General features: G+C 43.4%; 3 protein-coding genes and 1 long non-coding RNA gene across 13 annotated transcripts; 1 reads left to right on the top strand and 3 right to left on the bottom strand.

Annotated features, from left to right (window-relative positions):
- Positions 1-86276: 86276 nt before the first annotated feature.
- On the bottom strand, positions 86277-112722 carry LOC115480467. Its single transcript, XR_003943829.1, has 3 exons — positions 112415-112722; positions 89912-90015; positions 86277-86422 (listed from the first exon to the last, which is right to left on the bottom strand). It is a non-coding gene; the product is annotated as an uncharacterized LOC115480467 (long non-coding RNA).
- Positions 112723-129177: 16455 nt separating this feature from the next.
- On the bottom strand, positions 129178-216210 carry HNRNPR (heterogeneous nuclear ribonucleoprotein R). Of its 9 annotated transcripts, none has more exons than XM_030218964.1 (11): positions 216081-216210; positions 188226-188394; positions 174926-175044; positions 159326-159433; positions 150198-150311; positions 146374-146550; positions 143604-143739; positions 142861-143066; positions 141572-141721; positions 131149-131270; positions 129178-130274 (listed from the first exon to the last, which is right to left on the bottom strand). In XM_030218964.1, exons 2-11 carry the CDS (start codon positions 188380-188382, stop codon positions 129671-129673), a joined length of 1893 nt encoding a protein of 630 aa, XP_030074824.1. In that variant the 5' UTR covers positions 188383-188394; positions 216081-216210; the 3' UTR covers positions 129178-129670. The 9 variants fall into 9 exon arrangements, with proteins under 9 accessions (XP_030074824.1, XP_030074825.1, XP_030074827.1 ...); XM_030218965.1 differs by having other exon boundaries at positions 188226-188391; XM_030218967.1 differs by having other exon boundaries at positions 216093-216209.
- A 19875-nt stretch (positions 216211-236085) lies between these two features.
- Positions 236086-242786, bottom strand: ATP5IF1 (ATP synthase inhibitory factor subunit 1). Its single transcript, XM_030219672.1, has 3 exons — positions 242623-242786; positions 239644-239756; positions 236086-236377 (listed from the first exon to the last, which is right to left on the bottom strand). Exons 1-3 carry the CDS (start codon positions 242737-242739, stop codon positions 236239-236241), a joined length of 369 nt encoding a protein of 122 aa, XP_030075532.1. The 5' UTR covers positions 242740-242786; the 3' UTR covers positions 236086-236238.
- Positions 242787-248389: 5603 nt separating this feature from the next.
- On the top strand, positions 248390-268156 carry DNAJC8 (DnaJ heat shock protein family (Hsp40) member C8). Of its 2 annotated transcripts, XM_030218772.1 has the most exons (10): positions 248390-248496; positions 248812-248913; positions 250458-250514; positions 251704-251770; positions 254906-255000; positions 257125-257196; positions 258712-258803; positions 263463-263538; positions 265783-265934; positions 267617-268156. In XM_030218772.1, exons 1-9 carry the CDS (start codon positions 248431-248433, stop codon positions 265903-265905), a joined length of 750 nt encoding a protein of 249 aa, XP_030074632.1. In that variant the 5' UTR covers positions 248390-248430; the 3' UTR covers positions 265906-265934; positions 267617-268156. The 2 variants fall into 2 exon arrangements, with proteins under 2 accessions (XP_030074632.1, XP_030074631.1); XM_030218771.1 differs by lacking the exon at positions 267617-268156 and having other exon boundaries at positions 265783-266846.
- Positions 268157-288358: the final 20202 nt, after the last annotated feature.

Below are 288358 nucleotides of genomic sequence, written 5' to 3'. Positions count from 1 at the left end.
AGCACATCCGAGGACATGGATTACTGAGACCAAGTCAGCATGGCTTTTGTGTGGGGAAATCTTGCCTGACCAATTTACTTCAATTCTTTGAAGGAGTGAACAAACATGTGGACAAAGGGGAGTCGGTTGATATTGTGTATCTGGATTTTCAAAAGGCGTTTGACAAGGTACCTCATGAAAGGCTACAGAGGAAATTGGAGGGTCATGGGATAGGAGGAAATGTCCTATTGTGGATTAAAAACTGGTTGAAGGATAGGAAACAGAGAGTGGGGTTAGATGGGCAGTATTCACAATGGAGAAGGGTAGTTAGTGGGGTTCCTCAGGGGTCTGTGCTAGGACCGCTGCTTTTTAATATATTTATAAATGATTTAGAGATGGGAGTAACTAGCGAGGTAATTAAATTTGCTGATGACACAAAGTTATTCAAAGTCATTAAATCGCGACAGGATTGTGAAAAATTACAAGAGGACCTTACGAGACTGGGAGACAGGGCGGCTAAATGGCAGATGATGTTTAATGTGAGCAAGTGCAAGGTGATGCATGTGGGAAAAAAGAACCTGAATTATAGCTACGTCATGCAAGGTTCCACGTTAGGAGTTACGGACCAAGAAAGGGATCTGGGTGTCGTCGTCGTTAACACACTGAAACCTTCTGCTCAGTGTGCTGCTGCGGCTAAGAAAGCGAATAGAATGTTGGGTATTATCAGGAAAGGTATGGAAAACAGGTGTGAGGATGTTATAATGCCGTTGTATCGCTCCATGGTGCGACCGCACCTTGAGTATTGTGTTCAATTCTGGTCGCCGCATCTCAAGAAAGATATAGTAGAATTGGAAAAGGTGCAGCGAAGGGCGACTAAAATGATAGCGGGGATGGGACGACTTCCCTATGAAGAAAGACTAAGGAGGCTAGGGCTATACAGCTTGGAGAAGAGACGGCTGAGGGGAGACATGATAGAGGTATATAAAATAATGAGTGGAGTGGAACAGGTGGATGTGAAGCGTCTGTTCACGCTTTCCAAAAATACTAGGACTAGGGGGCATGCGATGAAACTACAGTGTAGTAAATTTAAAACAAATCGGAGAAAAGTTTTCTTCACCCAACGTGTAATTAAACTCTGGAATTCGTTGCCGGAGAAAGTGGTGAAGGCGGTTAGCTTAGCAGAGTTTAAAAAGGGGTTGGACGGTTTCCTAAAGGACAAGTCCATAAACCGCTACTAAACGGACTTGGAAAACTCCAAAATTCCAGGAATAACATGTATAGAATGTTTGTACATTTGGGAAGCTTGCCAGGTGCCCTTGGCCTGGATTGGCCGCTGTCGTGGACAGGATGCTGGGCTCGATGGACCCTTGGTCTTTTCCCAGTATGGCATTACTTATGTACTTATGTACCCCAAAACCATTTAACAGAATCGTGTGGTAGTCTGTTTCCAGGTATTAACCACACATTAGCCGCACACTCAAATTTCTGACTAGCAGGCAAATTTGCAAGTGCAGATTATAGAATATTGTCAGATGCGCCTAACTTTAATTGTTAAATTAGGTGTCAAGGATTAGATTGTATATATGGCACAGAACAAATTGGCGTGGACGAAAACTGCATTTAGCGCTATTCTATAAACTGAACCTAACATTAGGCGCAGTTTATAGAATACAAGGAGCACCTGGACTCATGGCTAAATTTAGGTCTGACCATTTATGCCTAGTAAAACCTGGTGTAAACGCCCGTGCCTAACTTGAAAGAGTGAATTAACACTTTTTTGCAAACAGTGAAAATGTGTATTTTAAAATCATCTAATGCCACTCCAAATATCCTGGCTGAATGGATTATTGACATTCAACTGAAATTATTTTCTAAGCACGTCGTTTAAGTCTTTTTCAATCCCAGTCGATAATCTAATTTATTAGTATAATATAATTGCAAGGACCTTCAGAAAAATGGCACAAATCAAGCATATAATCTTCTCAATTGTGCAGTGAATGCCCCAAATCATCATTGGTCCAAAATCATTTTCTTCCAGTTTCTCCAGAGGGGGATTAGACTCTCAGGGATGAGCTGTTTCCAGTGACAAATGAAGCAGTGCTAAATTATTGGTGTCAGGGACTGCATAGCTCTGAATTTCCGGATACATGTGTGTTATTGCAAATATAAAAAAAAAATAGCAAGGTAGCTGGTACACCAAATCCAATATGGAAGATAAAACAACAAGGCAGACCTTGTAAGAAACAGTCTATTAATAGATTAAAAACTCCCAGAATTTCAATGTAAAATGCCTGATATGGCCATGTTTCGCCAGTACAAAATGGCTGCGTCAGGGGCAGTAACAGAAAAAGACCTGCACGGTCCATCCAGTCTGCCCAACAAGACAACTCATGTGTGCTACTTTTGTGTATACCCTACTTTGATTTATACCTGTGCTCTTCAGGGCACAGACCGTATAAGTCTGCCCAGCACTGTCCCCGCCTCCCAACCACCAGCCCCGCCTCCCAACCACCGGCTCTGGCACAGACCACATAAGTCTGCCCAGCACTATCCCCGCCTCCCACCACCGGCTCTGGCACAGACTGTATAAGTCTGCCCAGCACTATCCCTGTCTCCCACCACCGGCTCTGGCACAGACCGTATAAGTCTGCCCAGCACTATCCCCTCCTCCCACCACCGGCTCTGGCACAGACCGTATAAGTCTGCCCAGCACTATCCCCGCCTCCCACCACGGGCTCTGGCACAGACCGTATAAGTCTTCCCAGCACTATCCCCGCCTCCCACCACGGGCTCTGGCACAGACCGTATAAGTCTGCCCAGCACTGTCCCCGCCTCCCAACCACCGGCTCTGGCACAGACCGTATAAGTCTGCCCAGCACTATCCCTGCCTCCCACCACCGGCTCTGGCACAGACCGTATAAGTCTGCCCAGCGCTATCCCTGTCTCCCAACCTCCAGTCCCGCCTCCCACCACTGGCTCTGGCACAGACCGTATAAGTCTGCCCAGCACTACCCCCTCTTCACAACCACCAGCCCCGCCTCCCAACCACCGGCTCTGGCACAGACCGTATAAGTCTGCCCAGCACTATCCCCGCCTCCCACCACCGGCTCTGGCACAGACCGTATAAGTCTGCCCAGCGCTATCCCTGTCTCCCAACCTCCAGTCCCGCCTCCCACCACTGGCTCTGGCACAGACCGTATAAGTGTGCCCCGCACTATCCCCGCCTCCCAACCTCCAGCCCCGCCTCCCACTACCGGCTCTGCTATCCAATCTCGGTTAAGCTCCTGAGGATCCTTTCCTTCTGAACAGGATTCCTTTATGTTTATCCCAGGCATGTTTGAATTCCGTTACCGTTTTCCTCTCCACCAGTAGGTCACTATTGTGGTCCCAAAAGGCACAGGACAGTAAGGGAGACAGTTACTGTGTTTCTTTCTATCCTGCGAGCTGCAAGGCTGACTGTTGCTGCTTTCATTGGATTTTAGCTCTATCGTGCGTTTGTGCCTTTTGGGACTGCAAAAAAATTGACCGACTGCCCCTGATGCAGCAGTTTGTACTGGCAAAACATGGCCATGTCAGGCATTTTATGTTGAAATTCTGGGAGCTTTTATTCTATTAAATCTATTAATAAAGACTGTGGGCTCCTTTTACTAAGTGGTGCTAACAGGGGCGTAGCCAGACCTCAGCGGGAGGGGAGGGGGTCCAGAGCCCGAGGTGGGGGAGCACAGTTTAGCCCGACTCCCCCAGCCGCTGACCCCCCCCTGCCACTTTCGACCCACCCTCCCGCTGCTGACCCTCCCCCTTCGCCGCCAGGTACCTTTGCTGGCAGGGGTCCCCAGCCCCTGTCAGACGAAGTCTTCTTCAGCGCAGGTTTCCGGCACCTTCGCTGATCTGTTTGTCAGTCCTGACTCCTGATGTCCTGCACGGGACTACACACAAGAGGAGCAAGAAGAAAGAAGAGCAGGGGGCAGGCAGCGAACGAGGCTGCGCCGCAGACTGTGCTGAAGAAGGCTTCGGCTTACTGCGTGGCCAGGCAAGGGGAAGCACCTACTGCCACCCACTGAGGTAGCAGTAAGAAGGGGCGTAGCTTTGGGGGGGCACGGGGCCCAGGCAGAATTTGCAGGGGCCCAGGCCCCTGTGCCCCCCCATAGCTACGCCCCTGCTTACTGCTACCTCAATGGGTGGCGGTAGGTGCTTCCCCTTGCCTGGCCACGCAGTAAGAGCAATCTTACCACATGGCCATGGCTATTTTTAGCCTTTTTTTACCCGCTGTGGTAAAAAGGGCCGCATGTTGCAAAAACGGCCTCCATTGCTAGCGCGGGGCCCTTTTTACCGCAGATAAGTAAAAGGACCCCTACGTTATGTTCAGTGTTATAGAATACTCTTTGATTTCCGTGCGGAAATCTCAGCGCGATATATAGTATCCCGGGGTTAATGCATGATTTATTGCACGCAACTGCAAAATTACTGCAAAACACATTAACTTTAGCAAGAGGGTCCTTAGGTGTAATGACTACACTTTAAAAAAGTTACTGGTGCACAGTGTTTTTCACCTTAATGAAGGAAGCACGTTGTAAACATTCCTATTTCAGACATAAGCTACATAATGTTTTTTCAGTTTTTGCATACGCCAAAAGATCATCCCGAACCTTCCTTAACCTCCACTTCCCCAATTGCAAGGGCTTGAAATACAAGGCGCTACACGCGTCAACCTTTTCTCACATGAGCACGCAGTTTTGGAATACACTGCCGCGCAACTTAAGAACGATCCACGAGCAAGCTTCCTTCCGCAGATTATTGAAGACCCATCCTTTTGAAAAAATTTACGGAAAGAACCAAAACACATAAAGTCCACACTCACTGTTCACTAATGCATCATAAATCCACTTCTGAACTCTCATCCCCCGTAATATCACATCGCTCATACCTTTACTCACAGAAAGATATATACCATATGTCTTCATGCCTTATTATCGCCCTCTAATCTCCCATTGTCTCCTTCCAACGTTTCAATGTTTGTGTTCCATTGTTACATTCCTTAACGACACCTCGATTGTCTCGCATAACTCTGCACAATGTAATCCATAACCAATCTGTAACAAATTGTATTTCCATCATTTAACTCATATTGTAAGCCACACTGAACCTGCAAAAAGGTGGGAAAATGTGGGATACAAATGCAATAAATAAATTTTGTACCTGCTTTTAGTGGCAGCTAGTAAGCATTTAGAAAATTCTGAAAAAAATAAACATTTCTGAAAGGGTTGATGATAACGCACCTCTTTAATAGAGCCTACAAAAGTCACCCTCAATGATACAATTCATTCCCAAATCACCTGAACACACCTAAAACACTTTGCACACAATTCATTCCCCAAATCATCCGAACACACCTAAAATACTCGCACACAACCTACCCAACATCCGCCCATCTACTACCTCTTTTACATCAGCTTAGGATCAACTGTATTTAAATTATGTACTGACTTGATCATAACCTTTTACATTAGCCTATGATCAACTGTATTTAAAACATGTATTGATTTTAACATAACCTCACTCTGTAAGCCACATTGAGCCTGCAAAAAGGTGGGATAATGTGGGGTACACATGCAATAAATAATAATAAAATGTTCACTGTCTCCCAGTTACAGGGTGAGCTTGCTCCAACATATTCAAGAGCAAGCTGCAGCAGGAATCTGACACGGGACTTTATTTTTGTGGCATGCAAAGCTTTTCATCTTGTTACAACATGAGACAGGAAGCAGTAGCCACCTCCTCCAGGAAGGAGTAGTAAGTATTGCAACTGAACAAAAAGCAAAGTACTGACAACTAAAGAAAAAAACATTTTCTCTTCCTACTTGAGGCCCGAAACAGTGACTCCTAGTGGCCCTATAATAGATTGCAAGCTTTAACTAATAGCTGTTATATATTTTAAGGAAGCCATAATTTTTAATAACTTTTTTATTTAATCAAAGCAGATGGATGTAGCATAACAATTATAACCGTATTAAACATTTGTTGAGTACACCAACATGAAAAAACTGTCCATTCTTCATTAGCCTATGGGGACTCAATAGCCGGTTACATCACATAGAGGTCCTATTAATAAGCCATGGCAAAAAGTGGCCTGTGGTAATGTGGGCATGTATTTTTGGTTTGAGCCGGGCCAGTTTTTACTGCGTCTGGGGAAAAAGGGCTTTTTTTTCAATGGGCAGGGAAAAGGGCCTGCGGTAAAATTGAAACCAGTGCGCGCTATTTACGGCCTGAACACCACCCATTGATCTAGTGGTAAGAGGGCATGCGATGAAACTACAGTGTAGTAAATTTAAAACAAATCAGAGAAAATGTTTCTTCACCCAACGCATAATTAAACTCTGGAATTCATTGCCGGAGAACGTAGTGAAGGCGGTTAGCTTGGCAGAGTTTAAAAAGGGGTTGGACGGTTTCCTAAAGGACAAGTCCATAGACCGCTACTAAATGGACTTGGGAAAAAATCCACAATTCCGGGAATAACTTGTATAAAATGTTTGTACGTTTGGAAAGCTTGTCAGGTGCCCTTGACCTGGATTGGCCGCTGTCGGGGACAGGATACTGGGCTTGATGGACCTTTGGTCTTTTCCCAGTATGGCATTACTTATGTACTTATGAAGGGGCTTTGCAGAAGTCCAATATACATTTTATTGCATATTGCGTTGACATTGTATACTGCATACTTTGTATTGCTATTTGAATATTTTATTGCTGTAATTGTCTATTACCTGTGTTCGATTTATTCCTGCTGTACACCACATTGGGTGCATTTCTTCAAAAAGACAGTAAATAAATCCTAATAAATAAATAAAATTATGATGGGACATACTTCCTAGATTACAGACCGATATTTGTTTATTGTAAAGGTCTTACATTCTGCAATATCTCAATGATTCTAAGTGGATTACAAATAAAAATGACAATACAAAGTCATGATCACATCGATAAATCCATAAAATAAACAAAAGACAAGATACAAAAGTTTATGTTTGAATCCGTTTATTGAAGTTTTTCCAAATAATGAACAGGTACAGAACAAAAGGCAACAATGTGATACATAGAGGCATGTTATACCAAACAGAGCACCACGGGCCTTGACTCTTATAGCCCTCTGCACACCTATCACGCCTCTACCTTTACCTTGTACTCACTTAACACCAACATAACGCCCCCCTTACCCCTCCCTCCTCCCATATGCTCCATGATATACCCTTACGAATTCAAAATTCTACTGCGTGCCACAGGGGTTAAAGAGTCCCAAAATGGCGACCACCTCTGACAGTATGCTTCCTCCTTATTCGAAGCTAAATCTCCGACCCCTCTGCGTTCCAACGCACACAAATGTATCATCCTAGACCGCCACTGCTGAGAGGTAGGCGGCTCCACTCCTATCCAATGCTGGAGAACTACCTTTTTGCCCATGAGGACTGATCATTTCAAGAAAGGTTTTAGACCCTGGACTCTCTGCACAGAGAGATGAAATTGATCAAATAATTGTAATGGATGAGCTTTCCAAACGACTCCCCAGAGAGACGAAACATGGCCACATATCCACTTCCAAAACTGCAAAACAAAAGTTTATAACAAGTCATACCATAGTTAAAAACTCATCAGATACATGAGACACCAGAAACACATTAGGCACTCAACCATCAGTGAAGCCTTCAACAAATTTAACTTTTTTTGTGAGCAGAAGTAGACTTACTTACTTCTCCCATTGCAGGGCAACGATAGTGTATTACAGTATTGACTGGGGAAGGTTGCCAGATACACAAGGGATGGCAGAAATCTCTGTGATCTCAAAATTTCCCAACCCTCTATAATTCAATGAGCTGCAGGGCCAGTGTGGAGTTAGACAAATGACATCCATTATTTATATTTGCTAATATCAACCCTTCACGTCATTTATTATTCTAATATGCCCTGCATAATTTATATGTTCCAGTCTCAGGTTGCAGCATCATGTTGGACCACCTCCTCTTATCGACCTTTGAGATGTAGCAATCACCCACTAAAGTACATGATATTAATGCAAGACTACATGGGGAGAAGACAAGATCCATGCAGATTCCTTGCTCTCTTTATCAGCAGGGTGCTGCCAGTCCATTTACCAAGGGGTCCTTTTACTAAGGTGTGCTGGAAAAAAATGGCCTACGCTGGCGTAGATGTGTGTATTAGACGCACGCAAGTCCATTTTTCAGCGCACCTGCAAAAAAGTCCTTTTTGGGGGGGGGGGGGGCGAAAATGGAAGTGCGGCAAAATGAAAATTGGTATGCGTCCATTTTGGACCTGAGACCTTACCGCCACCCGTTGACTTATCGGTAAGGCCTCTCACGTTAACTGGGTGGTAATCATCAGTGTGCATACAATACCGATTAATGCTCGGTTAGCACCACGCACCGGAAAGTTTTCCGGCGCGCGTAAAAAATGAAATTACCACCCGGGCCACATGGTAGCCGGGCAGCTTAGCAAAAGGGCCCCCAAGGCTTTCAGATCAGAGTAGTAATCATCTATCAAATGTATTTGAACAACTAATTTAGAATTTCATGTCAAGCTGGTTAATGAATACATAATTTCTGCTCTAATTTTTGGTAATGGCCATACGCTAATGGCAACATTATCGTATGAAAATTCAATGACCCAAAAAAGGAAACTAGAAGTGAAAATACTCAAATCAAAAAGTAGCCTTATATGGTGTTTTGAATCCAAGTGTTAATAAATACCAAAACAGAACAGAACATCTAACATTAAATATGTTGTGATATGGGAGCCCTCAGAGTCCCGTCCTCCACCCTCTAAACAAAGAGGGGATAGGGTGAATGTCACAAGACCGGTCTAACCTGCCAATGAACGGCCCTATAGTGACCGTTAACATACCGCAGGTGAACCTCTGTGATCACACCCACACCATCATCAGCTCTCCCAAATGAGCAGAAATGTGCTCAAATTAATAAGGGAAAACACTGAGATCCTATCACGTTAAAAAGAAGCTCATAGGCAGGAACAAATGTCCAAAGGGTTCAAAATTCCAAAAAAGAGTCCATAAATCCAGAGCCAAATCCAAAAAGATCTTATCTACAAAAAGAACATAGTACGAATCCACACATCCCGTCTTATGTGGAGCTCTACAAAGCCTTGTTTTTGTAAATCCTTCCTCGGGGATTCCCTTTTGGCACTCTGGGGAAACAACCTTCTGTGACATATGTCCTGTACATTTGGGAGCGCCGATGATGGTGTGGTGTGATCACAGTGGTTCACCTGCGGTATGTTAACGGTCAATATAGGGCCGTTCATTGGCAGGTTAGACCGGTCTTTGTTTAGAGGGTGGAGGAAGGGACTCTGAGGGCTCCCATACAGTGGTGTTCATTGGTTGGCTGCCACCTGGGGCGGATCACTGCTGTGTACCCCCCCCCCCCCCCACACACGGGTGCAGTGTCATTCCCTCCCAGGTGTAGCGTTGTTGTCCCCCCGGTGCATTGCTCTTACTTCCTGGGGAGCAGCCGCATGGCTGTTGGCTCCATCAGTTCCCTGCTCCCTCTGTCCCAGAACAGGAAGTAACATCAGAGGGAACAGGGAAACTGCAGAGCTGACAGCTGTATGGCTGCTCCTTGCACCCCTCCCCCGCAGCGTGCACCCGGGGCGGACCGCCCCCACCTCCTCGCCCTCGGGACGCCACTGCTCCCATATCACAAAACATTTACTGTTAGACGTTCTGTTTTGGTATTTATTAACACCAGGATTGTAACACCTTATAAGGTTAAATTTTGTTTTGAACATTACCACCACATGGCCACTAATTCAGAAAATCAACCATTTTCCAGCTGCAGTTGAAATGGCCTTAGCAGGCAGGAAAGACCCTTGTAAGGGTATGCTAAGATCACTTTCTACTACACCTTGGTAAAAGGACCCCTTAGACATTTGAGAAGAGGGCTAATATTGCATAACCAATCAGAGAGAGAACACTTTATACGGTTGCTGCAGACTAGTTGCATCTGTTTGTGTTCTCAGTTGCAGCGGCGTACAGGGCCACCCCAGGCCCCCCCCACCCGAGGTCGCCGCCCACCTGAAGTCACCGGGCCCCCCCCCTCCACCCGCTACCGGGCCCGGAACTAACCTTAAGCCTCCTTCTTTCACTTCACGCAAACAGCAGCAGGGCAGACCTCTCCTTCCTTCCGTGCCCCGCCCTCGCGGACGTTACGTCAGGCGAAGGCGGGACATGAAAGGAAGGAGTGGCCTGCCCTGCTGCTGCTTGCGCGAAGTGAAAGAAGGAGACTTAAGGTTAGTTCCGGAGCGAGGCGGGCGGGCCACACTGCAGTGGTGGCGCCGCCCCCCCCCCCCCCCGGAGGCCCGGGCCAGGAGACTTTTGTCCCCCCTGTCCCCCCCCCTCTTGGCGGCCCTGGCGGCGTACCAAGGGCTGGGTGGTGTGGGCGGTCCGCCCCGGGTGCATGCTGCTGGAGGGGTGCAGAGAGCAGCCACGTGCCTGTCGACTCCGCTGGTTACCTGCTCCCTCTGCCCCGGAACAGGTTACTTCCTGTTCCAGGGCAGAGGGAGCCAGCAGAGCCAAGAGCCGCGCGGGTGCTCCGAGCAGCCAAGAATTCACTGGGGAGGGGGTGCGCATCGGCGATCTGCCCCAGGTGGCAGCCGACCTAGGATCATCACTGCTCAGTTGGTCTCCGTGATGGACAGCTTATTGCAGTAGAAGTCATTCGTGCAGAGAATGTTTCACTAAGAAAACCAAATTAGTCAATCAATCCAGCTAAACTCACACAAAGATCGGGGAGAAAAAGCCTTTGGTTTTATTTAGATAGCATCTTTATCCAAAGTGCTCTGAAGCAAAATAAAGTTATGCAAGAGAATGAATAATTGACAAAGTGGGAGTCGAAAAGCAGCAGCAAACAGATAATGAAGAGATGTGTTTTAATAAGGGTGGAAAGAGCTGAAGCCGAGACAACAGGGTTAAGAAGCGAGGACCAAAGTAGCAAGAAAAAAAGATTAAAAATAAGAGGATGAACAATATGAACTGGCTCACCTTTATCCACATGTTTGTTCACTCCTTCAAAGAAATGTAGATGGATGAGACAAGATTTCCCTTCACTGAATCCATGTTGGCTTTGTCTCATTAATCCATGCTGCTCTGTAATTTTGTTATTTACCAGTCTCTACCATTTTGCCCGGCACCAATGTCAGGCTCACCGGTCTGTAATTTCCCAGATCACCTCTGGAACCCTTTTTAAAAATCGGCATTACATTGGCCACCCTCCAATCTTCTGGTATCTTGCTTGATTTTAAAGATAAATTACATATTATTAACAATCAGTGGCGTAGGAAGGGGGGGCGGTGGGGCGGTCCGCCCCAGGTGCACGCGCTGGGGGGGAGGGGATCGGCTCGCTGGTTCCCTGCTCTTTCTGCCCCGGAACAGGTTACTTCCTGTTCCGGGGCAGAGAAAGCAGGGAAGCAGCAGAGCCAACGCAGCTCCCAGTGACGTGCACTGGGGGGCGGATCGGCCCTCCCGCCTGTCCCCCCTGAAAGGTAGGGTGTGTTTTGAGGGGGGGGGGTGCGCTGTGCCCTGCACCCGGTGGGGGGGGGGGGGGTGCGCAGCGGCGACCCGCCCTGCGTGTCAGGCACTCTCGCTAGGGCACTGTTAACAATAGTTCATTTTTCAGTTCTATCAATACTCTGGGACGTATACCATCCGGTCTAGGCAATTTGCTAAAAATGTGAAAAATTCAATTTAATACAATAATAAAGGCTCAATGTAGCTCCTTCACTGAATTCACCTTCTGATGTCAACCAGATGGTTAAGCACAACAAACAAAAATCATGGTACATAACTCCCCCCCCCCCCATGTCCCCCTTTCCTAAAGCCCCCCTAATAAGTCAAATAATAAGGGTAAATAAGGGTGGGAGGGGAGGGGATTGGAAGGGAGGGTGGGTAATGACAGCATATTGGGCTGGTTTTTCTTTATACTTTATTGGATATGTTTATGTAGTTTTGTTTTTTTTTTGTAAGCAAGGCAACAGAACAAGAGACCACAGTGCGCACAAGGCGAACAAGCAATGAAGAGCAGCGAAGGTGACAAAAATGGCTGGCGACCTTTTCTTACCAATTTTTTGACCTGATTCTAAGTCAGATTGAAAAATTGATGCTAAAAAGGTCTCCGGCCATTTTCGTTATCTTTAACACAATCCTACTCTAGGTCTTTCCTTAGACCTCAATAATAGCCCTGTTCTGTGTGTTAATTCTTAAAGTCGTAGGCAGCAAAAGCTCAGCATTGAGCAAAGGTTTTCTAAGCTGTACAATTGATTTTTCACTTGCAAGTCACTCTGAGCAGTAAAGCCAAAGTCAATTATTTTGAACTTGCTTATTTTCCCTATTATTCTCAGCACATGCCGGACAGGCTGCTCCCTTCCCATAAAACTGCCTTAATGAGGCCCAGCGGATGAGGAACTGTTCTGCATACCACAGCTTCTCCACCATCAGTACATGCTCTGATTATTAAACATGAGCAGTCCAGGCAGAAATAAGTTTATTAAACCATTTTTGCTTGTAAAACACTGATTTACATGTGCAAATGGGCACTTATAAAATTAGGTCTTGCCTAAAAGTACACGTGATGCAAGCCGGGCCATACTCTTACAGGGAGGCAGAGTTTGGGTAGATCAAAGGTGGAATTGCAATGTGCCAAAGTACACACTACCATTTACGCCTGCTCTCGAGCAGGTGTAATGTCTGCACCTTGAAAACAGGTGCTATTGCTGCTGGATTTATGCTAGTATTTCATAAAGTCAAGTGGAGGGGAATAATCGAACGGGGGCGCCCATCTCTAAGGACAGCCCCGTGAAGGGGCGTCCTCGACCGTATTATCGAAACAAGATGGGCATCCATCTTTCGTTTCGATAATACGGTCGGGGACGCCCAAATCTCAACATTTGGGTCACCCTTAGAGATGGCCGACCTTGGTTTTCACCGATAATGGAATCCAAAGACGTCCATCTCAAAAACGGCCAAATCCAAGCCATTTGGTCGTGGGAGGAGCCAGAATTTGTAGTGCACTGGTCCCCCTCACATGCCAGAACACCAACCGGGCACCCTAGGGGGCACTGCACAGGACTTCAGAAATTGCTCCCAGGTGCATAGCTCCCTTATCTTTGGTGTTGAGTCCCCCCCCCCCCCCCCAGGTCTGCCTGCCTGAAGTACACTGCACCCACTACAACTGCTCCAAGGACCTGTATACTGTTGCGATGGACCTGAGGATGGCATAAAAATATTAACAACCTGTTTTTTTCTGGTGGGAGGGGGTTAGTGACTACTGGGGGAGTAAGGGGAGGTCATCCCTGATTCCCTCCAGTGGTCATCTGGTCAGTTCGGGCATCTTTTCACGGCTTGGTCATGAAAAAAAATGGACCAAGTAAAGTCGGCCAAGTGCTCGTCAGGGACGCCCTTCTTTTTTTCCATCAGCCGCCTAGGACGCCCATCTGCTAATCACACCCCAGTCCCGCCTTCACTACCCTGCCGACAAGCCCCCGTGAACTTTGGTTGTCCCCGCGACGGAAAGCCGTTGACAGTGTCAAAAAAATCGGCTTTCGATTATGCCGATTTGGGTGGCCTTGCGAGAAGGGCGCCCATCTCACGATTTGTGTCGAAAGATGGGCGCCCTTCTCTTTCGAAAATAAGCGTGAAAGATGCCTACATGTCTTTGTAACATGGAGGGGCATAATCAAACGTCGCCGGCCAAATAGATCGCCGGCGATCTATGTTGGCGGCGGCGCTACAGCTGGCCATCTTTTTTTTTGATAATACGGTTTAGCCCGGCCAAATGCTGTGGAGTTCGCCGGGTTTGAGATGGCCGGGTTTGTTTTTCAGCGATAATGGAAAGTTATGTCGGCCATCTCAAACCCCGGCCAAATTCAAGGCATTTGGCCATGGGAGGAGCCAGCATTTTTAGTGCACTGGCCTCCCTGACATGCCAGGACACCAACCAGCCACCCTAGGGGTCACTGCGGTGGACTTCAGAAAAGCTCCCATGTGCATAGCTCCCTTACTTTGGGAGCTGAGCCCCCCAACCCCACTACCCACAAATGTACTGCACCCACTAAAATTGCTCCAGGGACCTGCATACAGCCTCTAGGACTTATTGCTGCTGTATAACTTTGGCACACCAGTTCACACCTGAAGACTAATCTCTCTGAAAAAGTCCTTTCTTGAAATAACCATGTTTACTCACAGTTAACTGCAGATCAGAGGTTGTGCCCCACTGGCAAAGAGTCCCCTGGTATTAAGATTAGCAGTAGGTCAGAGCTGGCACAATGGTGTACAATGCCCTCTTTCAGCACCATTCAAGGTAAGAACTACGTTCTGTAACGTGGGTAACACAGGAAAGGGAACTAAAACTGGCTTACAAAAATGGCCACTACCGCATGGACTACAACAGGAAACAAAACAGGGCACACTCTGACCCAGTTAGCAGGGGGGAAAAGCACCATGGGAGTAGAGCCCAGTATCCTACACCCACCACAATGCATTGCTAATGTGACTCTGCAGGGCACCTAACAGAAAAGGTGTCACACTCACCCGAGAGCCACATCGCAACCAGGGAAAGGCTGTCGGAGGATACAACACATTCTGCTGTCATGGAGGTGGGTACGGCGTTTGAGGCTGGCATACAAGCTGGCAAAAAAGGTTTTTAGTTTTATTTTTTTAGTTTGGAAGGGGGTTGGTGACCACTGGGGGAGTATGGGGAGGTCATCCCCGATTCCCTCCAGTGGTCATTTGGTCAGTTGGGGCACCTTTTTGAGGCTTGGTCGTGAAAATAAAAGGACCAAGTAAAGCCGGGTGAAATACTGCTTAACGCCGCTTTTTTTTTTCCATTATCGGCGAAAGCCGGCCATCTGGTAGCCACGCCCATGCCCTCCCATGTCCCACCTTCGCTAATCTACTGACACACCCCCTTGAACTTTCACCAGCGAAGCGGCGATGCTGTCAAAAATGCTGCTTTCCATTATACCGATTTCGCCACTTTTCCGAAATCGCCGGCCATCTCCCGATTTATGTCGGGAAATGGCCGGCGATCACTTTCAAAAATAAGCTGGATAGTGCCAAAATAGGTGTCTTCCTGCTCACCTAGGTTCCTTCTTATAAAATTAATCACAACGGGGGTGATTGTCTACAGATCGTCTAAGGTTAGGCATCAACTTGATGAGGGTTAAGCGTGGATTCTATAACAGAAATTATGCATGCAATTGCGATTATAGAATAAAAGGGACAGGAGCCTGTGTAAATACGTACAGTTTTGGAATACTCAAAGTGTGGAGTGGAGTGGATAAGATTATCACGAATAGTCCTGGGTGGACAATGTGCATAAAGAGTTCTGAAGAGTTTAACTGCTGGTTGCAGAAGTTCCAGTAAATTATTTTGCATTAAATACAACACTTGGAGTACAGAGCGATTTGAGAGTGAGGACGCTTGCTCCTGGACTGAGAAGGAAGTACCGTTAGCAAGTTGCTCCTAATACCCCGCATCTCTATTCCGGATCACTGACCCACTCCCAAGCTCACCTGCAGGCTGGATGGACCATTGGTCTGACCCAGTATGGCTATTCTTATGCCCTTATTCTTACACAAATAAGCCAAGTGATATTGAGTATTGCAGGAACACCCAGAGACTCCAGCACAAAGCATTATGAATCTCCCTCATTTTCTTGTGCATCATTCCCTAGAACTTATGTTACCGTATAACAGGCAGAAAATCAAGAAACAGCACAGGACATGAGTGGGTGGAAGTTAGCTTGTTTTCTAAGTAGAGAAGGTTATAAAAACACAGGCTGAGCTTATTGCCCAGACCAAACAAAAAGAATCAGTCTCTACTCCTTGAGGCATGACCAGAGTGAGAAAAATCAAGAGACATGTCCTCTCATATTAATGCAAGGTGCCGCTGGTTTATTTATTTTGAGATTCTTTATACTGTCATTTGTAGAACGTGGTAGTTTACAAAATTCCAGAAGTCATACAATAAATTGGGAGTAAAAAATATTTTATTTACAGCAACCAACAATTTTGTAAATAATATACAAAAGGGGAACTCAAATATATTTATTTATACAAAAGCTATCTAAAATGAAGTTCAATTAGAAATACTTAGAACAGTGGTTCCCAAACCTGGTCCTGGAGGCACCCAGCCAGTCAGGTTTCAGGATACCCACAATGAATATTCATGAGATAGATTTGCAAGCAGTGGAATAGCCATACTGGGTTAGACCGATGGTCCATCTAGACCAACATCCTGCTTCCAGCAGTGACCAATCCAGGTCACAAGTACCTGGCAGGAACTCAAAGAGTAGCAACATTCCAGAACCCTAAAGAGTAGCAACATTCCAGAATCCCAAATAGTAGTCCTGACTAGAAAGGAATCAACTCCAATATCTTCTCAGAGGTACTGTTGAGGATGAAGTACAGAATCTATGAAATTAGATAATTTGGAAGATTATAGCAAGTGGGCTGCTCTGACCATATTTATAGTAAAGCCTGATTAGTCAGATTATAGAATGATCATAAACTAGCATTTGAATATTGACACATATGCCTTGCCTAATCCTCAGAATCTCTTAGAAGCATTAGCAGGTGATAAACATTTCACAAAATTGGACATTTCACAGAATACTAACAGATGGTGTTTGATACGGGCTCAGTCTAGACAACATTTAGTCATAAGCACATACCAAGAATTCTGTGTGTATAATCATCTACCTTTTGGTTTTGCAAGTGCAACAGCAATCTTTCAGGCAGCCATGAAACAAATTTTGCAAGGGTTTGAAAGTGCTATGTGTTATCTTGATGACATTTTAGCTACTGGCAGAAACCATGAAACATTTGGAAAGACTTGTGCTTATGTCATTCACAAATTAGTGAAATAGTGCTGGGGGGAGGGGAAGGGGTCTCAACCAGTTATTACTGAATTTGGATTTGGTCCACGATTGCTGAATCACTGAGGGATGATGCTCTATGACTTAACAGGAACACAGCTCATGTTATAGATTGTTGATGAAAACCGAGTGTACGAATAAAGAGTAGTCTGGTAACAAGCAATGTTTTTCTATTTCACCCTCTTATGAATAGCATCTATGTCAGTTTGTACATGAATCACTTGCAATATTTTGTTTTGAGTGGCAGAAATGTTCATCACACAGTGTTGCCAAAATGTTCTAAGATCGCCGGTCAGGTTTGAAGGACACTAACATTACCACCACATCTCTACATTCAACAGGTATGAGGCATACTGTCTTTTAAGTTGCATTACATTTTGTAATAACGTGTTTTGCTTTCTTGGGGTGTTCAAGAGATAGCACTGAATTCAGGGTTTTCAGAATTTTTTTTTTGAGTTTTCTAAAAATGGTCTTGAGTATTTGAGGTGTGTTTTATCATTATTTTACTGTTCCTAAAAGTCAATGAAAGAGGAACTTCTTGACCTTATGGCCCAGGACTATTTATTTATCTATTAATAAATATTTTTAATCTGCCAATCCAAGACAAACCTCTCTCTTGGCGGGGTACAAACAAAATATACGGTACCATAAAAATAACGCACAATATTTGTTGCATTTATACCTCACATTTTCCCACCTCTTTGCAGGCTCATTGTGGCTTACATAGTACCGTGAGGTGTTAGCCACGTCTGGTGATGAAACAAATACAGAGTGATGTTACAGAACGTTAGAGAATCAAGAGGAGAAGAGTGATATATTGTTCATTGCAGGTTATGGCTTCATTGTGTTGCTGAGTTCAGTTACTTAAGTTGGATCAGTAGTGTATGCCTTTTCGAACAGATCGGTCTTTAGTGATTTCCGGAAATTGAGGTGATCCTGCATTGTCTTTATGTCTTTCGGTAATGCGTTCCATAGTTGCATGCTTATATAGGAGAAGCTGGATCCGTAAATTGATTTGTGCTTGAGTCCCTTGCAGCTAGGGTAGTGAAGATTTAGGTATGTTCGTGATGTTCTAATTGTGTTTCTGGTTGGTAGGTCTATGAGATTAGCCATATAACTCGGGGTATCGCCATAGATAATCTTGTGGACCAGGGTGCAGATTTTGAAAGTAATACGTTCTTTGTTTGGGAGCCAATGCAGTTTTTCTCTTAGGGGTTTGGCGCTGTCGAATCGGGATTTACCAAATATAAGCCTGGCTGCTGTGTTTTGAGCAGTCTGTAGTTTCTTTATGAGTAGTATAGAAAAACAATGAAGAACCAACCCCTAAAATCTCTATGGGGGCAATTTTACAAGCTGGCACCTAGCGGTAGGTGCTACTTATGTACATCAAAGGCACCATCAAGTTGATAGCTGGGCACCTATGTGCCCTAGATGCTATTCTATAGGGTAGCGCCAAATGCCATAGCACTTAACTGCATGGATGTCTCTCCCAGTTAAGCTCCTAGTTTATAGAATACTAGAGGAACCATGCCCGTTTCCTCAACAATGCAATGGGCCCTAGGAAGGCTGTCATGGAAGCTTTTTTTTTTTCTCTCTCCCCTGCCCTCCCCTCCATGTCCAGCAATTCTTCCCTCCCTCCCCTCCATGTCCCGCAATTCTCTCCTCTACTGTTCTCCCATCCCATCCATTCTCCTTTGTCCTGCCATCCCCTCCCCTTTCTCCCTCCCTTCACAATTCTCTCCTCCCCTCAATTTGTACCTGAACGTTTTCTGGCTGGGTGGTGCTGGCTTCCCTTCCCTCTCACTGTTCCGCCCTCTGACGTCATTACATTTTGACGTGAGGGCGGGGCAATGAGTGGTTATGGATGTTACGAACCCAGGCATCCAGAAGTAGGAGGTGCAAATTATTATATAGGATTATAAACCATGTGTCGCTTAGGGCCCCTTTTACAAAAGAGGTGGTAAGCCCAATACTTACCGCTTGCAAAAAAGGAAGTACAGTCAGGCTATTTTTATTTTTACAGTGCTGGTGCGTACACAGCGGTAATTGGGCAGTGCTGCCAGGTTAGCGTGGGAGCTCTTACCGACATCTCAATAGGTGGCAGTAAGGGCTCTCCCCCCCCCCCCAAAAGAAATGGCTGCGCAGCAAGTGCTTCACTTGCCACATGGCCATTTCCTGAAAACTAGAAAGACCTACCATTTACCTACTGCGGCAAAATGGGGCCTCGGCATGCATCAAAAACATGCACCGATGCCACTGCGGGCCCCATTTTGCTACAGGTTGGTAAAAGGGGCCCTTGGTGCACCAACTTACTTGCCATTGGCATGGCATAAAAGGATGCACCTACACATGGGCGCACCAATGCCAACCTTAGACTAGTATCAAGATACAGTAATAAAAAATTGGTACTAAGCACACGGCCTTGGGGCACCTAGACTAAGGTGCTAATTTATTGCATAGCCCTTTAGAACTGCACGCAAATCCTTGACTGCAGTTACCAAGGACTAAATTCAGTAAATGGTGCCCAACTTTGGGTGCCGAAAACAGTAAGCGTTGAGCACAATTCTATAAATGGTACTCTTGAGTTGGGTAGCATTGAATTCTACCTGCCCCACATCTCTGGCAGCAGTGACTTGTCCTTCCCTGGTGGCGAAATGCCACAATAGCGCTTAGCACCAGGATCCACACCCAGGTTTGGGCATGATGATTTACACCAACTGCTAGTGCAAATCCTTGCACCTAAATTAGGCACAGATCTCCCGTATTCTACAACACTGCGTGCACCTGTAGTGAACACCCCTGACCCACCCATGCCCCTCCCACGGCCATGCCCCCTTTTCAGTTGTGCACTATATGGACCTTTTACAGAGGCATGCTAGCATTTTTAGCACATGCTAAAAATAAGTGTACACTAAATGCTAGCAATGCCTTTACATTCCTAAGGGAATTTCTAGTGATTAGTGAGCACTAATCATTAGCATATGATAAAAACACTACCATGTCTTTGTGAAAGACCCACTGCGGCTCCTTGTGACTCTGGGCAAGTCACTTAACCCTCCATTGCCCCAGGTACAAAATAAGTATCTGTATATATGTAAACTGCTTTGAATGTAGTTGCAAAAACCTCAGAAAGGCAGTATATCAAGTCCCATTAACAAGATTCCATGCAGAATCTCAAAGAGTAGCAACATTCCATGTAGAACCCCAAAGAATAGCAAGATTCCGGAATCCCAAAGAGTAAGGAGTGGAGGAGTAACCTAGTGGTTAGTGCAACGGACTTTGATCCTGGGGAACTGGGTTCAATTCCCACTGCAGCTCCTTGTGACTCTGGGCAAGTCACTTAACCCTCCATTGCCCCTGGTACAAAATAAGTACCTGAATGTATGTAAACCGCTTTGAATGTAGTTGCAAAAACCTCAGAAAGGCAGTATATCAAGTCCCATTTCCCTTTCCCCCTGTCCCTTATGACATCACAATATCAGAAGTGAGCCAAGTATCAGGCAATCAAGCCATTGTGACATCACTGATGAGGTTGGCTCTTATTGGTGGAATGAGTGGAGGAGTAGCCTAGTGGTTAGTGCAGTGGACTTTGATCCTGGGGAACTGAGTTCAAGTCCCACTGCAGCTCCTTGTGACTCTGGGCAAGTCACTTAACCCTCCATTGCCCCTGGTACAAAATAAGTACCTGAATGTATGTAAACCGCTTTCAATGTGGTTGCAAAAACCTCAGAAAGGCAGTATATCAAGTCCCATTTCCCTTTCCCTATAACATTTAAGCATGCACCTTTAGAGAATATCACCTAGTAAGATGCGTGCATGAATTGAAATCAGTGCCAATTAGCACCAATAACTGTCAGTGTCCAATTATTGGTGCTAATTGGCTCATTACACAATTGCACATGTACACAAATTTATGCATGCAATTTTGAGTGCTATTTATAGAATTTGGGGGGGGGGGGCAAATGCCTCATGAACAACAATGCGACTGTCAATTCAGAATGTGACTACAACACATTATGCCGAGACTAAGGACTCTTATTCAGTGGCGTTCCTAGGGGCGCTGACACCCGGGGCGGATCGCCGATGCACCCCGCCCCCCGGGTGCAGTGCCCCCCAACGGAACAGCGCCCCCCCCCCGGCAAAATAACCCCCCTGGGTGCATGCCGCGCGCCTGTTGGCTCTTTGTTTCCATGCTCCCTCTGCCCCGGAACAGGAAGTACATAAGTACATAAGTAATGCCATACTGGGAAAAGACCAAGGGTCCATCGAGCCCAGCATCCTGTCCACGACAGCGGCCAATCCAGGCCAAGGGCACCTGGCAAGCTTCCCAAACGTACAAACATTCTATACATGTTATTCCTGGAATTTTGGATTTTTCCAAGTCCGTTTAGTAGCGGTTTATGGACTTGTCCTTTAGAAAACCGTTACAACCCCTTTTTAAACTCTGCTAAGCTAACCGCCTTCACCACTTTCTCCGGCAACGAATTCCAGAGTTTAATTACACGTTGGGTGAAGAAACATTTTCTCCAATTTGTTTTAAATTTACTACACTGTAGTTTCATCGCATGCCCCCTAGTCCTAGTATTTTTGGAAAGCGTGAACAGACGCTTCACATCCACCTGTTCCACTCCACTCATTATTTTATATACCTCTATCATGTCTCCCCTCAGCCGTCTCTTCTCCAAGCTGAAAAGCCCTAGCCTCCTTAGTCTTTCTTCATAGGGAAGTCGTCCCATCCCCGCTATCATTTTAGTCGCCCTTCGCTGCACCTTTTCCAATTCTACTATATCTTTCTTGAGATGCAGAGACCAGAATTGAACACAATACTCAACCTGTTCCGGGGCAGAGGGAGCATGAAAACGAAGAGCCGACAGGCGCGCGGCACCCCCCCAGCGGCGTGCACCCGGGGCGGACCGCCCCCACCCCCCACCCCCTTGGTACGCCACTGTTCTTATTCCCATGCAGCAAATGTGGTAAAGCGCATAGGAATCAAACAGGCTTTATCACATTTGCCGCACTGGGAATCACTACCGCAGCTTAGTAAAAGGATCCCCAAGTCTGCAGCCTTTTCAATGACTGGTACATTATTTTGGAATGCCTTACCAGGTCGGCTGTGAGCGTTAAGCAATTTAAGAAGTTATTGAAAACTCACTTCTTTGTGCAAAGCATTTTGTAATGTATGAATATCTGTTGGAAATAGTGGAGAAACAGTAGCAATGATAAGTTTAATGATGGATATGTTTGTGAGTGCTTTTATTATGTTTATATTTTGAATATCTTTTGTAATCTGTCTAGGTTTTAAGTGGGCTATAAATATTTAAAAATAAATAATAAATGCTTTCAAGTTTTTCCATAAAATCTCTACATGTAGGGAGCGGTAAAAGGTCAGACTTTTACTGTTTCTTAATTTCCTACAGCAGTGACAAACTTGCAATAGTTGCCTGCAATCATCCTCACAAGGAAAGAACACTGGGACACAAGGCTATTGTGATGCTTTTTAGAGGGCCTGGCCAAACTGCCATTACCTTCTAACACAAACTCCCTCCTGATGCCCCCAAACTACGTCTCCCCTCCTGTTGTGCTCCCATCACATCAACACTCCCCCCCCCCCCACACACACTCAAACCACCAAAGGCCGCTCTCACCCTCCAGTAGGTCCCCCTAACCTGCCTTGCAAAATTCCTGGTGTCTACTGGGTTCAGGGCAGGAGTGAACCCCAGTTGCTCCTGCCTCTTGCCTTTGCTGGGTTCAGAATGGCTCTGGAGTCCCCTAGTAGTAGCGTTTTGCTAATATGACAGCAGGACAACAAGAATACCACTAGGGGTTGCCAGCACCATTTTTAACCCAACCCCACTAGGGGTCCCTTTTACAAAGCAGCAGTAAGCCCAACACAGGCTTATTGCTCGCTAAAATGGAAGTACCGCCGGGCTACCCCAGCTTACGCCATTTCCAGCGCTACAAAGATATTTTTATTTCTGCAGTGCTGGTGTGTACCCGGCGGAAATCGGGCAGTGCCATGAGCTGCCTGGTTACCGCCGGGGTAGCACAAAATCCCTATCACCGCAATGTGCTCCCCCCCCTCCCCGAATTTGGCATGCGGCAAATGCTTCACTTGCTGCATGTCCATTTCTTTTTTAAAAAAACCCTGCCTTTTACCCGCTGTGGTAAAAGGGGGCTTCAGCACGTGTCAAAAGCATGCACCAATGCCAGCACAGGTCCCCTTTTGCCACAGCTTTGTAAAAGGACTCCTAGGTATTTTGCAAGGTAGGCCAGGGGGGTGCATGTGAGTTGAGGGAGTCTTTGGGGGGAGGATGATTCATGGGGGTAGCTCCTATTTTTGATCATCAGCCCCTTTAAGACTAGGCTGGAAGCATCAGCATCAGCCCAATGCTCCTGGCCAGTAAAAATAACACCAGCTTTTTGCTGGTGTTATAATAGTGAGGTGTTTTGCATGTATTTGAATGTTTTGCACCTCACTACTGTATATCCTGAGGTAACTTATTTTAATGTGCATTAAGGTAATTAGAGGGGATTATCACCAATATATACTCTGAGTGCAAAGCCTGTCCAGGGATGTAAATACTATTTTCAGTAAATAAATCAGGGCTAATCCATAAATAATTTAGAACATTAAGGCCCTTATTTTAGAAGCTCTATTCGTATTTTGGACATCTGAAAAGCAGCACTTAGACATTCATATTTTATGGATGTCCAAATCCTGATTTTATAAAGCCAGGATACAGACATCTGATGCAGACTGGGGCTGCAACCTCGGTACCTCCCTGCTAGGTGCAATCAAACTCACTCAGACTCCCTAGAACAATTATAATTATATACTTAGCTTTTTATTATGTGCAAATGATAGGTCAGGAAACACAGGAATATGGTACAGCTGTTATTCATCAGAGGACAATCAGAGATCAATTAGAAGCAAGGAACATGGACCCCCCCCCACCCCACTCAGCTCCAGGGGCATTGCTAGAGTGATGAAGGACTACAAACAGAGGCCCTGAAATCACAGTACCTAATCTAGTGCAGGTCTTGGTGCCAGTGTCTGTATGCTGAGGTCCCGTAAAAATGTCCCCAGAAAAAGATTCCCAAATTTGGCAAACAGTACGAACATTGAAATTGAAGAAAAGCAGACCAGTTCTAAATAACTGCAGACTTTATTTACTACACGTGCTCCTGGGTGTTTATATATGCATGCCCAGGTGCACATGTAGTGAATAAAGTCTGCAATTATATAGAACAGATCTACTTTTCTTCAATTTCCATGTTGGATATTGAAAACCATTTGCACAGTAAGAACATACATTAATTATATTCTCTACATTCAGGGGGTGCAGGCTGCTGTAGCCAATCAGGAAGTACAAAACATGTTTGTCACAGGTGCACAAGTTGAATATGCTTTTCCTTTGGAAGGAAGGAGAGATATGTGTTTCCTAGGAGAGTAAAAATAGATATGTTTTATCTAATACTGACAAAATGGTAATGGTAAATCAGTTTTCTATCCCGCTATTACGTCACAGTTCTAAGTGGGTTACAATTTTTAACAAAACGGTTTCATTTAACTGGGAAGAAGGGCCATAATAATAAACGCAACAATTAAAAAGATACATATTAGCTAGTGTGAAGAATAATATGTCAACCGTTAGGATGGGGTACATATTTCTGAAACAAGAGTTTTAAATTTTCATAAAAACAATATAAGACTGAAAAGACTGGAAAATTGCGATCATAGTCCATAATCTTTCTGCTTGAATGTAACCTCTTTTTTCCTTTAGTTGATGGGAAAGAATAACCTATAGTAGCAGTGTGTCTTGTTCTCAAGGCATAAGTAAATATAAAATGTGGATATAAGTAATCTGCTGCCAAGCCGTGTAGAAGTTTAAAGAGAAAACACGCCATCTTGACATATATTCTGGCAGGGGCGTAGCCAGAAAACAGATTTTGGGTGGGCCTAGGCAAGAAGTGGGTGGGCACCCAGTGTTCTTTCCCCCCCCCCCCCCCACACCCAACCACCACCAAAATAAAATCCCAGCCAGCAGGAAAACGCTTCTTTCCACCTTGGCAGTCTGCAGCACGCATGCGCTTAAAACTAATACGCAAGTGCTGGTATCGTGGAGAGTAGCGTTTTCATTTCCATCAGGTGGAAGTCTTCAGCTGGTGGAGCTTGAGATCCTCACCAGCTACCGCTAAATGTGTGCTACTGTTGGGTGGGCCTGAGCCCTAATTGGGTGGGCCCTGGCCCGTCCAGCCCCACCTGTGGCTACGCCACTGTTTTCTGGTCTCAGTAGGCAGCCAGTGTAATGTTAAATAGCTAGAAGTAATTTTATCAAATTTGGACAATCCAAAAATCAGTTGAACTGCCATGTTCAGTATTGACTGCAGTCTCCTTACCAAACTTCTTTTTTTTTATTTTATTTTTAAATTTGTTTATTGATTTTTTATTATTACAAGTTACACAAACTTGCAAAAGAAACACAGAAAGAAACAAACAAACAATCTCATGTAGCATTCCATATACACATTACTATTATTATTATTTATTGCATTTGTATCCCACATTTCCCCACCTATTTGTAGGCTCAATGTGGCTTACAGAGTGTGGTTATGACATAGTTATTCCATGACATCAGATACCTAATCTCTGAACACTAATAATTGTATTAGGCAGAATAGAGGTGGACTGTAATAAACTGTTTGGATTGGTAAGGTAGAAATACATTCTTCCTTAGACCTCAATTTCTGGAGGGAGGCGTTAACATAACATATAGTAACATAGTAAATGACGGCAGAAAAAGACCTGCACGGTCCATCCAGTCTGCCCAACAAGATAAACTCATATGTGCTACTTTTTGTGTATACCTTGATTTGTACCTGTCCTTTTCAGGGCACAGACCATATAAGTCTGCCCAGCACTATCCCCGCCTCCCAACCACCAGCCCCGCCTCCCACCACCGGTTCTGGCACAGACCATATAAGTCTGCCCAGCACTATCCCTGCCTCCCAACCACCAGTCCCGCCTCCCACCACCAGCTCTGGCACAGACCGTATAAGTTAAGAAATATAAGGAGATAATTAAACCAAAGTTTTTTTTTAATAAATCAGCTGATTTACCAAACTTCTATTACAAAAGAAGTATGCAAAATCTTGCTCCCCTTACTAATGTTTCTTGTGACCTTGAGCAAATATTTGCCTCCAGTTGTTTCAGGCATCGATTTAAATTGCAAGCTTTTTGAGGTAGAAACTCATTATGCCTTCCCTTATCTAGATCAATGTATAAAAGCTGATATAAATAAAACTGCAATGGAATGTTTCCTCCTTTCTGTAGGATTCGAGGATGATGTCATCAAAAAAACGTTGTGATCTCATCAATCACATGACAGTGCAAATGAGTGCAGAGCCATTTGGGATAGCTGCAGTATTTGTAAAACGATTTCCAAAAATGAGACAAAACTAGTGGTTCTCTGATCAGGTCTGAATGGAATGAAGTAAAAAAACAAAATCTAAAAATTATGTATTGCAGTTTAAATAAATTTAAAAGGGAATCAATTTATAATCAGAGCTTCAAGTCATGTCTAGAACTAAGACCATCTGCTGTCTTTATTATTGATCTGTCAGTCCACTGCTGTATAAGAAAAACACTTTAACTAAAAAAGACTTAATGATTTTTTTTTTTTAACTCCAATGGGTTTAGTCTATTTAAAAAAAGGACTATGTCAGCATCTAATCCATAAATCCTCTTCTGCAACAGTAAATCTGGTAAGAAAGGTTTCTATAAAAGGATTATGGGGACCCTTTTACTAAGCAGGGGTAAGGCCATCGCGGGCTTGCCGCAGGCCAATCTGGAACTACCGCAGGAGCCCGGTGGTAGTTCCCACCTCTAGCGCGTGGCATTTCCGGCGCTACAAGAATATGTCCTATTTTTGTAGTGCTGGAAGTTAACCGGCGGTAATCGAGCAGTGGGTTAACGTGGGAGGCCCCTTACTGCCATATCAATGGGTGGCGATAAGAGCTCCCCACCAAAATGGCCATGTGCAGGGCCGCCGAGAGACTGGGCTGGGCCCAGGGCAGGGCTGCCCCTGGGGCCCCTCCCATGCTGCCCCCCTCTGGGGTCGCCGCCGCAGCTTCCCCCCCCTCCACCGGGCCAGACCCCTGCATTGAAATCACAGCGCCTCTCCCCTCCATGTGAAAGCGCTGCAGGCAGCAGCAGATCGCCTCCCTTCGGGCCGCCTTACCTCCCTGTGTCCCGCCCTCGCAGAAGTTACATCAGACGAGGGCGGGACACAGTAGCTCTCAAATCTACTCTTCCAAAGTACATATAATATTAAAACCTATAAATATCTACATCCACACACTTCAGTCTCACCATTCATATCATCACTCACCAATCTTACATAGATTCCACATTTTCATTAGGAATATCATATCCTGAACACCCGACTGGCTAGTGGCTTCCCCCTGCTCCTGGGACAGGTTTGGGAACCATTGCATTAGGGATATTCTGAAATCCGAGTGGCGATAAGGGGCTCCCATGCTAACTTGGCGATGTCCGATTACCACCGGGTTACTGCTGTGCAAGCTATTTCCAGAGGTTGTCTTTTTCCCCCAGAAATGGCATGCGCTTGGGGCGGGACTACCACCGGCGGTCACATTGGGCTGACGGCAGTCCCAAAAGGGAAAGGGAATGGGACTTATACTGCCTGTGGTTTTTCCAACTACATTCAAAGCAGTTTACATATTATAGTCTAATTAAAGCCAATTAGTATCAATAATTGCTTGCAGTGGCGTAGCAAGGGTGGGGCAATGGGGGTGGTCCGCCCCGGATACACGCTGCTGGAGGGGTGCAGAGAGTAGTCGCGCGCCTGTCGGCTCCGCTGGTTCCCTGCTCCCTCTGCCCCGGAACAGGTTACTTCCTGTTCCGGGGCAGAGGAAGCAGGGAGCCAATGTAGCCGACAGGTGTGCGACTGCTCTCTGCACCCCTCCAGCAGCCGAGAATGCACTGGGGGGGCGTCATTGTGCCGGGGGGGGGGGGGGGGTGCGCAGCGGCGATCCACCCCGGGTGGCAGCCACCTAGGAACGCCACTGATTGCTTGTTACTTTGCAATTATCAGTGCGGACTGGCTTGTTAACTATAAGTTGCAAGTGCCAATCCAGAATACAAGAATTTGTGCACCCAACTTAATTCACGCTAGATAGAATCTGGGGGATTGAGTGGTATACTTTTGCAAATACAATCTACATGTGTCTTTTTATCATCCCACTGAAAATACACCGCCCAGGAATTGCCCTCAGTCAGATACTTTTAACAGAAACGAGTGGAGGAGTAGCCTAATGTTTAGTGTGGTAGGCTGAGAGCCAGGGGGACCTGGCTCAGGGGCTCTTTTACAGAACGGCGGTAAGCCGAATGCCGGCTTACCGTTCGCTCTTTTGGGAGTGCCGCTGGTCCAACGTGGATGCCGGCAGTAGTTGTGCCCCGAGTGTGCGCCATTTCCAGGGGAAATAGAAAACCTCCAGAAATGGCTCGTGCGGCAGTAACCCGGGGTAATCGGGCATCGCCGCATGCTTCCCCCAGCGGCCCTGTCCATAACCCTGACCTTATGAACAACTCAGTTCAGTTTGGATAAAGCTGGTGTACATATACAGTCTGTATGTTTAAAACTTGATGACATTTCTGATATGCAGTTTATAACCTACTTCCACATATAAAACATTGCATTATCCCTCGGATTCTATATAGCGTGCCTAGCAGCATGTTCCATAAGAATGCGCATAACAAAATTGGTTTAACAAGCTAATCAGCATTATTAACAGCACTTAATAATAAGCACTAATTGACAATAATTAAAATTTACACGCAGAGATCACTAACAGGCTTATTTTCGAAAGAGAAGGATGTAACAAAAGAGAGGGAACGAAGTACAAACTAAAGTCCAAACAAAAAAAACAGCACCACGGGCCTTTAAAAATGGAACACAGTTCTTTAATGAATGAGCCTTGACAAAAAGACCCGACACGGGCCCTGTTTCGGTGACTAGCACTTGCGTCAGGGGTCCCCACGTCTCATGTAGTAAAAGCTACAAAGCACCAAGGCACTTTCCAAATGGATACAGAAAGTGAAAGTGCCTTGGTGCTTTGTAGCTTTTACTACATGAGACGTGGGGACCCCTGACGCAAGTGTTAGTCACCGAAACACGGCCCGTGTCGGGTCTTTTTGTCAAGGCTCATTCATTAAAGAACTGTGTTCCATTTTTAAAGGCCCGTGGTGCTGTTTTTTCGAAAGAGAAGGATGCCCATCTTCCGACACAAATCGGGAGATGGGCGTCCTTCTCTCAGGGTCGCCCAAATCGCCATAAATCGAAAGCCGATTTTGGGCATCCTCAACTGCTTTCCGTCGCAGGGATGACCAAAGTTCACGGGGGCGTGTCGGCAGTGTACTGAAGGCGGGACATGGGGCGTGGTTAAGATGGGCGTTCTCAGCCGATAATGGAAAAAAGAAGGGCGTCCCTAATGAGCATTTGGTCGACTTTACTTGGTCCCTTTTTTTCACGACCAAGCCTCAAAAAGGTGCCCAAGCTGACCAGATGACCACCGGAGGGAATCGAAGATGACCTCCCCTTACTCCCCCAGTGGCCACCAACCACCTCCCACCCCCAAAAAATATAAAAAAAACCATTTTTCCTGCCTCTATGCTAGCCTCAAATGTCATACCTAGCTCCATCACAGCAGTATGCATGTCCCTGCAGCAGTTTTTAGTGGGTGCAGTGCACTTCAGGCAGGCGGTCCCAGGCCCATCCCCACCTGTTACACTTGTGGTGGTAAATGGGAGCCCTCCAAAACCCACCCGAAACCCACTGTACCCATATGTAGGTGCCCCCCCTCATCCCTAAGGGCTATGATAGTGGTGTACAGTTGTGGGGAGTGGGTTTTAGGGGATTTGGGGGGGCTCAGCACCGAAGGTAAGGCAGCTATGCACCTAGGAGCAATTTGTGGTCCACTGCAGTGCCCCCTAGGGTGCCCGGTTGGTGTCCTGGCATGTGAGGACCAGTGCACTACGAATGCTGGCTGCTCCCCATGACCAAATGCCTTGGATTTGGTCTTTTTTTAGATGGGCATCCTCGGTTTCCATTATAGCTGAAAACCGGGGTCGACCATCTCAACATTTAGGTCGACCATCCCCAAGGTCGACCTAAATGTTGAGATTTGGGCGTCCCCGACCCTATTATTGAAACTAAAGATGGACGTCCATCTTCTTTCGATAATACGGGTTTCCCCGCCCCTTCGCTGGAACGTCCTTAGAGATGGACGCCCCCGTTCGATTATGCCCCTCCACATGTATTCTGTAATGTACAATGCCTAAATTTTAATGTGCGCAGGCAAAAAGGAGCGTGGTTATAGGCGGGGAAATGGGCGTTTTGTGGGCATTCCAAAATTTACATGCATTATTATAGAACTAGTTAAAAAAGGCCCATTTCTGTCAGAAATGAAACGGGCGCTAGCAAGGTTTTCCTCAGAGTGTATGTTTGAGAGGGAGTGTGTGTGTCAGGGAGAGAGAGAGAGAGAGAGAGAGAGAGACTGTGTGTGTGTGACAGAGAGATAGAGAGTGAGTGAGTTTGTGCTGCTCCCACCCCCTTTATGGTCTGAGGACCCCCTTCCACCCCCACCTCTCAGGTCCTCCATCACCCCCTCCCTCTCCCCTGGCCCCCCTTCCAGCCCCCTCTCTTCTCTGATCTAGCTGTTAGATGTGCCCCGTTCACCACAGCTGGGAGTTCAAACGTGCCTTCTCCGGAGGCAATTCCAGAAGAGTTCAGTCCGGCAAAAGCAGATAGTTTATTTACCTCCTAGGGAGGATTTGCGAGCAGTAACTTTCTTTATGGCCTCGGGGAGTGTATCTGTTCCTTCCCGTACAGGCTGGGTTCCGCACGGTCAACCAGCACCCGATGACGAAAGGGAACAATACTCAAGGGATAGCAAAGCTGTACCGGCGTTTCACTCTCAGCCAGCACTGCGCAGGCGCACACTCCGTGCCCACACTCCACCTCTCAGCAGTGTGCGTCTGAGTGACGTCAGCCGATTGATGCATTAAGTGAAATGTGGAGTGCATGGATCAGCTGGAAAACAGCTTTGCGAATCTTTGTGAGTGACGTCAGCCTGGCTATGGAGCCTAGCTCAAGAAGGAGGCATGGACACAGGCAGTTACTCATTAGAACATTGTTGGTGAGAATTATATAGGATATGGTTCTCTGTACCTAAATCTACGCGCCAGGATTTATGCTACGTTTTCATTGGTGTAAATGGAGGCACATAGATTTAAGCGCTATGATGTCAATCAAGCGTATTCTATATAATGTGCCTAAATCTAGGGGCCGCTTATAGAATATGCTTAGGCGTAAATGTTTTCCCACATTGTTTTTTTAGGTTCCATATATAGAATCCCCCCTATGTGCAGAAATGGTTTTCCAACTTGCCCTGCTGTAATTTTTTTGTCTCATCTATCACCTCAGTTAGTAATCATCCCCTACTGAAATTGGACATCCATTTCTAACCTACTAAAAATGTCATAAACGGCTTGAAGCTAAGTAACCAAATTAAATGAGCACTGCCCTTTGCAGAGAAATTAGGTTGCCTTGAAAAAAAAAATACTGAAAGCGATTGTTAAGGGGGAAAAAAATTGTTAAGCATCTTGAAGGTCAAGGGGACTCTACAGTTATCAACATGGGTCCAAGAGCAATTGGGTTATTTCAAACTAATCTCAGAAGTTGTTTTTTTTTCCCTTTAATGAGGTGAATAAATCTCTAGCTATGACAAGCAAGGTAGCTATAATTTATTTGGCCTTTGCTGAAAACTTTGGCACTGTTCGGTATGAAATGCTGTTTCATAAGGCAAAAGGAAGCAGAAATGAGAGACTCCATTTGTCTTCATGCCAGTAACCGGCAGAGGGTAAGTTCCAAAAAGTAATGATGATGGAAACCTATTCCCCACGGTGCAGCATGAGTACCGGGAGGTCAATGCCAGGTCATCTCCAATTTAACCTATTCATTGGGGATTGATAGCATGGCCATGCTGGTTAGTGATGACACTATTCCAAATGCATAGACTCCACCTACAGAGGAACCTGGACATACTGTGGAAGGGAGCGGGGGGGGGGGGGGGGGGGGAGTGTGGGTGGTTTGGCAGTCAGATAAGGTGCAATGCAACATTTGTCGCATGTTCAACAAAATATATCATTCTAGTGCACAGTTTCTCAACCCATAAGAACACAAGCATTGCCATACGGGGACAGACCGAAGATCCATCAAGCCCACTATCCTGTTTCCAGCAGTGGCCAATCCAGGTCACAAGTACCTGGCAAGATCCCAAAAGAGTAAAACAAAGTTTATGCTGCTTATCCTAGAAATAAGTAGTAGATTTTCCTGAGCCCATCTTAATAATGGCTTATGGACTTTTGTTTTAGGAAATTAACCAAACCTTTTTTAAACCCTGCTAAGCTATTTTTACCACATTCTCTGGCAACAAATTCCAGAGTATAATTGTTTGTGGAGTGAAGAATTATTTTCTCCAGTTTGTTTTAAATTTACTACATAGCTTCATTGCGTGCCCCCTAGTCCTAGTATTTTTGGAGAAAGTAAACAAGCGATTCATGTCTTTCCGTTCCACTCCACTCAGTATTTATAGACCTCTATCATATCTCTCCTCAGCCATCTGAAGAGCCCTAGCCACTTTAGCCTTTCCTCACAGGGATGTCATCCCATTCCCTTTATCATTTTCTTCTCTGTGCGTTTTCTAATTCTGCTATAACTTTTCTGAGATGCGGTGACCAGAAGTGCACTTGTACCATGGAACAATGCAAAGGCATTATAACATTCTCATTTTTGTATTCTATTCCTTTCCTAATAATTCCTAACATTCTACTTGCTTTCTTAGCTGCCACTGCACGCTGAGCAGAGGGTTTCAACGCACCATTAACAATGACACCTAAATCCTAACGTGACTCCTAATGTGGAACCTTGCATCGTGCAGCTATAGTTTGGGTTCCTCTCTCTCACATGCAACACTTTGCACTTGCTCACATTAAATATCATCTGCCATTTTGGCTGCCCAATCTCCCAGTTTCACAAGGTCCTTTTGCAATTTTTTATAATCCTCTTGTGATTTAACAACTTTTGTATAAACACTTTGAATAACTTTTTGTGATCAGCAAATTTAATTACCTCACCAGTTATTCCCATCTCTAGACAATTTATAAATATGTTAAAAAGCAACAGTCCCAGCACAGACCCTTGAGGAACCCCACTATCTACCCTTCTCCATTGAGAGTATTAACCATTTCACCCTACTCTCTGTTTTCTATCTTTTTTTTTTTAAATATGTTTATTAATTTTTAAAGATACATCAAATACAGAAAAACCAAAAAAGAAAAAAAAAAAGAAGCATTGTACAACAGAATAAAGTACACAAAGCTGAGTTCAAGTCATAATGTTAGTCCGTAGATGAGAGAAAAAGGTCTAAAGTTTTCCATTTTTGAAGACCAATTTTATGACCAAGAATAGAATTTACTGCAGACTGCTCGTATTTTTTGTAAACTAGTTTTTAATCTATAATAGTACATTACATCCTATCCCATGACTTTCTGATTTCCTCAGGAGTCTTTCATGAGGTACTTTGTCAAATGCCCTTTGAAAATCCAGATACACATGTTTATTCACCCCTTCAAAGAAATGCAGTAGATTCGTGAGACAAGATTTCCCTTGACTAAATCCATGTTGGCTTTATCTCATTAATCCATGCTTATTATACATACATATATATATATATATATATATATATATATATATATATATATATATATATACACACACACACACTGTACCATGCTTAATGTTAAAGATAAACTACATATTACTAACATTAGCTCTGCACATTCATTTTTCAATTCTTTCAGTACTCTGGGATGTATACCATCTGGTCCAGCTGATTTGCTACTCTTAATTTATTTAGATTTTGCTCATAACTTTTCAGTAGTAGCTCAAGTTCAGTTACATTCAGGCACACAGGATATTTCTCTGTCTGTGGAGGGCTCACAATCTAAGTTTGCACCTAAGGCAATGGAGAGTTAAATGACTTGCCCAAGGAGCAGCAGTAGGATTTGAACTGGCCACCTCTGAATGTCAAGACGGATGCGCTAACCACTAAGCCAGTCCTCCACTCATGTTGCCCCATTACATCTTCCAGGTTAACAGAGATTGGTTTCACCCAACTCAGCCTTCCATCCATTTTTGGTCACAAAAGGATCCTTTTACAAAGAGGTGGTAGGGCTACCGCAAAGGTAGTGTATGGCAAAACAGCAGTACCGCTGGGCACTACCAGGCACCCTGCGGTAGTTTTGTGTTTGCCGAGTGGGTTTTGTATTAAATTTGCGTGTTCCCACCACCTATTTTTCTATTTTCTAACACGGGGTGGGGGGGCAAGAACTAGGCATGCCCAGCGATAATTGGACAGTGCTGCATGCTGTGCAATTACCGATGGGTTAATGCGTGAGCCCTTACTGCCTGCTAAATAGGTGGCAGTAAGAGCTCAGGCAGTAAAAGGCCATACACCAAAATTTTTATCAGCACTGGTCATTTATGATTTTCATTTAAAATAATGGAAATTCTGGCTGCGGTAAAAAGTGAACCCAGCACACAGTAATTCCACCCACCCACACTATCACAGGACACTTTTTACTGCAGCTTTGTAAATGGACCCCTAAATAGCCAGCCTTTGCCAGGTGGGTAAAGACAACAGGGGGAGGCAATCACAATGACACCCCCATAAGTCATTTGCAACTTGGTACTTGCATACAGGGAGTCTTCCAGGAGAAAAGGTCAGGTTGCCAAGTTTTATGGACTATTTAAAATCATAGGGCCCAATGTTCAGTGCTATTTAACCTGTCAGAAACAGTTCCTGGCCAGTTAAATAGTGCGTAGCTGGCTAAATGCGAATATTTAGGCGGTGTTTGTTTTCCTGAGCCGCCACCCTGCCTGCCATGCATGCTTGGTTTTAGTGAAATTGAGCATGCGTGAGGAAGGCTTGCCCCCCTGTGCATGCTTATTTTTCACTCATGCATTGGGGGGGGGGGGGGGTGTCAGACTTCCTCGTGGATATTCAATTTTACTAAAACCACGCATGTGCACAGGGGTGGGGGGCAGGGCGATTCTGGAAACAAGGATTGGCTGGAGGAGGGCTTCTGTTGGTTGGGCTTGGGTATTCCTGCCAGCAAACAGCCCATCATTTGGGGGGGGGGGGAGCCTGAACCCAAATCGGGGGAGCCCAGGCCCAATGCCCCTCCCCCCCCCCCCCCCATGGCTATGCCATTGCTCTGTAGCTCCATCTGCTGCAGGTCAATTCAGCCATCACTTCTTCTTCCTTCATTTGGCCTGTGCAGTTAATGCCTCCACCCCCTTCCTTCTGTGGGCTGAATAAGCCACCATGGGGCAGCACCTGGAGATTTCTCTATGTCTCCAGATACCTGACAATTTCAAGAAATTCCTTCAAGGAAATGGAGATTAGCAAACAAATAATCAAACACATAAACATAGGTGATATTTGTTTTGGATTAACAATACATTTCTTGAGAAGCTTCCAGAGCTCACAGATATGGGGATGAGAACATATTTGGAAAGTTTATATATTCTTGTTATATTTCAGTTAAGATTGTGAACAATACACTGTTTTAGTCACATCATTTTAACCCTGTGCATACTTTAAAACAAGGGTTATACATGATAACAGATCTTGGAGGGGATTTACGACCTAATCAACTTTCGTAAATTTCTGAAGACTTATCTGTTCAACAAGGCATACCACAATGACCCATAATAAGAACTATAATGCACCACCACTTATTTGATTTTCTGAATGTTTTCTATTTATAACTGACTGCTTAATACCATTTCGTCATCCATGATCTTTATATTATACCAATTGTAACTTTTATTCTGAAATGGCGAATGCCATGACGGAACATTGTAAGCCACATTGAGCCTGCAAATGGGTGGGGAAATGTGGGATACAAATGCAACAAATGAATAAATCTAGTTTTAAAGCAGAGATGTCACACATCTTTGGCAATCATAGAAGTACACATCTTTTGGGAGGTCATTAAGAAATAGTAGAATGTTATTTTAAATGACAGCATGTGAGCTAGATGCTAAGACCTAGCTGAGAGGAGAGGAGAGGAGAGGAGTTGGAAGGGCTAAAAAAAAAAAAAACAAAAAAAAAAAAAAAAACAATGAAATGTGGGGCTTTGGGGATGTGGTGAGTGTTTTGCAATATCTGCTTAATATGTCCTTTTTAATGGATTGTTATTTATCTTTAAACTTTTTAAATCACTGGTGAAATTTTTTTGTCTCTTTATGACATTGAGACCATATAACATTGTTTCTGAAATGTAACCTTTTCCCCTATTTTCTAATACAAGAAATATTTACACACACACATACACACCAGTTTTTATTCGCATTGCTTAAGGAAAGGTGGTGAGCCCCATGACTATCTTCGTCAATAAGTGGTGATCATTGGATCATTAATCAGAGAAGCATTCCATTGAACACAGTGGAAAAGAGCAAACCAAAATGATAAGGAGATGGAACTCCTGTCGAATGAAGAAAAGGCTGAAAAGGTTAGCGCTCTTCAGCTTGGAAAAGAAACAGCTGGGGGGGGGGGGGGGCGGGATATGTTTGAGGTCTACAAAATCCTGAGTGGTATAGAACGAGAAAGCGAATCAATTTTTTACCTTTCAAAAGGTAAAAGACTGGGGGACACTCAATGTCAATGATGTTACATGGAAATAGTTTTAAAACCAATAGGAGGAAATATTTTTTCACTCAACAAATAGTTAAACTCTGGAACTCGTTGCCAGAGGATGTGCTAACAGCGGTTAGCATATCTGGGTTTAAAAAAAAGGTTTGGACAAGTTCTTGAAGGAAAAGTCTGTCTTCTATCAAGAACAGACATGGGGGAAGCCACTGCTTGCCCTGGGATCTGTAATATGGAATGTTGCTACTATCTGGGATTCTGCCAGGTGCTTGTGACCTGAATTGACCACTGTTGGAAGCACAATACTGGGCTAGATGAACCATTGATCTGACCCACTATGGCTATTTTTATGTTCTTATTCCATCTTTCATCTACAAAAGAATAATTTGCAGTGGCAAAGATGGAACAGCAAGAAGCATTGGCCACCTTAGCTTAGAACAGTATAACCCTAACCAGTTAATGGGAGAGACTAGATGGGTCATTTTAGTCTTTATCTGCCATCATCTATTGTTTGCTGTGGAACAGAATTCTGTTGGTCTTTATTTCCTTACTTTGGCTTGGGAGTTGGAGAAGTATTGCTTTGATTTGAGGTCATTTGTCCTTCCTTTAATGAGGGACCCTCTTAGCACAATGATGGTTTCACCCATCACTGTTCTTCAGCACTTACAATTAATTCCTGAATGAATTCCTGTGACCTCCATAACAGGTGCTTTTTTGAAAGTGCTGTTCTCAGCTAACTTAACAAAGGTTGCCTGATAGTTAACATTCCAATTCCATTTCCTGGCTCCTTCTATTTTACCCGAAGACTTCTGATAAGAACAGATAACTTTAGACCATTTTGTGCCGGCAGAAAATTGCATCAAGGAAAACCAGCATTCATAGCACTATCAGATTCTCCTTGGCACAGCAATAATGATGCTTCCTGCAGCAGGAAATTACACACGGGGCTTTCTCAGGGTGGGGAAATTGAAATGTGGACTCAACCTGTAACCAACTCTGAGATTAGGTTGTGAATTTACATACAAAAACTGAGTCACACATTGAGACTGTCCATCTACTTGCCAAGACAAGAATGGATAGAATTACTTTATGTACTTTGCAATCTTTTAGGTCTTGAGTTTAAAAGCCTGTTTTATAAAAGGTACCCAGAACCAGCATCAACAGTGCACAAATGTTGATACAAAAATGGATGATGGTTAACTTAGAAGCTCTATTCCTGCTTTGGACATCTGAAAATAGCATTTAAACGTCGATATTGCATGGCTGTCCGAATCCCCATTTTATAAAGCCAAGATATGGATGAGTAAAACTGCAGTATGTCCATATAGCAAGGGGGGGGGGGGGGGTCTAGGCATGTTTTTGGTAGGTCTATGGAGAGGCCAAAATATGGTAGTCCAACTCCCAATTGCAGAAGGGGAAATGATGCCCATGTCCAAACAGATGTACTTAAAACGTCCAGGTTACAGAAAGGTGCTCTGATTGAGCAGATCTTCTCTGGAGGAAGTAAGGGAAGTCTGAAGTCTCAGTCAAATGGTATTTGGAGGAAAAGTTGGAGGATAAGTCCATAGTCTGTTATGCTTGAGACAGACATGGGGAAGCAACTGCTTGCCCTGGGATTGGTAGCATGGAATATTGCTACTCTTTGAGATTCTGCATGACATCTTGTTACTCTTTAGGATTCCAGAATCTTGCTATTCTTTGGGGTTCTACATGGAATGTTGCTACTCTTTGAGATTCTGCATGACATCTTGTTACTCTTTAGGATTCCAGAATTTTGCTATTCTTTGGGGTTCTACATGGAATGTTGCTACTAATTGGGTTTCTGCCAGGTACTTGTGGCCAGGCTTGGCCACTGTTTGGAAAACAGGATACTGGGTAAGACGGACCATTGGTCTTACCCAGTATGGCTACTCTTATGTTCTAGAAGGTTCACAATTTAAGAAAAGAAAATTACAAACAGCTACAGTGGGATTTGAACCTGTGATCTCTGTTCTCAGCTGGCTGCTTTAACCATTAGGCTACTCTTCCACATAAGAAGAGCACTTTTCCAAACTGCAGCTCATTTTTAGTCAGTTTTGAGTTATACAATTAATTTTCATCAAGGCAAGATTCATTTACTTTAGCTTAATCCTGTGCCAAAACTCACTAATGGTATTTTAATGATTTTGTCTTGAATATTCTATGCAAAACTCACTCAGTCCAAAAGCTGCTACCTATTTTTCCCAAACTGCTGATGATGACTTGAGTGAGTTTTGGAAAAGTGCTCTTCATATGTGTCTGTGTAGCTATTTTATGATAATAATCAAATATATACCAGCAGAATCCTCCTATGTCTATTGATTAAGAAGATTTTATCTTCAACAAACATAAAAACAGTCAAAGCTTAAAAATTACCCATTTTCCACATTCTTCAATAATAAATAGGATCATCAGAGGCAGAATATTTCAAGCATGCTGCACTTTACTGCTTGCTGCTCACCTTATATCATATTTGGTCCACAATTTCCTTTAGTGTACAGTATAACTTTTAAACTTTTATCTTTTTGTCAGTTTTTACCAATTTTATGCACCCTTCATTTGCTTTTTTTTTTTTTTTAACAACAGTTTTTAAAGTTTTCAAATAATAATTTAAGCTTGCACTTAGTTTCATCTTGTAGCTTATTAAACCAGACCCACTGCTTGGAAACAAGAAGTTCTGTCCGAGGAGGTGGGGCACTACAGAAGGAGGCTTTGAGTGGTGAGAGAAGCAGCCTGCCTTTGTGCATGAGGCCCTCAGACAGTGAGAGCAAAACTGGATCTTTGCTCTTCACACTGTTGAATCTACGGGTTTGAATACGGCAGTGGAGTGGCAAGTCTTTTATTGAATATTACACCTTTAAGAATTGGCCAGTCTGCGATTGGTTTGTTAAAAGCCAGCGGCCATTTTGGAAAATTTTTTTGAATCTTGGTTCCACCTCCTGATGCAGCAGGTTCACAAAACAAGTGGCCCTTGTCAAGGATGTAGTCAGCTGGAATAGGTTTATGCATCATAACACTGGAAGAGAAGCAGTAGTGGTTTTGATGATCCGGTATGGGGACAGGATTCCTCTTCAGTTATGCTAAGTATGTGTGTGAAACTGTATCTGGATATAATCCATGACCCGCGGTAATGCAGACAAAGCCTATTCACTTTGAATGGCCTTCATCAGCATTGCAGCGCGGGAATCGCTAGCGTGGTTTGGTAAAAGAGGCTCTTGGATTGTAAATCCTCTGGGCACGTGGAAATAACTTCAGTAGCTGAATGCAACTCACCTTGAGCTACTAATGAAAAGGGTAAGCTAAAAATAAATATAAAGATAGCCCGAGATGAGTAGAAATCCTGACAGATGAGCAGCCCATGCTGCTGAACTCCGATTATAATGGCCTTTCATGGGTGCGCCACACTTCATATCTCTTAATCAGACAAGGAAAATATTGATTTAATATCATTCATTCTAACGCTCAAGCTTAGAGAGAATCCAGCTCCCTAAAGAGAGCCAAATCTCATTAATACCTTTTTAATTCAAGCTCCGAAGCGCTCAGAACGAGAAGGACATTTCGGTTATTGGGCAGCTGTAATGGTTTTTGAAAAGAAAGCATTTCATCATAAATTTTATGTTTATTTACACATCTCAATATTGAGTTGTATCAGTGCTACGGCAAATTGGAGCCAGCTCTGTGAGTACTGAGCACGTCAATACCGAGGCAGCTCCTTCACTGTGTCCAGGGAGGGGTAATTACTGTGTTTGGCACCCCCAATCTTTTTGAACCGTTGATGACTATGATGGCAAACACAAACCACTGGCTCCAGATTTGCAGGCCAGTTTGGGGGCAGCAGTATTTAAATATGAAGGTGAAGGGGCCAGAGACTGAGGCGGTTCATGCCTCACCCCCCTATGACCTTCCACATGGGAGGTGGTGATAGCAGCAGAACTTGTGTTGGCCCAGTCTGTGGCCTGCAGCCCTTTGCAATGAACTTCTTCTGTCACAATCGGACCCTGCAGTGGTTCCTACTAAAAATGGAAAATTAGTTGGCAAAAGAAGTTGAGTGGTGGTAGGTGTTGATTGGAGAAGGAGGGGCATGAGGATTTGTTTTTTTTAAGTTGGCACTGCTAAGGAGGATACACTTTGACCCTCTCTGTATTGCTGCAGACACATTTAAAGAAGGGACCCATGGTGCACCTTAAAGTTATATAGAGCATCTATGTCATAGTGGCATAGTCACTGGTGGGCCCGGGTGGGCAAGGGCCCACCCAGTTTTGCTTAAGGCCCAGTGGCAGCACCCATCATTAGTGTAGCTGACGAGTTCCCTAGAGTTTTCTCCCCTGTCAGTCTCATCCCCAGAGCAGTCAGCAGCACCTTTTCAGCTGCCAACACCAACACTCCCCCCCCCCCCCCGTGCAGGCTCAGTTCAATTGGTACCCCCACGCATGTGTGCATGGGGCATGCTGGTTGAGCTGAGCATGTGCAGGAGCCTGGAGTGGGGCAGTGCTGGTGTCAGCAGCTGCAGATGGGCTGCTAAGAGCTGCGAGGATGAGACTGCTTGGGATTCTTCAGCTGGCGGGCCCGGGAATCCCTGCCAGCCAAGATGTTTATTTTGAATGCTGCGGGGGTGGGGTCAGTTGAGGGGGAATAACTGAGGTCTGGCTACACTACTGACTACGTTAAAAAAGGCTTCTTTGTTTGCTGTTGATCCATGAATAGTTATGCCATCTTCTCAGTGGCGTAGGAAGGGGGGGGGGGGCGGTCCGCCCCGGGTGCACGCGCTTGGGGGGGTGCCGGCCCCGCTGGTTCCCTGCTCTCTCTGCCCTGGAACAGGACCTGTTCCGGGGCAGAGAGAGCAGGGAACCAGCGGGGCCGACGCAGCTCTGAGTGACGTGCACTCGGGGCGGATCGGCCCTCCCGCAGGTAAGAATGCGCTCCGGAGGGGGGGGGGGGTTGCGCTGCAGAGGGGGGAGTCACGCCGTGCTGCACCCGGGGGGGGGGGGGGGGTGCGCAGTGGCGACCCGCCCCGGGTGCCATTAGCCCTCGCTACGGCACTGCATCTTCTTCCATATAAAGAAGCAATGAAGTCAGAAGGGAGCACATCATAAAATTCAGTAGCAGCAGGTGGTAGATTGCTGTACATTGGGGGAGGGGAAATAAAGTTTGCGCCACAATTCTTGCTGAACACCTTAACATGGTGACTCTGTTGTAGAACATATGTACCAAATCTCATCAAGGTGACACTACAATTGAAGTATATTTGGAAGGAAAAGAAAAAAAAAAATCAAAATATGGAGAAAAATGCACCCCAAAAGGTAGACCACCAAAATAATCCAGAAGTGGAAAATGCAAAATCCATTCTTCTCAGCAAAAGCTTGGAAAGGAAAGGAAGAATACTTACTGACTGCATCAGTGGCATAGCTACGTGGGGCCATGGGGGCTTGGGCCCCTGGTTTTGCTGGCGGGGGGTCCCCAACCTCCGTCAGCTAAAGCGTTGTACAGTGCCAGTCTCCGGCGCTGCTGTATTGCTTGCCCTGCTCTGTCTTCCCCTCATGTCCGGTATGTTCCTTGTAGTGAAACTGAGCATGCTTCAGCTGGCGGTTGGGGACCCCCGCCAACCAAGGTATTTGCTGCGGCAATGGGTGGGAAGTGGCAAGGTGGCAGCGGTGGGGTGGCAGACTAAAAGTGCCCTCCACCTTTGGTTTTGGCCCCCTCCCACCGCGAGGTCTGGCCACGCCCCTGGGCTGCATGTCACCCAGGATAAAAAGATGCCCAGCCTTAGCTTATGTACTAGTAGACTGATGCTCAGAACTCACGCAGTAATCCAACAGCGCAGAAACCAAGCTCGCCCATGCTCAAAGGAAATGGTATTCAAATTATATGCGCATTGTAAAAGTGAAAGCAAGGGGGAATGTGCTTGGCGCATGCGCAGAGGAGTTTCGTGGTAAGCTCATCTCCTGTGTGCATGTGCCTGGCAATCCCGAAAGTGAAACACAAAATTGATGTCTGTTTTCTGCACCTTTAAATGTAAAAGTTTCAAATTTTTTTTTTACTTGGAAGGCTTATATTTAAATGCAGGAAACAGGTCACCAATGTGTGTTTTCACTTTTGGGTTGCTCTGACTCGCACGCAGTCATCTCTCACTTAGAGGCTTACACGGGCTTCCTTCTGCTTCCAAATTATATATCAGCCAGTAGATTTCAAAGAAAGAATCATGAGAAATCCTCTCTTCAAACACCCAACACTTGCTCTGAGTTGGCGTTATTTTTTTAGCAGTAAGGCGGCTTTGTTTTGTGCGCTGTTCTCGGAGCATCGGGAGGGAATAGAAAATGACCTCATTAAGATCCGTTTAGCGCAAATAGCATGCTAATATAGTCAATCTGTGGCATGCACATTGTCTCCTGTGGCCCTTGAGCATTCTGTGCTTACTAATTTCGACGCTAGTCCGGCACTAATCACCTCTAGTGCCCGCGTTTGGTTTTGAGCATCGGCCCAGTCGGCTAGAAATGGTGGTAGCACTAATGCAGACGCTGCAAATGAAAGTAATATACTGCTACTTTTATGCTACAAACCCTATATTTAAAATCAAGAGGATAGAGAGTTCATTAAAACACTGGAGAAAAGAGGAATACTGTCACAGGAAAAGCTGCAAAAGCAGCGGATGCAAATTTAAGATCCTTAATGTCACACATCAAAGAAAAAAGTGATAATGTTTAAACACAATTGAGGGCTTCTCTAGAAAAAGAAATGGAGAAAGAGAAACATCAAAGGAAAGGTGTAGGCAGAGAAAGAAACTGGAACCTTAGAAGGGCATAAGAAAAGCTGTTATGGAAAAAGGAAAAAGAAGTTTGAAGAAAAGCACCAGAGGAAATGTTGATGCAGAGACAAGAGGGGACCCGGAAAGGAGCATCATAAGAGACACAGAGGAGGCAGCAACGAAGAGTAGGGTGGAACGGGTAGACGTGAAGCGTCTCTTTACTCTTTCCAAAAATACTAGGGGGCATGCAATGAAGCTACAAAGTAGTAAATTGGAGTGGAGGAGTGGCCTAGTAGTTAGGGTGGTGGACTTTGGTCCTGGGGAACTGAGTTTGATTCCCACTTCAGGCACAGGCAGCTCCTTGCGACTCTGGGCAAGTCATTTAACCCTCCATTGCCCCATGTAAGCCGCATTGAGCCTGCCATGAGTGGGAAAGCGCGGGGTACAAATGTAACAAAAAAACCCCTCTGGAATTCATTGGCAGAGAATGTGGTAAAGGTGGTTAGCTTAGCGGGGTTTAAAAAAAAGGTTTGGCCAGCTTCCTAAAAGTCCATAGACCATTATTGAAATGGACTTGGGGAAAAGCCACTGCTTATTTCTGGGATTAGCAGCATAAAATGTTTTGTACTTTTTTGCGATCTTGCCAGGTATTTGTGACCTGGATTGGCCACTGTTGGAAACAGGATGCTGGGCTTGATGGGCCTTTGGTCTGTACCAGTATGGCAATACTTATGTAGACAAGCAAGCTAAGATGAGTGTTTCAGCCCAGGACAGTGGGTTAGGAATGTGATAGTTTACAGCAAGCACAGAAAAAACTAGTACAACAGACACCTGTAGATTCTGTAAGACAGAGCTAGAAGTGGTCAGTCATCTCTTATTTGGCTCAGAAGTTCTAAGGGCAGAAAATTTATATACAGGAGCATCACAATTAAACTTTTCAAACTTTACAATATTGCTGTACCAGAGAAGCATTGGGATCATGACCCTAAGAGAATTACAGAAAATGAAGACATTATGATCACCTGGGAGATCCTCATTCTGAGCAATAAAAAACTGGATGCAAGGAGACAGGATATAGTAGTGAAAGAGAAAAACGACAGAATGGCATTGATCATAGAGGTGTCAGTCCCAAGCTATTACTCTGTGAATTGTGTGGAAAAAGAAAATCTTCAAGTAACAAGAAATGCAGTCTGAGACCAAGAAAATGTGACAAAGGTATAGAAAAATCCCCCATTGTCATGGGTGCTATAGGCTTAAAAAAAAAGGAATTTTCAAATACACCTTGATGGATTACCTATCCATGTTACATCTCATGAACTCTCCTTGGCATGATGCAAGTTCTATGGTAAGTGTTAGTAGTAAATTTGAGAGACTGAGATTATACTTCGCATACTCTTGGGCTTAGAAGTAAGGTTCATTGCTGTCATGGTATGTGCAAAATCAATCAATGTGGAAACATGGTCCCTGACGGAATATCAGGAAAGGCTCCATCCCAGGACTCAGTCTCAGGAGATAACAATCCCTCCCTCACCCAGACAATGACATAACCTTCATGCCTCTGCCTTGAAAGTTTATAATGAACAAAAATTAAATTACACTAATTTACCTCTAGTCTTCTGTCCCAGAAGCACTTGAAGGATGAACATACAGCTGTAGGATTTTTCGGTCTCACATGCTGGAGGATCTGACTGGTACCACCTGCAGTGTACTTGCCACTGCTATCCATGGCCGTCCTTACCACCATATACATTAAGGATAGATAATGCAGCACAATTTTGTGTCCATCATGTTGGTTACTTTCCTTTTATGTGTAGCCCGTGTCACTCCTTGTGTGTGTGACTGAGACTAACAAGTTAGTTATTTCTTCCATTAAAGGCCTGGTTGAAAAGGCAAGCTTTCACTTGCTTTTCCTCTCTTTTATCTCATGCCTTACTCTTTCATTTCTTTTCTAGCATCTCTCTTCTTCCTTCCCACTCTCCTGCCTCCCATCCGCATTCTCCATTCCTACTCCCTTCTATTAATGATGATAAGTATGAAAAGAACCTGGGGAAGAAGCTATGAGCACTCTCTCCTAACCTAGGGCTTCTTTATTTAGTCTTCAGGACTGGTTTTTAAGAGAGCACAATTAAATGTGTATGCACAGTCTCCATTGTATAGAAATTTCTCTCATACTTATTCATTGTGGCTCTCCTGAAAACCTGGATGGGTGTGCCCTGAGGACTGGGTTGAGAACCCCAGCATATTCTGTCTTCTCCATTAGCTTTGCCTCCATTCCAACTAAAATCATTCCCACCCACCCCCCATTTCAGAGTTCTTGCTCCATCTTTTCTCTGCCACCCTATCTCCTTCATCCCACCTCCTATGGTTTAAACTCCATCCTCCCTCCAATGCACTCTCTTATGATCCTCCCTCCACTGCCTCTTCTTCATTAGCATCTGCAGCTCAGTTGTGTGAGCATTAGTGGAACCAGAGGCACAGGACAGGAGATGACCTTGCAGGGGTTAGAAGATAAAATAGTGGCAGACTTATCACAGCATTACAAAATACTAACAGCCCTAACTATGCACTAAAGTCCAGATTTCCCAAGGCTGGCCTGGTGGTGACTCCACAGCCAGTAGGGTTTTTAGGATACCTAGAATTAATATGAGATAAAGTTGCATATATTGTAATTAGGTACCTCTTAGTGCAGTCAAGGATAGAACAAGCTCCTCCAGTCGCAGGCTCCCGGTCAAGAAAAAAATGTCCACCAGCAACTTCAATCTTAAGGACTTTATTCCATGCAGGTTTCTAGTAGATCTGATACACAGTTCCAACAGCAGCATTCAACTTCAATCTTAAGCACATGTAAGCCACCTAAAAGTGTGTGGCACATAGTCCCCTTTAAGCAGTAGGCTATCAGCACATACCAGGATTCAATAGAGGCTCACAGTCAGCTCCAGTCTGGGCTCTTTATCCAGTGCACAATAAGCAGTAGTTCAATTCCAAATAGAAGCAGTTCATTCAATTCCTCATCACAGTTAACTCACAAAGCAGCAGTTCCTACCTTCTACTCTCTTTACCTTCAGGAGAGTTCAATACTTTTGGGCCTTCCTCACACCCAAGGGACTTCAGCCTGCTTCAGTACTTTAGGGACCGCTCTTACCCAAAGATTTTCACCCTGCAACTGCTTCTCTCTTCCCTGGGACTTCCCACCTGCCTAATCAATCCATGGCTTGTGCTCTCACAACCAATCATTCTCCTTCCATTAGCTTCCCCCACACCCATACCAGCTGAGTTGAGCATTAGACTAATGATGAGCTCCTGCACACAGGGTTTCCTAACTCTCTTTCCCCCTAGTAGCAGCCCATCTACACATCCTGCCAGCTTACACCCATGTCTTCCCCTAGTGCAGCTAGGAGTCCAGTCCGGGTTCTTCATCTCACCCCCTGGCTCCTTGCCTGCAATGCCTTCTGGGACTTGTATTTCAGACTGAAACTGCCTTAACCCAACTATCCTGGATGTGACTATCACAATATGTAAATCTCTCATGCATAGTCATCGTGGGTATCCTTAAAAAATTGACTGGCTGTGAAGGTCACCATTATGGGTTTGAGAAGTCCTGCTACAGTCTATTTAGTAACTAGAGAGCTGCACAGGAATGGGGATTCCAGGATTCCCATATGGAAGAAGTTGCCATGGGATTCCCACAGGAGTGTAACAATCTCTGGTGACTCCAGAATGAGGCTTGGAATTTGCTGCGAGAGGCAATTGGAGCACCAGAATGAGGCTTGGAACACTCATTGGTTGAATAGTGAATACCATCTTTAAAAAACATAGGAGGCTGTTAGGGTTGGGAGGAAACAGAGGGCTGTGAACAAGTAAATAATAGCTTTGACACCGGAGGGTATAGGTGGTAATGGGTGACATTTCTGTCTCCATTTAACTATCACTGACTGTACATATTGCAACATGAAATTAGCATCAAAGAAACTAAAAGAGGGATTTCAGCAGGGAAAGTGCTTTCACTAGTGTGATTTTAAAGCTCTTTGAGTATATTTCAGGCAACTGTTAATGTCCACTTACCCATCAGGTGCATTAGTCTGAAAATGGAGTTCTCGTTTTAGAAATTTTCTCAGAACATCTCCTTCATTTCCATCCTTTCTCTTCAATGTTATGAAGATGTGAGCATTATGTTCAACCCCTGCAGAGTTCTGCTAGCCCTCTTGATCCTGGACCTGAAGCAAATGAGATTCATTGCACGTTGTGACCAAGATAGGTCTCACCAAATCATGTTGTGCATGAACTTTTTAATGACACAGGTCTCCTTCAGGTGTTCAGCAGGTGATTGAGTCATTCCTCTATATCAGACCAGCAAAAATAGCAATTCTCCAGCATAAATCCCCCAGTGTACTATAAATCCTGGGATTGCCCCAGCCACTTTACCGTGGCCAATGCCCTAGTGAGGAGCCCTCTCTGTACCTCCTCTCTGCCAAACAGGTTGGCAGCATTTTACACCAGCAGGAAATCTCAGGATAAAGGGAAGGGGGAAGATTTAGGCACGTTGTATCTGAGTGTCAGTGTATTCACTCCTGCCAACCCACCCACTTTTTAAACATTTTTAAAAAGTAGTCTCTGGAATTTTTGTTCAGGGAGGGAGGGTCTTTCCCTCAATGCAGCTAGCAGAAATATTAACATTTGTATTGTTTCCCCACCTCTCAGGTATCATTCTAAGGGGATTCTCAATCCAGTCCTCAGGCTACCCGCAATGAATATGCATGACATAAATTTGCTTACACTACCTCCCCTGTATGCAAATCTCTCTCATGTATATTCATTGTGAATATCTTGTACACCTGACTGGCTGTTTCCTGAGGGCTGGATTGAGAACCCCTGGTCTAAGGGTAAGTTCCCATGTCATTCCCAAGCTGAGTCCAGGAAGAGGTCATGATTCTACAAGTGATGTAGAAAGTATACAAAAGACACATTGGGAATCAGACAGATTTGCACATTGTCTAATGTCATCACAGGTCAGTTGGAGGGCTCTTAGTTATTTAGAATATATGTATTACCTGCACTATCCACAGGTAGGGTACAACTAAATACACAAAACTGAAGAAAAGAAAAAAAAAACAGTGCTACTAGCAAATCCGATATCACTGAAGGCTGTAGAGTTTATGTGAAGAGATCTGTTAAATTATAAATGCTCCATCACAACTAGGTTGTCATCAGTTGGTCAAGTGGTCAGGTTGAACACAGTGGCCAGCTGATCTTTGGTAAAAAAAAAAAAAAAAACCCCCCGCAAGAAACCATAAGACCTGATTGGAAAAGGGCTTCTGAATGGGACACTTGGGGGGGGGGGTCCTTTTACAAGGCTGCGGTAAAAAGTCGCCTGCGGTAGTGTGGGTGCATGCTGGGCCACTTTTACCACAGCTGGAAAAAAGACCATTTTTTTAATGGACTGGAAAACGGGCATGCACAAAAAATTAAAACTAGCGCACGCCTATTTAAGGCCTGAGCCCTTACCACCAGCCATTGACTTAGCGGTAAAGGCTCATGCAGTACCTATGCGGTGACCATGCCGTTACCACCAGGAAAGCCCCCCCCCCCCTCCCACCACGAGGTAGAAAATAGAAAATATTTTCTACTGTCGGAGTTGGCACACGCCAAACTCAGAATTACCGCCGGGTACATGTGCTACCAGCACGTCAATCCTCTCGCACCTTTGTAAAAGGGTCGCTTGGTTAATAAGGAAGATGGAGGGGAGTGAGACTAAAAAGGTGTGTTATTAGAATGAGCACTGATGCTCTCTGTACTGTAATTAGCAACCATACTTAAGAGTTTCTGTATATTTGCATATGATATTAAAGAGCTATGGCCTTACCTTTCTACTGACAACAAAACAGCGAAGATGACTCAAAAATTCGAGAGGACGACGCTTCAAATGTAAATACAGTAAAAACAAATGTATTGGTCGTTAAACAAAAAATAATTAAAACCAGAAAAGGTTAAAAATTGCAATAAGAAGGTAGGTGAGTGAGACTCGACACAGCTGTGTTTCGGCCTGTCAGGCCTGCATCAGGACTCTTTTCACCAGAGAAAAGCTCACTTCTTATATTTACTTCATGTAATGCAGCAATCTTTATTTTCGTCTCTCAAAGATGGTTCATTTAGTTGTACTGGAGCGTCTTTGCGATCAACTTCTTAATATTCTTTTGGCTAACGTTTAATCACGTGTATGTAAATATGATGTAAATATAAGAAGTGAGCTTTCCTCTGGTGTAAAGACTCCTGACAGGCCGAAACCAGGGCCATGCCAACACGGTAAGCGAGGTAAGCACGGCAGGAGGGCGCCGTCCTCTGGGGGGCGCCCCGCTGCACCATGCTTACCTCGCCCTCTCCCATGGCCCAACTGCCCGCCCTCTTCTCCCCCCCCCAACAAGATCCCTTTTAAATTTACCTCCGGCAGTGAACGAAGGCGCAGCGTCAGTGAAGGAGGCGGCACTCCCGACGTCTCTACTAGTCTTCCCTTTGCTCAGTGTTCCGCCTTCTTCTGATGTTAAGGAAATGATGTCAGAAGATGGCGGGACATTGAGCGAAGGGAAGACTAGAGACGTCAGGAGCGCCACCTCCTTCACTCTCGCTGCGCCTTCGTTTGCTGCCGGAGGTAAATTTAAAAGAGATCTTGGGGGGGGGGGGGAGAAGAGGGCGGGCAGTTGGGACATGGCCCAGGGAGCGGGAGGGCAGCGATCACCTACACAGGGGTGGGGGGGGGGGGGGGGGGGGCGAGCAACTGTTCATCTGCGGGGGCGGGGGCGCCAACTGATCATCTGCAGGGGGGCGCCACAGACCCTTGGCACGGCCCTGGCCGAAACACAGCTGTGTCAAGTCTCACTCACCTACCTTCTTATTGCAATTTTTAACCTTTTCTGTTTTTAATTATTTTTTTGTTTAATGACCAATAAATTTGTTTTTACTGTATTTACATTTGAAGCGTCATCCTTTCAAATTTTTGAGTCATCTTCGCTGTTTTGTTGTCATTTGATTTTTGCGAACACTGGTTTCTTCTGTTGTTTTTTTTTTTTGCATCCTTACCTTTCTACTGCCAGATAACTTTTCATAACATATATAAGGGAGAAATGATAGGGAGTGAGACGGGATGGTGCGAGTGCCTAGAATAGATTATGCAGCTCGAGAAGGGTAAATCTTAAATCATGTGCCGCATTCAGAATTCCCTGAACTGTAGACAACGAAATGTACTGAAGTCAATTCAACAGCTAAGCAACACCTTTAAATTTGTCTGGCCTCATTACCGACGAAGTCATTCCTCTGCTTGGTAATTGATGCCTATTGAATAACTGTGGTAGATAGTAAGTGTAAGCTGATTTAATTAATAAAAACATTTTGGCTGCCAAGGGAATGGCAGGTTGTTACTCACCTTCTCTTGTTTAAAATTGAAAACATTTGCTTTAATTTTTGCTGCAAATTTTCTTCAGCAGGGGCTGATTGCGAGCCAGTCTTTTTGACCCTGGTGGCCAGATATTGATTTGCAATTTTAGCACTTCTGCACTTTGGGCATCTTTTACAAAGCTGTGCTAGCGATTTCTGTGCAGTAAATAAGAGGAAGCCCATTCAATTCCTATGGCAGTAGAGGCACCCCAGCTAGTCAGGTTTTCATGATATCCACAATTAGGGTTACCATACTTTATCCTCTCAAAAAGAGGACACATGTCCTGCCCCCTGCCCCGCCAATTTCGCATCCTCACCCCACCCCCTGTCACATATTCTCCTCCCCCCAGGTCACATATTCCCCTCCCCTCATCACCTCCCCTACCCTCCCCATACTATCTACTGCCCTGGCCCCTCGTCACCTCCCCTACCCTCCCCTTACTATCTACTGCCCTGGCCCCTCGTCACCTCCCCTAACCTCCCCTTACTATCTACTGCCCTGGTGGTCTAGTGACCTCTTCGGGGCAGGAAAGAGCACCCTCTTTCCTGCCCGAAGCGCTGCCCTTGGCCTGCATCCTGTTGCTATGACGGTCTCGGGATTCAAAATGGCCGTCGAGAGTTGAAGTCTCACGAGGCCGCTTCAACTCTCGGCAGCCATTTTGAATCCCGAGACCATCACAGCAACAGGATGCAGGGCAAGGGCAACGCTCGGGCAGGAAAGAGGGGGCTCTTTCCTGCCCCGAAGAGGTCACTAGACCACCAGGGCAGTAGATAGTAAGTAAGGGAAGGGGAGGCTAGGATAGGCCCGCCGCCCGCCCGTTTGTCCAGAAATCTGGACAAACGGGCGGACTGGCAAAACACGTCCGGACGCCTGAACATGTCCTCAAAAAGAGGACATGTCCGGGTAAATCCAGACATATGGTAACCCTATCCACAATGAGTATTCATGAGAGTGATTTGCATACCAAAGAGGTAGTGCCCAGTAGTTCCAGATTGACACATGCCAACCCTTTAGTAAAAGGGCCCCAAAGTATGCTAACACAATGCATATTATTAGTAACCAGGGTTCATCGTACAGAACCAGACCTACAGAATAATAATGTGCTTCAACACTTTCAGTATGGGCTAATGCGCATTAGTAATTCTAGCCATTTGTCATTTTTGGGGGGCTGAATTCCCCAATAAAAAAGCCTGACAAACCCAAACACTCTCCTCCCTCAGAGTTAACTCTCCTCAGCTCTCTCTCTCTCTCTCTTCCCAACTCTTTGAAACCCTCCCCCTCACTTTCTCTCCCTGCTCCAAACTTATTTCTATCCCTACCCCCCACCCTACTACTACTATTTAGCATTTCTATAGCGCTACAAGGCCAGCCCTCTCTGTCATTCCCTGTTTTTTCTTCCTACTTCCTTGCAAGGCCTCTGTCCCCAAGGTCTCTCCCTTCCTCTGCCCCCCCCACCCCACCCAGGCAACTCACTGTCTGTTACATCCTCCATAAACCCTTCAGTGTGCTCTCTACATACTCCAACAAACAAACCTATCTTGATCTGTGTTTCAAACCACCAACCACCCACTCTCCTTCCAGCACATTGCCAAACTTCCTCCATTTATCACAGTGTGACAAGAGAAGCAAAGCAGATGCACATTGGGTCACATCCTTCTCCTCCACTGCAGACAAGAACCCCTTGATGCCAACAAAGATCCCTGAAGTAGAGATACCTTATCAGATCGTACCAATTAATAATTCCAAAGATTTAATGGCATTAGAAACAGGATTTGGGGATACTAATCTGTGGCTCGAATGGGCCCATTATACTACAAAGAGTTTGAATGTTTCTAACTGTTACTTTTGTGCCCATGCAAGAGCAGAACCAACAGTAGTTCCTTTTCCTTTAGATCTCTACAATGATCCAGATGGGTTTTGGTGTATGTTAGAGCTACTACAGGTGACAACTGAAACTAATCAGTCTTGTCAACATCTTGACAAACATCACCCCTATTTACCCCCTCGGATGAGGGTTCCACCTGCATTCAGGATTCCAGATCCTGCTACCAGATATCATACATGTCTGGAACGATATGGGGTTAAGAATACACGGTTTCTGGGAAATTTGACCAATTGCAATACTACCCTAGAGAAAGGGACTCTGCGAAATCTGAACCTCACAGACTTTTCGCAGGCTAGAGCAGATGTATGGTGGTATTGTGGAACCCGCACCATCCACCATACACTTCACAGGAGTTGGACAGGCAGATGTGCCTTAGTCAAATTGGTAATTCCAATCATAATAGCATCCTTGATTCCTCCTCATAGCAGCTCTCCCTCACGAGTGAAGAGACATGCACTGCCTGGATCCTTTGATGATCGAGTATATATAGATGCAATTGGAGTTCCAAGAGGGGTCCCTGATGAGTTCAAAGCCAGAAACCAGATTGCTGCAGGGTTCGAATCAGCCTTCTTTTGGTGGGCTACTATAAATAAAAATGTAGACTGGATCAACTATATATATTACAACCAGCAGAGATTTGTAAATTACACGAGAGATGCGGTTCAAGGAATTGCAGCACAGTTAGACGCCACTAGCAGAATGACGTTAGAAAACCGATTAGTGCTTGACCAGATTTTGGCAGCAGATGGCGGAGTGTGCCACAAAATAGGTACACAGTGTTGTACTTTTATCCCCAACAATACTGCTCCAGATGGATCAATTACCAGAGCTTTGAAAGGCTTAACCTCACTGTCACAAGAATTGGCAGAGAACTCTGGTGTCGACACATCATGGACTGGTTGGATGGATAAAGCTTTTGGCAAATGGAAGACATTTATCATCTCTGCAGCCACCACCATAATCATAGTGGTAGCAATTTTTGTATTAGTAGGATGTTGCATAATCCCTTGTGCTAGAGGCTTAGTAGAACGCTTGATTGAAACCGCAATAACAAAAAAGACAACAGCAGGACAATATGCCCTGTACGAAAATCTCCTTCCCAACACCGCAGGAGATAACACATTGGACTATCTCCCTATGAGATGGACCAATCGCTATGCAAATGCTAGAGACACTGTAGAAATGTCTGCAACTGTATAATCAGGTAGTAGCACACAGGGATACAACATAATAACGTAAAGCTTTATGAAACAATGTAATTAAAAATCTATATGACTATATAATCGTTGCATATGTATTCCTAAGATATAATCAGTATATAACCAAAGAATTTATGATTGTTAACAATATATACACACATAGGTAAGAGTAAGATTGAACCTGCATATTAATGGGTAGAAAAATATAATTATTGTAATTATAGTATGTTGCTTAATCGCAGAAATGGATAAGAAGAATTGAAATAATTGAAGTGGTGCCAACATAGTATTCTCAAACCAAACAAATCTGACTGTACCGGTTTACATTTAGACTCTCAAAATTCGATAGCTTTATAGAATACCTTCTGGAATGGATGGTACCATGGTACGTTAACCCTGGTGTCACCCTATGGGATAGGGTGAAGAGGGGAATGTTAATATGTGTTTTAGCTTGAGACCTATCCACTGGAATGGTGGTGGGCCAAGTTACACGGCTTTAACCAGCTGAGAAGCCCTGACTAGGCCTGATAACCAGCTAATGGCCTTATAGTTGAGAACCTGCAAAAGCAGGACTGCATGATGAGTCTTAACAAAACCTGGTACAACTTTCAAATTGAATGTAGCACCTATGATGTAGGAATAATGGACAAAAATGGATAAAGGTTGGTTTTTTTTAAAATGGAGTTTGTCTTTCTATAAGATGGCACCCAGATTACAAGATGATATGACACTGATATGTCCATATTAAGATATCTTTATAAAAGGGGGAAAAAAAAAAAAAAGAGTTGTTTACAAAAAGGGAAATTGCGCAATAACTTGCAATAGCTAAAACGGAAAGGAGAGGTGGGTACAAATGGGCACCTGACCGGTAGAAAAGTATGATTCAGAGGTTATGCAATATTAAGAAAAAAAAGTGTGTTGCCATAGACTTGTATTGAGACCAGCTCCTATAAAAGAGATGAGAATTAGACAGATAGTTGGAACTTTCCCCAACGCTTCTCCGACGGCAGAGCTCTGTGCAGTTGAACCTAAAATCTGTCTGATGAATGTACCGAATTGAAGACTTGATTTTGGTAAGAATAAAAATCTTATTTCTGTAAACTATCTCTGTCTTTATTTCTATTTATTCTATACCTGTCATTTGTTCTACAAAATACTCCATACACAAGTAAGATTCCACACTGATTTAATCAGGGGTGATTTCTAATAAGCATATATGTGGGAACACAAATGGCCAAAGATTCATTTAGACCCAAAAAGACAGAAAGCTGTGGTCATGGGAATTAGACTTGAACTGCGCCTTCTGATGCCTCCCCAACAGCGATACCCATGGGAAGGGGTCTCACAGGAATTCAGGGAGGCGGTCCACAAGATCATAGAACAGACCCTCTGTATACCTCAGTGTGGAAGGATCCCACGGGGGTACACAGAGGGGTAGATTAAGAACAACTTTTTAAACCATATGACTGTATGGTGTACTGCATGGTTCAAATTAGCAGTCAGACCTACGATGGCAGAAGATGCTGACCCATGTACAGTTGTACTCCCAAAGTTCTTTCTACCAAGCTGGAGCACAGGCAGGGGTGGACTGAGGGTGGTCTGGATCCCCGGGCACTGAGGGAGGTCTGGGCACCCCCCACCTGGCCGCTGCCCGACACCCCTCTGCTTCCGGAACTACCTGAGGGGTCCTGCTAGTCTGGTGGCTTCTGTGGGTGGGCATGTTCGTTCCTGTCCGCTGTGCTGCCACTATTCCCCCACCTGATGGTGGCCGAGACTTCCCACAGTAGTCTCACTGGTCTCAACAGTCTCGCGAGACTTCTGCAAGGAGTCTCAGCTGGCAGGGCCACCGAGAAACTAGGCCAGGCCTGGGGCAAGGCCGCCCCACCTCCGCCTCCTGCTGCCCCCCCCCCGTCGCTCCCCCCACGGTCTCACCTGCCTACCTCCACGGCTCCAGGCCCCCTTAATTCAAAGTGGCAGTCACAGATCGCCTCTCTTCTGGCCTTCCATCTCTGTGTCCACCTTCGTCTGATGTAACTTCTGGTTTCCACGAGGGTGGGACACAGGGCGGGAAGGCCAGAAGAGAGGCGATCTGTGACTGCCACTTTGAATGTAGGGGTCCCAGAGCCGGAGGCAGGCAGGTGAGACCAGGGACTGCAGCGCCGGTGGCCTGACCCCAGCGACAGGCCCCCTTGGAGGCTCAGGCCCGGGGAATTTTGCCCCCCCCCCCCTCTCGGCGGCCCTGTCAGCTGCCATTTTTAAAATAGTGGTGCTGGGTGGAGGGAATAGCAGCAGCCCAGTGGGCTAGTCATGAAAGAACATGTTCCCCCGCTAAGGCCACCACCAGCGGTGCACTGGGCATCTGGGTAGAGCCTCTGGGCCCTTGGGCACTGCCCTGATGCCCAAATGGTCAGTCTGACCCTGAGCACAGGTCTCCTGAGGATAGTGAATCCTGGCCACTGGCTTAGTTGTAGTGTTTTACCTCCTTTTCACCACAGGAGTCCTCGTCACTGGCGTCCTCGTGCAGTGCTGATTATGGAGTAGGGAGAAATTTCTTCAAGTGGAGGCAAAGTAATTTTTTGCATTACTCAACAGAGCTTTCGATAGAGCAGGTAGTAATAGGGAGAGCAATGCCTTTGAGAATTGTCTTATATATGGTGGGCTAGAACACTTTAAAATACTTGAGTGGAAGGGAATTGAATCAGTAGCAGAAAGTAGCTAAAATCAGGAGGGGGGAGGGGGAATGCCCCCTCCTCCCTCCCTACAGCCATGGTGCTACTTAAAGTTCACTGGGGAAAAGGGTGTCAAGTTTCTTCCTTCACCCATGGCCAAAAGGGCCTTGAAGGCAAAGGCGTAGCTAGATGGGGTGCCAGGAGAGTGACCGCTTCCCAAACAGACTTCTGCCAGTATGGGCACCTATTTTTCAGGTGGCCCATTGCACCTACACAGTGGGTGCACATGCCTACGTAATCCACTCTCCGCTGCCCCTGGTGGTCATAACCTGGCTATGCTTCTGCTTGAAGGAAGAATTCCCTGCTCTGGGGATGTGCTTTGCAGGTCAACAGAGGAGTGGATTGGAAAAGAGGTGTACTTGACAGTGCAGCCAAAACTGAAGATGATGAAGCAAAGCAGTTTTAAGCACATGCAAAATCTCTTTCTTTTTGGCTTTTGGGGCAATTCTATAAATTGTTGCCCAAATGTGGTGCACTTACTGCCAGTTCTCTAGGGTGTTTCTAGGGGAAGCCAATCAGTTGGTCGACGATAGCGATTTTATGGAGAGTGAAGCGACACTTTAAAAAACCTTTTACTACTATTTATCATTTCTATAGCGCTACAAGGCATATGCAGCGCTGTACACCGTACACAAAAAACCAGTCCCTGCTCAAAGAGCTTACAATCTAGATAAGACAGGTAAACAATTAAGGGAAAGAGATAAGTTCACGTTTTGATTTATTTATTTGGCATTGGAGCACTATTGAGATAGGCAATAGCACATACAGAAAATTAAGAGCAGCCCGATGAAAGAAGTGCTATACCACTTGGCAAAGAAATGCATTGCCTTAAAAAAGTGGTTTTTCCTGAGGGCTCTCTTTAATAAAAAAAAAGAAAGAAAAAAAAAAAGAAAAAGGAAAAAAGTAATTAGTAGAAATTGTTAAGTACCATCTTCATGCATATAATAGAAGTATTTGGGTCTGTATTGCTGTTAGTCATACTTACGTAGCAGCGATTAGTCTTGGTTCTAGTGTTCTAGTTTACTATTTTACTAAGATCTCTAATGGTGGCATCATGGGGCCAAGATTCCCATTATAGAATACTACTAACTTATCATTTCTATAGCGCTATAAGATGTACATGGTGCTGTACACTTGAACATGAAGAGACAGTCCCTGCTCAGAAGAGCTTACAATCTAATCAGGATAAACAGGACAAATAAGGGAATACTAGCACAAGGTTGGGATCGGTACTCCATATCAATGGCATGAGTTGGTGGACCTGCCAAGAGATGCACAGAATTTATAGCATTCTATAAACTACACACAGAAGTAGGACTTGCCCATGGCACACCCATGTGTCTCCCTCCTTGCAATTACATGCTACCTTATAGTATCAGATCTAGTGCACACAGGCGCCTGTTAAATAATGGCATCTTCTGACAGGCAGCAGCAGGGGCAGCCCAAAACAATCTGCCACCTGAGGCAGAAAATGAGCTGCTGCCCCAGCTCTGCTGCCACCGCTCTCACCCCTTCCTCCCCAACCCCCTTCCCTGAAGTTACCAGTTCTATTCTTGTTTTTCAAATGAAGGCAGGAGCAGCGGCTCTCATAGGCTCCCCTGCAGCCGGTTCGGCTCCTTCTAAGTCTCTAATGTGGGTGGCAGGGGTGTAGCTACTATGGGGCCACAGGGGCCTGGGGCCACAGGGGCCTGGGCCCCCATAGATTTGGCCCTGGACCCCCTGCCAATGAGCCTCTCAACCTCCCCTCCCGCCGCCAACCTGCCGTCTCCGTCTGCTACCTTTGCTGGCGGGGGACCCCAACCCCCGCCAGCCGAAGTCTTCTTCCTTCGTTTGGTTTCTGAGTCTGACGTCCTGCACGTATCACAGAAACAGAACGAAGGCCTGCAGATCGCACGTTGTACGTGCAGGACATCAGACTCAGAAACCAAACGAAGGAAGAAGACTTTGGCAGGCGGGGGTTGGGAGTCCCCTGCCAGCAAAGGTAGGCGACAGCGACGGTGGGCGGGGGGGGGGGGGTTTGGGTCAAAGTTGTTGGTGGTGATGCTGGCGGCAGGGATGTCAGCAATGATGGCGGGAGGGGGGCTAAAATGTGCCCCCCTCACCTCGGGCTCTGGACCCCCCTCCCGCTGAAGTCTGGCTACGCCCTGGCGGTCTGCATCTCTGATGTAATTTCCCGTTTCCTCAGAGGTGGGCCGCCCACAGTAGAGAGAAGGGGCCTGGGCCTGGCAGCAGGGCAGCCTATGGGAGGCACTGCTGCCACCTGCATTTGAAAAAAAGAAAAAGGTAATTTCATGGAAGGGGTTGGGGAGGGAAGCGTGGGCTGATGCCACCTCATAAAAGTGCCGCCTGAGGCCCCTGTGTCAGGTGGCCTAATGGTAGGGCTGCCACTGGGCACCAGTATATCAAATTGCTCTATGTGTCTCTGACAATAATAACTTATCAATTTTTAATGACTCAGTAAAGCCTACCAAGTCAAAATTCAAAAGATCTTATAAATGTAACAGTTTTTTTTGTGTCACATTCAAATGCAATTTGGGAAGGGAGGTGGGACTTGATATACTGCCTTTCTGAGGTTTTTGCACCTACATTCAAAGTGGTTTACATATATACAGGTACTTATTTTGTACCAGGGGCAATGGAGGGTTAAGTGACTTGCCCAGAGTCACAAGGAGCTGCAGTGGGAATTGAACACAGTTCCCCAGGATCAAAGTCCGCTGCACTAACCCCTAGGCTACTCCTCCACTCATTCCACCAATAAGAGCCAACCTCATCAGTGATGTCACAATGGCTTGATTGCCCGATACTTGGCTCACTTGTGATATTGTGATGTCATAAGGGAAAGGGAAATGGGACTTGATATACTGCCTTTCTGAGGTTTTTGCAACTACATTCAAAGCGGTTTACATATAGCAATTTACTAAACGCCATAGAACCTATTATCTTGTTTGATGACTTTATGCTTACAACACAGCCATAGCTCTATACCAAACTGTAGTAGGATTATTGTCTTGTCTGCTGACTCCACTCTCCCAAGACATCCTAGCATTACACTGAACTATAGTAGAACTGCATAGCTTTATTATTGTACTGCTCACTGAAACGTTCGATTTTTAACCTTTAAATGCTTTTTAAATGCCTTTATACATCTCACAGTACCATCCCGAACTACCCTAACCACTCCGTACTGCACTGAATAGTACTACAAACTGTAAGCACACTCACCGACCCACAAGATTACCTACAAACCTTACCAATCGCCACTATATTGCACGGCTGAACACTAACATATACTACAACAACATGAACATGAGTAAACTACTCCTAATAATCTATTGCCTCTCCTTAATCCACCACACACTGACAACTCCTCTCACAAACAATAATTTACCCACAATAAAAACACCTTGCACACATCCCATACACAATACACCGTCCCAAAAGATTTAAAAAATGGTATGGAAAACCCACAACCCACGGAAACAACCAACAGAAAGATAATATGGGACAAAACAAACTCAAATATCAAGAGGACAGACAACTAACAAAAATCATCACAGCCTCAACCCCAACTGAACCCCACCAACTAATACAAATGGGTTATATAAACGCCAGATCTGCAGTTAACAAAACCACTACAATAACAGACTGGATCACTACAGACAATCTCAACTTCCTATTCATAAGTGAAACAAGGATCCATAACCTCAATGATCCCATAATCTTAGAGCTATGCCCCCCAGGATACAAAATCACCCATTGGACAAGGAACAGAAAAAGAGGAGGAGCCATATCTATAATCTATAGATCCCAATTCACCGTCACAACAACAGCCGAATCAATACTTCCCCAACTGGAAATCGCTTCAGTTAAAGTCAATCACCCAACCTTACAAGACCACCTTAACCTCATCCTGTTCTACAGACCACCAGGCAATTGGCAAGACTGTCAAACACATTTCATGGACTTCATATTGAACACGTGTCTCTGCCCAAAACCTTCTTATAGTAGGAGATATCAACTTCCACCTTGAAGATACTAACCTAACAAACGTAATCGAATGCAAGGACTTCCTCCAACTTCGGGAGCTCCACTGTCCAAACATACAACCCACCCATCTCTGTGTCCCGCCCTCGTCTGATGTAACTTCCGGTTTCCGCGAGGGTGGGACACAGGGAGGGAAGGCCAGAAGAGACGCGATCTGCGACTGCCACTTTGAATGAAGGGGGCCTGGCGCCGTGGAGGCGGGCAGGTGAGACCGCGGGGAAAGCGACGGGGGGGGGGGGGGGGCGGCGTTAGAGCGGCCTTGCCCCGGGCCTGGCCTAGTCTCTCGGCGGCCTTGCCAGCCGAGACTCCCTACGGAAGTCTCGCGAGACTGTTGAGACCAGTGAGACTACCGTGGGAAGTCTCGGCTGCCATTTTGAAAACACGGTGGCACCAGCAGGTGGGGGAATAGTGGCAGCACAGCGGACAGGAACAAACATGCCCATCCACAGAAGCCACTAGACTAGCAGGATCCCTCAGGTAGTTCCAGGGTAGTGGGGGCAGCAGCTGCAGCAGCAGCAGAGGGATATCGGGCAGCAGAGTGTATCAGCTCCAACCGCCTAATTGGACAGACTAAATGGCTCATGCGGTTTATCTGCCATCAGTAATTGAGAAGCAAAGCCAGTGCTGGGCAGGGTTTGTACCCTGATTGTGGCTGGACAGATTGAGCTTCAGTAGCTAGAGAACAAGGTCAGTGCTGGGCAGACTTCTCTGTCTATGCCCTGAAAATGACAAGAACAAATCATGATCAAGTCTACATATGTAGTTCACATCATATTTTATGCAATGAGCTATCTTGTTGGGCTAACAGGTCTTTATCTGCCATCATATACTATGTTGCTATGTACCAAAACAAAATGAACAATGCTACAAATGGCACAGGAAATTAGGCATAACACAAATTTTTGGGCTGCCCATCCCTACTTATTTCCTATTTGACAAAGAAACCTGTGTTCAGGAAGTGGAGTCACTACAGGGTCTGAAAGTGAATAACTTTTCATATAGGATCTACATCCATGTTCACCTGCCACTCCTCCTCCCCCCCCCCCCCTCCCCAACCTTGCTGATGCCTCTTAACTGTTGCTGTTGAGTAGGGCTAAGATAAGAGGAAAAGAGAAGAAGATACAGCCTATATCTGAGAAGAGTGATCTTTCATTTCTTTTCCTTAGTACTCCTAGCAGCGGATGGTGGGGTTTAGACACAGAATTAGATTTTTTTTTTTTGTAGTAGCATTCTTGAATGTGTTCCAATTTGGAAAATTACAAATGTGGGAGGATTGAGCCCTGTGGGTATAGGGAATGTTCATGATTGGGGTTATCTAATCAACTTCTTCCTCTTAAAAAAAAACAAAAACATCCAAACAAAAAAAAAGTTCTTCAAAATTCAGAAAGTACAGGGCTGCTTTTATCTTGTTTCTGCTTTGCTTTCACTGTGGAAGTTTTCTAGCTAGGTTGGCTGCTTTAAATAGATGCTCTGTTGCTGGGGTTTCCTTCTCATAGAGACTGAAGAATACATTAAACATGACCTGATTTTGTAGACCTTCCATGATTAGCACCTTACAGAATCTGGGAGTTTATTCTAGTGCATGAATCTGTGTGATCCGTTTCTGAATTTGCTAAGTTTAGCGTTGTAGAGACCAACAGAATATGGCATTCTGCTTTGCACTGCATAATTTAGCTTAGAATCCAGCAATTCCTGTTTACAGCAGACATTATCACTGGGCTGGAAAAAAGTAGTTATGCAAGCATAATGGGCCAAGGAGTGCCCTAAGCACTATTATAAGAATTTATAGGCTTTACAAGCTCTCAAGCCTGCACAGAGGTCTTCGCAGACCCTGCATCAAATATTCATTTCTTCAGAAGAAATTAAAAACATAGGACATCTTTTAATAAACCACGCTAGCAATTCCCAGCATCGCAAATGAGAGGAAAACCATTCAATTCACATGGGCTTCCTCTCATTTGCCACACGGTAATCACTAGCACAGCTTTGTAAAAGAAGCCCATAGAAAAGGAATGGCCAGTAAAGACAATTCATTCTTGCCAGTCTGCCCATCCATACAAACTAATGAATTCTATAATCTTTTCCTCTCAGAGATCCTTGTCTTTTTTTTTTTTTTGGTTACATTTGTACCCCGCGCTTTCCCACTCATGGCAGGCTCAATGCGGCTTACATGGGGCAATGGAGGGTTAAGTGACTTGCCCAGTCACAAGGAGCTGCCTGTGCCTGAAGTGGGAATCGAACTCAGTTCCTCAGGACCAAAGTCCACCACCCTAACCACTCCTCTCGGTACATTTATGGCATTTAGGTATTTAAACAGCTTTATCATATTTATTTGGATTATGTTCAAGTGTACAGCACTGCGTACGTCTAGTAGCGCTTTAGAAATGATAAGTAGTAGTATTTTATTAACCACCTTTATGAAGAGATTCACTCAAGGCAGTATACAGCAGGGGGAAACTTTCTAACATCCTATACTGTAGTAGATCACCACTGGATCTAAGTTAAGGCACCTTCCATCAATAATACAGACATCCAGCGGCGTGGCAAGGTGGGGGCGGTCTGCCCCGGGTGCGTGCTGCTGGAGGGTGCAGAGAGCAGCTGCACGCCTGTCGGCTCCGCTGGTTCCCTGGTTACTTCCTGTTCCGGGGCAGAGGGAGCAGGGAGCCAATGGAGCCGACAGGCGCGCGGCTGCTCTCTGCACCCGGGGGGGGGGGGGGGGGGCAGCTGACCTAGGATCGTCACTGCAGACATCCCTTGCATATTTTATTTATTGGTGCTTATATCCTATATAATCTGAATGTTAATTATTCAGTGCTATGTGGCTTACAATAATTAAGACTAGAAATACATACAACATATTTGTACAAGTAACAAAAAAACCATGTTGCTAGCTCGTTAGGTTTTGTGCATCTGGGCCTAAGTGGAGATCTGGCTTGTTTGTGGGTTGTAGTGTGGCTCTATCCTCAGGAAATGCACTAGTTCAATGTCCATTGGATAATAGGGCTTGTCACTTGGTGCTGTGCAACCTTGCTTGAAGATTCCCAATATATTTTTTAAACTCTATTCAAAATAGTCCATCATAGCAAAAGTACTTAACACATCAGCAACGTACACATAATTGCCCAATAAACTATCCGCACACTTAAAATTCCTGTTGCTGGTACTTTCAACTTTTCTCTCCCTCTCCACCCCCAATCCCATCCTAACTCAACAAAGAGTGAAACAAAATCCAGACTCCAAGTCCACCAGTCCCCTCTAATCACAGACCCACTGTACATGGCCAAACTAATAATTTAAAATATAACTGAATGCTCTGGGGGGCATTGCTGCCCACACTGGCTGCCATATTTTACAAAAATTCTCCATGTGGCTGGTTTATTCCTTCTCAAACATAGGGACCCTTTTACAAAGCGGCAGTAAGCAGGCTATCCTGGAACCACCGCTGGCCCAACGCTGCTGCAAGAGGTAGCACTGGCTCAAGAGCGCACCAGTTCCGATGCTCTGGTGGTAATCAGGCATTGCTGCGAGCTGCCAGGTTACCACAAGAGCCTTCCTTGCCACCACCTCAATGGTTATCTTACCATGTGGCCATTTTTTGGGAGGCATTTTACCTACTGTGGTAAAAAGGACCCCGGCGTGTAGGAAATACAGCCCCCATCACTGCCACAGGGCCCTTTTTCCCCCACAGCTTAGTAAAAGGACCCCATAATTTTTACATTACCATCATCCTATATAACAAATTTAGCCATTGGTTGACATTAAGCAATTCCTGAGAACTTCAAGCCAGCAAAATACATTTGTGGGCTACCAAAAACATATAACACAAAAGCATTTGCTCATTTCTAATCTGGAAGAAAATGGATAAGAATGAATATATGAGAGAGAAGGTGCATCAATCAGAGTAATGACTGTTCCCCTCTGGCAAAGATCGTCCCTGATTGCACTCCTCTTTCACCAGCACCTCATCATTTACACTATGGATCGAGTTCATTGAGAACAGAGTGAGGGATACTTCAGTTACCATAATAAGTTAATCACAATTCCTCAAGCTTTTCGTGCCAGTGCACAAACGTAGTGGCTGTGGTAGCCGCGGGGGGGGGGGGGGGGGGGGGGGGGGGGGAGGAAACTAGTGACAGGGAGATCGTGCTGCAGAGAGCTTAGATCCTATGAAAGGTAGCTTACAACCTTGGGCTTTGTACATCAGAGACTAAAATGTCCTACACCAGTGGTTCTCAATCTTTATTCTTTTGTGACACACCTGACAGGCAATGTTCATGTGTGTGACACACACAACACTAAAATTCACAGCTAAACAAACAAAAAACCTAAGTATTTCATTGTTAAAAATGATACAAAGAAAATATAAACAACTAACCTTAAACAGAATTTACTTTATTTTATGAACTGTTGCTAAAATGAATCATCATTTTTTTTCAAAGACGTTTTTCAATCTCGACTCTGTGAGAAATCTGGGACTGATGCATTGTATACAGTTTTTCCATATAGGATTGAATAGTAGGAAAATTCACATTAAATTTACTGTCAACATCATAACACTTATCCATTTTTGAGTCTCTACAGCTTATGGTGGTTGGGAGGCGGGGCTAGTGCTGGGCAGACTTATACGGTCTGTGCCCTGGCAATGGCAGATACAAATCAAGGTAAGGTATACACAAAACCTAGCACATATGAGTTTATCTTGTTGGGCAGACTGGATGGACCGTGCAGGTCTTTTTCTGCCGTCAACTACTATGTTATCATACAAAACTACTGTATTTTCAGATTCTGGTATCACCTTACTAACTGCAACACAAAATCCTTTTACTGCTAGATATTGTGAAATAACACAAAACTCTCCAAATATGCTGCCGTAGAGTGGAGGAGTAGCCCAGTAGTTAGTACCTTGGACTTTGATCCTGGGGAATTGGGTTCAATTCCCACTGCAGCTCCTTGTGACTGTAGGCAAGTCACTTAACTCTCCATGGCCCCAGGTACAAGTACCTGTATATACACTGTAAACCATTGAATGTAGTTGCAAAAACTACAGAAAGGCAGTATAACAAGTCCCATTTCCCTATTTGAGAGTGTACATGGAATGTTGCTACTATTAGAGATTCTACATGGAATGTTGCAAGTGGAGGAGTGGTTAGTGCAGCAGACTTTGATCCTGGGGAATTGGGTTCAAGTCCCACTGCAGTTCCTTGTAACTCTGGGTAAGTCACTTAACCCCTCCATGACAAATAAGTACTTGTATATGCTATGTATACTATGTAAACTGCTTTGAATGTAGTTTTAAAAGCCATAGAAAGATGATATGTCAAATCCCATTTCCCTGTCTCTTTTTGAGATTCTACAAGGAATGTTGCTAGTGGAGGAGTAGCCTAGTGGTTAGTGCCTTGGACTTTGATCCTGGGGAACTGGGTTGGATTCCCACTGCAGCTCCTTGACTCTGGAGCACCTAACCCTCCATTCTCCCAGGTACACATAAGTACCTGTATATACTATGTAAACCACTTTGAATGTAGTTGCAGAAACCACAGAAAGGAGGTATATCAAGTCCCATTTCCCCTAATGATACTATCAGCACAGACAGTATATCAAGCCCCACACAATCAAAGAGTAGCAACATTTCATCTAGAACCCCAAAGAATAGCAAGATTTTTGGAATCCAGAATAGCCTAGTGGTTACTGCAGCAGACCTTGATCTTGGGGAACTGGGTTCAATTCCCACTGCAGCTCCTTTGTGACTCTGGGCAAGTCACTTAACCCATCATTGCCCCAGGTACAAATAAGTGCCTGCATATACTATGTAAACCGCTTTGAATGTAGTTGCAAAAACCACAGAAAGGTGGTATATCAAGTCCCCATTTCCCTTCCTTAGAAACTATGTAGCAAACAAATGGACAGCAGATCTGCAGCATTTCCAGTTATCTTTGGAGCTAGCTGAGAAAAAAAGAAACAGGGACCAGTTATGGGAACTTCACATTTATTTAATTTTATTTAGTGGGAGCAGCACGTGAGCCCTTACCATCTTCTAAATAAGTAGCAGCAACGGCTCAGGGAGTAAATACCCACACACTAATTTAAATACTAGCACACAACAATTCACTGCTCCATTTTTAAAAAGGCCTTTTTCCCCACCGTTGTCAAAAGTGACCCAGCGTGAGTCAATTTCACACACCAAAACTAGCACAGGCCACTTTTTACCACAGCTTAGTAAAAGGGCCCCTTAACGATCAAATTACACTGGCTTCAGATACAAGCAAGAATTATATACAAGGTTTCCTGCCATGTTTACAAGTCTATCACAGGGCAGGCTCCTCTCACACATTCCTTTTACCCACGGTAAAAAGAGGCCCGTGGTAGTGTGGGTGCATGTTTTTGCCATGCACTGGGCCATTTTTTACCGCAGCTGGGAAAAAAGACTTTTTTCAATGGGGGCAGTAAATGGCCGAGTATTAAAAGTAGCACACAACTATTTACAGCCTGAGTCCTTACCACCACCCATTGACCTAGTGGTAAGGGATCACATGCTACACGTGTGGTACTCATGTAGTGCGTGCCAATGTGACTTCACTGCCGATTACTGCTGGGAACGCCCCTGCTGTAGAAAATAAAAAAATATTTTCTGTGGGGAAACCGCGCACACCAACTTTGACGGAACTGCCGGGTGGGCGCACTAACCAGGCGGTAGTGTTGATTTGGTGCACTACTACTGGCTTGTAAAAGGGCCTTTAAGCTGGCCTACATTTTTAGGGGCCTATAGAACAAGAGATCAATGTTTATTAAACTTTCCTTCTGCTAGAGATTTTCCATACAAGAGAAATTTGAATAGATCTTTTCCTACACAATCAGTGATTATCTGTAATAAGCTCCCTCTTGACTTGAAAGCTGCATTTCTTTTTCAGAAATTTTGTAATCGAAAGATAACATTTTAATATTGATATCCTTTATTTGGATTTTGAACTTGTTTGATAGATGTGGTCCTTCAAGCTTGTCCGCCAATTAGGCCCTCTGGAATAGGCAGTTAACAAAAGATTTGATTAGAACGTGCAGCCCTGAAAGATGAAACTAAAGGGTTTACAATTATGGATGGCTAAATGTGCTCTGAACCACTTTCATTAAAGATACTCCCATTTGTCTCATTTTCCATTTTATTTCATCTGGAGGGAGTTGAGGTATCCTATTTTTTTTCCTCACTTTCCTTTTTTCCCCTCTGCAATCAGGTAATATAAATGAAATCAAAAAGATAAAAAAAAACAGATTAGGATTAATTAACCATCTTTATTAAGAGATTCACCTACAGTGATTCACAAATTTTTTTTTTTTTTTTCCCCCCCAGTTCATTTCAGTTTTGTTGTTCTGGCTTAGTTAAAGGGTCGCTACGTACAGCTTGGCAATAACTCCTCTGTTTCTCCGACTTCACTGGTTGCTCTTTCCGTATAAGGTCTTATTCTTAAGTTCTTCTCTTTGGGTCACAAAATGTTAGCACACTGGTTTCCCTTTTCTTTCTTCTGTGATTATCCCTTACATGCCCTCAAGATCGCTGTTTGCTCAATTCTCACCTTTTAGTCCTCCCTGCACCAAATTAGATCATCTGGAAACTACGCAACACCCCACTTTTTCTTTTACTTTCTTGGACCTAAGCTCTGGAACGATCTACCCCCTTCTATTCGTTCCAAACAATCTTCCAAGAAATTGGAACCGATATACAGTGGGGGAAATAAGTATTTGATCCCTTGCTGATTTTGTAAGTTTGCCCACTGACAAAGACATGAGCAGCCCATAATTGAAGGGTAGGTTATTGGTAACAGTGAGAGATAGCACATCACAAATTAAATCCGGAAAATCACATTGTGGAAAGTATATGAATTTATTTGCATTCTGCAGAGGGAAATAAGTATTTGATCCCCCACCAACCAGTAAGAGATCTGGCCCCTACAGACCAGGTAGATGCTCCAAATCAACTCGTTACCTGCATGACAGACAGCTGTCGGCAATGGTCACCTGTATGAAAGACACCTGTCCACAGACTCAGTGAATCAGTCAGACTCTAACCTCTACAAAATGGCCAAGAGCAAGGAGCTGTCTAAGGATGTCAGGGACAAGATCATACACCTGCACAAGGCTGGAATGGGCTACAAAACCATCAGTAAGACGCTGGGCGAGAAGGAGACAACTGTTGGTGCCATAGTAAGAAAATGGAAGAAGTACAAAATGACTGTCAATCGACAAAGATCTGGGGCTCCACGCAAAATCTCACCTCGTGGGGTATCCTTGATCATGAGGAAGGTTAGAAATCAGCCTACAACTACAAGGGGGGAACTTGTCAATGATCTCAAGGCAGCTGGGACCACTGTCACCACGAAAACCATTGGTAACACATTATGACATAACGGATTGCAATCCTGCAGTGCCCGCAAGGTCCCCCTGCTCCGGAAGGCACATGTGACGGCCCGTCTGAAGTTTGCCAGTGAACACCTGGATGATGCCGAGAGTGATTGGGAGAAGGTGCTGTGGTCAGATGAGACAAAAATTGAGCTCTTTGGCATGAACTCAACTCGCCGTGTTTGGAGGAAGAGAAATGCTGCCTATGACCCAAAGAACACCGTCCCCACTGTCAAGCATGGAGGTGGAAATGTTATGTTTTGGGGGTGTTTCTCTGCTTAGGGCACAGGACTACTTCACCGCATCAATGGGAGAATGGATGGGGCCATGTACCGTACAATTCTGAGTGACAACCTCCTTCCCTCCGCCAGGGCCTTAAAAATGGGTCGTGGCTGGGTCTTCCAGCACGACAATGACCCAAACATACAGCCAAGGCAACAAAGGAGTGGCTCAGGAAGAAGCACATTAGGGTCATGGAGTGGCCTAGCCAGTCACCAGACCTTAATCCCATTGAAAACTTATGGAGGGAGCTGAAGATGCGAGTTGCCAAGCGACAGCCCAGAACTCTTAATGATTTAGAGATGATCTGCAAAGAGGAGTGGACCAAAATTCCTCCTGACATGTGTGCAAACCTCATCATCAACTACAGAAGACGTCTGACCGCTGTGCTTGCCAACAAGGGTTTTGCCACCAAGTATTAGGTCTTGTTTGCCAGAGGGATTAAATACTTATTTCCCTCTGCAGAATGCAAATAAATTCATATACTTTCCACAATGTGATTTTCCGGATTTAATTTGTGATGTGCTATCTCTCACTGTTACCAATAACCTACCCTTCAATTATGGGCTGCTCATGTCTTTGTCAGTGGGCAAACTTACAAAATCAGCAAGGGATCAAATACTTATTTCCCCCACTGTAACACGTACATTTGACGTAATTTTTGGATTGAGTTGAGGACATTGTTCCATTATCGTTATTGAATCAGTGGGGTAGCTTTTTTTCAGCAGCGAGTTTTTCTCTCAAAGTATTGAGGTGAGTTTATTACTGCTGTTTCTGCACCTCACTTGACCAAGTCCATGATAGATGCTATCAGTGCGGGTCATGTACCTGAACACAATCTTAGGCAGTTGAAGCTCATTTATTTAAGATGTATGCGTTATTAGAACTGTGCCCTCTTTCTCTTTCTGTACAGGCAAAAAAAAAATATATATATTTTTTTGTGAGTATATTCTTAGGGTTACCAGATTGCCCCCGACATGTCCTCCTTTTCAGAGGACTGTCAGGGGTCTGAATTTTTTCCAGCCAGCCCGTTTATACAGGTTTCTGGGCTGGTGGGCTTGCCTTCTCCTCCTCCTCCCCCACCCCCCCAGCCTAAACTTCTCATTCATTTGGACTCTTTGGTTAGACTTTTCAACTTTATATAGTCTCCATTGTCAGTTGCTTTATTTTACTGTCACCAATTATTTATATAATTAAAGTTAAGGAATTACACAGCAAAATAAAGTTTATCTCAAAGCAGATCATTCACACACAGTTTAGCAGCAAGGAGGTTCACAAACTTCTTTCAGACATGCCTGACTTAAAACTGTATAGCAGTACCACCTATTGGCAGGGAAGTGTCTCATCCAATGTCCTTTATGTAATCTATGACTTTCCCACAGCCCAAATTACACTTTTTTCTGTAGAGATTTGCTTGAAAAAAGGTGCTAGAATCCAGGATCTGCAAACAAGCATCTAATAAACTGTAATGACAATGTCCCAACTGCTTATTTATAAGAATTAGAATTTTGAAATACAAAACTGAAAGCAAATGTGAACATTTTTGCAATGTAAACTGATGGACAGGGTGGGAGTGGTGAATTATTAGGGATAGGCAATCAGAACATTTTTGATTAATATCATTCCCAGTGTCACTTATGGGGATTTTCATTTTATGCTTTCATTTGGCCATTTTGTCAGTTTCCAATAGTGTGCACTACTTCCAAAGAGCATGCAGTATTATGTGGAAAGAGGGTACACTATTTTTTCTAATACATTGTGCGTGCGCTCACAAGTTTGCACATGTGCAAAAGGTTCCACTATCAAGAAATTGTGCACCCTTTTTCCACATACTGCACACTACACTTCCCAAAGAGTATTATCAAACACACAAAATGTCATGGTTTTTTTCCCTCTCATTTTTGGTTTGGTATCAACATGCAAAAGTCGTAGGATATGTTCCTATGTACCCATCCCTATGAATTATCCATAAAGTAGGGAAAATGGAGTTGTGGTCCAATAGTTGCAGTCAAGAATGCTCTAAGCTAAGTAACATTATCCATTTGCTGCTCCATTTCCCCCCAAATGTAATTGGGTAATAACATAGAAAATGACAGCAGAAAAGACCAGATTTTTCAATTAAGTCTACTACAACTACTTCTTATCATTTCTAAAGCGCTACTAGACGTACGCAGCGCTGTACACTTGAACATTAAGAGACAGTCCCTGCTCGACAGAGCTTACAATCTAATTAGGACAAACAAGAGATAAGGGCATATTAAAGTGAGGATGATAAATAAGGGTTCTGAACAAGTGAATAAGGGTTAGAAGTTAAAAGCAGCATCAAAAAGGTGGGCTTTTAGCTTAGATTGAAGTTGGTCAGAGATGAAGCTTGATGTACCGGCTCAGGAAGTCTATTCCAGGCATATGGTGAAGCAAGATAAAAGGAACGGAGTCTGGAGTTAGCAGTGGAGGAGAAGGGTGCAGATAAGAGAGATTTACCCAGTGAACGGAGTTCCTGGGGAGGAATATAGGGAGACATGAGAGTGGAGAGGTACTGAGGAGCTGCAGAGTGAATGCACTTATAGGTCAATAAGAGGAAACAGATAGGAAGTGTTTTTAATTACCCCTCTCTAGACCCCCGCAGGACCCTTGCCCACGGAGGTGGAGAGAGGGTTTCAGAAGGCTCATAATAAGTCTCTTAAATATGACCTCTGTTTTCTGGCTCCTAATTTCCAAGGACATCCTAGGGCATCTATTCTCCCACATGATGTACTAGAGTATAAGGTGTGAAATGAAACAGAGAAATTAACACAGAGACTAGAGAATAGTGAGATAGAATTTTACTTGTGTGTCTGTGAAACAGTTTAAAGAGAAAGAAGAGATTGAAACTGAGACTGGAGCAGTGTAGTAAAAGAAATAGTCTTTTATTCTCACCCAATCAGGACTTCAAGTTGGTACATACATCAGTCAGATTCTGGGTTCAACCGGCCAGAGCTTCGCCCTCTTGAGATTCGTTGGGGAAAGAGTCCAATTTTAGCTCAGATTTGCATTTCTTATATAGTATTTGGTCCCCATACAAGTCTATGGAGAGGGACTTTTTTTTATCTTAACCACCGGTCAGGTGTCCACCTGTTTCTCAATCTTTTTCCTGTCTTGTAAACTCCTAATATGGTCAACTCCTAATATGGACTATTCCTAATCTTGTGCAACCATCTCTTCTAAGATGAAGAGATCAGTTCCATATCTTGTGACTCTGGCTGCCATTTTAACTGCAACAGACTCCATGTTCTGAACCAAACTTTTTAGGATTTTAGCCATCAATTCCTTGATCTTGGCTTTTGCACTGCTTTTGAATGTCACACTAAATTCTAATAAGGCTTATCAAGCAGCCCTGCTTCTGCAGGTGCTCAGCAACAAGGCCATCATCAGATTTTTAGGCCTAGTCAGTGCCTTTTAGCAGTTTAAGCTGTTTAAGGTATGTAAATTGACCCACCACTATTCCAGTGGATGGATCCCAAGCTGGGACACATATTAACTTGCAGGAAAAGCAAGTCCTTGCTCAGCCAGTCATAGATTTTTAAACCTAGCTGGTATTTTTACAGCCTGAGTCCTAAAATCTGGCCTTCCACCCTTCCGGTGGGCATCCAGTGAGGGCCTCTTGCTGTACTATAATTATACATTTCCCACTTGTCACCCCAGCAGCTGGGGGTGACACAAAACTAGTTTGTCACTATCTATTCCAGAAGGTGCCAAACTATCAAACGAGAGGACGAGTTTTGCTCTTATGAATTGCTAGCAGATATTATGCAAGATAGGAAACTTCATTCTCAGGTGGTATATTTTTGGGCATATGGAATTCCCTTTATATTACCCAACCCTTTGGGGCCTTAATCCTGATGTCATCTCTCTTGAGACTTACTCAAACCTGTAGTTTGAGGAGAGGGCTAATATGAGCATAACGACACTGGCGGAATATTAGTCGTGCTGCAGAATTTTGAACAGATTGAAGAGGAGAGAGATGTCTAAGTGGGAGCCCTGTGAGAAGCAAGTTGCAATAGACATGAGGACCTAGATATTGAATTGTTGGTCTTCCAAGATTCAACGACAAAATCTGAAATGACCCAATCACTGGAGATGGGGGGAGGCTAGTACTTGAAAAAGATTCTGGAAGACAGTGTTTAGGGTGGAGGTGGAGTATGGAACCTGATATTCACTGCACATTACCCCAAAGCATAGATGCCACCTCCAATATTGAGCAAACTTCTTGACTGTGAGACCAAGGAGGAGTAATTTTCATTGGGTTTTGCACTGCCAATCATCTTTGGGCTCCTATGCCCCCAAAGGCTTCTTGAAAGCCCGATATAGTCCGTGCCTAGTGGTGTTAAAATATAGTAAGCATTGGAAAGCTTCTTTTTCTGTTCTTTTCAGTATGGAATGAGTTGCCTTTGGACCTTAGGTTAGATCCTTCATATTACTCCTTTAGGAGGATACTGAAGACTTCTCTCTTTGAGAAATGGCTATCAGTGTAATTTAATCTAGGTTTATTGTATTTTTTTCTCTCTCTAGTTTATATAAACACAACAAGGTAAAGAGTAATGTTTTGCAATGGCAGTTTTAAAACTTGTCAACTGCCTAGGACCTGTTTGGATGTTGCAGTATATAAATCTTCAGATTAGATTACTCTAGCCTCCAGCCCATTAAACTTCAACACTTGCAAGATACCACTCTAACCTAGTAACGCCAACTTTCTTCCTCATTGCTTCTCCATCATCCTTAATAGATGAGCACCCAAAATCTTATATTTTGTGTACCATTTGTATCTCATCCTTTCCTAACACTCAATTTTCTCCTCCACCCCATCCCTATGTGTCTTACTACTACCCTTGTAAAAGTCAAGCCAACCACTAAAACTGATAAGGCTATTACTGTTATGACCTGGTGAATGTGAGCCCTTGTGCCCCGACTGAGCACGGCGAAGATGAAGTGGCACCGCACTCGATCAGGCAGCCAGACAACCCCTAGCTTCACCTGGGGAGCGACCACCGTTCCCTGGGAGTTGAGCCCCCAGGTGCAGGCGGCCACCAGGACTTCTGGAACCGGCGGGGTTGCACAACCGCTGACCAGGCTGGCAGGCAGGCAGACACAGTCCAGGAGCAAAGAGTCAGTGAAGCAGCAAATCAGAGAGCAATCCGAAAGTCTGGGCAGGCAGCAACACAATGCGTGGTCAGTAAACAATCCAAGGTCAGGAACACAGGAAAACACTGGAACAGATAAAGACCACAACCTCTAAGCGAATAGAAGCCGAAGCATGGAAGGACTGGAAACAGGGCTTTAAATAGAGCAGGAATTAGGCTCAACCATGAGTAGCTGTTCCGAGATGGCTGCCCCCATCAGCAGAAGTGCCTACATCCAAATATGGGCTTCCTTCCTGACCTCGTTACTCCAAGATGGCTGCCCCCTCCTGAGCTAGCCAAGATGGTTGCTGTCCATGATCCAACCCGGACGACAGCTGCTAGGTTAGGAAACAGAAATCAACCCCTCCTGGAGAAGTGCAGCAGAGCGTAACAATTACTCTAAGATTAGGCGAGGTCCTCTTGGCCTTAAAGGACAGCATTCAGCATCACCAACCTACTGGCTCTGACCCAGTTTCTGAGAAATTAGGATACTCAGAATGGTACTGAGCAGGCTACATTGACTGCATTAACACTGGGGCAATGCTTCCTTTCTTTCTTTTTAATTAACTGATCCCCTGCCTGTGCTTTTGAGGGGCCAGGGATGGGCTGTTTGTAATACTGCAAGTTCCCAGCCCTAATCTCCCACTGCCATTTCATCTATCCACAACCGATCAAGAAAGAAATGTTCCAATGCTGTTCCCGAGTCTACCCACCTCTGAAGCTTTAAACACTGCCAGAGAAACTATAGGGGTGATAAGGTGGTCCTGTTTGGTTAAACTACATTGACCAGGCCAGAGCAGACGTTCAGCAGCACTTAAGTGGAAGAGTGCCACTGAATACCCACTCTAACCACCACAGTACTCTCTGGTTTGTACCAGAGTGGACCTGGAAAAAAAAGTCAGACGTTATTCAGGCACCACCAATACTCAGAACCAGTGGCCGGTTAACCGGGCAAGTAGGACTGCAGAAATAGCTGTCCTAACTTGCTCAGATAGTTACTCTGGTAACAGAACTGAATACTGGCTGGACCCAGATACCATCCAGGCCTAATTCAGCTTGCAATGGCCAACGTTTAAAAAAAAAAAAAAAGGTTGGCTGCTGAGGGCTGAATATTCTGTTCAGTGTTTTGTTAATTATCTGGCTTTGTAAGAAGGGGTGCTTGCTCCAATTTAAGGTGCCAGAAATGGCCTTTCTTTGTTGACTGCCTTTATTCTTGCTTGCAGAGTTGTGGATGGGCAGGAAACCAGCTATTTTCACATTAGCAATGTCATAAATCACAATTCACGATCATAAGTGACTTATGATTAGTTATCCACATCTGAAAGTAACAATTTCATGTTACGATCTCACATTTTGTAGATACCACACAAGCCTTTTTGATTTGGAGATTTTGTTCCAGCAGGCGGGAGACGAGTGATAGAGGCCAGGGCAGAGGTACTGTTGCACAAAACATTGCAAATTTTCATCAGAAGTAATCTTAATTTAACAATTGTTCATCTAAAAGGATTCATTACATGGTTATATTGCCTCATGGAACATTACACAGCCTGTTTTATGATCCTGACATTAAGCATTAAAGCAAATTTACATATAATATATAGAGTAGGGATGTGAACAGCACAAAAATTTTCCTTTCATTTTGGTCTTTTTTACTCCCCGATTGTCAGACTTTTTTTTTTTTTTTGCTGTTTCACAGATTCATTTTAATAAATTAAAAAAAATTAACATGCAAATTAACTTAATGTACATTCATTCATAGGTTAATGCCCCATTAAATTGATTTCTCACACACTAAATTTTGAATGCTAATGAATGCACATCAGTATAAAACCTTTTCCAAATTTGACTGTGAAGCTGTCATGACTATAACCACAGTATCACACTTTGTATCTATGTACTGTATCAGGCCCCATGGACACATAATACATTACAACCCAGCTATGCTGCTCATTAGAACACCAGAATGTAGCAGCTATGTTAAAACAGAAAGAGGTCTATCAAACTTATATTGTGATGGTTTCTTTGTTTCATAAAACCTGTATTCTTTGGGGGAAAAGAGAAGCCTGATTGAAATCTAGGCTTCAATCCCGCATCCTATACCAAATCATCTGGGCCCATCTTTGTCAAGATCCTTCCCACAGACAGAGTGAATGGATGAACTGGGAGCTGGCCATCTTAATAGCAGGGCTGGCACTGCAGATGCTTTTGTAAGAATGAGCTATCCAGATCCATCAAGAATTGATAAAAAAATCATTCAGAAGTCAAGCATTCCATAAACACAAGAACAGAATGCACCCACATACTGCGAGTATAAACAAAATTTAACGACCCACACAGTGCTGTTTCAGTACAACTTTATTTAAGAAACTCAATTTCAAGACATTATATGCACATGGAACCACTGTCACCTGCTACAATAGAAGCACACACACCCCTGGGCCACCTCTGCCTGTGACTAACATGGAGGTTTAACTGAATTACTAACCTTATAAAGGTCTTTCTCTACCAGTCTGTTAAAAAGTAAACATTAGAAAGGGCCAGATACCAGCAACTGGGTTTATTCTTTTTCTTGGCTCACAACACAGTTGAAACTGCCGTCTCAGACAGCATTAGGATCTAATGGTATGACCACAGATAACCTTTCTAGTTCAATTTCTGCTATCATACAGAATAGCATACGGGTCAGCAGATAAGTTATTTTCGATACTCTTAAAGGGATCTTTTAAAAGCCAAGACTGAAATCTCACTGCTACAGTCTACTAAGATGAGTATAAGAGGTACTAACATATCTCTATTATTCCCTTTCCACCATTCACCATTCCTTCCACTCCGTCCTACATAGCCTTCCTTCCCTTTCCCATAATCCCTCTTCAGAGGTACCTCTTACCCATTATTCTTCAGTAGCCACTGCGATGGGCTCTGCTGATCATACTTGCCTTTCAGTCTTTCTGCAGATGGCAGGACAGGTTGCTTTTGCCATTTTTCCTGCTGTGAAGGTAGGTGAAGAGACTCCCATGAGATGCACGACAGTTAGTATACATGTTGTCTCAGGTCAGAAAGTGACCTGCAAAAAGGGGGAGGAAATTCATTAGTAAGTTCAAGTTGCAGGCTTCTTTTTATAGAGAATTGAAAGAACAAAGTTTGAGACTGAATGTACATTTTAGGAAGGAGAGGAATTGGATTTGGAATTCATAAGGTTAACTTTTATTGGAATTTTCAGAAGTCTGGGTCATGGAATGGACTTGAAAAGCTGGTGACAGAAAAGAGAGGGAGAGGTAACTGGACATAGATCAAAGTCTACAGGGTCAGCAGGTAAGGATAGGTATTAGTACAGAATGTATAAAAGCTTTTCTGTTTTCCTGAGATGCATAAGTCAAGTATAATAAAGGCAGCTGGAGTGGGGAGGGTGCTTTAAACAGTGTACCAAAGTATGTTACAAAGAATTTAGGAAGTTGGTTGGCAGTTTAAAAGGATCTAACAGTGCAATTTAAATATTTGTAGAAGACAAAAGATCAATTCTTACCCTATAACCCTTCCAAACAGATGGGTTTTTAAAGGACAGGGCATGAAAAGTAAACCATTTTAACTACAACTACTTCCTCATTAGAGAGCTGCCATCATATTTAGAGAAAAACAAAACAACACACACCCCACCATTCTCCTTCCCCCTCAGTCACCTCTCATCATATGCAAGCTGCTTCAAGCCTCCCCCATGGTTTCACCCAAGGTTTGATAACAGGAGATGGCATGATGTCACAAGGCTGAAGTCAATCTCCACCCACTCCGACCAAGGTGGTTTTAATTCTCAATGCAGCCACCATCTTGGCACACCCAAAACAATGAAATTGATAGGGTGAAAAGCTCCGCCTACTGGCTTCAGCCCACATAATGGGCTAGGTAGGCTCATGCCATCTACTTTTATCAAACCTCCTTGGTATCACCATACTGTGCAGTCGGCTAGTAACAGCACCCCCTGCCCCCTACTCTGTCATGTAGAACACCAGACTGCATCAATGCAAAAAGTAAGATTTTGTTTCCTTTGCATACATCTATCTTCAATTTTAGTTCTCTTCAATACCTGAAACTCACCTGGTGCCTTGTTTGACAAAAACAGGTTAGAATTGGAATGAGGACAAAATGGTGGTCCTCAGTTTTTAAACTATTTCAACACATGAACAGCAGCTATTACAGCATCAACTATACTGAAAGAGGTGAGACTGATATTTCTGCTAAACTAAACCACATAAAAAGGCTGAAGTTTTGGAGATGAAAGCAGATGGTCAACAGGACTAATAAATGCTGCAACGTTGGCACAAGATTTTTCTGTGCTTGTGCTCTGAGTGTATCTGTGTTAGCACATTGTTCATATTTATCTAGGAAACACGAACTACTTTTCTACAAGACCAAAGGAAGTACATTACCAGTCTTGGCAGGACTAAAGCGAAGCCCCAATAATGATATGCAATGTTTTCTCTAATGGCTCTCTGAAGCCACATCAGCTTCAATGCATTAATGCACTTTATAAAAGTTACCTTATCCACATGGCTGCAGAACTTGGCTCTCAGGGGATTTTCCACCAAAACAGAAGCAAAGATTATTTTGCAGTGTTCTGAAGAGGGGACACATTTTTTAAAAAAAATCTGTCATTCTGATCACACGCATACAAAGCAGACTGACATAAAAGGCTCTTTCTAGGTATCTACATGATGCAGCATGTAGCAAGTGAAATGGTGAAAAGCATTATAACAGATTCTCAGATTAGCTGCTTTCAGTCATCAACCCAATCACTAAGCTAACCAATCAAAATAAATTATGCAAATTTTAAACTAACCCCTTCTGGCAGCCCACATCCCTGCTTGGAATACCTAGGGCCAGATGCACTAAACTTAACTAGCCATTAACGAGCAAGTAGTAAACCCTGGCATGCACTAAAGGCTTCTCCCAGCCATTTTCCGATCAAGGTAGCAGCTAACGAAAACGGAATGCAGATGAGCAAATTAGTATTATAATGTGTAGAAACTGTATTGTAATGAGATGCACTACTGTTTTCCGATTGCCTAACCATGGAAAATCTAACCAGAGGTCTGCACCTCTCGTTGGGGTGGCACAGGATTGAAAAACTTTTATAAATGCAAAAAAAAAAAAAAAATTTGGGGGAAAAAAAACGTCCAAGTGCTCGTCACGGACGTCCTTTATGGACGTCCTTCACTCAAAAGAACAAAAAACAAACAAAAAAAAAAAACACCCTTAAGCCTTAGAGCTGGTTATTATTTGTCTTAATACTGTTGCATTTAAAATTGTGTTCCTGTAGATACTAATGGGCAGCGAGAGATGGTCCAGGAGGCAGTACCGGAGCCCAAATTGTTTGATTTTTAATCCAGGCTACTTTTTTTTGTTCTCTGAAACTTCAGATGCTCCCGTTCTCTACCCCAAATGTGCCTGCACGTTTCCGCCAGATAATAAAAAGGAGCTTTCATGATTTCTAGAGACACCAAAGGCAAATAGCGTTTAGCGCTCCGCTTCAAAAAAAGACGTGTTGTGATTGGTTCAGAGACTTCCAGGTCTCTCAGCTGAGTGAAGCACGTCCAAAAAGGACGTCTTTGTGGATGGATGTCCTCAACTGCACTCTCCTGCTAGGATCGAGCCGCATCGGAGCCTTCCTGCAGCAGGCCATGGAGGGGGTGAGCGGCGCGGCGTCTTCCTTTCGGGCGGCACAGAGGTGCATTTGGCATGCGCACAGCAGCCAGCATAACGCTTGGCTGCTCTGCGCATGCTCGACCGGCCGACTGTTTACTGATGGAATAGAGAATGCAAGTGAGCTACAACGAGCAGCTCATTTGCATTCCTTTTCCTTGATGCATGCCCGTTCCTTACCGATTCGCTAAGGGAATCGGTAAGGGAAGGGCTTTAACGACTCTTTAGTGCATCTCCCCCCTAGTATTATAGATGAATCAAAAGCTAGATCTGAAGATAAGAGCATAGTTAACACCTACCTCTGCGGGGGACAGTTTATGGCTTCAGTACATTTAACTGAACAAGGAAACAGGAATCCCCCCCCCCCCCCCCACAAATCAAACTCTGTGATAGCCTCCCCCCCCCGTTACTGCTAAACCTACCTTCTCTTTGATGGTGGACAGGTGCAGTCTTTTAGCGCCTACTACTGGGCCTAAATTATCAGCCTAATGCTTTGAATAATGGGCTGACAAACAGAAAAGCCATGATTCAAATTCAGTTTCTCCTTGTGATCTCAGCCAAGTCATTTTACCCTCTACATCTTAAGAAAAACCCTATTATTCTCAAATGGGGCCTATTTTATTAACTATGCATTTAAAAATGAATGCACATTACATTGTTAAGTGCTTTTGGAAAAAGAAAAGCTAATGTACAGGTATGTAATGCATCTTGAGCTTAAATATGGAAATATACTAAAATTCAAAATCTGAAGACGAGGTAACCAGAAGTGTAGGCAGGGTTCAGCTTGCTGAGCTCTCGCACAAAGCAAACTCAAGCTCAGAGCTCTCCAGCTTATCAGGGCTACAGAGTCTGAGTAGGAAGCAATTTTGGGTAGAGTTGGTAAAAATATATGACCAGTTTCAAAATAAAAACTTGCAAAATACTGCATATTTTTATTTGACAGCATTTTTTTTGTTCAATCATCAAATATTTTATGATCAATTAGTTCTAATTTTGTACTTAAAGAAATACGTTTCTGTAATTATTCAAATTTATCCTAGATTTACTATACACAGTAGGAGTCTTAAGCTGCGGTTGGACAGTAGAAAGAATTGGAGTCAAAGGTTTGGTGTACTGACTCCACAGCCCTGCTAATGCTTTCAGATAACTGGATTTCATAAATAGTATGAGTTTGTCAACCTGGACACTGCTCCCTCCCTTCCATCAGAAGACTGATGCTTTGGGATTGGAGCTATCCATTTAATTTATACAAGGTCTGAACTAGAGCATGAGGGGACAAAGTTTGTCCCCATCCCCGCCCCCGTGGGTTCTGTCACCGACCCCACCCCGCCCCCGCAGGTTTTGCCCCCATCCCGTGGACTGTCCTCACCTGCAGAAGCCTTGATTTTATATTTAAATCTTTTTATTAAAGTATAAAAGGAATATGCAGTGCAACTGTTTTATAAATCACAAATAGAAAACAATAACAATGAGCAGCTATAATAACCCTCCTTCCCTCCATCACCCTCTACCCTTCCAATCCCAACAGCTGACCCCTACTACCCCAAGGAATCCTAATCCACCCTGTTCAAATGTCTAGGGGTACAAAATACAACCCGTTCTATATGCCCTAAAGGGGAAAAATATATGCTATGAAGCACCGTTATGGTTTTTTGATCTGTGGATAAATAAGAAGTCATCAACAATCTCAGGATTCAATCTAGCTGTCCTGTCTTCCACAGTCCTTCCTGGAATAGAAGTTGTCTTCTTAGAAGATGTGCTGGTAGCAGAATGTACAGGATCCCCCATGCAAATTTTGCTAGTTGTGGCCAGCATGTTTGCTTGTTTAAAAAAAAAAAAAAAAAAATCTAAATATCTTTGTAGGCATCATTCAAACATAAATAACAGTCCAGTTCATTAACAGGCTTCAAAGTAGAAAATGACACGGGAACAAAGTTTGTCCCCGTCCCTGTGGGCTTTGTCCCTGTCCCCACCCCATCCCTATCATCCGTGTCATTCTCTAGTCTGAACGTTACATTTTTTGTCAAAATGTATTTAGACATATAGAGCTAGATTGTATATATGGTGCCTGAAAAACCCATGCCAAAAAAAACACACCTAGGAGTATTCTACAAAGTAAAATAAGCTTAAATTTCCATGCAGATTATAGAATAAGGGTGTGTTTAGGGTTAGGAGTAGCGCACACAAAGCTTTAGTAAAAGGGTCCCAGAGTTTGTTGGTAGGTGGGCGAGGGGCCGTGTTTCACTCTTATTTCATTTCCTTTTTGTATTATGGGAATGATGGGGAGGGGGGTCTTATCTTTATACTTCAAAATTTGGAGGTTTCCTTGTACAATTATGTGACTAATTTACATACTGGATGTTATTATAAGTGTTGAATTGTTTATCATTTAGTATTGCTGGTCTCCTTGCTCATGCATTTGAAGTATCAAAGACCCCCCTTTAAATGGAAAAGAAACAAAAAAATACAGGACTGTATTTGCCACCTTTTGTTTTCTGCTCTCTGGGTCAACTAGGCCTGGAGATCAGGCAGATGAGCTTAGGGTGGGGGGGGGGGGGGGGGGGGAGAAGAGAAAGGACTAGGTTATGAAATAGCAAACACCCAGATTTAGGACTCATGATTGCAGGGTTTCAAAATAAGGGACCTAAGAACCAGCGTTTGGGCCCCAGCAGAGGAAGGGAATATTAAAAAATTAGAAATCCCCAGGTAGTTGTGAATCAAGCTTTATGGGTGTCCAATAACCATCATGCTTCAAGCTGGAAGTCCAAAACAGGCAGAAACAAAGATCCTGCAAGGTAAAAAAAAAAAAAATAAATAAATTTAAATTAAAAGTGAATAAAAGGATCTAACCCTGCCTCCAATGTTCTCCGCCATTTCAATTCTGGAGGTCAAACATCTGAAATCTTTTTTCCTTTGATGACTTCTCATCTCTATATATAAAAGGCACCACCAACGTTCTAAATGAAGCCTCCAGCCAGAAGTGTGAAGGGGGAGAGATATCCGGTTTCCCCATGAGTGTCTGCCCCGCCCTCTCTGTAACACAAACAGTGAAGGAAAACACAGCAAAGCACGAAATCAAATTGCTCTCTCTTTAACAGTGAAGGACTCAGAGGGGGGAGGGGAGAGAGGGCAGAAGCCCTCACTATCTCTGTAACACAAACACAGCACAGCAGGAAACTTAACACTGAAGGACTCGACTCCAAGGGGGGAGGGGACAGAGAGCACAGGGGAAGGGAGAGAGGGCAGGGACACACACACTCCCACATGCACACAGAAGAAAACCTTGCTAGCCCCCGTTTCATTTGCATCAGAAACGGGGCTTTTTTACTAGTTACCTATAAACCATAATTGTAATCTGCCCATCACATAATCTGTTAGAATCACCTTGATATAGCAATGAACAAATATATCATGGATCACAGAACGGGAATTTAATTTATGGTTTTTAAAAGGTAGCTTTAGATTTAAAAAAAAAAAAAAAAAAAAAAAGGCAATATGAGTGGAGCTAACAACTACCTGGGGGGGGGGGGGAAGGAAGGAAAGGGGGGATTCTGGCTACCTGAGGGGTATGGAGGGGAAGGGGAGAGGCTGGACAATTTGGAGTGGGGAGAGAAGGGGTTCTTTTTAAACAGTATCATATGTTACTCTATTTGGGATCTTATCAGGTACCTGCAACCTGGACCATCCAACTGTTAGAAACGGGATACTGGGCTTGATGGACATTTGGTTTGACCCAGTATGACAGGTCTTCTACTTCCTTCGTAAACCTACAGTCTTTCCTCCCAAAACTGCCTCAATATAATTTTTAAATCATTTGTGTTTTAAATTACTAGCTTACACAATTGCTTTCCTAATTTTCTTTGGACAATACCACCTTTTTCGATGAATTCCCACAAATAACATGCTGCAGGGTAAACTTAAATTCTGATTTTCTTATCAGTCCAGACCATCAGAGCTGAAGTAGCAGTACCTTATGCACTGGAATCCATCATTCTTTGCACTTGTCTTCTGAGGACAATCCACTGGGGACTAGGTGTCTTTGTGCTGCCTTGTGAATAAAAGCAGGAAACTTCATAGGTGTCTGGATAACTGCCATGAGCAAGGTTGCTTTTCTCTCCAAATGAAGCAGATAGTGTTCTTGCAGTACACATTATTACATGTATTAATGCAGCATAACCTCTTGGCTAATATGTAAATCTGAATTTTTTGGATATGAATCCCAAAGCAGGACAATGACCTATTGAAAAACAAGGGGAAAAAAACTGAACTTAACTGTATTGGATTTCATCTTCTTACAGAGGTTCAGCACAATAATTTTGAACACTAGTATGTGCAAAGGAATTGATTCCTTTGGTTCAAAAGATTACTTTGTTACATGAACTCACAATACAGAATTTAAATTACATATTGTAGCTGGGTGTGTATTCCTGGACCTTGTGATTTTCCACCTGCATTGAAAAATTGTAACTCAAGAGTATATAAGTACTGCCATCAAGCCCAGCATCCTGTTTCCAACAGTGGCCAATCCAGGTTACAAGTACCTGGCAAGATCCCAAAACAGTACAATACATATTCTAGAAATAAGCAGTGGATTTTTCCCAAGTCCATTTTAATAATGGTCTATGGACTTTTCCTTTAGGAAGCCATCCAAACCTTTTTTAAACCTCACTAAGCTAACCGCTTTTACTACATTCTCTGGCAATGAATTCCAGAGTTTAACTACACGTTGCATGAAGAAATATTTTCTCCAATTCGTTTAAAATTTAACCACTTTCTAGCTTCATCGCGTGCCCCCTAGTCCTAGTATTTTTGGAAAGCGTAAACATGCGATTCACGTCTACCTGCTCCACTCCACTCATTAATTTTATAGACCTCTATCATATCTCCCCTCATCCATCTTTTCTCCAAGCTGAAGAGCCCTAGCCGCTTTAGCCTTTCCTCATAGGGAAGTCGTCCCATCCCCTTTATCATTTTCGTATCTAGCTGTAGTGATATTTTCTGTCTCTTGGTCTCTCAGAGGAGTCACATACATGCTAACAAGTAGGAGCCGTGTTACTAAAGCACAGTATGCAACTGCAGCTACATTGTAGCAGTTGCCAAAATTATCAAGTGGTTACTGCAAAGCCTTTGCGCCAATTGTCGTGTGTGTTCCCAGCATCTTCTCCTCCTCCCACATTAGCTGCATCATAAAACGATGTAGTTAGCCACATCTATTTAAATAACAATAACTGTGCTATAATAAGTTAAGGTGCAGCCCCTGCCCATTCTATATTAGGTATTAACATGGAAATTAGCACTGTTAACTACAAAGGCACCATGTTAACTTAACACACACTGGTGTTAACAAGCTAACACAGCCTAATAGATAGGATTGACATTAAGGAGCCTATGTCCTGAAAGAAATTTGGGTTACTAGTTAGAGTGAATGTACAATAAGCCAAATTTTTAAAAAAAGGACCTTCATCATCATTCCACACCTCCCAATGAATCAGCGCTATAATTAGGCCTGCGCTGGCTCCACAGAAAACGGGGATGACAGCAGAGAGTTGGCTGCCAACGCTGTAGGAGGGACAGGAGCAGTAACAGCAGCAACATGGATGGAAAAAGGCCTCTTGGCCTACTGTGCTTTCTGTGGCAGCGATAATGAATGAAGTTGTGGCCACAGAAAGTTTAGTAAGCATTAATGTAGAAGGTTTCATATTAAAAAGACTAAAGATGTACTTCCATAAGCTTTAACAAATGGAACAGGTAGCTCTAATTCATTTATCTGAGTCACTGTTATTTTTGTATACTTTCTCAGTTTGTTATTTCCATGTACATTTTGTGTTGAAATGTAATCTGCCAAGGGCTGGGAGGTTTTTTTTTGCCCCCCTTGGATTGACAGGTAATAAATTTACACTAAATATTTTTGTATAATGAAACTCTTCCCACACAACAGAGTTATTTATAAACATCCTTCATTCATACTTCTAGGGCACTCAACAACTTGACACCCTTTTTATTCAGTCTCTCTTCCAACCACCGTACTCGTGTGGCTTAAAAACATAAGACTAAAAATGTTGCTCAGACCTTGGTATTGCTGCCATCATGGAGACATTCTAAATGTGTCCCATGAATATCAGACCATGACCTGTCTAGGGAAAAAGAGAAACGACAGAGAAAGGAATAAAGACATCAAAAGCAAGTCAAATGCAGGAAAAACGGGGAAGACAACAATGTGGGTTACAGTAGATCTTCACAGCAATGGATATCAGGAACAAAGGACAGTTCCCTCCCCTGGAAGAATGCCCCCACAAGCATCTACACCCCCCTCGAAGAGGCCCCCCCCCAAAGCCAGGGCTTATCTGAACACCACCCTGGTGGTCTAGGGTAGGAAGGGCAGGAGTGATCCCCCAGTAGCTCCTGCCCATGCTGTCTCCAACTTCAAAATGGTGGCCAACAAATAGTTGTAGTTTTGCAGTACTACCACTAGAGGTCACAGCCACATTTTTGAAGCTGGAGCCAATGAGGGCAGGAGCAACTGGGGATTGGCTCCTGTCTGTCCTATCCTTATCCTAGACCACCAGGGCATTTTTAAGGAAGGAACTGGGGAGGGGGGGGGGGGGGGGGCTCTTTGGGAGGGTGTTGATACTTGCAGGGGATCTCTTCCTTGAGGGAAAATGCTCAATTTTGGGGAGGGGGGGAATGGATGCTAGCAGGAAACCCTCAAGAATAATGGGTTCTCACAAAAATCATTGCCTCCCACCATATAGTCCATTGCTGCAAGGATCTACTGTATTTTGCAAAGGGAGGCAGTACTTCTATTTTACACCCTGTGGATCCATAACCTCAGAGACAGGCAGGAAAATTGGAGAGAGATTTGGACCTGGTCAAAGACATCCAAAGGTGGAAAGGAAGTTGACACTAATTGTAAGGGATAGGATTTCTGAAATGCATGGTCTCCTGGTCATCACTAGGATTTCATCTATCACAGACCAAAGGATAAATATATGCAGCAGTTCCTAAAGCCACTTCTCAGTAAGGTGTCTACTACTGCTTGATCATCTCTATGCCAATAAAAATATTTTGTGCTCTATTTCTAAAAAAAAAAAAACCAAAAAAAAATCACAACACCCCCCCCAGCAACATATATGGATAAAAATACATCCCTTTGAAGGCACCACACTTCTTTCTGCCAAATCAGTTCACCTTTTGATAAGCTATGTTAATGACTAGATTTATTCAATTTTCCTCTAAGCATTGGAACACATGAGGGGCATTTTCGATACGACGTCTAGGCCTGACTTTGGACGTTTTGCAAAAAAATGTACAAATTCCGAATAGGAAAGAAGAAAATTTTCAAAGAAGAAAAACGTCTAGCTTTTGTTTTCAAAAATACTGTACCAAACAACATTTTGTGATTTGGACGTTTTGTTTTTTTGGTCAATTTTTGAAAAAAAGAAAAAAAAAAAAAAAAACGTCCAAGTGCAAAACGCACAAAATCAAGCCACTTGGATGTAGGAGGAGCCAGCATTTTTAGTAGACTGGTCCTCGACATCCCAGGACAGCAATAAGGCACCCTAGGGGGCACTGCAGTGGATTTCATAAACTGCTCCCAGGTACACATCTCACCATTGCTCCCTTACCTTGTGTGCTGAGCCCCCCAAAACTCACTACCCCCTACTGTACACCACTACCATAGCCCTTACAGGTGAAGGGGGCATCTACAGTATATATGGGTACAGTGGGTTTCTGGTGAGTTTTGAGGGCTCACAGTTTCCACCACAAGTGTAACAGGTACAGGGAGATAGGAGCCTGGGTCCACCTGTCTGCAGTGCACTGCACCCAACACTAGACTACTCCACGGACCTGCATGCTGTTCTAATGGACCTGAGTATAATATCTGAGGTTGGCATAGAGGTCGGTAAATAATGTTTTTCATCACATTTTTGGGGGGGTGGGAGGGGGTTTTTGACCACTGGGGGAATAAGGGGAGGTCATTCCTGATTCCCTCCAGTGGTCATCTGGTCATTTAGGGCACCTTTTTGTAACTTATTTGTAATAAAAACAGGTCTAGCTCAAAACATCTACGTTTTAGTCCTGGACGGTTTTGTTTTGTTCCACTATGGCTGAAAAACATCTATGTTCCGCCCTGAACATGCCCCTGGCATTCCCCCTTGAGATTTGGACGCACTTCTGGCGGACTTCAGAGAAAAATATCTAAAAATAGGTTTCAAAAATACTGATTTGGATGTTTTTGTGAAAAAAACATCCAAATGCAGACTTATGCCAATTTTTGGACGTTTTTCTCTTTTGAAAATGAGCCCGTTGGTTTCTTTAGATCATAGCTAGTTTCACCCAGTTTATTAAGATGTGTCTTCAGTCATCTCTTTCAGAAAGATACTTCCCTTGGTTACCCTACTTTCCTCACGCAGCTTCCCAGGTTGATAAAAATACTACATTCCCTTTAATATCTATCCATTTAATTTGTACTAATGAGTGATCATGATTAGTTTTTCTTTCTTAGTCCATAGTAGTAGTTAACATCTGTGATTATATAAATCTTGCCATTGTACTTTTCATTTATAGTCCATGCCTGTCCTTGGGTGTGGTCATATCTGTGCCCTATGGAAGCATCTCTCTCAATGGCCACAGAATTCAGATTTTACAATATAAAAATTACTTATTCCTGCAAAATATAAAACATTGGACCCATCTTATTTTGTGATAAGCACTGATCTGCAAACAAACAGAAAAACAATCCTCTCCCCCCCTCCCCATATTGAAAAAAAAAATTGAGGTTTTAAAAAAAGGTTTGGATACCTTCCTAAAAGAAAAGTCCATATGCCATTATTAAGAAGAACTTGGGGAAAATCCACTGCTAATTTCTAGGATAAGCAGCATAAAATTTATTGTACTGTTTTGGGATCTTGCCAGGTACTTGTAACCTTGATTGTCCACTGTTGGAAACAGGATGCTGGGCTTGATGGTATGTCATAACGAGAAAGAGGTAGATCCTTTCTAACTGAAGCTGAACTATTACAGCCATTAGAACTTTTGAGGAATACACAGAGCTGTATCTAGTCCAAATGGTAGACTCGGATTGTGAGCCCACTAGGGACAGAGAAATACCTGTTTACAATATGTAAACTGCTTTGGTTGTACGAAAGAAAGGCAGTATGACAAATGAATGATCCTTGCCCTAAACAGAATTTAACACGTCTTTCTTAAGTGCAAAAGTCCACAAACCTCACCATTTAGTTACTGGAATATAAAGGAATGTGTCTAACATCTAAATGTTATGGTGGGAACAACAATACTGCCCTCTTATGGGCTTATGAGAACATTTTGAGATGTCTCAAAATGTAATGCTGTATCATTTTATGACTTCTAAGAATATTTACTCTCAAGTATTTCTAAACACTGGGATTAAAGCGTTTTAGCTACACAGTTAATTGCACCCTGCACTTTTGATTTCCTCGATAACCTACTCTTCTCCCGTCTATGTTGCTGCTTCTGAAAATCAATCCAAAAATGTGTGAACAGTAGCTCAGTTATACAAATGATCACTAATGCTTTTGTATAGAAACTGTGTTATCCGGTTTGTTCCCCCAAATAAACTGGTCTCAGAGAAGGTGGCTTACCGAGTGAGCTTTCATGAACGATCTATATTTCACTTCTTTAGCCAAAATGGGCATCAGGTAATCGTCCTCTGCTATAGATCTGGCTATCAGCTCATACACTGCATCTGTTTAAAAAAAAAAATGGATGACATGAACAGGAGGAATCTTTACCACCTCTAACTGTTAAAGAGTACTTTCTCTCCCAGTACATCAGGAACCTGCATTAAACTAAAAATCTTCCATCTGAAGGTCACCACCGTAATCATTTTACTTTGTGTAAAGGACTTTCTTCCCTTGAGTGTTGTGCCAATCTTAGCAGGAGCTCCAAAAGTCACCTCTCTCTAATTTATATACTTCCTCAAAGATCTGGATCCAGTCTGTTCTCCCCTGGTCACAGTTTATCAATTTGTGAATAGTCATCTCTCTGAAGCCTAACCAGTAGACCAAGAAATGTTCTAGTATGGGGGGGAAGGGACAGAGGTGTGGAGAACACTGCACAAAGAGAAAGAATCAAAAATGGTGTTAATAAGCATAATTGGAATATTTTTCTAAAGCCAACAAAACCAGAAATGGCATAGCAATAAATGAAGGGGTACAAGCAAATGGTATAATACATATGGCATCAGTGAAAAAAAAAAATGATGGAATTGGAGACATGACTGCACAGCAGTCCTTAATGTTACTTTTTGTATTATGGGTCCAGTTTCTGAATGTCCTTAAAAGCATCAAGTCTGCAGATGACTAAAGGCAACAATCTGAACCTTATTGAGCTGAATTAGGAATTCAGTGATTAACATGGAGCATTTAGAGCACGTTTGTAACCATGACCAAGAATTTCTTTGAAACTGTATTACAAACAGCAGACTGCAAGCCAAACACTAAAATGCCCACTGGAACAGAGAACATGACTTCTTGTCAAAGATAACTGAAAGTATGGAGAAAGCTGTGACATAGCTAGGACTAAATAGGCCCTGGGTGGAAAAATAAAGATATTAAGACTACCTCCCCACCCCCCCACCCCCAACAACACCATCTCTCCCAAGGTAGTTGGGATGGGGAGTGGAGAAACCCCTTCAAAGCTCCAGTAAACAAACCCTGCAAAAACCAAACACATTTCAGACTTCTATAGAAAACCTGTAATAGTAATAGAAATGCAAGATATCACATTTACTAAAGCTGACATACTACAATAAATTCAGAAAATAAACAAACATTTTCTTTACCTTTTTCTTTTTTCTGCTTGTCTGTTCCTCTCTCAACTCTCTTCCCAGTGTCTCCCGTCATTTTGATATCTCTTCTCAATGTTCATTATCCATCTTTCATCTCTATCCCTCTCCTCATGCTCATCACCTGTCTTCTCAGTGTTCCTATCCTTTCCCTGTGTCCAGAATATCTTCTCAGTGTGCCTGTCTTTCTGCTTATCCAGCCTGTTGCCTCTTTCCCTCCTTCCATATTCCCCTAGCATCTCTCCCACACTCTCCCCAGCCTGGAATCTCTCCTTTTCCCTCAGGGTCCAGTCTCTCTCTCTTTTCCCTCCACTTACCCCAAAGCTCCAGCATCTCTATTCCCTCCACTCACCCTTTTCAGTTCAACATCATTTCTCACCTTTTCTGTCTTCCCTCTGCCTCAACACCCCCCCCCCACCCCCCATCTCACACACACACACAGGTCCCAGCATATTTCCTCTTCCCTAGCAGGTCTAGTACCCCTCTTTCTCCGCACTCCCCCCCACCAAGCATCTAATCCAGGGGTGGGCAACCTCAGTCCTCAAGTGCTGCAACCCAGTTGGGTTTTCAGGATTTCCCCACTGAATATGCATGAGATACATCTGCATACCATGGAGGCAGTGCATGCAAACAGATCTCATACATTCATTGGGAAATCCTGAAAACCCAACTGGGCTGCAGCCTTCGAGAACAGAGGTTACCCACCCCTATGCTCACCCCTCCTCTTTGCTCCCTCACCCTGCATTTCTCCCAAACCCCCTGGGACATCAAAAAGCGCAGCAGGCAGAGGAAGTGAGATAAAGACTGCTTCTAGCTGGCACCACCAGGCCTTTCCACTGCCACATCCCGCCTCTGAGTGTTGGCAACAGGCAGTCCGTTTACCTCGCTTTTACTGGCTGCCCGTTTTAGACTTTGAGACCCTGATTGGAGGGGGGGGGGGGGGATCCAGACCTGCAAGGGGGCAGAGGGGGAGAAATGCTGAGACCTGTGGGTGTGCAACAGCAGGCAGCCTTGGGCGGTTTGCAAGGCTCGCTCAATGATAGCTACGCCCCTGGGAGAAATTAAATTTAGCATTTCCTCTTATGTCCTCTTAAAGATTTGTTTAATAAATCCTTGGAGATGGGGGAGGTTCCTTGGGATGGGAGAACAGCAGATGTGTCCCTCTTCACAAAAGTGGTAACAGAGAAGAAGCTGGAAACTACAGGCCGGTAAGCCTCACTTCGATTATTGGAGAAGTAATGGATGCGATGCTGAAGGAAAGTATACTGAATTTCCTGGAATCCAAATAGGTTAGAAGATCAGAGACAACATGGTTTTACCAAAGGTAAAGCGTGCCAAATTGACTGGGTGACCAGAGAATTGGATCAATGATATGAGCTAGATGTAATCTACTTAGAATTCAGCAAAGCCTTTGACATGGTTCCTCACAGCAGGCTCCTGAATAAACTTGACAGGCTGAAGTGGAGAACTGGATTAGGAACTAGTTGACCAACAGATGCCAGAGGGTGGTGGTTAATGAAATTCACTCTGAGGAAGGAAAGGTGAGTACTGGAGAGCCTCAAGGATTGGTGCTGGGGCCGATTCTGTTCAATATATTTATGAGCAACATTGCCAAAGGGTTACGGTCTGCCTTTTTGCGGATGATATCAAAATTTGTAACAGAGTGGACTCTCCGGGGGTAGTGGAAAACATGAAAAAGAATCTGCAGAATGGTCTAATGTCTGGTTCAATGCTAAGAAGTGCAAAGTGATGCACTTAAGGAGTAGAAATCCAAAGGAGACGTATATGCTAGGCAGTGAGAAGCTGAAATGCATAGACAGGGAGAGAGGGATCTTGAGGTGATAGTATACGAGGATGTGGTGACAAAACAGTGTGACAAGGCGGTGGCCATAGCCAAAAGGGTGTTAGGTTGTATAAAGAGAGGTGTAACATGCAGAAGGAAGGCGGTGTTGATGCCCCTGTACAAGTTGTTGTTCAGTACTGTGTTCAGTACTCGCTATAGATGTAAGATAACGAAGCGGTCCAGAGGAAGGCAACAAGAATGGTATAGGGCTTGCGCCAAAGGACATATGAGAAGAGACTGGAATACCTGAATATGTATACCCTAGAGGAGAGACAGGGGAGATATGATACAGACATTTAAATACTTGAAAGGTATTAATACAGAAACAAATATTTTCCACAGGAGGGTAAGTGGTAAAACTAGAGGACATGAATTCAGGTTGCAGTGTGGTAGACTTAGGAGTAATAACAGAAAATTCTTTTTCACAGAGAGGGTGGTTGATGCCTGGAATGCTCTCCCAAAGGAGGTGGTGGAAAAAAAAAAGTTGTGGCATAATTCAAAAAGGCATGAAATGAATATAGAGTATCTCTAACTAGACAATCAACGATATAAAAAGAAAAACTTAAAGGGTTGCATATGTGTTTGCATGTCAAGTGGTGCTTAGATGGTGACTCTGGTTGCATTAACTAAGCAACCTTAGTTACAATGCTGAGCTAGCTTGTACGGTCTGAGTCCCGTGTACAGCAAACAGTTTAGGATGGGCTGGAGAGAGATTTGAGGAAACTCCAGTAATATGAAATGTGAGGACACTGCCGGGCAGACTTTTAGAGTCTTTGTCCCATAAATGGCAAAAACAGATCAGGATCAAGAATACAGTGGACTTCGACAACAACTCCAGTAGTTGGGAAGTAGCACCAATGCCAGGCGGACTTCTACGGTCTATGCCCCAAAACTGGAAGGGAGAGATAGAGATTAAGTATACCAATGTTTTAATTATAAAGAAGTGGAACCTGTGCAGAGTGCCAGATTCAACTCTGGCCACCATGTTGGGCAGAAAGGATGGTTCAAAGCATACCGTAGCCAATTAGGAATGCACAACAAAGGCATCTCCTCAGATTGCAAAGGCTGCACAGGTGTATGTGGACTTCTCATCTTAATTTTGTTTTTTTTAAACTTTATTCTCCCAACAGGCCAGGAATAAGCTGAAAAGCGAACTAAGAGGAAATTATATCTATCAGCATGGGTGCCCCCCCCCCCCCCCACACACACACAAAGAAAACACTGCCAGAGAGCCTCACTGAGCTAAAGCTCATTGGGACTATGGAGGGGAGAAATGCCTCCAAGCTCAACTGGGGAAGGACTATGGCCCAAATCCCAGAGCCTAGGCCAAGGACTCAACCTCAGGCCTACACAAGGGACCTGCTGTACCAGTCAGATCTACCTATACCATCTGCTGGAGACCGAGAAATACTGCAGAATTCCAGGCCACACCAGCCCTTAAACCAATGATGTCACCGAATATTCAGTATCTCTACCTCTATCTGCTGGTAGCGGGGCTCAACCCATTACCATTGGTCTAGTAGGATAAGGAAGATGAATTTAGACATTCAGCATAAAACTGTTTAAGCAACTGCCGAGTCTTACAATACGTGCTAGCACAATTTGTAATACAGTCTCCCGCATTATTTAGGGCCTGCCTTTCCTCTTCTATTGCAAGTTTGCTCCTCACTAACTGGATTAAAAACTTGAAGAGCAGCAATTCATTCGCCTATAGAATGGCAGCATATCATATATTCACATTTTGTACAGTATAACTCAACTAGATGCACATACACACTTTACACTGGCGTTATTCCTTCCTTAGCATTTTAAGCAAAGTTGCCATTTGTGTCCTTTGTCCTAAGGGTTTAGTTAAACTATTGTATTATTTATTGACTACTGCTTCACAAGTCAGCTTTTTCATACAATCATTTCAAACCCTACGCAACCATTCAGATTGTGAGGCTGTTTGTACACTTTTCCATCTTGCAGCAACACAATGTTTAGCAGCAACCAGCTGGTGGCTTATTACCTTTGCCTTTTTCTGTGCACAGCTGATACCATAGCCCCAGTGCAAAATAGACTGGAGCCCATAGAATCTCATCTTAGAGAGTGCCTTTAATGTTATCAATTTGTCTCTATCTCAGTAAAGGCCCACTACACATGCGCCATAGTACTCTCCTCTTCACACCACCTTCAAACACTGTCCTTCACAATCAGGCAGCTGACACAAAAGTCAATAGATCACTTTATTTTTCAAGATCTCTGTTCAAGTGGATATCTTACAAGTATTCTCTGATTCGCCTTCCATTATCGCTGTAATAAAATCGGGTTGATTTTAAGGATTTTGTTTACCTGAAGTTGCAAAGGACTCAAACAGGCCCATCGCTCATTTATTTTTTTCCTCATTGGCACTTTTACTTGAAGGCACTAACTCTCAACCCAGTCCCTGGGACACAACTAGCCAGTCAGGTTTTCAGGATACCTACAATAAATATGCATTTAAAAGCACTGCAAAATTTGGAACAAAAAAAACAACTGCTTTTAACTCCTAACCCTTACTCACTTGTTCAGTACCCATGTTTTATCATCCCCACCTCATTAATTCCCTTATTTGTCTTGTTTGTCTGTCCTAATTAGACTGTAAGCTCTGTTGAACAGGGACTGTCTTTTTATGTTCAGTGTACAGCGCTGTGTACATCTAGTAGCGCTATAGAAATGATAAGTAGTAGTAGTAATAATGAATTTGTGAGTAAATTGGGAAAAAAAGAATGACAACTTACACAGGTGGGGTTTTTTTTTTAACCATTTCAGTCACACAAAATACATGATCTTGTTGCTAGATTACTATTCTCTTTCTTAGTATATGGCTTGCAATAGTATTTTCAGCTCTACATGACCATGCCCTCCTTATCATGAGATGGATAAGGAAACATTGAATAAAAGAAAATGGCATCTTTTTAAATAGTAAGCCATTACTATCTCCAATCACATAATTATGGCAACAGAAGACAGCTTTCTTTTAATGCCAGATGTTCTATGCATACAATTTACTATTAGTTGATTAAAAAAACAAAACAAAAACAATGCCTACACAGTATCCCACTGCCTGCTTGCAGATGAAGCTTGATTACATCCACGTTGTGGTGTCCAAAATATACCTATAAATTCAAATCAAACTGTTTAACTTTGGTCTTATCTGCCAACTTTCCTGTCCTTTCATCCTGCTAGACCAGTTCAGAAAAGTGGGTCATGCTGACAAGTCAGCAGATGAAGGCAGAGAGAACTGACTTTCACTGACGACAGAATATGGGGTGGTGCAGCCTTGGAACTTGCAAGTATAATCTTGCCCAAGCTTATGGTATAGAATATATAGGAGAGCAAAGTTTAAAGTTTAAAAACAAAACAAAACTGAATATTTACACAAATTTCTCTTAGATATCCATAAACTGAGCCACCAGATGCAGGTAAAACTGAAACCCTAGTCTTCTGGAAAAGGTCCTGGAGTAGTCTAGCACAAGAAAAGGAAATTACCAGGTAAGACCATATTTCGCTTTCCTTATCCTTCTAGACCAGTCCAAAGTGGGACACAGCCAAACTTCATGATCACAGGTACTAGGCAGACACGGACCTCTGAAAAACTGCTTTTCTCAGGGTGCCCAACTTGTAATGCCTAATGCCCTGCAGATACCCCACAGTACAACTACCTCTGATTCTGTCCCTTGGAAACCTCTTGGGCTCTCAAAGAGCAAAATTTAATGCTTGCTGGGTCTTCCTTGAGTTTTCAAAAGTATGCTGAGCTGCCTCTTAAGCCAGCAAGAAATATAGGAACTTTGAAGCCACCTCTCTTGTACTCAAGCTCAAGGAAAACAGAGGTGATCTGATCCCCAAAGGGGTGAATATCTTCAATATTGAAGTAAAATTTTTCAAACAACTAAGGCAATCCTGCAATCTTCATGGTCCCCTCTAGTGAAGCCCAGCAAGTAGACAGCCTGAATGACGTGAAGGGTAGTATAACCTTCACCGCATTATAAAGTGATAGCACCAACTGCAGTGAAACAGACTGTAGAAAAGGAGAGGAAAACGTCCCTACACAAGAGGACCTGCATCACACACACACCAGCTTTTGAAATTAAATCCTTCAGATTCACCCATCCCTCCCCAAGAGTCTTGAAAGATGAGACCACAAGAGCACTTAAGACTACAACAAGTAATTGTCAGACAAAGGGAAACAAATTGTTTACCCTCCTTGAAAACCACAAAATGACTGGGTGCAACATCGAGACTCCTTGCACCCATTTCTCCATGGCAGACCACCTTCTAGGCCCTGGCCTTCAGCAAAAACTCTATAAAGAGAAAATCCCAAGCTTCCATGCTAATAGGGCATGAATCAGATACCAGTCCTCCAATTAAATGCTAGGCCCACACCTAGGTGAGAGGCAGACCTCTAGACCCTCAGGAAAGTGGCAAGCACAGCTACTTAATACCCTCTTTGGCATAACCTCCTTCACCCAAGAGCTAGGCCACAAGTCAAAAGGAATGGAGAGCCTCCAAGAAGACAACGGATTCTGAAGCAACTGCAGGGGTCGGACCCTCCATCAGCCTCATCCAATCTGCCCATCATGGACTGAGTTGCCAGCCTGAAGCCACTAACACCTGTCTATAATTGGCTGCTATCCCACACAGAGCCTGGCCTATAGGCAGTCAAGGTGAAAACACATACAAGAGGCCTTCCTGGGCTGCTACAAAATCTGTATTAAAGTTATTACTAACAGGCCTTATTCAGTAAAATGGAACGGAACACCCTGTGGAGTTCCGAAGGGCTCTCCCTGCTCACCCACACTTTAATGGTTTATTTCAATCACTGGGTATTTTCTTTGGAGGAGGCTTTCATATGCACGATATTTCGATTTTGTGTCCTGTTTATTCTAAATGGTCTGAAATACTTAACTGGTATTATGAAATGTTTTGCTATAAAAGAAAATTGGATTACTGTTTGAAAGACAAAGAGGGGCATAATCGAACGGGGCGCCCAAGTTTTCCTGAGGGCATCCTCGCAGGACAGCCCTGCGAAGGGGCGGGGAACCCGTATTATCAAAACAAGATGGGTGGCCATCTTTTGTTTCGATAACACGGTCGGGGACACCCAAATCTCCACATTTAGGTTGACCTTAGAGATGGTCGTCCCCGATTTTCGATGATAATGGAAACCGAGGACGCCCATCTTAGAAACGACCAAATCCAAGCCATTTGGTCGTGGGAGCAGCCAGCATTCATAGTGCACTGGTCCCCCTGATATGCCAGGACACCAACCGGGCACCCTAGGGGGCACTGCAGTAGACTTCAGAAAAAGCTCTCAGGTGCATAGCTCCCTTCACCTGGGTGCTGGGCCCCCCAAAACCCACTCCCCACAACTGTACACCACTACCATAGCCCTTAGGGATGAAGGGGAGCACCTACATGTGGGTACAGTGGGTTTCTGGTGGGTTTTGGAGGGCTCACATTTACCACCACAAGTTTAATAGGTGTGGGGGGGGGGGGGGGGAGGATGGGCCTGGTTCCGCCAGCCTGAAGTGCACTGCAGTACCCACTAAAACTGCTCCAGGGACCTGCATACTGCTGTCATGGAGCTGGGTATGATATTTGAGGCTGGCATAGAGGCTGGAAAAATATTAAAAAAAATGTTTTTAGGGTGGGAGGGGAGGGGGTTAGTGACCATTGGGGGAGTAAGGGGAGGTCATCCCCGATTCTCTCCGGTGATCATCTGGTCATTTAGGGCACATTTTTGTGGCTTGGTCGTAAAAAAAAAAAAAAGGACCAAGTAAAGTTGCCCAAGTGTTTGTCAGGGACGCCCTTCTTTTTTCCATTATCGTCCGAGGACGCCTATGTGTTAAGCACGCCCCAGTCCTGCCTTCGCTAAGCTTCCGACACGCCCCCGTGAACTTTGGTAGTCCCGACGGAAAGCAGTCGAGGCAACCCAAAATTGGCTTTCGATTATGCCGATTTGGGCGACCCTGGGAGGACGCCCATCTCCCGATTTATGTCGAAAGATGGGCGCCCTTCTCTTTCGAAAATGAGCCCAAAACTGAACAAGGAAAAGATGACATTTCTCTGGTTGGGGTCTGTGGATTATTCTTTTAGTTGTCTACTATTTAATATTGGGACAGCCTATTTTCATTTTGATGTCAACAAGGGTACTTGGTGTAGAGTTAGATAACATGCTTAATATGCGATCACATATCAACTTAGTTATTAAGAAGTTTTTCTTCTTGTTGAAAAAAGTACGAAACATTAAGAAATATTTCACTACTTCCACCTTCAGATTAGTGGTTTTATTTGTTACATTTGTACCCCAAATTTCAATCTTTAATCCTCTCTAGAATTGATTATTGTGTTTTTTCAGTTTGCCCCAAAGCTTTGTTGCATAGTTTGCAGATGGTACAGAATACAGCGGCCAGGCTGATTTATCAATTTGATTCAGTTACACAATATTTGTTTGATATGCACTGACTGCCAGTGGAGTTGAGGGTGCAGTTTAAACTTGGGACTCTGTTTTTAGGATATTGCATAGTGAGGCCACATATGTTGTAAAACTGGTCAATATTTCCACTGGTTATTAGTCTGATCATTTAAGAGGACAATGTTGGTACTTAATGTTAGATTTAAGGGATTATTGTCTTCTATTTCTTTTAAGGCAGTATCATTTTGGAACTCCTTACCATTAGAACTTAGACAGACGGGAAATTATCTACTGATTGATTGCATTTGTATCCTACATTTTATCTATGTTTAAAAACTCACTTAAGCCTATTTCAGAAGTATTTTAATGCATAAAAACTGGTCCTTAATTGATGTTCATCTTTACTGTACTTATTACACTGAGTGATATACAACATCTGAACATGTGGTTCACTCGTTTAAAACGTAACCCGCTTCAACTATTCATTGTATTAGCGGGATGTAAGTCTAGTATATAATGTAATAATGTAATGTAAAGGTCAAACACTAGACAATCCCGCTGCCTTATTTCAAATGGAAGGCCTAGTGACTGAATTCTTCCTCACCAGAAACTTTGAAGGTGGAATCAGAAAACAATGCCAGAATATTGTGGTTATATGGGCAGAAAAAAAAATCATCAGATGGTGTTTTGCCGCAGGCAAGAAAAGACTTCTGTCACCACTGCAGATACCTACTTGTCCACTGCCTCCTCCCACTTGCAGACAGAAGCCATTGCTGTGGTGTGGTGGTGTTGGAAGAAACCCACCCTGCCTCACCAGAAATAGTGAAATGGAAGTTAATTCATACCAGCGAATCACCTGGGTTGATGACCATGAGGTCATCTGCCAGGATCAATGAGCCTGAATTAGATGACCCTGGCAATAGGTTCTTCCAGCTTTAAAGGGGAGTTCAGGTGTACACCCTTCAGTAATGTGAAGGGAATCAATTACCCCCCCACCGACCCCCCCACCTCCAAAAAGAGAAAGTGATGCATGAAGTAACGGTATGTCTGGGACAACCATTTGGTGAGAAAAGTTCAGTGTAGTGCTGTTCAGAGCTATGTCTTCAACTGAACCTGCTGCACCAGTCTGACTGCAACCATTTGCTGGCAGTAGACAATACTGACAAGTTCCAGGGCTATATTATTATTACTTATTTAGATTGGAGTTTTCACCACATATGGAACATTTAGTAAAGAGCAGAGGTGGGCAACCATCAAAAATGTGAACCGCAATCAACCGTGCGATTAAAAACTTTAATCACACATTTGGTTGCGCTTCATTAAGACATGCATTTTGGGCATGTTTTTCTTTTTCTTTGTTGGCCCAAACATTCTTTTGAACAAATGCTCAGCGTGGCTGTTTATCCTGAACATGCTATTCAATTAGGGGTGGGCAACGATTAAACCTTTTAATTAAAATTCATCTTAGCACCTCTGGGCTGGATGGCTTGATACTAGTAAATTCCCACTGCATGGAAGTTTTTTTTTAAACCTGCTGAATATAATGAAAAGTTGAACACACACTTCCTTCCCACAGCACATTGCTCCCTCTCCCACCTTTCTCCTCTCCTGTTGCATCCATTCCCTGTGTCTCCCCTTATTTAACACATTTATATCGCCTGCCATCCATCTGAGCGGATTACAATAAAATGCTCATTAAAATCAACTCTACACACAACAAATACCCTATATTACCCAACTGGTACCAGAGTCAACTCCCTTCTCTGTTTAAGAGAAAGCTTTACAAAACAAAAAAGTTAAACCCATTAACCCCTGACAGACACCCATTTCTCTCCTCTCCTGCTGCTGACCCCCCATTTGCACAACCAAATACACATGGTGGTAGAGGCCCTGGATGCCATTTTGAAAGCATCAAAGGTTGCCCATATCATGTGTTTTCCACACTCCTGCTCTTAGGCTACTATTAGATTGTAAGCTCTTTGAGCAGGGACTGTCTTTCTTCTGTGTTTGTACAGCGCTGTGTACACTTTGTAGCGCTCTAGAAATGTTAAATAGTAGTAGTAGTAGTAGCTGACGAAGGTTCTCGGCCTTCCCCAGAGGGAGAGCATCTGCAAACTGTCAAGCTGTACATTCTGCAAGTTCATGTTCATTAAGTGCTGGTAAGAAGCTATGCAGGACTAAACCATCTCCCTGACAAAATTAAAAGGAGGAGAGCTGCTCTGAAGGCAACTTTCTCTATTCACGTGGAAGAGAAGGGTCTGAAGGAGGACCAAGGATCTCTCCTCAGAAGTGACCTGAATCAAACATAAAAATATTCTCCCAAGAGAATCTGAGTTTGTGCTTGCCTCAGACCAACACCACAGTCCAGTCCAGGATGTGGACACCACGGAATTGGTTCCCGCTGGTGTCCCGAGGAAATTTTCTCCTGAGGGGCTAGAAATCAACTCAGTCTAGGTTCGTATCTGCTTTGGTGCCCCTCAGCCGATGTATTCCCACCAGGCTAATACATCGAAAATGAGCTGCAGCTCTTGCAGAGTCGATGCCAATGCCTCCAATGCCACAATATTGTGCCAGGCAAGAAGGTGCCTCATAACCCAGAGATGCTCCTCAAAAGCCATCATCGGTAAATGCTAAGGCTCAGATGGTTTGGTCATGTTCATGAAAAGTATTAGGGTTGAATCAGTGACCTGGTCTCAGCTCAATCCTAGAAGGATTAGCTCTCCTTACATTGGGGGGGGGGGGGGGGGGGGGGGGGGGGGGGGGCGCTTCTAAAGTATCGAAGACCTCAATTCCTTGGTGTTCTTGATGCCGTGCTTTGAGGGAGACCGATGCCAATGCTTCTTGGCCTCCATCCGAAGCTCAGAATCAGGATACCTCAATGCCAATGAGGACGAAGAAAAATCCTTTGGGATTGGAGGGTGCTCAATCCGCAGTGGACTCTATTGGTAATGTCACCCACCAGTAACACCGTAATTCATACTGCTTACCCTTGGAGAATATAGCTTTTCAGGAGAAATACTTCTGTGATACTTAATCCAGTGATTTGAAGGGGTGCCTCCAGGAGCTGAAAAGAAGTCCTTGATTTGATTTATTGTATCTGTGACTTTCCCATAGGTCATCTTCTAGACAAGGTATATCATCAGCCAAGCAATTCTACAGGTCTTCATACAGGCCTAATGCCAAGAGCCAAACAAGTTCTAGGTACTTTGTTGCAGGATTCATATGTGGTTTGCATAAGGTGGAGCCCACACTCCTCTGTTGTGGAAGAGAGACATTATGAGAAAGTCTATTCTACAAGAGGATAATGGTTCTGCAAAATCCTTTGTCAATGACTCTTCTCACATGATCAATTTACTGAATGAGTATGATAGTGATTTTAATATACTTTTGGTCACACTCTACAAACTCTTTACATACTAATATCCCGCATACAGAAGCCTTGATCATTTTGGAGAATGCACTAAAACAAACCACTTCATTCTTGCCCTTGTTACTATTATTTTTGTTTTCAGAACCATTTTTTCCCAACAAATTAAGGGCACTGCAATGGGCACCACTATGGTGCCAGATGTAACCAATTTATACATGACCCATTTTGAGGAGGTTTTCTTGATGGACCATCCCTTCAATGCGGAAGTAAAACTATACAGACGTTACATTGATGACATATTTGTTGGAAAGGGAACTTAGACTCGAATTTCATGTGATTAAACACCAGAGATCCCAATAAGAAATTCAAGATTGGAGGAAGGAAGTGACGTCACCGATGTAAGCGGTAGCCTGATCGAAGAGCTCCGTGGGTTAAAGCTAAAAAGAAGCGTCTACCCCATGATAAAAGCGAGATAAGCAACACAGTGAACGTGGGAAAAGGATAATAAAAGCGTATGGCGGCCAGAAAGAAGTTGGCGAAATATAAATACTCGGCGGAATCGCCACGAGTTGTAAAAAAAGGGAGCGTGGCGCTCCTGCAGAGCGGAGCTAAAATGGCGCCGAACGAGGAAGAAGAACCAGATAATGAGATGGAGGAGCTCAGCGCGGGTGAGACTGAGATAGAAAGAAACGAAATCATCCGATGGTTCCAGGAGCTTAAATCAGAGATGATAAATACCAGGAAAAGCATCCAGTCAGCTGTAGCAGAGCTCCGGGAAGAAGTAAAAGATATGGGCCACCGTTTAGTGGAGACTGAGGAACGAACGGAAGCCTTAGTGGGAGAGTTAAAAACCCTGAGAAAGAAAGTGAATACGGAACAGCAAATGAGACTGAATATAGAGCAGCAAGTAGAAGATTTGGAAAACCGCTCCAGGCGGTGCAATCTACGCTTCAAAGGCTTGCCGGAAGAGTCTCAATATAAAGATGTAGAGAAGACTGTAAAAGAGATATGTGTCTACATTTTGAATCAGGGAAAAGACTCCCAGGAAATACAGGAGGGGCCCACAATAAAGCTTGATAGGGCCCACCGAAGTCTGGGACCTCAGAGGAGTGACTTCCCCAGAGACATAATTGTTTGCTTCCATGATTTCCAAGTTAAGGAAGCAGTATGGCGGAAAGCACGTGCACTGGGGGAGATTGCATGGAGCAATGCAAAGGTGCAGATTTTTCAAGACCTGGCGAGAGCTACTCTACAAAAAAGGCGGGACTTTAAAGATATAACTAAATACTTGCAAAAAGCTGGCTTGCGATACAGATGGTTATATCCCAGTGGCATTTTGGTATCAGTGGGCAGTCAAACAAGGAAAATATTGCAAATAGAGGATGCATGGAAAATATTGGCGGGGCTAGGTTGCACGGACCTGCCAGAAGCAACAACGGCACCACAAAGCTCCCAAAAAAACAAAACTGCTAAAGGTGCGGGGGGATGGACTCGGCAAAGCAGAGGCAACGCCAGTAGAAGCCCAACACACGAAGATCAAGAGCATGAGAGAGACGCAGAGACTTGAAAAAGCTTCTTGCTCCAGGGCAATTGCCCGGATATAAATCTGGTGGTATGAATACTACACTACAGGAGAAGTTATGTTAAGAAACATAGAATGTTATCCTTTTTCTGTTACAAATGTTAAAAGGAGGGATTGTATAAGATGGTTGATGATGGGCAAGGGGGGGACACAGAGGATAAATTACAGATGGAAAACCCATCGGAACGACACTTCCTTAGGGACATAACTGGCATCTAAATTTGGAGGCCAGTCAAGGGGATTCAATGGGGGAGGGGAAGGTCGGGGGGGGGGGGCAGGGAGGAGGGGGGGATAACAGTGGGTTCATGGAATGTGAACGGGATGAATACCCCTGAGAAAAGAAGTATGATATATAGGGAAATTCATAAAATGCGTTGGGATATTATCATGTTACAAGAGACACATATTCAAAAGAAAGATGAAAGATTAATACAATATAAAAATATGGGCACTGGATACTTCCAGGCCGATCCCAGAGGGGGAAAAAAGGGAGGACTGGCAATCTATATAAAGGATACAGTCGCCTTTGTCCATGAACAAACATATGTGGAAGGACAGGGCAGGTGCATAGCGGTTAAAGGTAAACTAAATAATCAACCAATTACATTAATAAATGTCTATGCACCGAATGAGGGGCAGGGTGCTTTTTTTGAAGCCCTAAGGTTGGAATTGCTGCACTTTGTATCAGGAGACATAATGCTAGGGGGTGACTTCAATTGGGCCTTGTCAGACTTGGACCGCTCTAAAGGTGAGAGGGGGAGGGGACAGGCAAATACGACCAAACTATTGAGAATGGTCAAGGATCTGGACTTGATTGATGTTTGGAGGATGCAGCATCCGGGGCAGAGGACCTATTCTTTTTATTCTCATGCACAGCGTACTTACACCAGGATAGATACACTATGGGGGTCCCGCAACTTATGGGGGAAGGTAAGAGATTCGGGCATAGGAACCATCCATGTGTCAGACCATGCTCCCATTTGGATCACTTGGAAGGGATTAGGGAGAGTACGGGGACATACTTTTTGGAGGCTAAATGAATCCTTGCTAGACACTGTAGAGGCCTGCGAAGAAATTAAAATAGTGGTGCAAGATTATTTAAAACATAATGACAATGGGGAAATCTCTGAGGGGATCCTATGGGACGCCCTGAAGGCGGTTGTGAGAGGGCATTTGATCAGGAGAGGGAGTCAGCGGAAAAGAGAGGGGCAACTGCAAGAACTGAGGGTGCGGCAAAGACTGGCCACTTTAGAAGCCCAACATCAAAATGGTCGAAATCAGGGAATCTGGGGAGAATTGCAAGAATGTAGGACAGAATTACAACAAATTCAATTACGTCAAATGGAATATCATCGAAAACTCCTGAGACAGAAGTTTTTTGAGTTTAGTAATAAAGCGGGTAAAATGCTGGCACGAAGTCTTCGACAACAGCGGATAGGTAACACTATTACTAAGATAAAGGGGACAGGAGACCAGTTAGTTCATCAGGATAGGGAAATTAGGGACCGATTTGCTCAGTATTACGCAGCCCTTTATGCTAAAGAAACGAGAGCCAGCAAGGCAGGAATACAACAATATTTAGAGGGGCTGGGACTACAAAGGCTAACGGAGCAACAGAGGGAATATTTAGACAAGCCTATTAAGGAAGAAGAGATAGCAGGAGTAATCAAAGGATTAAAGGGGGGGAAAGCACCGGGATTAGATGGGTACACGGCCAAATTCTATAAATTGTTGGGGAAGGAATTAGGACCACTATTAGTGAGGGTGGGGAATGAATGCTTTCAGAAGGGGACGCTGCCGAAGAGTATGTATGAAGCAGGGATAACGGTCCTCCCTAAGCCAGGTAGAGATCCAACACAATGTGGCTCGTACAGGCCAATCTCTTTAATAAATATCGATATTAAGATAATAGCTAAGGTAATGGCTGAAAGAATCAATATATTCCTACCTCAGTTAATTCATAAAGACCAATCAGGCTTTATTCCCAAAAGGCAAGTGGCTGACAATATTCGGAGAACGCTTAACATCATATGGGAGGTGCAGCAAAGGGAGGAGGCTATGGTGCTGTTAACCACTGATGCAGAGAAGGCCTTTGACCGGGTCGAGTGGAACTATCTGTGGGAGGTGTTAAGGGTTATGGGGTTTGGACCAGGGATTATAACATGGCTCCAGGGATTATATGCAGCACCAGTGGCTAGGATAAAAGTTAATGGGGGATACTCAGAACAGGTACAGATACAGAGAGGGACTAGACAGGGGTGTCCACTCTCTCCCCTGCTCTTCGCTATTGCAATTGAACCACTAGCACAGAAGATTAGGGAGACAACACTGATACGGGGATTCAGAGTGGGAGCATGGGAACACAAGATAGCATTATTTGCGGACGACATCCTCTTCTATGTAAGTCATCCGGATGGGACTCTAACTAACATTTGTAATGAGATACGAATTTTCGGTGATTTGTCTGGATTTAAAGTAAATTATGATAAGTCAGAAATTTTGGGCATTAATGCATCACAACCCCTTCTGGAGGCCTTGTTGCAAAAATTCCCCTTTAGGCATGCACGAGATAATTTTAAGTATTTGGGAATTCGGATACCAGGGGACACAACACAATTATATGGATTGAATTACGCTCCGCTGTTCAGAGAGCTGCGCTCAGACATGAGCAGGTGGAAAAACGCACTGTTGTCATGGTGGGGTAGGATAGCTGTGATAAAGATGAATCTGGTTCCTCGGATGCTGTTTCTATTCCAAACATTGCCGATAGAGGTCCCCACAGCAGCCCTAAGTAAACTACAAGCTGATATATCTCTGTTTGCATGGGGGGGCAAGCGGGCCAGAATATCGAAAAGAATTATGTGGGGGAAAGTGGAGGAGGGAGGCAGGGGGCTACCCAATATATTGTGGTATTATCAAGCAGCGCAGTTAAAACAGGTGGCGGAATGGAGCAAAGGGCATAACTCGCCAGTGGCAACTTTGGAACAGGACTTAGTACCTTGGTGCAATCTTGAACGAGGAGTATGGGGATCGGTAAAGATGTATAGCCCACACCGGGAACATATGAATCCGTTCATAACTCATTTGCAACGTATTTGGGATGTATTAAAGAATAAATATAAGAAGGGGGTTAAAACCTCTACCCTAGCACACATTCGGCAAGAAGCTGAGTTTCCGGCAGGACGAGAGGGAGGGGTTTTTTGGGAGTGGAATCAAAAGGGATTGAAAAGATTCAGGGATCTTATGTCAGAAGGGGTATTGAGAGAGTTTGTAACCCTTCAAAGGAAATTTAATCTGCCAGACTCTGATCATTATGCTTATTTACAAGTTAGGCATTTTATGAGGAGACAAGGGTGGCTGCAGTCTGACCCACGGGAAAGAGAGACACTGGAAAACATCTGGGTGACCCTGGAGGGAGGGAAGAAAGGTGTGTCCAGACTATATAGGTATATTAGGGGAGATAAAATGAAGAAGTTACCTTATATGAATGCGTGGGAGCGAGACCTAAATATTGAATTGAGCGTGAAGGAATGGGAAAGGGTGTGTATGGAGGTAAAAAAAGCATCTATTTGTGTATTAATAAAAGAAAATGCATACAAAGTTTTAAGCAGATGGTATTACACACCGGACAGGTTAAAACGAATATACCCTATGACATCCGATCAATGTTGGCGGTGTGATACTGGGACAGGTAACTTTATGCATATATGGTGGGAATGTCTGGCTATACAAACATTTTGGGTTGATGTTACCACGCATTTGACACAAATTCTAGATACACAATTCCCAATAGAGCCAAAATGGTGCCTATTAGGGTGGGGAAACAAGCGGGGCCAGAAATGGCAAAGGCGGATTAAAAGGTTGGGGTTAGCAGCTGCAAAGTTGGAAATTGCGGCTCATTGGAAACAAAGAATTGGTCCCACTGTTGCATCATGGAAGATGAGAATCAAAAATATTGTGGGCTTAGAGCAGTTGACGGATAGGAGAATGGGCAAATATAAACCTGATGCTAAAGAATGGACCCATGTAGAGAAATTATGGATTAATACGAGGCCAGAATAGGGGGATCTCACCAAGCAGGGGATTATGATTAACGGAGGAGGGTGGGAGTGGGAGGGGGGAGGGTAGGGAGAAAACTATTAAAATTTACGTTATATTGCGATGTAACTCAAATGACTGTTGTATTTAAGACTTATGAAGGCTATATAGCCTTATAATGTATTATTTAAATTGTGTTTAATAAAAATTTTCAATTTAAAAAAAAAAAAGAAATTCAAGATTATAACCTTCAAGAAATTTCATTTTTAGACATTTTGAACAGGAAAACAATGTATCGTTTCAGAACAAGTATATTTTTTAAAAACCCACAGATGAAAAGTTTCTCTTCATTCCTCAAATTATAATACGAGTTTAAAATATAACCTACCCTATTGCCAATTTTTAAGATTACGCAGAATTTGTTCCGACCAAGATTATCACATACAGGCAAAGACTATGGCAAACAAATTTAGACAAAGAGGATATCTACAAAAGTGCATAAAATTAGGACTGCAAAGATCAAGAGCACAGGCCAACTAGATTCAAAAGATCAGGAAAAACTGGCACATCTTACGACATCCACGCTTGAGGGAAAAGAGACTCACCATTGCTTATGCCAATATCTAAAAGAGAAACTTGTTCCATCTTGGCTACCTGAACTCATTATGGGAGAAATTATACACACAGGTCATTCTTATTGAGGCTCTTGCTCAGTTTGCAGACATACAGTGACTTTGTGAGTCTTCTCACATCCAATCACTAAAAGATCCATCAAAATTACATCACACCAACAACTATAATTCCACTCGTTAGATTTATGATCATTTGTCTGTGCAAATTAATTTGTCAGCAAAAACAAGTGAATGATAAAAACAAAAATCAGAGCACAGAAGCTGCATTTCTAGAAATTCTACTTTTGCTCCCTTGGTTACACACTGGGATTCACTGAACCACACTATTGACGATTTAAGTTTTCTTGTTATAAAGCAAACAAATGATAGTGAGGTGGGAATACGGGTCAGACTGATACAAGAAGAATGTTTTATTTATAATCTTAAAACAGCTGAATCAAATGGCCTTAACATAGAGATGGATCTCAGACCTTTTTTATGATCCATCCTTGTTTCCATATGTTGCACTGTTGTGATCACTGAAAAGAGCACTCCTTTTGAGCAACAATCTTGTAACATGCATTTTTGTGTCTTACTATCGTTTTTTTTTTCTTTAGAGTAACATTCATTACTTTTATTAGTTTTCAATCACATACTTATTGCATATGTATCTAATCATGACATTGTGCTTTAGTATTAGTTTTAAGCATATTTGTCTTTTAAGAGATATAAATAAAACCATATGAATCAATGTAGTTATTTATTCATATACATACTGCATGACTCAGGTTTTAAGATGTGACTATCCAGGTGGTCATCTCTTCCTCTTTTTTAAAGCCATCAGTCCCTTTAAGTTTTTCATTTGTTTTTTTGCATTTTTCTTAATTTCAGCCACACTGAGGCAGAACCACCATATTTTTAGATCACTTGCAGCATTTCCCTGACCAGATGTCATTTGTGTCATTGAAATAGATCCTGGAATGATTGCATTTTCAAGTGTTTTTTTGTGGTGTTTTCAATAAAAATTAGCATTCCAAGGTACGTACACCTCGCTATATCAGTTTCTATAATTGTTTTGGTTTGTTTTTAAATTTTTCCACATTAACCCCGTTTTGATCTTAAATAACAGTTTTAAAGATTTTCTTTGGACAACACAGCTTTCACTGTAGTCTTGCTACTCATTTTAGGTTCAACCTATTTTTATAATTTTATTTGCAATTTTCTTTCTTTTTTTTTTGCCTCATAAGCAACATATAAACTAGTTTTTCACTAAATGGCAGAATCCTCTGACTACACTGTAGAGAGGAAGTGCAGCTGGTTTGATTACTGTATGCTGCAACTGTAAGTACTGCATTACATTTTTTTTAATTTACTTCATCTACCTTTTTTTTTTTGCTTAAGCTTTTACCATTTTCTTGACTTTACTTTTTTTTTTTTTTAAACTTTTTATCAATAGGTTTTCAATGCTCTTCAGTACTAGGGGAGAGTGTCATCTTATTTGCCTATATAGTACGTACCCTTCTCAGTGCTTTGGGGCACTTCTGTGCATGCTACATTATGTATACAGGTCAAGGAGAACATTTTTTTCTCTTTTCTTCTGTCTGTGATATGTTATAGTGCTGTCCACTGAAGTTGCATCAAAAGGTTTGCTTGCTCTTATGCGCATTGTCACATCACATATCTGAACATGTAAGGTGTAACTCATACACATTGTTGTAGGGGGATTTTTTGCATGTTTCTCTCTTAATACAGCTAGACATGTGTTAGTCTATGCATGTTGGTCTGTTAATTTTCTAGATATTCACATTCTTTCAATTCTCTTCAGACCCACTTGGGTCATATTGATTTCACACTGAACATACCTGGGTTCATGTGCATTAGTGCTCACACATCACTTGCTTAGCATCTGTATGCCTCACTGTTACATTTTAACTTTTTATCTTGCACACATTATAGTTGCCTCCTTGGACATGCCCTTTCCTCTGTTTGAATTATTATTCCTACATCATATCATACATGCATCATTTGCATTTTAGCTTGGTCTTCTATGTGTAGACACTTATGGAAAATTTTTACTTTTGTTCTTATATTTACATACATGTTATCAATTTATAATTTTTATTCTTTTTCTTTAGACCTATGTATTGTGGACTCCTGATGCAGGCATTATAGCTGAAACATGGCCCGTGTCGGGTTCTTTTATGGTTGTATCTCCATGTGTTTTTATGTGAATTCCTGGTAAGAGTTTCAAGAGACTTTTTGGCTATACACTGGTCTTTGGTCATCTCCGTTGTTTGGCTGCTGCTTTCTGACCTGTGGAAACTGGAACAAAATGGAAGGACTAAATCAGCAGTCATCACTAGTGCGTCACTGCTGGCCACTCCCCCCCACATGCTCGTGCACTGCCCATTCCCATGTTAAGCATCTAGTGCATTTTAACACTGCACTGGCTGTTTTAACTCACTTAACGTTAGTGTGTGCTTGAGCTAACATGCATTAAAAACCATGATAGCTGCTTTCAGTTGACCTTCATCAATTGCAGAGTTGAGAGATTAATCATACTCCAACATCAGACTACCATTCACTACTCAACAGGTGAGAATTATTGGGATTCTGTCAGGTACTTGTAACCTGGATCAGCCACTGCTGAATGCAGGATACTAGGCTAGAAGGACCATTGGTCTGAACCAGTATAGCTATTCTTATGTCTCCTCTGCTTGTTTCTTGGTCCAGTGCTGTTTAAAGACTCTAAGCACCAAGTTTTGCTCAGAGTTACAAAGTGTAGTGAGATACTAAGGAAGAATATTTCTTTACAGAAAGGAAGCAAATATGGAGATGGGGGTGCTGGCAATAGATAATATCAGAAGTAAAAAGCATGAGACAAGCATTGAGAGAGAATCCCTGAGGGAAAGGAACTGTAGGGTGGAGTGTTGGTCTGGATAGGCTGATCTTTTCCTACTCTCATTTTTTGTATTTCAAAGAGATAGAGTAAAAATATTATTTTGGTTTTGAAAAGCCAGAAAGACAAGATCCCACAGAAGGACAGGATAAGAAGTTAAATTACAAAAAAAAAAAAGTTACGCATCCACATTGACTGGACACAAGATTTATACTATACAAATCATAGCCTGCTGGGCTCAAGTGAGCTACAATGGGCATTAATCCCGTTGTAAATAACTTTTCTAACATACAGGTTTCTACTTTTCTACTACAATATGGATATCCAATCAATATGCACACTCCACTTAGCAAGAGTTGCTTACAACAGGTAAATTTGGATTGATTTTCTTGTTTTCATCATGGCAATGTAGAACGGGTGTCACATCACAAAGCTAGCCCATCAACCAAATTGACTCAAATACCTTGCAAGACCATTTTAAGATAATACAGTGCTGTAAAAAGGAAATTCTCTTACCAAGCAATCCGCTGGCTAACGTCCTCAGCGAAACCCCACCTAGCAAAGTCGGCATCATGAAATTTCAGGTCAGGGCAGCCTCAACCACGCTTCCCTGATAGTCAGGTAATAAAAGGCAGTAGTTAAAATTATGAACAGAACACTTATGCATTCTGGACAGCATCTGACATTTCTATGCTTATTGGCACACTTAAGAGCTTCTGGTAACCAGGGCAGGAAAAACTGAACAGCTTTACCAGAGAAGAACAAAACTGCAGCAAATGCCATATTCTCTCATGCTTCCTTTAAGAGGTAAAACATGAACAACAGTTAGATCTGGCTGTTGTGAGGTAAAGATCCAAAGTAGTTTTAGTTGCATCTTCTAAGATTTAATATCCAAAATCTCCAGTTCTGTTACTGTAAATAATCAAGTTCACTGCTTATGCACAAAGTAACCATAGTTAGCAGAAGCTCTGATATAAAATAAAGCAAATAATATTTTCATAAAAATGGTACATTCTTTCTACAAGGCTCTCAAAAGGTAAGGTACAATTTTAGCCCTAAATTTAGTGTTATTTCTATATGCTATTTTATAATAAGGTAGCAAGTACATATGATAAACCCAGATCTCAAATTTACCTGTTGCAGTCCCTGTTCCTCTAATCCAGTGGTTCCCAAACCTGGTCCTGGAAGCACCCCAGCCAGTCAGGTTTTCAGGATATCCACAATGAATATTCATGAGAGAGATCTGCATGCAGTGGAGTTAGTGCATGCAGATCTCTCTCATAAATATTCATTGTAGATATCCTGAAAACCTGACTGGCTGGGGTGCCTCCAGGACCAGGTTTGGGAATCACTGCTCTAACCTATGTAATACCCTGAAAGTCGTTAAAAAACTGGGTAACGATTAGTGGCAAGGACAAAATTTAACTTTAAAAAGATGTTGAGGCAAGCTCCTCCTCCCCCAGTTCAAATAGGATAGGATTTGAACCCTTCCATAAATTTTTATGTTTAAATAGTTTTTATTGGAACCCTTCCATAAATTTAAGTGCTCATATTTATTACTGTGTGGAACAGTTTTAAACGAAGCATTAAAAGCACACGGACGAAAGTCAATTAAGCTGAAAGGCGCCCTATGTATGAATGGTACTGGGGTGGGGGTGGGGGGGAAGTCACATCACTATCTGCTAGTTACGAATGTGTCCTACTCCTTAAATGTGCATTAGTAGTAACCAGGTCCTGCAGTAAAAAAACAGGACAACAGAATTGATGCATATTTCTAACTAGCTGTATACAGCTATAGGACAGGAAGTAGAGGTTTTTTTTGTTAGAAGTTATTTTCTATATAACAGAAGCAAAGAATAATTCTCTGATGGAGCTTTTTGCTCAGCCCCTTAGAACCGAGAGCGCCACCTTGTGCGAATCTCTTCATAAAGGTGGCTGATCTAAACAAAAACCAAATAAAGGGGCCAAAGCCAGCAGACCGTACCAGGAACAATCCTTTTGGGGGGGGAAAAAAAAAATATTTTCTACGTTCCATTAAAAAAAAAAAAAAAAAAAAAAAAAAAGAAGAAGAGCCACGAGCGCCATTTATTTCCAAGATTGAATAGTAACATTTTACTGCCAACACCCTGAGGAAGCATTTCAACTTTTGTGAATCTGGTAAAGTTTGTGCTGTCTCCTCATCAGCAAAAATCACCCTTTTCTACCCTGGCTGTACATACTGCCTGGCATCATTCTACAAATCCCCTTGTCCTATGCTTCTTAAAATAAAAACTTAATCTAAAACACCAGAGCAGCTCCATAAAGTAGTCTATTAATTTGGCTCCCTGCCAGGAGCAATGGAACAGAAGCATATGCTTTCTTAATTGTAACATCTTAAGCTGATCCACCAAGGAGCCACCACAGTTCGCTTTAGCTGATCTGTGTATAAAATACAAAAGATTGTCTAGGAATGTTTCAGGGTTTATCTTTCAACCTTATAAACCAGGATGAAATCAGAAAAAAAGGGGAAGAAAAATGTAGTTTAAAAATGCTGAATCCCCATCATGTCTTTCCTCTGCTCTGAAGGTTTACATCCCTACTCATTAATTGATATTGCAGAGCCAGAGTCTACTTGAAATTCCATCTTTCAGACAAGTAAGGCTGGATGAATAAACAGACTATATAAGGTGGAAGTCCCTAAATTGTGGAATTCATTGCTGTATCATTTGTGGCAAGTTCAAGTGGTACTCTCCTTCGAAAATATCTTTTTTTTCAGCAGGCCTTTTGAAAAACTTTTAAATCCTATTTTATTGCATGAAAGTTTATTTTTATTAATATGTAACCTGCCCAGCACAAATAAAGTTAGGATGACTTTTTTCCATGGCTGGCTGGTTCCTGCTTGCCTTTTTCTTGTACAGCATTATCAAATACTGGTGATGTACATGAGAAAATACACTAATAAAAAAAAGCTGACAAGTTACAAAAATAAAGTCAAGAAGGGAGTATATAACAGCCAATCTCAAATCGGGCCTATTTTATGAAGGCAACACAGGCCCCTACTTGACTTTAAAAAAAAATAATAATAAAGATTCCTACAATAGCCCTCAATAGAAGAAATGATCTCATCACAAATTTAGGTCTGTTTTGAGGCAGCTGTAAATACGTACACGCAGGCATATTGTATAAGTTATGTGAATAAATTACGCAATTCAATCTCTGCACTATTCTAACTATCCACCCTGGGAAGATCTGTGCACAGATCACGTAAATTAAGTAATAGGTTGCTGTGCACTTCTGTGCCATTTTAAGAGTCATTTTGTGAGAGTAAAACATGTTTTATGTGTGAAAAATGCTTTATGAAGTCTCTTCCAAGTGTTTATTATGAGTCAAATCAAGGTGCAATATGATAATTTTAATAGCTCCACTATGATAAAGGGGATGGAATGACTATGAGGAAAGGCTGAAATGGCTAGAGCTCTTCAGCTTGGAGAAAACATGGCTGAGGGGAGAGATGATAGAGGTCTATAAAACAATGGATTGGCCGCTGTCGTGGACAGGATGCTGGGCTCGATGGACCCTTGGTCTTTTCCTAGTGTGGCATTACTTATGTACTAATGACTGGAGTGGAACAGGTAGATGTGAATCGTTTGTTTACTCTTTCCAAAAATACTAGGACTAGTGGGCATGAGATGAAGCTACAAAGTAGTAAATTTAAAACAAAATCAGAGAAACTTTTTCTTCACACAACATGTAATTAAACTCTGGAATTTGTTGCCAGAGAATGTGGTAAAGGAAGCTAACTTGACGGGGTTTAAAAAGGTTTGGCTGGCTTCCTAAAGGAAAAGTCCATAACCATTATTAAAATGACTTGGGGAAAATCCACCGCTTATTTCTGGGATAAGCAGCATAAAATATATTGAACTTTTTTGGGATCTTGCCAGGTATTTCTGATCTGGATTGGCCACTGTTGGAAACAGGACACTGGGCTTGATGGACCTTTGTTCTGTCCCAGTGTGGCAGTTCTTATGTAAATATGAGTCCAGATAGAGTTTAAGTAGCAAATTTAAAAAGCAGCTAAAAACACGTTTCTGACTCTCTGGAGAAAAAGGTTTTCAAGACTGAGATCCAAAATGTTGAGGAATGGCCGATTTTTCAAGTTATGAGTCCATAAGCAGTATGAAAAGGTTACATGTTTGAATTCCTGTAACTTTAAAAAAAAATTTTCACATACAAAGATGGGGCTTGAGCTGGTGTATTTCAAATTGTTTACTGTAACAGAATTAATTAAAACCTCTGTTTCTGGAGACTTTAGTTACCTTTTCCCAGAGGGTCACATCTGTGCAATCATACTTGCTATGCAATCGAGTTGTGACATATATTATGGAACACTAGTAAAAAAAGGCCCGTTTCTGGAGCCAATGAAACAGGCGCTAGCAAGGCTTTCCTGTGCCCCCCCCCCCCCCCCCCACCGAACGCACCTTGGTTGTTAGTGACGGCATTGTGCTGCCGTGGCCGCCGTCGATGTGTGACTGTGGCCCCCCCCCCACCCAACGCACCTTCGTCGTCAGTGGGTGGCCCATTGCGGCGCCCTGGCCGTTGTCGATGTGAGTGAATTGGTCCGCCTCCGCCCTCAACGTCATAACGTTTGACGCGAGGGCGGGGCCCCGAGGCTGTGAGTTTCTTGGCTTCAGAGCTTCGAACTTACAAACCTTGGCTTCAGTGACATCATCCGACAATAGAACGTTAAGGGTGAGTTTTATATATATAGATTAGCACTGACTTTTTTTTAATGTTTTGCCTTATGCTGTTTTATTGTAACCTGCCTAGTTAATAGGCAGGCTATACGTGGTAAAATAAATAAAAATTGATTCAGCCTTAGTACTGAAACTACAAAACAGCTTACTGGAATTACATTTAGAGACGCCTACTAAAATTCTGTGCAAACAGAAAAAGTGTAAAGTAGTATAAACAAAGGACCCTGTTTACTAAGCTGCGCTGTAGGTGTGCAAACTTTTTAGCATGCGCTAATGCTAGACACCCATAGGAATATAATAATGGGTGTCTCTATCGTTAGCGTGCGCTAAAAAGTTAGTGCGCCTACAGCACAGCTTAGTAAACAGGGCCCTGAGTGACTAATTTTTAAAAATCTGGTAATTTATTGATGAATTTCAACCACTGAAAATACAGAACACTGTGGTGTGCCACAGGAATCCATAATACCTTCCATTTTATTTATCTACCTCACGCCTCTGGCTAAGCTGCTTTGGTCAATGGACACAAAATTCTACATCTATGCTGATGATGTGCAACTACTCATACCCAATGAACCAGATCTACCAACAGCTCTGAGTAAACTGCCTGCCTAATCGCAACTCAGAAATGGGCAAACAACAACAAACTCTGCCTGAACCCAAATAAAACAGAGATTCTTTGCGTACTAAACACAAGTGGACAAATACCCGACTTCAAAATACCTTTTGGGAAGTATGAACTCCCCCTAAAATCAAAGGTCAGGAATTTTGGGATACTGCTAGACTCATCATTCACTCTGATCCCATAAATTTAAACAACTTTCAAAAATTGTCTATCACCTACAGCAGCTACGAAATCTCTCTCCATATATTGAAAAGATGAATCTGACCACAGTGGTCCATGCCATGACATCACTAGACTACCCAGCACTGCATACACTTTGTAGCGCTATAAAAATGCTAAATAATAGTAGTAGTAATGTACTGTACACTGGCCAAACCAAAAAGTTTGTATCAGCTCCAACTAATTCTGCAACACAACTGATAGAAGGCTGCAAGTGGCGTGACCACATCACACCCTTCCTGCAAAAGCTACACTGTAACTATCAGTACCTTACAGGGTTAAATTTAAAACTATATGTTTCATTTTCAAGGTCCTCAGACAAAATGGGCCAGAGTACCTAAAGAATAAATTAACCTTTTACACACCTTTAAGACCGCCAAGGTCCTCTCAAGGATCACCACTATCTGTACCTTCATCAATACAAATTGTATGATGTGATACCTGCCAGCGGGCCTTCTCAGGGGTAGCCCCCACGCTGTGGAATTTACTCCCAGAGGGGCTAAGTACAACTCAAAAACTACCTCTACTTCAGGAAGCAGGTGAAAGCCTGGCTCTTCTCCCAAGTCTTTAGTATGTAGGGTGACTGACTATACAGACATTCTGCACCTGGACTAGCTTGCTACACATACTGTAACTTAGATCAATTCCTTATCTCTTGCTTAACTATACAAAGAACTTGCATTGATTTTAGTTAACCATCAAATTATCCCAACTGACTCTGTTCCATGCATCTTGTTATCATATATCTGTTCTTGGTCCCTCAGCTATAAGATAAGCTGTATTGTAGAAACTATTTAAGCATCATATCTATGTTAGTTGAATGCTCTAATGCATGCTTATTAGGTGTAGCATTAGTATTAAGCCAACATTGTATTATATCTCTGGTATTTGAATTTCTGCTGTTAAATGTGAATATTTTTAATACTGTTTCACAGTAGTTTTATTACTAGGTTTCAATTTACTATTTTCAAGCTTACCTCATTTATTGTATTTATGTTTATTCTTGGTTATTTTACTATTTTTATGCTGTTAACTAAGTTGCAAGTTTTATGTTAAACTGTACACTGCCTTGGGTGAATCTTTTCATAAAGGCGCTTAATAAATCCCAATACATAAAAAAAAAATTATAACAAGTTAGACTATGACAAAAAAAAATACAATGTCCCCAATTTCTTTTTCCACAAAAGTAACTCTCCTACAAATACTAGGAAGTATTGGGGAGTTAAAGAGGTATAAAAGGGAAGGCACTGACTCTCTGAATCTGAAAAAGTACTACAGCTAGTTGGCATGTTTGAAACCTTTTTATTGGGGGGGGGGGGGGGGGGGGGGAAGGGGGAAGGGATATTTAACCAAGCCTATTTTGTTATTTAAAATTAAGGCAAGCGTAACTTCACCTTTCAAGAGCACCGACAGCAAATATTCGACAAGGTTAAGATGGCCTGATAGCTAGCTAAAATATCTTTCCTCACCCACCTGAAGAGCTCTGCATTTATTTCCTACAAATTATTTACACTATCCAAATACTCTCATCTTCCTAAGCTTTCTCTCCATTTCCATACAGTACACTTATGTACGTTGCTGTGGCAAAAGCAGACATCTGGCAAATGATACAGGACTCTAAAAACAGGGGGAAAATGTATTTAATTTGAATGGCTCTTTTTTTGGCTGTGCCACAAAATCTCAGGTTCAAATATGCTATAGTTATTTCTGCCCCCAAAATTATGCGCTTTTACTCATTAACTCCTGCTTTTTGTTATGAGGAAAAAAAAGATCCATGAACCCCCAACCACACAAGTTTCCTTTAAAAGAAAATACAGTTTGGACAATCAAAAATATTCCTACTGTAAAAAAATGTGCAACACAAGAACTAAAACTGTCTTATATAGCGCCTAACTTGATACCTGTCAGTTGCTTCCCCCCCCCCACCCTTTGGCCTTCCAATTTTCTTATGCCTCTGGATTTCCAGATATTTAAAATCAACATCCACTGAGCATGATGCTAATAATTTCCTCATTTACACAGGGATTTCCCCCCCCCCCCCCTTTACCTCTTTTTTTTTTTTATTTTTTAAGTGTCATAACCATCCATCTATCATAATGACTGTTTTTGTGGGCTGCGACCAGATATTATGGTACCCTCTCAAATCTGATGTGTGCTCACCCTCGAGTCTGATTACATTAGACACTGCATTGTACAATTACAAACTTCCTTCTCTGAAGGGTTGTAAATGCCATCTCTAACCCAAACGGCATTAGCCAGATTTGGGGATCCAAACCTGGTCTTTCAAATGGCAGTGAGCTGTTCTTACTTCCCCCTTCTATTAAAAAGAACGGTTGCCTGGATTTAATCCCACCAGATTAGGAAGAAAAAAAATTTTTTGATCACCCCCATTTGTGTTTGTTTCTCTTTTCAAAGCAAAAGGGGAGACCCAATCTTAGCAGGCTTAAAGCATTCATAAGATCTTTAACATTTACTTTGATCCCAGCTGCTGCAGAACATTTCTTTCGGCAATATAGCAGAATTCGTATGGATTAAACAAGGAAACCCCTATGCAGCAGTGTTCACAAGCGATGGCAAAATGTTTATCAATATCAATATCATAGGTATAACTTGTCTGGAATGTTTTTACGTTTGGGGAGCGTGCCAGGTGCCCTTGACCTGGATTGGCCACTGTCGGTGACAGGATGCTGGGCTAGATGGACCTTTGGTCTTTCCCAGTATGGCACTACTTATGTACTTATGTACTTATGAGAAGGGCATAAAACGCTGGAGAGGGATAAGCAGCCATAAACACCAAAGTCTAATTTTACTGGAAAAGCAAAAGTTAAAGAGTAATCCCCCTCCAAAAAAAACAAAACCGAGGAAGCAATTACTTTTAACTGCTTCCCTTAATAGGCATACAAACATTCCTATAAAAGGTTAATGGAACTATGAGGACTATGTAGATCAACTCTTGTGAAAAGTCAACTGTGGCAGTGAACAAACTCCTGTAACCTGAAGCATTTTAGAGCCTATGGTAAATACCATATTGGAAAGGAGACTGCTCTGGTGGACAAAATACAGGCATTTATTTCTAAATTATGTAGCACTATGCACAGCATAGCTTAAGAGTGACTATCTCAGTTTCCACTGCTTTAAGGGACATTTCTCAGGAAAGATACAGACATTCCTAAGGGACAATCTGAACTTTGGACAGATTCTAATGACTAAGCAGTCACAGAAATATAAACAGTATGAATGCTTGCTAAATGCATCCTCTTGGAAAAGGGCAAGAGATTATATAACCCAAGGGTTTTAATTCAGTCCTTGGAACACCTGCAACTAGTCTGGTTTTCAGGCTATCCACAATGAATATTCATGAGACAGATTTGCATACAGAGCCAGCACATGCAAACTAAATTTATTGAATATATCCTCAAAACCCGATTGGCTAGGGGTACTCAGTATTAAGTTGAGAACCACTAATATAACCAAACTATTAAAACCATTTATTGAATTGCTGCAAAAAAGCAAGCAGAAGATAATTAGTTTATTCCCCCCAGATTCTCCCTAAACTTGCTCCAAATATATGATACACCGGATTTCCTTTGCAGCCTTATAGAAAGAGTGCAGTCCAAAATACAAGTTATCATGATTTATTGTGGAGTACAGTGCAGAGGGGACAGAGATGAAACAATGCAAAATACAGATAGTGAATTACATAACATTATAAGGACACCTGCTCAGATCCAAGTTAATTTTACCACTTTTCAATAGGTGTGCTCACAAAGTACACCCAATTGTTAAAATTAAAATTCCCATGTAACTAAACATAGGATTTTGTTCTGTTTAATGTCTATTTGCATAGCTTCAGTGCTTGGTTGTCCTTTGTAGTTTATAAAGATTCACAATAAAAATACTATATAATGCAGTACAGAATAGATTAATTTACTTGTGAAAAGCATTGAAGTTAAAGTTTGAACATTTCATGGAATGAACATTTTCCTGGTCAGAGAAAGCCCTCTGCCTCTATAGCAAAAACAAATTTACTGCCAAAGGAAATAGTAGCTCTGAAAATTTCAGCTAAATAGTATCCTGTTTACTTTTTAACAAACATTTTCACAGAGCCACTAAAGTCTATGATGAACAGAAAAGCAGAAACAGACCTTGGCAATATGTAGCTAATAAACTACGAGCGTCTTTTACTAAGCCACTGTAGCGTTTTTGTAGCTCACAGTAGAAATCAGCTGGTGGTAGATGCAGAGACGCCCATAGGAATACAATGGGTTCCTCAGTGTTTACCGCCAGCTGATTTCTACCACGAGTTAAAAACGCTACCACAGCTTGGTAAAAGACCCCCCACATAAATTAAAAAAAAAAAAAAAAAAAGAAACCCCAAAACACCACACTGTAAAAAAAGTTGAAGCTAGTAAATGTTTGGAAGGATTGAATCCTGGTTAACCACAATTTTTTTTTTTTTCTGGCACATTATAACAGTCATTAAACTACTGCTTTAAATGAGTGATCAAATGAAATTTCAAATTTCAAAAGATTTAAGCATTTACATTGTTCCCCTTCTGAGCAAAAGAACATCTAAAAGTACCAATTACAAGGATACCAATGTATTTTTCAATACACAAATTGTAAATGGTTGAATACAAAGTAAGGAAAGCAGGCTTAGAAGAGTCAGTTTTTCTTCTTGTAAATTTTTTTTTTAAATATAAAATTCTAGTCGAAGGGCCCAATTCCACAAACTTTCAAGGGAAGCAGGGGTGGTGCAAGTGCCAATCCAGCAAAATACATATGCCTTGATACCCTGCACAATCCAATTTTTATTTTATTTTTTTCCAGACTGGCTTTAAGAGGAAAACCATACTGTTATCCAGAACATTCCCAAGTACATTCCACTTTCTTGATTAGTGAAGTACTAAGTTGCATTTTTGGAAATCCAAGTTTAATTTTGTTATTTTCTTGTCTTCTATTCCACCACAGGGAATCTAACGGTGAACATTGCAAACTGAATGACAAAAACAATCATTTTACCCTTAATACAACAGGAGCCTGAACTAGAAAGCAACAGTACTTGTAAAACGTTCCTAAGTGTGTCCTAAATACACAAATTCCACCGTGTTACCAGACTGGTAGGAGAGATTGGGTTTTACAATTCTTTATACAGATGTGTATAATGCCTAATTTCTGTCTGATGCGCAGCAGGTGTATTATATATGATATACATATACATACATAATTTTTCCCCTAAAGTGAAACACAGAAGGTCAAAGACCTAATAGGACTGGAAAGGTGAAATTTATTCCTACCTGCTGATTCTTTTCCTTAAATCCTGCTAGACCAGTCTAAATAAGTGGGTTGTGTCCCCCTACCAGCAGATGGAGGTAGAGAACCTGAACTATTCTACGAACATTACTGGTATAAGGACTGGCACAGACTGGAAGCCTTCAGTATGTCAATGCCAAAGAAGGTTAATGAAAACGCAGAACTCTCAAACAACCTCCCTTTGGGTAAAGGCTGCAGAATATCTGAACTCCTCTTACTCATGAACTATATACAATAGAAGGCTGAAGGTGCAGTGTGAATGACACCACCAATGCCAAAGTCTTCCACGGAAGATCCTGTACTGGTCTAATAGGATTCAAGGAAATAAAATTTAAACAGATATGGATAAATTTCAGCTTCCTTTTCATCTTGCTAAACCAGTCCAAACAAGTGGGATATACAAATGCAGTATATCATAGGAAGTGGGAAGTGAAAGCCCCCTGAATTACAGCACTAACGAAGGACACACTGTCCCTGACCTGCACATCAATCTTGTAGTACGTCACAAAGGAATGCAACAACGACCACTGCTCTACAGGTATCTTCTAGAGTGACTGCCCGGGTCCATGTGGAATGGGCCTAGTGCCCTAATGGGACAACCTTCTGCCTACCTCAATAGCTGCCATAATTCAGTATGCTACAGAAGACTTTGAAGCTGCTTCTCCTCTGTGTTGTCAGTAAAAGTCTGACTTCCAGAAGGGGTAAATCACAGAGATATTGCAACAGCACCCTACGAACATACAGCTTATGAAGCTTCCAGGATGTTTCCATCAATGCCTCTGCTTTAGAGACAGGAAGCTGATACCACCTAATTCATATTAAATGGAGAGACCATCTTCAGCAGAAATGATGAAACTGTACAGAAAGAATCCAAGCCCTCTGCAAAACATATAGTGGATCCCTGCAGGACAAGGCCTGAAGCTAAGACACTTGATGGGCAGAAAGAAAAGGAACAACAAATGTCACCTCTGAAGCAAGATCACTATAAAGGTTCAAATGGCAGTACCATCAGGACACTGGGAACTAGGTTCAGATCACACTGCAGTAAGACTGGATCAGTGGTCAAAGATAGTTCACGTTCCTCAGAGTGTGCATTATGTGATTATGCACCGCAATCAACACAATCTTTACTCTGCTGCGGACGCAAGAAAGAGCTGGCAACTAGATCTTCAAGGAACTGAGCACTAACCCTTGGTCTAATCCAGACTGCAGGAGGTCCAGAACGGAAGACACTTCCACCCACCACGGTGAAAGCGTGTGGGTTCCATGCACCACTCCTGAAAACTCACCACAAATGAATTTAGACCAAGAATGTAGTCTGCCTCTGTGCCTTCAGCATTAAGGAAATGACTGAGGAACAGCTCCTACTTCTGAGGCATCTCCTTTCAAGGGACAGACTTAAGTCTAAAGAAAATCAGGGTCTTCCATGATCACCAGGCACTGTTGCAGCAGTTCCCAGCTTCTTGGAAGGGAAGCAGAGGACCTGCCAGATGAAGAATCAGGTCTGCATACCAAAGCCACCAGGGTCATACAAAGCTAGCTGAATCAAACGAGAAGAGTGCGCTGCCACCCTGGAGAACCCCGATGAGAGAACAGGGAAGAAACATTACAGAGGCTCCTGCTGGGGCCTTGGCTAAACAAGGACATCTTTCCTGTCCAAACCAAGCCTTCTCCAACTGAAGGATAGGGGAGTTACTATATTCTCCTCAATGCCATCAGGTTGCAGCATGGAAGCCTCCAACAATCCCCCTGAGCCTAAAAGGTAAATGTGCTCAGCTCCCACTAACCCAATCTCAAGAGGTTTCAGATGAGAAAATCCACTTTCTTGTTAGTTAATCCTGCTACGTGCACAGCTGAGAAAGCAACAAGGTGTCACTGTGCCCAGCCACATTAACCACCTTTCTTCAAATGCCACTTCCACACTCCGGGCGCTCCTTTGCTTGTTGTGGTATTGTCAGATATGACCCAGGTCACCCTTCTACTTTAAGGAAGGAAATGCTGAAGCAGAAAACAGCTCTCGTCTCCAGACTACTGGACCACATCAATTCTGACTTGGACAAAAGGCACTGATCAAGCCCAGCATTCTGTCTCCGACAGCGGCCAATCCAGGCCCCAAGAACCTGGCAAAACCCCCAAATTTAATAATGATCAATGGACTTTTCCTTCAGGAATCTGTCCAGACCCCCTTTAAACTCAGCAAGGCCAGCTGCCGTCACTACCTTCTCTGGCAATGAGTTCCAGAGTCTAACTACACTCTGAGTAAATAAAAACTTTCTCCGATTTGTTTTAAACCTACCACATTCTAGTTTCATCTTGTGTCCCCTGGTTCTACTATTCTTAGATAGTGTAAACAAACGCTTCACATCTGTCCGCTCTACCCCACTCGTTATTTTGTAGACCTCTTTAGGGTGACCTCTATACAGCTGCTTTTATCAAGGAGGGAACTACAGAACGATATAAAGGTATCTGAAACAGGATGTGCTTATTCCAGACGTATCCCAACTGGACCACTTCGAGAACCCACTGGTCTAAAGTGATTAGGGCCCACTCATGGTAGAAGTGGAAAAGCCAGCTGCCCACTATTACCTCCAAGGCCCTTTCCTTCCCAACAATTCTGCTGCCCAGCTGTGAAAACACAGCCACCTCTGGGCCACCACTATGGATACTACTGCCCATGACAAGAAGCGGACCAAGTTGTAGAGGACATCTGCTAGAAACACTGCTCCTGGCAAAGCCAGGAGCTGCCGAGCTCATGTCTAGAGGGCCCCAGTCCATACAGCCTTCGCACATGAAGGCCTGCACTCCAGTGGCTGAAGAACCAAGTGCCTGTTTGAGCATACCTTCCACAAGGATCATGATCTTATTTATGATGGCTGCAACCAGCACATCCACCCTTGGCAAGTGAAAAACTCATCTAGGTCCTACCAAGGTAACATAAGTGTCCTCAGAAGCTTGGTGCCCCTTAGGTTACCCCTCCAGAGCCTCCTTATCTGCTAAAATCTGGGAGAGTGCCATATGCACTGAAAAGTCCTTGGACAGCTTCTAGAGTTCTTTGAGGATGTTGATCCCTGTCCACTATCTCCATTTGAGGCACCACTATAATAGAGAGCATGGAGATCACCAAATCAGGTGACCCAGTTCCTCCCTCCAGAACAGGAACACTACTGGAAACCCCTCCATGGAAAGGTCCTCCTTAGCTAACAAAACTGGCTTGCAAAGGGAGTTCATTGTTCCCCAGCACCCTCAGGTCCTCCAAGAACACCACAGGCTGCACAGGAGATCATTCCCTCTCAGAGCCATCACTGTGCTACTTCTGCCTCTTAAGGCATTAAGCATCCCCTGGGAGCCCCAGGGGTCCTGATCCACAGCTGCACTCTCCCCCCACCACACACATACAAGAAGGCAACCCCTGCTAAATCTGATACACTTTCAAACAGCCTTCAAATTCCTGAAGGGCCCACTGGGGGCTCTACCAATGTCTTGGGCATCAGCTAAAGCGAATCTGACTCCCTTCCATTGGAGGTAATCCTAATCCTCAATGCTGCTCGCATTCTGGCAGGTTGAGATAAAAATAGCCACCGTTCCTGCCAAAGTTGGGAATGGCGTAGCAGTCAAGGCAGGAATGTGGGCCACCACATGACACCTGTGGGACAAAGGAACCAGGCAGTGCCGCTTTGCCATTGGTTCTCCAAAGGGCCCCAATATGAAGCTGAGAATTGCACTGCATACATCTGTCTAAGACGACCCTTCCTCCTCCCCAACAGATCTAAAACCTGAATGCTCCTGTTAGAGCTCGGGTCACCACTCTCACCCCTACCGAAAACCCTGAATAGTACCAATGCACTGCTGCAAAAACCTCCTAGAATCCTGTTCTTTAAAAGAAAAAAAAAAAAAAAAAGATTACAGAAGTTTGTTTCCCGAGCACTGAATCCAGGAAATAAAGGCAACCAGGATTTTCCTCTTCATTCAGTCCTGCAGAGGTGCACCTGGATAGAAGGGGTTGGGGGTAGAGGGCCAAAGAACTTACACCCCTTTTCCACTGAGACTGCTGCTAGACAGCCTCACTGAGCATTAGCCTGTGGGCTAAGCTCAGGACTTAAAAGGGAAAGCCCCTTGCTCTCAACATTAAGGACAATTGTCCAAAACCCAGGAGAAGGCAGCCAAAAGTCTCAGCCACAGAGACCACAGGTTGTGGACTGCAGCATAGAGAGTCAGACCCAGACACCAAACATGCTGTAGCAGCTGCTCAAACTACATCATCTACTGGAGGTAGAGAAAATACCGAAAGCTTTCAGTCTTCACCAGTCCTTATACTGGTAATGTCACTGGAAATAGTTCAGTTTCTCTACCTCCAAGTGCTGGCAAGAGGGCACAACCCATTTGAACTTGTTCAAATTGGCCTAGCAGGATGAAAAAAATGGCAATTTTGAAAGTAATTGTATGAAAAGAACCAACAATACAGTTTCAACTGGTATCAATGAGATCCATTTCAATAGGTCAGGCAGATTTCAAAAATTTACAGCTAAATGATCTAACATTTGTTGAAACTCCCTATGCTTACAGATGGCCCTTTGTAAAATTGGAAAGATACACGCTGTGGGCTAATGGTTTCCATTTTTTAAATTTGTCGTCTGCCTTAAATTCAACTTCACTGCAATAAATCCAGGTCTTCAAACTCTCTCCTCCCAGTCGCCCATCACCACCACAAAAAATATCTCTGTTGGCCCACAGTGTCTGCTAGATGTGAGAAGGTAGCTTTTCCATTTGCTATTTAAATGTTATAAACAGAAAAAGAGAACCAATGCAAAGGCTCAGGAGTAGTGTTCTATCTTCAAGCACAAAGCTCTGCTGCATGAACTCTGATAATTACCTGCTTACACCATGGCAAAAGACATCCTAAAACAGCACTGACAAAAATCATTCAGAATTCATATTAAATTATAAAATAAAGATGTTTTATGGAACCACTGGATGTGCCACCACACAATGAGGTTTACTGAAGTATCTAAACAGTAAACTGCAGAGGCTGATGCAACTTTTCCTTAGGGTAATTAAACATTAGGCCAATAGTAAAATTCACTTTTTTATGAATTGCTCATGTTGTTCCAGTTTTGGAGGAAGTTAGAGAGACACAGAAGCCTCTGGTTCACTCATAAAGGGTTTGCTTTTGTTATTACAACAAAATGCAATAATTCTGAATGACATCAAATCACAACAAAATGGCAAGACAAACTGTAGAAATTAAACAGGTTAACTTCCCTTTGGATTGTAAGTCTGCTATGAACTCAAGCAGACCCAATGAAACTGAAAATTTTAAATTAAAAAAAAAAAAAAAAAAAGTACGATTTCTGGTTCAATTTTTCAGACTAAAGGCTACACTTTACTGTTCATTTGGTTTCCAATGCAGCAAAATAAATGTTGCTAGTTTGGAAATGAAAATTTTAAAAAGGAGGTGGCTCTTATCACTTTCAATGCGAGATATATGATTTAGATGATCAAAAAAATAAATTATATGGGGGTGAAATTAGATTCAAACAGATTAACTCTAGGTAGACTAAAATCTAAACTGTGTGAAAAAAACCTTAGCATTTCTAAACTTCATGCTTGCTAATGTAAACTTTACACTCCCTGCAGTGCATGAGTTGCCCTAAGATAAAACATATGTATATCTATATATCTATACATAAAACAAAATACAAATCTGTTGTAAATGAAAGCAAGGGTGAAGGAATATGTCCCCTGCAAAGAACACCAGTTTTCCCTCTTCCAAATTGGGCTCATTCAACAAGTTTGAGATTCAATACTGCTGACTTACACGGATTTGAGAAGTAGAATTATACCCCACCTGTTTTGGTTTTGAAAAGTCTGCATAGAATCAGAGTATGCTGGATCATTTTGGCACAACTGAAGAGGCTTTAACAAGAAGGGAAACAGTCCTTGGTACCTGGCACAGCATCAATTTAACTTAACATTTGAAAATAGGTCCAATTCTGAGAAGATTGCCTGCAGTGATTGCTCATCATTAGAGAAATGCAACAATTCAAAAATGTGCACTTTTTTTATGCATAGATTTGATCACTCACATAGGCAGTTTGGTAATTTTTGTTTTGTTATTTTGGTTGTTTTGGCAAAGATTCTTGCAAGTGAAACGTTTTAGGACACAATTGAATTTGAAATAGGTAAAATGTTTTCAATAGATTTTTTTGTTTTATTGAAATCTTACATGAACAAGAAGTTGTAAATACAATCACATCAAGGAACAAATTGCCACGGTTTTTGAAGGCTAAAGCCAAACAAATTTTTGTAGGGTAGATTTTCAAAAAGGTGTGACGTTATAACAATTTTAAAAAACACAGTTAGCCTACTTCTAGGAATGCAAAACATACAATTGCTTGTTTGTTTGTTTTTTGTTTTTGTTTTTTTTAAGTACAAGAAACTTAAAATTTGTTTGTTGTTTTAATCTCTTAAAACTACTAAGACAAAAGCACTAGCTTTTACTTTATGTACAGCATTCTCCTATGCAGTGTATCCCAACTCCAAAACAAACTGTCCAAAACAAGTTGTTCCTGCAAAAAACCATGATTGAACATTATGCCTCCCCATCATCTGCTAAAAATTAAGCCTAAAACAATAAAAAGTACTGGATTTCCCAAGGGGAAAGGGGATTTTGACAGGTCAGTAATGTCCAAATGCACTTATGAAAAGAGGAAAATAAAAAACCCTCAGGTATATATACACAAGATAGCGATTCTTCAGCCCAGTATCAACGGAAGCCAACTGCTACCGCAGGATGTATAATTAAGCCAATTTTCCTTTTTTTTTTTTTTTTTCAAGAATAAGATATAGCCAATCAGAATTCATCAATACTGCCAGTCCCTCACTTGTCTACTTCCACTGCTGCCCATAAGTATCCTGATAAAATTCCTGGTTGTCATTACTGTAACCATAGTTACCAGAATAGTCACCACCTTGCTGGAGTGGCTGCTGAGCGATGGGTTGAGAGCCCCAGTTCTGCTGGTTGTTGGTCTGGCGGCGCTTGGAATCTGGCTGGTTATATCCATCTGATTTTCGCTTGCCTCCAACGTTGCCACCACGATTGCCTCTGGATCCACGAGCACGTCCTCTCTGCTGCTGGGAGGGACCCCCTCTCCCACCCCGGGTTCCTCTTGGTGGTCCCATGGGTGCCCCCCTTTGTGAATAGCCAGCTCTACCTCTTGGCAATGGCGCTCCCCTCCCCCTAGGTGGTGGAGGGGCACCTCTCCCACCCCTTCCTCCTCTTCCTCTGACTGGATAGCCATCATCGTAACCGTAGTAGGGATCTTCATAGCCACCCCTATAATCATGGTAATCATAGCCATAGTAATCATCATAATAATCTTCATAGCCATAGTAATCTGGTGGGTAGCCATATCCCCCTCTCCCACCACGCCCTCGACCTCGCATGGGGGGTGGCATACGAGGCGGAGGGTAGTAGTAATAGTCTTCATACCTAACAAGGAAAAGAGATGTATTAGTGTGCCCCTAGAAATGAGATGTGAAATTTACTACTCTTGGAAAAACTGCCCTGCATCTGCATATTCAAAAAAAAAAAAAAAAAAAAAGCGCTAAGCTATAGACCTGGTTAAAGGGTCAATCAATCAGAAATCTTTATGTAAATCTGCACACATGCCCGATTTTACCAAATACTTGTAAAAGGCAAAAAGCAACTTCATATGAATTACATGAATTAAAAAAAAAAAAAAAAAAAAAAAAAAGTTAACTCGGGCTAGTAATAAAAGCCCCCAAGAATGTACAGCTGATACTAAACAGTACAAAGCAGAGATAATATTCTATCAGGATACACGCAAAACTCTTAAAATGCTTTGAGACATTCTTTCATATAAAGTTTTTCAACCTTGGTAATTCAAGTTGTGAAATGCTTTAAAGCATCTGTGGCTTGTTTGTTTTTTTAAATAGAACACACATCAGATTTGGACTACTTAGAACAAGAGGAAGCCTTTCACATCTTGTTTTCTTTTTCAGATTATGTGTTTGTATTAATATGAAGTTGCAGTTTCCCTTTCAGTTTACTGTTTCTACTTCTGATAGATTAAAAAATCCAGATTAAAGAATTTTAACAGTGTACTGACATGCTTCATTAAGTCAGTAACATATTTATGAGCCTTCTGACTAGCTCTTATGAAGTGATGATAGAACATGCTTAAAGTAAACTAGAATAACTATGTCTCCTTTTGTCTTGAAGGCTCAGTTAAGAAACATTGTTCATCTCTAAACATAGCTTTCTAGGTTATCACATTTTAAGAAATTAATCTACCCTAGCATTTTAGAGTGTCTCAATATGGGAAGACACACAACTAACTTACGAAGTGCTTCTGGAAGCTTGCCTTTGAGCCTGGCGTTCTTTTCGTTTTTTATCTGGTGGCTTTGCTAGGACAATTTCAATCTCCTCCCCTTCCACCTCCTTCCCATTCATTTCATCCATGGCCTATAGTAATAAATACATAAACATAAATTAACAAAACACTCAATATTTAAAATCAATCTTCTCTGAAGACTAGCTAGATCACTCTAAAAATTCTCCCATTCAAAACTTTTAGCAATAGGCATACATAATTTTAAACAGACAAAAGTAGCGATGTTAACTGAAGAAACTATTTAAAATCCAAAGTCATAGCACATAAAGGGAATTCAGAGCTGATTTCCTGATACAATAAAAAAAAATTGTCACCATGTACAAACCACCATATATATATATAGATAGATATAGATATACACACACACAAACATATATATACCATCACAGATCAAAAGTAAATTTTCTCTAAAATCATATACCTTTAGTAAGGAGAAATTGTCTTACCTGATAATTTTCTTTTCTTTAGTCAGCATCACTGCTCTGAACTAGCAGGTGTTATCCCTTCCCACCAGCAGATGCATCCAGTATGCATCTGCCCAAGCAGTAGAAGGCCCCTTTCTGTAACGCACCCAGCCCCATCAACCACTGTGGCTGCAATGATAAAGCACGCAAAACACCAGAGATGCACTCACTACCCTGCATATACCAGGGAATAGTCATATCAAGGGAATCCAGTATGGCTGCCAATCCGAATCAGATCTTATTCTTCAACTACTTCCAATAAAAAAGGAACAGCATACCCAGAACCCTGAGCCAAGGTTTTCCAAGGGAAGGATATCAGAACAGTGATGCCGACTAAAACATTTATCAGGTAAGACAAATTTCTCTTTCCTCAGCGTCAGTTTACACCGTTCTGAACCTGCAGGATGTACTGAAGCAGACCTAATGGGTGGGAGAAGGTAAGGCCCCCCCCCCCCCCCCCCCCGAATGACCACTCTGCCAAAGTCTGAATGGACCCTGGCCAGAATATCCAACAGGTAGTGCTTAGCAAAAGAATGGAGCAAACACTATATTGCCACCCTGCAAATCTCCTCAGGTGAAGCAGCCAGGGCCTCCAACCAAGATGCTGCCTGAGCCCTGGTCGAGTGGGCCTTCAGTCCTTGAGGTACCAGACAACTCATACCAATGTAGGCGGACTCAATAGCCATCTTAATCCACCTCGTCATAAACGCCTTGGAGACCGCCCGACCCTCAGGTAATCAGAGAGATGAAACCCACCCATCCCCCCCCCCCCAAAGCACTGGAGAAGCGCCCCCCACACATCGAGCCTGTGAAGCCTCTGGTCCGTAAGAGAAGAACCCCCCGCCCCGGAGGGCAAACACTCACCGACCCACATGGAATGGGAATGGCGCCCTCGGCAAAAAGGATGGGACAGCACACAAGGACACCGAATCCTGCAAAGGACAGATATGGGTCTGGACATGACAGGGCCTGAATTTCTGAGACCCTCTGAGCAGAGGCGATTGTTAACAGAAACACCGTCTTGTGAAGTTCTTGATGGAAGCCAAGTGCAAGGCTCAAACGGTGCATCCGACAATGCCTGGAGAACCAAACTGAAGTCCCACGAAGGAAGGATGAAGCGGAGGGTGCAGACGCACCACTCCCTACAGGAAATAGGCCACCACCCCTGCAAAACCAGAAAGATGCCCTTCACCAGATGGAACATGCTGCCACTTGGACACTCAGTGAGTTCAAAGCAAGAAACTGCTCCAAGACCTGCTGCAGGAACCCCAAAATGTCAGGAACCTGAGTCCTCCAGGGGGAGGGGGACCATTCCCCACGCCAGGACTCAAAAACCTGTCAGACTGCAATGTAAGCCAAGGACGTGGCGAAAACCCACTCTTCTAAGTGTGCCTTTCAACAGAAACACCATAAGCCAAAAGAGATCCACAGATCCACCGCTAACTCCAGACTCCGTTCCTTTTATATTGCTGCACCTTATGCCTAGAATAGCCTTCCTGAGCCGCTACATCAAGCTCCATCTCTGGCCGCCTTCAAATCCGGGCTAAAGGCCCACCTGTTTGATGTTGCTTTTGACTCCTAACGTTTCACTTGTTCGTAACCTTTATCTTGTCTTCCTCTCTTCAACAGTCCCTTATCCCTACGTGTCCTGTCTGTCCTACCCTTATCCCTTATTTGTCCTGTCTGTCCTGAATTAGACTGTAAGCTCTCTTGAGCAGGGACTGTCTCTTCTTCATGTTCAATTGTGAAGCGCTGCGTACGACTGGTAGCGCTATAGAAATGATTTGTAGTAGTAGTAGTATTCTCCATGTCTACCAACCCCTGGGCAGAGGAAGAGGTCACCTACCAGCAGGCACAGGAGATCCACGAATCAAAGTCTGTGGAGCCAATCCGGTGCCACCAGCAGGACCAAATGAGGATGACACGCATTCGTGTTCAACACTTGGCCCACTAGAGGGCCAAGGAGGGAACACAGAGCATGACCGCTGCCCACCAAGGTTGAACCAGGGCATCTATCCCCTAAGAAGCCGTGTCTCTCCATTGACTGAAGAAGCGCTCTGCCTTCATATTGGCTCATGAGGCCATCAAGTTGAACTGAGGAGGCCCCCCAGCAGTCCATTATGGGCTGAAAGGCTGCTGCACCAGCTCCCATTCTCCTGGATCCAGAAGAGAGCAACTGAGAATGTCTGCTTGCACATTGTCCTTGCCTGGGACAGAAATCTAACCCATCCCCGCCATAAGTAATCACCTCCTCAGTCCCTTGTCACAGTCACCTTGACCCCCCCCCCCCCCCCCCCCCCCCAAGAAAGCCAGATTCTATAAGCAGTAAAAATAGTAGAAGTACCAAACTGTGTTCTTCCACACTATGCTAAGACAGCAAACATACAGATCAGCCCAGGACACAAAGCAGTCGAAATTCCAAAACAAGTAAAGTCAGAAACAATACAGTTTATAACTAATTGCTCAACCACACTTAGGATTCACCTTTGGGTTTAAAAAGCAAAACCATGTGCATGTAAGGACTGGCCAAATGAATTAAAACAAATGCCCTTAACATGTAATACTTGCTAGCAATAATGAAACAGTGATGGAATATTGACATAGCAAGCAGCCTGAGGCAACAGATTTCCACTGAACATAATTAACTTTGTACGAACTTGGCGGCTAATAGTGTGTTGAACTGGACAATGTTGGCACATGTAGACTGACGATGGACAAAACTTCTGTATGAAGTAAGCCCTTCCTTCATTAGTCAATACCTCTTTGTCAAAAAGTAGTAATAAAAAAGGCAAGTGCATTTTTATAATATGCCACTGCAATCCACAACACAAACGGAGCAATTTTCCACATGCCATCTTTTTCTTTTGACTTAGGCACAGAGGAAAAGAAAAAAAAGATTTTAAATGAATGTGGGAAATAAATATCATAAAGAAGTAAATAGATAGAAACTCTGAATGTTGAGTACCTGATTCTCATAACGTTGTCTGTTTTAGTGGCCCTTTACCAGGCGAAAAACAAAACAAAACTCTGCACAAACATAACAGTGCTAGGGTGTCACTATAACCAGCCCCTGCAAATGACACACTATGATTTATAACTACTACTCTATCTATGAAAAGTTATTCCATTATACTTCCTCTATGTACATCCGTATGCTGCACAAGCTAACATGTTTGAAAATATAAGTGAGATTAAATAAAAATGTCACCAACAATAAAGAACGATAATGTACATGCAGCAGCTCATAGGTTTGCTTACTTTGTTTTGCATGTACGGTGATCTCGGCTGCGCGAGGAAAGGGAAACGGAATTGCCTAATTGGCTTAAACTTTTTTACATCAACCCAACTCCATCCCATCCACCTCCCCTCCGGCTCTGGGTGCCCTCCAGGCATATACCTCAAGGCTGTCTCTGCTTTTTTAAAATGGCCGCCGAGACTTCAAGTGCTGGTCTTGCAAGACTTGAGGTATGTGCCAGGAGGGCACCCTGTGGCTTGAGGGAGGGAAGACACTTCCACGGGGATCCTGCAGGACCCCCGCAGACCTGGAGGGGGTCCCCGCAGGAATCCCGCTATCCCCACTCCTGTGCAGCTCCCTACTCTGGAGTCGCTGACATGGAACCCAAGAGCTGCAAGTAGTCCCAGACCATGGGCAGTGGAAGTTCGCACAACCAGCACTTTTGCACCCACAGCTTCTCTGCCCACTCCTTTGGAAGAAACACCATCCCCACACTTGTCGAAGTGAATTCCCAGGTACTCTAGAACCTGAGAGATGGACACAAATGGCTCTTGGGACAATTCGTGACCCACCCCAGGGACTCCACAAGGTAGATGACCTGACTGGTGGCTTAACAGGCCTCCACTACTGAATCCGCCCAAATTAGGCAGTTGGCTAAGTACGTGTGAACCAGAACCCTCATGCCGAAGATGTGCTGTCACCATCATACCCACCTTGGAAAACGTGTGGAGCTGTAGCCATGCCAAAAGGCAAGGCCTGAAACTGAAAATGCTTGCCCAACACACAGAAGAGTGAAGATACTTACCAGTAAGCAGGTATCCTCAGAGGACAGCAGGCCTTATATTCTTACAAGTGGGCTAACGCGGCACTGCGATGCCTGGTCTGGAGCTTATAACAAGTTTAATAGAGCTTTATGGAGCATGAGGCACACTCCACCACACATGTGCGGGTGCCACCCTGCCCCCTGCAAGGAGCGGTTACCGCAGTTAAATACTACAGTATAAAAATAAAAAATAGGAGACAACCCCTAGGGGAGGTGGGAGGGTTTGCGAGAATATAAGGCCTGCTGTCCTTTTGAGAATACCTGCTACAGGTAAGTATCTTTGCTTTCTCCAAGCAGGCCATTAATTCTCATAAATTGGATATCCCCAGCATCCAAGCTCACTGAAAACATTGGTCAATTGGGACTTGCAACGTCAAGGACATAACTCAGATTAACCTGAAACTACTTGCAAACTGAGTGCGCAGCCTGGAAAAGAACAAAAGAGGCCTAGGGGGGAGGAGTTGGATTCCAGACCCCGAACAGATTCTGCAATACTGTCTGCCAGAACCGACTGTCGTGTTGTGTATCCCTGCTCAAGGCAGTAATGAGATGTGAATGTGTGAACTGAAGACCAGGTTGAAGCCTTGCAAATTTCTTCAGTGAAGGCTGACTGCAAGTGGGCTACCGACACAGCTATGGCTCTGACGTTGAGAGCCTTCACAGGACCCTTCAGTGTCAGCCCATCCTGGGCATAAGTGAAACAAATGCAATCTGCCAGCCAATTAGAGATTGTGCGTTTCCCGATGGCGACCCCCATCCTGTTGGGATCAAAAGAAACAAAAAAAAAAAAGTTAGGCGGACTTGTCTGTGCGGTCTTGTCCGCTCCATGTAATAGGTCAATGCTCACTTGCAGTGCAAAATGCTCTCTCCAGGATAGACATGAGGTCATGGAAAGAATGTTGGCAAGACAATCGACTGGTTCAGATAGAATTTCGACACGACCTTAGGGAGGAACTTAGGGTGCGTATGGAAGACTACTCTGCTGTGATCTAGGGCCTTACCCTGAATCTCAAACCAGATGGTAAACCTCCATTTGAAAGACTACTATATCTTAGAGAAATCTTTCCTGGTAGCCAGCAAGACCTGGGAGACACCCTCAGACAGACCCAAGGAAGCAAATTGTAGACTCTCAACATCCAGGCTGTCCCTGTCTCCTCAGCTCGAAACCTTGGGGTCATCTTTGACTCTTCTCTCTCCTTCTCTGCTCATATCCAGCAGATTGCCAAGACCTGTCGTTTCTTTCTTTACAACATCCGTAAAATCCGCCCCTTTCTTTCCGAGCACTCTACCAAAACCCTCATCCACACCCTTGTCACCTCTCGTTTAGACTACTGCAATCTGCTTTTTGCTGGCCTCCCACTTAGTCACCTCTCCCCTCTCCAGTCGGTTCAAAACTCTGCTGCCCGTCTCATCTTCCGCCAGGGTCGCTTTACTCATACTACCCCTCTCCTCAAGACCCTTCACTGGCTCCCTATCTGTTTTCGCATCCTGTTCAAACTTCTTCTACTAACCTATAAATGTAGTCACTCTGCTGCTCCCCAGTATCTCTCCACACTCGTCCTTCCCTACACCCCTTCCCGTGCACTCCGCTCCATGGATAAATCCTTCTTATCTGTTCCCTTCTCCACTACTGCCAACTCCAGACTTCGCGCCTTCTGTCTCGCTGCACCCTACGCCTGGAATAAACTTCCTGAGCCCCTACGTCTTGCCCCATCCTTGGCCACCTTTAAATCTAGACTGAAAGCCCACCTCTTTAACATTGCTTTTGACTCGTAACCACTTGTAACCACTCGCCTCCACCTACCCTCCTCTCTTCCTTCCCGTCCACATTAATTGATTTGATTACTTTATTTATTTTTTGTCTATTAGATTGTAAGCTCTTTGAGCAGGGACTGTCTTTCTTCTATGTTTGTGCAGCGCTGCGTATGCCTTGTAGCGCTATAGAAATGCTAAATAGTAGTAGTAGTAGCTGTGAGGGTCAGAGACTGAAGGCTGGGATGCAGAAGAGATCCCTTGTACTATGTGATGAGGGTTGGAAAACACTCCAATCTCCACTGTTCTAGAAGAGGGAACCAGATCTGGCGTGGCTGTAAGGTGCGATTGGTCCCATGGGTTGAGTTTCAGCAAAGTCTTCCCCACAAGAGGTATGGGAAGATACGTATACAGAAGACCCGTCTCCCAATGCAGGAGGAAGGCATCAGACGATACCCTGTCATGAGCCTGAAGTCTGGAACAGTACTGAGGGACTTTGTGGTTCAGTTGATTGGCAAAAAGATTCACCGAGGGGTTGCCCCACACTTGCAAGATCTCGCGGGCAGCGCCCATGCTGAGAGACCACTTGTGCAGGTGCATAACTCTGCTCAGCCTGTCGGCCAGACTGTTGTTTTTGCCTGCCAGATAATTTGCCCAAAGGAACGTGTCGGCAAGCCCAGTGCCACACCCGGACGGCCTCCTGACACAGAGGGTGTGGATCCGATGCCCCCCTGCTTGATAATGAAATACATTGCAACTTGATTGTCCGTTTGAATGAGCACAATTTGGTGAGACAGCCGATCATTACTTCAGCTAAGAAACATTCTTACAGCATTCAAGATTGCCCAGAGCTCCAGCAGGTTGATTTGAAGACCCGTTTCCTGGTCGGACCAGGCTCCTTGAGTGTGGCTCCTTATGTGTGTTGTCCATCTACATGAGCTCCCTAACCCAGATGCATCTGTCATCAGAACCTTCTGAGGCTGAGGAATTTGGAATGGTATTCCCAAAGTCAAAATGGACTGAATGGCCCACCACAGCAAGAGTGAACAAGCTCTGGGGACACTCGGATGACATCTTCTAAATCGCCTGTAGTTTGGCACAACTGAGAGGCTAGAGTCCATTGGGCTGATCTCATGTGAAGGCACGTCATAGACTCACAAACTGTAGATGCCATGTGGCCTAACAGCCTCAACATATGCTGAGCTGTGACCTTCTGTCCCGACACTCGAACCTGAGAAGCCACAGCAACTAGATTTTCTGCTCTCGGTCCTGGGAGAAAGGCTCAAACCTGCTGCATATCGAGCAGGGCTCCAATGAATTCCAACGGCTGGGCAAGGTGAAGGTGGGACTCGGGGTAGTTTATAACAAACCCTAGTAGCTCTAGCACCTGAATAGTCTTCCGCATGGACTCCCGAGCATCGTCCTCCAACATGCACTTCACCAGCCAATCGTCAAGGTAAGGGAACACATGCACCTCCAGCCTGCGAAGCGATGCTGTGACTACTGCTAGGCATTTGGTAAAGACCCTGGGTGCTGACACAAGGCCAAAAGGTAACGTTCGGTATTGGATGTGGTGCGTTTCCAGCCAAAATCGAAGATACTTCCAGTGAGCAGGAAGTATAGGGATGTGTGTATGTGTGTCCTTTAAGTCCAAACAACATAGTCAATCATGCTGTTGAATCACGGGATCAACGGTGCCCAGGGAAACCATCCTGAACTTTTCCTTGACTAGGAATTTGTTCAGAGCCCTTAGGTCTAGGAGGGGACACATCCCCTGTTTTCTTTTGCACGAGAAAGTACTTGGAATAGAATCCCTGTCCTTCTTCCCCTGCTGGAACGGGTTTGACGCATGGGCCTTTAGAAGGGTGGAGAGTTCCTCTGCAAGTACTTGCTCATGCCGAGAGCTGAAGTAATGAGCTCTCGGTGGGCAATTTGGAGGTTTTCGAAGCTAACTGAGGGAGTATCTGAGGCAGACTACTTGGAGAGTCCATCGGTCGGAGGTTATAAGGAGCCACCTTTCGTAGAAAAACTTCAGTCTCCCTCCCTCCGACCGCTAAGTCATCCGATACGAACACTTTGATAGCAGCTATGCTCTGCTGGAGTCAGTCAAAAGCTCATCCCTTGCTTTGATTGGGGAGCAGCAGGGGCCTTAGGCGCACGCTGTTGACAAAAACAAGCGCACTGGGGTTGAACCTGAGTAGGGTCCCTGGGAATAGTAATTACTCCTCGACTTGCCAAAAGACCTCCTAGATGAGGAGGCTGATGCAGAAGACGCCCAGCGGGAGAGAGAAGAGATAGTATCCGTGTGTTTCTTGATCAGCGACCTCCTCAACCTTCTCTCCAAAAGGTTATCCCCCTGGCATGGAGCATCCAACCTCTGATGAACTGACTGTTCCAAGTTAGAAACACACAGCCATCAGAGTTTGTGCATTGGTATACTCAGATACTGCCAGTTGGCTCTGACAAAATGGCATCCACTCCCGTGCTCTCCTGCATCAAAACTGTGCACTGGTCCTGCCAGAGAGCCCGAAGACCCCGGTATATTCAGATACTGTGCCAAATGTGGCCTAGTGGTTAGGGTGGTGGACTTTGGTCCTGGGGAACTGAGGAACTGAGTTCGATTCCCACTTCAGGCACAGGCAGCAGCTCCTTGTGACTCTGGGCAAGTCACTTAACCCTCCATTGCCCCATGTAAGCCGCATTGAGCCTGCCATGAGTGGGAAAGCGCGGGGTACAAATGTAAAAAAAAAAAAAAAATCCAAAGATGTTCTGCTGCCAACCATTTTCTACACATCACATGGGATTTCTGGCTTGCATGAACTGCAACGCTCCCAACACCAACTGGCAGGTCCCACAGTGGGAACACCTCTTAACTGACTCAGCGGGAGTCACCATTCAGCTTGTCACAAGCACAGCAGCATGTGTCCTGAGCCGTGTGAGTCAGGATCCCTTCCCCTGCACCAAGTAGAACCTGCAGTCCTCCAAGTGGTTCTGAGTCAAACTTTAGTCAGACTTACCACTATCGGCTGCTCCGCCCAAGCTCACAGTCTCCCACAAGTCTTACCACAGATGAGAAAGGCACTGATACTCTGTCCTACACTCTCCAGACGAAGTAAATTCATGGGGCACCAGACATGGATCTGAAGACCTCCAGATATGACTCTGCAAACTCAATCCACCTGCAAAGCTCAACTGAGGACCAGCTGACCAACTGGACCAGGAGCAAAGAACTCAGAACCAGAGGCTGAACTAGTGTCCATCCACCTGCTGGAGACAGAAAATAAGAGGAACTGGACTGGATGCCAAGAGATGTCTCATCTCAATTTTCAGTTTTTATCTCCACCTGCTGACTGATGGATACAACTATCCCACATGTTCTGGAATAGTGGGAAGCTAAGGAATAGAAAGCAGCCAGTGACTCAGACATCTATATCTATATTTAAAGAGGAAAGACACAGCATGAACGTTGGATGCTTGCTCTTAGCACCATCATAACTGAAACCTGAGGTAAATAAGTGTAGGACATATGACTGAATAGACAAGTGACAGAAAAAGCATATGCCATCAATCCACCTTTTAAGAGATATTGCATTTATCCAATACTACCATTATTTTAAAGGTTTTCAACAAAACATTAGAATTCTAGACATCAAATCGTATCTATTTGATTTAATTTATTTATTGGGATTTATTAACCATATTTATGAAGACATTCACCTAAGGAAGTGTACAGCAGGAACAGTTTAACATAAAACTTACAATTTTGTTAACAGCATAACAATAGTAAAATAACCAAGGATACCAAAGTCTGAGAAGATGTATAATAGTAGAAATGTTTATTGAAGTATATAGACTCGATAAGCATGCATTAGAACATTCAACTAACATATATGATGCTAAAGGTTTTCTACAATACAGCTTACCATATAGCTGATGGACCAAGAGCAGATATCTGATCGTACACAGTCAGTTGGGATAAATCTACTATTTCAGGTGGCTTTACAAGTAACAAAAATTAATCTTTTGATGGTGACTACAAAGACCTTTGTCTTTTTGATGCAAGTCAGATACCACCACTACAGGTTTACTGAACATTACCTTTACTGCTGCATCTCTGTCCTCGAAATGCACAAATGCATAGTCCTTTAGTTTCTTTACTCGTTCTAACTTTCCAAAATGTGAAAAGGCCTTCTCCAATATTTCTTCTGTCACGGTGGTTGCCAAATTCCTCACAAATAAAACTTTAACCTAGCAAGTGAATATACAAAAAATAAATAAAGCCAGTCATGAAAGCAACCTATAGGAATATGATATAGCACTAGAATGAAGTAACTCTAGTGTTATTTGAGCCCCTCCCCCTTAGCCTTGCCAAAAAAGCAAAAAGTGAAAGAAGATACCATCTCAAATCACATCTGATGCCTTTCACAAACCATTCAGTAGAGACCATTACCACCTTAAAAGATTTCTCCAACACATCACTCTTCCACATAGCCTCCAAGAAACACCTACACTGCTTCCCTGCAGATTTCTGAACCAGCAAGCAGCTGTACTAAATAATTCTGATTATATGGAGACTTATGTCAATGAAAACCACCAGTGTTTCTTTTTTGCTACAATGAGGTATTTTTATTTTTAGAAATATTTATTGTCTGGCAAAAGGAACACCTCATAGGTGCAACATTGTTGCAATGGGGTAAGGTGGGGCAAACCTGTGGCTATAGGGTTTTGTGCCAATTGCAGAGAACTTATTCTTTGAATGTCACAGAAAAATAAGATCCCTGTATATAACATTTGCAGTGCTCTGAAGTCTTATACATAAATCTACAGTAATAACATAGTAACATACAAGGCTTCTGATTTTAGGTTTTAAACAATAAAATGCTGATGTAACAGCTCTCCAACTAATTTGGCAGGAGAATCTCATTTCCTTCAATCTGACGTTCACCTTCCCCCCCCTCTCCCTCCCCGTTACAGGTTAAAGCCAGCTTTTAAGAGGGTGTGCCTTCAGATAAGAAAGCACTATTTTATAAAGTAAAATAAGCACCTATTTTCTTCATAAAACACGAGCATACGTGGCAGGTGTGGACATTTGCACCAGCCCTAGGGCAGGTAGAAAAAGTGTGCGCGTGTAAATTAGTGTTTTTATAAATTAAGCATGTACTCATGCATTCTACCCAAATTCTACCCCTGTGTATAACTACTAGAAAACTTTATGTCATCATGTCAATGGCATATACTTTTCAACTAGTTTGTATTAAGGGGTCATCTATGCAAATATGTTGCTACATCCATGCATAATGATGAAAATATCTGAAAGTAGATGCACACTTTAGCATTTAAAAGTATGTGCCCCTCAAAGAATTAACCCATAAACTTAAAAAGAATACCTTTGCCATGACATCTGGGTCTGGTTCTTCAACAGGATCAGCCCATTCCACAGTCACAACATTGCCCCAGACTTTCACTTTCCCACTCATTAGCCTGCGCCGTGCCTGTGCAGCAGACTTATGATCTTCATACTCCAGGAAGCAGAACCCACGGTTTTTCTTCTTGTCATCAGGCTGATGATATAAAATTACATCAACCAAACCCTCTGTCATAAGGGAAAAAAAAAGTTTGAATACCAGTCTGTCCCAGAAACAAACTTTACAGTATCTCCCTAAACATCTGAATGCTCTGAAAACTACATCATAACTGATACATATTTTGTCTATTTCCATAGAGTAGTAAGTGAACAACTGAACAAACTAGAGTAAATGAGAAAATATAAGTACGATACATAGCCAATACATTGTATAGTTATGCAAAACTCAGGGAAATCAAATCGATCACAAATAAGTGCAAAGCAGGGCTCCCCGAAGGGCATAAGTCAGTCAGGTTTATAGGATTTCCAGAATGAATATGCATACAACAGAGGCATGGTATCTAAACAGATCTCAAACTCATCATTGTAGAAACCCTGAAAACTTGACTGGGGACTAGTGATGAAGACAGCAAGCACCACCCTGTATTAGAAGTAAAAGGGGATGAAGCTGAAACTAGATATGCAGATGTCCGATACTGCACAGCAAAATTCTTTGCTGCTCCCAAACACTCATCTGAATCAAAAGGAAAAACAAGGTCTCCTTGCCTGTGACTTTACTGAACTCGTCCAAGATATTTTCCTTTGTCTTATTCTTTGGAATAGATCCAACAAACAGCCTATTGTTGGCCACAGAGATGCATACTCCCAAGTGTTTTCCGGTACGTATTTCATAGTTATCACACTAAGATAAAAAATAAAAATAAAAAAAGATTAGGTTACGGTGTCTTCCCACTTCAATGAAGAACAATTATCTGCATTTCAAAAAAAAGGCTGTCCATGGGACCCTGGATTAGACTGAGAAGCGGCAGGAAGGTACTACCTGGATGACACTTGCAGTTGGCCAGGTCTTGGCATGTCTGAGTAAGCGGAACCAACGTTTCAGCTATCATGCACGATGGCTGAAATGTCAGTTACACTTACTCAAGATGCAGCAAAACCCGGACAACTACAACAATCATGACACCAGACGTGGAAGCCTAACAGAACGTAATACTTGGATATTTCATGTTGTTCTGTTTCCTCATATAAATCATCGTGACACAATAAGGGCTACCTGGATAGACCAGAAGGTACTCCTTTTCTAACACAAACTATTGCTACTAAACATATGTAGTGCTGTGCAGGCACATCAAATAGATACAGCCTCAATTTCATGGAGCCTACAATATATCCGAAACACAGACTAGACAAACATCTCCATTTCTGAGTATTTTAAATAAGCAGTATTACCAGAAAGCACAAATTATACTATCCAATTGCTTACAACTGGCTTGTTTTCGTTGTGTCCTAGGTGCCCCCTTCCACCCCCTTAATGTGTTTCCCTACAACAGTACCATTTTTTGAAATATGAGGTGTGACCCTTTTATGATTGCAACCCAGATTTATACATTTCCTGTCCTGAAATATAGCCAAGAATGAACAATGAATGCAGACCAAGTACATGTTCCACCCTCTCCTTCAGGAAGATGCTCATATGGGGTCCTGAAGAACCCATAGTGATAACTATGAAATACTGCAGCTTCCTGGTACTAAAATTCATAAGGAAGGGACAGATTATAAAAGGTACAGAACCATTAAATTATTAGGAGTTCCTCAAATGTAAAAAGCACATCAACTAAACTGACTGATTTCTCTAAAATAGGGCTGCATGTTAATCAGGATTAACAATTAATAGTGCCACAATGCATTTTCTTACCTTCTCCCTCCCGCCCTCTGCACACAGTCCAGCATCTCTCCCTTCCCTGCAGAGCTCTTGCAATTCCCTCCCCTGCGCCTCCTCTTACCTTAAAATCTCCTCCAGACTTTGTACGGGCAGCGCCAGCAGCACTCATAGATGACGGCAGATAAAGACCTGAACAGTCCCATCCAGTCTGCCCAACAAGATAAAACTCATAGTATAAGGTATGATACATATACTTGATCCTGATTTATCCTTGCCAATTTCGGGGCACAGACTGTAGAAATTTGTCCAGCACCGGCCTTGTTCTGCAGTTACAGAAGCTGAATCTGTCCAGCCACGATCAGGGCATAGACCATAGAAATCTGCTCAACACCGACTTTGTTTCCCAATTACTGATGTTGACATTTAATCACGATGCCTGCGGCCTGCACCGGGACTCTCTCTCTCAACTGTCCCGCTCTTCAGAAAAACAAGAAGTTGCATCAGAAGAGCTGAGACGGTTCAGAAAGCCCCAGTGCAGGCTGCCTCTGAGTGCCGCTTGCTGCTGGTGTTGTCCAGGGAAAGACTGGATGTGATTTTAAGATACGGGGGGAATTGCAAAAGCTTTGCAGACCAAGAAGGAAGATACCAGACTGTAAAACAAGGGGAGGGAGGGAAGCTGGGGGAAGAGAGGGAAAGACAGATTTAATCAGTGATGTAGCCTTGGGGATCTAGGCCCTCTCCTATGGGCTCTGGCCCCCTCCACAGCTGCAGTACTTGTCCAATAGCTGGTGGGGTAGCTGAAGCTCTGCCAGTCAAAGAAATCCACTGCTTCAGTCGCCCCCTTCTGCCACCTACTGCCTCAGGAGCAAGGAAGTAGGTGGTGTCTCTCCACCTGCCCAGTTCGTGCATGAATTAAGCATGTCCAGGCAGTGCCAGCATCGGCGGCTGGAGGTATGCCACTGACTTCCTGACCCCTGAAACAGAACAAGGAGGAAGGGGATTTCTTCTAATGATGGGGTCTCAGCATTCCCACCAGCAAAAGTATGATATCCAATACAAGGTAGGGCAGGAGAGGGAACGGGAATGCATGCCCCCCCCCCCCCCGCAAAAAAACAAAAAACAAAACCAATGGACTGCTGGCTATGCCCCTGCCTTTAATCGCAATTATGTTAATCGAAATGCAGCCCTAAAAAAAAATTTTTTAACCCCAAACACAAAGAACAACATTCCTAGTACTAATATCATATAAAATAAGTCAATATAAAACTTTGTATTTACAAAGGAACCTGAACATGGGCAGAGATTTTGGAGACAATACAAAAAAAGCATTTCAGGGTCATTTACTAATAGGGCTAATATATTTGAATCAGAATCTATTACATAAAATGGGTCTCAAGGCAAACAACATGCATTAATGTTATGTATGTTGTAAGTAAACCATAGTGGGATGAACAAGATTAAAACCAGTTCTGTTTTGTGCATTTTTCATTTGAATTTTGTAATTTCAAAAATCAGTAAGTGCTGTAAAAACAGAACTGTGCAACTAAATAGTTGAATAAGTGTTTCCTATCTGTTGATTTTACAATAATTTTTATCTTGTGTGACTTGCTCTTTTAGAATAGGAATGCACACAGAATTAGGAGCAATGCTCACCAGCTTGACTGCCTCCTGTGCAGCATCCTTGCCACAGAATGTGATGAAAGCATAACCTCTGTTCTGGCCAGAGAGAGGATCCATCATCAAACGAAGATCCCATATAGGACCAGCTTTTTCAAAGAGGGGTACCAACTCATCCTCGTAGAGATCTCGTGGTATCTTCCCAACAAATACCTTTGAAAAAAAAAAAAACCTACCTATTAAATCAACATATAAACCAACTTAATTCAGTGTGTCTGAAAGGACTGAGAATTAAAAAATATATATACCCAAATGCATTACTATTGATTTGAGTAAGCAGTAGCAAAAATACACTAAATGAAACACGTACATTAGAGGATTCAAGGATTTTTTTTTAGGTTAATATACCAATTTAGTAATGCTGTGACACACCTTGTATATGAACTCATTGTTTCTTTTCAAAGACAGCTGTAGCAACAAAGTCATGTCATGTAACACATCTGGACATATTCTTATTGTATCTAGCCAGACTTGAGTAATTCGATACCTAGGGCCCTTTTACTAAGCCGAGCTATATGCACGCAAACCTTTTAGCGTGCACTAATGCTAAAGACACCCATAGGAATATAATGGGTGTCTATCATTAGTGCACGCTAAAAAGTTAGCGCCTACAGCGTGGCTTAGTAAACAGGACCCCTAATTTTTTTTCATGAAAATCTCCTATTTGATAGGCAGAGTCAAGTACAGAGAGGAAAACATGCTTAAATGCAAGGAGGGAAGTAAAACTGATGTTCTACACAGCAATTCCCAGAGCATGGGTCTTAAACTTGATAGCAGCTTCCTTTCATGTCAATGTCGAAGCTGTAGAACTGTGTTGAGTGAAGGATGTAATCATCTGTTCCTTCAATTTCTGCATGACCTGCTCTTCGAAGGTTGCCATCAACAAAGGTGGGGGCATAACAACAGGAGTGGCACGTCCTCCAGTCACTTCGAGGAATTGGAACCGGGGTCTCTGGTTTGATGGCATGCAGGATGAGTGGACCATATGTCAAAGCACTTCAAACACACTGGTGACCTCTGTGCTCTCCATCTGTTGTAACAGTGATACCACAACATCTCAGCCTCCATCCAGTGTACTGCATTGCGCTCTCTCAGCACTAAAGACTAGGATGAACCCTTCCTTCTTGGGATGGAAATCAATGACCATTCCAGAGGACTCTACTGTTGCTTGATGTCAAGTTGATGTCAAGGGTAATCAAAATACACTCCAGTGTTGATGCATCTCTAGCATCCAATGCAAATAATGACTCATGGAGACTGGTATTTCTGATGCTGATGGACTCATCTTAACAGTCAAAAAGACTAATGCTGCTTTTCCCTGCCACGAATCCCTCTTTTTGTTATTTGCGAACAGAGAATGAGGGGGACCTACCACTGCCGGCTGCTCCTTCTAAGCTCAGTCTCTACAAGATGAGCAAGGCAAGATTGACACTCTGTCCCACACTCTCCAGAAAACCCCTTTCCTTTTTTTTTTTTTTTTTAAGTCGTCATGCTGGAAAAGGAGAGCTCCACAGAAAACAGAGAAAAAGTGAAGGGAGGAAAGATGTAAATTCGCAGGCACCCAAAAACAGGGATCTGAATACCTCCAGAGGTGACTGCACACTCAAGCCACCTGAAAAGCTCAACTGGGGACCAGTTGACCAACTGGACCAAGGGCAAATCACTCAGAAGAAGATGCTGAAAAGTGTGTCCATCCACCTGCTGGAAACAGAAAATACTGAGGAGATGGACTGGATGCCAAGAGATATAGAGTTCAGTTTTTAGTTCTCTCTCTCCACCTGCTTGTTGATGGACACCTATCCCACAGGTTCTTGAATAGTGGAAAGCTATATAATGGGAATAAAGATTACGGATAAATGTATTATGAAAGGGACAAAAATACCTGCACGGGAAGGCACTGCAATAGAAGAGAAAAACGCACACTGCAAGAACACAAACACAAGTCCTCCCTGCTCCATGGAAAAAACTAAGACCGAGGCACCAGCGCATGCACAATGGGACGCATTAGAAATTTCTACAAACATCTTGCTAGTCAGCATCCACACTGGGCTCCATCAGATGATGTCACCCAGATCTGAGAATATAGACAGCCTGCTTGCTTGTACTCGGGAGAAGAAAGTGTTAGTTCTCTTGGAGTTCATTTTATTTTGCTATCCTCCTCACCTAGTTTTCTTATTTAGAATCAAACTCATTTCATGATCATTTTCACCCAGGAGGTTTTATGCCTTTATATTCCTGATAAACTATGTATGGTTAGTGACAATTAAGACAAGAGCCTTCTCTTTTCTCCATCTTTCATACCAAACTGCTGTCCACAAAAATATTTGAACCACCCTATTATTGTAATTGATTTAAAATTTTAACTAGAGAACGACACAGGGTGTTCTCATCTGCACAAGCCTTGAACATTTATGATTTTATATTTAAACCTTTTTATTAAAGTATAAAAAGGAATATTATTCTGTACAACTGTTTATAAATTAGATAAAAAACAATAACGAGCGACCAAAATAACACTCCCTTCCAACCCCCAACAATAGGATTTCTACTATCCCAAGGACCCCTAATCCACTCTGTTAAAATGCCCAAAGGGACAAAATACAACCTGTTCTGTATGCCCTATGAAGGGCTATTATGATTTTTTTTAATCTGTGGATGAATAAATGTCAATTAATCATCTCAGGGTTCAGTCTAGCTCTTCAGTCTTTCACAGTCCTTCTCACAATAGAAAATGTCCCCTCAGAGGATGTGTTGGTAACAGGAATGCACAGGATCCCCTGTGCAAGTTTTGCCAGTTTTGGCCAGCATTTTTGCTTGCTAAATCATCATCTGCATCACTCAAACATAAATAACTGCCTGATTCATTAACAATAGCCTTCAAAGGAGGTATTGTTCCATAAAAGTCACTCATAAAACTGCTAAATTTCCATTTTCATACTTTTGGAGGGGAGTTCTTTCATAGATGTGACGCTTTCTGGGAATGTGGATTGTGGAGGATCCCGAGCATTCCATTTTGATCTGGTTTTGGTACAATCTTGTCAAAGATTCAGTTGCCTGTATTTTTACATCATCTGGGAAGATATTTGGATTGTCTTTTAGAAGTGGGTGTAGAAGACAGCCAACACCATGTAGTGGATGAAAAGGCAAATATAAGTGTTGGTAATGCTCTTTGATGTCAGCAACAATGGATGAATCTATTGCAGTAACAGTAAGATGCCTGAGCAACTGGACACGTGATGGAAGGACATTGCACATGAAGGAGTCTGATCAGCAGACAAGACCCACTGCCACATTAAAGGCAGAAAAGACACAAATATCATTTAATAGTACTTCATTTAAATCCAAAAACAGCTTCTGGAGGTTTTTATTACTGAATTCAGTTGCCAGTTGTCCACAATGTGTAAAGTTTTTACATATTGATATAGCATTTTATAGATACTGTTCCATTTAGTTGGAACAGCCTGTTTAAGGCTAGTCTCAAGCTTTTAGAAAATAACATGGGGACGAAATCTGTCCCATTCCCGTATCACTCACTAATGTTAACCACCTATCAAATTCTAAACAGGTTAAAACACAAAAAAATAATAAAATGTAACATCCTGCTACACTGCTTTCAAAGAATATATGTCAATCACTCCTACCTCGTTAATGCACAGCTAACTCAATATTCAGATAAGGATGAAATTAAGTCAGGCACTGATTTGGGTTTCTACAAGCAATAATTTAAATTGTTTCCTAAATGTTTTCAGTTCATAACTGCAGAGAAAGTAGTTAAGTTTTTTTTAATGAACAATTCTAACCTCTGTTCCAACTCCAGGTTGTGATCCTGAATAAACATTGTCAGGCGGGGGACCTCCATACTTCCTCTGTCCTGTTGTTACATCCAGAGTATATCCTGTTCTCTCTAGCAATGTCTGAGAGGATTAAAGAAATTACTACTCCTTATCAAGTGTTATCATATGCATACAATATAAACAAGTACTGACTAGCACATTAAAAAGTTTTAATATGTCTGATATAATGCATATCATTGGAAAGCTGAATTATCTACTCTGGAAACTGTAAGCAAAACTTACAAAACAGAGCTGCTTGTTTAGGTGCACTTCTATCTTGTGAGAGCACAGGGGGCAAAATAAAATACACTCTAAGCTCTCAATACAGTACTAAGGAGAAATTAGATCTTACCTGCTAATTTGCTTTCCTTTAGTCCCTCCGGACCGGTCCAGGAACTGACTTGTGGGTTATGTACTCCTTCCTTCCAGCAGGTGGAGACTGAGAATTCTGAATGCCCTGAGCCAATAAGAGCCCTATGCAACTAGCCTGAGATTCTTCAGTAAATAAGTAACAAAGCAGGAGAAGAAAAACGAAATATAAAACTTCCCCCTTCCTCTGTGCCACCGACAATGTAAGCAGCTAATCCATACAAAGCAAGATAGCAACACCTCCCTGCCGAACTGCCCAATGGAAAAAAAGAATTCCTCTTTAAAATAAACGAGATCTTTGTGGTTTTTTTTTTTTAAAGCAAACTACAAAATAGCTCATACTGAAAACAAACAACCAACACCTATATACACCGTACACTGATCTGGGAGGGATCTGGACCGGTCCAGAGGGACTAAAGGAAAGCAAATTAGCAGGTAAGATCTAATTTCTCCTCCCTTAGCGTCCCTCCAGACCGGTCCAGGAACTGACTTGTGGGAAGTAACAAAGCAGTACCATTTAAAGTAATCCTGCCGCGAGAACCCTCGCCCCGAAAACCGCTTCCTGACGGCACTGCACATTCAATCTGTAATGTTTCCAGAACGAATGCAAAGAAGACCAAGTTGCTGCCTTACAGATTTCCAATGGAGGAACCAAGAAACGTTCGGCCCAAGACGCTGCTTGCCCTCTAGTAGAATGAGCCTTGATCCCACACGGAGCTTGCTTACCCAAAAGAATGTAGGCAGACTATCATTTCCTTCAACCACCTAGACAAAGTTGGTTTAGAAGCTGCTAGACCTTTACAGAAGCCGCCGATAAGGATAAACAAACGATCTGAGCGCCTAAAATCCTCCGAAACATTCAGATAATGCCTAAGAACCCGTTTAACATCAAGTGACCGCAATCTGCGTTGATCTTCCGAACCCGAGGAAGAACCCAATACTGGCAAAACCACCGACTGGGAAAGATGAAAACGAGAGACCACTTTAGGAAGAAAAGAATGCACTGGCCGCAACACAACACGCTCTTTAGAAAACTCCAAAAACTGCGATCTGCAGGAAAAAGCCTGCAATTCCGACACCCGTCTGGCCGAAACAATGGCCACTAAAAACACAGCCTTGAGTCAAATCTTTAAGAGAACAACTTGGTAAAGGTTCAAAAGGAGGTTTCGTAAGAGCAGTAAGGACCAAATTAAGATCCCAAGACGGAAATACCACTCTCGAAGGAGGCCGCAAAAGACCTACCCCTTTAAAAAACGAGACACATCTGGAAGACTCGCCAAGGACTTTCCCTGCACATGTCCCCGAAAACAGGACAAGGCTGCAACCTGAACCTTAAGGGAAGCAAGAGCTAAACCCTTATCAAAACCATGTTGCAAAAAAATCCAACATCTGCGGTACGGAAACACGTAAAGGACAAATACCTCGATCCACACCCCATACTTCAAATATTCGCCAAATTCTGATATAATTAAGAGAAGTGGGACGACGACGCGACCAAACCATGGTAGAAATGACCTTGGAAGAGTAACCCCCTTTATCAAACGCGCCCTCTCAAGAGCCAGGCCGTAAGACAAAATCGAGCAGGGTCTGGATGAAGAATTGGCCCCTGAAGAAGCAGACTGGGATGATCCGGCAATCGAAGGAGGAGAAGCATCTAACAGACGCAGAAGATCCGCATACCATGGACGACGAGGCCAATCTGGAGCTACCAGAATCACCTTTCCCTCGTGTGCGTCAATTCTTTGTAGAAGCCTCCCCAACAGAGGCCACGGAGGAAACGCGTAGAGCAGACCCCGAGGCCACGGCTGAAGAACAGCATCCACCCCTACCGCCCATGGATCCCTTCTGCGACTGAAGAAACAACTTACTTTGGCGTTGAGATGGGTGGCGAGTAAATCAAATACTGGCCACCTCCACTGATCTACTATCATCTGAAACACTTGCGATCCTAGAGCCCACTCTCCGAGATCCATAATATTGCGACTGAGAAAATCTGCCTGCACGTTTTCTGTTCCAGCTGCTACATGCGACGCAGACAGAGCAGTGACATAAGCCTCCGCCCATGACATGATTCTTGATGAATCCAGGTGCAACATGCGACTCCTCGTTCCTCCCTGCCACCGCGGTCGCATTGTCTGATAGAATGTGAACCGACTTCCACTAGGGAAGAAAACGCCACCAGAGCTTGACTGATCGCCCTGGTTGTCAGGAGATTGATCGATAAGGAAATCTCCGACAGACCACTGGCCTTGAACACTGTGACCCAGGCAATGGTTATCACTGTCCATTTGGGCTGATCTAAAGGCATGCCTTTGATCAAATTGGATGTCCTCAACCACCAAAACAAGCTGCTGCGTTCTGGCATCCGCAAAGGCAACTTCATGTGTATCGAGTCTGTCTGAGGAGACCACCGGGACAGGAGAGCTACCTGAACACTGCGCATGTGTGCCCTGGCCAAGGTACTGCCTCTATCGTCGCCGCCATGGAGCCCCAACACCTGTAAATAATCTTGAGCACACGGAATCTGGCTGTCCAACAAAGCGGCAATCTGAGATTGAATTTTGAGTATCCTCGCCTGAGGAAGAAGGACGCAACCTTGAGCCGTATCGAACACAACTCCCAAATATTGTAGGGTTTGAGACAGCACCAACCGACTCTTGGCTGAGTTGACCACCCAACCCAGGGACTGCAGAACCTGAACCACTCGATTCGTGACCTGAAGGCTCTCTTGATACAATTTTGCTTGAATCAACCAGTCGTCCAAATATGGGTGAACTAAAATGCCTTCTCACCTGAGCGCCGTTGCGACTACCACCATGACTTTGGTGAAAGTACGCGGCGCTGTGGCTAATCCAAAAGGAAGCGCCCGGAACTGAAAATGCTTGCCCAGGACGGCAAAACAGAGAAACCGCTGATGCGCCTTCCGAATTGGAATATGCAGATAAGCCTTCGTCAAACCAAAGCCGTGAGGAACTCTCCCGGCCGAACCGCCACTATCACACAGCGCAAAGTTTCCATCCGAAAACTTGGAACGCGAAGAGATCGATTGACCGCCTTTGAGATCTGAAATTGGCCGGAAAGAACCGTCTTTCTTTGGAACCACAAAATAAATGGAATAACGACCCTGCTCGACTTCTGATGGAGGAACCGGGCAAACCGCCTGCAGCTGCAGAAACCTTAACAGAGTGTCCTGAATCACACCCGCTTTTAGCAGAGAACGGCAGGGAGATATAGAGCATCGGATAGAGGACGAGCAAACTCTAAAGCATAACTGTCTTGAATAACCTCTAACACCCAACGATCTGAAGTGATTTGGGCCCACCTCTGAAAGAACAGCGCCACATGAGCTCCTACCGGAACCAGAGGCAAGGCCCTCACACCTTCATTGGGCTGGATTGGTAGAGGAGGGAAAGGGAGAGGGAATCCTTACCTCCCCAGCGGGACCCGCGAAAGGACTGATTCCTCTGAAAAAAAACAAGAGCGCTGCGGAGGAACAGCTCTGATGGACCTAAAACGACGGAAATCTCGTCCTCGACCACGACTAAACCCTGAAAAGCATTGAGAAACTCTAGGACGATCATCAGGAAGACGAGGCACCTTGGTATCTCCTAAACTATTAACCAGCTTATCCAATTCAAGGCCAAACAAGAAAGAACCCCGAAACGGGAGCTTAATTTGGATTTAGACACAGCATCCGCAGACCAGTCTTTCAGCCACAAAGACCGACGAGCCGCCACAGAAAGAGCCATGGACTTCGACGACGCCCTCAACAAATCATACAAGGCATCTGCTAAAACAGCGGACCCCGTCTCAATCTTAGCCAGTTCTGAATCAACAGAAGAAAAATCATCAGAAGCCCTGTCCAAAACTTGTTCAGCCCAACGAAAACAGGCTCTAGCCACCAAAGAACCATAAATAGCTACCTGCACTGCCAGGGAAGAGACGTCAAAGGTACTCTTCAACAAGGAATCGAGCCTATGGTCTTGCACATCCCGAAGAGTGGTACCACCATCAACCGGTACAGTATTGCGTTTAGTGACCGCGGAAACCACCACATCCACAACAGGTACCTTAAGAAGAAATCTATCCCCTTCAGGAACTGGATAAAAGCCGAACCATGGACCTAGCTAACCTAAAAGGAGAATCACGGAAATCCCACTGTGCCTGGATAATATTCCTAATATGGAAAACAAACCAGCAGATCAGTATAATATCCAAAAAGACTTTATTGAGGACACAGTGTATGAAACAAATGCCCGACACAGGCCGTGTTTCGCCCAACAATAGGGATGCGTCAGGGGCAAATTATATGTCAAAACAAGAATATAAGGAATCTTCTTCATAAAAAACCAGAATGAGCAGCATAAAATAGAATATTCTGGATGACGCCAGATAGACAATGAATAGCCTGCTAACCAAGGCTGGAAAAAAAAAAGTCTAATTCCCTTGACCAAAAGATCAACCTTACGCACCCCAGGAACTGCGGAAGGATCCTCCTCAAAATGCAAAGTGTCGGCCACTAAGGAGATTAGCTCCTGAAGGTTTTCCTTATGAAAAATCCGTACCACCGACGGATCTTCACCTGTAAATACTGAATCTGACCCTGCCTCTGCGGGACCAGATTCCCCCAACTGAGTCTCAGACTCTAAATCCTCCAAAGTGGGCATATCCAGCTCTTGATCCGATACCTGATCTTCCTCTAAACACTCAGCCTCTCTAACTCTCTTGACTGGTCTACTCTGGGACGGAGGAGGATTCCCTGAAGCCACAGAAGTAAAGAAATGGGGACCAGACTGCTTCAAAAGAAAAGCCTGGTACATCTGAAGAACAAATTGTTGGGGAAAACCTTCCTCCAGAACCCCAGAGGCCCTGCCATAGACTGATTCTCATTCAAACTGACAGGCTGGAGCTCCGCCGAAGATGGAGCAGATAAAATGGCCGCCGTTACCACCAAATCGGGAGTGCGAGCCGGCTCTAAGGACCATGAAGACCGGACCGTCACCGACGCACCCAACGTCTCAACCGAAACCGCTGAAGAAAGAGAAACCGCCGGAATCGGCAAATCAGCTGATTCAACGGCACTACAGTACCTGCAAGCGCCGGAGGATCCCACCCCACCCCCGGCGCTGACAGACCTTACAACGGCGCAGCTTTTCGGCCATCCCGCGGTCCGAAAGCTGCAGAGCAGGGAGATTCTGCACTTAAAAAACAACAACGATCCGAGTGCCAATCTCCTAAAAGAGCCCACTCCCCGAGCTGCTGTGCCGTTTGCTGCTGGAAATCGGTACTCTATCGATTCGTCCCTTTTATTTTTTCCTTTAATCTAAAAAGGGCTGCCTCTCCTGAAGCTTCAGTTCTCTTCCTCCGAAGAGACTGAGCTGTCCCCCGAAGGCAATATACTGCATGGAGGTATAGAGGGGGAGGGACCCGGTTACCCCCCCCCCCCCCCCCCGGGTGTAACACCCCAAGGCTGACTGAGGTGTACACTGCACCCAGTCACAACAGAGCCGGGGCACAGAGGAAACAGAAATACAGAGTCTAACCAGACAACAAATCCACTTTAAAGACTCAACTAAAAAAAAACAAAAAAAACCCTAATCTAGAAGACAGAGAGAGAGAGAGGAGACGAAAGGTTCACCCTCCTTCCACCTGCTGGAGACTGAGTTTACTGAATCTCAGGCTAGTTGCATAGGGCTCTTATTGGCTCAGGGCATTCAGAATTCTCAGTCTCCACCTGCTGGAAGGAAGGAGTACATAACCCACAAGTCAGTTCCTGGACCGGTCTGGAGGGACGCTAAGGAAATGGACAAATTTTATAGCACGGCTACTATAGTTTTATTCAGATGTTATCCTATGTGTCAAATGTGCAACGTTCCTAGTCTATATAGAAAACGTCTGACTACTCTAAACACAGGAACCACAGAGTAGGAATAGACATGTGGCCTTCCAATAAAGAGCCAAACAAGGTCTAAGAAGTAAGCCAACAGTCACAGTGTTTAATAAGACAACTATGTAAAGACTAAAATGACTCAACACGGGGCCGTGTTTTGACATGGAACCGCCTGCTTCAGGAGCCATAATCTACACACAGATGAAAAAAAAAAAAAAAAAAAAATGTACGAACACATTCATGGATATCAACACTATAAAAAACAAACACTAATAATAAGTTCACAAAAAGAGGTGGAATAAAAAAATGTATAAACAAGAATACACAGTCAATAGCAGACATAAATCTAGTTAATATATATATAATCAGAAATCATTGTAAAAAAAATACATGTAAAATGAGCATGGTAGCTATAATGAAACCCACAGAGGAGTACAGTTAAGAAGATAAAATAATTTCTATCCAACCGTAAGCAAATTCCAAAGTAGATTATCTTGAGCAAAAGTATCAGTTCAAACAATCATGTAAATATATGATTTTATTTTATTTTTTTAATTACACATTCCTTCAAATATGATTTCTTTGTAACATATGGCCCATAGATATTCACAGCATTGGACATACTGGACATATAAATACTTCTAAAAGTGCAATCTCCAGACAACTAATGACTAAATTATCCTTAATTTATCCTCGATACACATTGAATAAACTAACCTGTTAACCCTTGGGGTAGTGCTGAGGCTTCTCATAAAGGAGCAGCAGGTCACTGCCACAACAGTAAGATATAAAAGTACTGGATGGTTACAGGAGTCTTCAAACAAAGATTCTTGATTAAGAATAGTGTGTGTTTTAGCCAAAAGCCAATTTCTTTGAGTGGACCATTAACCTTAGATATCAGTTACTAAAAATGCGCTAGGAAGACAATGATACAAACTAAAGATGCATAACGAACAGAAACAACAATGAATATAGAAGCAGGCATCTATTAAGCTACTTAACATTCTAAACTATCTCTAAGCAGAGTGTATTTAAATTACAGTGATAACCCTGTTTTTAATGTATTTAAAAAGGAGGGGTAATGTTATCATCAGTCATAAGAGTATCATATATATTCAAAATCCAACCTACCAATGGCACTCAACCACCAGATATATCTCTAAATAGATAAAGGAAAATTTGACTGTACCTTCCAAATAGGTCAAAGCTGCATCAGTGTCTAACCAAAGCAGAGTGGGAAATCAAATCACTTGCGCAATGGGTGCATTTATAAAGGAAGCAAACTTAGTTTTGAATAAAAATGATGAGTGCAAAGAACAATCAAATGCCTCAGTTTCCCCAATGACTAAGCCAGTCAGTACCAAGTCCTGGGAAACAGCCATGGTACTAGAACCAGCATCCTGCTGAGCCCCCAGCGGCAGGTCAGAAACTGTAAACATGCTCCGGGACAAACACACAGCGCTCGAAGTACCAAGGTTCGAAGAAAGCACCGTGAAGCCTGCCAAAAATTCCCCTGATGTCCCTGCAGCAGCTCCCGGACTAACCTGCGTGATGAAGTCGGGCAGCTGAGGGCCCAGAGGAGGCTCAAGGACGGACTCCAAACACTGCTGTAATTTAAATACACTTGGCTTAGAGACAGATTAAGTAGCTTAATAGATATGTGCTGCTATATTTATTGTCATTTCTGTTCCGCATGCATTTTTAGTCTGTTATCCTTGTCTCCCTACAATATTTTTAGTAAGAGGTATCTTGATGTTCCACTCAAAATTTGTTTTGACAAAACACACAAATTATTCTCAAATATCTCTCTCTGAAGGCTCCTGTAACCATTCAGTACTTTTAAATCTTACTGTTGTAGCAGTGACCTGCTGCTCCTTTATGAGTAGACTCGGCACTAACTTAAGGGTTAACAAGTTAAATAACACATATTGAATAAACTAAGAGTAATTTGTTTGGAGACTGCACCTTTAGACATATATATGTCCAATGCTGTGAACATGTATGGGCCATATACTTGGTCTCCCCTTTTTCAAGGAATGCGTAATTTTTCTAAATAAGTTATATTTAAAGGACTATGTAATTTTTTTTAGTTGGAAAAAAAACATTTACATGATTGTTAGTTTGAACTAATACTTTTGCCAACACAGTCTACTTTGGAATTTGCTTATGGGTCAATAGAAATTTTCTCTCATTATTATATGGGTTTCATTATAGCTACCCCATGCTCATTTTACATATATTTTTTGCAATGATTTCTGGTTATATATACTAACTAGGTTTATGTCTGCTGATGTATTGATTGTATTTTCTTGTTTTTACACTTTTTATTGTATTTTTTTTTTGTTTTTACACTTTTTATTGCAGTATTTCCTTTCTTATGGCTTTTTATTATTAGTGTTTAAGTTCTTTATAGTGTTTGTTGATATCCATGAAAGCGTTTGTACATTTCAAAAAAAAAAAAAAAAAATTTTCATGTGTGTTTATGTGAAGATTATACGACTCCTGAAGCAAGCGGTTCCATGCCGAAATACAGCTGTGTCGAGTCCTTTTAGAGTTGTTGTTTTAACACTGACTGATGCCTTACCTCTGGAACCTTGTTCGCCTCCCTATTCTGTGTGGTTCCTTTGGTTTTACATAGGGGAGTTTATTTTCCCTTTGTGGTTCAGTTGGTTGTTTACTCTGAACACAGTTCATTTCACAGTTCAAGGCTTTCAAACTTCAGCTTTTTATTGCCTTTAAATGACTGCATATTCTGAATTAGCCAATAAGTATATCAAGTCATCTGAAATTTTCATGGTATGAAATAATTTAAAATAAAACCACCCCAAAAACTAACCTTAATTTTTGCTTCATCTGGTCCCTTTGTTGATTCTTGAACTTTGCTGCCCTGCTTCTCTCTTTGCCTGTAGGTTTTCATAACTCCACATAAAAATGCACTTTTGTTCTGAAATCACATTTGGTAAAAATTAAGCTATAACATATTAAAGAATAAAGTCTTGAAGTTTTTAAAACCTGTACAGAGAAAAAAAAAAGAAGAATGAACTGTCAACCATTAATAAAAACAGCGGCATCATTTGTCAAAATCCCACATTTTCTAATACCTTATTAATCCAGCATCCAAATTATTTAGGGATATACAGGAGCAAAAATTGCTTAGAAAAGCAGCAATAACCAAAATAGTTATAAGCCTCTGTCTACATGATTTTCTCCGTTTAAACAAAATCTCATTCATGTGTCTAATAAAGCAAGGAGAAATTAGGTCTTACCGGATTACTTTCTTTCCATTAGTCCTTCCAACTATTCCTAAACTTGTGGAATTGTTGTGTCCATCAACCAGCAGGTGGAGATAGAGAATTAAAAACTGAGCAGACATCTCTCTTGGGATCCAGTTCAGCTCCTCAGAAATTATGTAGACAAGTAGAGATATGCAGGAAGCACCATGCAAGGAGATAGTCGTTATTTGATCATAACTTCATATGGACTAAATATCTCTGAAACTTGGGTAGGCCTGTGGAATAGGAAGGACTAACAAAAGGAAATTTATCAGGCAAGACCTAATTTTCTCCTTCTATTACGTAGCTTCCCACTATTCCAGAACTTGTGGGATGTTCAAAAGTAATCCCTAGAGTGGGTGGGATCCTGGTGCAGTCACCCTGAGGACCGAAGCCCTAAAACTGGCTTCCGAGAGTGCCACAATGTGCACCCTATAGTGCTTTGCAAAGGTATGCGTCAACCAAGTCACCACCTTGCAAATATTTTCCACAGACAGTAAGGTAGTTTCCACCCAGGATGTCACTGTATGTCCTGTAGAATGAGCCTGCAAGGCTTGAGGAGCCTCCTTCCCAACAAGCAATTAAGCTAACTCAATAGTCACCATCAGCCATCTAGCTGTTGTGGACTTTGAAGCACAAACGGTCTGTTCGATTTGTGACACTCATTCACGACTTCCAGATACCTGAGGACTATGCACATCGAGAAGCTTCAAGGACTAAATTAAGGATCCATTCTGGAAACAGAGTACAAAGGGACGTTGCAAGCCACCTGCTCCCTGCAAGAATCGAACAATATCCAGGTGATCCGCAAGAGAGATCTTCTGTAGTCCGCTTCAATTTCCTGCGCTCTGTGAGGAAGATTCTCTCTCATGCTGTATTGAATAGAACACCCAGATAATACAGCGTTTGCTATGAGTTAGTCTGCTCTTCTTGAAATTGATCGCTAACTTAATGACTGCAGAAGACAGACAACTTTCGCCCTCGCAGCCACAATGTCCGAATAGGACAACAAACGAATGAGTCAGTTGCCAATATACAGGAGAATGTCAATTCCCTAGCACCAAAGTTAGACCGCTACCATCACCTTGGTAAACATTCTTGGTAGCGTGGCAAAGCCCCGAATTGGAAGTTATGGCCCAGCACTGCAAAATGCAGAAACCTCTGATGCAGCAGCCTTATGAGTATATGCAAGTACACCTCCTTGAGAATGAGAATGTTGAGAGATTCTTCCTCTTGAACTGAGGCTATGACTGCTCTGGAACAATGGCCCAGAGCATCAGCAACATTGAGCCTGCAAATAGGTGGGATAATGTGGGATACAAATGCAATAAATAATAATAAATAATCTACAGTGGCCTGAACACTGACCATCTTGGTTCCCTTTCAACAAGGAGAATGCAAGAAGAGGAGCGACTGGGCAGGAGAATTCCAACTTGTAGCCTTCTGTAAGAGTATCCAGAAATGGTCTGAAGTGATTTTGGCCCACTCTAAAAATCCTGAAAACGTCTTCCCACTGGAGGAAGAGAAGAGTAGACCATCTCACATAATTGCAAAGCTCTGGAGGCATTGTCTGCTCTAGCTGAATGAGAGGAGGACTTCCTGTCTGCACGAAAGGAAGATTGGAGTGCCTGAAAGCAGGATTCAGACTACACTGCTGATAACTAGGACGGTACCGTATGCTGTCTTGAAACAGAGAGCCCCCCACCCCCCCGGAGATGGACGGGCAGAGGCTTTCGGCTAATCACCTGGCAAACGCTGTGGCTTAGTTCTCTCCAGTTCCTTCATCACATTACCGAGATCTTCTCCAAACAGCCACGTGCTCTGAAAGGGCAGTTTAACTAGACATGACAGACGCTGCATCCGGTGCCCAAAGCCGCAACCAGAGTTGCCAATACATGGTGACAGCAAAAGACATACTGTGGGCCGTAAGCCATAACATGTCGACTGCTGATGCCACAGTGCACAGCTCTTGCCATGAACGAGCTGTGCACTATCGCTTGAAGGCCTAAAGAGGCCACTTCAAAAACTTGTTTCAGCAAGCCTTCTAGCTTCCTACCCTGCAGGTCTTTAAGGGCAAAGCCCCCTTCCAGCAGCAAGGTTGTCTTCTTAGTCACAGCTGTAACCAGGGAGCCCACTCTGGGAAGCTGCAATTTATCTTTCTCCTCCGGAACTAATGGGTAGAGGAGAGACCCATTATGCTGTATTCAGGCTTGAATGTCTGGATGTATCTGGAAGGTTTAGAAGGGCCTCTAAGCCCCCTTATGATTGGCAAAGATGGAGCTCCTGATGCCAAAGCAGAAGGCTCCTCAATGGAAAGCACTGCCTCAGAAATAAGAGTACTGAGCTCCTCTTTATGAAACCTCAGTACTTTCGGATGATCTCCCTCCTTCAACAATGACTCCTTTGAATACACTGAGGACACATCAGATAAGGAGGGAGAAGCAGAGATAGCCTCATCTGCCCACTCCTAAAGGTCAAAATGAGATCTCTAAGGAGCCAGAGGGCAGAGAAATTAAAGCACCTTGCAGCAACTCCGACTGTCCCTGCTTCAGTAAATAGGCCTGGTGGAAGAGCAATATAAACTCCGGTGAAGAAAAAGATTCCGATGCATCCGAGTGCTCTGTTGGTCTTGAGGCTGTAAAATGGTGGCTGTGCTCTGTGCGTGATCAGCCACAGGGTGCTATTCACCAACAGTCAACCTAGACAAAAGCCATTCTCACACTCTTCTACATCAAACTGCACACTGACCATGCCAGAGAGCCTGAAAACCCTGCATATATTTGGATGAAGATGTGCTGTGGGATTCCTGGCTTGCATGCACTGCAACGCCCCGACGCTGGCCAACAGGTCCCACAGCGCTTAACTGCCTCTGTGGAATTGCTAATCATCCCAACTGTCACCAGAGAAGCACATGCTCCAAGCAGTGAGTCAGGCTACTTTCTCTGCACCTAGAAGAACCTGTAGCCCTTCAACCTATTCTGAATCAAACTTTAGTTGGGACTTACCACTGACGGCTGCTATCCCCAAGCCTTTCCACAGATGAGAAAGGCTCAGGACTGATACTTTTGTCCCACACTCTCCAGAAACAGGGGGAAAGTGAAGGGAGGGAAGAAGTAAATAGTAAATTTTCAGGACACCACAGACCCTAGAGACTTCAAGTCACCCGCAAAGCTCAACTGAGGACCAGCAGACCAACTGGACAAGGAGTAAATCACTTAGAACCAGAAACTGAAAACTGTGTCCACCCTCCTGCTGGAGACAGAAAATACCGAGAAGCTGGACTGGATATCAAGAGAGATGTTTCAGTTCAGTTTTCAGTTGATCGTTTATTGGTTTTATATACCACTTCTATTTGCCAGGCAAGTCAAAATGGTTTACAAACAAAACAAATCAAATAGAAGGAAAATAAGAACTCCATAATTTGATAGGAAAGGTGTGAGCAAAATCTAAATAAATAAATACAAACCCACATACACTCAAAGGACAGAGTCAATTCATTTATCCATTACAGTACAAGTAAAATCTCTTCACAAATAGCAGCCCAGTACAAGTAAAATCTCTTCACAAATAGCAGCCCAATAAAAATTCTCTTCCAGTCACAAGAACCAGGCCAGAGACAACTCTAAGAATCAAATGCAAGTTGGAAGAAGTAGGTCTTAAGAGAGGTCCTAAAAAGCAAATACACTCTTTTCAGCAGGAGAGGCTTGGGAAGCAAATTCCATAGTGCTGGTGATAAAAAGTAAAAAGCGCAGGAGCGAGTAGATTCCCACCTTGCTTTAGAGGGGGTGTGGAAAAACTAATCTGTAATCAAGTAAAGACTGCAAAGTGCGGGATAGTGAGTAAGGAATGATCAACTAGGTCAAATACAGAGGAGTGGTGGTATAGAGAATCTTGTGTCAAGGTGAGGATCTTAAATTTAATTCTGTATTCTACTGGTAGCCAATACAGGCACTGTAGGAGTGGTGTGACTCAATCATAGCGGGAGGCTTGGTAAAATGATACGAGTCATGAAAACATGACTGGCAAAGGATACTCCAGGACCGACTTGGGAAACACTGTTTTAGATTAGACTTGGTGATCTCTCCTTAGACAACATTACAGTAGTCATACTGTGCATTTATTTATTACATTTGTACCCCGCGCTTTCCCACACATGGCAGGCTCAATGTGGCTTACATAGCAACAATAAAAAAGAATTACAAAGTCGTAAGAAGAATATACAATTTGTAGTAAGTGTAATATTAATGGGGTTAACGGATAAGTAAATTGAACATAGGAGGAATTGGGTGCAGAAGGAAATGAGCATTAGGAGGTAGGCATAGGAAGATGGAGAGGAATAGATATGGGATAGGAATATGGATAATGGGAAACATGGTTGATGTATAACAATCATCGGTAAGAATCATATGGGCAGGCTTTAGTTAAGTTGAATTGTTAGGTTGCCTTTCTTGAAGAGATGGGTCTTCAATGCTTTGATTGTTCGTATGGGTCTTGGTAGAGCATTCCAAAGCTGGCTACCTCAACTTCTTCTCCGACTCAGGCGTCTTCTTCCCCGGTATCTCCAGGTCTCCTCCTCCTCCATCTCTTTCGTTGATCCCTCCCTGCCCGGCGTCGAAAGCACAGAACAGTAAGCAGAGCAAATCAGTATCAACCATGTTATGAATGGACACTGGCGGACTTAGGAAGAATCCATCTTAAGAAGATGAGAAATTTGAGAGGCAAACAATAGGGATTATCATTGACTCAGCACTAAGTACTTGAAAGAGGAAATAGGTATAACTTGTCTGTCAAATAGAACAAGGATCGCTGAAAGTAGAAATGGAGAGCCCATAATCCAGCTAGCCACTATCTTATCAGGATTCAGTACGAGATGTCAATTCTTGAGCCATAGGGCCACTTCATATGAGCAGCTTTGAAGAGATGAAAGGTTAATAGTAGAGGGATATGTGTACTGAACTAAGAGAAAATCATCAGCATACAGTAAGAACTAACATCAAAAGTCTGAATAGACAGAGGACTAACAAATAAGTTAAAAAGCGAGGGAGACAGAAATGAGCCCTGGAAAACCCCGCAGGTTAAGGTACATACAGAGGAACAGGAAGATGATTGTGTCATTTTAAAAGAGATTTTCAAGGAATGAAGCAAACAATTTGTGAACTGTTCTGGTTATACTCAGAGTGCAGATGCTGAAGCAGATTATGATCGATCAGTGCATTATGATCGATCAGTGGACAGATTAATGGAGTGGAGAAGTCACTTAACCCTCCACTGCCCCAGGTACAAATAAGTACCTGTATATACTATGCATGTAGTTGCAAAAACCACAGAAAGGCGGTATATCAAGTCCCATTTCCCTTTCCTCTAATAATACTATCAGCACAATCTTACCTTGTACCAAAGTGCAAGTGCAGCTCAATCAGAACAGTTTCCATGCTGAACCCAGATCTGAAGTCCGATTGTATCAGATGTAGGGCACTGACAACTTCAACATATGACTGACGCTCAACATATGATTGAAGCTGGAGATAAACTTAACTATTGAAAAAATAAATGGCAACAAGCCCAGAGATGCCACCTTCAGCTAGGGAAGAGGATCTACGGGTAAGTGGAATTCAACTGTGAGTGTGTGTTGGAGAAGGATTCAATTGAAGGAGCTCCAAAATGCTGATTGAGTTTGAAGAGAAGAAGGATGTGAGGGGATTAGCAGTATATTGGCGTGTATTGAGAAGGTTGCTTGGAGCTTCAATTTTAATAGCAAGCATGAATGAGGTGATATGATCAGACTGAGTTTTTTTTAGGAAGATAAAGAAGTTAGTCTATTGAAAGTAGAAAAAAGTTGTTTGGTTGAATTAGAAGTTTGCAATATTTGTTTAGACCTGCTCTATTTTGTTTATGGGGTCTCTTGGTTCCAAATCTATCTCTATAACGTTATACCAAGAGCAACTCAAATGTTGTTCTCACAGCGCGTGGTTGCCTTAATGTTTAAACTTCAATTAACTGGACCTCAATGCATCCACCCTTGGCATTTCACCTTCAGGTGAATGAGCCCTTTTATTACAAAAGAATGCCAAAGTTATAAATGGAGCTAATCCTATCACTGGTCCTTTATTTCTTTTTTATTTATCTACACTAAAAACTATTGGAAATCCTCTATCAGTCTCTGTGCAAATAACCACTCACTGTGAGAACAAAACACGTTAATGTTTATGAACTCTTATCTTAAACTGTTCTTCAAATACACTAACAATAAACTCTTTCCTGAGGATCCCAGCACTTCAATTGACCACCGTCCACGTACTTATCTCTTGCTCTGCTTGTATTTGCACTGCACTGTGATGCGTTTTCTTTGCAATCTGTTTAGCCTGTCCCAGCCGGCTGGTGCATTCCTAGCTGACTCCCAGTGCTGATTCCTCCTTCTGTAGATAAATACTGTGTTTATTTCTTCTCCTACACATCTGATCCTTCATATTCGTTTAGAGAAATAACTTTTTCACTGCTGGTTGATGGACAATCCCACAGGTTCTGGGATAGTAGGGAGCTACATAATGGAAGTAGTAGTTAAATACTCTATACTTAAAGATATATTAATCTACTTGTTAAATCATTTATATGCTGCCAATCCAAAGTCCCTGCAGCTTACAATATGAGCATACATGATCCACAAATATATAGTACATAAAACAAAAACATGACAAAAAAATAATACACGATTCAATATTCAAAAAGCTCTTATCCAAATATCACCACTACCTACTACCTGGATAAGGCTGCTGACTGAAATATTCAGCAGTACTATCCAAATAGTGTCAAGGCTAAGGACATTCAGAGGAACTATGCACATAGTGAAAGGGGAGAGTGTAGGCAGAGGCAGGATGGTCCCAAAACGTATTCAGATAGCAGCAAAATTCAGATAAAAGGCTGCTCAAAGTTATTTATTGCATTTGTACCCCACATTTTCCCACCTATTTGCAGGTTCAATGTGCCGTCAATAGTACCGTCAAAGGCGCTTGCCCAGTCGGGTAATAACAGATACAAGGTTGTAAAGTGATCGTATAAGTTATAATTGGAGGGTCAGAATGGATGAAGCTATCTGGATAGCACTTAAACAGCCACTATCTGGCTATCTGGATAAGTTCTGGAGCTGCTTTTTCCAGGTATTCAATGTCAGCCATTATTCAAATAGTAGCGCCGAATATGAAGGTATTTTTAAACCGCTGCAGCTTTTATTAAAAAAAAAAAAAAAAAAAAAGATAAGATGCTGACCACTGCGGCACAAACATATTAAAGTTATGTCACTATTAATCATATACCTGCCTAACGAACGCCTTAACTTGCAGGAACAACAATTTCAAAGTCCACATAACAGGTTGAAATAAGTCACATTAACATATAAATCTTAATTTTTTAATTTATGTATGACAGAAAAATCACACACTTGAAACATGTGTACCTCACTCTTAAGTGATGTTAATTGTTTGCAAAATTGTGTGTTCTTGCACAAACTAATCAACAAATTGAAAAAGGCACACTTACAATGTAATATAACGGTGCATTTCCCCTTACTGCCCCATTCACAGACACATATCTGTGTGATGGACTAGACAAAAACAGCAATGATAAAGTGTATCTCAGTAGGGTATGTGGACTGGTATGGTAGAGACAGCGAGTGTGAGATGTGAATAGTGACTGATGGTATATGTGAAGTATGAATTAATGTTAAATTGTATATATTTATTTACATGTAGCAAGTTTAGCAGTTTATTTCCAATTATGTGCACGTGTGGGGAGGGGATACGTTGGAACATCTATATATGTACGTGGAGGGAAGAGGTAGATTGGAACATTGGTGTGTGGGGTGGGAGAAATGTAGGTTTCTTTCCCATGTTACCCTGCACTCACTCAGTCCTTCCCATCCTTTAACTCGGTGATTCCCAAACCTGTCCTGGGGGAACCCCAGCTTGTTATGTTTTCAAGATATTCACAAGAAATATGCATGAGATATGCCTACCAAGAAGCAGTATATGCAAATTGATCTCATGAATATTCATTGCAGACATCCTGACAACTTGACCCCAACAAATTTGAGCCCACACTGCTCTTACTTTAACATTAGCAATTAATTTATATTCCACCGTATACCTTTTAGTTCAACGCAGATCACATGCTCTAAGATGACTGGACATTACCAGGAAATACAAAGCACTAGGAGTGGCCTAGTGGTTAGAGCACTGGTCTTGCAATCCAGAGGTGGCCGGTTCAAATCCCACTGCTGCTCCTTGTGATCTTGGGCAAGCCACTTAACCCTCCATTGCCTCAGGTACAAACTTAGACTGTGAGCCCTGCTGGGACAGAGAAATATCCAGAGTACCTGAATGTAACTCACCTTGAGCTACTACTGAAAAAGGTGTGAGCAAAATCTAAATAAATAAATAAACAAAGATTAGCTATTGCTGGACTACCATATTCTAACCAGTATAATTTAGAACACATTTTCTAAATAGATAGGTCTTTACCTGTTTACGAAACAGATTGTAATTAATCTCTAGACAATAATAAATCTTTAATAGCCTTATCCAAACAAACTGCTTGAAATGAAAAGAGTATCCAATAATCTACTTCTTAGATTCTTTAAAGGAGGAAAAGTATATGTCACCCCCTTACATTCTCCCCTATTCCCCTGTTATCACCCCTGGTTCTCGTTTCCTCCACAGTATACATGTTCAGGTCAGCAAGCCTCTCCTCGAACGCCTTGCTAGGCAAACCACATACCATTTTCATAGCTTTTCTTTGAACCACTTCCAGCCTTTTTACATCTTTAGCAAGATACGGCCTCCAAAACTGAACACAAGCAAATGAGGCCTCACCAACAACTTGTAGAGGGGCATCAACACCTCCTTTCTTCTACTGGTTATACCCTTCTCTATGCAGCCTAGCATCCTCTGGCTGCGGCCACCGCCTTGTCAAATTGTTTCGTCACTTTGAGATCCTCGGACATAATCACCCCAAGGTCTCTCTCCTGAGCTGAGCTTACCCAATCTCTCCCCTTCTATCTGGTACATCTCTTATATATTTTTGCACTCCAAGTGCATCACTATGAACTATGTACAAATCATTGATAAATGAGAAATCCAGGACAGGCCAAGAGGATCTCACACAATGCAGTCTTCCAGGGCGGGACCCGAATGGTCTAGTTCTTACTAGACAAAAAAAAAAAAAAAAAGTAGTAGTTAATTATGAATAAAATTAACCTTTTGTCTCTGCTACACCAATCCACACAAGCAGATGTGCTCAAGCAATATCTTAATGGGCGGGGGAAGACAAGGTCCCCTGAATCACTGCACTGCCAAAAGCTGCATCACCTCTGGCAATCTTGTAGTGTTTCACAAATTAATTCAGAGACAACCACATTGCTGCTCTACAGATATCCTCTGGTGCAAGCTTCTGCCCGAGTGGTTAAAAAAAAAAAAAAAAAAAGTGAGTCTGCCCACTCCCCTTTCACCGAGGGGCTTGGTGGAACCTGACAGGGAATTCATACCAGTGACAGTGAGGTTAGATACACCCACCTCCTGTAGTTGCCCCAAACTGAAAACCTCAATTCCAAGGGTCCTAGGAGGCTGCGGCCCCCTTTTCTGGAATTGTACCTTGGCCTCTGAGACCAAGGGTTGGTCAAGATCAATCTTCCAGATCCTTCACCAGCTTCTCTAAGTCCTCCCCGAACAGGAGCTAATCCTTGAAGGGTAGTTTGCTTGAACAAGCCTTGGAGGCCACATACTGGGTGGGTTGGCAGACCTCAGCCACAGACACTTCCACCACCACCACTACAGCGGTCAAAACGACACACGCACATGATCATAAAGGGCCTTGGATAGTAAAGGAGCCCCAACTCAGGAGATTCCAGGAGTTGCTGGACCCAGCACACCATTGTTCTAGCTCAGAGGTGGGCAACAACAGTCCTTGAAGGCCACAACCCAGTTGGGTTCTCAAGAGTTTCACATACAACAGAAGCAGGACATGCAAATCAATCTTGTGCATATTCATTGTGCACACAGACCTAATACCACAGGGCAAGGAAGTGAATGCTTACTTGAGGAACTACTCTACCTTCCTGATGTGGGAATGGTAAAATTAGGGTCTTACCTGATAATTTTCTTTCCTTTAGTCGCAGCAGATGAATCCAGGAACTGGTGGGTTGTATCCGTCTACCAGCAGGTGGAGATAGAGAAAGCCAAACTGAAGACATTAATACCAGACGGCCTGCCCCTCCATGTGTTATATATGTCATACCCAAAGCAGTAGAACTGAACAGTAAACCTTCCTCACAACCAAAAACTGCAAATCCACAACAAGAAACAAACGAAACTGCAACCAGAAAAAGAGACTGAATGAGTGTGTTCCAAACACAACTCTTATATGACTTTTTTTTTCTCTGTGTTCGTACATATTTACCATGTGTACCTGAAGAGCCTACGGCCCCAAAGAAAACTCCAGGCGAACCGCAAAATAAAGACAGCGCAAACGTGGCAACAAAAGCAGGGCAGGATCCCAGATTCATCTGCTGCAACTAAAGAAAATTATCAGTCAAGACCTAATTTTATCTTCCTTAACGTCAGCAGCAGATGATGACTCCAGGAACTGGTGGAATGTACCAAAGAAGATCATAAACAGGGTGGAAAGCCACCACCCTCTTGCGACACCACAGCTCCAAAACACGTGTCTGCACATGCCGCAACATCTACTCTGTAATGCTTTGAAAAAGCTGCCTGACAAATCTCTTCCAATATGCAAATGTGCCCCAAATCCCTCCGACACAGCCCGGTCATTCAAAATATACACCGAAAGAATGGCCTCTCATAAGCCATCGGGCAATGGTCACCTTAGAAGCTGCAGTACCCCCGACTGTAAATAGCAAAGTACAACGCTGCACACATCTAACAAGTGAAGCTGTGCAAACGTTGCTGGATAATCCTCCTGCCTAAAAGGCATAGAGGGACTGATTGAGATGAAAGATGGAAACGACCTTTGGTAAAAAGGGCACAACCGTACCTATTTGTAACACCCGCCTCCAAAACCTGGAGAAAGGGATCTTGACATGATGTCTGAATCTTTGATAATCGACGAGCTGATGCCATAGCCAACAAAAACACCCATTTTGAGAGTTGGATCCTTCTCTGAAGGTCAGCGCAGAGGCTCCAAATGGAGGCGCCTGAATAGCCCGAAGCACTAGACTGAGATACCAAAACAGACAAGGCCGGTAAAGATGGAAAGCCCCCCCCCCCCACCAAAGAAACAACCACGTCCGGGTGGGCTGCCAGAGAAGCACCAGACACCCCTCCCCTGAAACAAGAAAGAGCAGCCACATGAACCCGGAGGGAATTATAAGCCAAACCCTTCTGAAGTCTGTCTTGAAGAAAAGCCAGCATCTGGGACACAGTTGCAGTCAAAGGAGACCCCGCAAGCAAAGCACACCACATGGCAAAAGTATGCCTCCAAAGATGTCATCTTCAGCCAACCACCCCTGTCTCAACTGGCTTACTGCCCAGAACCCCAAACAGAAAAAAACAGGGAAACAGCCATCCACCACCTGCTGGAGACAGACATACTGACTAATGGAGGAGCTGGCCGTCTGGTATCAATGCCTTCAGTTTGGCTCCCTCTATCTTCACCTGCTGGTAGATGTATACAACCCACCAATTCCTGGACTACCGATGCTAAGGAACTTTGAAACACCAACACCCCCTTCTCCCCTGTATAATCTTCTTGGTCATTACGATGACCAGATAATCCCCCTCGAACCATAGCCTGTACAGCTCATTCCAGAGAAGGAGGATAAACCACTTCAGAAGCCTGGTACTGCAGAGAATGCCTTCTAGAGCCACCCTCCGCCAGTTCCATTTTTGAGAGGGCTCTGTGGAAGGGATAAACCTTGTTTGGATCCCCAAGACTCTGAAAAGTGGCTCCCATCTCAAGGCTCTGAGGGGTGTGGAGGCCGAATACACAGGGTCTTCAAAGAAGAGTTAATGAACTGCCCCAATCCTTCTTGCCTACACAGGCAAACCACTATGAAGTCCTCTTCTTTCACTAGAGGCAGCTCTCTGGGTGCTAGGAATGCCTCAGCTGAGAATCTGACCAATCCCATGGATCCTCCAGAGGAGATGCAGAGAGAGTATTCCAGACCCTCATCTGGGGTTCCTCCAGACACCCAGATTTGCCTCACAGGGAGAAGGACAGGCAGCAGCACCCCGCCCCCCACCCAACATCCCACCGCATGAAGGGTCCTCCTCGGCAATGGCCTGCCAAACACAGGCAATGAGGGCTAGCATCTACTCAGCCTCCTTAGCCCACGGCACTACTACTACTATTTAGCATTTCTATAGCGCTACAAGGCGTACGCAGCGCTGCACAAACATAGAAGAAAGACGGTCCCTGCTCAAAGAGCTTACAATCTAATAGACAAAAAAATAAATAAAGTAAGCAAATCAAATCAATTAATGTGAACGGGAAGGAAGAGAGGAGGGTAGGTGGAGGTGAGTGGTTACAAGTGGTTACGAGTCAAAAGCAATGTTAAAGAGGTTGGCTTTCAGTCTAGATTTAAAGGTGGCCAAGGATGGGACAAGACGTAGGGGCTCAGGAAGTTTATTCCAGGCGTAGGGTGCAGCGAGACAGAAGGCGCGAAGTCTGGAGTTGGCAGTAGTGGAGAAGGGAACAGATAAGAAGGATTTATCCATGGAGCGGAGTGCACGGGAAGGGGTGTAGGGAAGGACGAGTGTGGAGAGATACTGGGGAGCAGCAGAGTGAGTACATTTATAGGTTAGTAGAAGAAGTTTGAACAGGATGCGAAAACGGATAGGGAGCCAGTGAAGGGTCTTGAGGAGAGGGGTAGTATGAGTAAAGCGACCCTGGCAGAAGACGAGACGGGCAGCAGAGTTTTGAACCGACTGGAGAGGGGAGAGGTGACTAAGTGGGAGGCCAGCAAGAAGCAGACTGCAATAGTCTAAACGAGAGGTGACAAGGGTGTGGATGAGGGTTTTGGTAGAGTGCTCGGAAAGAAAGGGGCGGATTTTACAGATGTTGTAAAGAAAGAAACGACAGGTCTTGGCAATCTGCTGGATATGAGCAGAGAAGGAGAGAGAAGAGTCAAAGATGACCCCAAGGTTTCGAGCTGAGGAGACAGGGAGAATGAGAGAGCCATCAACAGAAATAGAAAATGGGGGGAGCGGGGAGGTGGGTTTGGGGGGGGGGGAAAATGAGAAGCTCGGTTTTAGTCATATTTAATTTCAGGTGGCGTTGAGACATCCAGACAGCAATGTCAGACAAGCACGCTGAAACTTTGGTTTGGATGCAAGGTGAGATATCAGGGGTAGAAAGGTAGATTTGGGAGTCATCAGCATAGAGATGGTAGGAAAAGCCATGGGATGAGATTAATGAACCAAGGGAAGAAGCCCCATTCCCCAGAAGATAAACTGGACTAGCAGTGGAACCATCCCCCACCACAGCCCCAGCTGCTGCCAGAATGCTGTGAACCAATCTGTGGTTCCTCTCGTAGGTATGGAGGGGTTTTTTTTTTATAAAGAGGCTCTCTTTCAACAGCAAAAGCTTACTTTTACTTTTTTTTTTAAGGCAGGAAATTGCTGTTGGAGCCAACAAACCCCCGGCAGAAAGAGGGGGTTCACAAGGGGAGGGACCTAGCACCACCCCATAAAACCCCCAGACCAGGGACGCCTCAACCCCAGCAGCTCAACTTGACCCCAGGGACAGGCTAGGGAGCCATCTCAATCCAGAGCTGCACAGATATAAAGAATACTGAAATTAAAGCTGCTGCACAGGACCAGGTATGGCAGACCTATACCGTTCTCTCTATCGCCACCTGCTGGGAGGAGAACATAACCCACAAGTCTCTGGATTGATCTGTGGGGCACTATGGAAAAAAGGTTTGTACAAGTTCCAGGAGGAAAATGCCACAGTCTGTTATTGAGATAGACATGGGGGGGAAGACACCGCTTGCTCCAGGATTGGTAGAATGGAACGTTGCTACTAACTGGGTTTCTTGGCCACTGTTGGAAGCAGGATACTGGGCTAGATGGACCATTGGTCTGAACTAGTATGGCTATTCTTATATTCGTATACCACACTGAGGGTGAGATTTGCTCAAGTATGCTGCTGTGCTCGTGCTTTATGCAGTGAGACCTATTTACTAATAAAATGGGATCTGAGGTTAAGGTGCATTAAAGTAGAACAGTTTATAAACTGAACCAGTGTTTCACTTATAAAGATTTAATTTATTAACATTTATAAATCTGTAGAAAAACATTAAAAATTTATTTTACTCTTGGTCTTTTAGTATCGTCTAAAGAACACCAGTGGTCAAATTAGTTTTTATGGCAGGGCTCAACAAACCTCAGGTGCCATGTCACCACCACGACGACAGCAGCAGTATTGAGGCTGCATAAAAGATGACAAGCATGGAGGATACACCAAATTTTACTGCTAGGTACCCACTCCTAGTTTTGTCCTCTTTCTCCCATCTGGCTGGTACCTCTAAATGGAATGTTGATGGTATTAAATGGAGGTTGACAAGGGAGCAGGTGGGAAAGGAAAGGAGACTGGATTTGATATACTGCTTTTCTGTGGTTACAACCAAAGCGGTTTGCATATTATATACAGGTACTTATTTTGTACCTGGGGCAACGGAGGGTTAAGTAACTTGCCCAGAGAGACAAGAAGCTGCAGTGGAAGAGGAGTGCTAGAACTTAGATTGTGCTGATGCTAGGGCTAAGAAGATAGGGTGGCAAATCAGCAATAACCAGAGGCTTGGGGGGGGGGGGGGGGGGGGATGATGTGGACAATGGCCAGAGGCTGAGGCATGTAAAATATTCCAATCATTTATGTCTGGCTCCTACAACCTAAGAAAATTTGTTGAGACCTATTTTTATGGGCATCACTGGATTTTTTATACAGTATTACTAAAGCTAAGGTGTCACGTGGGCACTCAATGAACTTCTGAAAACTGCTGGAAAAAATCAGTATTATTTATTGATTTTGTAAACTGCCTTGGACAAGGAAGGCAAAGCATTAATAAACAAACATTTAAAACTAAAACCAGAATCACTGAGCGATGACTATGGCCACAAAAATGAAAGAACTTTAAGCCTCTCTCTATATCTTACCTGAACATGTGACAAGTCGCTTTCTTTAAATTGCTGTAGGACAGACAGAGCTCCCTCTTCATTAAATTCTCTAAGAGCATCTACTGCTCTCTCATCAAGGTCAACATATGCTACCAAACCTTAAAAAGAAAAACAAAACAAAAAAAAAAACTAAATATTGTTAAAGAATTTCTGCCTCCAGTAAAACAAGCCATTTATTCCATTTTAAATTAAAGCCTTCTGCTGTTTAATTTAAACATCACCTGCACAGTACCATCCATACAGAGATATGAAATGAGTGAGAAAAAGCAAAAACACCAAAAAGCAATCTGAAGGTTTTCACAAAGCAGGCTTAAGGCTGATTGTTTCCTAAATTTTTGGCTATTCCAAAAGCTTCAGGAACATTGAGACAGATATATGGGGAAATTTAGTCATACCTGTTAATTTCCTTTCTTTTAGTCTGGCTGCATCAACTTGACTGACTGGTGTAACCCCTTCCTGCCAGCAGAGGGAGGTAGAGAAACTGATCTTTCCCAGTGACTGGTGTAAGATGAATAAAGAGGACTGGTTCTCAGGTGTTATTATATATGGCATGCGCGTCCTAATATGTTTTGCTATCTTATACTAAGTAACTTCATCATGTAATTCTGTAATCCGCTGGGAACTGTGGACTATGCAGAATAAAAATAACCTGCTGGTGCTCGTAGGCAAGTTCCAGTATGTCTCTGCCAAGCAGCAAATAGTCCCAGAAAGAAGAGCCATGCCTTATCAATCACTGCAGCTTTAAAGAATCACATTTTATTGTATTTATTTAATTTGGAACACTGAAGAGAGAGACCCCAAGAGTGCTGGTAAATGAAGTCTTCTGTGGCAGGGTTTCAGGATGATGCAGCTGGACTAAAGGAAAGGAAATATGACTAAATTTCACCTTCATCACTGTCATGGCTGCATCATCTTAACTGATGGGATGTACCCAAGCAGATCTCACTGGGCAGAAGACAGGGCCCCCCCCCCCCCCCCCAAATGATGGCCCTAAAAAAACCCAGAACAAGCTCTGGTTACCACATCTTGTCTGTCTCTGTAATGCTTCACAAAGGAATGTAGTGACAACCACATTTCTGTCCGAGAGACCACTCAGGCTTCCACTCAGGTGGTCACGTGCTCTAGCTGAGTGAGCCCTCAATCCAGCAGGCATTCTTATTCCTGTAAATATACGTGGCCTCAATGGTCGCCCTGATCCAATGCACAATGAAGGCGATAGACACTACCTTACCCTTCCTGGGGCCATGGAAGAGGACAAAAAGATGATTTGAGAGGTGAACAGTATGGATGGAAACAAAATCCATACAGAAAAAGGAGGTAGATGGGACCTAACATGTCAGAGCATGAAGCTCTGACATCCTCCTAACTGACAAAATCATCACCAGGAAAACTGTTTTCGGAGCAAGGTCCTTAAATCAAGGCTGACCTTGGAGACTCAAAAGGAGGATTGGAAAAAAAACATTCAGCACCACGTTCAAATCCCAGTGGAGAGACAGCCAAAGGAGCGCAAATGAGCTAATAAATCAAGCAATATTTCCATGAGCAGCAAGGAAGAGACCTATGATTTTGCTACAAAAACCAGGAAATAGGTACCAGCTGAACATTTAGAGAGTTCAGCTCCAGCCTGTGGTTGAAACCCTGCTGCAGAACCCCAAGAAACTCAGGAATCTGCACCATCCAGTGGTAACACAAGCTCTGGGCACACCAATTCTCAAAAACTTTAAAACCCAGACATAGGTCAGGAAAGTGGAAAACTTGCATGCCTAACGCAAAATGACAACTGGAGGACAACTGAATCTCAGTTTCAGCACTGAAACCAGCCCAAAATCCATTTTTGGCTGAAATGGAACTCCCACTCCCTGCTGCCCACAGCCTCTTTACCTCCCCCCACTCCACATAGCTTCCCTCCCCCTCCCAGATCTACCCATCACCCAGCTCCCCCCCTCCCAGGACTATCTTGGGCACCGTGATTTAGTGGCCTAACCGGGACAACAGCAATTCAATGTCGCTCTCGGCCATCTCTGCCACCAAAATGACTACCGAGACCTTCCATGGCAGTCTCACAAGACTGCCACTGAAGGTTACAGCAGCCATCTTGAGATTGGTGCCGGTACAGGAATAAGCAACTGCAAATTGCTCCTGCCTATATCAGCTCCAATCTAGCTCAAAAATGGCTGCCGTGACCTTCAGTGGCAGTTTCGCAAAACAGGCTCAAGTCCACAGCAGCTCAAGTCTGTGCAGGAAGCATTTCTAAAGCTGTACTGTGTTTCCACACAGTTTGCTAGCGTCTTACTAATAGGCTCACCTCCTACCTGCTGGAGACTGAGAAGGGAAAATTAGGTTCTTACCTTGGTAATTTTCTTTCCTTTAATTACAGCAGATGAATACATTAACTAATGGGTTGTATCCGCCTACCAGCAGGTGGAGATAGAGAACACTGAAAAGACACAGTGACCCTGGATAGCTAGCTCCTTCTGCCTTCAATATATGAAACTTCCAAAGCAGAGTGAATAAGAAAGGTAAAACAACGTGAACTTTCCTCACAGTGAACAAACGCCCCAGAACCGGAGCAATAACCAAACAAAGGAGGGACGATCTCAACCTCCTGCAATAGAACAGCATGTAGAAACTCTGAGAACTGGTCTTCAACTCCTCCCAATGAGATATAATATCTGAATGAAAGATCTGAACAAAAAACAAACCTGATAGGGAGGGATCATGGATTCATCTGCTGTGATTAAAGGAAAGAAAATTACCAAGGTAAGAACCTAATTTTCCCTTCCTTGTCATCAGCAGCAGATGAATCCATTAACTGATGGGATGTACAAAAGCACTCCCTACATAGGGTGGGAACAGGCAACTCCGCGAGCACCTGCGTTCCAAAATGCGCGTCCTGCTTCGCTGCAACATCCAGTCTGTAATGCCATACAAACGAGAGCTGAGAAGCCCAAGTAGCCGCACGACAGATCTCTTGAAGAGAAAGAACACCTGTTTCAGCCCATGAGGAGGAAATCATTCTCGTGGAATGCGCTTTAAACGCTTCAGGCAGAGACCGTCCTGAAAGCAGATACGCAGAAAAAATGACGTCCCTGAGCCAACGGGCTATAGTGGCCTTAGACGCTGTACACCCGCGTCAAGGGCCTGTCAACAATACAAAAAGGTGATCAGAAGTCCTGAAGTCATTTGACATCTGTAGATACTGCAACAGAGCCCTGCGGACATCCAAAAGACACAATTGCCCAAAGGAATCCGGAAAGACCTCCCTAGAAAAGGAAGGTAGAAAAATGGGCTGGTTCAGGTGAAACGCTGAAACCACCTTAGGGAGGAATGAAGGCACTGTATGTACCATTACTCCGGACTCCGAGAACTGTAGAAAAGGATCCCGACAGGAAAGCGCCTGAAGCTCAGATACGCGTCTAGCCGATATCATGGCCACCAAAGAGACTGTCTTGAGAGTCACATCCTTCTCAGAAGCTCGCCTAAACGGCTCGAAAGGCGAACGCTGAAGAGCCTTCAACACCAGCCCCAGGTTCCAGGCCGGACACGGCGACCGCACGCGAGGACGGAGCCGAAGCGCCCCTCTGAGAAATCGGACAATGTCCAGATGAGCAGCAAGGGACAAGCCAGAGACTTTCCCTCGGAAGCATGCCAACACTGCCACTTGAACCCGAAGGGAATTGTAAGCCAGGCCTTTTTGTAAGCCATCCTGCAAAAAGTACAGTACCGGCGAGACTGAAGCCCAAGTGGGTGTGACCGCTTTTGAAGTACACCACGCCTCAAACTTGCGCCCGATCCGAGCATAAGCTGCGGAGGTAGACCGCTTGCAGGCCTGCAAGAGAGTGGAGATGACCCTGTTAGAGTAGCCCTTGTCTCTCAATTGCGCCCTCTCAAGAGCCAGGCCATAAGACCAAATCGGCAGGGATCCTCCATAGTCACCGGACCCTGAACCAACAGGTTCGGCACCAGAGGCAAAGGAAGTGGAGCCTCCACCAGCATCCGACGAAGATCCGCGTACCACGGATGCCTTGGCCAATCCGGAGTGATGAGAATCACCAATACTCGGTACAGTCGAATTTGCAGGAGGACTCGCCCTATCAAGGGCCAAGGAGGGAACACATACAGGAGGCCCATGTGAAAGTGTCGCACTCTTTTGACTCTTCGTAAGTCAAGGATCGGTCTGAAAGACCCGCCTTTTCGAGGAACCCAAAGTACATAGAGTAGCAACCGCAGCTGCGTTCGGTGGGAGGCACTGGAATCACGGCTCCGAGCTGCAGCAAGACTTGCAAGGTCTCCTCTATCGCCGCCCGTTTGACGGCAGTGCCGCATCAGAACTCCATAAAAGCGTCTCTCACCGGGGCACCAAATTCCAATCGGTAGCCTTCTCTGATCAGGTCCAGGACCCACTGATCCAAAGAAATCTTGGTCCACTCCTCGAGGAAGAGGGAAAAATGACCCCCTACTGCAGGAATCGAGTGGACCGGCGTCCCATCATTGTGGAGGACGCCCCTGAACTCCTGGCCGTTGGCCGGCCGCCACGGAACATTTGTCCGAGCGTTGACAAACCCCAGCAGAGCGCCCCGGGCAATACCTGCACGCTTCGCGGAAACGTGGCCTGGAAGAGGAGGGAAAAACAGGACTTTTGGAAGAAAGCCTCGGTCTATCCTCAGGTAACCGTTTGGACTTAGAGGCCCCTAGGTCTTTAACGATCTTCTCCAATTCCTCTCCAAACAACAGAAGGCCCCAAAAGGGTAACCTCACCAGCCTTTTCTTAAAGGCCATGTCAGCTGCCCAATGCCGCTGCCAAAGAAGGCAGCGTCCAGAAACCGCCACCGACATCTGCTTAGCCGAAGCTCTGACCAGATCATAAAGGGCATCAGCCAAAAAGGACAGGGCAGACTCCATATGCGGGCCAACCTCAGAGAGGGAACCCGCACCATCCTCGGGCTGATCAACCGCCTGCTGTAACCAGGAAAGACAGGCCCGGGCTGAATAGGAACTGCAAATAGCTGCCCTTAAGGAAAGGCTCGAGATTTCAAAGGGCCGCTTCAGCAGGGATTCTAGCTGCTGGTCCTGCATATCTTTCAAAGCGACCTCTCCCTCCACCGGGAGAGTGGTCATTTTAGTCACGGCCGTGACCAACGCATGCACTTTAGGCATCTCAAACAGGGCCAAGTGATCCTCATTCAGAGGGTAAAGCTGACCCATAGCCATGGCTACCTTCAAAGGCCCATCAGGGTCAGACCATTGAGCTGAAATAAGCTCTTGGATGGAGTCATGCACAGGAAAAGCCCGAGAAGGCTTCTTAGTACTAGCCATCCTACGATTAACAGAGGTGGCATCGCCCTCGGCCGGATCTTCAATAGAAAGGGCCTGCAAGGCATCAGAAATGAGAGCTGGCAGCTCGTCACGGTGGAAAATCCGCACTGCTTTAGGATCATCCAAGTCCTGTGGCAAACAGGCACCCTCATCTGGACCATCCATCCATGAGGGCCTGCCAGACCCCTCAGACTCCCCAAAGCCTGACCACAGGGGGGGAAAGGGAGAGGCGCCACCCTTCTACATTTAGCATCAGTCCAACACTCGGGGGAAGCAGAAAACTCTGCAGCCAACACTAGACTATCAAAACCTGGAGAGAATCCAGTCCGCATCGTAGTGTCAGACGCCTCCGGCACAGCTCTTTTTAACATAAAGGCCTTATGCATCAGCAGCACAAACTCATGGAAGAAAAACTCACCCTAGTCCTCCGCCCCCAAATTAGGAGAAGAAGGGGAAGGAGCTCCTCTAGCAGCCTCAGAACAAGGCGTCCCCCTGCACTCAGACTCCTCCATAACGGCGAGGGTGGAGCCACGCGGCGCTTCCAAATGGCGCCCACTGCCAGTTCCATCGAACGGGAAGAATCACCACTCGCTATGCCCATACTAGGATGAGCGTCTAAGGAACACGTACTGCAAAGCCCCGCTGCTGAGCTGCGCTTACCACAGCAGGAGCAGTGCTTAACTCCTTCAGCAGCCATCGCCCGACTGGACGGAAATATAGAAATAAAAAGACGGCTTCACGCCAAAACTTACCGCGAACAGAACGCTGTCCGCGGAAACCTCCCCGGAGGAGCTGGGCACCACTCTCACATCAGAAGACCAAGTCAACGAGCTCCGTTCAAGCTGCACTGAACCAGAATCTCTGAAGAAAGCCTCAGAAACAGCAATGCTGTATAAGCTTGCCCTTTTTTTTTTTTTTTTACACTGTGAGGAAAGTTGGAGGCAGGCAGCAAACGAGGGGACTCCGGGAGGAGGGGTGGGGGGGTGGGGGTAAGGCAGGGACAGGGAACAAAACCAAGTATGCCTTCAAAGTGGGCACCACCAGCCACAGCACCCCCGCTCTACTGGCAAAGCACAGGAGCCACCCCAGGCACAAATCCAGGAGCTGATCAAGCGACATCCACACCTGCTGGGAGACATACTGAAGGCAGAAGGAGCTAGCCGTCCAAGGTCACTGTGTCCTTTCAGTGTTCTCTATCTCCACCTGCTGGTAGGCGGATACAACCCATCAGTTAATGGATTCGTCTGCTGCTGATGACAAGGAAAATACTGACGCTAAGGTCACATGGCCAGGGCTCTTACTGGCTCTCTAGAGTCAGACGTTTCTCAGTCTCCACCTGCTGGAAGGTGTGCACAACCCATCAGTCCAATCCTGGGCCAGTCTGGAGGGACGCTAAGGAAAGCAGCTTAATTAGTTACCAAATTCAAGCTAAATGCATGGAAAATAGGGGAAGGTTTTCCAGGCAATGGTTCTACACTGCAGTATCAATATTTCCAGGGTTGGAAAATGGAAATGGTCAGTAATGATGGTTCAGAAGCAAACAAAGCAATGGACTAAGCTATAACAATTTATAATTCAAAGCTTATTTATGGATTAGGTTACTTTTGCAAGCTCTGAGAAGTGGCCAGCTCCTGCTGAACTTAACTACACACCTGTAGACAAACGTTAGCCATAGTGACATGGCACTGCAAGATTAACTTCCAACAATAGGCAAAACAAAAAACAAACCAAGGGCAGTGAAATTTAAAATTTAAGGCACTAATAAAAATGAAGTTAGGATACTATATTTCAAGTATTACTTCTCATGAATTGACTATAACCAGTGTTCTATCTACACAGTTTAAGCCAAACAACTATTTCAAGCCTAAGACATGGAAATGAAGAGTGCATCAACACCCAGATGGCGCAAAACTCTATGGCACAGCTTCAAACTAATGGTAGGGTACATGATCATATTATCCCCCATTTCAAACCATTACAATAGTCTATTGTTTGGAAAGTTTGTTTTCAGTTAATTGTTTTGCTGTTTCAAGGACTGCATGGTGATGCCTCATATCTGAACTCGATAGCTTCATCAGGGGCCCCCTTCAGACCCTTGGTAGCTGTGTCTCCTTTATGTGCTCCTCGCCTTATCGCTAGCTTTTGATTGCTGATCTCTGAAATATTCTTCCTTCTGATATTCGAAAGGAGTCAGAAGTTTTGTCATTTCAGAAGAAAGCTAAAGTATACTTACTTCAACTGGCTACCATGATTAATGTTGTGCTTTGTGTTTGTTTAGAAATGTGTATTTTAATTTTTATGCTGCTTGCTATCTGTTTGGAGATGTGTGTTTTTGGAATAGCAAAATATAAAACTGCTGAAAAATAAAAACCCAACACAATCCAACAAGATATACTTGAAAACACTGTCAACAGTCCTGGATGAATGTTCCCATATGGATACTTCCCTTTCCCCAATAAGACAATGGGAACTGGAGGTCTGGAACACCTGATCCGGAAATCAGTTGGGACAAGGTGGTTTTCTGTCTTGAAGCTCACAAGATTGCCACTTGTATACATACCATACACCCTACTAAGAATGAAATTTAAGACTGTCCCACAGGTCTAGCCTCATGGCTTAAGAAGCAACACAAGAGGGTGAGATGCAAAGCTTGCTGGCATTGGAAAAACAGCATTTCAGTTTTCAGGAATAGCAGAGATCGTCTAAAGTTTCCCCACATATCAGATTGAGGAAGGAGAGGACTGAAACACGGGAAGGAGGATCGAAGATGGAAGAAGACTCAAAAGCCAAAATAAAGATTACTGAATCTAGTATCTCACTCTATGTGTTGCACTAAGTTTGCATTTTGAAAGAATAAAACCAGTTCTGGTTATACCAGGGATGCCTTTCTGGTTGCTGTAATCAATTATAAATAGGCTTTGTTTCCCGGTCACAGATTAAAAAAAAAAAAAAAAAAAAATCATATTTTGACTACAGAACTCAAACCTCTTTTTACAAGAATATCTTAGTAGATGTTAAAAGCTCCTTTACAGATCATGGCAGAGAAGCAACAAAAGCTTTAAAAAATCCAGGTTTTTTGAATGTCACACGGGGGTTTAAAAAACACACTAAGTACGTTGCAGGTACGAGTTAAAAAGCTGGTTTAGCACATGATGCAGGCCTTCCACAGAATCAGTCACCTACAAAATTCTCCCTATTAGTGTCAAAGTGTAATATATGGATGAAACAGTGAAGCAAAGATTCTTGAAACATAGGCATGGGCTCATCTAAGGGATCAAAACAGCTCTGCTTTGGAACCAATGCTGCATTCTTTTAAAAAAAATAAAAAAAATTGTCAAATTGACCTACAAGTTTAGATATAAAAAGAACTAGACCAGTATTTTTAGTAGCTTTCAGTCACATTTGGTGTAACGTTATGTGTATTTCTTTTTTAAACAAAGACTACTCTACATATTACAAAAATTTTAAAAATACTATTTACTATACCCAAAATCTTTACCATATGTTACCATTTAATTCATAAAATATTTTAATCAAGTTCTAGTTTATTACAACCCACTAAACACACTCTAGGTTTACAAGGACACTGGGGATCCAAATACAATGAACTGCATGTTATAATACCATAACGAATTAAGTTGTCGGTACTGGTACTACTTACTTGCAACATTCACTAATATCTTTCTGTTACAACTGCAGAACTGATTCAGACAGTGAAAGTAGATTTGAATGCCCATCACAAAAGTTATTTTGTCTTTAATATCTTAACACCTGAGAATTTACCACCTCCTTCCCATGGTTTATAACAGCCTCAGAGATGAATCTTTTTGAGCAGGCCTTCTCATCTTAATATTGGCTTGGACCTCCTCCTCTACATCTTTGAATAGTGGGCCTGAGGATAGGCAGTATAATTTTGTTTCTTTTTTTACTTTGCCTTATCTGTTCTATGTGACATTGGCTGCCTTTCCTCCTGTGAATATATTTGTATTAAGCTTCTAAACTGCTCTGCTATTGTAACAAAGAGCAGTATATACAGTCAAATCATAACCACTTGAAAATCTAGAAAACTGAATGTTCAAGACTTAGGTGAGGGAGATATAGACACTAAAACCACCACCACCATACCAACTTTTTTGGTTTGCTTGTTTTGACTTGTTAATAAGGTTAAAATGAACCAGGAGTGCTTAATACTTTACACACTTTTCCCATCAATATGCATCTACAATACACTAGAAGCAGTTGCATGTTTGGATAATTCTATATCCATTATTTTGCATAACAACCTCCCCATGCTCCCATGTCTGTCTCACACTCCAGATCTAGCAATATTCACTGATATGTAAATGATACTATGTCACTAGGTTGAGTTCAGGGAAAAATAACCCACAGTGCCCTGAAGACAGTGTATAAATGCTATGTAGCTTAAGTTTAGGTTCAAAAGCTTTGGATAAGCAAAACAAAGTGGACAAGTAGACGGGTTTTACATATAGAAATGTACAGAAATGCCAACTTTGTTCTATGAACTGGAAGGTAGTTTCCTTTTTTTTTTTTTTAACAGCTAATAGATGTCCAAAAGAATAGTTTTTGTGTTAAATAATAGGTAAAATATATAAGTGGCATGCGGATGAACCGTTTGTTTTCTCTTTTTTCCCAGTTGCACTTGACCAACATTATTCAATAAGCTATCATTTTCATCACTGAAGTGTTGAGCCTTGGAAAAGCTCAGGTTAATTAGGCATGGCCCATATTTGATGAGCAAGAATCAACCTACATATATCTCAGAATGACAGTGGCATTCTGATGCGTAGAATTTGAATTTTATATTTATGGTGCATTAACCAAGTGGAATACAAATGTTCTGTAGTTAAACAGAATATAAAAAAACCTCAAATGCAGGAGCATTTTGGACATAACTGCCAGTTGCTGTCTGAACTTTCTTACGAACTATAACTACCAAGTTGCAACTTCATCAATGAGAATCACAAACTACATGAACAAATCATAAAATCCTGAATTAGAGAAGATCACAGAGTTTAAAAAAGGCCTATAGATTGCATGCACACCTTCCTCTAGTGTTAAAAGAATATTTGCTAACTTAACTTACACAAGAAAACTTAATTTTTTATAGGAATAAACAGCAGATCCATAACTGCTGTTTGTGACCATGATCAACAAAAGAAAAAGGCAGGGGGGGGGGGGGGGGGGGGGGAAAAAAAAAAAAAAAAAAGAGTGGCAAGTTCACTAAGCCACTAAAAATCAGAAGCAAAAAACAAAGAGTGCTTTCAACTATGCAAATAAGATCCAGCTCCCACATTACAAACACGTAACCTGAAAGTCTAAGGAACAACTAAGGTAAAGACGTTTTCATGTTTTAACACATCTTAATTTTTGTTGTAAGCACAAGTGAAAGAAATGTCTCAGCGAATAGGCATTCAAAAAATTAAAACAAATTGTGTGAGGCAAACTACTCTCCGAATTGTTGAACCCCTGAATACATGCTACGAAAATCTGTGCAGACAAGAAGAAAATAGGTCTTACCTGAATTTTCTTTCCATTAGTCCTTGCCACTATTCCAGAACCTGTGGAACAAGTGTGCCCATTAACCAGCAGGTGGAGACAGAGAACTGAAAACTGAGCAGAAACATCTCTTCGCATCCTTCAGCTCCTCAGTATTTACACAATCGGCAAGGAGAAACTCAGAATAAACACAATCACCACCTTAAACAACACACCAACCAGACGATCAAAAGGAAACAATTTCATCTCTAGAGAACAAGAGATACACAGGAAGGCTAATGCAAGGTGACGGTTGTTATTTGATCCATTACTTGCCACCAAACATCTCAGAAAGCTCAGGTGGGCCTCTGGAATAGTGGGAAGCCTAACAGAAAGAAAATTTAACAGGTAAGACCTAATTTCTCCTTTTGTTACATAGCTTCCCACTATTCAGAACCTGTGGGATATTCAAAAGCAATCCCTAGAATAGGTGAGATCCTGGCACCGTCACCCTGAGGACCGAAGCCCCAAAACTGGCTTCCGAGCATGCTGCAACATTCACCCTATAGTGCTTAGCAATGGTATGCAGTGTTGACCACGTCACCACCTTGCAAATACCCAGAGACCGTAAGGTATTCTCTGCCTGGGATGTCGCTGTATGGCTCACAGAATGAGCCCACAAGGCCCGAGGAGCCTCTCTCCCCGCAAGCAAAAATACTGATGCGATAGTCCTCTTCAGCCATCTAGCAATTGTGGGCTAGGAAGCCACGAGGTCATGCCTCTGTTTACCAAACAGCACAGTCTGTCTGATTTGCGAAACTGATTTGTGACTTCCAGATATCTATCGAGGACTCTACACACATCGAGAAGCTTCAAGGAAGAATACTGAGCGCCCCCTCACCTTCTCTGCAAAAGGACAGAAGCTCCACAGAGAAATGAAATACTGATACCACTTTTGGAAGAAAAGTAGGAACCATGAGCAGGAAGACCCCCCCCCCCCCCCCAATTCTCTGAAAAGCAGAGAAAGGGACCCTAGCACTATATATATATGCTCCACATGTGAAGGGAATTCATGGGGCACCAGAGACAGGGATCTAAAGAGTTCCATATACGACTATGCAGATTCAAGTCACATGCAAAGCTCAACTGGGGACCAGTTGACCAACTGGACCAGGAGCAAGTCACTCAGAACCACAGGCTGAAAAGTGTTTCCATCCACCTGCTGGAGATCGAAAACCCTCAGGAGTTGGACTGAATGCCTTTTCAGTTCTCTATCTCCACCTGCTGGTTGATGGACATATGTAATTATCCCAAAGGTTCTAGAAGCTACATAATGGAAAGAGGTGTTTATGAGGGCTAGAAATTAATGTAACTAGAAGGTGATGTACATGCTAGATTTTTAATTGGGTAGCAAACAAACTGCCATATCCTGATATCCTGCTGTGAATTATCTATTTCCCTTCATTATGACATCAATTTATTACTACTCTTACTGCAAGAGATGGATCCTTCTTTTCCTAACTTAGGATACACTTCTTATATCTCAAGAGCTTAGTTCAGGGACCAAGAATGAGAACATTTAAGTGTGGTGTCTGAGTTGACAACTATTAACCCATGCTCCCTATGGTAATCTGAAAACTAGTCATTCTATGGAGGTTAGGCAGACTATCTGGGTTGGAAAAATGGAAATGGCCGACATTTGTTTACAACCAGATGCATCAGAACGTATCTGCAAACTTAAGCAACAAAGACACAGCTGCAGCTCACCAAGAACTGCTTTCAAGGGAACCGTATCTGCTTCAATCTGCATAGATACCTTTGCTACAACACCACAGAAACAAAGTAGAAATGTCTCCTCTAAGAAAATATTTTGAACTAGAATAAAGGTTTTCAAATCAGTGTGTGTATGGTTTGTTTTGTTATTTTCTGTGGTACAGCAGCAAACACATTCAAATTAAAGCAACAGGAGGGGGGAGAGAGGGAATGAGATTAAAAATGCCAGACCCAACAACAAATATATATTTAAGTGTCTAATTATACTAACTCTATCTATATCCTTTTAATTTTGCCAAGTTAGGATAATTGATCACCCAACGATCTAGACCTCCAAAAGGGTTGGTTTCTAGTCATTTTGAGACATCAAAAAGTAGGTATGAAAAGTAAAATGGGAGATTTTACTCAATATGGAAAATGGTAGAAAATACATTTTCACTTGTGAAAACACTGATGTACTGTTCTGATTCAACTGGCATATCATGCTAAATACTAGAACTGCTTATCTTAATGAGACACAGGGGTTAAAAATCAGCATCAAACCCAATTTGCCTTCAGATAAATCCTAAGCAGTGAGACATTCAGATCTACACAGATCAGAAACGTTCATTTTTAAACCTTAAACCTGCAAAATTCTGAAAACGTATTCTCCTCACTTTCACAACCAGTCAGAAACAATAAATGCAGAATATACCTGTCTGAAATATTTCATCAAGTCTTTCTGCCACCTTCTGTGGGAGGCCTGCCTCTATCAGTGTCTTGTAGTGTTCTGTGTGAGTTACACTGGAAGTATCCATTGGTTCTTCCTCTTCTTTTAATTGAACCGCATTACCATTCACCTCATTAGCCATTTTAATATGCTGCTGGAAAAAATTCAGGAGCGCCATTACAATATAGCAGAAATTGCTAATTTGTAGGATAACACACGATTTACCTGCAACTATTTAGAAAACATGTTGCTGATATAAACCTGCATCAAAATCAAATGTACTACAATATCTTTGGGTAACCTATCCTAAATTTAAAAAAGAAAGAAAGAAAAAAAAAACACAACAGCAATGCACTACTAAAAGGATGACATTCCATTTCCAAGCACTTTATATACACCAGAATACATAGATCTTTCACTTGTAGAGGGATGCAAAGGACTCAAATTCCTACATGAACTCTGAAAAATTTTAACTATCAGATGTACACTCACAGGCCTACAGTCTACCTTCATATACGTGATTAACTTGTTCGCCAAAACTCAGACAAAACAGCTTCGCTGCCATGACTTCCTCCACTGATATTACTGCTCCATAAGTACATCCATATATCAGAATCTTCATGCAAATCAGAAGGAAAAATGCTTTACCAACCAAGGCAATCAGCTTACAAAATATTAGATCACACTATACAAGTGCAAAGGGATAAAGTTTCAAATAGAGACCACCACTAACATTGGTTTGCAGAAAAGCCATTGTTAAAGCATGTGCACTACTACATTAGGTCTTCCAAACAATCCTGCGTAGGGAACATGCTGCTGCTTGCTCCTCTAACATCAAATAACTTCTTTATTCAAGTCACCATAAACTAAATTCACTCTCAATCAGTTGCTTGGCAAAGTCTGCAAAGAAGAAATTAGGCCTTACCTGCTAATTTGCTTTCCTTTAGTCCCTCCAGACCGGCCCAAAATGTGACTGATGGGTTGTGCACGCCTTCCAGCAGGTGGAGACTGAGAAAAAAAAAACTGTGACTGTAGAGAGAGCCAATAAGAGCCCTTGCCAGCCAGAGAAAGATCCAGTAACCAAGCACCAAAGCAGAAAGAAGCCAAAGAACCGTCTGTGCAACCGAAAGCCTGAGCAACCACCAGCACCCTGCCAACACAGGGTATGTGCCGCAGAAAAAATGGTGTCCCCATAATCACAGAAATATGGCTTGAACTGGGAGACTTGAAATTTCTTCTAATTCTGTTATTCATTATATGTGTGTGTGTGTATATATATATATATATATATATTTTTTTTTTTTTTTTTTTGTAAGAAACCGTAAACAAGCAACACAGCTCCCAAGAAATAACCACAAACTAACACCGAATAAAACTGAATATCTGAGGGGAGGGATCTGGGCCAGTCCGGAGGGACTAAAGGAAAGCAAATTAGCAGGTAAGGCCTAATTTCTCCTTCCTTAGCGTCCCTCCGGACTGGTACAGAATGTGACTGATGGGAAGTAACAAAGCAGTACAATCATGGGAGGGACCCTAGCAGCCCTGCCATCAAAACCTGCGCCCCGAAACCAGCTTGCTGACATCTGAATACATCCAAACGATAAGGCTTCGAAAAGGAATGCAAAGAAGACCAAGTTGCCACCCTACAAATGTCCTCAGGAGGCACGAGACACCGCTCTGCCCACAAAGGCGCTTGTCCTCTGGTAGAATGCGCCTTAACGCCCTCCGGAACGGATTTTCCAGAAAGAAGGTAAGCTGAAGCAATCATTTCCTTAAGCCATCAGGAAATAGTGAACCACCCAGCAAAATAAACAACCGATTGGAACGACGCAAACCGTCGGTAGACTTGACATAATGCTTCAGAACCCTCCTGACATCCAAACATTTCAGGCGACGCCGATTCTGAAGCTTGCACCGCCTTTGGTCGGGTAGAAAGACAAACCCAGAGGCTGTGTCGAACCGGACCCCCAAATAATCTAGAGATTGAGAGGGGGGTCAGGTGACTTTTGGGTATATTGACGACCCAGCCCAGAGATTGCAGTACTGAGACCACTCTGGCTGTGGCCACACGACTTTCGGCTGCCGAATCCGCTCTGATGAGCCAGTCGTCGAGGTATGGGTGAACCCGGATACCCTGTCGTCCGAGAAAGGCAGCTACTACCACCATAACCTTGGAAAAGGTGCAGGGGAGCTGTGGCGAGGCCAAAAGGCAAGGCCCAAAACTGGAAATGTTTTCCCAACACCACAAACCGGAGAAACCGTTGATGAGGGGGCCAAATAGGAGTGTGCAAGTAAGCTTCTTTTAGGTCCAGAGATGTGAGAATTCTCCTGGCTGTACAGCCGCAATGACGGAGCGCAGGGCTTCCATTCAAAAATGTCGCACTCTTAGTGCCTCGTTGACTTACCTTAAGTCGAGGATCAGTCAGAAAGACCCACCTTTTCGAGGCACCACAAAGTAAATGGAGTAGCGATCGCAGCCGCATTCGGCGGGAGGCACAGGGATCACCGCTCCGAGGTGCAACAAGACTTGTAAGGTCTCCTCTACCACCATCCGTTTGACGGCAGTACCGCATCGGGACTCCACAAACACGTCTCTCACCGGGGCGCTGAATTCCAATCGATAACCTCTGATCAGGTCCAGGACCCACTGATCGGAAGTAATCTTGGTCCATTCCTCGAGAAAGAGGGAAAGACATCCTCCTACTGAAGGAACCGAGGAATGGACCGGTGCCCCGTCATTGAGGGGGCCGCCCTTGAACTCCAGTCCTTTAACCGGCCGCTGCGGAACGCTTGTCTGAGCGAAAGGAGTTCCTCTGCTGAAAACGGGCACGTTGAGAAACCCCAGCAGAGCGCCCCGAGCGATACCTGCGAGCTTCATGAAACTGAGGTCTGGAAGAGGAGGGCCACACAGAACCCTTGGAAGAAGGCCTCGGCCTACCCTAGGGTAAGCGCTGTGGTTTAGGATCCCCCAGGTCTTTCACAATCTTCTCTAGCTCCTCTTCAAATAACAGGTGGCCCCGAAAGGAAAGCTTCACCAGCCTGTGCTCAGAGGCCATGTCAGCCGCCCAATGCCGAAGCCATAGAAGCAGGCGGGCCGCAACCGCCACAGACATCTGTTTAGCCGAAGCTCTGACCAGATCATAGAGGGCGTCAGCCAAAAATGACAGGGCCGACTCCATCCGCAGTGCAACCTCAGCGAGGGACTCCGCACCATCCGCGGGCTGTTCCACTGCCTGTTGTAACCAAGAAAAGCAGGCCTGGGCAGCATAGGAACTGCATGAAGACGCCCTTAAGGCGAGGCCCGAGATTTCAAAAGACCGTTTCAACGCGGATTCAAGCTGCCGGTCCTGAATGTCTTTCAGGGCAACCCCTCCCTCTACGGGGAGGGTGGTCCTCTTAGTCACCGCCGTGACCAAGGCGTCCACTTTAGGCATCCCCAAAAGGGCCAAATGCTCCTCACTTAGAGGGTAAAGCTGACCCACAGCCCTGACAACCTTCAAAGGCCCTTCGGGTTCAGACCATTGAGCTGAAATAAGCTCTTTGATGGAGTCATGCACAGGAAAGGCTCGAGCAGGCTTCTTAGTACTCGCCATCCTCAGAATACCAGAGGAGGCCTCGCCCTTGGCAGAATCATCAATCGAGAGGGCCTGCAAGGCGTCCGAAATGAGCACTGGCAGCTCATCACGGTGGAAAACCATCACCGCATTGGGATCATCCAGATCCAGTGGCAAACCGGCACTTTCCCCTGGCTCTTCAGATCATGAGGCCCTGCCAGAAACCTCAGAATCCACACCGCCCGACCACTGGGGGGGAGGGGGGGGGGGGAGTGCGCCACTCTCCGACGGGGAATTTACTCGTTCTGTGTTTTGCGTCCTTCCAACGCTCAGGGGAATCAGCCATCCCCGGGTCATCAACACCCCGGGGGGGGGGGGGGGGGGGGGGGGAACCAGGTAGCAGCGCAGTGTCAGACACGTGCGGCAGAGCTCTTTTCAGCATGAAAGCTTTATGCATTAAAAGCACAAACTCTGGGGAAAAACACTCACCCTGACCCTCCGTCTCCGAATCAGGAGAAACGGGAACAGGAGCTCCTCTGGTAGCCTCTAACAAGGCGCCCCCCTGCACTCAGACTCCTCTGCAACAGCGAGGGTCGAGGCCTGCGGTGCTTCCAAAATGGCGCCCGCCGCCAGCTCCATTGAGCAGAAAGAATCATCGCTCGCCATGCTCGTACCAGCTCTAGCGTCTAAAGAGCACGTCTTACAGAGCCCCGCTGCTGATCTACATTTACCACAACGGGAGCAGCGTTTAACTGCTTCAGCAGCCATCGTCCGACCGGACGGAATTATATAAGTAAAATGGCGGCTTCGCACCAAAACTTACCCCGATCGGAAAGGCGTCCGCGGGACCTCCCCAGAGGAGCTGGGCACCACTCTCACCTCAAAAGACCGAGTCAAATGAGCTCTGGTCAAGCTGCACGTGGAAAATAGCCTCAGAATAGCCACGCAGAACCAGTGCGTATTCCTTTTTTTTTTTTTTTTTAACGCTGTGAGGAAAGTTGGAGGCAGGCAGCAACCGAGGTACTCAGGTAGGCAGGGGGACGGGTAAGGCAAGGAAAGGGTGAACCTATATGCCTTCAATGTGGGCACCACCAGCCACAACACCCCCGCTTCAACTGGCAAAAGCACAGGAACCACCCCAGGCTGAATTTTTCCAGGAGCTGATCAAGCTACGTCCACACCTGCTGGGAGATAGAGAAATACTGAAGGCAGATGGAGCTAGCCGTCCATAGAGCACTATGGTTTTTCAGTGTTCTCTATCGCCACCTGCTGGTAGGCAGACATAACCCATCAGTTAATGGATTCATCTGCTGCTGATGACAAGGAAGCCATAGATTTAGAGATGGTACGAAGCAAAACGTAAAGAGCATCCAATAAAAAGGCGGAACCCATCTCCAATTTCACAACCTCGGAATCTATTGCCGAGAGGTCATCTGAAGCACAATCTAAGACCCTCTCAGATCAACGAAAACAAAGCTCTAACCACCAAACCAGCACAAATAGCAGCCTGCACTGCCACAGCGGAGACATCAAAGCAATTCTTCAGCAGAGATTCTATACAGCGATCCTGGACATCCTTCAAAGCCGAACCACCATCCACAAGAACCGTATTGCACTTGGTGACAGCAGAGACAACCGCATCCACAACAGGAGGGTGCAAAAGATCCTTGTCGGAATCAAGAACGGGATAAGGCCGAACCATAGACCTAGTGAGACGAAACCTCCCACTGTGCCTGAATAATGTCTCTAATATCCTGATGCATGGGGAAGGACTTACCTGGCTTGCAAATACCCTTCACCAGCATATCAACTTTCCTAGGTTCTGCCACCGAAGAATCCTGCTCTAAAAAAACGTAGAGGAAACGAGAGAAATAAGTTCCTGAAGGTCATCTTTATGAAATATTCTCACAACAGAAGGGTCCTCCCCTGCCGGGAGACCTTCCACAGCCTCATCAGACTGCAGCAAAGCCTCAGACAGCTGACCTTCAGGAAGCCATTCTGGATCCTCAAGAGAAGGCATTTCCTGATCAAGATCAGAAATAAAATGCTCCTCTACATCCTAGGACTGCCTGAGCCTTTTTGCAGGAGCCAGCTGAGCTTCCTGAGGCCTGTTATCAGGAGCTTCCAGCAGACCAGCCTTATGCATTAAAAACGCCTCATACATTTTCACCACAAATTCTGGAGGAAAACCTGCATCAGAAGGGGGAGAAACCAGAGCCGGACCCGAAACTGGCACCGCAGGCGGGGATGCAGCGAGCGAGGGAGACAAGATGGCGGCAGTTGCCGCCGAAATCGGAGCCGCTGAAGGAGCTGAACCTGCCGCTACAGAAACAGCTGAAATGGACCCCCCGCTGCCGCTGAGGACGAAGACGACGTCCCTGCCCCTTTCCTGAAGAAGCTTCCACAGCGGTGCAGAATTTACAGGCACCTCTAGAACCAACACCCTGCTGCTGACAGACTAAACAGCGGCGGAGTTTCTCGGCAATCGCTATATTTCTTTAAAGCGGTACACACAGTCCAGCACAGCAGAGGCAAACCGCAGGGAAAAATCAAAACGGGAGTTGTAATGCCTGATACTGCAAGGAAGCAAAACGTTCAGAGCTCTGACCTTAGGATTTTGTTTTTCACTTGTGGCTGCCTCTTCCTGCCTCTGAGACTCTTCCCCTGAAGAGCCTGAGGAAGCTGATAATGCTCAGAATAGACTGACTGTACAGAAAAATTAACTGAGCTATCTTTTTTTTTTTTTTAACAAAGCTCAGAAACAATATCAGGGAGGATAAGGGGGGAGGGACCTGGCCTCCCAAGTTTAGCACCCCCGAGGCACTACAAGGCCCCCGCAGACCTCTGCCTCCACATAACAGGCTTTCTGCCTGTCAGAAATAAAAGGGTGCACAGAGAATAAACCCAATAAAAGAAAATACAGACGTACAAGAATGAGACTGAAGGGCTCACCACCTTCCACCTGCTGGAGACCGAGATTACTGGATCTTTCTCTGGCTGGCAAAGTCTCTTATTGGCTCTCTCTAGAGTTAAAGTTTTTTTTCTCAGTCTCCACCTGCTGGAAGGCGTGCACAACCCATCAGTCCCTTCTGGGCCGGTCCAGAGGGACGCTAAGGAAAACAGCCAATGACATGGAAAAGCATTGTTGCATGATAAACAATATATAGAGACATATAAAAAGCATTCAGGGTAGAGGGCTGATTCAGTGGTATGTGCTACAAGCACAAGGCAATGCAACCAATGAACATGACAGACAGATCATTTGTATCCATTTGTTCAGTGTAAACTGCATTCCAAAAAGCACCAACATCAAATAAACCAAAAAATCAAATTTCAAAACAAATCTAGCCAAATTAAAAATATGTCAAAACCTAGAACAAAAACTAAGATGCTCATTTTCAAAGCACAGTTTACAAAGTTACATTAAGTCTATGTGCTTTGAAAATGAGCCTCCATGTGTGTCAAGAAAGATGAGTCAAGACAAATTTGTAAGACTGTTGAATGTAACAAGTTTCAAAAGGGAAAATTAAAACTGACATGAAAATTTGAACCTATAACAATCTCTGCAACTATGCTGATAATCCTTTCTGTAATGATGATGACGACAGGTGTATGACTGAATATATAGTTTTGTTTCTGGGCTTTTTAATGAAGTCTCTAAATCACTCAGGTGCTTTCTGATAAAAAAAAAAAGAAAGTTACATGTCTAAAACATCACATTTGTGCATTGTGAAGTTGGAAAAAAATCTTTTCTGTATACCAGTTCCTGGCTTATTCTTTGGAGATAGGCAGAAATATTTTCTCCAACTATAAAAAGCCTTCAAACTGCTGAAATAAGTATTTACAGTAGTTATGTAGAGACCTCTTGAGGCACAAAAGTTAAATACTCTGCAGAACTAAACTGCCTATAAAACTACAGTCACAACTGGCCCCCGTTGAAGCATCCTCCAGCTTCCCACCTCTTCCAGCAATCTATATAAATAAAATCCCCCCTCAAACGTTCTGAAGCTCAAATCCCCCCTCAAACGTTCTGAAGCTCACTCCCTGGCAGTGAAGCACTGAACTCCTGTACTGTTCGTAGGCTAGGCTATCACCCTCACTCATAGACCCCCCCCCCCCCTCAGCCACGCCCCATCTGCACATAAAAAGCAACCTCAACGTTCTAAGGCTCACTTTGAGGCATATTTTCAAAGCACTTTGGGAGGCTAAGTTCCATAGGTTTCTATGGAACTTTGGGAGGCTAAGTGCTTTGAAAATAAGCCTCTTTGTGGCTTCAGGGTTCATAAGTTCGAAGCTCTGTAACCACTTTTAGTAACTATCTGTGCCCCGCCCTCAAGTCACAACATTATGACATCGAGGGCGGGTCATAATCAACAAGTACACGAAGGTAGGAAGCCCATTCTGTCAGCTCTCTTTCCACTCCCCAAAGCAGCAGTCATTCCCATACAGTGTAAACGAAGCAACATCGACACTACCTACGTGTCGCCCCCCCCCTTCAAAATCCAACCCCCCCGTCTTACTCTCAAAGATGCCCCTGCACGTCACCCCCCCTCCAAAAATGACAAACCACTCCCATCTGTCTCTCAGCCATGCCTCCACCCGCGCAACGGCCCTCCCCTCCCCGACATAGGCCCCGCCCATCCCCCTACGTGCACGGTCGCCCCCTCCAAAATCGCTAGCCCCCATCTGCTACCCTCCCTTCCTCTTACCGGGGTCCTGGCGCAAGAACTGAGGGGCAAGGTAGCTCGCAAATTCTGCTGCCTTCCGTTGTCTTCGCTATGAGCTCTGTGCCCTGACTCTCTGGTCCCGCCCAACAGGAAATGAGGGCGGGACTAGACAGTCTGCACAGAGCTCATAGCGAACACAACGGAAGGCAGCAGAATCTCCGAACTACCTTGCCCTTCAGTTCTGCCGCTGCGGCTGGGACCCCGGTAAGAGGAGGGAAGGGTAGTAGAGGGGGGTTGCCGATTTTGGAGGGGGGGCCGGCGTGCATATCCGCGGGATGGGCGGGGCCTATGCCGGGCATCGGAGGACCTTGCTAGCGCCCGTTTCATTGCTGCCAGAAACGGGCCTTCATTACTAGTGTTCTATGAAGAAAATTCAAGGCTGCCCATGTCATGGCTGTGATTTACAGACCAAAGAGCACCACCACAGATCATGTATCTAACTCTCAAAATCCATTCATTTTCTAAGTCAGCACTGTGTTGTGCCCAACTATACAACAATGTGAATAAAAATTTAAAATAATGAAAGTGCATTTCAAAATAAATACCCATACAAAATTTCAAAGTAATTTTGCAAAACAAAAACTAATCCCTACACACACACACACACACACACACAAAAGTTCTAACGTTTCAGCTATTTGCAACCTTTTTTGCACAAAGCTCATTTTGCAAAATCCCCCCTTTAGAAATGTTTACTATATACCAGCAGTTTGGAATTAAATCAGCTATTGCAGTGTAACTGAACAGCAGCTTATTTAGTCAAAACCAAGCAAAAACATCTTTGCAAGCCAGTTTTTATAAAAATTGGATAGCTGTGTAAATTGTAGCTACTTTTCTCCCAAATGTTTACTGACCAGTTCATTTGAATTTGAAGAAACTTGAAGGGAAAAAAATGCTGCTAACATCAGTCCCCTAGGATTTAGCTCATGCCTGTTGAGTAGTAGCTCAAGAATGAGTTACATTGAGGTCCTGTAGGTATTTTCTCTGTACCTGGACGGCTTACAATCGAATTTAGTACCGGACGCAAGAAGAAATTACGTCTTAACTGATAACTGTCCCCATTGGTTCTGGAATAGTGGTAAGGGCTAATGGAAAGAAGGCTGTGTCCATCAACCAGCAGGCAGAGATAAATAATGGGGTCCGATGCTCTCCAGGGAATCTCTTTCCTTCTCCTTTGTCTTTTTTTTTCTCTAAGGTTGTAAGGAAAAGGACAGCCCACAAAAAACAGAGAAGAGGTGAAGGGAGAGAAGGAGAAATTAGGACTTACCTGAATTTTCTTTCCATTAGTTCTTCACACTATTCCAAGACAAGTGGGTAGTTATGTCCATCAACCAGCAGGTGGAGATAGAAAATCCAGAACTGAGCACTACTACCCTGCCATGTGCTAGATGCCCAGTTCCTCAGTATTGTACACAAGCCAGAAGAAAACCAACCTAAATGCATGAACAGCAACCAACAAGGCAAAAAAAAAAACCCCAAAACCAACGACAGGATCCAGAACAGTGAGCAGGGCAGTCAGAAGCAAAATAGGCCGAAAACACCGGGAGGTCTTCTGGAATAGTGTGAAGAACTAATGGAAAGAAAATTATCAGGTAAGACCTAATTTCTCCTTCCATTACATTCTATCCCACTATTCCAGGACAAGTGGGATGTTCAAAAGCAATCCCTCTGAAAGTGGGACATCGGTCCTGCTGCTCTTAAGACCGCTGCCCCAAAGGACGCGTCTGACCGCGGAGCAACATCCACCCTATAATGCTTGCTGAAAGAATGCAACAACCACATCTCTGCCCAATGTCTCTGTCCACGACGTCGCCACACGCCTACTCAAATGGGCCTTCAAACCCAAAGGCAAAGTCTTCCCTGCCAGGAGGTAGGCGGATGACACTGCCTCCTTCAACCAGCGGGCAATGGACGCTTTGGAGGCCATTAGGCCCAACTTCTGTTTACCAAACAAAACAAAAACAATCTAATCGAGCGACAAAACTCGTTAGTCGCCTCCAGATATCGGATAAGAACTCTTCGAACATCCAGAAGCCGCAAGGACACATACCGGCTCCCCACGTCCTGCCAACAGCTCTACCGACTGATTAAGATGAAATTCTGAGACCACCTTGGGCAGAAAAGACGGCACTGTTCATAGAGATACCCCCCTCTGAAAAACGGAGACAGAGGTCCCTGCAAGAGAGCGCCTGGAGCTCAGAAAAGCAATGGACCAAAGTGATAGCCACCAAAAATACCACCTTCAGAGTAAGATCATTCAGGGAAGCCTGACGAAGACGCTCAAAGGGAGGACGCTGAAGCGCTGCAAGCAGCAAATTGAGATCCCAGTCAGGGCAGGGAGCCCGTAAGGGCGGTCGAAAACGACCCACTCCTTTCAGAAAATGGACCACATCCGGGTGAGCCACCATCGAAGAACTGCGCAAACGCCCTCGGAAGCAGGCCAAGCCCGCCACCCGGGCCTTCAAGGACCCCAGCGCTAAGCCCTTGTGTACCCTCTGCTGCAGAAAATCAAGGATGCTGCCCACCAAAGCGCTAAAGGGATCCAAACCCCTTTCCGCGCACCAATCTTCAAATATACGCCAGATGCGGGCATAGGCCAAAGAAGTAGACCGCTTGCGAAACTGAAGCATGATAGTAATAACTGAATCCGAATAGCTCTTCTTCCTCAAACGAAACCTCTCAAGGGCCAGGCTGTAAGACCAAAGTGGGAAGGATCTTCCATGGATACCGGTCCCTGCTGGAGAAGACCCCTCTCCTGCGGAAGCTGCAACAGCTGACCGTCCAAAAGACTGATGAGGTCGGCATACCAAGGACACCTGGGCCAGTCCGGAGCCACAAAAATCACTCTGCCGCGATGAGTCGCTACTCTTCTCAGCAGACGGCCCAACATTGGCCAAGGAGGAAAGACATACAGGATTCCCTCTACCGGCCACAGTTGAAGTAGGGCATCCAGACCTAAAGAATCCTGCCCCCTGCAACGACTGAACAACTGGGCCATCAGGTCCATGCAAGGAAGGCCCCAACGCCACACCACTAGTTGGAATGCCGCGGCAGACAGCTCCCACTCGCCAGGATCCAAAACATGACTGAGAAAGTTGGCTTCTACATTGAAGAGCCCGGCAATGTGGGCGGCTGAGAGGTAAGACAGGTGCTACTCTGCCCAGATCATCAAGAGGCTGAATTCCCTGGCCAGACGGCTGCTGCGGGTCCCCCCCTCCCGCCTGTTGATATAAACTACAGTTGTTGCATTGTCGGAGAAGATTCGGACCGCCGTCCCCTTCAGGAATGGGGAAACAACTTCAGAGCTAGCCGCACCACCCGAAGCTCCAGAAAATTGATGGTCCAGCGGGACTCCTGCGGTGAACCACGTACCCTGAGCTAAATGGGCCCCCCAGCCCAATATCCGTTGTCACTACCTCCCACTGCAGAATGGGAAAGGACATTCCCCGAGCCAGAGACTGGGGGCAGAGCCACCATCTCATGCTCCGTCTGGCCTCCAACATCCAAGGCAGACTGACTTGGTAAGCCTCCGACACCGGAGACCATCGAGACAGCAGAGACCTCTGAAGCGGACACATGTGAGCTCTCGCCCAAGTGACTACCTCCATGGCATGGACCCTAGAAGCTGGACGTTGTCCCAAACCCGTGGCCTGGCGGCCAACAGAAGGGAACATACCAGTCTCACCAACTTCACCCGCCGCGGGTTGGTCAGAAAGACCTGAGCCCGCTGGGTATCGAACAGAACACCTAAATATTCCAGGCACTGAGAGGGAATCAGACAGCTCTTCTCAAAATTGATTACCCATCCCACGGACTGAAGCAGCCTGACAACCGTGGAAGTTGCTTCCAAGCTGTCCTGGTAGGATGACGTGCGAATTAGCCAGTCATCTAGGTAAGGGTGCACTCGAACACCCTGCTTCCGGAGGAAGGCTGCCACCACTACCATCACTTTGGAGAAGGTCCGTGGGGCTGTAGCAAGGCCAAATGGAAGCGCCCGAAACTGGAAGTGCTGACCCAGTACCGCGAAACGCAAGAACTGCTGATGGAGGCCCCAAATTGGAATATGAAGGTACGCTTCTTTGAGATCGAGAGGTGAGAAACTCGCCCTCCCGCACGGAGGCAATGACGGACCTGAGGGTTTCCATCCGAAAGTGCGTAACCCGCAGGCACTTGTTGACACTCTTGAGGTCCAAAATGGGCCGGACCGTGTCTCCCTTCTTGGGGACCATGAAATAGATGGAGTACCTCTCCTGTCCGTGCTCGTCGAGCGGCACAGGCACAATGGCCTGAAGAGACAGTAATGCCTGAACGGTGAACTTGACTTGTGTCTCTCGGTCAGAACCTCGACACGGAGGCTGTAAGAAGAGAGGAGCGACCGGGCGGCAGAATTCTAACCGGTAACCGTCGCGCAGGATGTCCAGCATCCACTGATCTGAGGTGATGGAGGCCCATTCGTCCTGGAACGCCTGAAGACGTCCCCCTATAGGACTGAACGCGTGGACCAACGCACCACCATTGCGAGTGTCGGGCAGGAGGAACTGTCCAACCTGACTTGCCGGTCCCCTTCTTGTCCCCCCGAAAGGACTGACGGGACTGAAACCGTCCATTGCCCAAAGGCCGGGCAACCTTGTCTGTATTTCTTACTGGCCTGAAACAGAGGACGAGAGAACCCGGACTGCTGAGCAGACGACCTAGGCCCGGTCCTCAGGCAACCGCTGGGGTCTAGACTCTCCGAGCTCTTTCACCAGATTACTCCTCGCCAAACAGTAACTTCCCCCGAAAGGGTTGCTTGTCCAACCGGGCTTTGGACGCCGCATCCGCAGACCACGCCCGGACACCGCCAATGACATACCCTTGGCTGAAGCCATAGGAATGTCGTACACAGCATCTGCTAGATAAGCGAGACCTGCCTCCATCCTAGCTGCCCGCGAGCCACTCCTGGCCCCCGACCTTTGATGCCATTGCAGACAGGCACGGGCCACAAAGGAACTTCAAATCGCAGCCTGCAAGCCCAAGGCAGCCACCTCAAAGGCCTGTTTCAGGGCCTGCTCCAATTTCCTATCCTGAAGGTCCTTTAAGGGCACCCCGCCTTCCAGAGGCAAGGTTGTCGTCTTGGTAACCGCTGTCACCAAAGAATTCACCTGAGAAAAGCCCAACTTCTCCCTTTCCTCCGAAACCAAAGGGTAGAGACGGGCCATGGCTCTCCCCACTCACAGACCCGTCTCGGGGGTATTCCACTCTGCAAAGATTAAATCCTGAATATCTGGATGCATCAGGAACGCCTTAGAGGGACCCCTAAGCCCCCGCCTGGGACCAGACTGCTGGGAACCTGAAGAATCCCCCCCCCCCAGGTTCAGATATGAAGAGAGCTGATAAGGACTCCGAAATCAACGCACCCAATTCATCTTTTTGAAAAAGCTGGAGCACCCGAGGGTCATCCCAGCCTCCCGAGGGGTGCCCCCCCTCCTCTAAAGGCTCCAGGACCATAGCCCCCCCCCCCCCCCGATGAAGCGGACTCTGCGTCTGACCCTGGAGAAACAGGTGAACAGCCCTCCAAATGGTCGTCCAACAGGATAGGCCGGTCTCTTGGGAGGAGGAGGGGCTGTCCGACTCCGCACCTCCCCCCCCCCAGGACCCCCGGAGTAGGCAAAGCAGCCCCCCCCCCCCCCCCCCCCCCGCTTCAATAAAAATGCCTGGTGCATTAACAAGACAAATTCAGGGGAAAAAGGCATACCCTGATCAGGTAAGCCCCCTGCTGCGACTGCCCCTTTCTCTGCCATCGGCAGAGCACGTTCCCTGACAGCAGAGGACAAAACGTCCAAAGTTCCCGCCTCCGCCAGAGAGGAGTTGCCAAGCGATCCCCCCGGGGACCCCAAGTGCTGATCCAGGCCCGTTATCCCCAGAGAAAGGCCACCAGGATCTTCTCCTCCACTCAGGGACACCGATCTGCACACCGTGCAGCAGCCCAAGGAGCGTCTACCCCCACAGGAGCAGCGGGGAACAACATGCTGCCGCGCCAAAAAACACCCGGTTAGAGGCACGACTTGCAAGAGAGCATGCAAGCCCACTAACATGCTTCCTCTTCTTATTTTTTATTTACTTTTGGTGCTAGTGTTTAATAGAAAAAAAGACGCACCGCGGGAACCGCGCGACTGTTACCATGGCCTGCTAACAGATCCACAACTCACCACCTGGATCCTGAAACAGGGTGTGCACTGCCCCCCCCCCCCCCCCCAAACTCTCCAACCTCCTCACCTCCCCAGCCAGAACTGACACTGCCAGACTGGAGCCATTCTGATACGGCCAGAAGAAACGTGGCTCTCTCTTTTTTTTTTTTTTTTTGTTGGTTGCTGCACAGACACTGCCACAAGAGAGGCCTCAGGGGGAAATAAAGGGAAGAAAGCCTCCAGGTGGGAGCAAGAGAGGGACCCAGCACCTCCACGTATGTCTAAATTTCCTCAGGTGTGACTCAACTGGGAACCAGGAGAAACCAACTGGAACACAGAGAGAAATGAAGTATGTCCATCCACCTGCTGGAGATAGAAGATACTGAGGAACCGGGCGGCTAGCACGTGGCTAGGTAGTAGTGCTAAGTTCTGGATTTTCTATCTCCACCTGCTGGTCGATGGACATATCTACCCACCTGTCCTGGAATAGTGGGATAGAACATAATGGAAGTAAATTTGAGGGGTAACACGGACAGGGATATGAAGACCTCCAGATGTGACTCTGCAGACTCAAGCCCCCTGCAAAGCTCAATTAGGGACCAGCTGACCAACTGGACCAGGAGCAAATCACTCAGAATCAGAGGCTGAAAAGTGTGTTCATCCACCAGCTAGAGACAGAAAATACTGAGAAGCTGGACTGGATGCCAAAGGGGGTATATGTTATGTGTTCTCTATCTCCACCTGCTAATTGATGGACACAACTATCCCACAGGTTCTGGAAATAGTGTGAAGCTACATAATGGAATGGAAAGTTAGGTGACAAGGAACAGTAGGATTTGACCCCGACTTCTCTGCATGTCAACCCACTGCTCTAACCACTAGGTTACTCCAGGTGTTTTCTCTCTGTTCTGAAGTACAGCTCACCCCTGTACTAATTCTACAAACAATTCTTTTAATCGACACTCATTAAATCCTAATCAGATGCAATTAATGAGACTAAAAAGAAGCAAAAAAGAGTAATATCTGATGATAAAACAACGAAATGAGTAAAAGGCAGCTGGAAAAATGGGTTTTCAATCCACCTTTTTAATAAGGCTGATTTATGCAATCTTTTTTGCAGTCCTTTTGAAGTTTACATGTGTGTATCAAAATCAGGCAATTTTACTAATGGAATTTAAAAACCCTACAAGACTTGTCCTAGGGTTGGGTGTGAAGTAATTTTCAACTTAGTGGACTGAAGAAGTCTGGTTGCTTTTGTTGAATCTGGATATGCAGAATTGTTTGGATGATTTAGTGTAAGATTGGTATTCTTCTCTTGGGTCTGCTCAAGATATTGTTGTACCAATGAAGGAAGTGACTTTTAGGGATGCATATGTCAAGTCATTCGATAACCTTTGCAGTACAACAGGTGCAGAAGGAATTACGCCAGAGTGATCAGTGGCAAAGAGCCAGGGACATTGATTTTTTTTAAAGCTAAGTTACATCTTTTGGAATACTTGTCTCTTTGTGAGAATGAGAGAAATAAGTTCCATAAATTTAAAATTCAAACTGCTTTGCATAGACTGAAGGGAACAGTTTAGAACAGTACACCAGTTAGTGCATGGTTTTAAGAGTGGTATTGCTTGGGGGGGGGGGGGGGACCTCCTCCTGTTACTTTTGCTGCCTTCTTATTGCAAAAGATTGATCGATTTGACAAGTTATTTGAGGCTAATATTGAGCTAGGTTTGACAGAGGAAGAAATTGTTAGCGAGGTTTGGACTGTTGATGACTTGCCTACAGAACAGGAGGTAGCCACAGTTGTTTCATCTCTAACTACTGCAGTAGTTATAAGGGGCTTGGCTTCATCAGTTGCTCCATCTTTGTCAGTGATAGTGGATAAATCATTATTATCCTTTCTACAGTAAAGCCTCTTTTAAAAGGTGATCATTTGAATGTTTTGGAGTTACGTAATTATAGACCAATTTCTGTGGCTCCTGTAATAATGGTCATCGAAAAGTTGTTTTCAACAATTAGTTGAGTTTGTGGGAAGACAAAGTGTTTGGATGATCATCAATATGGTTTCAGGGAAGAACATAGGGTAGAGACTTTGTTGCTGTCCTCTCTGGATATAATGAGGCAGAGGTTTGATGGAGGTCAAACATTTTGTTTTGTTTCTTTGGATGTGTCATCGGCGTTTGACACAACAGACATTGATCTATTGCTGTCATCTTAAAGGAATAGGAATTGGTGGAACTGTGTGAACCTGGTCTGCATCCTTTTGAAGAGATGCTTGATGCAGGTTATTAGTAGGTAGGAGGTGTCTTCAGTGCAGCCAGTCTCTAAAGGTGCCACAGGGCTCCACCCTTTCTGCTTTGTTATTGAATATTTATATGGCCTCTTTAAGAAAGGTTTTCAGGGATTTAAATGTTGAGTATAAGATTTATGCTGATAACATGCAATTTTTTTCCCAGTGCAAGGAAGTAAGGGAAAGGGGGAAAGGGCAATGGGATTTGATATACCACCTTTCTGTGGTATTTTGCAACTACATTCAAAGCAGTTTACATATATACAGGTACTTATTTTGTACCTGGGGCAATGGAGGGTTAAGTGACTTGCCCACAATCACAAGGAGCTACAGTGGGAATCGAACCCAGTTCCCCAGGATCAAGTCCGCTGCACTAACCACTAGGCTACTCCTCCAGATAGGACTGACTGAATTATTAAGTGTATGACAGCTGAATGATTAAGTGTATACAGCTGTTAAATGATGGATGTGTTTAAACAGATTAGTGTTACATTTTAGTAAAACTGAATTGATGTTTGCTGGGAAGGATGAGGATTTACTTCATTGCCATTCGGTGAGTTTGTCACTAGTACAAGAGTGCATCTGTGTATTGGGTATCATCTTGGACCCTTTATTGTCTATGAAGGCTCAAGTACTGCATGTAGTTAAGTCAGCGTTTTTTCAGCTTCGCTTGTTGGCTAAGTTAAGACCTATGTTGCCAAAGTGTGACTTCCGGTCTATGGAACAGAGTTTAGTGATTGCTCATATTGATTTCTGCAATATGTTGTATTTGGGTTTGTCAAAATCTAAACTACAACACTGCAGGCGATACAGAATGTTTCTGCTCGATTGCTGGCGGGTGTGGGAAAATTAGGTTCTTACCGTTATAATTTTCTTTCCTTTAGTCATAGCAGATGCAGCCATTACAGATGGGTTGTGTCCATCAACCAGCAGAGGGAGATAGCACACTTTTTTCAGTGCCTCATACCAGCTTGCTCCACTGCCTCTCTTCAGTATTTGAAGCTTCCAAAGCAGTATGGCAAACCGCAATGGGAATAACATAAGCTTTCCTCACAGCGAACGATGGCCCTACAACAAAGGGCATTAACTCAGAATGGAGGGAATGAAACATCCTCCCGGAGGGCATAAACTCATCCTCCACTGAGACATAACTGGAGGGAATAAACTCATCCTCCAAAACATGAAACTGGAGGGAATTAAGTCATCCTCTTTTAATTGAACAAGAATCCTGAAGATTGTTATCCTACAGGGCAACACCTCCTTCAACAGGGAGGGTAGTTCTCTTGGTCACAGCTGTGACTAGGGCATCTACTTTAGGCATAGCAAAGCGAGCCATATGCTCCTCACTCAGAGGGTATAATTGCCCCATAGCCCTGGAAACTTTCAACAGTCCCTCGGGGTCAGCCCATTGAGCCAAAATAAGCTCTTGGATAGAGTCATGCAAAGGAAAGGCTTGAGCAGACTTTTTGGTACTAGCCATCCTAGGATTCACAGAGGAGGCTGAGCCACTGTCAGGGTCCTCAATAGAGAGAGCCTGCAGGGTATCAGAAATAAGCGCTGGCAGCTCATCATGGTGGAAAATTCTCACCGCGGAGGGATCGTCTAGATCCTGAGTCACTTCTGCACCAGACTCTGGCTCCTCAGACCATGAAGGCCTGCCAGAGTCCTCCGAATCCTCGCAGCCCGACCACGGGGGGGAAATGGAGGTGCAGCACTCTCTGAAGGGGAATGAGCCCTCCTGTGCTTCATATTCTGCCAATTATCAGGGAATAACGCCTCAGAGGGCATACCCAGGCTAGAATCCACCGGGGGGGGGGGGGGGCATTAGAAGAGGCCCCTGCAGGGCTTTGTGGGAGAGCTCTTTTAAGCATGTATGCTTTATGCATTAATAAGACAAAATCAGGGGAGAAAAACTCACTCTGGGCACCCGGATCTCTGCCGAGGCTAGTAGCTCTCATATCAGCCTCACTCCGAGGCCTCCCCCCGGGCTCAGGATTCTCCACCTCAGCGGAGGTCGCGCCATGTGGTAAATTCAAAATGGCGTTCGCTGCCAGCTCAGAGCGCGAAGAATCATCGCTCGCCATGCTTGGGCCGGCTATAACGTCTGTACAGCACGATTTACAGAGCCTCGCTGCTGATCTGCACTTGCCACACTTGGAACAGCGCTTTACATTTTCTGCAGCCATCGTCGAAAACGGCGGTAAAATTCAAAATGGCGGTTCACGCCAAAATCGCCCCGATCGCGGGCCCATCCCGGAGGAGTCAGAAAACACTCTTACCTCACTGGACCGAGTATCACAGCTCCGGTCCCACAGAAAAAGGCAAGGAAAAACCTCTGTTCCCTTTTTTTTTTTTTTACGCTGTGAGGAAAGCAGAGGTAAATAGAAACTCCGGAGGCTCAGGTGAGTGGGAAAGGCAGGGAAAGGGCGAACCTATGTGCCTGCATCCACTGTTGGTGGAGAAGGATAGGGAAAGCTAAGCAATGTGTCCACATCCACGGAGGTATGGGTAAGGCAGGGAAAGGGCGAACCTATGTGCCTTTAAAGTGAAGCTGCTATAGCCTCCAACACCCCGGCTAACAACTGGCAAGCCAGGAGCCACCTCCAGGCAGATTTTTGATGGAGCTCGAACATGCTGGAACCACTCTGCTAGGGGAGATAGAGAATACTGAAGAGAGGCAGTGGAGCAAGCTGGTATGAGGCACTGAAAAAAGTGTGCTCTCTATCTCCCTCTGCTGGTTGATGGACACAACCCATCTGTAATGGCTGCATCTGCTTGATGACAAGGAAGTCTCAGTTTGAACACATTTCCGATCCTTCACTTACTGCATTGGTTGCCAGTTCACTCTTGAGTACAGTACAAAGTGTTTTGCTTGATTCATCAGGCATTGTACTCTATGTTCCCTGGTACATTAAAGATGTGATCCAGGAGTATCAGCCCACCAAATCTTTGCGGTATGAGAATTTGAAGTCACTGGCAAACGATAAAACGCAACTTATGAGATAAACAGATACCCGGAACTCTGCTTTTTCGATAGCAGGTCCACAAATTTGGAACAAATTACCAGGTTACTTGAGATCGTGTAGCAGCAGGGTTCAGTTTGGTAAATTATTGAAGACATATTTGTTTGAACAAGCATGGCGCTGATGCTTACATTTTTTCTGAGCATTATACTGATTTGTTCTGAAAATGTTTTTTTATTATTATTTATGTTGACTTGTGATCCAACTAGTTGTAGACAGAATAGAAAGCTTTTAAATAATAAAATATTTCCTTCAAAACTCCTTTACTATCTATCAAGCTGCATTTAAATCATGCATATTTGCCCTTAACCATGTTTTGCACCTGTCATTTAAAAAAATTACAGGGGTGGGGGGGGGGGGGAGAGAGTTATCAACGTAGGCTACAGTTAAGCCGGGTTATTTTACCACAGGGTCTTATTACATAAATGGGACCTTGTAGTACAATAACCCAACTTAATAGCACAGGTTGATAACTTCCCCACTAAACTATTATGCAAGAAAAGATCTGTCTTCACAAATAAGAATGGTAGAAAGGTCTAAAAGTTTAAAGGCAACACCATATTTGAGAGAAACAAAAGTTTAACTATCATAGATGGCCCAATTACTGATCCTGACTTAAGGAATGTCTCTTTGTACACAGCATAAATTTACTACCAATCAAATTTCATTATTTACTGATAGTTTTAAAACCATATTATGCAGTTACACACGCTCCTGACTATTCTGAATATTAAAACAAAAACAAAACAAAAAAATCAAAGTTGTACTAGCTCATCCTGAAATCACCTACAAATTTAACTGAAAACACCAGTTATAGACATCTTTCAAAATCACCAGTCTATTTGCTATATAAAGTTTGTGAAATCAGTTCGCATCATGCTACCCAAAACTTCTCTCAAAGCCAGTGTGAATATGGACTCCCTAAGGAATCACCATATAAAACTTTCCAAATAGAAAATCTTGGATCTCTGCAAAAGGTCAAGAATAAATCCAGACAAGACAGAAAAACTGCTCAGTAATGTTAAGGCCCAAGCTGAATATTGATTTGTTAACAATACACTCCTATATATTAACAGACATTGAAACCATATTAAACTACTTCGTAAAAGCAGAGTGCTACTCTATTTTAAAGAATATGGAAAAGTCTACTTTATTCTTTACTAATAAATCAAACTAAACTTAATTCATACTAAAATATTTGCTATATTCTGAAATCAAACAAAATGAGTGGTAAATTAATGTATAAACTACTTGAGACAGGCTATGGCTGCTCAAGATCTAATTAGACAACCATTTGACATTGACCAAAAAAAAAAAAAAACCCCAACCAATAAATAACTTCTGAATATTATGGACAAAAACATTGGCACACACAAAAATAAACTATTCTTAAACTGATCATACAAAGCACATTTAACATTAAGAAATAAGGGCCCTGTTTAATAAGCCTCATTATAGGTTCGTTAGCCTTTTTAATGTGCATTAACCATGTATGCACCTATAGTATCCCTATAGGAGCCTAAATGGTTAGCACGTGCTAACTGTAGGTGTGTTAAAAATGCCCACACACCTTAGTAAACAAGGCCCTAAATGTCAACAAACCCCTCCGACTATGAATGGAGAAGTAAAAATACCAGCACCCAGATCACCTGGGAACCTAAACTTTAACAAATAACACTCAAACTCAGAAAGTAGCAAAACAGAGGAGGGGGAAAAAAAAAAAAAGACAAAACCTAAACAAAAATAAAGGAACAAAAAACTACTACCAGCAAAAAGGTATTAAAAAAATTTACCCTAACTTCTAAATAATGTTTTTCTAAATATTTGCCCCCCTAAATAAGATGAACTTTCATCTACTTGCCTGACACACACTATGAACCACCTAATTGGTCAGTCATGAGACAAACTCAATTTTTCTTTTTTTAATTAAATGAAGAATTAACAATTTGCCTTCTGAAACTGTATCATATTAGTAACTTTGGGGCCCCAAATATTAAAATGCATCAAGAAATGTGCTTAGCGTGACTAAATACAGGACTTTCCAGCATACTAAGCCCATGTTTACCACAGTTCAAGAAAGGGCTTTATTCTTCTTTGTTTTTGTAGGTCCTGCACTAATTTTTCTATTAGCTCATGAGAACTGCAAAAATATTAATGCAGGAGCACTTACCGCCTACTACTTAGAAAGTTCAAGTGTGTTATCCAGTTAGTGTGCGCAAATGCAAGCAAACTAGCTGGATAAGATGTCCACTCCCATGACACCCCCCCCCCCCACACACAAAAAAAAGTGCACTATTGGTGCATGCTGACAAGTTACTTCAAAACACTAATGCATTCTGCAGTATGTCTCTCTTCCCCTGCATTAGGCGGGCAATGTACATATTTCTTGTAATAAACACGGATAGATATGCTTAATGAAATATGCATATAGCTGCACTCTAAGGTAAGGCTGGAAACATCAAGCTGCACCTTTTTAACATGAATTTTCACATGCCTATTTGACTTCAGAAAATATTAGTGCAGGTGCAAAAGAACATGTGTACACGTAGCACACAGACCAACTCGACGGCTAATGAATTTTATAATCTACATGTGCACAAATGCAGACACTATCCATGCTCTGCCCCAATGCACGCCCACAGTGAAATACAAGCCGACACGCATGTATTTTCACATTAGTTGGTACTTTATAAGAGATTGTTTATGCGTGTAAACAACTAAGGGGCTTTTTACTAAGCTGCAGGAAAAAGCGGCCTTTGCACAACCTTACTCAGGTCTTTCCTGCACAATAAGGTCATTTTTATGCAGACGTAAAAATGGCTTTCTTGTACTAATGGCCTTGCGCTAATGTTGTCATTAGCGCAAAGTGATCGAAAAAGAAGCACAAAGGGCTCTCAAGAATGGAATACTCTTTTACTGATAACTCGAAACAGGCCGTATTTCGGCGTAACCTAATGCCTGCATCTGGGGTCAATTCAAATAAACAACACTAAATACTTGAGTAATGGCTCAAAATGTAATGAAAATATGCACTTACTGAAAACAGAAATTGTTCCTGGTGTGAAGCACCACGCCGAGAAGTCACATTAGCGCCTGAGGCAGCTTACTAAAAGGGCCCTTAAAATACCAGCATTTACATGCTTTTTTAGCACCTAAAATCAGGGTGCTTCTTATAAGAGTAAAATAATAATATAACTGGGGAAAAAAATTAGAAAAAAAACCAAATACCACACATACAAAAAAAAAAAAGCAACAAAAAAAGAGCTAAGAGAAACTTTTCCCTGGTTGTTAAAAATCCAATTAGCATTTATGTTTCAAAAATATTGTCACTCTTCCTTTATGTAATTTTGTACATGTTTACACAGTCTGTACCAACAGCCTCAGAGTTGATATTACCACTCCATTTTTATACAATTTATTTTTCACTGAAGATTATTTAGGAGCCCCTTTATTAAGCTACAATAGGCACTAATACACGCCTAATGCAGCTTAAAATGGTATACTGCAGGACGCACACAGACATCCTTTGGTAACTGCCAAATTAGAACATGCCAGGTGCTACAAAATATTTGGGGGGGGGGGGGTTAGGAGCGGGGGGGAGCAGAGTGAGGGTGTTCCTGCACTAAACACTACATCCACATTAGCACACACTGTTTAGTAATAGGTGGTAAGGGCTCACACAGTAATTTTTTAAATGGCTGTGCAATAATTGTAACATTAGCGCAAGGTCATTAATAGAAAAAAATTGGACATATTACAGCCATGGTAAAAATGGCCTTAGCACACAAGAAAAATCTATACAAGGGTGTGCTAAGGTTCCTTTTTGCCACTGCTTAGTAAAAGGACCTAACTACCCTAAAGATCCTTTTCACTTAACATAAACATTCAATATAAAATTTTCAACCTCCTCCAATTTTCTCAAACTTTACCAAACATCTATTCAAGTACTGCATCTGTAGCATTCAAATACTGGCACAAAGGTCAAAGATATAAAAATGCACTTCTTACTGTAGTACAGTTTTAAAAGTTAATTATATTTATTTTCATGACAACCTTCACCTGGACTTTTTTATTTCTTCAATAAAATGACAATAAATGACTATCAAATCCACAACATAACTGAACGCATTAAAAAAAAAAAAAAAAAAAAAAAAACTTATTTAGTATGCCTAAAATGCCAGTTAAAATCTTGGATTAGTAAGTATACCGGAGCATGCAGACAAGAATACAGAAACCTTGATCTTATGCTGAACCAATTTGGTAAAGTTTGTTTCAAAACAAGTGTTAAGCAGTTTTCAAACAAGAGACCACAAGTTCTTGCCGTTTAACACAATTACATCAAATCAGATGAAAAATCACCATATGCAGCAGTCAAATCTTACAAAAGAGAAGTGCATCAACTGGCATCTGGGATCAGGTGCTAGCAAGCACTCTCTCGCTCCTAAATGCTACCCTCTATTCATGCAATATACAACAGGATTTCCAATTCAATGACTCATGCTGGGTAACAGATAGACAAAAGCTTCAAGTTTGTATTCCTGTATCCTTAAAATTCATAAATCAAGAAGAACTCTAGCTAGTTAGAAACTACACACATTTTTTTTTATTATTTCAGAATTGTAGGATAAAATTAAACAGAGAAACTACCTGTCTTCCCTGTCCTGCTGCACTATCTACTCAGAGTTCTATTCCAGTCCCCACCAACCAGCAGTCAAATCCTTTCACAAGATACTCCCACTCAAATATAATGCATGAGGAAGAAGAGAGTAACCACCACGTGTTATTATTTGATGGCAGAGGAATCAAATGGGAAAAAAAGATGTTGATTTATGCCAACCGCCTACAGTACTACCAGAAATCACAAGGCCTGCAAAACATAGGGCCCATTTTACTAAAGTGCGATAAGGTTTTGCATGTACCCCACATTTGCTACAACAATTAAATGTGTGGTAAATATAGCCTATATCCTGATAGAAACGTGGTCAACAAATGTCCTGAATTTAGCACAGTTAATTAAGGGCCCTGTTTACTAAGGTGCACTATCATTTTTAGGACTTGCTAAAAACAATAGTGTGCCTACAACATGGCTAAACAGGGCCCTGAATGCACTGAAACAATGTGCAGGTACATATGCAATACGTGCCCATGCATTTAACATGAGCCCTAGCTCTTAAAACACATGACTACTGGAACCACCCCACCCCACCCTACTTCCTATTAAGTGCATCAGCAGACACCCCCCCCCCCCCCCCCACACACACACAAACATTCCCAGGTCTAAAATGGCAGCCTCATGGAGATGCTAGGGGTCAAATTGCCAAATAAGGGTGAAATTTCACAGCTTGACTTTTAGCAATGGTGCCAAGGAGGCTTGACAGGAGACATGGGAGCTTGCTTGGCCCATTATCTGGTTTGATGCCAGTAGGTGGAGCTTGCCATCATACTGAGTCACCCAAAACAATAGCAAATGCTTATTAGAAATAAGCCGTTGTGTGGCTTGGACTGGACCAATAGTTTGCTTTGTTTTGGGTATCAAGATGGCAACTACAGCTTCAGCCTTATCACATGACACTGTCTCCTGACAAGTAAACTTTCTTGGATAGCACAGTGGGACTACCACTAAGGGTCAGAGCCATTATTTTACTATTTTGAACCCAGGACAGTTCCTTCCCTGATACTATCCCACCAGGGAAAACCCACAGTAAGTGTTGGGGAGGTCAGGTGATGCTCTTCAAAAAAGGGGGGGTCAGGGCGTCAGGCAATCTTTGTTTGGTTGCATAAACGGCTTGATGGTAGTGCAGGCATACTTACATCTACCTCTTGAAGTTGCATTAAATACACCCATACTATTGCACAGTAACATATCATGCAGTTTGTGCTGTCCATGCACATTCTCCACTCTCTCTCACCCAGCTCCCACTCAACAAGGCCTTAAGCAATTTGTGCATGATTTCTAAAACAGGGGCATAGCCACACACCCAATTTTGAGTGAGCATGAGCCCACAGTAGGTAAGTATGACAATCCCATGCTCTACCCTGCATCTATCCCTCCCCTCCCTCACAGGTGATCAGGTCTCAACTCCATTCCCCCAACCTCACAATACCTTTTAAAGCCTTCAATTCTTCACCAGTAGAGACTCGTACCCACTGTCTATGCCGTCTCCAAGCCATCCCTCTGACACAACTTCCTGTTTCTACATAGGTGGGGCCAGATCAAAGGGAAGACTTGGGGCCAGCACAAACAGTGGATACGAGTCGCTACTGGCGAAGAAATGTAAACTTTATTATTTTATTTAATGGGATTTAACTGTCTTTATGAACAGATTCACTCAAGGCAGTATACAGCAGATACAGTTTAACATAAAACTGTTCTGTTAATACCATAATAGTAAAAATGGCCAATCATAAATATAAACACAATAAATAAGGTAAACTTGACAACAGCAGATTAAAACGTAATAGGACTACAGTATCAAAAAATACACACATTTAACAGCACTGAAATTCAAATAAAGATTTAATACAATATCAGCATAATACTAATCAAACAGCTAATAAGCATGCATTTAAACATTCAAATCACATAGATCTACAACACCGCTTACCATGTAGCCGAGGGGTCAACTGCAGATATATAGATGGGGACAAGATGATACAGAGTCAGCTGGGATAAATAGAAGAGTGTCTAAACTCTAGGCAGGTTCTTTGTACAGTTAAACATGATAGAAGGAACCGGTCTAAATTAGTGTGTGTAGAAAGCTAGACCAGGTGCAGTGGTGTATAATCAGTCACTATGTATTAAAGGCTAAGTAAATTCCAGAGTGTAGGGGTTACTCCTGAGAAGGTTCGCTGGCAGGTATCACATCATACATTTCTTTTGATGAGAGTACAGCTAGTGATGCTCCTTGAGAGGCCCTTGGAGGTCTCAAAGGGTGTGTAAAGGGATAACTTACTCTTTAAGTACTCTGGCCCATTTTGTCAAAGGTATCAGGGGTCTGGGAGAGTGGAGTTGAGACCTTTTGTCAAAGGTATCAGGGGTCTGGGGGAGTGGAGTTGAGACCTGATTGCTTGAAAGGAAATGGAGGGCAAGATGCTGGCAGGGCTTGGGGATCCCCATCAGCCACATCACAACTGTCCTGCTGATGGATAGGCATGAGCCCAAAGTGGGTTGGCCTGTGTCCACCCATGGCTACACCACTATTTAACACTTTGCTATTTTAAATGTACAGTAGCTTTTAGTGCTTTAGTAAACAGACCCCACAGTACTCATCATGATCTCATCTCTCTCAGACCTAAGCAACAGAAGCATGTGGTACCAGGGCATCTAAACCTCAGCACCAGTACTAGCAGCTTCCCAACTAAGCATCAGTACTTATCGCCCATTGTTGACCTTAGTTTCCAATTCAACTTCATAACTTGTGAAGACTTATAAGCCAAGCGCCACTGTGCCCAAACTACAACAAGCCATTCCAGTCTACACCTAACTCTATCACTTAAAAGTGATTGTTTTAGTGGGTAATAATATACTTCCATCACATAAGAGCCGAAGGACTGGCAGTAAACATTTTGCATCACGAACAGATTCTGCATGCCTGGAAAGAGGTACAAGTGGCAACCACAAAATATTGAAAAGTTTCAATAACACACACGCTTCATTTACCCAGTCTCGTTTCGTTTGTTTACATATGTGTACAAACAGTACAAATGAGGATCGGCGCACCCCAAATGTAGGCCAATAGTGGCTGATATTTAGGATTTCACTCAATGGACAACTAGCGAGTTAAGAGTATAGTTCCGGCCCGTAAAAGAGAGAAATAGAGCGCAGGGGAAAAGGGACAGCTTCAATGACTGGGCGACGAGAAAGCATGGCCCGAGCTTGCTGCCTCTATCAACCCACCCGCATTATATACAGAACAGGCGACACAACAGGTTAAAGCAAGGACAGAAGGGTTTACAAGGCCCGACCACCTGCCAGAGCCGGGCCTTGCAGCCTGCAATGGGGGTTGCTCATTGTCCCCATGTGCCCTGCCGCATAGCACCACATGCCCGCGACGGAAGCAGCGCGGACAGCCCCACTTAACTCACCGGGCCACTCACTTTAATTTCTCGGTATCCGCTATCAGCCTCCAACGCCGCACTACTACCAGCGCACCACAGAAATGGCGCGAGCCTCCTCCCCCCTCATGCACAGCGAGCCCGGCAGCGCGCGGGGTTTCCTGGAACCCGTTACAAGGACTGCGCGTTCCAGCCAATCCGAGCGGGCCAGTGCAATGACAAGCGTCAGAGTCCGCCAATGGAACTGAAGAAAGAAAAAATTTTGAGGCGTGCAGAGGGAGGGAATAGGGGGAAAAAAATAACAATATGGCGGTCCTCCAGAACGACCAATGTGCGAGCGAGATCTGCTTAAAAAAAAGAAAAGGTCTCCGTCGTCCAATCAAAAGGCTTGAGAGAACGCGCGGGTGATCTTTAAGGCAAAAGAGGCAGGGAGACAAAGCTTGCCAACCACGTGACAGCCAGGGATGCTGCTTTTGTAGGAGGAGGTAGTTATGTAATCTCCTTGACTTGAAAGGTGATTGATTTGGTTCTCGGCGTTTATATTCGGTTTGGGGAGGTAGAAGGACTGCTAGGTCGTTCGTGGGGTCATTTGGGGAGAGGGGAGGAATGCTGGTGTTTATGCACTGATTTTTAATGGGTTTTTTTCAATTGAAATACGTGTTGTTTTTTTAAACCTGGTTCCGTTATCACATACAGTGGAACGTGGTTAGATCTTTACTTGCAGTCTGCACGTTTGTTAGTATCTAAGTTTTAACACACTTCTCACTCGCTAGATAAGATGTTAAAAAAAAAAGTGGGGCGATAGCTTACACAAGTTGTTAGGTCTGTGGGTGCTTGAGCAGACTTCACTGAGCTCAATAAGGAGCAATTTGTTTTTAGCACCTCCAACCGTTCTGAAAACTTCGCTCCTATAGTGGCGTACTTTCCACATTGCTTCTCGGACCCTTTATCAACTGAATATTCGTAAGAAACGTTCTTTCTTAAAACGGCTTAATTTATGTAATATGGCTTATTTGTCGTTCGGATTATGGTTATATTTTTGTATTTTTTTTTGTTATCTCATACATTGTAATTCATCAGCACTACTGATGTATAATTCTGTTATTGTTTTTGTATATTTACATTCCAAACAAAAATTAAAATAGGCCTAAAAACGTGTTTCTTCTGAATTAGCTTTATTGAAACCCAGATAGGAGCGTTGTTGTTGTTTTGAAGCCTGTTTCAGAGTATTTTTTTTTTTTTTTTACATTTTTATCTGAAGGGCAGTTAAACAAATTGTAAATAAAAATGAGTAAATTAGGCTTTACCTGCTAATTTGCTTTCCTTTAGTCCCTCCGGACCGGCCCAGAATGTGACTGATGGGTTGTGCACGTCTTCCAGCAGGTGGAGACTGAGAAAAAAAACTGTGACTCTAGCGAGCCGATAAGAGCCTTTGCCAGCTAGAGAAAGAAACAGTATTAAAGTACCAAAGCAGAAGAAAAGCCACAGAAGAAATACATAACCTGTGCAGCCAAAAAACCTGAGCAGCCACCGGCACATTGCCAACATAGGGTGAGTGCTTCCAAACATATCGTGCTCCTGCATAGCAGGACGTTTAATCAGAAAACATTTTTTTAAAATAAATATAGAAATAAACTAGCAGCACAGCTCCAAACAAAGAAATCTCTCTCTTAACTTCTGAAAACACAGATATCTGAAGGAAGGGATTAAAAACGGCGATCTACACGACAATGCCTGCAACTCGGAAACTCGCCTAGCTGAAGCAACGGCCACCAAAAATACTGTCTTCAGAGTCAGGTCCTTCAGAGTACAGGATGACAAAGGCTCGAAGGGAGGCTTAGTAAGAACCGTAAGCATCAAAATCAGATCCCAACGAGGAAAAGAACATTGAGATGGGGGATGAAGTAGATTAACCCCCCCCCCCCCAAAAAAAAAAAAAACGCACCACATCCAAATGACTACCTAGAGATCGCCCTTGGACACGACCACGAAAACATGTCAAAGCCGCAATCTGCACTTTAAGAGAAACCAAAACAAGACCTTTGTCAAAGCCCCGCTGCAAAAATTCTAAAATTTGCGGAACCGAAGCACAAAAAGGAGATAGACTAACCTCCTTACACCATCCCTCAAATATCCTCCAGGTGCGCGCATAATTCAAAGAGGTAGAACGGCAACGAGAGCAAAGCATAGTAGAAATGACCTGAGCGGAATAACCTTTCTTAGTCAGTTTAGCCCTCTGAAGAGCCAGGCCGTAAGACAGAATCGATCCGGATGAACTACCGGACCCTGCGATAACAGATCTTGTGTGACCGGAAGCCTGAAGGGAACATCCACCAGAAGACACCGATGGCGTACCACGGTCTGCGAGGCCAATCAGGTGACACTAAGATCAGACGTCCCCTGTGAGTCTCGACCTTCTGAAGAAGACGCCTTATCAGAGGCCATGGAGGAAAAGCATACATTAGACCGGTAGGCCAGGATTGAAGAAGAGCATCCACGCCCTGTGCTTTGGGATCCTTGTAACGACTGAAGAACAGAGGAAGCTTTGCATTGCCAGCGGAGGCAAACATCCATCCTGGGAGACCCCCAACGATTGACCAGCCGCCGAAACGCCACTTCGCTTAGTGAGCACTCTCCAGGATTGAGCCAGTGACTACTGAGAAAATCTGCCTGAACATTTAGTACCCCTGCCACGTGAGCCGCTGATAGAGCCACCAGATGGACCTCCGCCCACTGAAGCAGCAGCAATGCTTCTCGCTCCCAACGGCAGGCTCCTCGTCCCTCCTTGCCAATTGATATATGCTACCGCGGTGGCATTGTCCGACATCACTTGGACTGCCCGGCCTCTCAGAAGATGAAGAAACCTCTGGAGCGCCAGACGAATCGCTCTGGTCTCTAACAGGTTGATTGAAAACAATGTCTCCTGATGAGACCAGAGACCCTGAGCAAACTGCCCCTAACAGTGAGTTCCCCAGCTGTGGAGACTGGCACCTGTCGTCACCACAATCCAGCTGGGCTGATCTAGAGGCATACCTTTGGTCACATTGGCTTCTCAAAGCCACCATCGAAGACTGGCCTTCTCTTGGAGTGAAAGTGGCATTCGTTGATGAGAATCCATCTGGGACGACCATCTCGACAGAAGTGACCTCTGGAGAGTCCTCATGTGAGCCCTGGCCCAGGGCAACGCCTCGATTGCTGCTGCCATGGATACCAGAACCTGAAGATAGTCCCTTGCCTACGAACTCGAATACTGCAAGAACTGAAGAATCTGAGTCTGCAACTTGAGGACACGAGCCGGCGGAAGAAACATGCGACCCTGCTTTGTGTCGAACAGGACTCCCGATACTCTAACGACTGAGAAGGCTGAAGACGGCTCTTCTGCACATTAACTATCCAACCTAGGGACTGTAAAAATTCTACCACCCGAGCTGTCACCTGAACACTCTCGTGGTAAGACTTTGCCCGGATCAACCAATCGTCTAAGTAAGGATGGACTAAAATGCCTTCCGTTCTGAGAGCCGCAGCTACAACTACCATGACCTTGGTAAACGTACAAGGAGCAGTCGCAAGTCCGAAGAGAAGAGCCTGAAACTGAAAATGGTGACCCAGCACTGCAAAACGAAGGAAACGCTGATGTGCCGGACGAATAGGAATGTGGAAATGGGCTTCTGTAAGATCGAGAGAAGTCGGGAACTCCCCGGACCGCTACGATGACCGACCACAAAGAGGCATATTTTCAAAGCACTTTGGGAGGCTAAGTTCCATAGGTTTCTATGGAACTTTGGGAGGCTAAGTGCTTTGAAAATGAGCCTCAGAGTCTCCAGACGAAACGAAGGCACTTTGAGAGCTTGATTGACCGCCTTCAGATCCAAAATTGGTCGTAAAGAACCCTCTTTCTTGGGTACCAGTATGTAAATGGAGTACTGGCCTTGGCGCTGTTCCGCCAAAAGGACTGGACAAATTGCTCGAAGGTCCAGAAGTCTGTGGAGAGTATCTCTGACTACTCCGGCCTTGGAACGAGAACGGCAAGGGGATTCTAGGAAAGCATCTGACCAGGGATGAGCAAACTCTAAGGCGTATCCGTCTCGAATAACCTCTAGAACCCACTGGTCCAAAGTAATCTGGGCCCACCTCTCTTGAAATTATGCTAACCGAGCACCCACTTGGACTAGAGGCTGGGCCCGCAAACCTTCATTGCTGAGGACGGGAGGAGGAGGAAAGAGAACTCCCTGCCTCTCGACCTCCTCTACGACTTCCTCGAAAGGACTGAGTCCTTTGGAAAAATCTGGAGCGTTGCCCCGGAAACACTCTGCCCGGCTGATAACGACGAAAATCCCGGCCTCTACCCCGACCTGAGAAATTACCACGGCCAGAAGCTCTGGGACGATCTTCCGGCAACCTTGGAACCTTAGCCTCATCCAGGCTGTGCACCAGGTTGTCTAATTCTTCACCAAACAGAAAAGAGCCCTTAAAGGGAAATTTACTAAGCTTGGACTTGGAGGCCGCATCCATCGACCATCCCCGCAAACAAAGAGTACAACGGGCTGCGACGGAGAGAGCCATAGACTTAGAAGAAGCCCGAAGCAAATCATAAAGAGCATCTGCCAAAAAGGCTGAACCCATTTCCAGCTTTGCCACTTCATTATCAATAGCTGCAAGATCATCAGAAGAACGGTCCAAAACTCTTTCTGACCAGTGGAAACAAGCTCTCGCTACTAAAGACCCACAAATTGCAGCCTGCACTGCCAAGCAGAAACATCAAAAGAATTGTTTAGCAAGGATTCAATATGGTGATCCTGGGTATCTCGCAGAGCCGTTCCACCATTCACAGGCACAGTGTTACGCATGGTTACCGTGGAAACTACCGCATCCACTACCGGAGGGCGCAAAAGGGCTTTCTCAGAGTCAGGAACCAGATAAAGCCTAACCATAGATCTAGCAAGCCGAAAAGCAGAATCAGGAACCTCCCACTGAGCCTGAATAATATCTCTAATATCCTGATGCATAGGAAAAGACTTACCTGCCCTGCAAATACCCTTAACCAGCAAGTCCACCTTCCTAGGTTCGGCCACTTGAACATCCTAGTCCTCAAAACGCAGAGTAGAAGAAACCTGAGAAATAAGCTCCTGAAGGTCAATCTTTATGAAAAATCCTGACCACCAAAGGATCTCTTCCCCCCCCCCCCCCCCCCCCCATTGCCCCATGTAAGCCGCATTGAGCCTGCCATGAGTGGGAAAGCGCGGGGTACAAATGTAACAAAAAAAAAAAAAAGAGATTCTTCCCCATCTACTGCCTGAGTAAGGTCCTCAGAAAATTGCTTTTCAGGAAACCATGCTTCCTCCTCCAAGGAAGGCATTTCCTGATCAGGGGAAAAAGAAAAATCCTGCTCTGCCTCCACAGAGTGTCTGACCCGTTTTGCAGCCAAAGAGGAACCCTCCAGAGGACTTCTTAGAGGGTCCACAGGAGCAGCTTTGTGCAGCAGAAAGGCTTGGTACATTTGTACCATGAATTCTGGAGGAAATCCTCCTTCACCCTGAGACAAAACGGGAGTTTGAACCGTAGGCAAGGGCAGAACAGAGAGAGAAGCCTGGGGCGCAGCACTGAGAGACATCCAAAATGGCGGCGTTTCCCGCCGAAACCGGGAGCGAGGGAGACGTGACTGCAGGTAAAACGCCCGCATCGGACCCCCCGCCAACAGCGACGATGATTTTCCAACTCCTGCACTCTGCACGTCTAAAACCTCTGCAGCGGATGGGGAGGGAACAAGATGGCAGCACGCACTGAACATGCTTGAGCTCTCTTGTGATCAGCTACAAACGAACTGATTCTTTGATAACAATTATGCCCCATACTAAAAGAAAAGGTTTGGTTAAGGCTGCAGCCTCGGCAGCCAGAACCTCCTCACCATCGCAGCTGAGCATAGAGAAGTTCGCTGTGAAAACGCCTGATCAAAAATCCGGGAGGAACCCCACTGTCCCAGGAGGAGGAGACCCCTGTGACCAGGGGCTGGATGTTACACTCTCACCCCTGGATATCAATCCACCACCTCCGCCCGCAGCTTTCCTATCCCAGCTGAGGTCGTCGGAATCGGAAGATGGCGAAGAACGGCCTTAGGTAAGAGGCTCTGTTGATGGGAAGGCCTGCGGAGGTCTGGGTCCTTTGAATCCCCAGCTATTGTTGTCATCTAAACTGGAGCTGATTACTTTGGAGAGCATCTGGCATGCTCTCCAAAACCTTGACATTAAACTGACTCATTCTATTCAAGAGATTTCTACTCTGGTAACTACGGTTGATACACTTTCTAAATCGTTTGAAAAAACTAAAACAGACTCTGCTAACCAAATGTCTGAAATAAAAGAAGTGAAAAAGTTACAAGATTTTTCTTTGGAGATGATAAGACAAACATTTAATTCACAGAAAAATTGAACAAATCGAAAATTATAATCGTAGATTGAATCTTCGTTTCTTAAACTTTCCCAGAAATTTGGCATTTACTCCTCTTGAAGTTTTAAAAAAATATTTAGTAGAAGTTTTGAACTATTCTTCAGATCTTATTCCTCCAATTAACCAAATCCTATATAATAATTCTCATCGTACCCATTATGACGTCCACATCAGAACCCGCGAAAAAAGGCACCCATTGGTTACGGTGACGATGGCCGAGCAGAGGAAGATGAGCGCCGTCAGCAGCAGCGAGTAGGGCACGTTGCTGGCGTAGTCCGGGTTACAGAGCAGCGAGGCCCGCGAAAAGTAGACGCGGATCACGGCGGTGCCGGGGATGGCGACGGGAAAGAGCAGGGCGGGCGGCAGCACCCAGGCCGCGGCGATCAGGAGCCGCACCCGCCACCGGCTCATCAGGTGCCCGTAGCACAGCAGGAAGAATACTCGGAGGAAGGGGGGACCCTGAAAGTCGGAAGATTTCATAAGTACCACTCCGGCATTCAGAAAGCCGGAACACCGGAGGCTGAAAGGCTAGCAGGGTTAAGGAAGAAGGGGAGGAACTACCATTCCCAGAATCCCCCACCCGGCTGTGCAGGAGCTAGGGGAGGAGATAGAAGATTGGGAAATGGTTTCTGAGGAAGGTAATGAGGGCCAGCTGGAGAGGTTGGGGGCGGAGGAAGCTGGGGATGGGGATAAAATGGAGGTTGCTGAAGGACTAGAGGAGGAGCAGATGGAGATTGGGGCTTTGGCCCAAACGAGGAAAGGTATTGTGAGGGGGTGGCTGGCAGCTCCTTGGAGACAGTGGTGGAAGACTGGTGGAGAGAGGCTGAGGCACTGGGGGAGGTCTCTGCTAAAGAGGGGACAGGTGCTGGCTTCAGGAAAGAGACAGGAGCTGAGTACAATTCAAACCCCAGCATGACCAAGGTGGGAAAAGTACTGTTTTTCTGGGCTGTAAGATGAAGCAGGAAAAGCTGTATAAACTGTGTGATACTGGAAAGTGCTGGGGCTACAAAATACAAAGCTGCTGGGTTTCCTTGCTGGATATGCTCTGTTCCAAAGAGAAGTAATTTTGGTTAAAAGGAGTGAAGTTACATGGACTGTTTAAACCCTGAATGAGACTTTGGCAGCCAACCTTAACAACCTGGGATTAAGGGGTTTCCCTTTGTGTTTATGCTGAATGGAAGCAAGAAAATAAAGTTTTTTTTTCTTATAAACGTTTTGCACTGATTGAGCCTTTGTGGAAACAATAGAGGGAGGAGGAAGTCCTGCGAGCTCTCAGGGGATCTGGCGCTGAGTCCCGGAACAGACCAAGGTGGTGTGGAGTGAGGCAACAGTTGTGTGAAGAAGGAAGCTAAGCAGGGTCGAGCCTGGCTGGGTCCTGGAAGGGGGGCCCAGCTACAGCATGCACAACCTATCAGTCACATTCTGGGCCGGTCCGGAGGGACGATAAGGAAACTGCCCCCCCCCCCCCCCCAAAAAAAAAACTCAAGGATGCTTGAGATATATTATTAGGATACTAGTAAAAAAGGCCCGTTTCGGAAACCAATGAAACGGGCGCTAGCCAGGTTTTCCTCGTAGAGTGTATGTTAGAGTGAGTGTGTGTGTGTGTGAGAGAGAGAGTGACTGTGTGATTGTGAGAGAGATTGAGTGCTTGTGTATCTGTGAGTGTGTGTGTTTCAGAATGTGTGTGTGCGAGTGCGTATGTTGGACACTGAGTGAGAGAGACTGAGTTTTCCGAGAGCTACAGCGTGTTTGACAGAGTGAGAATCTGGTTCCCCCCCCCCCCCCCCATCCTCCGTTTCATCCATCTTTCCCCCTCTCCTGCCTTCCCCCTCCCCCCTCTGTCCCTTCCCCACCTCTACTGAGTGAGTGTGAGCCCTTCCCCTCTCGCAGGGCCCCCACCCCCACCTCTCTGGTGTGAGGAGCCCCTCCCCACCTGCTTTTCCCTCTTAAGCGGTTCTGTCTTCCTTCCCTAATGTCCTCCTCCTCCATGCCAGCATTCTGTCTTCCTTCTCTGCTTTCCTCCTTCTCCATGCCAGCATACCCTCCCAGCCTGAGTTGAGCCTGTTGCTGTGAGGTTAGGTTTTGTGTGTTGATGTCGGTTACCGAGGGTGGCTCCGGGATCTTGGTGCAAGTTCTGTATGTGTGACGCTCTCTGTACCGCCCCGCCATCATCGCTTACCAAGGGGGGGCTCGGGGATCTCCGTCCAAGTTGTGTATGTGCGACGCTGTTTGTACTTCCCCACCGTCGACGTAATCGCGTGTTGACGTGAGGGCGGAGCTACACGTCCCGGCCCGCAAACAAAAAAAACTCTGCACCGCCTCCCTCAAGCTGAGTGAAGTTCCTCTTTTTTTTTGTTTTGTTTACCCGACGGATTCACGTGTTGACGCGAGGGCGGGGCAGACACTTATGTGATCTACACAACTTCAATTTAGAATGTTGGAAATTTCTGAGGCTTCATTAGAACGTTGGAGGTGCGTTTTATATAGAGAGATTTAAAAAAAAGGGAACAGAACACTGGTTCCTAAACCTAATCTTTGAGGCACCCCACCGAGTCAGGTTTTCAGGGAATAGTCATGAGAAAGATTTGCATGCACTGCCTCCACTGCATGCAAATCTTATCTCATGAATATCTATTGTGGGTATACTGAAAACCTGACTGGCTGGGGTGCCTCCAGGAGCAGCCTTGGGAACCAATGGATTAGAGGATTAAGATCAAAAGAGAAAGTGAAAATATGCTGGTTCATATAATCTAGCTTTCATAGCATTTTTAGCTACAACAGCAATTGGGGTTAGGGTTACGTACGTCCTTGTTTTAAGAGGACATAGCCTCCTTTTGGACTTATTCAGATATGCCTTCAAGGTTCTTTAATTTTTAGGAAAATACCCCCTTTTTCTTTTATGTGCCTATGACCAACACACCTAGCCACATATTGAGGGAAACCATCTTTGGCCTATTAGTCAATACGGACACATGGGGGGGTGTTAAGAGAGATAAGCATTGCTGATATCCTCTCTGTTTCCCTGCTGGTTGACTCTGTCAAAAAAGTTTTGTTTGTACAGCACAATATATGTCATGCAAAGACTTTCACAGGCATCTCAGAAGCCAGCCAGAGTTGTTGGGGGCTATCCGCTTCTTCTGATAAGTACTTTTGGGCTCATTTGGATGTTTTTATGTTTATGATTATTTAGACTTTATGAATTTCCTTTTTAAACAAATAAAGCAATTCACAAAAACATATAAGTAATTGAAAAGAATGCCAATATATATATAGTAAACAATCATACAATAGAGAAGTAAAAATAAAACTGCTACATTTCCTTCAGGCATCCTCTGTCAACCAAAGCAGACCCACATTTAAATAATTTTTGAAAAGTAGATTATTGTATACTTTGGTACTGTAAGTCAGTCTGGACTTTCTGTTTCCCAAGTCCAGTCCTGGAGTACCCCTTGCCAGTCAGGCTTTCAGGATATCTACAGTGAATCAAGGGCGTAGCCAGATGGCTAATTTTGAGTGGGCCTGAACCCAAGGTGGGTGGGCATGGAATCCCCCCCCCCCCCCCCCCCCCCCCCGGCCACCCTCCAGTTTGCTCCTCTCTCCACTCCTTCCTGCCCACAAACCCCCAAATATTAAATATTTCAGCTGGCGGGGATCCTCAAACCCTGCAGCACTTGCCTCAAACTGAAGCTGTTGCTGGCAGGCCGTGCATGCTCAGTGCTTTTGCATGTGCGAAAACTGAGCATGTGCAGAAGGGCCGGTCTCAGCGTCAGCTCAAGGCAAGTGCTGCTGGCTGACGTTTGGAAGAGCGCTGGCTGCCCAAGGAGAGAAAATCTTCAGCTGGCAAGGTTTGGGGATCCCCACCAGCCACAGCAAGAGTGTCACAATTTTGGGTGGGCCTGAGTACAAAGTGGGTGGGCCCCAGCCCACCCAGGCCCACCTGTGGCTACGCCACTGCCGTGAATATGCATGAACTTGATTAGCAAGCTTTTGTATCTTCAAACCATTCAACACAAAGATACCATTAATACCATAGCAGAATATTGCCTTGGTGTATTTAATCGATAGTCTTTTTAAAGACTGATTTATGTTTAGTGCTCTTTTGAATCTGTCACCACTATTGCTGGGTGCAGTAACCATAATACAGCCTGGTCAGACACCTGGAAAGAACTTTCGCAAATCTTCAAACTTCATGAATCAATATATTTAAAACACCTAGGGGTATGTTTACTAAGCAGTGCTAGCACCGACATGGCCCATTCAAACTGTCAGGCACTATTGCTGAAAGATGGTGCCATGTCAAGTTGTAATAAAAGTGAATTTTAAAGATTGTTTTTCAACTCTGCCTTGACCGACAAGTGCACTCAGGGTCTGTATTTTTGATTAGAAGTAATTCTGTTTAAAAATGATTGTTTAACTTTGTGTGAAAATAAGTTGGAATGTAGAAGATAAGACACAGCTCTAATTAATTTGGTATGTGAAGGGAGACGTGGAGCCTGTTTCGAGTTCAGACTGGCCACCTGGACTGAGAAACATGTGACCACATTCCCACAGTATGGCTTGTTTACCAAAACAGAAATTCTCAAGCATTCTGTAATTTTCCATAGCTCTGACCATGAGTTCTAAGCCTAATAAAAAAAAAGGGAGGGGGGGGGGCTTTCACAGTGAAGCTGGAAGCTCATCTATGGGTGGACACATTGTATATAACCAGACTCTTGGTCAAACTCTGGCCGCTGAAAAAGGGGCTTCTCTCAGCTGATGTAAAAAGCCTGATGTAAGGACCAGTGATGTACGTATGCATACTATAGTGTATTATTGCTTCTTTTCCTGTTCTAGAAACTCCTAGCATTGCTTGGATGTAAGGACCAGTGATGTAATGATCGTTTATAGGTATTGCTTCTTTTCAATTATATAGGTAATCATTGTGTGTGTGTATATATATATATATATAGTGTTAGATTTTAGAACCTGTAATAAAAGTCTAATTTACCTAATATGAATCCAAAAGAGCCCACAGTAATTACTGAGTAGTCTGTGCCAGTGAAGCAGGCTGTAATTCCTGGAGCAGAACACGAAGTCCATTCAGTTATTCATGGAATAAAGCCAATTAAACTTTCTTTCTCTCCTGGGCTTCAGTAGAAGAGTGTTGTTGGTTACGCTACTCCTTTTTTGTTTGTTACCTTATACAGAATAACCCAATTCCACCAAATGTACACTGTAAAATTAGTGTTGTCCTTCCAGTGATTGATGATCACGTTCAAAGCAATGGATAATAAAAAATCAAATAAAGCTTTTGTCTTCATCTGTAAGATCAGTTGCTAAGGCTGAAGATTTCCATACTAGTCCTCTGGTTTACTAAGCAGCACATCTTCTAAGAAGACATCTATTGCAGGAGGGACTGTGGAAGAAGGAGAGCTAGATTGAATCCTGAGATTGTTGATGACTTATTCAGCCACAGATTAAAAAACTGTAACAGTGCTTCATAGGGCATACAGGATGGGTTGTATTTTGTACCCCTGGACAATTTAACAGGGTGCATTAGGATTTCTTGGGGTAGTAGAAGTCAGCTAGTGTTGGGGTTGGAAGGGTAGAGGGCGGTGGTAGGATTATTATAGCTGCTAGTTATTACTGTTTTCTATTTCTAATTTATAGACAGTTGCACAGTATTGTTTTTATACATTAATAAGATTTAAATATAAAATCATAAGCGTTTGAGGCTTCTGCAGATGAGAACAGAGCCCACGGGATAGGATGGGACAGGGACAAATTTTGTCCCCCATGTCATTCTCTAGACATCAAATAATTCCAGCAGATGCCCAGCATTAGTGCTGAGAAGTTTGTTGAAAGAGGAGATTGTGGCTGAAATGACAGGGGATAAGTGATCCCAATACTTAGCTTTACTATTGTATTGGACAAGATATAGAGAAGTAAAGGTGTACAAAGTTCCTTTCAAAGAAAAACCATATAGAGTTGTGAGTGGAGGAATTTGAATTATACCAATGATAACCTACGGCAATAAGAAACATACTGAACATATCATTAATTCTAGGAGCAAGAGTCACCTTTATTGTCTCTAATATTCTCCACCAAGTTAAGAATAGAGGAGACCAGCCAAGAAACTGATGTCTTTAAGAGTCTGCATAGAGTGATATTTTTATCTATAGTTTCCTGAATGGTGCTACCTAGGTATATTCCGAAATATTTAATAAACTGAGTTTGAGTTTTGAAGGGAAAGTTAAAAAGTTCTTGTTGTGTAATGTGTTGGAAAATATTGGGAAGCATTATGATGTATAGAGCAATTAAGTGAGCCAAAATCTGGCATTTTCTCACTAAAATTTAAGCTCGGCTGCAAGGAACAGCCTATACTGAAAGTTTCTCATTATTCTTTCACTTTAATAATGCTGCTATTTCCTTTCCCAGATAGTACGTTTGATGGTTTTTATTCTAAAGTATTGCACGATTTTGGGACTGATTATTGTGGATTTTGATGTAAAGGGAGACACTTTGTTTTTTCCTAATTTATTTTATAGCCGGAGATTCTTGAAAAAGAATCAATAGTTGAAAAAACATGTGGGATTGAGGAGTTGGAAATATAAAGTAGAAGATCATCAGGATATTATTAAGTCTTTCAAGAACCCACTGAGGCCCACATATGAATCATCCTCCATTACAGAATATCCAAGGCATTCTAGATAATCACGGAGAGCCATAAGGTTCTCAAAAGATTTTGTTGAACTATTTATGGTGACATTCATTATGGCTAGAAAGAAGAGACCATATTTGGCATCAATTTCCTTTAAGTGAGAGTCTCCTGGAAAGAAATTGTTTTCTTCAGAGTGCTTCAGACCATTCATTTTTAAGGGTGATTTAGCTTTGGCCAGGTGAAGAATTTTAAATGCATGCTGATAGCATAGCAATTTAGGTACATTTGGATGTAGTTTAGTGTTTCCTTGAATAAGATGGCATCTGGTGTGCTTGCTTAAATTCCAAGGCTGAAGTAAAGTTTGTTTGGAGGAATTGGGGGGGCCCATGAACATAAAATTCCAACATCCGTACCCTCTGCTTTCTCTGGTAAACCAATGAATTTAATTTTGTTGCGCCAAGATCTGTTATTTAGATCTTCAACGTCTCTTTCAAGTGTTAGACACACGTGGAATGGTGAGCTGTTCGTCTTGTGCCTTTAAGCGATTTTTTCCACAACAGCAGTAACCGATGAAAGTGTTGTAATTTGCTGCTGAATGCTGAGTAGTTCTTCTTTTAAATCAAATTGAGGCTATTAGTTTTCAGGAAGTCTTTTACCTGTAAAGTTCCTGAAATATCATCGATTCTCACTGGTGTTGAGAGGGGCCTTGCAAGGTGAAAGCGGATTCTGCTTATATCTCTTGATTAGGAGAATGATGATCTATTTTTGAAGGCAAAGCCATGGTGAAAACAAATGTGGCCAAATAAAGCTGAAAAAAATGCTCTCCAATTGTATGATAAAGCACTGTGTTGCAGAGGTGAGCAGAGCAAAAGCTGTAAAGCAGCCATCTTGGTTAAGGCTCAAGAGCTTCCCTCTCCTCCAATGAGGCTTTTTTTCTAGCTCTTCTATGAAGAATACGGGTCAGGGATGTTAAATTATTATTAAGGGACAAATAGGAATTTTTTTCCACTTTGCACACCAAACAGCAAATTCATAACACAAGATACACACTGATTCAAAACTAGTTTCTGCTGAATTATATATGTACTGTTATGCAGGTTTGTTTCCTCCTTAGGTACACCCATGCCCACCATGTCCTACATGCAACACTTAACAAAACATTTTATTAATAGCACAAAAGTGCAGCTTGATTCATTGGCTAGAGACTACCATCCACAGACAGTGGAAAGGGGTGGGTTTTCTGGGGGCATAGCCCTATCAATGTTTTTGCCCCACTCGGGTGGGGGCACAGGTTGGTTTTCTTATTTCCCCCCCCCCCCCAAAAAAAAAAAAAACAACAACAAAAAAAACCAAAAATATATTCGGCTGCCCCTGCACCATGTATAACCTTGAGGAAAAATAAAATGATACATTTGATGTGATTGGAAAGATTAGATATGTGTCATGGTGGTGACTGTTTCCTTGTCTGTGCTCACCTCGCCCTCTGGTGGCCTGAACCAGTGGCTGCTATGAACTGTCACATGTTCCAGACTTGCTTTTCTTGTTTGTGCCTGAACAGCACCCGTAGCTGCCTTGTGATTCCTGCAGCTGAACTTCAGCTGCTGATGGGCTTTATTAGCCACTTGGAAACTTATGGGTTTGCCTTTGCATCGTCAAAGGTCCCTGGTATGTGGGTGTGCTCTGTGCACTTCTGCCTAGTCCAGTTCTAGTCTGAGTTTCTTGCCTGGTTCTAGTTTGTTTGTAGTTAGTTTTGGTTTTATTGCTTAGCTCCTAGTCTTGTTTCTGGTCTGCATTTCCTTGTCTTGTGTCCCTTTTTAGTGGCTGCTTGGCAGCTTTCAGTCCTGACTCTCACCTGTCTGTGTTTCTTAGTGGCTGCCTGGCAGCTTTTAGTCCTGACTCTGTTGTGTGTTTCCTGTTGGTATCCAGTTCCTGCCCTGTCCTATAAGTCCTGCCGGCCGCCTGCACCCAGGGGCTCAACTCCTGGGGAACAGCGGTCAAGCGCAGGTGAAGTCTAGCTGTTCCTGCTCTGCCTGTCCTAGCTTGTTTGCCTCTGCTACAACTACAGTCCAGGGTTCCAGTCCTGTTCTGCCTTGCCTCTGGTTTGGGGGTGGTTTTGCCTGCCACTGCCGCTCCACGGCAGTGGTCCAAAGGCTCACAAACCCTGTGCTTCCATGAGAAGCCTGACAGATATGAAGCTGGTAGGTTGAAAATCATATGAAAAATTTACAGTGGCATGGAAAAAGATTGAGTTGTTAATTGAAGAGATGACATTCTCTCTCTGAGATATGATATGTTAAGGGAAGTGCACCATAGAGATGAGTTGCTGTTATAAAACATTTATCTTTAGCTAATTCCTGTGTGGTTCAGAAATAGATCAGTCACAAGGAACAGTAGCACTACTGTCCATATTACCTCACATTATTAACTATTCCCTATGCGCCTACTCAGACTCTCTCCACTCACTCATTGATCACTGTATGGCAGTGGTTCCCATAAACTACTGTGTCTGGTAGATGCCAGACAGGCCTTGGAAGGAACAGGAATAACTATACAGCAGTGCTTCCCAAACCTGGTCCTGGAGGCACCCCTGCCAGTCAGGTTTTCAGGATATCTAACATAGTAAATGATGGCAGATAAAGACCTGTACAGTCCATCCAGTCTGCCCAACAAGATAAACTCATTTACATGGTATGTGATTTTATATGTATACCGGAGTTTGATTTGTCATTGCCTTTCTCAGGGCACAGACCGTAGAAGTCTGCCCAGCACCGTTCTTGTACTACGTTCTGAAGCTAACGTCGAAGCCCCTTAAAATTTATACTCCAGCCCATCCCCATCTATTCAGTCATGATCAGGGCATAGATGGTAGAAGTCTGCCCAGCTCTCATTTTGTTTCCCAATTACCAGTGTCGCCACCCAATCTCCGCTAAGACTCCGCAGAACCATTCCTTCTAAACAGGATTCCTTTGTGCTTATCCCACGCATGTTTGAATTCCATTACCATTTTCATCTCCACCACCTCTCGCGGGAGGGCATTCCACATATCCACCACCTCTCCGTGAAAAAATACTTCCTGATATTAGTCCTGAGTCTGCCCCCCTTCAACCTCAATGCCTGTCCTCTAGTTCTGCCGCCTTCCCGTGTCTGAAAAAGGTTCATTTACGGATTAATACCTTTCAAATATTCAAATCTGTATCATGTCACCCGTTTCTCCTTTCCTCTAAAGTATACATGTTCAGGTCTACAATGAGTAGTCATGAGAAATTTGCATGCAGAGAAGGCAGTGCATTGCAGATCTCTCATGAATATTTATTGTGGATATCCTGAAAACCTAACTGGCTGGAGTGCCTCCAGGAACAAGTTTGGGAACCACTGCTGTATGGCTCTTCCTATTCTCTCCAAGGTCCATCCAGACATGGTAACTTTTGTCTTGCATCCACCCTGTGGAACGCATTACCTTCAAGTGTGCAGACTGAACTAGTCTCCGAACAATTTAGCAGCTTATTGAAAATCTACTTGTTTCAGCAGGCTTTCAGAGAGCCTTGTAGGAGCCCATATAACAATACAGCAGACTCTGCTCCTTATGAAGTATGTCTAATGTATTTCTTTCCTGTGCATAATGGATTTTGTAAATCACTTCATGCTACTCAATAGAAGAATATGGTATAACAAATTCCAAACATAAGGGCATGTTTCATTTGGCTAATGTTTTCTGTTAAATAGTCTGTTTTCTACAAGTTAATGTGATTTCATAAACTGAAAATCAGATTTTTTTTAATTACAGAGAACTGAAGGTAGTTTCAAAGAGGAACTATTACTACAATACTCCAAAGTGAGCAAATGAGAATAAATCTAGATAATGCTAACTACGGGAAAATTAATTTCAGATTCTTAAAATTATTATATAGTTAGTGTTGATGGTTCTGGTTTTCAACTGAAACTGACCTGGTCAGATAGTAGAGTACAGCAACTCGTAGATTGATCTCTAGCTGTTGCATATATTTCTGCAATAAGACTAAATACCCTTGTTTTAAGTGTGTATAACTATACATAATACAGTAAATTTAAATAGTATAAGAAATTAAGTACTTTAATTTGTCCCCAAATAGTTTAAAAGAAATGTCTTGATTACCTCAACATTTCCAAAGATTTTACACCCATGGTAGTAGTAGAAATCAAGTAAGGTGGAACTCCATAAAGAAAATAAGAAAGGGGAGGGGAAGAACAATAGGGTAAGTAGGCTCAAACTCTTCTTAAAGTGGCACCCCAGGCGCGAAGGTTCAACAATAGGCATTGTTGAAAAGGAAGGTCTTAAGAGCAGTTTTTGAAATGAGAAAGGGATGTTTCTAACTTCAGTGGTGAGGTGTGATGTGATCAAATCGGCCAGCATTATTAATTATCCGGAGTGCGGTGTTTTGTACCAACTACAGATGGTGAAGGTCTTTGGCCCATATACCTTTATAGAGAGTTGCAGTAGTCTAATTGTACAATTACTAACAAATGAACTAAGATGTTTAAAGCTGAAGGTTGCAGAAGTGTCTTTATTGACCGAATAAGATGTAGTCTGGGACCTGGATTGGCCACTGTTGGAAACAGGATGCTGGGCTCGATGGACCTTTGGTCTTTCCCAGTATGGCAATACTTATGTAAATGAGTATTGGATTACTTGAGCGATTTATGTAAATGGTTGTGTTGGCTTTTGTAACACTAGTTTTAACAGAGACAAAAGTCACACAAACAAATGCCAAAAACATATATAGATTTGTTTTATTTGTTACATTTGTATCCCACATTTTCCCACCTATTTGCAGGCTCAATGTGGCTTACATAGTACCATATGGCATTTGCCAAGACCGGTAGAGAAACAAGTACAGGTGATATTGTGGTCGAATAAAGGTGCATTTGTTCCAGGCACAATAGGGAGGTCAAGAAAGGGAAGGTTAAATAGTGTCCAATACGATCGTTGGGTTTGCTGTGATTGCAAAGTGTTGGCATCTAAGTTGGGTCAGTAGGGTATGCCTTATTGAACAGGTAGGCTTTTAGTGATTTCCTGACGTTTAGATGATAGTGCATGGCATGACCACCCTAACCTCCTGGGCTAACACTTTCAAAATGAAATTAAACAAAGAGAAAACACAGTGTCTAGTCCTTTCATCTCAATACTATCCACTCCTTCCGACTACTCTTAGCACCCCAGACATTAAACTCCCCATATCTGACAACCTAAAAATCCTTGGCGTAATGATCGATAACCATACTAAATCCATCACAAAAAAAAAAAAGTTCAACATGATGTGGATTCTGAAACGAGTGAAATCATAACTTCCCTTGGACACCTTCCGGAACCTAGTGCAACCCATAGTACTCACGTACGCAGATTACTGCAACAGTGTTTTCTTAGAATGCAAGACCCTAATCCTGAAAAGACTTCAGACTACCCAGAACACAGCAGCCAGACTTATCTTTGGCAAGTCTAGATTTGATAGCGTAACAGCTCTTCGTGAGAAGCTTCATTGGCACCCCATCACAGAAAGAATTAATTTTAAAGTCCATACACTAATTCATAAGATTATATATGGAGAATCCCCTAACTACATGAATTACCTCATCGACCTCCCAACCAGAAACAGATCAATGTCTTCTCGTACTTACCTCAATTTACACCTTCCCAACTGCAAAGGTATTAAATACAAAACCTCCTATGCATCCAGTTTCTCCTATTTAGGCAGCCAGCTTTGGAACGCTCTACCAAGATCCATCCGAATAATCAAAGACCATCTGCCCTTCAGAAAAATGTTGAAGACCCATCTCTTCAAGAAAGCTTACCCTAATGACCCAACTTAACTTTTTAAGCCCACCCACAATTCCTGTCCTGACGATTATTATACCTTAGACCATGTCTCCCAATCTCCTTATGCTCATCCCCCAATCTTGTTTTCTCCATTCTTCCTACTCCTTACCTCTCCCAATCTCCTTTCCTTTTGCACATCTCTGTTTACCTCTCCATGTTTAATTTACATATCCTTAAAACCACACTATTACTATGTTTACTACAATTTATAATATTCTCATTCAAAACTTGTAATTCTATTTACTATGTAAGCCGCATTGAACCTGCTATGTGTGGGAAAGCGCGGGGTACAAATGTAATAAATAAATAGTAGATTGTTTTCATTGTTTTTGGCAGCGCGTTCCATAGCTGTGTACTTGTATAGGGGATTTGGAGCTGGTGACTGAAAAGTTTTGCATAAAGCTAAGTTTAAACAAAATGGTTCAGTTTACGTTTGTTTTTTCTTTTTTTCCTAAAACTCAGCTCCACACAACTTAATTCAATGGAGAAGTCATAATAAAAGCTGAATGATTTGATTATTTTATTTGTCTGCTTGGTTTTTTGATGCAGCATGAGACACAGGATTAATTTTTCAGATGTAATACAAAAAAAAAAAAAACCCATGACACAGCAGAAGTGAAACGGGGACTCCCTGTTGGGTCGATCAGCTGGTGATATTGAGGACAGAACATTGAAGCAATTGGACTGTGAGCTAAGTTGTTTAGGGCTGGATCACCTCGGCTGAGATAAGTAACCGTTGAATTGATAGAGATTGCACGAATTCAACTGAAAGGAACTGATTTTTATTATAGTCTGTGATCTGTTTAGACATATACACGCTTGTCACTCTAGCAATAGAGGTATTCTACATCCATTTTAGACGCACTGAGTTTTGTTTTGTTTTTTAAGCCAGATGATGGCACACCGGTCTCACGCCTTATAGTCCGAAGTATCGGGCTGGCTGGGTGGTGTTACTGAGGCTTTTTTTTCTCCATTTAATGCATAGTGTGAGGATTGGGAGTGACCGCAGTAATACGTAGTTTTCGAGTTACACAGTGGGTGTGAAGCTGTGGTTGGAGTTTCATTTATTTCTTTAAGCTTGAGTGGATTATAGGTCATAAGACGATTGAAGTATATTTTATTTGTCTGTCAAGATTACAGAATAATTTCCATCATGTAGAAAGCTGCACAACATGCATAATGTTATTACACTAGGACAATTCTGACTAACAAAGGAATATTTAGGAGTCGCTGACCCCTCCCATTCAGAAGCCTTAGTCATCATACAGTTTCTTGATCTTGTACTTATGGCGCTCAATTTCTTTCTGTAGACGCTCAATCTCTTTTTTGTGATGGTCTATTTCCTCCTCATGATGCTTCTTGAGCTCTGCCAGCTGCTCCCGTTCTTTCTGCCTATGAAAATGAGGAGCAAGATCATAGAACTTTTTTAGTTTTATTTCATCTTGCAGTGTCTTCCACCATACACAAAATCACAATGAGAGACATCAGACCACGCAAGGGTCATTTACTAACAGTTAGTGCAAAATGAGACAGTCTAAGGAGCAAACACAGAAAATCAAGGAGGAACGTGCACAAATATACAGGTCTACTTAAACCTAAAGACAGGAAATTGACAATTGCAGCACAGGACTGTGAACAAGCTGGTTCACTACAAAGAAAAAAAATGGAAGAGAGAAATGCAGATTTGCTAGTACAGAACTGGAAATAGGTGAAATGTGCTGATGGCAGAATGCTTGCATACAAAAAAAGGCACGATACGATAGTGTAGGTCATCAATTAGAAACTGTAAATACTAACATGGTTATCAGAATAACACTGGGTTCATGAACATAGAAGAATGATCACATGGGACAGTCCCATACTAACATAAAACGTTCAGTGAGAAGTACACAAGAACATGTTTTTAATAGACTTAGTGTAAAAAATCTATTCTGTACTATGCATCAAGAAGTGTAATCAAGAAAATGTGGCAGAAAGATACAAAAATAGCTCAACAGTATTGAGCACACTGGCACAACTGGGAACTTCTAGTAGAGAGCTGCACGGGGACAGAAATTTCACCTGGCCCCACTGGAATCTCTCCCCCCCATCCCCTGTACAAAAACAATCCGACTTGGGCTACTGTTAAGTAGTGTTATTTTTACCACGTTGATAACTTCTTCTCTCAGTGCTTATGGGGATTTCAATGCTATCAACCCTATCCATTCATTTTTTTTTTTTAGAAATACAAGGAATGGCTAGGTAGGCTGGCCTGGCATACACTTCCATGGGAACCCCACAGGACCTGAATCCATCCCCGTAAAAAACCCATAAGACTTGCATTCATTCCAGCGGGAGTCCCTTTGGACCTCTGTGGGATTCCTGTTAACCCCGTTCCCGTTAAGCTCACCTTGCTATGGCGTCCTGTATAAATTACACCTTACAAAATCCAGAGGGAAGCTCCTTAGCACAATATAAGTATGAAGAAAAGCAAGCAGTAAATCTGAGATCCTGCCATCCTCCTCCAACATACTGAGCTAATGAGTTGAATTCCACTATTTGCAAGGTATGCACAAGAAAAACCCATCTGGAGACACTATACTGCCAGGGAAGTTCTGTACAGAATTCAGGAGAAGACAGTTTCCTTCTGCAAAGCAACGTAGAGACCCGGCTCCATGAGCTGGTGGGAGGAATAAAAGCTGTAGAGATATTTCTGCATGAACTTCCAGGCTCAAAGCCAGTATGAGGTGGAGTAGGTGTCAGGAGGCATAGGCAACTACCTCCAGCATCAAATTCTGATACACATTGAAGAACTGGCACTGCTGCCATGCCTATGTTCAGATCTGCCACTGCTGTCCTGGAGAGCTGGCAGTGGCATTTAGCAGTAACATGAGCAAAACTCAGCACTGGACATGTAAAGTTCATGCACAGTCACAGATCCTGCCTCTTGCACATGTTTGTGGTAACCCAAAAGGAAATTGTTATTTCTTCAGATAACACAATATAAAGTATGCAGGATTTTAGAATGTTGTGTACAGAATTCTATCAGAACTAAAGTTACCCCAAGCAGGAGACATTTAAGCAACTCAAATATGGATTCGTGGATATGCTGAGGCACAAACAGCGAGCCCATCCCAGCCTTCCTCAAACAACATGTACACTGTCTACTGTTTTAACTTTAAACCCTAGGCTACTCAACCTACTACTTATTTCTATAGTGCTACTAGATGTATGCAGCGCTGTACACTGGACATAAAGAGACGGTCCCTGCTCGACAGAGCTTACACTCGAATTAGGACAAATAAGAGAAGGGAATTACTAAGGTGGGAATGATAAAACATGGGTACTGAACAAGTGAGTCAGGGTTAGGAGTTAAAAGCAGCATCAAAAAAGCTTTCCCAAAAGTGTCAGGACTAATTAGAACAAGAACTTTATGATCCACTTTGCTTCCAACAGCCAAGGCTGGAGAAAAGGTGGCTGAGGGGAGAACGATAGAGGTATATAAAATAATGAGTGGAGTTGAATGGGTAGATGTGAAGCGTCTGTTTACGCTTTCCAAAAAATACTAGTACTAGGGGGCATGCAATGAAGCTACAATGTAGTAAATTTAAAACAAATTTTCTTCACTCAACATGTAATTAAACTCTGGAATTCATTGCCAGAGAATGTGGTAAAGGTGGTTAACTTAGCAGAGTTTAAAAAAGGTTTGGACAGCTTCCGTCACTTAACCCTCCATTGCCCCATGTAAGCCGCATTGAGCCTGCCATGAGTGGGAAAGCGCGGGGTACAAATGTAACAACAACAAAAAAGTCCATAGACCATTATTAAATGGATTTGGGGAAAATCCACTGTTTCTGAGATAAGCAATATAAAATGTTTTGTACTTTTTTGGGATCTTGCCAGGTATTTGTGACCTGGATTGGCCACTGTTGGAAACAGGATGCTGGGCTTGATGGGCCTTTGGTCTTTCCCAGTATGGTAATACTTATGTACTTATGTAAGGCCTTAATTTCAGAAGCAACTCTAACAAAGTACCTCATGCCAAATGAGTCGCAAATAAAATCGGCAGCATTATTTGGTGTGCTCAGACTATAATTATGCCTATTACTGGGCTTCATTTTTGATTTACACTTTCTTATATATAGACAACCTGCCTTGAGCAATGTCTCTTTTGCAAGGCAGGACATAACTGTTAATAAAAAAACAGGATCCACATTTTCTTATGGCTACACACTTAAAAAAAAAAAAAATCTTCTGCTAAGGAAGTCAACACTTCAGCCAACTAACCAAAATTATTTCCACTCTCCCTTGCCCCTTTATGTTGCTGGATGACACTATCCTCCTCCCCACACTCTTGGTAATCTTTGATGCCTCTTGACTTTGCACACATTCAGAACATAAAATCCTTATCCACTCTCTCATAACCCGCTTCTCACACTGTATCATCTTCACTGGAGTGTACGCAAAAGTTAGTTGCAAGCCTTCTCTTTCTCCAAAGTCGTCATCTTTGGTTTACCCATGATTTGGCACTCTGTGAAGTGGAAAACAGGTCCCATTCCCTGCCTAGCACTCTGGAACAGTACTACTGATCCCTAGCTCAGGCTAGTAAAATTTTCTGCATCTGCAGTCTCCATCTGAAGCGCAAACTTAAGTTGCCCATATTTAGCGCATTTGCTCACTTGAAATATCGTTCCTCCTCTGCTGCTTGTCTTTTGCCAAAAGCTCCTCCAGCTTCTCGAACCGTTCCACCTCCACCACCTCCTTTGCCAGCACCTTTCCCCAATTCTCCCAGCTATAAGCACAACACAAAAAGGAGATCAACAAGTATTTTGCGATTAAAGACAATGCAACGTTGAACTGCACATCAAACGCTGAATGACAGGAGACCAACTTGTCAAAGATGTCTTGTTTTAGATGGACTACCAAAGTGGACACACAATGCTCTAAGTGACCCCAATGGCACACCTCCCTTTCATAGGGGCCCATGTAGAAAGTATTTTCCCACAGACATGAAATGGTCTAGATGTACTAAAGATTTTTTTTTTTTTATCCCCATGAAGTACACATTATAACAGAAAATTCAGTCGTTTTACAGCAAGGCAAGGCCAGTTCAGCTGTCACATTGTTCTAAGATTTGCCCCATGTATATTCAAGAGACAATCCATATTTGAAATGTTGACCAGGAAAAACAGGATGAATCAAAAGCCTTGTTTACTGCTGATTGGGCCAGTAGGAGGAGCACAGCAAGGCTTCACACCATGTTCTTTTCCTCGGTTACCTAAAGCCCAACTGGCTTTTTGGGTTGTGTGGCAGTACTGTTGCCTACAGAATTCTAAATGCAGGTCAGACCCCCAAATGCTAAAGGAAATGGATACAGTCTATACCGTTACCACTTTTTCTACTAGCTTGATCAGTGACAGGGGGAACGGACAGAGGATGGGATGTGTGAAAAAGAGTAGTGGGAAACAAGGGACAGCAACCACTATGTTGTGTACCCCTTTGAAATTACGTAATGTATAGAATACACCTTTTCAATCTTGTTCTTCAAACTAAATTTAAATGACCACCACCTATGATGGTAATAAAATACTATTTACATTATGGAAATTAAATAAGAACAATCCTTATTTGAAAAGGACAAACTAACCCAGACTGAGAATGTTATTTCTTCTAAACAATGGTATCACTGGCTACATGGCTGCTGCCTTTTTTTTTTTTTTTAATGCAGAAAGCATGCTGGTATAATACAATTAGTACAGTCCACTCTTCTTGTATTCTAAAAGTGAGCAGGGATAATATTCTGTTGTTTTCCTTGAGCTCACATGCTATTAGTAGGTGAATGATATGACATGACAAGAGATAAAAATAAATATAGTAAGTACAATTACCAAAAACTACATTTTAAACTTGTTAGGAGATGAGTCAACATGTTTGAGGAAAGTAAGCATATTTGAAGGTTGCTGCTCACATCTTGACAGTCAAGCTGCTAATCAGAGGACTGTATTTATTTATAAATTGCCTATAATTCCCAAAAGCTTTAGGTGATGTAAATCTTAAAAACATAAACCATCAGTAAACAGTTAAAACATACACATAAAACCAAGTGCATAAAAGAACGGCATCAGAGGAAGCACAAACCATCCCAGTACTAAAGCTTAGTTATCCATTAAACTGGTTTTGTTTGTTTGTTGATTATCTCAACCTTACTACTTTGCCAATTCTAAGCGTTGTCCAACACCTTCTAAAGATGAAATAATGCATAATATATCTCAATTCTGTAAGGATCAGAGTCTAGCTCCTTGGGGTATAAGAAACTTTTATGAAGTCACCACATAAGCTGGTAAATTAGACATACTGAATACCTTTTAATGATCAATCCTGTACACACAGGAAGCCATAGAAAGAAAACATGTCAGCATTCGCTGTTAATTCATAATTTTTTTTTAATCTTGCTTACTGCTTTGGATGTTTTCTTTGGAATTCAAGAAAGCAGTCTATAATATTTTAAACTTACTACAAACCAAGGTCGCTATCAACTTTGGAAACAAAAAGAACTTCTAATTGCAAAAAATAAAACTACTCAACCGGACATAACCACTAGTGCTTGAAGAATACATCCCATGCCAGAGATACTTTCATGTGTACAAACAACAAATGAGCTTTGATTTAAAAGGCAAATCTCACTTCTGAAGCAGCTCGTGATGAGGAAACAAAGCCCTTTGTGGGGCACCTTTATGCGAGACTTAGAAGTGGAACTTGGATGTTGGACAGTTATGTAAACATAAAACAGATTTTTTTTTCTTTGTACATCGGTAAATTATACTGTTAAAAAAAAGTGTGTGTGTGTGTGTGTGGGGGGGGGGGGGGGGGAGCAGGATGTTTGAAGACCTATGACCAAAGACCTGCATGAAACTAATGCAGGGGTGTCCAACCTCAGCCCTTATTTCCACACTGAATACGCGTGAGATATATTTGTATACAATAGCGACAATGCATGCAAATAGATCTTATGAAAATCCTTAGGGTAATCCTGAAAATCCATCTGGATTGCAGCCGTTGAAGACGAGATGGAACACTCTTGCTCTAGTGGTTTATTAGCACGAAATTTGAACCGAAGGCCTTTTTCTCCCAATTTTTGATGAATTTATGATTATAAAAATACTTTGATTTATCTAATCACCAGCCCCTAGTTGTTTAACATTAAACAAACCCCATACTTAACCACACTGCGGAAAAGGGATCTCAATATACTTCAAGTGACAGGCCTACTTAAGGATTTTCTTCACCCTACCCAGCATGATATAAGGGAGTAGCAGACGGAGCAGCCAAATAAATCAATCTCCAGCCCCACCCTAAATTGTCTAATTACTAACGCTAGGTTGGCAAAATACTGATGAGGCCACGGCACCACCCCACCTATGGTTACATATATTTGAATACCTGCTGGCAAGTGGGAAAAAAAGATTAGCAACATATGGCATAATCAGCGTAGAGACAACCAAAAAGATCCTCCCTCAGGGAAGCCCAGAGATGGTGAAGGAAACATCTGTAGGAAAGGAACTGGGGCAGACACTACAGCATACAGAAGACTGTAGACCAGGAGCCGCTGTGGCGCAGCTAGGAAGAACTGCTCCGGGCCATACAAACTCTGCGCTCACCTGGCTGGAATCAGAGTAACCACGACCACTCATGGAACTAGCACTACCGCACAAAACACGCGGCACAATACGCCGCACCACCAACGAGGCAGTCGCCACCACTGCCATTACTATCATTCGGTGTACGTCGCTGACCTTGTCCTTGCAAGGGATCTTGGGAACGCGTCTTCAGACGCTAGCCAATCCCTGCTAGAATCAAACCCTCTCCGCGGTCTCGAGCAGGAGGAGCAACGCGGAACGTAGCCAATCGGCTTCCTCCTGGCTGAGCGTGACCAATATGTTTTGCTGCTGGGGGAACAGAAATGTCCGTGAGCCAAGGAGGTTAGACAGGAGGCGGCATGACGTTAAAAGGGTGAAACTGACCCTCCCCTCCCGTGCAGCCGCCATATTAGTCAGAAAAAGACAATGCTGCTGCTGTATCTACGGTGTCTTTTGTTTATTGTTGTTTTATCTGTTATAGTTAGAAACATGTCGGCTTATGCAATATACGGACGTACAGAGAGGAAGTATCACAACGAAATAAACCTTTAATCGGTTACTTCTAAAACGTAATCAGTGTGTCATTTCTGATTATAAGGACAGCTTAGCACGCGTTGTTTTCGTGGAGATTTTTCTTTTCGCCGAGTGAAGGGCCACCACAGCCGATATCACGTTCTGAGAATCAGGTGCTCAACATTCACAGTTTTTATTTTTAACTGAGATTTATTTTTCAACCTTAATTAGGTTGAAACCTGGGAGCATTTCATTTTTATTTTCCTTTGCTTAGATCAAAAGAGAAAGATGGCATGTGGGAACATGCTCCTTTTGTTTTATGGAATGCAGTGGTATATTATAAAAATGCACTTTGATATTTTGAATGAGGAAAGTTCTACCTTCAGACAGCAGTCCAGAGTCAGTCTAAATGTGCCAGTTCTTTTTGTTTCTACTTAAAGCAGCACACTATTAGCAGCTAAGTTCATACAAAGTTAATTATTTTCACTGGAAAAATAAATCTGTTGATCTTATTTAATTTCCATAATGTAAATAGTATTTTATTACCATCATAGGTGGTGGTCATTAAATTTAGTCTGAAGAACAAGATTGAAAAGGTGTATTCTATAAATTATATATTCCATCACTGTTTCATTATTGCTACCAAGTATTACATGTTTGGGGCATTTGGTTAAAACTTTGATGGTTTTAATTTGTTTATCCAAACCTTACATGCACATGGTATTGCTTTTTGAAACCTAAGGATAGTTGAACAATTATGTATAAACTGTGTTGCGTCTGACTTTCGCCCCTGTTTACTAAGCTTCGCAGTAATGCCTACACAGCCCATTCAAAGTGAATGGGCTGTGTGTGCTAATGTGGCTTAGGATACGGGCGTTTATTTGCTTTGGATCCTACTGATCTTTATACATCTGCTGTTTGGCATTCTGGAAGATGGAAAAGAAGAAATAAATAAATTTTGGATGTACTCTGTTGAAGTTGTTTATGTGTATGGATGCTTGTTCTGGTGTGTACCTGTGATAATGTTTGAATAACTGTCTATACTTACGGCTATGGTTTCTGAACACATGGCATCAATAAAGGACATACTTTTAAATGCCTGGATGGGTATATATGGAAATCTCAACTTTGTTAAATATGTAAGACATACCCATTGACTTGCTCCCATGAAGTTATTATTGTCCAGAAAGAAGAGATACGAATTTTCAGTTTTGGCACTGTATAAGTTATCAGAAGAACAAAATATCAGAAAACCAATGGACTGTATTATAGCCCATTTAGTTATGTTTCAACAAATGAAAGATCTGCAGTAAACTAAATATTTATTATTTTCACTTTAAAAACCACTTGTCCCTGAAACATGCTCAAAACAGAAAATTTCATTTGTGTATCTAAAATGTAAACCTCTACAAAAGAGAAGTGAAGATGTGATTCCATGTGCCCCAATAAGCGTATAATTTTACTTCCATTTAATTTCAATATATTCCATCTTTATAACAACAGGCTTCCCAAGGCAGATCATAACAACAATTAAGATGAACCCATCAAGAAACTGAGATTTGGCCATACATTCTCACTGTGAAGTCACTGGTACAGTGTCCTGGTCCTGGACACTGTACCAGGACCAGGACACTGTACCAGTGACTTCACAGTGAGAATCCTGAAAGGTAACTTTAAAACCATACAAGAACGTAAGACCTTTGAAGTCAGAATGATTGAATATTTTAACACCCAACAGAAAGGACTTAACAAGGATCTGGGGTTCCTAGCCCATTATAAACCATAAAGCTGTATGTCTCTGTTGATCACCCTCCCCTCACCTATCCACACCCATCCTGTTAGAATATCAATGATATGCTTTGATGTCCCCATGCATACTTCCTACCCACCCCCCTCCTCCCACCCTGTCAGACTGTCATAGTAATGCTTGAATGTTTTCACTTATATACACTGTCAGCTAGCACATTTGCTTATTTCTGATCTGAGGAAGAAGGGCAACCTTCGAAAGCTAATCAAGAAATGTATTAAGTTATGTCCAATAAAAAAGGTATCATCTTATTTTCTTTTCCATGTTTTATTTTGTTTGATTTCTATTGATGACTCTACATGAAAACTGGTAAGAAGCATTTCTCATCTACTGATTGAAGAGCAATGTGAGGAGAATATATAGGTCTCTGCAGGCAGTAGTGGCTCTGGTCCCTTCCTCCGTTTGGACCCACTTGCTTGCTGCCACATCATTACATCCTCTTTGAAGATCAATACAATGCACTACCATCCCTGAACAAGAAGACTCCCTTTTCTTAACCAGTTCTGCTCCTGTTGTAGGGCTGCTCTGTAGGTTAGGTAGGCTAGGGCTTTTCAGCTTGGAGAAGAGACGGCTGAGGGGAGACATGATAGAGGTATATAAAATGAGTGGAGTGGAACAGGTGGATGTGAAGCGTCTGTTCATGCTTTCCAAAAATACTAGGGCTACGGGGCATGCAATGAAACTACAGTGTAGCAAATTTAAAACGAATCGGAGAAAAGTTTTCTTCACCCATCGCATAATTAAACTCTGGAATTTGTTGCCGGAGAACGTGGTGAAGGCGGTTAGCTTGGCATAGTATAAAAAGGGGTTAGACGGTTTCCTAAAGGACAAGTCCATAAACAACTACTAAACGGACTTGGGAAAAATCTACAATTCCAGGAATAACATGTATAGGATGTTTGTACGTTTGGGAAGCTTGCCAGGTGCCCTTGGCCTGGATTGGCCACTGTCATGGACAGGATACTGGGCTCGATGGACCCTTGGTCTTTTCCCAGTGTGGCATTACTTATGTGCCACACGTGGTTCAGACTGCACATAAAAACTGGTAAGAAATACTGGGCTACCTCTTCCTACTGACTGGAGAGCAATGCACTGGAGGTGAGGATAGATAGGCCTCTTCAGACAGTAGTGGCTCTGGCCCCTTCTAGCATTGAGTAAACACGAAAAAAAATCTACCATGAGAACCTTTAAATTACATATCCGAGACAGCTCCTCCTAACATTTGGGCCCTTGGCATATATCTAGTTTGCCTATGTCTTAACCTGCCTGCCCTGAGACTTGGAAATGGCTGTATGTAAAAGAAAAAGAATCAACAGCAGTACTGGGATGCACGACAGTAAAAACCTGTCCGTGCGCCCGTAACTTATTCCAAGTTGAGGAATTAGCACAAAAGGGCCTCCAGAACTGGAACAATGGTACAATCTTTAATAAAATAGACCCGACGCGGACCTATGCAGCACAGTGGGGTTTGAAGGGAGTACCAATTTGGGCGGTGGGATGGCTACCTTTATCGTTATTGAGAAGCCTGGTATCGGATCTGAAAGGTCAGATGAGAGTTGTATTGGGGGAGTGGATAAAGTGTAGAGCAACCTGGTTTCCAGGACGTAACTACCATTTGACCACCCCCATCATCTATGCAACTGATTTTCCGCCTGGCCGTGTAGAAAGAATCTATGGGCAGTGGTCGGCGTCCTCCCTGCGACTTCTTGGGCAAATCTGGGAGGATGGGAAGTGCCACTCCTTTGACACCCTAAAAGAAGAATTTGGCCTGGGAGATAGGGACAGGTTTTTTTATTTGCAAATTAGAGATTTTATTCAGAAAAAAGCGAGGGAGGACCTGTCCCTAGAGCCCACGGAACTTGAACTAGCTATCAGATCAGGAGAAGGACGTGGGGGGATATCACGTATTTATAGAGCCCTACTACATAAGACCCAACCCTTGACCAAATGTATTAAAAAATGGGAGGCTTTGCTGGGTAGATCATATGAGGAGGGAGATTGGAAAAGAATATTCAAACGTTTATTAACATTTTCTGTAGCTACTCCCTTGCTGGAAAACGGCCATAAAATGCTGTATCAGTGGTACCTGACCCCTAGCCGGCTGGCTCGCATATTTAAAAATGGGTCGGCGGCCTGTTGGCGAAATTGTGGGGCAACGGGCACCTTCTGGCATGTATGGTGGGACTGCCCACTGATTCAGCAGTTCTGGATGGATCTACAGCATAAACTGCACAGTGGTTTGGGGACAGAGGTGGTGTTTGACCCTGGCCTATGTTTACTGAATACTCCACTGGGAGTGAGCAGAGCTCCTTGTTCGGGACTGTTAGCCTACATTGTTACTGCAGCCAGGACTTTAATTGCTAAACATTGGAAACAGCAGACGATACCCACGGTAGATCAAGTGCTAGCTAAAGTGGACTACGGTTGCATAATGGACAAACTTACTGCTTTGAGGCGGGGGGGGCATGGTAAGATATTATAAAACATGGTCCGCCTATGCAGAGTGGCGGGGACTGTCAAGATGATATTGATATATTAATGACTTACAGTGCTGATACTATAAATGGGGAAAAATTTTCATATAAGAGATACCCTGGGGGGGGGGAGGGGGGCGGGGTTCAAGTTGTTTTTTTATTTGCAATAATTAGATTGAAATGTTAGCAAGTATGATTGATGTATATGATAAAGCTTTGCTAAATAAACAGATGTTTAAAAAAAAAAAAAAATAGACCCGACGCGGGCCTGCCTCAGGGGTCAAATACGAATATTCTTTCTAGATCTGTTCAGCAGATTGTACCAAGCACTCTCACTCGCTGTATAGGCTTCTGAAAAAAAAAAAAAAAAAACGCCCAAAAAAGCCTTGCTGTCTGGCAAGTTCAGGAATTAAAAAATAACAGAGAAGTGGGTAAAAAACCGGGAATCCCAGAGACTGGATCTCAATGAAAATGAAATAAACTTTATTAAACATATCGACTCGACACAACGTTGTGTTTCGGCCAAAAGGCCTACATCAGGAGTCTACAAATAAAACAATACAAAAACAATATTTATAAAAACAATAATAAATGCAAATAATGACATGAAAAGAAACAGAATGCACATGCAATTTGCATACTTTACAAATACAACATGATATAAAATAAAAATAATGACATGAAAAGAAACAGAATGAACATGCAATTTACATACTTGAAATTATTATACCAGCGAATAGCCGCAGCCTTCTCGAACCACTTAGCTACCCGTACCCGCTCAGCCTTCGTGAGACTCTACGGTCTACGCGTTTCGGCTCGGATTGCATTTGACAGTCACAAGAGCAGGTATTGGAGGAGACAGAGTAGCTAATGGGATGTCCTCATAGAAGGACCGCCCCCCTCTTCTTAGTGGAATTGCGCAGACGTAACACTCTGCTTCTCTTTTCTCTCCTCCTCGCGCTCGCCGTCCGTTGACTCCAACGAGTCACGTGGGTGACGTGCCTCTGCCGTCGGTGACGCAGTGTGAGTGGGAAAATGGCGGCTTCCGAAGGTGGGATTCCTGCGGATGTGGAGGAGGCCTTCCAGACTTTCTATACTGAGGTAACGGAGCGGGGCGGCAGGTGGGAGAGGTGTGGCCCCTGTTCTTCAGAGGGATTTGTCTACAATACCGAGAGTACGTGGTTTAATTTCCTCTCTGGGGCAGCCTGTGACTGTAGACAGTAGGGTCCTTTCAGAACCACTATCTAGTACACTTAAAAAAAGAGATTCAAATAGCTTTAATCGTATAACGATTTTACATGTGTTCCCAAGGTAATACATTTAGCTTAGCAGGAAAACTTATTTTGGGGAGAAGAGGAATGTTTTGATACTTTAATGGTGTAGAGCAAGCAAAAATAATTATATATTTTCCTGTAGGTAAAGCAAATAGAGAAAAGAGATTCTGTTCTGACACCAAAACAACAAATTGAAAGACTGGTGCGGCCTGGCTCCTCTTATTTCAACTTGAATCCTTTTGAAGTAAGTAAGAAAAGCCTTTCAATCCTAAAATGACTCCTCAGGGTAAAAGCACCCAGCTGATGACCAGAGGCATGACAACTAAGAAAGGAAGAAGAAGAAACCAAGGACATGTTGGTCAGTTTCTTTCTTTCCAATGAATTTTCAATGATGTATTTTTGCAAGATGATCTCAGTAGATGAACTGTTCTAGTTCTTTTCCTTTGATATATGTCTTTAGTGAGATTTGGTGTTGTATAACATGACAATCTAAACAGAAGGCATGGAGCAACGGCTACAACCCTAAAAACTGATGTTAGATGTTTTTTATTTGCATAATGTGCAGTGTTAAGCACTACTATTTACATTTTTGTGATGGGGGGGAGGAGTGGAGGATTTAAAAGTACCTGATAGACAAAATAAATATGGAAGCATGGCAACAGGTTCTGTAGGGTAAATCTCATCAGTGCTATGTACCATTTACGCTGCCAGCTACAGCATAAATGGTACATAGCACCTGGTGGGATTTATATTTTAATTTTGTGGTGTAGAGAGCTAATGAGTGCGCCATTATTATGACAACTTGGAAACAAGTGATAAGATGGCTCTGTAAATAAAGATGACTTTCCTTTGTAACCACTTGCTGCTTTTGAGGCTTTGTATTAAAAACGTGGCCTTGGAGTAAAACTACCAACTTGTTTATGTACTTAATGGTTGTATCTTATAGCTAGGTGCATACTAGTGAGGATTGGTATGCTGTTGTAATTGAAATACGTTTTAAATTAGAAATTTATTTCCAAACGCGTTACTGAATTAGGAGACATCCTTGGAATATAGGGAAGGGCATGTGTATCAGTTGCATAAACTAAGTGATGAGGTTCCACCTCAGTAAGGTAGACTAAGTCATAGACATTAAGCAGTAATATGACTTGAAGAAAGACTCGAGCATGTTTGTGTTAGCGGTTTATTTAAATTGTGCACATTTGGTTAGTATCTTTTTGAATGTATATTTTTCATGTGATGCAGCACTGCAGTACATCAGCTTTTTAAAGTTGAGGAGAAAGTGCTACACAAGAGAATGTTCTTTGGGTTTTTTTGTTTATGGCAGGTGATGGTGGATTTGGGTTGTATGTGGAGAGTAGGTGATACTGCCAATTTTGTGTGACAGAATCTCAGACTTGGGGGGTAGAGTTCCTGAAGGGCCCTTCTACAAAGAGGAAAAGTAGAAATAATGGGGATTATCCTCATAAAATAGCTGCAGATTTGTGTTGCAAATAGCTTTTAATGGCTATTGTGAAGGATCCACTATTGCCACAGCACATCATATTGCATCCTTTACGCATATATCCCAGTGTAAACAAGGACCGAAACCTGAAACTGGATCAGGTGCTATCAGAAAATAAAGGAGCAGATTTCCAATGCTGAACTAGTAGACTTACAGTATCTACTTTGCTTTGTGCCTATGCTTCATCCCCTTGACTTTCTTCTCTGTTATAGATGTTATGCATAATTGACAATATTTTAAAACGCTCTTCTCTTATGTAGTTTTTGCTTATTTAAATTTTACAGGTACTCCAGCTGGATCCTGAAGCTACAGAGGAAGAGATCAAGAAGAGGTTCAGACAGGTATACTGACTCTTGGTTTAGCCTTGGGAAATGAGATGGAGAAGACCTGGCAGTGAGATGGGGGTGGGAAATGCAGCCACGTGTTGTTAAAAGGTTTGGATTTGAGCATTCCTCCTCTTTCATCTTTCAGGACTTTAATATAATTTCTCTGTGCTTTCTATGAAGAAGTTGAGTGTGAGTGGTTACAGTTCAAAATTAGCACCAAAGTTTCTCAAGGTTAATATTTCCCATGTGACTTTTGACAAGTCACTATCTCCCTGTCTCACTTCTAGACCTATCTATCACCTACTCTGACCTTTGGCAGGTTATGTTTGGGGGGGCAGTAATCAAACTATCCATTTTGTCTCTGGGAGGCTTGCACTAGTAATCAAGACAAAATTACATTCATAATTTGATTAGTATCACAGATACAAAGTACGCACGGTATTTTGTCTGTATTTGGGCACAGTTTTTGTGGGGAAAATATATATATATATAATTTGGAAAATGCAGTTTAGATGTGTTGTACTTTTTTTTTTCCTCAACCAAAATGCCTCTTGGAAATGCCTCCTCAGTGCAGACAAGACTATGTGATTTATAACCCAAAATGAACAGTTTTGCCCACATCGAGGGAGAGCAATATTCAAAAGGCTGATTTTATAGAGGTAAAAAGCATTTTAGTAGCAGTGTGCATTCAGTTCGCTAGTGTATCTTTAAACAATGTAGTGTGCAGTAACCTATGAATTCTTGCACATTAAGTCAATGAACATATATTAAACAGTGTTAATATATTTTTTTATTAAAGGAAATTTGTACAACAAACTGAAAAATTCCATATCCATATGTGCTACACTTAGAAATCTTTCAAAATTTACTTCTTCACCTCCTATTGTTTACTAGATTGCTTGGCTATAGAGTCTAAAATTGCTTGCTGTTGGTTATTACAAGAAACAAGTACAAACACTAGTGAATGTACAGAAATGTGGAATATATGAACCTGAATATCAATGTTCTTTGGGAAAAAAAATTCTTATGATAACTACTTGAATGAAGTGTTACCTAGAAAGACCATGGACCCATGCTTCTGCCTACTGAAGCTTGTTTCTGTTCTTCCCAGGCCATCACAAATAATTCTGACATTTATCTTCTACAGTAATGAAATATGTTATGTTTGCGTTTGTTAACATAAGATGGTGAATTTTTGTTTTAGTTATCCATTTTGGTTCATCCGGACAAAAATCAAGATGATCCAGACCGAGCACAGAAAGCTTTTGAAGGTATGGTTGCACCAGATTTGATGTCCCAGTGAAAAGCGCCCTGCTTACAGATGGATAGTCAGAATGTAGCCATTTCTGCCCTTAGGAAAAAATCTACTTACTATCAACCCTAAGCATTTCATGACTTCTTCTGCAATGAAAATAATTGCAGTAAAGAGCAAAAAAAAAAAAAAGACATGATTGCCTAGTATGGCTGTATTTTTTAGTTCATTTGGTAGGTTTAAATAAGGCCCTTTTGGGCTTGATGAATCAGAAGAAGATACAGAAAATCTTGCAGTGGAGCAAAACATTTATGTCCGGCCACCCTCTTCCCACAATTGACATCCGTTCTTGGATCAGCTATTCTCTAATGGTGATCACACTTTGGACCAGGTTCTATAGAAGGCGCCTAAAAAATCCACGTGGTAAACATTTCTGCCTAAGCATATTCTATAAGTGGTGCCTAGATTTAGGCACGGTATATAGAATGCGCTTAGTTGATTATCCCAGTGCCTAAAACTATGCATCTTCATTTACAGCAAAGAAAATGTAGCGTAAATCACCGCACGTGGATTTATGCGCACTGGGTCATATTCTATAACAATGCATGTAAATTTTGGAATGCCCACAAAACACCCATAACCGTGTCCCTTTTGAACTGCGCACATTTTAATTTAGGCACAGTTCATTACAGAATATGCTTAGCGAGTTGTTTGCCTAAATTCTAGTTATTGCCATGATTAGCTTGTTAAGCCAATTAAGTTACGTTGTTATAGAATACGCCCGGGTTTTGACGCGGATCTCTAAGCGTGCTGTATAGAATCCAACAGTTTCTTTTCCTTTGATGTTTAGAATAGCAGAAAAATGATGAATAAGCACAAATTTTGAATTTGCAAGTAGCACCAGCAGTGATTAAGGTCTATATTGTAGGTATGATTGTCTGTTGGCAAAATTTGTATGAGCATGTGTGAAGAATACCTTCCACTAAGGATGATGATATTAGCCTGAGAGGATTCGTTCTGATTGTCTTTAATACTGGGGTTAAAGAAAAAAATCTCTTGACAAATACCTGTTAGGCTTCCTCTATGTATTTATACAGTATAATTAAGTCCAGTGTCCCAAGTTTTCTATTGCCTGAAAGAATTAATCTTATCCTTGACACTTTTTCAGCCATAGGCGCCAAGGGGGGAGGGGGGGCAAAATTCCCCGTGCCTCCAGGGGGGGCCCGGTGCAGGGGTCCCTCTCTCCTGCTCCTGACGGGACCCGGGTGATCACGTCCCGACAGGAGCAGGAGAGAGAAAACTCCGGCACCGGGCCCCCCTTGCATTGCCTGCCTAGCAGCTGCTGGGCCCTCAGACTACGCATGCAGACTGAGCATGTGCGAGCTGAGGAAAGCAACCGCAGGGGCAGGCAATGCTGGGCAGAGGATGAAGCCGCGATGCTTACAGCTGGCAGGGCCAGCCAAGGTACTTCGGGAGGGAGGGGGGCGGTGTTGATGACGATTTGGGGGGGGGGGCAGCGGCGGTGATGACAATTCTGCCCCGGGCCCGTCTCAGTCTCTCGGCGGCCCTTTTTTTCAGCACTTGTGGACCCTTTCACTCCTTTTATTAGTTTAATCACCCATTTTTGCCTCTTAAAGATTAACACAGATCCTCAAAATGATATGCTGTTTATATTACCTAATGCAGTGTGTAGTGGAAGATTACTCTTTTCCCTTGCTTGCATCTTAAATTTAATGCAAGCTACCACATAGTATTATTTTCTTCACTGCTCATCTTGCACCAGCCAAGTAGGGGAAACTGGCATCGCTGCTACCCGTTTTGTGGTGGTGCTGTGTGCACAGGGTGAAGCTTGCACTACTGCTGCCTATGTGTGAGGAAAACATATAATACATTAATATCAAAAGTGAAAATTAAAAATCTGTATACAGCTGGCTGTATGACTTGGTGACAGTATATGTACCTAGACCTCATGTTTTCTGCTTCTTGCCAGTCAGATACGGGGTTGTTGCTGAGGAAGTGTTTTAGAGTTTGAGTAGGATGGCATGTGATCCTGCCCATCTCGGACCTATGGTAACACTGGTGTGGTATCATTCCCTGGCAAAGATATCGGGTCAAGAAAACAACTCTAAACCAAAAGAATTTCCAAAAACGAATTCTCATGGAATTCTTATTGCAGCCATTGAGACAGTATGCAAAAACTTATTCGAAGGTGTGTGTTGGTATTATAAAGCCTTTTTGTTGTACCATGGATCTGTGCTAAAACAATAATTTATAATAGCAAACGGCTATATTTTATTTCTAATCAATAAAAGAGCAAGTAAAATTTTATCTCAAAAACGTCCCTGCCCTGGAGCGTTTTACTGGATAGCTCATTAGAGGATATGACCAATTATCATGGGCTCCCTTAATAATTTTCTAATTTATTTAAATGATTGTCAAGAAAATTCATTGTGGGGCAGTTTTCCAAAAGAGCTCACTCAGGTGCAAAGTGTGTGGATATTTTGCACCCACAGACTTTGTACAAATTATCAAAGGGAAAAAGTCTATGCATACTTTTGAAAATTGTTCACAGGTACTTCTAGCCTGCGGACTTTGCACTAATTTTTTATGCAGGTTAATTATGGTAGAGAAGCAGCATGTGAACGTTTTGAAAATGTAACGTGCTTTATTTCCTAATCCTGCCAAAATGCAAATGCTAGAAACCCCTCTCCTTATACTAGCTAAAAGTATAGACATTGTGGAATCCTGTGTGTACTTTGAGCTGGGTTAACAGTGGGCAGCGTTCAGTAGCCGTTTGTAGAGTTGCTTAATTGTAGATTTCAGACATAATTTTTTAAAGGCCTCTATGTGCATAAAACAAAGGTTTATGCATAGAAACGGTGGTTATAAAATTGCCTGCTGTACATGCAGATAAAATTTGTATGTGGAGATGGGAGTTTAGACTTGTGCATATACGTTTTCAATTTTCAAAAGCATGCACAATTCTCAAACTGTGTGCATTATAAACAGCAGGCATAAATGTATGTAAAATAAAATTTTGGTGGGGCAGTTCTCAAAGGGCACATGCTTGCCTTGAAGATTAGGGCAACTTAGATACTTGGTGGACAAGTTAGGCAACCTGTTTAAAAAGCTATCCTCTTTGAATTTTATGCAGCTGTGGATAAAGCATATAAGCTACTGTTGGACTCTGAGCAGAAGAAGCGGATTTTGGATGTGATTCAGGCTGGGAGGGAATACGTAGAGCACACTGTGAGTAATTTTTTAAAAATTTTTTGTTACATTTGTACCCCGCGCTTTCCCACTCATGGCAGGCTCAATGCGGTAGGCAATGGAGGGTTAAGTGACTTGCCCAGAGTCACAAGGAGCTGCCTGTGCCTGAAGTGGGAATCGAACTCAGTTCCTCAGTTCCCCAGGACCAAAGTCCACCACCCTAACCACTAGGCCACTCCTTAAATCAGGCTAACAGTGCTCTGTGTGGGCTGTTATTTTGCTGTGCATCTGATGGAAAACGTTAAGTTGGTTTGGAGGACTGTTTTCATACATTGCAACATTAACGGCTATTTCCTAGAATCCTTACTGAGGCAGCAGATTTGATAGGACCTAGGCCCATCTTCCCCCTGCAGTAGTATGGCAGGTGTGCAATGTCTGACAGAATGCACAGTGGCACACCCTGCTGTTGGAATGAATAGATAGATCCCTTAAGCTTTTGAAGACACTGAGGGATTTTGATATAGAAAATACAGAGAGGCTTTCTCTATAGCCAGCTGCTATGATGCCAGCTTTCAGATTTCTTCTTGATACTGTTTGTGACCTGTGTCCATGAAACAGTAAAACAGACCAAACTGCAGCCAGAAGACTTGAGGTGAGCTGGATGTTTACATGCAAGAGATGCACTTTCATTTCTCATACTCACTGCCAGAAGGTTAAAAGCCCTAATGCACTGCAGAGAAAATGCAGCTGACATTTGAGACAGCTCCTATTTGGGTTTTGTCTGCCAAGTTAGTGAAAAAATTCCTGGTGAGAAGTAAGAGAGCTTTTTGTTGAAAATTGGATTAATATTGGATGAGCAGGACCCTTTTAACATATTTGCTAATTGTAAAGGTTCAGTGGTCTTCTAACACTGCCCCTTGGTTTGAAGCTACCGCCATGTCTCATAGTTGAAAAAAAAATCTTGAACTTTAAATACAAAATCAGTATCCTTTTATAACCAATCAAAAGGGTTTGTTAAGTGTTCTCTTCCCACTCCCCTTCCCTCTGAATCGGCTGGCATACACTGTTCGGAGCAAAAGCCTCCTGCTCTTCTTAGTGAACCTTGAATGCCCCTGGTGATGTAAAAGTGCTTTATTTTGAAAGTGGTACAAGGGCATAGTTGACTTATGATTTAAAAAAAATGTAAAAAAAAAAAAAAAAAAAGGGTTCTTTCCCCATGGAGTAGCTTGTGATTAAGGCACTAAATCTTAAGTAGTTTGAAGAATCACATATGCCACTTATATAATGTTCATATTAAGGCTTTGTCTACTTAGTTTAAATGGGTTGCCTATAAGTATCATGTTGAGAAAGGAACGGGTGATTCAAGTGACGCACACTGCTTTTACAAGTAATTACAGAGAGGTTATTCATTTTATTCAGAAGTGTGCTATTAAAAATATCAAAGCAAGTTTTAACTTGGGGAAGAGGCATTTGATTGTATCAGGTGCTGTTTTTTCTTTTGAAATTCAGTAGAAAATTATCTTTCTTTATTAATTTGTCTGAACATGATGTAGTGTTAAATTTCAAGCCCACAAAGCATAGACAATCTTTATAGGGGCCTTTTTACTAAGCTGCTGCAAAAAGTGGCCTTAATGCACCCTTACGTGGGTCTTTGCGCTGTGGCCATTTTTATCGCAGGTTAAAATGGCCAAGTTTCAGAATTTTCCCATTAGCGCATAGCCATTAGCATGTGAGCCCGTACCGCCACCTATTTTATATACTGACCCGCTAACCGATTTGTATACTCTCCACCCCATCAGACTCGCTCCCTTTGCAAAAAAAAAAAAATGTATTTTTTAGTGCACACTTGGCAAAATTACCACAGGGTGCCTCAGCTCGTCCTGCGGTTTGCCATTTTTTTGCTGCAGTAAGCACGTTAGTTCTTAATGCAGCTTAGTAAAAGGGTCCTGTAGAGTGCCAATTTTAAAGAAAATTGATACAAGGGAGGAAGCTACATATCTGTTGACTCTCATAATATGCCTGGCTTATGTCAACCAACGTACTTCAGATCGAGCCTTCTTAGCCCTTAGCCATTCCAATCTTTTAGCATCAAGGAAGTGTGATGAGCGGCTGCTGAAGTGTGCAATGTGTGTGTTAATTTGTTCTGAAATGTGTTACTTTCAGATGAAAGAGAAAAGGAAGCAGCTAAAAAAGGAAGGAAAGCCAACTGATTTGCCTGAAGATGATTCTGAATTGGTGAGTTATAAGCTGTGTGCTCTAAAGTAGGTGCCAGAACACAAAGCCATGTCCTCTCGTCGTTCAGAGGATTTCAGATCAGAAGTCCATTCTCTGCAATAATTTTATAAAAGGGCGTCTGTGTTGGATGTCCAAGAAAGCACTTATTTTAAAAAGGCAACATAGGTACCTGTGTGCCTTTCTAAAATGGGCACCCAGAGCCAGCCTACAAAATTGTACCTGCTCTGGACGTGATTTGTCTGCTCTATGCGTATATCAGCATATTTTATAAAAACTCACACACATCAAAACTCTGTTCTTGGGAGCACTTGCACACATTCAAGTACGTATGCCCACTAAATGGAGCATATCCAGTCATGCTGTTTTCCATGTATGAACTGCTGTAACCATTAGGGCTGTGGCTCCATCTATGAAATAACGCTTTGTGCAAAAAATGCTTTCTAAAATTACCCCCTGTGAGGCACCTCCATGGTGGAGGGTACAGGAATTCCCTGTTCAGGCCTCTTACCTGTGGAGGGTGTGCTGACCCTATAGAGGAGGACATTTCTACTGCAAAGCTTTTGGCAGGGAGGGAGAGGGGAAAGAGAAATGATTTCCTATGTGAGAGGGGAAGAAGAAATGGTTTCCTGTGTAGATTATACTATGTGTGGAACAAGTGTTAATTATAATTTGGCATTGGCATACTAAGGGGTATGTTTACTAAGGTGCATTAGCGTTTTTAACGCGCCTTTAAAGTTAAGGCATGTTAAACAACTAACATGCCAATACATTCCAATGGGTGCATTAGCGTTTAACACATGTCAACACATGTATTAAAAACGCTAATGTGCCTATAGCGAGCCTTTGTAAACACAGGTTTAGGTGTTTAGTGTTTGGAATATTAGCGGTTTATGTTTTAGGCAATTAGTTTCTTTTCCATGGTTAGAGACATAGAGGTTTATCAGTGTATTCGTGTTGGGAAAATATTTTTGATAGCTTTGTAGTTGGATAACATTCAGTGACCCAAAATGCAATTTTACAGCAACCTTCCTTCTGCAAGCCCCAGAATGAGCCTCTTTCTCAAAGCCCCAGGATCAGCCTTCTCTTGTCCCATCCCCAGCCCCCCGTTTAGGCACAAAATGGGGAAGAGGGGGGAGGCTTGTGTTTTTAACCTGCCATATCTGCTTTTTCCCCTCAACTCTTCAAGAGACTTTAAAAACATGTGAAACAGGTGCCTATTCTCATGTTTTAGTCCCATGTAGAGTCGGGGTGAGGAGGGGGGAAAGCAGAGAGTGGTGGGAGCAAAGACGCAAACCCCTGTGGCTGAAAGTGAAGACTGCTGTGGTAGTCGCCTACTCTGATAACATCCTGCCACAACAGCAGCTGCTGGATAACGTCATCGGATCCCATTGTTGGTTATAGCCAGTAAATCATATTTCATCATCAGGGGTGTTCTACAGGTGGCTGTTGGTTATAATCAGAAAATTGAAAGCTCTAATTCTAATAACCTGTAACATAACAAATTGTTTGTTACAGTTCAAACAAGCTGTGTATAAGCAGACCATGAAGCTGTTTGCAGAGCTGGAGATCAAAAGAAAAGAAAGAGAAGCAAAAGACATGCATGAAAGGTAAGAGGCACAAACTGGAAAGCATAAACACACAGTGAACCCTATCTCTTTAGGGTTTTCAGTTCCTTTTCAAAGTTGAGACCAGCGGTTCTCAACTCAGGCCTCAGGACATACCCAGCCAGTCAAGTGTTCAGGATACCCACAATGAATATGCAGGAGAGATTTGCATATAATGATGGTAGTGCATTTGCATATTCATTGAGGGTATCCTGAAAACCTGACTTGCTAGGTGTGACCCAAGGACTGGGTTGGGAACCCCTGATTTAGACTAATGGACTACATGTCTGTCTGCTGGAGTATCAAAACTCCCATGACGCATTTCTGTTGTTCGGGGTCGGAGGACAGATGTATCTGTCAGGCACAGAAGAAATCATTGTGAGGGATGCGTAATGATATGGGGGGGGGGGGGGTTATTTTTTTAGGTAATTGGGTTCTTTTCCATGGTTAGAAAAAAGAAGCAAGAAAAGGATCAAAAGCGAAAGAAAAAGAGAGAAAGTGAAGAGACCAGACTTTGTTGTACATATCTGCTTTTTCCTTCTCTCTTTCTACACACTGCCCCATTTCCTTTCAGTCTCTAAATTCTGCTCCTGGTCTTCCTCTTTTCACCAATCTATCTGCTAAAGTCTGGTCTCTTCACTTTCTCTCTTTTTCTTTCGCTTTTGATCCTTTTCTTGCTTCTTTTTTCTAACCATGGAAAAGAACCCAATTACCTAAAAAAAATAACCCTCCCCCCCCCCATATCATTACGCATCCCTCACAATGATTTCTTCTGTGCCTGACAGATACATCTGTCCTCCGACCCCGAACAACAGAAATGCGTCATGGGAGTTTTGATACTCCAGCAGACAGACATGTAGTCCATTAGTACCTCCATCATTTACAATGTATTGTAAGCCACACTGAGCCCGCAAATAGGTGGGAAAATGTGGGATACAAATGCAAATAAATAAATAAATAAAATGTTTACACCTGCAATAATTTTGAAGTTCTCCTTCAATTTCTTCTTCAGTAAACAGCAAACAAAAATATTTGTTGTACATATCTGCTTTTTCCTTCTCTCTTTCTACACACTGCCCCATTTCCTTTCAGTCTCTAAATTCTGCTCCTGGTCTTCCTCTTTTCACCAATCTATCTGCTAAATATTTTTGTTTGCTGTTTACTGAAGAAGAAATTGAAGGAGAACTTCAAAATTATTGCAGGTGTAAACATTTTATTTATTTATTTATTTGCATTTGTATCCCACATTTTCCCACCTATTTGCGGGCTCAGTGTGGCTTACAATACATTGTAAATGATGGAGGTACAATTGGTTGCAATACGATTATGGGTTACGTTATGAAGAGTTATATAAGACAGAGTAAATTCAGGATATCATTTGGGAAAAGAACAGCGGAATATAACAGTGGTGAGTTGAGAGGGGGACAAAACAGTATCGAGGGAACATGGAGGTCTAACAATTTTATCTGTGGGTGGGGTTTTAAGAGTGGTGAGAGTGCGGGAGAGGAGATTTCAGAGAGTGTATTGGTGCGTATGAGGGTAGGGGTAGATATGGTACCATTTATAGATTAAGCCAGCAAAGCCAGAGAGTCAGATGATATTAAAGGAACTCAGAGAAGCTCTTACAGGTCTACTGAAGAACCTGCTCAGTAGATCTTAGGAGACAGGAGTAGTTCTGTGGAGTTGAAGAAAGGTACTCCTGGAGTGGTGGCAGGTATTTAGAAACTCAAAGCTAGTTAACCTTACCTTGGTGGTGGGAACATTTTTGCGGACTTTACAGTCCAACAGGTTGCAGAATCCAAAGCACCAATGTTCTGTCAGAGGTAGATCATGCCAAATGATTCTAGTTAGTTTTTGATTGGGTGACTGGAGAATTAGATCAAGGGTGTGTGCTTGGATTTGGTTTGCCTGAATTTCATCTGGATTTTTTCGGTATGGTCCTACATGGAAGACAAACTGAATAGCTTGGGTGTTGCTCCTAAGTGATTCTGTTCAGTATCTTTCTGTGCAATATTGCCTAGGGATTAGAAAGAAAAGTTTGTCCCCTTGTGGACTAGATCCTGGAATATTTTTCTTTGTTTAAATTTACTTGTTAAGTTGCTTTTGGCAACATATAGGATGGTGTGGGGGGGGGGAGGGGTTATTCAGATTTTCTGAACAAGTTTGATAATTGCTTGATTGTATATTTCAAACCTATAAAATAATTAAAAAAGAAAAAAGGAAAAGTTTGTCTCTCTGTGGATGACTTAAAGAGGTGCAACGGAATGGACATCCCTGATGGAGTAGCTGTAATAAAAATTGTGGTCTAAGGAAGCTTGAGGAACGGCCAAATGTTTGTTATGAAGTGAGGGGCTATGCATATAGGGGCCGATATTCAGACTGCGGGAGATAGACCGGCTAACTCCCATGATCAGGAGTGAGCCCGGATATTCAATGCTGGGCCGTTTCCGGTGACTGGCATTGATTATCCTTTTTTTTTTTTGTCCAGTTTAAAGATAACTGGCTAAATCTATATTCAGACTTAGCCGGTTATCTTTAAACGGCCAAAGATATCCCACGTTTTGATGCGGCCAAATATGGCCACTCAACCAGCTTTAAAAATTGGCGGCTAGCTGGTTATATCGGGCAATTATAACCGGCTCTCTGCTAGCCACTAACTGGGGCTATTCAGCGGTGGATAGCTGGTTATTCCCCTGCTGAATATTGGCAAATAGCCGTTTAAGCGCTGTTCTGGCCGGTTAAATAGCACTGAATATCGGGGGTTAGGGTACAGAAATCCAAAAGAATTGTATGTAATAGGGGGCGGGAAGCTGATGTGCGATGACCAGGAGAGGGGATCTCGGGGTGATAGTGTCTGATACTAAGGTGGTGGCCTGAGTGATGCTGGAGCACATGTGGAGAGGCATAACCAGTAGACAAAAGGAAGTGATGAAGCCTCACCAATGACCTGTACAGAGGAGTTACCTTCTGAAGGCTATATCTTAGAGAGGATAAAGATAACTAGGAATACTCCAGAGAAAGGAGCTAAAATGGTGCAGACAGAGCTGCACCAAAAGCCAAATGGGATGAGCTGGAAGGACCTAAATATGTATATCCTACAGGAGAGGGTTGACCAGAAGGAAGAGAGAGAGAGAAAGACATTTTAAATATCTTAAATGAATAAATAATGCATAAGAAGCAAACTGTAGAACTAGGAGTTATGAAGCTCCTGTGATGTAGACTCGGGACAATGTTGGGAATTATTTTCCAAAGAAAGGGTGGCAGATCTTTGTAATACCCTTTTGGAGAAGATGGCAGAAACAATGTGGTCACAATTCAGAAAGGCATGGGATAAAATGCAAAGGATTCCTAGTGGCAAAAGGGTGTTTGCAAAGGACTGGGGCATCCTGCATGGAACAGTGCTTCAACCCAAATCAGCAATGAAGTAACTGCATTTTGCTTCCAAGAAGATGGGTGGTGGTGTAAGCTCTTTGAGCAGGGACTGTCTTTTTTTCTATGTTTGTGCAGCGCTGCATATGCCTTGTAGCGCTATAGAAATGCTAAATAGTAGTAGTAGTAGGTGTTGGGTAACTTGCATGGAGCAGAAGTTACAGTCCTGAACACCTTGTTGGGCAGACTGTATAAGTTTTTTGTTTTGTTTTGTTTTTTGTCTTTATCTGCTGTTACTGCTTAAGATTTCAGCTTTTAAAGAAGGGAACAGTTTCACCTCAAAGGCTCCTCTTCATGTTGGTCATCTCTCGCTTAGACTATTGCAACTTGCTTCTCACAGGTTTCCCACTTAGCCATCTCTCTCCTCTTCAAAATTCTGCTGCAGACTAATATTCCGCCAGTGTCGTTATGCTCGTATTAGCCCTCTCCTCAAGTCACTTCACTGGCTTCCTATCCGTTTCCGCATACAGTTCAAACTCCTCTTACTGACCTATAAGTGCATTCACTCTGCAGCTCCTCAGTACCTCTCCACTCTCATCTCTCCCTACACTCCTCCCCGGGAACTCCACTCACTGAGTAAATCTCTCTTATCTGCACCCTTCTCCTTCACTGCTAACTCCAGACTCCGTTCCTTTTATCTTGCTGCACCATATGCCTGGAGTAGACTTCCTGAGCCGGTACGTCAAGCTCCATCTCTGGCCGTCTTCAAATCTAAGCTAAAAGTCCACCTTTTTGATGCTCCTAACCCTTATTCACTTGTTCAGAACCCTTATTTTATCATCCTTTTAATATTCCCTTATCTCTTGTTTGTCCTGTTTGTCCTAATTAGATTGTAAGCTCTGTCTAGCAGGGACTGTCTCTTCATGTTCAAGTGTACAGTGCTGCGTACGTCTAGTAGCGCTATAGAAATGATAAGTAGTAGTGTTAATTTTCTTAAGGGTCAATGCAGCTACTAAAATGCTGAAGAGATTCCAGTAAATTACTTATATATAGAGGTGAGTTATTAGTTATGGACCTCTGAAATACAAGACAGGGCATATAAGGTAAAGCTGTGATTTGGTTGCCTAGCTGTGCTGAACTAAGAGATTTCTAAAATGCTTACAAAGCTATTTCTACTCACCTGCATCATGTCTATTTTAGTAAGTTTGGTGCCTTGATGTCCCCCACACACACCTGACACACAATGTTTTCTGAATTTGTAAATATCAACACAATATCATGTTTACATTTCAGGAAAAGGCAGAGGGAAGAAGAGATTGAGGCACAAGAAAAATCAAAACGGGAGAGAGAGTGGCAGAAGAATTTTGAGGTATGTAGCATTTCACTTGCTGTCAGAGAGGATCCTGAGAATTTGTCTTTTTAACGACCTGGCAGGTGAGGGGGTGGGGATGGCTGGTTTAACTTCCAAACCTTGTTGGACCATATTTCAGGAGCAAGTTAAAACTTTTTTTATTTTTAAAGTGACAAAATACAAGTTAATTTATTATTCTTAAGTTGTGCAACATTTTTCTTGTCCAGGGATGTTTTTATGGACAAGGAAACAGGGCAGTCTATCTGCGAACTCCAAGATGGCGGTGAACAAAAGCAGATCAGACAAGCCTGACACTGGCCATGTTTTGCCCATGCAAAGGCTGCATCAGGGGCTAGAAGGTACTATCAACAAATAAAAACAAAGCCATTTTAGTAAAAACAGCAATAAATAATGATAAATAACATAAATATAAATACACCAAAGCCCAAACGTGTACACACACATTTTAAATGACTGCATAAATATGTAATTTTACCAGAAGGATTAGTAAAGGAAGGACACATCCAGGTTGTATTCAAGAAATCTCACCACCTTGGTAAAACTGGAAAATAAAAAGATACATAAAAAACATTTTTTAAAATAAAATCCAGCATCCACATCCATAACAGTTATAGAAAGTCCCCTCTTACTAGCTCACTCCAGAAGATGGCAGCCTTTCACAGCATTCCCTCAGTCCTCATACTCCCAACAAATCAGTGAGTCTTAGCGTGGTTGTTTTATAAGGTTGTTTTATAAACCTCTGCAGGAGTGCTGTTTTTTAGATAATTTTTTTAATGTGATTTTTTTTTTTAGTGGTAATTATTTTTCTTTATTTATCTTTGAATTGTAAGGGATTTACTTCTAGCTGACCAAAATTTCATTTAAAAATATTTTTTGGTACTGCGACCTTTGACCTCCTTCAGAGGTATATAAAGCAACCATGCTAAGACTCACTGGTTTGTTGCGAATATGAGGAATGCTGTGAGAGGCTGCCATCATCTGGAGTGAGCTGGTAAGAGGGGACTTTCTATACTGTTATGGATGTGCATGCCAGATTTTATTATAAGTTGCTACAAAATGTTTTTTATGTATGTTTTTATTTTTCAGTTTTACCAGGGTATGTATTGAACAGCACTTGGTTAGGTGTCCTTTTATTAATCCTCTTGCTTTAATTACATATTTATGTAGTCATTTTAAATGTGTGTGTGTATATACATGTTTTGGCTTTAGTATATGTGTGTGTATTATTTTTACTAACATGGTTTTTTTTTATTTCTTGATAGTACTTTCTAGCTCCTGATGCAGCCCTTGCGTGGGCGAAACACGGCCAGTGTGGGGTTTGTTTTAATTTTTATTCCGGAATAAAGGCTTTCAAGTATATATTCCTGAGTACGACTTTCAAGTATATGTTCCCGAGTCTGATCTGCTTTTGCTCACCACCATAGGGGTGTTCTTATGACAAAGGGTTTCTTTACCTTTCGCATACTTTAAAATTAGTCATATAAATGTATAGAGTCAATACTGGAAGCTAATGTATGTTATTTTTTTTGTTGTTGTTGTTACATTTGTACCCCGCGCTTTTTCCCACTCATGGCAGGCTCTATGCGGCAGGCAATGGAGGGTTAAGTGACTTGCCCAGAGTCACAAGGAGCTGCCTGTGCCGGGAATCAAACTCAGTTCCCCAGGACCAAGGTCCACCACCCTAACCACTAGGCCACTCCTCCGCTCTGTGGTGCCACTTTTATGGCACTAGATAGCACATGAGTTAAAAAAAAAATCTCTATATATATCTATATTTCTATACTATATATATATGTAGGGCCCAGCATGAGTTGTTTCATCCCTTAACTGTCTTGTCTAATATTTTTTCACTCTAATATAAAAGGGGGGCAAGGGCAGGAGATGGTACATTTGGAAGCTCAGAGCCTTTAGAAAGAGAACACAGCTTCAACTTAAGTTCAAGGTGCTCTTTACAAAATGTCCTGACCCAGTAGCTCACCTCTGTTGATATGTGTTATTCTCTACTGTGCCAAGTCGTTGCAGCTGGTTGCTGTGAGGTTATGAGAACCCTGCATTGTCAAGCCTTGTGAAACCTTCTTTGCCATTGGTTGGTAACTCCGTTTGGTGACTATATGAAAAGAACTCAGTGTTCATATCATATTGCTTTATTTAAAAAAAAATTATGAATAAACAAATCCTTTGTTAGTTGACCTTTCACTTCAAGCTGTTTCTCAATTCTGTTTTTGTCTCCACTTGTTCCAGGAGAGCCGAGATGGGCGTGTGGACAGCTGGAGAAATTTCCAAGCACACAAAAAAGGGAAGAAAGAGAAGAAAAACAGAACCTTTCTGAAGCCCCCCAAAGTGAAAATGGAGCAGCGAGAATGAGAGCACTTGCAGTTCTTTTTCATAGAAATGTACTGATACGTTTTCCTGCTTTATCACACGTTCTCAGTGTATAGTCATGTTGCTTTTTAGTGAGAGGTTTTGTTTCTGGAAAAAAATTTTTTTTTTTTTTTTTAATTAAGTTTGGTGTACTTTAAGATGGGGCCTCACTTTTGACATTAAAAAGCAAAGCAGCAGGTCTTAGAGACTGGCATCAATGCTCAGGTGTCCCCAGGACAGTGCTGAGATAGCACTCCTCAGCCCCCCGTGCGAGGGAACAATGCAGCACAAGGGTTGACGAGGCCCTCTTGCACCAGAGGAAATGTTGGTGCTGGAATTGAGGAGTGCACCTTACTTTGCTTCCTGTTCTCCCTTCTCCCCCCAACACACACCAAAGGAGAATTGGGCAGTAGATCTGAGCTACCACTTCTCTAAATCCCTCCCCCTTGGGGTCTGATGGTGGGAGGAGGTAGGGAGAGCTAGTACAAGCTAAGGATGAAGAGAGAACTTGGCACAGTTAGTGAAGTGAGAATGGAAGGGTATGGGGCCTGAGAAGTTGCCATCAGGACTGAAAGATGGCATTCAAGTTAAGGTAATTTACTGAGTTACACAATGCAGAGAAGTTAATGTTTTGGAAGGCCCACCATTGTTGCAGTTCTGTTCTTTTTCCAGTCTTGAACATACTTGTAATTTAATATTTTGTACATTACTGAAATTGTGCTCTAGTCTTATCTCTGTCTAAGGTTTATGTGACACTGCCTCTTTCTAAAATGTGTTGACAAATTGTGCCCTAGACCCCTGGAGGCCAATTTCATTTATGCTCCTAGTATTAAGGATGTTCAGCCAGGGTTTCTCATTAAGCACTAATTTTTGTGACATAACAGCAGTGGATCATCATCCCATAAGCCTATTTCTTGATTAAAAGAATATCTTTTGTTTTTTTACACTGTGTGCAAGTGATTTCCTAGTATGAACCTATTTCATGCTGGATGTGTTGAAGGGTACAGTTGTGCTTTCTAGTGGCATGCTTTTGCTATTAACAGTAAAGAGGTTTCCTTAGCATCTAGGCTAGTGGTTTGTATTTCCCACTTACCAGCAGATGGAGGTAGAGAAACTGACGTTTCCAAGTGACATCATTGGTGGTGATTTTATTTATTTGGATTTTGCTCACACCTGTTTCAGTAGTAGCTCAAGCTGAGTTACATTCAGGTACACAGAGAGCACCAGCCCTGATACAAGGGGCTGGTCCTTTCAGGAAAACTGCAGTATTTTCTTTACCTCTAGCAGATGGTTGGTTGTGCAGACTGGTGCACCGGGTTCCTGGACTAGCTATGCTCATGCTATTAGCAGTAAGGATGTTTTCCAAGTTAACTGACAGAACTGCCTGTAGCTGGGGGGTGATGTGAGGGGAGGGCAATGATGCTGATATGCCTGTGTGCTCTTGGGGCTGGCCAGTCATGGCCAAATCTGCCCCTGTGTGGGGATCTGCACAGCATGTTGGGATTGAAGAGTCATGTGGTTGCTCAAGTCTGTCCTGGGTTCTCCAAAGCAGTGCTGGAAAAGTTTAAACAGTTAAATGACTAAGTAGTAATGTACATACGTTTAATCATTTTTATTTATATCCCTACTTAACAACACTCACTTATATTTTTTGTTGGTGGTTGAGACTTTGTTATGGCCAATAAAATGGAAACAACTGACATTTTGTTCACAGCTGTCCTGCAAAAGATACACAAATGGAACTCCCAGGGTTTCAAATGACTTCTGAGGAACCAGCTCAGTCGAGAAGGCCAAGCCTGCTGAAACAATCTTCTTTGCAGCAATGCAAGGCTGATTCTTACCAGTGTGGACCGATCTTTGGAAAAACCCCAATTTTACAATTTTAGTTTTAAATTTTTGTGCACTGAGACAAAAGGCAACTTTTTATGTGTTTTTTTTTTTTTTATTTCGTGGCATCAGCATGGATATAAAATTAATTTGCTATTCAAAACTGTGATCATGGTCAGTTTGGTTTTGCAAACTTTATCCGTTTTCCTGACCACTAGCAGCAAAGAGCTGCAAATTCAATCTACTAAAATATAAAATATTGTCACATGCCAACTATAGCAAATATAGTGCCCACAATGCTATTAATTTGTATCAAAAGCAGTAAAAAGCTTATTACCCAAATTATATTTTAAAATACTATTATTGTTCTTTAAAAAAAACTATTTACTTGTTTTGATATTCCTTTAATAAATGGTAGTTTATTTTAGGGATGATACTCTGGTGCTCTTTCTTTACTCAAATGTCAGTACTTTTATCTGAAGAACTATTAAGTAATGGCAAAATGGCCTGTTTTCGAGTTGTATGTGAGAGGTCCTGGAGTTAAGTAAGGGTTGATTCTCCGACATCCTGATACAATAGGCTAATACATAGCAGTGGTAAGTCCACAACGCATGCATAGATTAAAGGGGTAGGGTGGGGACAGCAGGAGACAGTGGTGGTGGAGTGAAAGTACTGTGGTTTTAGCATGTAGGATTAGATTCTATATTTCGCGCCTAAAAAAATCAGCACCAAAACAAAATACGCCTAGGTGTATTCTATAAAGTATACCTAAATTTCCACGCGGTTTATAGAATACACTGAGCGCCCATCCACGAGATGAAATGTAGTCATGGGCAGTTACGCCAAGTAACACTTGGTGTAAATGCTGACGCCTAAATTACGTGCGTATCGGGTGTATTCTATAACCACACGCATAGATTTTAGAAATGCCCATGGCCACACCCCCTTTTCAACTATGCGACTTAGAATTTACGTGCATGACGTTATAGAATACGCTTAATCCTGTGTGTAAATTCTAATTAATGCCAATTAGTGTCAATAATTGTTAAGTGGCAATTATCGGCTGGATTTGTGCTCGCAACTTAAATCGTGGTATATGAAATCTGGGGGATAACGTGCATGACGTTATAGAATACGCTTAATCCTGTGTGTAAATTCTAATTAATGCCAATTAGTGTCAATAATTGTTAAGTGGCAATTATCGGCTGGATTTGTGCTCGCAGCTTAAATCGTGGTATATGAAATCTGGGGGATAACATGCATATGTGTGAAATGTATATTATACATCATGTCCTCCAAGTCTGTCGACAAGGCTGTCTGTACTTACAATGCCACTCTCTCTTCTGCTCTGGACACCCTTGCACCATCCATCTCCCGTCCCACAAGGCGTACTAATCCCCATCCCTGGCTGACCCCTTGCTTCCGATACCTTCGCTCCTGTGCCCGATCTGCTGAACGCCTCTGGAGGAAATCTCACACCCATAGCGACTTCATTCATTACAAATTCATGCTATCCTTCCAGTCCTCCCTATTCCTTGCCAAACAGGACTATTACACCCAATTGACTAATTCTCTCGGCTTCAACCCTCGTCTCTTCGCCTCCCTTAACTCCCTTCTCAAAGTGCCCTCCGCTCCCTCCCACCCCACCCCCTCACTCTCTCCTCAATCACTGGCTGACTACTTCCGTGAGAAGATCAACCTCGAATTCACTACCAAGCCACCTCTTCACCCTTTAACCCACTCCCTCAACCAACCAACCCAGGCCTCCTTCTCTTTTCCTGATATCATCGAGGAGGAAACCGCCCACCTTCTTTCCTCCTCGAAATGCACCACCTGTTCCTCTGATCCCATCCCCACTAGCTTACTAAACACCATCTCTCCTACTGTCACCCTCCCCCCCCATCTGTCATATCCTCAACCTCTCTCTCTCCACTGCAACTGTCCCTGACTCCTTCAAGCATGCTGTAGTCACACCACTCCTCAAAAAACCTTCACTAGACCCTACCTGCCCTTCCAACTACCCCAATGTGACTTGCCCAAGATGAGCGTCAGAAACAGGGATTTGAATCCAGGCTGCTCCTGGTCTCAGCCTACTTCTTTAACTACAAGGTTGACTTCCTCTTCCAGATCAGATGTCATTATGTACAGGCATCTTCTGTAGAAATAATATCTTCCAGTGCACAGAATCATGGAAAAAAATTATTCCAGTATGCAAGAGAATTATTTATTTATTACATTTGTACCCCCCGCTTTCCCACATACAGCAGGTTCAATGCGGCTTACGTAGTAAAGAAAAGCATTACAAAGTACATGTAAGAAGAATATTATAAACTGTGGTAAATATAATGGCAACAGTGCCCAAGAATAATGAATTGGAGTAGGGAAGGTAGACAAGGATAGGATAGGTAAAGAGAAGGAGTTTGGGGGGGGGGGGGGGAATGGTATAAAAGGTGGAGAATAGAAGAGTGGAGATTGAGTATAAGGGGATTTGGAAATTAGGTCAGAGGTGTGATTGGTGCCAGATTTAGTGTCATCTTCAGATCAGGGGTAGTGTAGGTGGGCTGGTAGAATTAAGTTGGTTGGTTAGGGTAACCTTCCTTGAAGAAATGGGGCTTTAACATTTTCCTGAATGGTAAATAGTTGTTAATTGCTCGAATGGGTCTAGTTAGTGCATTCCAAAGTTGACTACCCAGAAAGGAGAAGCTGGATGCATAGTAGGTTTTGTATTTGATACCTTTGCAGTTGGGAAGGTGTAAATTGAGATACGTTCGTGATGATATAGATCTGTTTCTAATTGGAAGGTTTATCAAGTTGTTCATATAGGTCGGGGATTCTCCTGATATGATTTTATGGATCATTGTATGGACCTTGAAGTATATTCTCTCTTTGATGGGGAGCCAGTGAAGCTTCTCTCGAAGGGGTGATGCGCTTTCAAATCTTGACTTGCCAAAGATAAGTCTTGCTGCTGTATTCTGGGCAGTCTGAAGACTTTTCAGGACTTGGGTCTTACAACCTAGAAAAATACTGTTGCAATAATTGACATGGGTAATGACTGTAGATTGAACCAGGTTCCTGAAAGTGTTTAAGGGAAGATATGATTTAACTCATTTTAGAATCCACATCATATTGAATATTTTGTTCGTGGTGAGCTTAGCATGGATGTTGAAGGATAAGTGGCTGTCTATCGTAATTCCAAGAATCTTTAGGCTATTGGAAATGGAGAGAGTAACGACTGGGGTATTGAGAGTTGCCGGGAGAAGTGGGGAGTATTGAGAAGAAAGGACTAGGCATTGAGTTTTTTCTTTAATTTCATCTTGAAGGCATTAGCCCAGGAGGTTAGGGTGGACATGCCAGTGGTGATTTTATCGGAAATTTCTGATAAGCTTGATTTAAAGGGGATAAATATGGTGACATCATCAGCATATATAAAGGGATTAAGGAAGATATCAATTGTTATCCAGCTATTTGTTGATTTTCTTTTAATTTTACCTATGAAGGACTAATATGATTTCCATTTTTATGTTACAAATTTGAATACAAACTTTAAAATGTAATTGAACGCTTGGGTACTCATGCAGATATTTTTCTGTTTCATAAGAATACAAAATCAGAGACTAAAAAGATTCAAGATGAAATTCTGCTGTTGCGAAATAGGAGGTAATAACCCTACTGCCATCATACACAGATAAGGTAGAACTGAAACAGCCATATCATCCTACTGGTGCATGAGTCAGACATAAACATGCTCTTTCTATTTAGAATTCAATGTACAAAAGGAAACCAGTGTTAATCATATTTCAGGAAGTATAGTGTACTGTGTGAGATCAAAGATTTCTTCATCATGAAGGGGGTCTTTTACTAAAGATTAGCTTGATTTATCTGCAGCAGGGCCCGTTTTATTCCTATGGGCTCTGCTGCAGATAAATTGAGCTAATCTTTAGTAAAAGACCCCCTAAATGACAGCAGAACTAGAACCAGGTCTTGCCTAGTGTGAGGGAGGCTATATGATGCTGCCCCTCACCCTTAATGGCACTCCCTCAAAGTGTCAGAGCCAGCTTAAACCCTATAGTCTCATCCAAGGAGGAAGTGACACGGAAGGGGTGGAGTCAGGAGGACCTTGCCAAGGAAGTATAAGCAGAGGCCATAGCTAGTGTAAGGAGGCCTAGGGAAGGGAGAAGGGGGCCCACAGTATATGCCTTCACTACCTATGTATAGCTACCATAACCTGGCTGAGGTAGGCTAAACCGTACCTTGAATCATTGCAAGAATCCTGTTCTTGAGGCCTGACTGAAGCCAGACCAACATTGGTGCAACCTGAGAGACTATTTAAGCTATATGTTGCGGCCTGCCAGCCTCAGGCCTACGTAAAGATTTCCTCTGAACTGCAAGAGACTTTACCTCTCAGTTTCTGTGCCTGTGAAATAATAGGCCTCAGCTTTTGAGTTAATAAAGAGTTTGCTTTACTTTTGTAACCTTGTCTGGCTGTATAATCTGAAGGCCCACCCTCAACCTTTGCTCACATTATCACACCTAGCTATAGCTGGAAATATTGATAGGGTGGATCCTGCCCTGAGACAGGGATCTGGCCTATAGGACTTACTAGGTAGACTAGATGGATCATCTTCAATGAACATATAAGAACATAAGGATTGCCATACTGTTGAGACCAAAGGTCCATCTAACCCAGTATCCTGTTACAAGTACCCGGGGGACTGCAAAAAGTAGTAAGACTCCATGCTACTTCCACCCCCCCCCCCCCCCCCCCCCAGGGATTAGCAGTGACTTTCCCCAGGTCTTCTTTAATAACAGATAATGGACTACAATCTTTATAAATCTAGAAACAGCAGGGTCTTTTTTTATGAAGCCGTGCTAGCAGACCCTGGTGCGGCAATGTCAATAAAGCCTATTCACTTTGGGCTTCGTTGACATCGCCATGCGATAACCACTAGTGCAGCTTGATAAAAGAGGCCCTAACTGCTTTCTAACTCATCCTCTGGCATAGGAGCCAACTCTGTGGGTGCAATATTGAGAAAATTCCTTGTATGTGATTTTTGAGGCAGCTTCAATTCCCACTCCAGCTCCCTGTGACCCTGTCACTAACATACTCGACTGCTGAGTGGATCGGGCATGAGGCATAGTTAATAGAACCTTTCAGACATTAAGAACAGAGTGGCGACCCTTCACAAACCCATCCTGCTCCTCACAGCTCAAATGGGCAACCTATCCACCAAAATCCAGGCAAATATTTTAATGGCAACATTGAGAAGGGAAATGGGCCTGTAAGATTCAGGGCATAAATCCGATTTCCCTGGTTTGGATATAAGGGTAATCAAGGCTTCATTTGCTCTAGGTGGGAAAAAAAGCCGCAAATAAGAGCCTCTGAATAATAAAATTCCAAAGGGCCACATTGCGGCTCCAAACTACTACTACTACATATTCATTATGAGGTGCTGTAAGGGACAGCAATATAAAACAAAATTCAGACCCACACAGACTCCTGGTGTAAATAGCAAACTTGTCTTAGGTCACATATGTGGTGTAAGCAGGGCAGGATTAACCCTTTCATGGACCTGTCATACAATTACATTTTAAAATCTTATGGACAGGGTCCCACTGAAGGGTTGAGCAGAATATGCATGTGTTAAATTAAATTTAAGAAGTTTTGCTTGCTGACTTCTCCTTCCTACTGAAGACCAGGGCCGTGCCTAGGGTCTCTGGTGCCCCCCTGCAGACTATCTGTTGGCCCCCTCCCCCCCCCCCCCCCCCCCCGGTGTGGCACAAGATGCAAAGGAAATAGGAGCTGAAAGATGGAGTGCATCTTTGCTATCTAACTGGGCACATATATCATTCTCAATAGCAATCATGGCAAGGCTTACAAGCCTTTCTTGCGAAATACTTGATCGCAAATAATTTTTTATGATTTTTAACCGTGAAAATGATCGCTCACCACTTGCCACACTGACAGGAATTGACGATCGCGAAGGGAAGGCTGGAGGCGCTTTCAAACAAACATTTTCAGTTTTGTTTCTTGATGGTTTGGTGTGGAGGAGTGAGACGTTGGCAGCGCTTTCACTGACGCTGCTCAGCTGCTGCAACGTCGGAGGTAAAGGATTTAAAGCCCCCAGGGCGGCGTGGAGCTGAGGTAAGCGATGAGGGTAAGCATTGCGGCGGTGCCCTCCAGAGGTCGGCGCCCCCCTGCAGTGCTTACCCCGCTTACTGTGTTGGCACGGCCCTGCTGAAGACGATGCCAGAAGCTGACTTACCATGACAAAAATCTGTCTTGGAAACTACTGAATTAACAGATCTGTGAAGGCCCCTCCTAAACATTTGGGCCTTAGGCCTTTGCTTAGTTTTCCTATGTCTTAATCCTACCCTGGGAGTAACAGGTCGCCTGTGTAGGCGTGTGAAGCAGTAATTCCTTGCGTGTCCCTTAACCGTCCTCCTTAGTAGGTTTCCTGGGTGATTCCTGTCATAGGTTACACATTGATTGACACTCTCCCTATTTCCACATTGCTCTGTCATATCTCCCTTTGGTCATCTCTTTTCTAAACTGAAGAGTTCTAGTTTTGTTATTCTCTCCTGGTATGGAACTTGTTTCACACTTTGTACTATGTTCTTTTTTTGAGAAGGGTTGTGCCTTTCAAGATATGGAGACCCTGTGGATTTGTATAATACCACAATAACATTTTCTGTTTTGTTCGTAAAGTCCTTTCTTAATAATTCTTACCATTCCATTAGCCTTTTGATTGCTGCAGTCCACTGAGCTGATGTATTTAGGAGAACCATCCATAGTGACTTCATGGCCTCTTTCCTGATGCTAGCTGAACTAAAGCCCATTACTGTGTAAGAAAAGTTTAGATGGCTTTCCCCACATCTATTACTTTGCACGGATCTGTGCTGAAATGTAGCGACCACAGGGATAAACTATGGCAGAGGTCCAGAAAAGATGAGAGCTTTAGCGTCTCCTGAGAAAGCAGATTGGACATGAACCAATATAACTCAACCCTCCCAGTAACAATAAATCATCTTTAATGAGCCTTAATTATTGCCAGTGATCTCATTTAAAAAGAGTATTTCATAGCAATAATTGCAAAAAAGAATCACGCTGATCATTATATTTTGAAAACAAAGCAAAACAAAATGAAATGAACAAAAGGGGATGCCGAAGGAGATATAGTTGAAAAACAAACAATACTTGAAGAATAGCTGAGTGATTGAATGATTGAAATAAAGCAAAGAAACATTAAACCGTAGTTTAATAAACACACTTTCATACTAAAAGAATAATTTAAAAATCCCTAAAACTCATTTATACATAAGGGGCAGAAGCAAATATCGACACCTAAGAACATCACTGAAAATGGACCTAATACAGGGTAGTACCACAATGCTACCACTAGGGGAAAGAAGCATCATTCCGTAAGATAATCATCAGGGGCAGGGGTGAGCAGGCTACCAACATCCACACAATCCAATTGGCGAATCAAGAGCCAGAATGGGGGAGCCCTGGATCCCCAGAGAGAGAGAGAGACACTCATGATATAAAGTTCACCCATGCTATGAGAAGTGCAGACTGCTGGTCCAAGAAAGACTAGTTAGAAGCCAGAGGTCCTTCTAAAAATACAATGAATGATGACGTTCAAATATCACTGACCTTTAATGATAGCATGTGAAAAATATCAAATCAGTGTAAGAGCTAATGCAAGGATGACTTTCCAAATTTAATATACAACGAGGTAAAATACACAAATAATGGTGAAATATGAAATGCCCTTTAGCATCACATTTTTGACACCTTAAAGTGATTGTGAACTTAATTTCTTTCATTTGGGTCATTTCAATAAACCTAGGTGCTAAAATGTCAAAACAAATGCATTCAGATGTCCAAAGAGGTCCTTTAACCAAGCTTCGGGAAAAAGGGCCCTGCCCTAGTGGCGGGGGCTGCTTTTTCCTCACATGTCAGGGCCTTTTATACCGCAGCGGGTAAAAAGGTCCCAGAAAAACATGGCCATGTGTTAAGAGAACTCTTACCGTGGGGCCATGTGGCGGGGAGTCCTTACCACCATCCATTGAGGTGGCGATGAGGGCTCCGGTGTTAACTGCCGGGTTACTGCCGTACAAGCCATTTCCAGGTTTTTCTTTTTCCCCAGGAAATGGCGCACACTCGGGGTGGAACTGCTGCCGGTGGCCAGTAGTTTTAGCGTTCAGTAAGCCTGCATTGGACTTACCGACGCTTTGTAAAAGACCCCATAAATGTCCACAAAATTCAATAAATAATTAATCACCATATTACCATCTAACTACTCAAAAATAGAATGGGAAACCATCACTTATCTTAATAATGCTCTCTTTGTCATGCTGCTTGTGCAATCCAAACTGCGTTCAAGGAATGGACTCCGATGAGAAGTCTGGAATAGACTTCCCGAGCCTGTACGTCTAGCCCCGTCTTTGGCCGTTTTCAAATCCAGGCTAAAAGCCTACCTCTTTGATGCTGCTTATCCAGCTTATAATCAAAAGTGATCGCCGGCCATCTTCCGACACAAATCGGGAGATGGCCGGCGATTTCTTAAAAGCGGCGAAATCAGTATAATCAAAAGCGGCATTTTTGACAGCATCGCCGCTTTCCCGTTGCTTCGCTGGCGAAAGTTCAAGGGGGCGTGTCGGTAGATTAGTGAAGGCGGGACATGGGCGGGCATGGGCGTGGCTACCAGATGGCCGGCTTTCGCCGATAATGGAAAAAAAAAGCGGCGTTAAGCAGTATTTTGCTGGCTTTACTTGGTCCTTTTATTTTCACGACCAAGCCTCAAAACGGTGCCCCAACTGACCAGATGACCACTGGAGGGAATGGGGTATGACCTCCCCATACTCCCCCAGTGGTCACCAATCCCCTTCCAAACTAAAAAAATAAAACTAAAAACCTTTTTTGCCAGCCTGTATGCCAGCCTCAAATGCCGTACCCACCTCCATGACAGCAGAATGTGTTGTATCCTCCGACAGCCTTTCCCTTTTTGCGATGTGGCTCTCGGGTGAGTGTGACACCTTTTCTGTTAGGTGCCCTGCAGAATCACATTAGCAATGCATTGTGGTGGGTGTAGGGTACTGGGCTCTACTCCCATGGCGCTTTCCCCCCCTGCTAACTGGGTCAGAGTGTGCCCTGTTTTGTTTCCTGTTGTAGTCCATGCGGTAGTGGCCATTTTTGTAAGCCAGTTTTAGTTCCCTTTCATGTGTTACCCACGTTAGAGAACTTAGTTCTTACCTTGAATGGTGCTGAAAGAGGGCATTGTACACAATTGTGCCAGCTCTGACCTACTGCTAATCTTAGTACCAGGGGACTCTTTGCCAGTGGGGCACAACCTCTGATCTGCAGTTAACTGTGAGTAAACGTGGTTATTTCAAGAAAGGACTTTTTCAGAGAGATTAGTCTTCAGGTGTGAACTGGTGTGCCAAAGTTATACAGCAGCAATAAGTCCTAAAGGCTGTATGCAGGTCCCTGGAGCAATTTTAGTGGGTGCAGTACATTTGTGGGTAGTGTGTTTGGGGGGGTGGTTGGGGGACTCAGCTCCCAAAGTAAGGGAGCTATGCACGTGGGAGCTTTTCTGAAGTCCACCGCAGTGACCCCTAGGGTGGCTGGTTGGTGTCCTGGCATGTCAGGGGGGCCAGTGCACTAAAAATGCTGGCTCCTCCCACGGCCAAATGCCTTGAATTTGGCCGGGGTTTGAGATGGCCGACATAACTTTCCATTATCGCTGAAAAACAAACCCGGCCATCTCAAACCCAGCAAACTCCACGGTATTTGGCCGGGCTAAACCGTATTATCGAAAAAAAGATGGCCGGCCATCTTTTTCAATAATACGGTTCCGGCCAGCTGTAGCGGCACCGCCAGCATAGATCGCTGGCGATCTATTTGGCCGTCGATGTTCAATTATGCCCCTCTTTGTCTCCTAACCACTACTCACTTGCCCTGTACCTTTTATCCCCTCTTTAATTTCCTTGCCTCTTGCTTGTTCTGTCTGTTTGTCTGTCCTATTTAGATTGTAAGCTCTTTGAGCAGGGACTGTCTCTTCATGTATGGTGTACAGCGCTGCGTACGCCTTGCAGCGCTATAGAAATGCTAAATAGTAGTAGTAGTAGTAGATGAGAAGCCTCCTCCCATGCTAGGCTGTCTCCAGATGCCCCTTCAACAAATGCCTGACCATGGGTTTCGTCTCTGTAGACTGCATCAAGGACTCAGGTGGCATTGCACAACTCACGTGGACTTCAAAAATGTCAAAGTTGCTTCAAATGTCGACCTTCTAGGGCTTTTCATCTTTTGCCATTATTTATTTATTTTATCTTGTTGTGTATTAACATTGGAAAGTCATCCTTGCATTAGCTATTACGCTGGTTTGTTATTTTTTTACAAGGTAACTGAAAAATACAGCAACAGAGAAAAAACTTTCAAAATAAATTAATCAACAGTAAACTTTAAGATCTAAGGAAGAATTGCAACATAAATTGCACGTGTCCCACCTCTGACTTTACAGAAGTGGCACGGTGCAAATTTCACAATAGTAACCCACTCTGCAATTGCTAGTATTAATATGTTAATTTCATTCATTTCATTGAATTATTTATATACTGCTTAGACCTAAGTGGTTTACAGTTTTAATTTTACAGGTACTGGGACTGTCCCTAGTGGGCTCACAACCTAAGTAGTACATTGTACTACTGTTGTACCTGGGGCATCAGAGGGTTAAGTGACTTGCCCAGGGTCACACACAGCTACAGAGAGAATTGAACCTGGCTCTCCAGGATCTCAACCCACTGCTGACTATGAGGCAGCAGTGGGAAATGAACCCAGTTCCCCAGGTCCACAACCCACTACACCAACCATTAGGCCACTCCTAGCCTAGTGGTTAGTGCAGTGGACTTTGATCCTGGGGAACTGAGTTTGATTCCCACTGCAGCTCCTTGTGACTCTGGGCAAGTCACTTAACCCTCCATTGCCCCTGGTACAAAATAAGTACCTGAATATATGTAAACTGCTTTGAATGTAGTTGCAAAAACCTCAGAAAGTTGGTATATCAATTCCCTTTCCCTATGTTATTTGTGATGCATTGATATTACTGTATATTGTTCCTACTCGTTGTTATGCTACGTCTCGGTTTGAAAATGTATCCCCGATCCTTCGCTCACTGCATTGGTTGCCGGTTCACTCTCGAGTGCAGTATAAGGTGGCACGTTTGACTCATCAAGTATTGTACGCAGATTGTGTTCCTTGGTATTTTAAAGATGTGATTCAGGTGTATCAGCCTTCAAGATCTTTGTGGTCTGAAAATTTGCGGTTATAAGCAAATGCTAAAGTGCATACCGTATGATATGCTGGTTCTCCGAAGACTGCCTTCTCGACTGCAGGCCCCCAAATTTGGAACAATCTGCCAGGTTATTTGAGATTGTGTAGCAGCAGGGATCAATTTTGTAAATTTTTGAAGACATAATTGTTCGTAGATGTATGGACTTGATCTTTGAGTCTGTTTTATGAGTGATGATTTTTGATCTGCCTTTGACTGCATGTTAGGTTTATTGTTTGGATTTTATTGTATATCTTGATTTGTAATCCGTCTAGTTGTAGACGGAATAGAATTGTTAAAATAAATAATAAAGAAATATTTGTTGTATTATGTGTATTTTTAATGATGATGTATTTTTGGTGAACGTTATGTTGTACAACATCTAGATCACTCTAGATATATAATATACTACTACTACTTAACATTTCTAGAGCGCTACTAGGGTTATGCAGCGCTGTACAATTTAACAAAGAGAGACAGTCCCTGCTCAAAGAGCTTACAATCTAATAGATAAGAGTGAGACAAATATAGGACAATCAAGCCATTGTGACATCACTGATGAGGTTGGCTCTTAGGCATTGGTGGAATGAGGCATTATGACATCACAATCTCAGCTCTGGTTAAATCACTGCTATATGTAATACTACTACTACTACTTAACATTTCTAGAGCGCTACTAGGGTTATGCAGTGCTGTACAAATCAACAAAGAAGGACAGTCCCTGCTCAAAGGAGCTTACAATCTAAAGGACGAAATGTCAAGTTGGTGCAGTCTAGATTTCTTGAGTAGAGGTGTGGTGGTTAGGTGCCGAAGGCGACATTGAAGAGGTGGGCTTTGAGCAATGATTTGAAGATGGGCAGGGAGGGGGCCTGGCGTATGTGCTCAGGGAGTTTGTTCCACGTATGGGGTGAGGCGAGGCAGAAAGGGCGGAGCCTGGAGTTGGCGGTGGTGGAGAAGGGTACTGAAAGGAGGGATTTGTCTTGAGAGCGGAGGTTACGGGTAGGGACGTAAGGGGAGATGAGGGTAGAGAGGTAAGGAGGGGCTGCAGATCACGTGCATTTGTAGGTTAGTAGGAGAAGCTTGAACTGTATGCGGTACCTGATCGGAAGCCAGTGAAGTGACTTGAGGAGAGGAGTGATATGAGTATATCGGTCCAGGCGGAAGATAAGACGTGCAGCGGAGTTCTGAATGGACTGAAGGGGGGATAGATGGCTAAGTGGGAGGCCAGTGAGGAGTAGGTTGCAGTAGTCAAGGCGAGAGGTATTGAGAGAGTGGATGAGAGTTCGGGTGGTGTGCTCAGAGAGGAAAGGGCGAATTTTGCTAATGTTATAGAGGAAGAAGCGACAGGTCTTGGCTATCTGCTGGATACGCGCGGAGAAGGAGAGGGAGGAGTCGAAGATGACTCCGAGGTTGCGGGCAGATGAGACGGGGACGATGAGGGTGTTATCACAGTAAATAAATAAATGGCAGATGAAATATATGGACAAGTATAAAATAATGCACAAGGGGAAAAATAATCCTGAGAGGGTAATTTTATAAGGAACTTAAGCATGGAGACCAGAATTTGTTTTCTTATAAAATTGCACGTTATACGTGAGTAAAAGTAGGTGCACAGAATTAATTATACCTACTGTTATGTGACATAAGGGCAATTCTATGACTAAGGTGCTCATTTTCAAGAGAGAAAATGTCCAAAAAGTGGCATAAATCTGCATTTGGAAGGCTTTTCTCACAAAAACGTCAAAATTTGTATTTTAAAAACCAATTTTAGACTTTTTTTTAATGAGGTCCGTCAGAAGTGTGTTCAAATCACAAGGGGGCATATCAAGGGCTTGTTAAGGGCGGGATCTGGGCGTTCCTAACACTTGGACATTTTTCTGCCATAATAGAATAAAACAAAAACACCCAGGGCTATAAGTTGGAAGTTTTGGTCTAGACTTGTTTTAATAATGATTAAGCCACAAAAAAGTGCCCTAAATTATCAGATAACCACTGGAGGGAATTACTCCCCCAGTGGTCACTAACCCCCTCCAACCCCTGAAAATAAATGTGATTAAAAACATTACTTACCAGCCTCTATGCCAGCCTCAGATGTTATACTCAGGCCCATTAGAACAGCATGAAGGTCCCTGGAGTAGTCTAGTGGTGGGTGCAGTGCACTGTAGCCAGGTGGACCCAAGCCCATACCTTCCCCCATCTGTTATACTTGTGGTGGAAACTGTGAGCCCTCCAAAATTCACCAGAAACCCACTGTATCCACATATAGGTGCCCCCTTCACCCATAAGGGCTATTGCAGTGGTGTACAGTTGGGGATAGTGGGTTTTGGGGGGCTCAGCAGACAAGATAAGGGAGCAACAGCGAGATGTGTACCTGGGAGCATTTATTTGTTTTTTTAAATTTTATTTATTTATCACTTTTACAGTTTAAATCAAGTACAATCTTGAGTTCACTAAAGATGACTATTAGTCATAACAATATACAGGAAATACAAAAAAAAAAATCTAAATTCAATCACATCATGATCTATTGCTCATCTTTAGTCCACAATATGGAGGCAATACAAAACTATACCACAGGAAATTATCTTAATATTTGCTAAGGAAAAAGGTGGCAAAGCAGACGAGCCAAGTGTTAAACTTTTACGGCGTAGAAGTTATCACAGGTCTTGGTAGCGAAACGGATGAGCCAGCTAGCTTAGATTCCAAAAAAGAGGTCAGTTGTTTAGAATCAAAAAATATATATTTAACAGAATTTAATTTTATAACACATTTGCATGGAAAGTTTAGCCAAAACAATGCACCCAGTTGCAATGCTTTGGGGCGAAGTTTAAGAAATTCTTGTCTTTTTTTCTGCGTTGCCTTCGAGACATCTGGGTACATTCTTATTTTATAACCAAGAAAATCCTGTGCTCTATGTAGGAAATATTGCTTTAGTATCCAATCTCTGTCGGGCTGCAGAATAAATGTAACTTTGAGTGTTGCTGCTGTAAGGCCTGCCGTATCATCCTCTATCATTTGTGTCAGATTTATGTCTCCAGACTCTACTGGGGGTATTACTCTTTCTCCTTGTTCAAGATCTCTTTTCAGGAAAGGTGTTATGTAGAATATCTTTGAAATAGGAGGATATGACTGTTCAGGTACTTTCAGTATTTCTGTAAGGTATTTTTAAAGGTAATAAGAGGTGGTATGAACGGCTGCTTTGGAAAGTTTAACAGTCTAAGCGTGTTTGAACGTTGATAATTTTCAAGCATTTCAACCTTATTTTGTAAATACAAATTTTCCTTGATCAAGGAGCATTTATTTGAAGTCCACTGCAATACCCTCTAGTTTGCCCCATTGCTCTCCTGGGATGTCTGTGTGGCCAGTCTACTAAGAATGCTGGCTCCTTGTACATCCCAATGGCTTGATTTTGTACGTTTTTCACTTGGACTTTTTCTTTTCAAAATTGGACCAAAACGGTAAATGCACAGAGCAGAAAAACATCTAGCAAATAGCCATTTTCAAAAAAACAAAAAAGATGGACGTTTTTCTGTTTTGAAAATGGCTAAACACAACAAACTTTGCCTGAACCCAAGTAAAACCGAGCTTCTCTGGGCCTCTAACACAAGAGGATACATATCTGACATAAAAATCCCTTTTGGGAAGTATGAACTCCCCCTCAAATCACAAGTCAGGAACCTTGGAATACAGCTAGATTCAACACTTACTCTGATTCCCTAAATCCAAGCAACCTTCAAGAGCTGCTTCTACTATTTGTGACAGCTATGCTGCCTCTCTCCTTACATCGAGAAGGTAAATCTTATCCCAGTTGTACATGCCATGATAACATCAAGACTGGATTACTGCAATGCACTATACAATGGTCTGACTACAAAGGGCCTGCACCAGCTCCAGTTGATTCAGAATGCAGCAGCAAGACTCATAGAAGATTGCAAGTGACGTGACCACATCACACCATTTTTGCAAAATCGTCATTGGCTACCAGTACAATACAGGGCTAAATTTAAAACTCTATGTCTGATCTTCAAGGCCCTGAAAGGAAATGGCCCTGAGTACCTGAAAAATAGGATGATCCTCCACTAAGGACCTCTCAAGGACTTTCACTAACCACACCTTCTCCAAAAGACATTATACGATGTGATACCCGCAAGTGAGCCTTCTCCGGAATAGCCCCCACACTCTGGAATGCACTGCCTGAAAGGCTGCGATTAACACAAGACTATCTCTACTTCAGGAAGCAGGTGAAAGCTTGGCTCTTCAACCAGGCCTTTAATGGAAGAAGTAACTAACTTGTTCGTCTTACTCACTCACTCACACACACAAGGAGTGGCTCAGGCTGCATATACTGCAGCAAGACATATTTATCCACTCCTACCCTAGCTGAGATAATATTTAACCATCTCTCTAACCTCATGCGCAACTTTCTTTAAATCAATCACCTTACTTTCTAAACCTATTTTCTTACCTATCTATATGTTACATCTTTGCTTTACCCTTCACTATCAATTATAATGTTCTATTACGTATTGTGTTGACATTGCAAGTAGTATACCATGCCATACTTTGTATTGTTTTTTAATATTTTTACTGCTGTAATTGTCTATTGCTCATGTTTGATCTATTCTTACTGTACACCGCCTTGAGTGAATTCCTTCAAAAAGGCGGTAAATAAATCCTAATAATAAGTAAAAATAAATATATATATTCCCCACTTGAATTTTGGATGTTATTTGTACCTGGGGCAATGGAGGGTTAAGTGAATAATAAAACACAGAGCAGTAATCAGTGTAATCATGACTGATTACACAGCACTGTTCAAATATATCCATACCACAGTTATTAAAATCATAAGACATAAGCATCGCCACACTGGGACAGACCAAAGGTCCATCTAGCCCAGCACCTTGTCTCCGACAGTGGCCAATCCAGGTCACAATCACCCGACAAGATCCACGGAGCAAAGCATTTTGTACTTCTTATCCTAGGAATAGTGGATATTTCCCTATGTTCCTTTAATAACATTCTATGGCCTTTTCCTTGAGGAAGCCGTCCAAACCATTCTTAAACTGTGCTAAGCTAACCGCCTTGACCACATTCTCCGGCAATGAATTCCAGAGTCGAATTACGCGCTGAGTAAAGAAAAATTTTCTCTTATTTGTTTTAAACTTACTGCACTCCAGCTTCATTGCATGCCCCCTTGGCCTAGTATTGTTTTGAAAGCGTAAACAGACGCTCCATATCTATCTTTTCCACTCCACTCATTATTTTATATCATATCACCCCTCAGCCGCCTTTTCTCCAAGCTGAAGAGCCCCAGCCGCTTCAGCCTTTCCTCATAGGAAAGTCATCCCATCCCCTTAATCATCTTTGTCGCCCTTCTCTGCACCTTTTCCAATTCCACTATATCTTTATTGAGGTGCGGCGACCAGAATTGAATACAATACTCTAGGTACGGTCGCACCATGGACCGATACAGTGGCATTATAATATCCTCATTTCTGTTTTCCATCCCTTTCCTAATAATACCTAACATGATTAATAACATACCACTATTCTTTAAGCCATTCCTCAGACAAGTGGTGTTTTGAAAATATATGTTAAGCAAAACATTAGGTAGCCCTAATGTGGAGGAGTAGCCTAGTGGTTAGGGTGGTGGACTTTGGTCCTGCGGAACTGAGTTTGATTCCCGGCACAGGCAGCTCCTTGTGACTCTGGGCAAGTCCCTTAACTCTCCATAGCCTGCCATGAGTGGGAAAGCGTGGGGTACAAATGTAATAAAAATAAAGATGTGCTCAAAAACGGACTCAGTACATTTTAATGCAGGACTTTCCCCATGCATTGAACCCATTTTAATGAGGCCCCAAAATAGGGCTTTTTAAAATTATTTTGCAGGTCCTCTGCTAATTTTTCTATTAATGCGCAAGGCCTGCAAAAGTATTAACATAGGAGCCCTTATCATCTCCTGTTTAGGAGATACTAAGCGTTCCCACCTTAAGTCAGCATTAACCAGTTAGCACATGCTAATGCTTCTACACCCGTTCCCTGCCCATCACATGCCCCCTCGGGAACATTTCTTAAAAAGCACACAATTAGCGCATGCTGCCAGGTGGGCTTTGTGGTAAGCCATACAACCCAGACATACAACCGAGAGCTGGGAAAATTGAGAAGAATCATAAAAGATCTCCAGCCACTACTCCAGGAGCATGAATTACTGAAAAAGATATTCCCAGCTCCACCAGTGCTGGCCTTCCGACAGCCACCTAATTTGAATCAGTAAGTGGTGAAATACAACCTCAAAAAGAAGAGAATGGCACACGTCCCTGCAATATACCAAGCTGCAAACACATTTCACAGGATCCTACAGTCACTCACATGAGAAAAACATTCAGCATAAGGAGATCCTTCACGTGCTCATCTTCAAATGTGATACAGTGGTGGAAATAAGTATTTGATCCCTTGCTGATTTTGTAAGTTTGCCCACTGACAAAGACATGAGCAGCCCATAATTGAAGGGTAGGTTATTGGTAACAGTGAGAGATAGCACATCACAAATTAAATCCGGAAAATCACATTGTGGAAAGTATATGAATTTATTTGCATTCTGCAGAGGGAAATAAGTATTTGATCCCCCACCAACCAGTAAGAGATCTGGCCCCTACAGACCAGGTAGATGCTCCAAATCAACTCGTTACCTGCATGACAGACAGCTGTCGGCAATGGTCACCTGTATGAAAGACACCTGTCCACAGACTCAGTGAATCAGTCAGACTCTAACCTCTACAAAATGGCCAAGAGCAAGGAGTTGTCTAAGGATGTCAGGGACAAGATCATACACCTGCACAAGGCTGGAATGGGCTACAAAACCATCAGTAAGACGCTGGGCGAGAAGGAGACAACTGTTGGTGCCATAGTAAGAAAATGGAAGAAGTACAAAATGACTGTCAATCGACAAAGATCTGGGGCTCCACGCAAAATCTCACCTCGTGGGGTATCCTTGATCATGAGGAAGGTTAGAAATCAGCCTACAACTACAAGGGGGGAACTTGTCAATGATCTCAAGGCAGCTGGGACCACTGTCACCACGAAAACCATTGGTAACACATTACGACATAACGGATTGCAATCCTGCAGTGCCCGCAAGGTCCCCCTGCTCCGGAAGGCACATGTGACGGCCCGTCTGAAGTTTGCCAGTGAACACCTGGATGATGCCGAGAGTGATTGGGAGAAGGTGCTGTGGTCAGATGAGACAAAAATTGAGCTCTTTGGCATGAACTCAACTCGCCGTGTTTGGAGGAAGAGAAATGCTTCCTATGACCCAAAGAACACCGTCCCCACTGTCAAGCATGGAGGTGGAAATGTTATGTTTTGGGGGTGTTTCTCTGCTAAGGGCACAGGACTACTTCACCGCATCAATGGGAGAATGGATGGGGCCATGTACCGTACAATTCTGAGTGACAACCTCCTTCCCTCCGCCAGGGCCTTAAAAATGGGTCGTGGCTGGGTCTTCCAGCACGACAATGACCCAAAACATACAGCCAAGGCAACAAAGGAGTGGCTCAGGAAGAAGCACATTAGGGTCATGGAGTGGCCTAGCCAGTCACCAGACCTTAATCCCATTGAAAACTTATGGAGGGAGCTGAAGCTGCGAGTTGCCAAGCGACAGCCCAGAACTCTTAATGATTTAGAGATGATCTGCAAAGAGGAGTGGACCAAAATTCCTCCTGACATGTGTGCAAACCTCATCATCAACTACAGAAGACGTCTGACCGCTGTGCTTGCCAACAAGGGTTTTGCCACCAAGTATTAGGTCTTGTTTGCCAGAGGGATTAAATACTTATTTCCCTCTGCAGAATGCAAATAAATTCATATACTTTCCACAATGTGATTTTCCGGATTTAATTTGTGATGTGCTATCTCTCACTGTTACCAATAACCTACCCTTCAATTATGGGCTGCTCATGTCTTTGTCAGTGGGCAAACTTACAAAATCAGCAAGGGATCAAATACTTATTTCCACCACTGTATATATCATTCAGGCCCTCACGATGAAAACTCCAGCACTGTACTGAACAGCGCCGGATAGATAGCGCCAGAACAGCGTGTCTGAACAACTCCCTAATGCTCAATGCTAATGAGATGCAAATATAGGCGCACTCATAGCATTGGGAGTTGTTTAGAAGTTAGGGGGAGGATGGTGCCCAGCTCTTGAGCACATGACCAGAAAGCCAGAGAGGGAGGAAGGAAGGAGGAGGTTGCTCAGCATCCTGGTAAGGAAGAGGATGGGAGGGAGAGTGCCCCGACCTAGGCACAGAATCTAGCAGGCAGAGCTCTTCCCAGGCTCCGGTGGCCCCCTCCACCGCCCCCTGCCTTCGCCTCTCTCTTTCCAGCCAAAGAGAACCTGAAGGAAGCCTGAGATTCAAGACTTCCAGCAACACCGGTCTCCCCATTCCTTCCCCAGGCAGTAGCCCCTGCCTTTGCCTCTCTCTTCCTGGCTGAAGGGAACTCAAAGGGAACCCACCCGAGATGCAAGACTGCCAGCAACACCGGTATCCTGATTCATCTCCGTGGCTCGGCACAACCCTAATGCCACCTCCGAGCTGGTGTAGGGCTGATGGCAAAAAAAGCGCCCTTGTTTGGCACACTGTCCGCTGAACATCGAGGAGGAATACAGAATGACCTAATCAGCATGCATTTGCAAGTTCATTGCTCTGTGAGCCAGTGAGCTCATTGGATCGTGCACTCACCAGCTCTCAGCATTCTGCGCTGACAAATGCGGTGCTAGTCTGACATTAATGGCCTTTAGCGCCCGCATTTGCTTCTGAGCATCGGGACCTCATTGCAAAAAGTGTTAAGAAGGGTGCTATATTGGAAAAACAAGCCAGATGCTAAAGATGAGAATCAATTTAGGTAGACATAATTTTAAACATCACAATGCCAACCAGGTGTCACCTCTGCATCACTTTACAAAACCAGAACACTGCATCAATGATTTTATGGTGAGAATACTAAAAGGAACTTTTAAGACAATCCAGGAACTTAAGATCTTTGAAGTCAAGATGAAATATTTTGATTTCCACCTACATAAGTATTGCCATACTGGGACAGACCAAAGGTCCATCAAGCCCAGCATCCTGTTTCCAACAGTGGCCAATCCAGGTCACAAATACCTGGCAAGATCCCCAAAAAGTACAAAACATTTTATACTGCTTATCCCCAGAGTTAGTGGATTTTCCCCAAGTCCAATTTAAGAATGGTCTATAGACTTTTCCTTTAGGAAGCCGTCCAAACTGTTTTAAAAC

The sequence above is a fragment of the Microcaecilia unicolor genome, chromosome 11 (assembly GCF_901765095.1).
Source record: "Microcaecilia unicolor chromosome 11, aMicUni1.1, whole genome shotgun sequence".
Classification (NCBI taxonomy): Eukaryota; Metazoa; Chordata; class Amphibia; order Gymnophiona; family Siphonopidae; genus Microcaecilia; species Microcaecilia unicolor.
Note: the sequence above shows the minus strand (reverse complement) of the source record. Positions and strands in the feature narration are given on the sequence as shown.

Bases quoted from the DNA above. Each gene is read 5' to 3' on its own strand.
- HNRNPR (XM_030218964.1), bottom strand. From the start codon at position 188,382: ATGGCTAATGAGGTGAATGGTAATGCGGTTCAATTAAAAGAAGAGGAA. The intron at 159,434-174,925 runs GTAAGATATAGA...ATGTGATTTCAG, and splicing joins GCGACTTGTCACATGTTCAG to AACAAAAGTGCATTTTTATG. The intron at 143,740-146,373 runs GTGAGCATTGCT...TTTTTATCTTAG, and splicing joins CACAGGAGGCAGTCAAGCTG to TGTGATAACTATGAAATACG.
- ATP5IF1 (XM_030219672.1), bottom strand. From the start codon at position 242,739: ATGATAGTAATGGCAGTGGTGGCGACTGCCTCGTTGGTGGTGCGGCGT. The intron at 239,757-242,622 runs GTGAGCGCAGAG...TTGTGCTTATAG, and splicing joins GTTACTCTGATTCCAGCCAG to CTGGGAGAATTGGGGAAAGG. The intron at 236,378-239,643 runs GTGAGCAAATGC...TCATTTTCATAG, and splicing joins GAGGAGGAACGATATTTCAA to GCAGAAAGAACGGGAGCAGC.
- DNAJC8 (XM_030218772.1), top strand. From the start codon at position 248,431: ATGGCGGCTTCCGAAGGTGGGATTCCTGCGGATGTGGAGGAGGCCTTC. The intron at 250,515-251,703 runs GTATACTGACTC...TTTTTGTTTTAG, and splicing joins TCAAGAAGAGGTTCAGACAG to TTATCCATTTTGGTTCATCC. The intron at 257,197-258,711 runs GTGAGTTATAAG...TGTTTGTTACAG, and splicing joins CTGAAGATGATTCTGAATTG to TTCAAACAAGCTGTGTATAA.